The sequence below is a fragment of the Aquarana catesbeiana genome, linkage group LG03 (genome assembly GCF_042186555.1).
Source record: "Aquarana catesbeiana isolate 2022-GZ linkage group LG03, ASM4218655v1, whole genome shotgun sequence".
NCBI lineage: Eukaryota > Metazoa > Chordata > Amphibia > Anura > Ranidae > Aquarana > Aquarana catesbeiana.
Window position 1 is genome coordinate 229,788,007 of NC_133326.1, and position 288,358 is coordinate 230,076,364.

At 43.1% G+C, this 288,358-nt stretch overlaps 2 protein-coding genes across 3 annotated transcripts; both read right to left on the minus strand.

Moving 5' to 3' along the window:
• Positions 1–82,740: 82,740 nt before the first annotated feature.
• Positions 82,741–172,876, minus strand: CAV1 (caveolin 1). Of its 2 annotated transcripts, XM_073619844.1 has the most exons (4): positions 172,745–172,874; positions 169,239–169,490; positions 133,891–134,055; positions 82,741–88,436 (listed from the first exon to the last, which is right to left on the minus strand). In XM_073619844.1, exons 3-4 carry the CDS (start codon positions 133,987–133,989, stop codon positions 88,095–88,097), a joined length of 441 nt encoding a protein of 146 aa, XP_073475945.1. In that variant the 5' UTR covers positions 133,990–134,055; positions 169,239–169,490; positions 172,745–172,874; the 3' UTR covers positions 82,741–88,094. The 2 variants fall into 2 exon arrangements, with proteins under 2 accessions (XP_073475945.1, XP_073475944.1); XM_073619843.1 differs by lacking the exon at positions 169,239–169,490 and having other exon boundaries at positions 172,745–172,876.
• Positions 172,877–184,923: 12,047 nt separating this feature from the next.
• CAV2 (caveolin 2) lies at positions 184,924–201,623 on the minus strand. The gene is made up of 3 exons (XM_073619845.1): positions 201,383–201,623; positions 199,303–199,490; positions 184,924–186,711 (listed from the first exon to the last, which is right to left on the minus strand). The coding sequence occupies exons 1-3, from the start codon at positions 201,527–201,529 to the stop codon at positions 186,561–186,563; spliced, it is 486 nt and encodes a 161-aa protein (XP_073475946.1). The 5' UTR covers positions 201,530–201,623; the 3' UTR covers positions 184,924–186,560.
• Between the last annotated feature and the right edge of the window lie 86,735 nt (positions 201,624–288,358).

Genomic DNA, 288,358 nt, shown 5'->3' on the forward strand with positions numbered 1-288,358 from the left:
CCTCACCGTGCCCAACATTGCAGCCTCACTGTGCCCAACATTGCAGTCTCACCATGCCCAACATTGCAGCCTCACCGTGCCCTCATTGCAGCCTCACTGTGCCCCTTGCATCCTCACTGTTCCAACATTGAAGCCTCACCATGCCAACATTGCAGCCTTACTGTGCCCCCATTGCAGCCTGACTGTGCCGAACATTGCAGCCTCACCGTGCCCCCATTGCAGCCTCACTGTGTTAACATTGCAGCCTCACCGTGCCCCCATTGCAGCCTCACTGTGCCCCCATTAGAGCCTCACTGTGCCCAACATTGTAGCCTCACTGTGCCCAACATTGCAGCCTCACTGTGCCCAATATTGCAGCCTCAATGTCATTGAAGCCTCACCATGCCCAACGTTGCAGCCTCACTGTGCCCAACATTGCAGTCTCACCGCGCCCAACATTGCAGCCTCACCGTGCCCAACATTGCAGCCTAACCGTGCCCAACATTGCAGCCTAACCATGCCCAACATTGCAGCCTCACTGTGCCCAACATTGCAGCCTCACTGTGCCCAACATTGCAGCCTCAATGTCATTGAAGCCTCACCATGCCCAACGTTGCAGCCTCACTGTGCCCAACATTTCAGCCTCACCATGCCCAACATTGCAGCCTCACTGTCACTGCAGCCTCACTGTGCCCAACATTGCAGCCTAACTGTGCCCAACATTGCAGCCTCACTGTCATTGCAGCCTCACCGTGCCCAACATTGTAGCCTCACCATGCCCAACATTGCAGCCTCACTGTCATTGCAGCTTCACTGTGCCCAACATTGCAGCCTCACCATGCCCAACATTGCAGCCTCACTGTGCCCAACATTGCAGTCTCACAGTGCCCAACATTGCTGCCTCACTGTGCTCAACATTGCAGCCTCACCTTGTCCTCATTGCAGCCTCACTGTGCCCCTTGCAGCCTCACTGTGCCAACATTGAAGCCTCACCGTGCCAACTTTGCAGCCTCACTGTGCCCAACATTGCAGCCTCACCGTGCCAAAATTGCAGCCTCACTGTGCCAAAATTGCAGCCTCACTGTGATCCCATTGCAGCCTCACCATGCCCCCATTGCAGCCTCACCGTGCCCAACATTGCAGCCTCAATGTGCTCAACATTGCAGCCTCACCGTGCCCTCATTGCAGCCTCACTGTGCCCCTTGCAGCCTCACTGTGCCCCTTGCAGCCTCACTGTGCCAACATTGAAGCCTCACCGTGCCAACTTTGCAGCCTCGCTGTGCCCCCATTGCAGCCTCACTGTGCCCAACATCGCAGCCTCACCGTGCCCCCATTGCAGCCTCACTGTGCCAACATTGCAGCCTCACTGTGGCCCCATTGCAGCCTCACCATGCCCCCATTGCAGCCTCACCGTGCCCCCATTGCAGCCTCACTGTGCCCAACATTGCAGCCTCACCATGCCCTCATTGCAGCCTCACTGTGCCCCTTGCAGCCTCACTGTGCCCCCATTGCAGACTCACTGTGCCCAACATTGCAGCCTCCTAGGGTGGAGGAAAAGAGAGGGTGGGCCAGATCATGACTGAAGGAAGAGGAGAGCAACAAGATCACAGAGATCGCAAATAGCACGCTGTTGCAGCTTACATGAAATTGCCTCCACTGTGCTCGCCATCACACACAGCCCCACCTCCTCCTGACCCCGCGCTTGTGATACACAGAACATATCTCAGCATTGGACCCACATTCTGTCTATCACAGGCGCGGGGTTAGGAGGAGGTGGGGCTGTGTGTGACATGATATTGTTCTTAGCTTCCTAAATTATGAGCACAACATTTATTTGTAAGCAAATGTTTTATAGCAAAAGCAAAAAAAATATTTACGACAGCTTAGAACAAATACTAATGTTAAATAAATCTTTTTTAAAGCAATAGGAATATTATGAAATTGTTCTTCAGTTTGCATCACTCATAGACTGACGGCAGCATTTAATCTAAAATGTTTGCACTCTTTGCCAATTCATCAGGTTGAATATATGGTGCCATCCTCATGCTATTTTGGTTTAATCTAGAAGACTTTACAGTATATAGAAAGTTTGTGATGTGCATTGTCTAATGCAGCTGCAAAATAAAGTTTTTCCATGTGTCTTTTTTATACTTTTTTGTGTCACATGATTATTATTAATTTGCATTTTTACACTAACATGAACCTAAGCAATGTATAAATTATTAAAAAAATCAGCATACTGTGGGAAGCCCTTAATAAGCGTTAAATATGTGGTCTCATGCCCTGTACACATGACCAGTTTTGCAGTCGGAATAAACTCTGAAGGTTTTTCCGACGGAGTTCCAACGGAATTCCACTCAAGCTGTCTTGCATACACACGGTCACACCAAATTACGAACGCGGTGACGTACAACACAAACGACGGGACTAGAAAATGGAAGTTCAATAGCCAGTAGCCAATAGCTTCCGTCTCATACTTGCTTCAGAGCATGCATCGTTTTTGGTGCGTCGGAACAGCATACAGACAAGCGGTTTTTCCGATAGTAATTTGTTCTGTCGGAAAAATATAGAACATGTTCAACAGAAAAAGTCCGATGGGGCATACACACAGTCGTAATATACGATGAAAAGCTCCCATCGGACTCTTTCTGTCAGAAATTCCACTTGTGTGTATGCGGCATAAGACCAGTGTCTACTTTTCGCATATGTAGTCTCTCTTCCTTCACACTCCTATTATCTAAGGCAGTGTTTCACTCCAGTCCTCAAGGCGCACCAACGGGTCATGTTTTCAGGATTTCCCTCGGATGAAACGGCTGTGGTAATTACTAAGGCAGTGAAACTGATTAAATCACCTGTGCAAAATAATGGGAAGCCTGAAAATATGACCTGTTGGGGCGCCTTGAGGACTGGAGTTGAGAAACACTGGTCTAAGGTTAAGGCTTTTTTTGGATTATTCAGAAAACCAAGACATCTACAGGAAGCTCAAGCAAACATGGAGAGAGGATGCAGGCTACATGCAGATAATGCTCCTGGTAGGAAATGAATAAATAAGTGCACTTTAAGACAGTACACTTATCCTATCCTTTTTGCCCCTTTGCAAAACACAATATAGTGTAAAGAGCAACAAGCCAGTTCTATTTTAAGGTTATAGCACTGAACATTGTATATTGCTGTTTAGTAGCAAATCCATCAATACATAATACACGAAGGTTCAAGTCTGACATCTAGTGTTGTATTTTGGTACTTCTGCTAGCAGCAAAGTGTTGTATTGTGCTAATTTTCAATCAGTGCTGTAGATTTACAGTTCAGGTGATATTCAATAATGGCTAACTTAAACACAGAAGAGGGCAGTATGATTACATTAGGCTGCAAAATGACAAAATGTGACAGACAGGATGTTGCCACCATAAGTGTGTTTTAGCGTGAACATAATCACTTGACAAGTGGTGGAGCCTGTGTATAACGTTTTACCATCTTCATATCTGTAAGGAAGTATGATGCAAATTGAGTTCTGGTTATAGCAATAGTAGAAGCAGATACAAAATATGTAAAGTACTGAGTTAATTAGTACTGGATCAAAGTTAGTGATTAGTAGTTGCTTGTATATTGCTTTTCCTAAGTAGACTGCCCAAGGTAAAGCTCACATGTGATGATGATCCTCCATAATTGAAAAAATGTAAATCCAAAGAAGGAAAAGGGTGAGCCAGACACCTCCACTTTACCTATTTGTTATACAGTAAGTTAAAAAAAATAGCTTGGAGTTCTGCTTTAGGGTACTTTCACACTGAGGTGCTTTACAGGTGCTACGGCGTTAAAAATAGCGCCTGCAAAGCGCCTGGAAAGTGCCTCTCCTGTTACTCCTGTTACTCCAGTGTGAAAGCCCAAGGGCTTTCACACTGGAGCGGTGCGCTTGCAGGACGCTAAAAAAAGAATTGCAAACAGTATGCTTGAAGCTCTTTAGGAGCGGTGTATACACCGCTCCTAAAGTGCCCCTGCCTATTGAAACCAGTCGCTGCAGCGGCACTTTGCGGACGCTTTTAACCCTTTTTCGGCCGCTAGCGGGGATTAAAAGCGTCTAAAACAACGGTAAAGTGCTTTACCACCGACGCCTCAGTGTGAAAGTGCCCTTAAAGTGTAAGATAACACCTACGTTATATTTGTTACATATTCCCATTAACATAGCGTACCTAAAATAAATAAATAAATGTTGCCTTCAGAACATGTGCTCTGAAGGGATGGCATGCTTGTGCCATCCCTGCAGAGCTCTTTGCCATTGCCGTGACTCCTGTGGGCATGCGCAGGCGTGATATCATTGCACCTCGGCCATTCAAGCGGCCGGAGCCCACGAACGTGGAAGGAAGACCAGGTGAAGATGGAAACTCTGTCAGTAGTGACAGCGTGCCTCTGGAGAGCTTCGTTTTAAGGTTGGTCTTTCATAATGTGCTAGTATGCGATAAAACTGCCTATGCAGGTAAAATTCACCATCACAGGAGTGAGCTCATTGTCTGATTTATACCACCTCACATGCGCTTTCTCTCCCCTGATGCAGTATGAGAGTTCACTCCTGTGATAGTGGAGGTACACAGTAACAGCTTGGCCTCTCTTAGCAACATCCTGTGAGTTTTCCATGCAGGCTTCATAAAGTACGTTAATTGCCTATACCTTTATCAAGGGCATTATTCAACTTTCGTTAAAGTTGCACGGTTTGTTTTTATCTATAGGCACCCCTTACTTGTTAAGACAGTTTGTTGGTAAAAGTGAACTAACCCTTTAACTTTAAAAAGTTGGTTGGACCAAGTTGGCCCAAACTAAACACACATTAGCAAAGAGGGCTTAAAAACATATAAGACCGTTGTAGACCAAGGGTATACCAAAAGGCCAGTTCCTAAGATATAGGAGGAACTGTTCAAATGTAACAATCTTTATGAAGCAGTCAGAAGGTTTGAAATGAAGAAAGCATATATGGAGGCACTGACAGGTGGTAGAAAAACTCCTCTAGCAGAGAGAGAGAGAGAAGGAGGATAATGAGAAAGAGACACCCATCTGTGTGCTTCCTTATTGTGAAAATAAGGCAAAAGCTGTTAAGACAATTAAAACCAGGGCTTTTTTTCCTCAAACAATAGGTGCTGGAACTCAACCAAGACCCCCCAAAACCCCTCCCACACACACCCTCCAAATCACATCAAATAGTGGGTGTGGTCATATTTCACAAACAGTAGAAGGGTTTTAAAGGTGCATTAAATATCAGGATTGCATTACATACAGAGTGCAGAGTTCATGGGGGTTACACACAGAGTGCTGAGCTGTCACTTGTAAACTCAGAAACCAGACTTCTGTGTTTATAAGTGATTGTGGTGGGCAGACACCAAAGGGTCTGAGCCAGAGGTGATGGAACTGAGTTCCACCAAGTTCCCCCTGAAAAAAAGCCCTGATTAAAACATATTGTCCTTTGTTAAAATGGTTGTAAAAGCCCAAGGTTTATTTACCTTCATACATTCTATGCATGAAGGTAAAAAACCCTCTGTGTGCAGCAGCGCCCCCAGCCCCTCAAAACGTATCTGAGCCCCATTTCAATCCAGTGATGTGCAGAGAGCCTCGGCTCTCCCGGGTCTCTCCCTCCTCATGGGCTGAGACAGCAGCAGTGGCCATTGGCACCCACTACTGTCAAACACAGCCAGTCAGCCAATGAGGAGAGAGTGGGGTCGAGACACACTCTGTGTGTGAATGGACACGTGGAGCAGCAAATCGGGAATGAGCCTGCTCTGGTGCCCCAATAGTAATTTGCTTGCCATGGGGGCACTAGGCAGGAAGCAGGGGCCTGGAGCACCGGCAGGGATCACGAGAAGAGAAGTATTGGGGCTGCTCTGTGCAAAACACTGCACAGAGCAAAAAAGGATAACCTTTAATGTCACTTTGAGGCTCGGTTCACAACTAAACTGACCGCGGATCGCACAGCAATGCTGTCCGTCCCTGTACTCCACTTCAGGGACGAATCAGGGCAGAATCTTTGCCTGAATTCAGCCCTGAAACGGAGGCAAAGACTCACAGCGTTTTTGTGCAGTGCGCTCATCAGCCGCCCCAGTGACATGTGAACCGGCTCCATAGAGAGCCGGTCATATTCTCCTGCTATGAGAATTGGATGCGGAGAAACCAGCATCCAATTCGCATAGGTGTGAACCCAGCCTAAAGAAGAATCCCATATTGAAGATGGTGGTACTCCTGGTCTTTACCCCGGCCCCTACATTGAGAGACATACTGGTGAAAAGTTTCATGAAAGATAAAAAGCCCCCTTTATGAACTTTTCTAATGGTAAAAGGGCTTTAGACGATGCAGAAGATGTTAATCCTATAAACATACTAAAGACAGCAGGAGGATTAAAAAGACTTTTAGTTATGGCCCACAAGAAAGCGGTAAGAGATAAGAGATTTTCTCACCTGTGACAGCACCCATATTATCTATTTACTTGAATATTGGTATGCAATTTACGTGGGATGCACTAAATGCACATTAGCAAAGATAGCTGAAGAACATATTAGAAACATTCTCAAAGGGAAAACAGACCACAGTGTTCCACAACACTTTAAATTGTGCCAGAATTGCACTCCAAAAAATCTAAAGCTTTTGGCCATTCAAAAAGTGACTCCAAAATGGAGGGGAGGGGATGTGTTATCCCTGTTAGAACGTAAAGAAGGGGAATGTATGTACTGGTTAGGTACTTTGTCTCCCAAGGGTTTGATTGTAGATTTGAACGTTAATTTTTTTTTTTTTTACAATGCTGTGGCGCTGAAGTTTGTGTCCATTTTAATACTTCTTTAAGGGATCTGAGTTGGATCCTAGGAATAATTTTAGTCTTGTCCTATTTTATCCTATTTTATCATGTTTTTATTTTATTATATACATTGTTTTATACAACGTGTAAAAATTAGGACGAATATTAAAAGTTTGTTCCCTATTATTTTTTCTTGAATTCTGCCCCCTGTGCCAGTCTTTAATATGTACCTTGATGTTTTTAGTAAAGGGACAGGTTTGTCAATTTTGAGTTATGCACACAAAAAAGCACACACTCACAATTTGTAAATGCGCACACACACACAGGTTGGACTTGGTAGACTTTTTTCAACCTTACCAACTATGTAACTATGTATAAAAAAGAGTCTGAAGGGGTTAACAATATGTGTGGTAATATAGAGACGGTTTACTAAAAGGAAATGGAGGGTAATAATACTCCAGTGGTTATGGGACTCCTATCCCCTGATGAAGAAGGACCAACTAGCCTTTAAATTGAGTTGGGTTGCTGGTGGGATTGAGGGAGTAAGCGGCATCTCTACTTGACGTTCTGTCACCGGGTGGAGGACTTGGGCAGAAATTAGCAGTGGAGTTGTATCCCTTTAAATGCTTGTGACAAAGAAGGTTTTTGTAAGAAGGATTTACTTAATAATAAAGTGTCTTGTTTTACTGCACAAGGAGGAGCACTCTATTCTTTATATTTTGCAAGGATGGTGGGAACCCCAGACTGAGGGCAGAAGGGCTGAGCAATGACTTCAGATTGAGGGCAGAAGGAAATCTGTGAGTGCTAACTTGAGGGCAGACGCTGTGTGAGGAGGAGGCACTGCTGGAGGAAGAGGTCTGCAACACAATGAAACACAGACATGAGATACATTCATTTCCACTATCTGCTACAGACTATGCTGGGATCGTTTTACATGTGAGACACGCTGTGGCTCTACTTTTTTTTAAAAGGTCACCACCACCAACCAGTTGCCTGTTTTAGCATTAAGATTGCTGTTTCTAGGCTGTGTGTCTAGGTAATCCTGATTTCCTGCATCATAGTCTCATTTCATATTGCTCTTGGTTTCCTGTTCTCAAAATGTTCCTAGTTCCCCAGTCATTGCCATGCTCTTGTTCTTGTATTTTAAGCCCCATTTCCTATGAGTTTACTGTTGGTTCATCTTTGTTCTCTTTGTCTACCTAGTCCATATTACCTGCCTTTGCCTGATATCCCCAATCTTCTTGATTATTGCCTCTGACTACGGATACGTTCAACTCGAACATCGGGTGTTTGCCCATTCGCTGAACAGCAAACATTATGGGGTGTTTGCGGCAAATTTGAGCATCGCGGAATTTCCCATAATGCACTGCAAGATCTCAGTGCATTGACATCTGATGATATATATACAGTGCATTCAGTGTAGACTATATATACAGTGCAGGCGGTGTACACAGTATATAATACAGTGTGTACAGTTTCTAATACACTTCAGGTGGTGTACACAGTATATAATAGAGTGCAGCCGGTGTAAGTACATAATACAGTGCAGGTGGTGTACACAGTATATAATACAGTGTGTACAGTTTATAATACACTTCAGGCGGTGTACACAGCATATAATACAGAGCAGCCGGTGTACAGTACATAATACAGTGCAGGTGGTGTACACAGTATATAATACAGTGTGTACAGTTTCGAATACACTTCAGGCAGGGTGCACAGTATATAATACAGTGCAGCCGGTGTACAGTACATAATGCTGTGCAGGCAGTGTGCACAGTATATAATACAGTGCAGCTGGTGTACAGTACATAATACAGTTTATACAGTTTCTAATACACTTCAGACGGTGTACACAGCATATAATACAGTGCAGCTGGTGTACAGTACATAATACAGTGCAGGCGGTGTACACAGTATATAACACAGTGTGTACAGTTTCTAATACACTACATGTGGTGTACACAGCATATAATACAGTGCAGCCGGTGTACAGTGCATAATACAGTGCAGGCATTGTACACAGTATATAATACAGTGTGTACAGTTTCTAGTAACTGCGAGGGGTTACAGTGTTCTGGCACCACCAACACCCAAGGCCCAATTTTTCTGCACCTGTTTAACAGGGGCATGTAATTACAATTTTGGAAATAATTTTTAACAGCAGGGCATTTCTGCAACCAAGAGTAACTGTGAGGGGTTACAGTGTTCTGGCACCACCAACACCTAAGGCCCAATTTTCCTGCAGAGTATATAGTGCAGTCCGTATAGTATATATACTGCAGTTCAGAGTATATAGTTACTAGGGATGAGCCGAACACCCCCGGTTCGGTTCACAGCAGAACACGCGAACACCGTTAAAGTCTATGGGACACTAACATGAATAATCAAAAGTGCTCATTTTAAAGGCTTATATGCAAGTTATTGTCATAAAAAGTGTTTGGGGACCTGGGTTCTGCCCCAGGGGACATGTATCAATGCAAATAAAAGTTTTAAAAACTGACGTTTTTTCGGGAGTAGTGATTTTAATAATGCTTAAAGTGAAACAATAAAAGTGAAATATTCCTTTAAATTTCATACCAGGGGGGTGTGTATAGTATGCCTACATGCCGTGTTTAGAACAGTCCCTGAGCAAAATGACATTTCTAAAGGAAAAAAAGTAATTTAAAAGTACTCGTGGCTATAATGAATTGTTGGTCCCGGCAATACAGATAAAAGAAGTCATTGAAAAAAATGGCATGGGATCCCCTCAGTCCATTACCAGTCCCTTTGGGTCTGGTATGAATATTAAGGGAAACCCCGAACCAAAATTAAAAAAAAAAAATTGCGTGGGGGTCCCCTCAAATTGCATACAAGGCCCTTCAGGTCTGGTATGAATATTAAGGGGAACCCCGCACCAAAATAAAAAAAATGGCGTGGGGTCCCCCTCAAAATCTATACCAGACCCTTCAGGTCTGGTATAGATTTTAAGGGGAACCCCGTGCCAAAATTTAAAAAAAAATGGCATGGGGTCCCACCAAAAATCCATACCAGACCCTTATCCGAGCATGCAACCTGGCAGGCCGCAGGAAAAGAGGGGGGGGATCGAGAGAGCACCCCCCCTCCTGAACAGTACCAGGCCAAATGCCCTCAACATGGGGAGGGTGCTTTGGGGTAGCCCCCCTAAGCACCTTGTTCCCATGTTGATGGGGACAAGGGCCTCATCCCCACAACCCTTGCACGGTGGTTGTGGGGGTCTGCGGGCAGGTGGCTTATCAGAATCTGGAAGCCCCCTTTAACAAGGGGACCCCAGATCCCGGCCTTCCCCTGTGTAAAATCGTAACGGGGTACAAATGTACCCCTACCATTTCACAAAAAAAGTGTTAAAATGGTAAAAATGACAAGACACGGCTTGGAAAAAGTCCTTTATTAAAAAAAAAATAAATAAAAATGTCCCACAAAGTTATTCTTCTTTTTCTCTTGCTCCACTGACAGACCGAAAAAGAAAAAAAGAGCAGCACTGACCCGCCTCCGTGGGAGGCTCCCACCGTATGACACATCTTCGCTTTGACAGTTCTTTTATAACTGAGGGGCGGGGCCACACGGTGATGTTCCTGGGTGACCCCGCCCCCTCTGATGCACAGGGACTTCCCTATGGCTTTCCCGGGGTGTCAGAGGGGGGCGGGGCCACCCGGTTAAATAAACGGGTGGGGCCACCTGGTTACTAACCCTATGGTACATGCCAATGGACCTTACTTTGTACAGTAAACATTTATGGGGAACTGTGTCAAATGCTTTTGCAAAATCCAAATACACAACGTCTACGGGCCTTCTTCATGAATCCATGCTGATTACTGCTAATGATACCATTTTCATTACTAAAATCTTGTATATAGTTCCTTATCATCCCTTCCAAGAGCTTGTATACTATTGATGTGAGGCTAACTGGTCTGTAATTCCTAGGGATGTATTTTGGCCTTTTTTTAAATATTGGTGCTACATTGGCTTTTCTCCAATCAGCTGGTACCATTCCATTTAGTAGACTGTCAGTAAAAATTAGGAACAATTGTCTGGCAATTAGTTGACTGAGTTCTATAAGTACCCTCAGGTGCAAGCCATCCGATCCCGTTTATTTATTAAAGGTTCGTTCCCCAAGTCTATTTCTAATTCTGTCCTCCATTAGCCATGAGGGTGCTTCCTGTGATGTGTCATGAGGACAAACACTGTAGTTTTGGTTACTGAAGCCCCCCGATTCCTAGTGCAGTCCGTATAGTATATATACTGCAGTTCAGAGTATATAGTGCAGTCCGTATAGTATATATACTGCAGTTCAGAGTATATAGTGCAGTCAGTGTAGTATATATAATGCAGTGCAGAGTATATAATATAGTGTATTGAAGTGGTTAAGGGGAACCCTATGACAGAATTTTAAATGGCGTGGGGTCTCCCCCAAAATCCATACCAGACCCTTATCTGAGCAAGCAGCTGGACAGGCCAGGAAAGCAGTGGGGTGAGTGAGTGCCTCCTCCTGAACCATATCAGGCCGCTTACCCTCAACATGGGTTTCCCCAAAGCACCTTGTCCCCATATTGAGCTTATCGGATCCCGCTCCCCCATGTGAATGGGTATGAGGTACATTGTATCCTTACCCATTCACCAAAAAAAGTGTTAAAAAGTAAAAACCACAAAAGACAATTTTTGACAATTCTTTTATTAAAATAAAAAAAGGGTCCCACGATGTCCATGCCGGACTGGCCTACTGAGATACCAGGAAGTTTCCCGGTAGGCCGCTTGCCCTGGGGCTGCTTTGAGCTGTGGCTGCAGCAGAACCCAGGGTGTATCCAGGTGTGGCCTCCTTCTCGCCCTCTCTCCACGTTTTATAATCACACACAGCAATCTCCCGCTGTGTCATGGAGCTGGGGTCTGAACTGTTCGGCGGCCGTCCACTCACTGTAACAAAACCCTACCTTCTAGATCATGATAGACGGAACACTGATTCAATTGAATCAGTGTTCCTTCTATCACGATCAAGGAGGTGGGGCTTTGTTACAGTAAGTGGACGGCCGCCGTACAGTTCAGACCCCAGCTCCATGACACAGCGGGAGATATCTGCTGTGTGTAATCAAGGCACTGGCGAGGCTGCATTGTTGGCAGAGATGAGGCTGCATTGTTGGCACAGTGAGGCTACAGATGGGCACAGTGATACTGCTTAGATGGGCACAATGAGGCTGCAGATGGGCACAGTGATGCTGCTTAGATGGGCACAGTGAGACTGCAAATGGTCACAGTGATGCTGCTTAGATTGCTAGTATGCCAAGTCCCCTGACCTTGGCTGTGCAATTGATTACATCCCTGTTCCACCCTCTGGTCTTGAAGGCAATGACCTTTGGCTAGTCACCTTGACTGCTTCATGACTACTTCTTGACTACTACCATGACTACTAGCTTATTTCACTAGGAAATGATAACCTGTCAAGACTAGATATTTCAGCACTGGAGGCACCAAAGCACCAGTGCATGCATTTAAAATGTCCTAGAAATGAGGTTGCTGAAGCCCGCTGCATCAGTAGTCATATGGGCTTAACCCAATCTTTATATCTGTATTTTTCTTCTGAAAATGTCCTTATACATTTCTATTTAAAGACTTGCTTAACAAAGAAGGAGAAAAGTGCTTATAGATATGTTCTGGAGTCAGTCAAAAAAACAGACATGCTTAAAACGTGATAAAATGTATTCTATATGATCCACTGTTGATGACGGTGAAGACTTGTGCTTAGCTAATGCCCAAAGTCTGCAAAACAGTCTCATACCTTGCTGAATCAAGTGGATAAACATGCTGTACATAGGGGTCAATTCACTAAGCGTTAATGACATTTTTTCATGCGGTAATTTATCGCACATGCCAGTGTCTAAGGTAATTTCCGCTGTTACGTAGGGCCTGATGGATAGACAGAACGCACAGGAGGAGAATCCAAATATGGTTGATCTTGTGGAACTCATGATAAGTGTTCACAAGCAGGCTCTCCGCATGCAAGCTCTGCATAAAACATCCACCAAGCACGCCACCGCTAGTAAACTCTGCATACACCAAGCACTCCAACGCCAGCTCCGCAGAGCTTCAGCTTCTGTAAAATCATCCAAAAGTGTCTGCTCTGGAAAATGTCTTGGAGCCATGATGATGACCCTTCTCACACGCCTTCTCAGGAGGTTGAACTGCAACAAATTGCATTCGAAGACCTCTATGACTGATTTTCCAAGCAAATGCAATAACCCTCACAAAAGCAGCAAATACTTCATGTGATACCGGCAGAAAATACCTGGTGATAAATATCGCTTTTTTTTACTTACTGTTCTGTTTGTGAATTGAAGCTTACCACACAATTTTTTTATTTAGCACTAATTAATACAAAATCATTATTTTTTGTTCAGTGAATTTAATTTTTTTTTACCGTATGTGATAATGTAACAATTAACCACTTGCCGACCGGGCCATAGCCGAAAGACGGCTACAGCGCGGTCAGCTTATTCTGGGTGCATGTCCGTGGGACGTCATGCCAGAAGGTTGCTCCCGCGCGCCCCCTGGGGCGCGCATCCGGGAACATCCGTGACCGTCACGGATCACGATAAATAGCCACTGATCGCGGCCGTTTACCATGTGATCATTCCGTCAAATGACGGATCGATCACTTGTAAACAAACCGGCGTCACGTCATGACGCCGGTTCCTCCCTCACCTCTGTGTACCAATGGGTACAGTGCGAGGGGAGAGGGGGAGAGATGACAGCAACGCTGTGGGCTGGATGTGTAGCGCCCACAGTGTTGCTCACTGCCAATAATCTGCAATACTCTGCAACACTGTGCAATACTCTGCCAATACCCAGCAACACTGTGCAATACTCTGCAACACTGTGCAATACTCTGCAACACAGCAATACTCTGCCAATACTCTGCAACATTGTGCAATACTCTGCCAATACTCTGCAACACAGCAATACTCTGCCAATACTCTGCAACTCTGCAATACTCTGCCAATACTCTGCCAATACTCGCCAATACTCGCCAATACTCTGCAATAAATTTTAACAGAAACAAAGAATTTTTTTTTTTTTATAGAATTTTCAGTCTTTTTTGATTTATAGCTCAAAAAATAAAAAACCCAGCGGTGATTAAATACCACCAAAAGAAAGCTCTATTTGTGTGAAAAAAAAGGACAAACTTTTCATATGGGTACAGTGTTGCATGACTAAATAATTGTCATTCAAAGTGTGAGAGCAGCGAAAGCTGAAAATTGGTCTGGTTAGGAAGGGGGTTTAAGTGCCCAGTGGTCAAGTGGTTAATGCAGATGAGTCATGTGACCATGTTATCACATGCAGTAACCGTTAGTGAATTGACCCCATAGTATGTTTACATATCTTCAGGAGTGTGTCCCATTAGTGGCATGCATTTTAAGTTCCAGTGCATTCTAAGCAGTTGCCCAAGCTGATCACATGACTTCTTTGCCGTATTAAATACAGGTATGTGGCGCTACCTCACCTACAATATAATAACTGATGATCTGAAGAATGCAAAAATGTAAATTGAATAATCAATAAAAAGTGCAATACCCAGGTAAACACTAATGGCGTAAATACCGTGCAAGAAAGTAATAAAGTGGGCTCATTAATTAAAGTGCAATGTGCATATAAATCCCAGCAGTAATATGCAATAAGTATACAAAATAAGTGGACTCATACAATCCTTACCATAAACAAAATTAAATATGCATATCCAAAAAACGCTTCATCCACTGCCACTTCTAATAGGAGCCCGAAAATACATAAACAGGTAATATAAAAGTGCATGTGCAATAAAATGGGTCTAAATCTAAATGTGAGAAAAATATATGAGCAATAACTCATATACTAGTAATATAACCATAAAAATAAATATTCAAATATAAATATACATAGCAGAAAAACTTCATAACAGTGCGACTCCTGATAGCAGCCCGGAAATTCTTATGCAAGTGATAAAAAAGTGCAATATTAAAAATCTAAATGTGAAAAAAATTAAATGTGTATATTTAAGGGGTGAGCTAGTATCATAAATGCTAGAGAAAAAATGTCCAAGCAGACGCAAAGTGCAGTTCAAAAACGCATGACGTGCGACTTCCAATAATAGCAGGGTAAAGATCTTCTGCGGATGATGAAAAAGTGCAAGTGTAGTGGGCAATCACACTGTGACAGCCAATGTCTAATAATCAGTGTAAAACATCCAATCTTGTTCTGGAGTGCATCAATCATTTCCCCCAGCCTCTCACCTGTAGTTGCGGCCTCCAATGGGCCAAATTGAGCATGCACCAGCAAGTGGTAGGACTGTATAACAGGGGCAAGCTTCCGGATGGTTGTCACAGCCTTCAGGAACCCAGATACACTAGCCACAGTGCAACCTTATCTATTGCACACAATAGATATCCTCGGATGTCCTCAGATAAGTGATAGGGGGAGAAACGATGGCTCCATAGTGTAGTAGATTAAAAAAATGTTTTATCTAAAAATAAATAGTAGCAACTTACATAAAAAGTATTGCGCTCCACAGTGAAAGCAAAGGCTTCCGGGTTCGGCCGTACCCGGTAGCATCGGCACCTGGCTCCTCTCTGACGCGTTGCGTCACACCACATGTGACTTTATCAAAGGGTCAAGAAGTCAGGTGTCGGATAGTCAGTGTAAATAATGACAGACGCTGCCAGCGCAGCGACGTATCATCAAGCTAATTATAATGGCATGTAAGATACCCAAAATGGCATATAAATATTGAAGATGTTGAACAATATCAATAGCAAATTCCAGCCCTAATCTATCACAAAATTTAAAACAAAAAGAAATAAAAAATATAAAAACTGCAAATCCATTCATAGATCTAGTACACATGCTCCATCTGGTGGTAAATATACAAAAATACCAGCTAATGGAAATTAATCACAGACGCCATCTAGTGGTGAATAAAAAGAAGGAAACTCGATCATGTATAAAACAAAGCCCACTGACAACTGCTAATAAGTGACCTACATAAAAACATGAATAATAAAGAACCAATGTCTATTCACACAGCATACAACCTCACTGGTGACACCTAATAAGGAATTACCATAAGGGAAGAGAGAACCAAATAAACTAGTAACGCTCACAGCTCTAGTGATGACATCTGGTGGACATCTAAATACATAGCAAACAGGGGGGGGAATAGAAGAAATATCAAAATAGTTTAAACAAAAACAGTACTGACGGAGAACACCAATCTAACTAATAGCTAATCTGTCCAGTGCAAACCACAAATGCCTGATGACAGACAAGCAAATGCAGCATCCTTCACCGGAAGGACAGAGGTGACCACAGTAGAAATAACATCATATCTTAAAAATTAGAAATAAAACAATTAGGATCAAATTCTATGTTATGTCCCAGTGGCGATAAAGTGCGTAATTCATAAATCCATCTTGACTCGGCTTGGCTGATCTTAATAATTTTATTGTCTCCCCTCCAGTGTGGTTTGTATTTTTCTATTCCACATATTTTTAGTAACGAGGGGTCAATGTTATGGTGTTTTGCAAAATGTCTTGACAAGCTGTGCTTATCAAAACTTTTTTTGAAGTTTTGCACGTGTTCCTTTAGCCTCTTCCATAGTGCTCCTAGTCCTACCAATATATTGCATTTGGCAGGGGCACTCTAATAGATATACAACACCTTTACTACGGCATGATATAAAATCTTCTATTGAATAACTCTGTGATGTCATAGTTGAAGTGAAACTCGATTTCTTCTTTTTTCTTTCGTATGTCGGCATGCGTAGCAATTTTTACATGGATAGTATCCCTTTCCCTCGAAAAAAGAAAACTTTTTCTTGGTGGGGGGATCTAGAACATTTTTGGCCAAACGATCCCTTAGATCTGCCAATACTCTGCAACTCTGCAACACTGCAATACTCTGACAATACTCTGCCAATTTTCGCCAATACTCTACCAATACTCGCCAATACTCGCCAATACTCTACCAATACTCGCCAATACTCTACCAATACTCGCCAATACTCTGCCAATACTCGCCAATACTCGCCAATGCTCTACCAATACTCGCCGATACTCTACCAATACTAGCCGATACTCTGCCAATACTCGCCAATACTCTGCCAATACTCCCCAATACTCTGCCAGTACTCGCCAATACTCTGCCAGTACTCGCCAATACTCTGCCAGTACTTGCCAATACTCTGCCAATACTCGTCAATACTCGCCAATACTCTGCCAGTACTCGCCAATACTCTGCCAGTACTTGCCAATACTCTGCAATCAATTTTAACAGAAACAAAGAATTTTTTTATCAAATTTTTTGATTTATAGCGCAAAAAATAAAAAACCCAGCGGTGATTAAATACCACCAAAAGAAAGCTCTATTTGTGTGAAAAAAAGGACAAACATTTCATATGGGTACAGTGTTGCATGACTGAGTAATTGTCATTCAAAATGTGAGAGCACCGAAAGCTGAAAATTGGTCTGGTTAGGAAGGGGGTTTAAGTGCCCAGTGGTCAAGTGGTTAATGCAGATGAGTCATGTGACCATGTTATCACATGCAGTAACCGTTAGTGAATTGACCCCATAGTATCTTTACATACCTTCAGGAGTGTGTCCCATTAGTGGCATGCATTTTAAGTTACAGTGCATTCTAAGCAGTTGCCCAAGCTGATCACATGACTTCTTCACCGACTGTACATTACCATCTCCATGCTGGCCTCCATTTGCCCATTCTCTCTGATATCCCTCCAGATGGCCTCACGTGTGCAATCTAAGGTGCAGTAACAGACACACACTCCAACATTTTGTAAGCACTTTTGCAAGGGACAACTTTGATTCTGTTCATTTACAGCAAGATTTAAAGTGTAGGTCAAAATTTAAAATAATTTATTAATTTACACTTGAATTTTAATTATTTCTAACCCACTGCTATTATTTTACACAATCCTGAAGTTTTAAAACTTATTGAAGATTTCCACATATTTACTATGGCTTGTGAATATGCACTGATGTGCCAACCATTTTACAGAGCCTGCCTTCTGAACTACAGCGGTGCTGGGAGGAAGAGTTTCAGGAGCCACCGTTAGTACAGGAAACACGCCACATCATATCTGCTTACAGGCAAAAAAGTACCATAGGAATATAGTCTTTGGAAATTGAACACAAGCCAAAGGAGTAGCTGAAAAGCAAGCAGGAAACCAGCAAGTTGTTGAGAGAGATAGCCAGGAGACAGGCATCGCTCACATAATGGAAGGAGATTTTTCAAGTAAGCTTGCGCTGGATTTTCAAAAATAATTATTGTTTGTATTACTGTTACAATGCTGATAGACTTAAATAATACAAAAAGAGGGCATGTACTCTGAAGTAGCAATAGTAGTAGCAGTAGGAACTTTAAGAGCAGCCAGGCGGATCTATGACCCTGTAAGTGCAATCACGGTCTTTCCTTTAAGTTGCACTGGATCTCACTCTTTAATAAATGTGTTTGTTGATCATTTGAAAGCAGTGAAATATACCTTGATCTGTGGGCAATTAATCATTCTTGCAATGTCCAGACAGTAGCTTCTACTAACCAGCTCCTCATTGACACTCTGAAGATTTTTTACAGATGCTCCCACTTGGCTGCCATCTTCATGTCAAGCTTCTTCTGGGTAACACCATCCAGCAGAGCAGCTAATGTCCAGAGCCCTAGTAGGTGCCCCAGGCTGATGCTAGGCCCAAGTAGAGATCCTTTTAAACACATCCTCTTTCTAGGAAAAAACCCAGAGCTGGAGAGAGCCCGGGAAAGGCTCCACAAATTTTTATCTTCTCCCAATTCATACATCTGGATAAGGACCACATAGTTTGTTTGGGTTGGATACATACTGTGCTTCCCAAAACTTCCTCCACAGTAACAGGCAGAAGCAACCATCCAGCAGAGTCTACACTACATTTAGCTAGGGACACAACTGCATAGGGCAGGATACCTACATTTTCTTTTTAGAAGGCCTTTGACAGTCTCAGGTATTTCCATTAAAAACAGTCACATGTACCAGGCCAGCATTTAGCCTAACATTTGGAACCAGGAGCTCCAATGTATTTTCTAGCACATGGTTTTTCAACCAGGGTGTCAGGTCACCTCGGACCAGGTGACAGATGCACTCTGTAGGAGTCGGAAGTGCACCGCTAAGGTAGTGGACCGTAGGACTGACTGCTGTGGATTGAACCCTGGAGGGTTCAGGAAGCAGGTCTACAGGATAACTAACATGGATCCCAGTGGGAGCTAGAGCATAGATTCCCCAGGGTGCGGAGTCTAGGAGCCAGCGGGTGTTCACCAGAGCCTCTAGTGGTGAGGATGAACTGCGCTGCAGTCTGGCTCCAGATCGCGGCCCCCAGGGTCTCACAGCTCACGCTCACCGTAGACTACAGGAGAAGAGGAAGGAGGCAGCAGGCTGGAACGACAGGGAAGTAAGGAGTAAGCCAAAGGTCAGGGCGACTAGCAGACAAGGATAAACATAACACACCAAAGGTCAAGGTAACAAGCAGACAGGGTGAGTCGAGAACAGGCCAAAGTCGGTAACAGGAATCAGACGTAGGAAACACAGCAAGTACACACGGAGGCTAACACACAATGGTTGATCAGCACTGCTGGCTTGCAGTGCACAGGTAAATATAGGGTTCCCTGATAGTGCCTGGGGTGGGGCCATGCTTAGAGGAGAGGTTATAAAACCAGTCAGGTGAGAGGCAGCTGGTCTTTATAGATGAACACATGGAGACAAGTAAGCTGACAGAGAAAACTATTGCATAACCATGACACAGGGTTCCTCCAGGTTGCTAGGGGTTCAATGAGTAATGAGCACTTTCTGCCTCTGAGATAAGTTCCCACTGACACCACTGGTTTTTTTTTTTTAGCTATCTGTAAGGGGCTAATTCTCTCCAATGCCCACGAGTGTAAAGAAAATTCTTCCCACTGACCCTCACACTATTATATTATAAGTTGAAAATACAGTAGTTTTTAGCAGGGATTCCTTGAGACCGGAAAGTTATTTCAAGGGTTCCTCTGTGTTGAAAAGGTTTGGAAAGGCTTAAAGCATAATGTTCCTGATGTGCATGGTATAAAAAGCCTCACTAGTCAGAATGAAATAATAGAGGCTTCAGATGCTCAGCAGCCCCATGAGAAGTGGATCCTGCCTCATAAGCACAACAGAGTGCCTGTCACCTGCCACATTAAGGTAGCCCTACAAGGTTTAAACAAGAACAATTAACTCAATCGTTTATTAAAGTTGAAGTTTAGACTACTGAAAAAAGGGAACTGTTATCCATTCTAACTGCCCATGTTGCATTGGGAATAGGAAACAAGAAACCCTATTAGCTGATCTTCACTTTTGATCAAGTTTTATCAAATAATTTCACTTTTGCTAGGATTTTTTCCGATTAGTTAATGCTATAAATTACATGTTGTCTTTATCATTGAAAGTGCTTATTTCATATCACACAGCTGGTTATTTGTTTCTGGCAACAGCTCTTTCTTTGTCAGACTTCTTTGGCTCACTTTTCATAAATCAGTCAATGTTAGAGCATTAGGCAATTAAAAGAAAATCATTCACTTTTAATATAGATATCCAGTAGATGGCAGCATTTACGTAACAATCAGTTTAGAATGTAACTAGTAAAATATTGACTTTCCTAAAAACATGTGGATACTTGTATCTTTTGTAGTTTTTTTTCTAAGCACTTTAAAGATTAGTATATTTACGTGTGTTTTGTTATTATAAAACAGGTCTAGGCAAATCCTTATATAAAAACAGTGGTTCTGATACAGTACTATCTGTAGTATTATTAATACTCTTAGTATTAATATTACCAATAATTCACTATATATATTTTTTATACATTTTTTAGCACCAACATATTACATATTTACAAACCAAATAAAAACATGTACATTAACAAACACTAAATTATGTATACATAAAATATTGTTAATATAAGAAAATATGCTTATGGATCTCATGCAAAAAAAAACAAAACAAACAACAATAACTAACCTTATGTACCAATAATATGGCACAAGATAAATTGTAACCTGCCTATGATTTTTAAAAATCTAAATACTGAACAAGTAAAAACATTTACATTAGTCCCTGCCCCAAAGAAGCTTACAATCTATCATGCGTTCCAAAATCACACAACAAGGCTGGGCATACATACTTAGAAGACTGACTTCAGGACTGTGGGCCATGTGGGTGATCTCCAGTTTGCATTACTTTCTTTAATTTTTATTTGAAATAATCTAGGGTATGCTTGGTGTTTTTTAATTTTTTTTATTCTTGGGGCCCAAATTAGTTCTCCTCACTAATAGGCTATTACTTCAGTTGGCATGTTGGTCTGCTAACAGTGACTATGCAAACAACATTGGTGACCTTACTGAACACATGCTACAGGAGCAGACAAATGCAGTTTTGTGAGGATTAAACAAAACAAGGATTTCTGATTTCAATGCAGAAAGATGTAGCGTTGGATAATTTAGACAGGAGTAGTTCGGACATCCAAATGACCAGCACCAACATTGAACCCTTTATGGCCCTTTCAGGAGGTAGATTTTGAGGTACAAAGCAGGAGACCTCCAGCTGGTGCTGAAACATGGTTTGTGTAAATCCCTTGTCAAATGCCCCGATACTCTGTTCAATCACCACCTAATGTGCTCAATTGATTTGCATTAATTAGCACTTGTAAGTGGGAAGAATATAATGTCATGTAATTATTGTACAGTAGCTAGATTGCACATGGACCATTTTCCTTTTTTAAACTGAATCCTATAAACATTTTATATATTTCTTCCTAACATAGCAGAAATGCTTAAAATATAGGTCACTCTTTATATATATTTTTAGATTTTTTTTTTATACAATATGTACAAAATAATAATGTACTGCGTTATGCCTCTCTTTCATATCAGGCATTTATTTTATTCTTCAAAGAGTGGAGGGTGTTCTGGGCCAGGTTTCCCATGAATATGACCTATATATATATTTGGCTTTTTAAGAGGCTATTGAATATGTCTGTATGAAATTACAAGGACATGGTTATACAATAAATAGTGCAATCCTCAAGCCTGGATAAACAGTAAGGTTTTATGCTGACTGGAACACATACAGAGAACAGAAAGCCGGGCCTTTGAGAAAGTCTTCATTCTGTACTCATGGTGAGAACACGGGAAGACACAGTTGAGTGCCATTGATTTATGAGCTATTACTTGTGATCTCTTCACTCTTCTTATATTGTTTTCTTACCTGCTGTAGTGTCTCATGCAGTGAACATTTACTGAATCAAAGAATCTTCGCATGTAATGGAATGGTATATTGCTAAATGCACAGCTAGCTTTCAAGAGGGTCAGAGAAGGTGTCTCTCTACCAATATTATACAAACATTTCATAAAAAAAAATAAAATAGCACAAACATAAATATATTCATGTATTGAAGTACTGATAAATAAAAAAATATATAGATTTGATTTCAATTAGTTAACAAAAAAAAAGCATCTTAAAATAAATGTGAAGGAGTTAAATCTCCAGTGTTCTCCAGAGTGTTTGTCATAATTAGGGAGGAGCAAATGTTCACTTTGTGGGGCGTTCATCAAATTAGCATAATGTCCAACATTTCCAAACTTTAATCCAGTGGTGGCCGCTCCATTAGTCGCGTGCAGGGCGTCGCCCCCCTAATCTATGCGCCTGGCCCCTAATCTACATGCAGGGCACCGGACGCATGGATTTCTATCACTTTTTTTTTTTGACGCACGTGATTAGAGCTGGAGGCTTTAATTGGCTTCAAAAAATGTGGGCTTGGGGCACAGAGCACTGCGCCCTAAGGCTCTGAAGAAGAAGGGACACCTTCGAAACACATTAGCCAGCAGCGGTTCATATGTCCTCTTCCTAGGACCTGGAAACTGCTACCAGTGGACCAATCGCCTTGTGATTGTTAATAGTACGATTTTTTCTTCCTACCCTTGTGAGTAGATTTTAATCTTGGTTTTAATAAATATACCTTAGCATAATGCACTAGGCTGGTGCGCTCTCTTTCTTTCTTATCAATCAGGAAGCGGGTCTTAAGACCCGATTGACCGAGAGGAGAAGCAACCGTATTGGTGGGGAAAAAAACAGAAGAGAAGCGCCTCTGGGTCAGAACCAGTTTAAAAGCTTTATTGTACAAAACGAATGTATCCACTTACATGGAAGAAAGGCGAGTTGAGCACAGATCCCTCAGTTAGTGTTGTTACTGCGTGTGTACCTGTAGGTAAGCTCAAAACCAGGGGAGAGTGGAAAGGCAGTCCCGTCCAGCAGGATGTGTGTATACGGCGTCCCTGGGTTGAGACCGAGGCTTGGCTCGTATGTGATGGAACACAGGTCTACAACGTAGCGACATCACTGGTATTGCAACGACGTTTCGGCGCATGCGCACTGTATACCACAGGCGCGCGCCTTCCTCAAGCATTAAGGGAGGAAGGCTCATAGGGGCCTTATATGTGCTCAGTGTGCGGAGCCATCTAGTGGAGATTGTGTATAATTACACACCTCCAGCGGAAACACTCCGCTGGAGGTGTGTGAAGATGCCGGGTGCTGTGTACTTATAGAGGAATTTTTATGGAGTTAAAAATATATATGTAGAAAAAAAAAAAATATATATATATATATATATATATATATATATATATATATATATATATATATAAGGAAAAAATATATGGGAAAGGAATGTAATGATAATAATAATAAGGAGGGGGGGGGAAGAAAAAGTGGGGGAGGGAGTAAAATGGAGGAGAAAAATGATTATTATGAAAGAAAGGGGGAGCGGAAAAAATGGGGCCTCGGGGCGGTTGTGTGGGGGGTTCGACCGACCGAACAAACGGGGGGGGATTGTCTGGTTTGTTTGCCCCCCAAAAAATTTGAGCACCAGCCGCCACTGTTTAAATTCATTGACCAGTGTAGTCTATCGGGGTGAGTTTGAAAATCAATTCTGGCAATTTTCAAGGCTGATAGGCAAGGGATTGTCAGAGGGCATGAAGAGCTGGGCAATGCCATGGGGAACAAATACCAATAAATTTTTTTTAAAGAATATTCGAAAGATGGTGCTCCTTTTAATATGACTTGGAGGGTGACATGAGGAAAATACAAATCCTTTTAATTACATGCTTCAGAGATGCCTTTTAGGGCCAGTCCACAACAGAATGCAATGCAAGAAACCCATGTTCCATGCATGTTTCCTGCACTGCATTCAAAATGCTCTGCATTTGCGATCTACAGCAAGTGTCTGTGTCCGAAATTCAGGTCGCAAGCACAGTGCCTTTGCCTACATCAGATTACATGGTACAGTATTACCGTGCCATCTGGTTGCTGTGCATTTTTTACAGCAGTGCATACACTACTTTTGGTGTACTTCGATGCAATTCAAATGAATGGGCTGAAATCCCACTGCACCCAAGTTGCATGTTAATCACACAGGAACACACAGCCTGTGTGAACCAGCCATTAAGAAACAGTACGATTCTCAAGGACAGTGTCAGGGACACTGTCTTGTGGAATAAAATATTTTACATTGTAATGAGGATGAGGGGCCACAATGGTGCTGTCAGCAGCAGATATTTTAAAAAAGGCCCACACTGCAGAGCCCTTTTTATGCTCCTTAAAAACAACCACACAATCTTTTTCCAGAGCAGTCTGTATTTCTCCTGAGGTTACCTGTGGGTTTTTCTTTGTATCCCAAACAATTTTTGTGGCAGTTGTGGCTGAAATCTTTCTTGATCTACCTGGCTTTGCTTGGTATCAAGAGATCCCCAAATTTTCCACTTCTTATTAAGTGATTGAACAGTACTGACTGGCATATTCAAGGCTTTGTATATATTTTTATATCCTTTTCCATCTTTGTAAAGTTTCATTACCTTGTTACGCAGGTCTTTTGACTGTTCTTTTTTACCTCCTCATGGCTCAATGTCTAGCCTGCTTAGTGCATCCATGTGAGAGCTAACAAACTCATTGACTATTGATACACAGACATTTATTGTGATTTAAAAAGCCACAGATGTGGGAAATCAACCTTTAATTGCCATTTTAACCCGTGTGTGCCACCTTCTGTGTCTGTACCAAGGCCAAACATTCCAGGGGATGTAAACTTTTTTTCAGGGCCATTTGAGTGATTTCTGTTATCATTATGATTTCAAAAGGATCCAAAAAATGATGTGATAATAAATGGCTTCATGTGATTGCTATCCTTAAATAAAAGACAGTTTTTTGGCATGATCAGTCATATTTTCAACACTAATGCCAAAATGTCACAATTTCTGCCAGGGTAAGCAAACTTTCGAGCACAACTGTATTAAAGCTCACAAGCTTCCTTTTTCACAGTACCACACTGCATTGTTTATTAAAATGTCAAAACAGGATGCACAAAAAACCTTCAAGACAATCCTACAACCCCTATCTCCATATCCATCTCCATTCAGAAAAAAATAATTAAAGTATGTGTTGGTAGGCAAGGTCAGCACATGAGTACTTAAATAAGCAGCATATAAGCAGTGTGTGGGCTTTTTTAAAATATCTGCTGCTGACAGCACCATTGTGGCCTCTCTTCCTCTGCCTGCTGTGTATTAGCCATGGTAAAAGTACCAGCTATTTTGGTACCAAATACATGATAAAACACATGACTATGCATCAAAGAGTGCAATAGGAGCAACAAAAGATATGTACTCCTCCTCCTCCTCCAGAGCGCATAGCAGTCAACTTTTTTAATGTGCTGCTAATTTACCATATTACTCCTCCTTCTCTCCTCAGAGGGCAGATAGCATACATTTTTTGGGCCTTCTAATGTGACCTTTTCAACCTTCTCCTCAAGGTAAGTGTTGCTAATGGACCATTTTCCTCTTCTTCCCCCTTATGGGTATTCATTTTAGCCATCTCTGTAGACTCCTACTGCAGCCTTTTCCTCCACCTCCTCTTCTTTTAATTCCACTATACCTCCAATTCCCCATCAGTTTGCTATGAGGATTAGGCAGAACTTTTGGGATACTAGCAACAGGGTTGGTCCATTGAACTCAAAAGTGATACTGTCTCTAGTGGAGGAGTATCTCTCTTAGGAGGTAAAAGGAGGGTTGGGGTAATAGTGATGAGGGTTGGGGTGGTACTTGAGGTGAGCAGAAGGCGGAAATTGATGGGAGGCTTTAAGGGGACCCCCTTCCTGATACAAGGGGAAAATCTAGGTGATCTACTGCCACTATCCCAAATCCATCCCAAAGAGATGTAAACATGACCCACTTTAATGATGTGATGTGTGACAACCACTTTGACAAATTTACTGAAGGTGCAAGAATCCCCAGCACTGGAGGCATAGCTGCAGGGGGTAAACCTATGCCCATAGGTTGACCACCCTTTCACAATGCAGACAGAAGAGCAGGCAATAACAAATGGAAGGGGTAAATTCTCTGGCCACGGAGAAGGGCAGGTAGCACCAGTAATGAAGGCTTCTACCTTTCCTCAAATCAAGTTTCTATTTTGAGGAGCTATATTTAATTTTCTTTTACTTTGAGCTTTAATATTTTCAGGTCTTCAGCTGCTTCCACATGTTGAATGCATGTGGAAGCACAGGCAAAGCTGTTCTTTGTTTTCAGCTCACGGTAAATTAAGTAAGTGCCATATACAGTACCATATACAGTATTTATCACCCCTATCGCCATAGCTGTCATTACATTTCAGGCAGGCCTAAAGCCAGAGGGAAAGGTTCTACATAAGGAGGTAATATTTTTTTTTATTTTTTTCTTAGCAGGAAAAGCAATGCAACCTGGGTACTCCCTAAAAAAAAAGAAAAAAAGAAAAAAAAGTCCTAATGCCCTGTACACACGACCAGTTTTGCCGTCAGAATAAATTTTGAAGGTTTTTCCGACGGAGTTCCGACGGAATTCCGCTCAAGCTGTCTTGCATACACACGGTCACACCAAATTCCAACCGTCCAGAATGAGGTGACGTACAACACGTATGACGGGGCTAGAAAACTGAAGTTCAACAGCCAGTAGCCAATAGCTTATGTCTCGTACTTGCTTCAGAGCATGCGTCATTTTTGGTGCATCGGAACAGCATACAGACAAGCGGTTTTTCCGATAGTAATTTGTTCCATCGGAAAAATATAGAACATGTTCTCTATCTAAGTCCGTCTGAATTTTCGACAGAAAAAGTCCGATGGGGCATACACACGGTCGGAATATACAATGAAAAGCTCCCATCGGACTCTTTTCTGTCGGAAATTCCGCTTGTGTATGCGGCATAAGTTTATTCACCACCTTATCCCTGTGAAGAAATTAAAAAGATTTCCTGGCCTTTAACAGTGCAAGAGGAAAGCAGGCAGCAGGAAATGGAGGGGATAAATTCAACAGCCAGAGGGAAGGGCAGGCATCAGCAAAAAATGTAAGTGTTGAATCTTATAACAATAAGCTGCCTGCTCTTTCGCAAATCTTAATTTTTGGTCGCAAATACTATAAAGTTGGAGAGGAAACCTTTGGGGAACTGGTTTTTCTTCTATCCCACCAATGATAAATGGTGCAGAAGGTAGAGAACTGTCTATTTTTAATTCTACCAGGTGCAGAGCAGCCATTTGCTTGCAAGCACTGCTATTGCACCCTTTTACTCCCCCCCGCCCCCCCGAAGGTGTTTATACTAGCCATTTCTATGGATTTCTAATGTGGCATTTTTCTTCTCCTCTTGGGCACATGGCAGCCATGATTTTGAGCCTGTTAATGCGTGCTTTTCTTTCTTCTCCTCCTTTCCCACAGATTTGCATATTGATCATTTATATGGACTCCTAATGCAAGCTTTTACTCCTCCTCCTGAAGGGTGCATAGCAGCCATTTTGTATTGGAATGCTAATGTGCCCTTTTTTGGTAGAATATGCTATACCATAGTAGCAGGTGCCCAACTGGCAGAAGGTTTTCAGCCAGCACCATTATTTTACACAGAAGATCATGCCTGCCATCTACCAGCACATGGAATGCTATGAGAAGGCAAAGGAGAAATATAAGGAGGAGGAGTGATGGGGTGCTGATGGTTAGGAATAGGAAAAGTGTTGGGGTGCTGGCAGTGAGAAGGAGGACATTTGTTGTGGAGGCTTCATCAAGGGGGGATGTTTCACTCCTCCCTGATATGAGGGGAAAGTTTGTCAGGGGATCTACTACCATCATCCAAAAGTGGGTCTAAAACAACCCACTTTAAGGATGGGGTGCAAAGAAACTATTTACTAATACAAGTGGAACACTAAGGACATAGGCTGACTGCCGTTTTGCAGGGTTAGTTTGGTTTGACACTTGTTGTTGAAGCAGACAAAGCTGCCCTTTGTGTGCAGCACATCATTGTATACAGTACTTGTGCAGTACAGTTGTGCACCAAAGCACCCCCCCCCCCCCCCTTTGTCAAAGCTGCCATTAATGTTAGTCAATTGATTAATTTATTTGTACTTTTTCACTTTTTTCCTTTGCAAGGCCATCCCTGCCTTGTTAAAGCAAACAAGCAAGCAAGGACAACTATGCAACCTGGGTGCTACCTTTTAAAAAATGAAAGTCCCTATGCAAAAATTAAAAAATGGGCTTCTTGCAAGATAAGGCCACCAGCTCAGACACTGGCCTCACAGAGATGATGATAGCTACAAAGGGTTCTTTCGGCATTATCTGGTGTAAAAACAGCTTTTTGATTTGAACTCAACTGCTTCCTTTTTTTTTACAATGCAGAGGAGGATATTGATAAGATGAATGACGTTGTAAGTTTCACTCTAGGAACCAACAGGAAATAATAATTAACACCCAAATCAAAACAAAGAAGATATTTATTTTACAAAAAATGTTTATCCAGTACTGGTTTGAAAAAAATATATCATACGGTTGATCAATAAAAATCAAGATGTGAATGATTTAATGGAAGCTAGTCAAGAAGATACAGTAATTAAAAGAATGAAAGGTCAGCTGAGGTGGAAGCTGCTACAAAGCACCAACATGGGAGAGTCAGATGAATACAATGAAATTGTTCATAGTCCATTGTCTTGCAGAAAATAAATATAACACTGGATTGGCAGAGTTGATGCCTACAAAGAATATCCCTTGTATGTGAGAATAGAGGGAGGGATGACTCTAATGTGTTAAAAAGGCAATTTCTGATGCGTAGAGAGAACCAGATCACAGAAAAAAATGACATTTTTAGCTGCACATTGGGGAGGGTGTGGCCCATAAAAGGAAAGAGGCACAGAGTCTAAGCACACACACCAGATCTTCACCAGAGCACACCTCAAACAGTGATGGACTTCACTGGTGGATGTATTAGGTTATGGCATACCTGTGCAGATGGCAACTGAACAGAAATAGAATTAGAGAATGCTAGTTATTAGACAAGCAATATCAGGAACAGGCAAAAGGACATGTCTGCTGGCGAACAAGCATAGTCACATACAAGCTGAAGTTAGTAAATGGAGAACAGGAGGGCAGGCAATAAAATGAACTGGGGCTAGGATATGGACCTAATGCTCAGGCAACAGCTAAATATTAAACTTTATTGACAAACAGGGTGGGGACTCATCCTGTAGGTGCTATACTGTATAATCCAAAAGGTGAATTCCGGTGACGTCTATACTTCCCTATTCTGAGAAGAAAGAATACTGTAGAATAGAAGAGATCATATACTAAAATAACTACAAGCAGCAGTAAATCTGCTTTACTGTTTGCCTGTGACACAAATTAAAAGGCGTGAGGGGTCAAACAAGGTAGAAAGGATAGGAATCCTAGCTTTGATAGTGCTGAGAGCCAAATGCTGGTGCAGACCCAGCCATTTCTCTACCCTCCACTTCTACTTTTTATGTTTAATATTTTTTACAATATTTGTTTTGCTCCAAAGGCCATCCTTGCCCTGTTTAATCCAAAACTGTGAGCATACATGGCAAGGCTGCAAGCGAACCACTGCCAAGCAATCATATCTTCTGAATTCAAGGCAGGAGAATTTTTTTTTGCTGTCACAGACATTTATACTTATGGCTTTGCATCGATAACAAAGATATTCCAACTAAACCAAATGTATCTCCAGATCTGAAGAAGATTTGAAGAATATGAATGTCAAAGCAAAATGGTCTTCTATACAGCTTAATTTTTTGGGGAGATCACAGGGAGGCCAAGCATATCAAAGCTCATCAATATCTTCTGATTGCCAAAGCAGACATTACTCCCTTGCCAAACAAAGATGATGAGTATAATGAGAAGGTGCCACCTGGCATAGCTTAAACAATCCAGGCGTTACATTTTTTGTGGGTGAAAAAGAAGTACAGAAAGCATTTTATCTGTTTTTGCAGCTCAAAGTGCAAAGCCTAAATGTGTTAAGGTAGCTAATAAATACTCCCTGTTTTGTGAACGCTTTATAAATAGCTATATAATTATTCTGTTTTTGACTATTTTCATTTACCTATTATTAATGGCATACAAAACTTCCACAATTAAAAAAGACACTTTAGATACAACAGTGTTAAATTGTCCAGCAGCAAGATAGATTTATCAAGGATAATAGGCCTAACTAATGTATGCCTAAATTGTATTTTATGTATTGAAATGCGGGGGGGGGGGGGGGTGCAGTGAATGTGAATGATTTCATGTGAGTCATATGGTTTAGATGCACAATGTTCTTGCGCTTCAATTTTTACACCTTCAAACAATGCCAAACATAAACTATTGGATGGACTTTCAGCAATAACTATCCGATGCAATCAACTCACCCCAATCTTAAATTTATAATTATGGAATATCCACCATTTAGTAGAAAAAATTAACTTGGATGTTGAATAGAAGCAAAGGGAAAAATAAGCTTCTCTGTACAGTGCCAGGGAACATAACACTGATTTTACAAAAAAAAACTTTAAGAAAAAAACATTTCAGCCAGCAAAAATTAGAAAATACATGATATGATATATAATATACAATAAATATGATGATATAGTGTGAAATAAAAAAAAAAACACCAAAAAAAAAAGAAAAAAAAAAGGAAAACCTGCAAGAGGGGGCAGCAGCAAAACAGCAACTGAAGATATTGCTGACACACTCATAAAGATAGTCATAAACAGGACTGGTGGATCTATGCACTGTGAACACAGTGGGGAGTATACACTATAATGTAGCCCACCACACTGCAATTACACAGTAATGTAGCACAATACCGCACTGTCTATAGCACTGAAAAGCAGCAACTGTCTCTCCCTATAAAATACAGCACTGCCTACATTGGGGAATATGGCTGTATGGCTGACATACTTGTTATTGTCTTGAGGGAGGGGGTGAATACATAAACTGCAGAGAAATCTTACCAGTGGAGTGTGCTGTGGAAATATCCATACCACGGTCTTCTACTGTGAAAATATAATCCAAATTTATTGAACGTATATACATTGCAAAAGGGAAGTGCTAAATTATTACATTTCAGGATATATTTATACAATTTTGATCATTTATGCATAAGAGCTAATTAACAATTGAGATAATCCAGAATAAAACCAACCAAACCCATTTCTGGAGCCCTCTATACTCTGTGGGTTTTCATAAGCCATTCTGATAATATAGCCATAATAAGCTCACTTAAAGCAAGAAAACCCAGGGTCTCTCAGAGTATCTCTTACCCATAAGAAAATGGCTGGGTATGGGAAAATCTAGGTATTTCTCATGTCTAATACCATAAACATTCAGCACTTCTCACACATTCATAAATTTCTGTTTCAGAACCCTCTATCTAGCTAGAGGAGCTGAAGTGAGCAATATCATAACCACTGTCAGAACTGCATAAAGCCATGTCCAGAATTCCCCAACATTCCTCCCTCTGTTTGCTATTGGCAGCCAATCATATACTGTTCATAAAAAGTATAAAAGCTTAAGAAATGAACTCAACATTTTACCAATTTTCAATGAAACCCATCTAAATAAATGGATCCCACTTGTGCTCATCCAGGTTTCTAACTGCCTGTTACAACTTCCTCACCTTGTAAAAATGAGATTCTCATGATCTGAAATAAATGTGAAGAATTCACTATCTGACATAATTTTGCAGACTCCACCCTGAGCTCCCAAGAGAAAATTATACAGCATACAGATTCATATTACCCATTATATAGATTGTCCATCCTGTCATGTCTAAGAAGGATTTTTTATATGGAACACAGTGGGGTTAATTTACTAAAGCTGGAGAGTACAAAATCTGGTGCAGCTGTACATGGTAGCCACTCAGCTTCTAAGTTCAGCTTGTTCAATTAAGCTTGACAAAAAAAAAAGAAACCTGGAAGCTGATTGGTTTCTTTGCAGAGCTTCACTAGGTTTTGCATTCTCCAGTTTTGGTAAATCAACCCTATACAGTCTAGAAATAAATGTTTGTCTTAAATGGAAGGCCAGGGGAATATTGAGAGATATGAAGGCTTTCCCTTACAAATATGGCAAATATTACAGACAATTACCCCTGGGATTAAAGTGTCAATAAAGCTAAATCATCAAAAACTATCAATGCATGCTATACTACATTGTGTTCAAACTCACTCATCCACTAGAGCAGGGATCTCCAAACTATGGCCCTCCAGTTGTTCAGGAACTACAATTCCCATCATGCCTAGTCATGTCTGTTAATGTCAGAGTTTTGCAATGCCTCATGGGATGTATAGTTCTGACACAGCTGGAGGGCTGTAGTTTGGAGATCCTTGCCTAGACCATTTGTTTTCTGTAGACAGCAATAATTCTGGTTGATCCTGCTGTTTGCTGTCCCTCCCTCCTTGTCTGTGTCCCCTATGCAGCCTGCCTGAGATTGCGTACACCAGCTGTGAACATCTACTGAGCATACTCCAGTTTCAGTTTCTTTCTAAGCTGTTTATTTCCAACTTTTTCTTGTCTGTGCAGTCCATGTGACTGTAGTGTTGCACATGTGGATGTATACACTCCAGATAAATGTCCTCATATTGCTAAACACCAAGGGGCTTGAAATAAAATGATGATTGATGGAGGCTTCATCTACCTGTTAGTCCCAGCATATACACACCATAGACACAGGCTGGAAGGGTGTGACACAGACTGTGATTGGCAGAACCTCCTCCAGATATCTTTACAGCATGAACAAAGTGAAAGCTATTGTCAGACAATTTAAACTCCACCTACAACATGTTATTGAAAAATAAATAAAAAACGTTTGCTTTGAAATACAGATTTGTATGAAGCTTTAAAACACTTTTGGCCAAGTCGGCCTAGGCTAGTCGGCCAATCCCCAGAAGACGTCCGTTCGTGACGAAACGCGTAGGGTGGAGCCTCGGACTGTAACGTCATCACGCCAGCCTTCCGCGAGGGTGGTGAGACAAACAATTTGGGAATAGGGAGAAGCAAATAGAGACACCACAGCTCTACACAAGACTTTACCGCTCTTGATGTTACATCGTTTTTGTAAGTGCAAATCTTTCTTTTAATAAATAAGATTGAATTGATATACTGCACTATGGAAGTTTCTATTTTCTATTTCTGAGCATGAATAGAAAGAACGGCTGACTTGGAGAAATAACAAGTTCTGGGGAGACTTTCATAATTCCCTGTGCTGGGAGAGACTGTTAGCAGCAGTCATGGCTTTTTGGTAAGCAAGCTACCTCACTTTTGGGTGTTGACCTGAACACATGCTAATTCGTATTAGGAAGATTGGAGTCACAGCTTCTGTTCTCCTGCAATTCTCCTTTTCTCCTGTGGAGGCACACTATTTATGGATTTTCTTAAGGATCACTTTGGGACATTGCCTTAGTTTTCTTTTTTCCTATTTTTCCTATTTTTTCTTTTTTGGATTTTTTTCTTTTTCTTTTTTTTTAATTGTTGGTTTTATTTCATTTACTATTAGAATATCACTAATTGAGTATTTCACGATCATGTTTGTTGCTGTAATTTAGATATACTCTTCTCAAATTTATTATTTAATTTGCAATTCATTTTTTTGGGCTCATTTCAATAATTCCTGGCACTATTTTAGTTCAAATAATTTTTTTAATTTTTAGCGCCGCACTGATAGCATTCTTTAAAACACTTTGTTGCTATACTTTTTTAATTCTCTATTCTGAAAGCTTTTTTTATGTCATGTAACCAGCACAGCATCAATCAGCGCTGTACAGACACAGATTCATACATCACTAGAGTACTAGAAACTCCTCCCCCAGAACTTTTCTTGAGGACAGTAATAATAACAGCAATAATTAAATAAGTACTTATGATTTTTATAATAACTTAAATACAGTGCCATGATCTACCGTATATACATAAATAGAAGAGATGATGACAATTAGGCATTGTATGTTTAGTATCACTTTAAAAGGGAACTATTTTAGGGCTTTCTTTTACACAGAAATGTATTGATATTTGCAGGGCCCAAAGGATTTAAGGATTCTAAAAGTTGATTCAAGAAACCATGACATTTTACTAGCTTTTGTGTCAAGGACGCTCTCATTATTAGCATAGTAATTTAAGCCCCCCCTCAGGAACACCCCATCTCTTTGTAGCGGTACCCCCGTAGGGGCTGCTGGTTGTTGTGGTCCGTCTGTCACCCTGCCCAATCAGGAACACAATCCTCAAGCATCCAAAATCCATGAAACAGTCCAAGCGCTTTGTTTTTTTTTGTTTTTTTGTATTTTATTGGGGGAATTAAAATTGCATAGGGATAGGGTAATTATGAGATGCCCAGTTGATCAAAAGGACAATGTAGGGACTGAAACCTATATACATCTCCAGTATATACAACTTCCTCTCTTCCTTCAGCACAAAACTTGCAGAGTATCGCTCCCGAGACCAGCTAGCACTGAATGCAGTCTTGGCACTGGCTCAGCCAGGCCCAAAGCAGATGCCCTTTGCAGGCAGGGACCGCGGGCCACTTTGGTGTAGCCAAATTAAAGGTAGTCCCAAAGCTAGCTTTCCCACGTGGCTACTGATCCCAGTACTACCTCTTCAGGCCCTGCCAGCCCTCCTGGCTGCAGCTGCCTCTCTCCACTGCCTGTGAGTCCACAGTCCACTGGCTCTGCACCCATCCCAGACTGCAATCTCCAAGTCCTCTAAGGCGTTCCTCCCCAGTCCTCCTGACTGTGTGTCATTCACCAGTCCTCCTGGCTGTGACCTGTTGTTCCTCCCTGGAGACTTGCCTGGCAGTGCTCTCCTGCTATCATCTCCTTGCTGCTCTCCTGCTATCATCTCCTTGCTCCTGTGCCTCCTGTCCACGACACTTCCTTGTGTTTTGAGAAGGTCCTGTCTGCACCCATGCCCAGGCCCAAGGTCACCCCCCCAGACTGGGGAGCTCCCTCCAGGGTCACGACAGCCTAGCACTCCATCTCCAGCTTCCACTGGAACAACTCCTCCCCAGCTGGGCTGACCCTGAGTATTTGAGGAGGCCTGCCCCCTGCCAATCCAGGTTGGGGATTGGTCAGGGCTCCTCAGAATACTCCAGGCAGCTCCACCTCTCCTCTCCTACTTCCTTTCTAGAAGAGTCCAGCGTGTTCTGGAAAGAAGTGAGAGGTCTTAGTAATGCTGCCTTTGAGTCACCCAACTCTGCCTGAGTCACTCCCTACCCAGGTCAAAACAAACAGGCTTGGCTGCCAGCCAAGTCTGAAATTTACCTACATGACTTAAAACCTAACTACTGTAGCAGCCCAACAACACTAGAGGGTGCTACATCATTAATGTAATTCAAGAAACCATGTGAATTGTTTCTCCCAAACCCAAAATCCCTTAGAACCCCCTTAGGTAGGTACCTATCCTTACCTAAATTTGTAGTTCCCGCTCCTGTAGCAAACTTTTAATTTTTACTTCTACAATAAGTGTTAGGACAGTAAATACCAAGCACAATTCTAAATTCAAAAGCAAAATAAGCAGAATTTAGAAAGCCTGCTAACTGAAGGCTACCTTTATAATATTTTCAGGTAGGAGATGCGTTCTTCTCAAATTCACACACCTGGAAAGAAACCAGTCCACTCAGATTCCATTAAAGGAACCCCAAATAGGCAGAGTCCCCAAATAAAAACAGTTACAGGAATATGGCCACACATCCAGTGGTGTATTTAGGTTTTGTCCAGCACTAGACCTGACTAAACTCGTGCACCCCCTAATTTAAATATGACCCACCCATTCCTGTTAAGGCCACACCCCTTTCTGTTTACGACCCACCCGGTCATCTGTAAACCACACCCCTTCCTCTTTAGGCTCCACTTTTTCCTCATAGAGCTCCACCTCATCCTCTCTGTACATTAAAAGTGGGTACCAAGTGCCTACTTATAAGCTCCTTGAGGGCAGGGACCGATGTGAATGTACAATGCAGGCCTTAAGAGTTACTCGCCACCAGTTGCCCCACCCAACCCCTCCCCTGCCCCTCCCCTAAACATGCTTTCAGAAATTATCTCATGAGATGACACTGTAAGGCCCCTTTCACATGGGGTCATCTGTTTTAACGGACTCCACTAGCTTAGCGGGGATCGTTCTATTGATCACCACTGAGCAGGCAAATGAAAGGTCCATCTCTGCTCAGATGGACCTGTCAGAGCCCAGCTCTCCTCTATGGGAAGATCGGATGTCACCTGGTGCAGGAAAACATGGTGTCACCCCCTCAGTCCCTAGGATTAGTAATGCATGATGTCCGACAGGCCCTCTTACCAGACCCAGCGCTCTCTCTGGTGGCGCTGGGCACCGTGGCACTCTCTATGGTGGCACTGGGCAGCGTGGCACTCTCTCTGGTGATGCTGGGCAGCGTGGCTCTCTCTCTGGTGGCGCTGGGCAGCATGTTGCTCTCTCTGGTGGTGCTGGGCAGCGTGGCGCTGGGCAGTATGGCACTCTCTCTGGTGGCGCTGGGCTGCATGGCGCTCTCTTTGGTGGTGCTGGGCAGCATGGCGCTCTCTCTTGTGGCACTGGGCAGCATGGCACTCTCTCAGGTGATGCTGGGCAGCGTGGTGCTCTCTCTGGTGGCACTGGGCAGCGTGGCATTCTCTCTGGCTTTCTCCAGGACAGTCCTCTCTTTTTCCTGTCTCCTGTAATTGGCTGCTACAGTGTGGCACTCACTCCCTCAGCTTGTTCCTGGGATCTCTCTCTCTTCCCCCAGCAGAATGCATGCTGGGGGGTGTAGCTGGCTCCCTCTGGAGAACAATGGGGAAGACAATCTTCTGGCACTACATGTCCCATGATGCTCCCCTAGTCTCTTGATTGGCCTCCGCTGTGGCCAATGGGGAGGGGAAAAAAGCTGGGTGATGAAGTTGAAAACAGCCCTCTCTCTTATCCTGCAGACAGGAAAGGGGGGGGCGAGCGGGGGAAACCTTCCGACAGCCCGCAGCTCACCTCTCCCCATCACAGTTGCGCTGCTGAGTTCTCCTGAGAAGCAGCGCACTGTCATGCTTCCTGGATGGTGTCACCTGGGTGCGTTCCACCCCCCTGCAGCGTTTGCCACTGCCTGGGGGTTCCCCAGCTCCTCTTCTGGACACAGACAGACCCCGTCCCAGGGAGGAGTTACAATGTGTAAGGATGCCAGCGGAGGAGGGTAGGCGAAGAATTAGGCTGCGCCTCCGCCAGTTGACCATCTTGGCTTCTCATGGCCAGTCACCGGCCGCTCAATGGGGGCGCCGATCCCTTCCCCCCACCGTGCCAAGTACGCTCCATACAGCCCAGCAAGCCGCCATGGACTGTATATGTGCGGGAGGTGGTCTTACGAGGCGGGACTCGAGAGGACAGGTCAGGGGGCTTTTTTTGTGCAAGAGCCTTTTTTTCCGCCCCCCCCCCCCCGCAAAGTGCCTCCCTAGGCCTGGGCCTTGTCAGCCTAGGCCAAGAGACAGCACTGCACACACCCAGCAGTTGACGTTCAGGTAGCACTCTGTAGTTCCACCAAAGACATTGTCCATGGAGCTTTAACAATAGCTGGAAAAAGAAACAAGATGATGAAGACCTCCACACTTCACCCTATGGAAGGCCTCCTTGAGACAGTTCAGTTCCGTTTCAGACAAAACAAAAATGGCCAGCTGCGTTTGAGTGACATTTGTGAGGGCAGCACATAAACAGCAACAAACAGCAAACAACTACCTGTTGGAAGGCTCTATATGGCTTCAGGGGTACCTTTCTTGCCAAACATTTTCTTTGGCTGGTATCCCAGTCATAGACCCACCTGGAGTGCTGACATCACAGAAGGGAGCACAATGACTGCCATGGACCAGGTGCACTTACCCCTTGACTGATGCAACATTAGTAATAGGAACTGGGAAAATCTCATCCCACCAAGGCTGCAAAGGCTTGGCAAGGTGCCAGTCTCCACTATTGAGACAATGTTGTACAGGATTTGGCAACAAAGAAAACAATTGGGAAAGCAGGTCAGTTCGTGCATTATGCAAATGCATTGGAAGTTCAGTCAAAGCTCCATCAGCACAGGAAACATGACCATTGTGCAGAAAACACAGTTCAGTCTTTGATTACTCATTATGTGTTATTAATTTTGTATTAATACATTTTATATCAATTAATTTTCTATATATCTTTGTATACATCTGAATTTATTTCTCTATACTGTACCGAGATAGTCCAATTGCTCCTGTCCCTCTGGGAGGTTTGGTTGGGGACCAAGCATCCGACCTATTTATCTCTAAGTTTCTGGATGATGGTACAATTTTCTACTTTTCTTCTATCAATATCATTATTATAGAGGCTACCCATATCTCACAGTTCAGTCTTTGGTGCATGTCCAAAAAGTTTATCAAAAATGGTGAAATGTTCAAAAGTTTTCTTAGGTGTGGGCCTTATTGACACAAGCACTAAACTCAATGCATCAGTTAATTTCATTCCTGTAAAATTTTTGAAAATTCATTTTTCAGAGTAGCATTATTCCTTTTAACTTCCTCACTAGAGTTTGGGGCAGGCAATGGGGAGAAAAATTGTTAATACAACCAAACTCTTTTACAGAAGCTTAGCTGCTAGCCCTTCAAATGTCTACCCATATCAGCTCATAATCACCAACACATACATGCTCAAAAATATTACACTTTAGTCATTGAATCTAAAATGTTATTAACTTCTGAAAAGGATGCAGTGTCCTCAGTGCCCATCGTGGCTTCTCATTAGATATTTTAAACAATATCCTATCCTCATATTTTTTCTACATTACATTAAAGTCTAATCCTCCATCAGGTCAAATAAATCAACTACTTTTATCTCAGTTAATGAACTCTCATTTATCATTATTCACATTTTCAGGTGAATTAAATAACTTAAAGTGTTATGAAAACCCAGGACCCAGCATTCACTATATTTGGTCTCCCACAGTACACAGAACATGGAAATGCAATTATTTTAGTAAATATAAACTGCTAACTACTTTTTCTCATCAGCAGTTAGAGCAGTCTTGTGACTTCTATCAGTGTCCAGATGAGCACTGGTTAGAGCTTGTAGGAGGGGTTTTCTGACTATCCTATGAGACTGCAAGACCCCCAACCCTCTGTCTGGACGGTGCTGATCACATGCACCCTCCCAAGAAAAAAAACTCTCTATCAATATACACCAAACTGAGCATGTGCAGCCTGACTCCATAGACTCTGTGTTATCAGGAAATGATTGGGGGGCAGTGGAAGAAGGGGAGGAGCAGAGAAGACAGGATCAAATAGCCTTTTTACACAATTCAGAGGATTAAACCCTTAGGATCCCCAGTGATTATAACAAGCATGATTTACTGCATATACAGGCTGATTTTACTGTTGTGGGTTTAGTAACACTATAAGTTCACTTCCCATAGTTACAATAAGCTCTTTTTACTGGTCTGCATGTCAAGAAGATACTATCACCTAAGCACCTGGTCTGACTCAAACAGACCATGCCTCAATGGACGCTAGCTTACATTTTTTTACTTAAAAGTTGCCTTTGACTTTTTCTGGCAGTTTTTTTTAATCAGAAGAAAGTTTTATTTAAACACATTCAAGCATACATGTTCCACAAACACACAAAAGAATGTAAAGTTGTAATAGACAAAACAATAGAAAACAAACAGGCAATTACAGCTTCCAACTGCATAGAGCTCACTAAAGAGACCACACAGCCCCACCTAGCGGCTGAAAACAGAAATTACAGCACCAATAGAACATTAATATTGCACATTCCAAAGTCAGATAATAATAACCAGCATTGAGTAACCAACAGCATTCTACCTCAATATTCTGTCTATAATCAGGTCTGCTGAGCCAAGCCTGGTGCATCAAGCCAACCTCCCCAAACCCTCTTAAATTTAGCGGGGCATCCACAGTGCAGGTAAAAAACCTTTTCATATCTTAAAGTAGTACCTATATGGTTTATCCATTCCTTAAGGGACTGAGGAAAAGTGTTTTTCCAAATTGCAGAATAATTTTACGTGCCTGAGACAAGGCTCTGAAAACAGCTTCCTTAGTAAAGGCATCTAGTATAATATCATCACAAACACCCAGCAGACAGCGCCTGGGGTCAGAAGGGATGTCTGTTGGAGCAGAATCGAGTGCTTAGACAAAAAGGCACTATCTATGAACAGGCCTGCAGCCCTGGAGTCGATTAGAGCCTGTGTCTCGATGGACGACTCAGACCAAGAAAGGGTAACTCAAACAAAAGGCTTATACTTCAAGATAACTGGGGACGTAACAATGCCACCTATGGTCTGTCCCCTATAGGACCTCAGGTGCAAGCATTTCCCAGATGGGTAGGACAGGACTGCAACAAGTGACCTGCCTGGCCACAATAAAGACACGATCTCTCCCTCCTCCTAAAAGCCCTCTCTTCCGCAGAGAGACATGTGAAGCCGAACTGTATGGGTTCTACTTCACTGGCAGACTCGGTTGCAGGAGGCATGAGAGGTAAGGGAAGCAAGGGTGGGACCGCAAAACTCGGAGCCAAATGTACAAGAGGCTTCCGCAAGTGCTCCTTAAAGGAAGATCTCACTCGGAGTCTGGAGTCAATCAGAATGGCAAACGTGATCAACTTCTCCAGATCTGTAGGCATGTCTCAGGCTGCTATCTCATCTTTGATGTTATCTGAGAGACCATGAGAAAAAGCAACCATGAGGGCCTCATTGTTCCAAGCGACTTCTGCTGCAGGAGTACAGAATTCAATGGCGTAATCAGCAACAGTTCTCGTACTCTGATGGACATGAGGCTCTTGGCAGCAGAAGTGGAGTGAGTGGGAACATCAAATACCCTTTTAAAGGAAGCTACAAACTCTGGGTAACTCAGGACCATGGGTTTTGCGTCTCCCATAGAGGGTTTGCCCAAGCCAAGGCTCGATCAGAAAGCAAAGAAATGATGAAGCTTACTTTGCTTCTGTTCGTGGTGAACGCCTGGGGCAGCATCTCAAAGTATTTCCCAACCTGGTTGAGAAACCCTCTGCATTGAACTGGATCATCCACAAATTGCTGGGGAAGTGGAGCGGAACCAGACATACCTCTTATAAAGCTGTGGGTGCCTGAACAGATACTGGAGCAGCAGCAGGTACGACCTGCCCCACCTGTTGTACTGGCACAGTGGAAGGATCCAGGTGAGCAGAGTGAATCAGGAGCATCTGTAACATTATGGAAAATGGATGCAGTGATCCTGCTCATTCAATCTGGAAAAAATATTACCACTAGGTGGATTGCCTGCATCTTCTGAATTCATGGCCTTCACCTACTGTCAGGAACCATAAATCAGATGGAGACAGAAAATGCATTAAAAATCACACCTTTTAATATAGTGGTAAAATTTGTACAAATAGTAAACATAGTCAAAACATAGCCAGGGTACGGTAATCAAAGCGGGTAGTCAGTGCAAACCCGTAAATCAGGAAGCCAGGGATCAGCTTAGTCAGAGAGAGCAAACAGGATCAGGAACCAGAAGGGACATCAGCCAAGCAAGTCTTTAACAGGAACACAGAAAAGAATCTTCAGATATGTTGACCAAGGCAAAGGCATGGGTGAACTGAACCAGGCAGTTTAAATAGCCATAAGGGCGGGTTGACGAGCCGGAAATGATCACCAGGTGAGGCACTGTGGAACGATGAGTGCTGGCAATTAACAGACAGCTGAGCACTGAGAAGGGAGGGCTGAGCCTAGCCCTGACAGTAGTACCAGCACAGTAAGCACCGCACTTAGGAGCATAAGTAAGTTTTGCCAGTTCCGGGTACGTGGTAATATTCCTAATAGTGCTAAATTTTGTAAAACCCCCAGTTACCCCTTGCAGCTGTTTGACCCTACCCCAGATTTTGTGCATTAACCTATATGTGGGAATAAGATGGTTGGATTTAGCAAACAATTCCGGAAATGAAGCTGATCTAGAGTGGTGCAGCATAATGAACAGGGAGGAATTCTGAGTTTTAACAGCCGGCCCTATTTTAAGCATACCCTCCCGCATGTGCTGCAGTTGAGCAGCCAAATAGTACACCCATGGGTTCGGGAATGCTATGCCCCTTGTTTCCTTTGATTTCTGTAATTATTCTAGGCGGATCCTAGGTGAACCTTGCCGTCAAAGTATTTGTTTAAAAATGGAATTAACAGTCTGAAGAAGCTTGAGAGGCAGTACTATGGGAGCATTATGGGGAAAGTATAGCACTGGAGGCATTAAAATCATCTTCACCAAGTTAGCCCTTCCTACCATAGAGAGCCAGAGTTTTTTTTTCAAAGTTTAACTTTGTCTTGGAACTTAGTAAGCAGCGGCAGTACATTGAGACGGGAGTAGTTAGTTAAATCGTGCGAAATCACCACACCTAAATACTTAAATGACTCAACTACCGGGAAGGGCCAGACTGTGTGCAGAGAGGGATCAACTATGCCCTCTAAGTGTAACAATGCAGACTTGGACCAATTGATGGTTAAGCCAGAATAGGTACCAAAGTGTGTGATCACTGCCATAGCTGTTCTCTGTGTCATCCAGCAGCACCAGCATGTCGTTTGCATATAGCATACGTTTTAATGTAGTGTACCATACCGGAAGCCCACTATGTCCTCTGAGGCACAAATCCGAACCACCAGTGGTTCAATAGCTAGGGCAAACAACAGGGGTGAAAGCAGGCACCCATGTCTCGTGCCCCTACCCAGATGAAAGAAGAGGGATACCGCACTGCCCATCCGAATAGAGGTCTGTGGGGTGTGATAGAGAAGCCGCACCCAGGAGATTAAACCCTCTCCAAATCCAAAGTGCTGCAGTACTACCCACAAATAACACCATTTAACACTATCAAACTCGTTATTTGCGTGGAGTGACAGTAGGGCTGAGCCCCATTATTCTTAGAAGGGGTCTGCGTATTAAAGCGGGGGTCCACCTATCTATCGTTTTTTTTTTTTTTTAGTTCATTCACAAACTTTTCTTCTCAGCATTACATACTCACATATTGTGTGTAATATGTCCGCCTGTGTCAGATTTAGTCGGAAAGAATAACTTATATTATTCACTGCAGGCGGTTTCCATCTTCATTGTGGACATTTGAAGCCCACAAGCATTTATTTCCTGGATGTGGTGAATGCTGTGCTCCCAGCATTCACTGCTCGTTCCCGCACATGCTCAGTGGCATCCTGGGAAGCCTGAGACTAGCTCCCAGGAGTCTGGGAGAGGCTAGAAACACGCCTACTCCCACGGGAGGAGAACCAGGAAGTGCAAAGAAGAATAGAAAAATAAAAGGTAATTACGGCGATTTAAATTTTTTTAAATGGCATGTCAGCATCTAGGCAAGGAAGAGAATACATACAGATATTGTTCAAAATTTGGGTGGAACCCCGCTTTAAGAAAAACCCGGTGAAGGTTAATGGCTGTTGATTTACCAGGCATGAAGCCAGTCTGGTCAGGGTGTATGATGCCGAGTATAGCTTTATTCAGGCGTCAAGCCAAAACTTTGGCAAGAATCTTTATATCTGTTTGGAGTAGGAAAATGGGTCTGTATAAACCAGGATCTGTGGAAGACTTGCCCAGATTAAGTAGGAGAACAATAATTGCCTTAGACTTACTTGAGGTGATTGTAGCCGTATTAGTGCACTTGCGACAGAAACAATTGAGTACTGTCCGTTAGAAATATATTCCGTCCCAGCCTTTGCATGTGCTGAGACAGTTGGCGTTCACTCTGTTTACTAGCAGTTTTTATAACCCTTATCTCTGAGATAAGTACGCCACGCAAAACCCATTTAAAAATTCCCCATCTAAGAAGGACATTCTGACGTAAACTTAGGGACTCTATACAGTCCGCAGAAGGTAACAAGTTAAGCCAGAAGGCGTTCATTTTCCAAGGAGCTTTTTTCTGGCAGTTTATTACAACCACTGCACATTCTAACTAAATATTAGTTAGATCAGCTATTATCATGAAGTTGATTGATTTTAAAGACTTCCCCAAAATTCAACAGGTTAAACATGTCTGCTACACACCATGTATGAGAGTCTTCAGTTTTATTGCAAAAAGCAAATAAGGAATAGCCTCCTCATTCTCAACTTCCCCCTTGACACACAGAGGAACCCATGCAATAAAGCCAGAAGGTAAAAAATGCGGCAGGTGTATGCCCCCAGCCACTGTCTCTTCTACTAAAGGAGGTATTGGTTGAGGGGTGGTAAAACGGTGGCTCAACTACAAGGTTTTACTGCCCCCCCCCCCAACTTTAAATGTAAACAAGCCCTAATGGTGCAGCCAGTCACAGTGTCTTTGGTCCTCATCACACCAGTTAAGGTGTTGCCAGACCAGTGTAGCTAGAAATTGAGTACCTGATTGCCACCACACAGGACCAGTGCAGCCAACAATTTTCCTGATCATCACTACAAGTGTTACCAGACCAGTATATGCCAGCAACATTGTTCCTTATCACTGCGCCACACCAGTTACAGTGTCACCAGACCAGTGTATGCCAGCAATAGTGTTCCTTATCACTGCCACACCAGTTGCAGTGTGACCAGACCAGTGTATGCCAGCAACGGTGTTCATGATCGCTGCCACATAAGTCCCAGTGTCACCAGACCAGTGTATGCCAGCAACAGTGTTCCTGGTCACTGCTACACCAGTGTCAGTATCACCAGATCAGTGTAAGCCATCAACAGTGCCAATGATCACTGCCACACTAGTCACAGTGTCACCAGACCAGTGTAAGCCAGAAACAGTGTTCCTGATTGCTACTACACCAGTTTCCAGTGTCATCAGGCCAGTGCAGCCAACAACAGTGTTCCTGATCGATGCCACAGCAGTGAAGTGTTACCTCTGCCTACCACCTGTACTGACCTGGCCTGTTTATTGACCACGTTTCTGCCTGCTACCTGCACCAATTTTTTGCCTGTTTTCTGAACATGTTTCTTCCTGCTGCCATCACCTGAGTTGCAAGCTCTTATCGAACCCCAGTCTATATTTTCACCCAACAACAAGGTGTCTAAGTTAGCATCATTACAGACCCATCCCACATTGGTTTACATTAATTCATCTGTGTCCACAAAGCCAGGAATTAGTTTCCAAACACAGCAAATAGCAAAGACTGCATGCATTTTCAGATGCACAGGATTTATCACTGCACAAGAGAGATTGAGTCACCTGTTGTGGAATACTAGTCGTACTGAAAGACTCAGCAGGAGGGGGGAGACTTATTAGGTAATTAAAGCTTACCTATGGCGCCAGTGTCTATCCTGTCCTCCAGAGCCCAGTCATCTTGCTCCGGTAGATAGGAAAATACATCTGTTGTAGAAAAATCCATACCATATATATATATATATATATATATATATATATATATATATATATTCCATACATATCTTTTGTGTTGAAAATATAATCTCAGTTTATTGTATACGTGGCACTTTAAAAGCAAAAAGCAAAGTGCCAAATTGCTTACATTTCAGAATATATTTATACCATTTTGATAATTTGTGTAAAGACTCTGATTAACACTTGACACACCTCGAATTGCCCAACAAGTGTCTGTCAGGCCTTAGAGCCCATTCACACAGGGGCAACTTTGGATCCGATTTCAAGTCACCCCAAGTCGCCCCTAGTCGCCTCAAGTCGCGCTACACGAAAAAATCAATGTAAGTGAATGGATCTGTCTTAATGCACACTACTGCAGTCGCTCCGACTTCAGAAAAGGTTCCTGTACTACTTCAATCCGACTTGAAGGCAACTTGTACCCATTGATTTCAATGGAAGTTGCCTCCAAGTCTGATCACTGTTCATACTGAGGCAACTTTACAGGAAGCAGAAAAGAAACAGAAAGTAATTTACTCCACTAAACAGCCAGCCCCCTCCTTCTCACACACAGCTGATAAGCTCTGATTGGCCACTTGTAAAGTTCCCTGTCCTGGAGGCGACTTCAAGTTGTGTTGTAATTTGCCCCAAGTCGTGATGTGATTCATACTCAAGTCGTGTCCAAGTTGCCTCCCAAAGTCGTGCTGGAAGTCGTGTTGCCCCTGTGTGAATGGGCTCTTAGAAGGTTCCAAAAATGTTTTTTCCTTTGCCTTAGAACATCACAAATCCTAAGAATTTTACTTAATGTGCAGAGGAGGGAAGTACACTTTTTCAGGGCCCACAAGGGGTGTGTTGATCACATTCTTCTTTCCTGGAGTCAGTAATGTCCGTTTTGGCCACTGTTTTTGGGTGTAATGAATTTTCCAGTCTCTGCCATTCCCATTCAGCTACAGCCAGTAAACTCTGTCAAAACAGACTTTCGGTAAAGTCTTAACAATGTTCACAAATAGAAATAAAATATTTTGCCTCAATTTAATTTTAATACTCCAATACTCCAATAAAATCCTTATAGATAAGTAGATACTATCAAATAAGCATACAAATGATGTCACTCAAAATCTATGATATCAAAATTCTGAATAAATATAATCATAACAAACAAAATACATAGAAGATTACTTTTAGTTGTTCTGTTGCAAAATCTTTGCTGACCAGTGTGATAGATATAGAGTTAACTCTTTATCTGAAACTAACATAAAGACAGGAGATTATGGCCCAGGAGCCACAAGTGCTGCACAAGTTTCCTATAGAAGACAATGGCTGCTGTATGCTTGCACACAACAGTATTTCTGCATATGCAGGTGTGCGAATGGATGCAAGTACCAGTGTATGTATGCATACAGCCATTGCTCTCTATAGGCTACTGTACGCAGCACCTTAGCACCTTGTACGCAGGTAGCTGTGTGCAGAGTTTTACATTAATTGATGGCTACTTAGAAAGTAGCAGCTCTTGGGACATCAAACATTTTTGTCAGGAGAACTTAATGTACATCAAATCTTACAAAGTGCAACAGTCAGAATTATATCATGTACAGCACAGCTTACAGAGTGCAGGGGACAAGATCATATCTGTGGTATGCACTTTGCAGAATGATTGATGTAGTATTCCCTTACATTAATAGTCAGTGAAGAAGTGTGTTGGCAGGTTGCCTACTGTGTTCATGTTAGTCAGATTAACTGCCCAGGTTAAGGGGAGAAGAGGTTAATTCTGCTTTGCATCCCTTGCTTACGTTCATAGGCTTTTTTTGGGGTCCAGCCTCCTGTCCTGAACCTTGCAGGACATGCTGAGACTTGTTGTCCATGTACGGAGCACTGGCCTTTCTAAATACACCCAAGCCATGAACTTCTCCAATCGAGTCGTGCCAGTGAGGGACTTCATCTACAAGGATTTTACCTGTGCAGGTACACTGGGGCAGCCACTGTTAGAGTTAGTTAGGGAAAGAACATTTTGCCATGTTATGCTTACCATGACAAACTTTTAGTTAAAGTTGTTTAACCACACAAAGCCTGTTCTGGAGTTACTCAAGGGGTGCATATGGGGTCCTGGAGCACACACAAGGGTTTGAGTCTACTACAGCACACAGAAGGTTCTAGTAACATCACAGCAACATAAGGTTAAACTGCAACCAGTCATTGGCGTGGTACCTGGTAAGGTGACAGGTTCTCCGGTAGCAAGGAGATCGGATGTTACAGCTCCCTCCCTAAGGGTCTGTCTTCATCGGTCCCAGGGAGCGGATTAGCCTTATGGAGAGTTATGGCCTAATCACTAGGTATGAAGTAACAAGAGTTAAGTGAGCATGTATGAGGTCCATGCTATGTGCTCGGCGGAATTTGTTACTGGGAGTGAGGTATGCTGACTGGTGGAGTGGACATATGGTCTGCGTTTCCCTCTGAACGCAACACAAGCATCTGCTCAAGTGTGTAGGATACCGGGCGCTATCCTTGGAAGTGCATGCAACACTACACACAAGTAGCTCATCTCTGAGTTGGGGGACTGCTTTAAAGTTTGACTTTCACGTGATCACAGCCCTTGTCTTGTCTTGCCTTGTGTAATCTCTGTGCTATAACAACTGGCCATGCTCGCCGCCTGGCGTAGAGTAGAAGAACCCACCCTACGGTAGGTCTCCTGTGTGACCCACACTTAACACCCAATGAGTTAATGGGGAACATATGGAGGAGATGTCATCTGTCTATCACAACACTCACCCTCCCCTTACAAGTGTCCCTTATTCTGGTGCTTAGAGGAGAAAGGTCTTTACATTGATGGCCACTGTATTTCCCCTTCATTAAGTTTATTGTCACTGGTTATTTACTCAAGATAGGAGAGACTTTGCTGCTCCCACACCACTGGCTTTAGCTCTGTTGCATGATGTCAGTGCTGAGGCTATGCAGCCACTTCAAGATGGAAGATCGCTCTATGCAGTACTCCCTGCCAGCTGGCAAGTAGTCTCTTGGTCTGGGGCTTCTTGTGTTCTTTTAAATTGGTGTTCAGTGGTAAAGGCAACTTATATTGGTCTTCAAAGGCCAAGAGTCTCTCTATGTTGTTGGTCAGTACGTAGTAGTAAATCTGCCAAGGATTGGTTCACAGTTTTTCTAAAACTTGCTCAAAGTTTGGAAACTTTGCAGAGAACCCCATTGAAGTGTATAATGGGTGAATGTTGTCATTCAGTTCTGTTCATTTGTATGGCTAATAAGCAGGCTTTTGTCAAATAAAAGGCATGGGAAGCTAGGCTCTGTTATGGGGACATGTAACAACGCCAAAATTAAAAAAAGAAATAGTAAAGATAAAATAGAAAACAGAATCTCTTCCTACACTGATTTGTCAGCTTTCCCTAATAGCTCCCACACACACCAACAACATGGTTGCTGTCAGCCCATCCTTTTATAGAAAGTGGGTTAGGTTATTCATTCCTTCAAATTATTGCCTCTTGTAACTAAGCTGATCAGGGAAAAAGGCTATGCACAACATTATAGGTGGTTCCTTTTTACTGACACTATGCCAAAAGTCCATGAATATTGAACTTAGGGACTCCCAAAGATTTGTCATGAGCCCATGGCAGCAGTGAACCTGAACCTCATGCATAGTGGTTGAAGGTGAACTGCCCCTTTATGTTAGAGGTCAGTAATGAAGTGTCACCTTACATTGATGGCCAGTGGTGATGTTGTTGGTCAAAGGTAAAATACTCACATTGTTGGTCATTGTAGTGCCCCCTTTATATTGATAGTCAATGGGGATCCCCCCCCCCCCCACTTACATTGGTGGTCAGTGATGAACTGCCCCTTTTATGTGTGTGGTCAGTTGTGAAGTGTTCCCTTAAATTAGTGTTTAGTGGAGAAGGACAACCTATTTTTGATGTTCACTGTAATGACAGTTTGGTAAGTTGGTAAAGGGTCTGACTGATTCCAAACATCTTTCTAGGGCACTTGTTAAGCTAATTTCTATTCCCAAAATCCCTGCACTTTCACTGATCATTGTTTCGTAGGCTGACCATACACAAGTATTTTTTTTTTCGTTCAACCTACTGGTTGAACAAAAGAAGATGACTTGTTCCTCAATCCACATCGGGGAATCTCTCCCGCTAAGCCTTTGTATTTTAACAGCAGGGAGATTTTCTCACTGTCAGAATACACTCATCTGCACTGCTGGCTATAGCTACCAGCACTGATCTAGGGACATTTTCCAACAGGCTAGTTGTACACATTGCTCTCTTTGCACAGGAGATGATATTGACACTGCAGCTGTCAGGTCACCTGAGGCCAGGTGACAGATGCACGCCGTTGTGGTCAGGAGTGCACCGCTAAGGTAGTGGACCCTACGGCTGACTGCTGCGGATGGGGTTCTGGGTGGTTCAGGAAAGCAGGTCCTCTGGAGCACCGACACAGATCACACTGGAAGCTAGAGCATGGGATTCCCCAGGGCGGGGAGTCCAAGAGCCAGCAGGTGTTCACCAGAGTCCCTAGTGGACTTTGCTGCAACTGGCTTCACGCTGTGGCCTCCAGGGTCTCCCAGTTTACACTCATGGTAGGCTACTGAAGGATAGAGAGGAAGCAGCAGACTGGGACAACAAGGGATAGTCAGGAGATAAGCCAAATGTTCGGGGGAACGAGCAGACAGGGGTAGTCAAAGAACACGCCAAACGTCAGGGTATGAAGCAGACAAGGATAGTCAAGAACAAGCCAAGGACGGTAAACAGAATCAGACATAGAGCACATGGCAAGACACAGACAGGAAGCCAAACACACAATATTGATCAGCGAAGCTGGCTTGTAGTGCACAGGTTAATATAGTGTCCCCAGTTAGAGACTGGGGTGGAGCCATGCTTGAGGGAAGATTACTTAAGCAGACAGGTGTGAGAGTGCAGGCCCTAAGGCTGATACACAACCAGAGGTAAGCAGACAGACAGGGAATGAAAATATTACTGCAGATTCATGACAGTACCCCCCTCTTATGAGGCCTCCCACTCCTCCGCTTGGGACCAGGCTTGGAGGGGAACTTCAAATGGAACTTCCTCAGAAGACGAGGCGTGAAAATTTCAGATGCAGTGATCCAAGACCTCTCCTCAGTACCAAACCCTTTCCAATGCACGAGGTACTGAAGAATGCCTTTACAGAGCCGGGAATCCAGAAGTTGACTAACCTTGTACTTTACATTATCCTCAGAGACAGGAAATGAGGCAGGGACGAGAGGACTTACTGAGGACTAAAGGCTTCTTAGGAATGGGCAAGAGGCGCACAAGAGCATGAGAAGATCAGCAGGAGCCTGAGGAGGGGCCCCTAAACCCTTAAAGATGAGCTGGTCATCCAGCACAGGACCATCAGACTGGGCAGAGGTCAGTGGATCCATTAGGTCAGGTATGTTAGCAGGTGACGTGGCATAGGTCCAAGGTTGTTCAAACTGTCAGGTCATCTGAGGCCAGGTGACAGATGCACGCTGTTGGGGTCAGGAATGCAGTGGACCTTATGGCTGACTGCTGCAGATGGGGCTCTGGGTGGTTCAGGAAAGAAGGTCCTCTGGAGCACCAACACGGATCACATTGGGAGCTAGAGCATGGGATTCCCCAGGGCGGGGAGTCTAAGAGCCAGCAGGTGTTCACCAGAGCCCCTAGTGGACTTCGTTGTAACTGGCTCCAGGTCACGGGCCCCAGGGTCTGCTAGTTCACGCTCACAGTAGGCTACTGAAGGATAGAGAGGAAGCAGCAGACCAGGACATCAAGGCATATTCAAGAGATAAGCCAAAAGGTCAGGGCAACAAGCAGACAGGGGTAGTCAAAGAACATGCCAAAGGTCGGGGTATGAAGCAGACAAAGATAATCAAGAACAAGCCAAGGACGGTAAACAGAATCAGATGTAGAGCACACGGCAAGACACACACAGGAAGCCAAACACATAATATTGATCAGCGAGGCTGGCTTGCAGTGCACAGGTTAATATAGTGTTCCCAGTTGGAGACTAGGGTGGAGCCATGCTTGAGGGAAGATTACTTAAACAGGCCCTAAGGCTGATACACAACCAGAGGTAAGCAGACAGACAGGGCATGAAAGTATTACTGCAGATTCATGACAGCAACAGCCTGCACATTCATTGTTCCCATACTATGGAAATGTCAGCTTTCAGGAATGGGATAATGTTAAAAAAAGAGCCAACCTAGCTGGGTGGATATTCTGGAAGATTAGCTGACATTCATGAACAAAACCAACTCATTAGCTTATGCTCACTTCCAGAAACAATTTGTAATTTTCAAAAAGTAACTTCGGGAAACTCAGAAAAATTCAAAGAGAAGTGAAGCATAAAGCCCCGTGTACACGATTGGATTTTCCAACGTTGGATGTCAGGCTGTTGGCGAAAAATCCGACTGTGTGTATGTTCCATCAGACATTTGTTGTCAGACTTTCCGCCAACAAATGTTGGCTAGCATGTCTTCAAATTTTCCGCCAACAAATGTGTGTTGGCGGATAAAAGTCCAAAGTACAAACACGCATGCTCGGAAGTAGAAGTGGTCGGTCTTGTAAACTAGCGGTCGTAATGGAGAATTAACATTCGTGATGTGGCAAATTATGAAATCTCCAAAAGCAGCGCATATTCTCTTCTTCTTTAATGGGATAATAATGAAGCTGCTTTGCTGGTGATACTGATGGAGTTATTGCAAACAAATTTTCAAAGGCTTTTTTTTTCTAGTGATATCAAGAATAATATTATTATGTTTTTTTTTTTTTATTTGTGCAGGTTACCACAACACCATTATCCCCTAGTTTATAAGATCAAAGATACAACTATGTTGGTGTCCCTTGTCAATTTTTCATTGTATTTATAAAAATGTAACTGCCTACTCCCAAACTGTCATTTGAAGTAAAACACATATCCAAGTATTATTCTCCACAATTTTTTTTATTGTGCATTAAAAAAAAATTAGACATGCTATCTGCCAATAGAACTTAACCAAAAAGTGCATTCTATGCATCCAAAATATAGAAAATATACCAAATCAAATCATTATTCAACCAAAAAAAAAATGTCAAAGCAATAACTCCAAGGCCAATAATAACACGTTATCTCCTCCGTTTCCACAACATGTCTGGTTGACGAACGGCCGTTCAGAAACAAACTGAAAAGAAAGAAATGAAAAGCGAAAATGAAAAACACAAAAAGAAAAGCGCGAATCAACACTCACCAAACTTCTACTAACACGAAATTAGCAGAAGGAGCCCAAAGGGTGGCGCTAAAGAGCTGAAAAACCACGTAGTATGTCTAGTAAATCACTACGTTCGTAACTGTTGGCCAACATTTGTTGACCGTGTATGCAAGACAAGTTTGAGCCAACACCCTTCGGACAAAATTCCGCAGTTTTGTTGGCGGAAAGTCTGATCGTGTGTATGAGGCATTAGCCTATTATTATAGCCAACGTTAATTTAGATTTATGTTTATTTTAGCAAATGTTTTGCAGGAAACAAAAACAGTTATTAAAAGTTTCTTAATAGGTACTACTTCTGTCATGGATGAGCAGCTGTATGTTTTGTATAATTTTAATGTAACAAATATATTGACAAGTGGATAGAAATACTAGACACAAGTTGACAGATTATGTTACTGAAATACTTGATGGGAATAGTGTCTCTTATAACTTTATTATTGTAGCTGGAGGTTGCTTTAAAACGATTTATACAATTTGTTTTAGTACCCAACCCCAACGCAATGTGTTTCTTTCCATTTTCTTTTCCAGGTTACATCTACAATTGAGTGCAAGGCTTTTCTGCTTATCACAGGGTGTAACATTCCATGGCCATGGAAAATTATCTCCTACCGGTGGGAAGGTGGCCAGACTTTTATCTTCTGTAATAAATGTCCTTTGGTTAATCAGAAAACTATTCATTTAATATGTCAAGCTAATACATTAAAAAGTAATGCACTAGCAACTTGGAAAGCAGGTCAGATTTTGCAGTTTGATATTGTATCCACACGGGTTCAAAGAAATAGGCTCTGAAATGAATATATATTTCTACTAGTGCTTTCAATAAGAACTCCAAGCAGATACATCCGTTCTGTTTCAAATGGCGCTTTATGCATTTACAGTCTGTTTGGACCGCATGGTCACCTGCTGACTTGGCACCATCCACAGGCAGCTTAAATCTTCAATAAGACACAGAAGTTGAATCCACAGCAATTTCCATTCAGCTAATTATACTACAGAGGATGTTTTTCCACTTTTTTTAAGTGTAAGAAGACAATACATTTCCTGACACCTGTCTGTGAATAACTAACACTGACTGAGAGAACATGGAAGAAGTGGGGAGGGTCTAGCTAAGACTAAACGAACTGGCCCTAAACAGGAGGAAGGAAAGATCAGATTGTTGTAAACAAGTTGCAGTGGCCAAAAAAACACCACTGGATGTCAACATACTACAGAAAAATTATAACTTTACGCAAATTAACACAAGACATGAAATACATGAAAGTGGGGCAGAATAACATGATCACGTCTAGTTTACTATACTAAAGTATACTATACTAATTATATATTAAATAAAATGTCATTTTTGATTACAGTCAAAAAGAAACATTTTTATTGGATAGAGGAGAGTTGGATAAAAAACCCTGTCAGGTTTTTATTGCTTTCCGTGCAATTTTAATTCTCCTTTTGCTCTGTTGATCATTGTCACCAAGTCAGACAGTGATGGAAAATCCAATATTTCACTAGAACAAGAGATGAGAGAAAACTTTCCAATTGGGATATCTGCTCACATGACAAACATTTTGGGGGAAAATACCCCTCATTTTATTGAAATTTTGTTCAGGATAAGAAGTAGAGATAAATATCCCCAATGGGACACAGACACAAAAAACATAAATATACTGACTGATCGTCCAGCTCTTCCTCACTCTCTCTGAAACATTAAAACGGTTTGGCTATATGTACACTTTAATGTGGACTTGAAGACAAAAAAAAATTCACTATGTTATTGGGAACATTTAGTAATGTTAACTGTTTCTAGGCAGTTCCATGAAAAATGTACATTTTCTTTTGAATTCCTCCTAAAAAATAGCAGTGCACTTCCTGGTATGTGAGGGTGCCTAGGCACTCCTGTACCTACAGCCTTTTTATTGTATATTTGCACTGCTGCCTCTGACTGGAAGTCCCAGGAGATTTGGGGTGATATTTTGAGATTTTGGAGGTTTGGTGATGTTACTACCCTTCTGCTCACTGTTCTCCTTGCTGGAGGCTTTGACATGAGGAAGCAAAGGCCTGCCTCTGCCAAGATGGCTGCCTACAAACTGACACAGTGCAGGAAAAAAAACATGGTAATTCAATAATGATGAAAGATCAGCTGCAGGGAGACCAAAGGAAATACTGGTGACTAATCTTTTTTCACTTGTCTGCCTTTTCTAAGCACAACTTGTAGAGTTCGGTTATTCTTTAATCACCTGACCGTTGGTTGCCAGACTATTAATTCAAACAAAAACCTTCTATTAAGAGTATATAAGCATTTAACATTTTTATGCATATTATTTACCTGTAGAAGTCTCCCCTGGGTAAATAGCTAAAATCCCTGACACTGCTGCTGGCCTCCATCATCTTGGATGTGATTTCAGCAGCCCCAGCAGACTTAGACCCCTTTCACACTGGGGCCGCGGCCACGTTCGAGGTAAAGCACTGCTCATTTTAGTGGCTCTTTACTGCTGTTTAACCTCCCTGGCGGTATTCCCAAGTGTGGCTCGGGGTTAAATTTCAGTACCATTTGCGGTAACCCCGAGCCACACTCGGGATTACATTGCAGGATCCTGGTACAGGTTACTTACCTTGTCCCCAGGATCTTGAGATGTACCCCTGCTGTGTCCGCGGGCTGTGTCCTCCACCCAATGCCTCTGTGTGCCGGGTTCTGTTCCCTGCGAGCATCGCGACGCACGGGGGAGGAGCCCGGTGGCAAATTCAAAAAGTACAAAATTCATAACACATACAGTACACTGTAATCTTACAGATTACATTACTGTATCAAATCATTTCACCTCCCTTTTCTCCCTAGTGCTTTTTCCAGTGCCCTGCATGCAGTTTTATATTATATATACTGTTCTTTCTGCCTGGAAACTTGAGATTGTCCATAACAACCAAAAAGTGGCCCTTTACTTCAAAAGTGGTTTTAGACGAGCTAGAAAACACTGATAGTAAATTAGAACACTTGCAGAATTGAGCGATAGTGACATGTGGGGAAATTAATTTTGTTATTATTATATTATTATTTTTTATAATTATTTATAGCTATTTATTATATTATAAATTATGATTTCATGATTCAAACTTTATCATACCAGGGATGTCTACTAGACTCTTGTTTGGACAGATTTAGGTGTGTTATCACTAAGAATTACAGGCCTACAATATAAAACTTCAAATTTCTATGCAAAACAATTGTACTGCTTTGAGACACAAAAATCTGACATAATCATACCGCCAGGGTGGCTACGCAGTGCATTTTGTCTGCTTTTAACCCCAAAGAAGGGGTTAAAAACTCCTGTTTTGCTGCGCTTCCAAATCGCTTTTCAGGCGCTTCCTGAAGCGCTGCCCATTCATTCCAATGGGCAGGGCATTTTGGGAGCGCTACATACAGCGCTCCCAACCCAGCCCAAAGATGTTGCTTGCAGGACTTTTCAGAACGTCCCGCAAGCACACCGCCGAGTGTGAAAAGTCACACTTGAATGAATGGGAAACGGTTTTCAGGTGCTTAGCAGAGGCTATTTCCAGCTCTAAAGCACCTGAAAACCGCCCCAGTGTGAAAGGGGTCTTAGAGCTGTCATCCAAGTGTTAATCTATAGTTATCTCCTTCACTTCTTCTCTGGCTGCTACATAAAAAGTATTGTAGGCAGGTAAAGAGAGGTGAAAGATGCTGGACCAGCACAGACAGTAAGTAGACATTCCCAGAAGTGGAGAGGGTTATGACATACAAAAAGAAGGGGGCTATGCTACTGAACTGACTCTACTGGAATAGTCAAATTTTCTAGCAAGTTCAAAGACACATTGTAAGCGAATAAAACCTAATTTAAGAAAAAGGCACACACTGTAAGTTAGCAATTAAAATATTTGATTTCCTATTCTTTTACCTGAATTCTATAAGTTGGTGACAAGGTCTTTTTATTTTGAATTATTAAATGGGCCTAGAGCATGATCCTGGTTCTATTTGAATATCTGCCCTCTGCACAGTAGCTCTCAGACTGGAGGAGCAACATGAGCTCTGGGTCCGCAGTATAAGCCAGTCAGGTCTTCTGTCATTTTGCATAGTACTCTTAACAACCTTATAGGAGGAGAGCAGAGGGATGACCAAATTAAGAACTTGCTGCTCTTCCTTTTCTAGCCACCGCTTGGAATGGGTCCTGAGTCAGGCTGTACTGCATACCCGCAGGCTAGTCTGCTGTGAGTTCAGAGAACTGGCTATTTTGAGATGCCTATATAAAAACACTAGCTGAACAGCATAACAAATGATTTGACAGGTACATTAGTTCACATATGTGTATTTCAACTGTCTACCAAAAAAATAAAAAAGATAAACAACCTTAAACCATAAACAGTCAACAGTGCCTTTTCAATGGTATTGGGATAAAGAGGTTTTTTTTTTTTCTGGTAAAGGAATTTTGTACTTCTGTTTACATAGTTTGTTGCTCTCTGTGCCAGATATTCTACAAGAGAATCTGAAAAGGAAACTGTTCCTTTCCTGCAAGCTGATCCAGATCTTGATGATTTAGCAGGATCATACATGTATACACTTTTTATTAATAAAATGTTTATTGCCTTGAGGCTTTCCACCCCATCAAGGAACAGAGAAGGGATCCATCGTTTTTACACAAAATACTGTACATTTTTTAATTTTTAGTCTATGGAAACACATTCTGCATCTGTTTGTTATTTTAGAAAGAGTAAAAGTTGTTAGTTAATGTTGACCATGCAGGGGCAATTAACCACATGCAAAATATAACTTAGAGGGTAAGGATCAACATTAGCTTATCTGAGGTCAACCTGAGGGGGATATGAGCTTCTGGTTGTGGAAGGATTAAGGCGTAATCATTTTTGTTAGTTCTCAAAAAGAGGCAATGGGAAAAGGGCCTTTGGGAAAGGGGGTAACAAAAAAGGAGGGGGAAGGTGAAGGCAAAGAAGAAAGTAGGGCGGTGAAAGGAAGAAAGGGAGAGATAGGGGTGTGGACAAGGCTTCCCCGAAGGGAGAGATAGGAGTGTGGACAAGGCTTCCCCAAGGGCTCTGAGTTTAGAATGAAGCAATAACTTTATAGGTTGCTGAGGCTACAGGGGTACAGGGAGGGAAGGGCATAATTGAGACAGGTGACCAACAAAATAAATTTGGGTTGTGAGTCATTAAGGATGCTGGATAGTTTCTCCTTGGCACACAGCACATTTATATGATCTTTTGCTTCCTGAAAATTATTTTTCCATGCTTTTGAGATGCAGCCAGGTTTGTTTGGTAACCGTGAGCCCTGGGGTTGTGTGGTGCAAGAGGGCTATCAAGGGTTCCCTAGGAATGGTAGTATTGAACAAGGGTTGACTGAGGCCAAATATTCTGGACCAGTAAGAAATTTGTTTTAGACAGGATCACCAAATGTGTAAGGCATTACCTCTTTGACTGCAGCCTCTAAAACATTTATTGCTCTAAGTTGGGACAATGTTTGCTAAATACTGTGTACCCAATACCAACTAAAGAGAACTTTATAAGCTGATTATAATATGATTGTGATAAAGGAGCAATAAACCACTCTAGACTAGATCTAACTTTAGTCCTCCAGCACCACTGGGTTATCTCAGATCTTCTTCCAAATTCTTGACACAAGAAGTGAGGCAGGTGAACATTGAAAGTAGATTATAAAAAAAGAGTCTGGGGGATCCTGGCAAACAAAGACAAATGTGCCCAAAGATTTATTTTGTGTAGGGAAGTTTGGAGTGTATATATTCATTGTCTAATCTGGCAAAAACTGTAATAATGTGTTTGTTCGAGAGGCTTTGTTGTGTTCTTGCAGGGCCGACCATCCAGGTAAATGGCGTGAAGTGAGAAGAAACGAGGATGAGAGAGGCCAGGGAAAGGACCTGAGATTTTCCAATTCTGGTGGAAAAAGTGGCTTTTGCAATCAATAATAGGGATAAAAAGGGGACCAGGAATTTGATACAGTAGCAAACTGAGTCCCAAAGCCTCAAGATGTGAAGTATCAGAGGACTAAAGAAAGGTGGTTGTGCCAGAGAATAGAACCAGAGCAAAGAAGATACTGGTCAAATGATTTACCCATAAGATTCATTCTAGAATAATGGGGGAAACCCCACATTGTATTTTTTAACTATCTGGACTCAATTGCTTACATGGGAATCCTGGCCATGTAAGTGAATGGGACAGGTGATGTACCTGCTTGTTAAGGACCCAGCGGTGCCTGCACCCTCTGGCAACATTAACAACCACTCATAGTGGGAAGCTGTCATGTATAATAGTGATAGTTATACATGACATTCAGCTTTTGCTAAGTGGGTAAATCTTCGGGCATTCACCCAATCGTGTGAACAACCATGGTTTCGTCCCAACTTATGTTCAGACCAGACCTTACACTCATCCCTAACCAACACATACAGTGCATATGATTTTTATTTATTGTCACAGAAGCCAAATACAGTTTATTTACAATTTATTTATCGTTTATTGTTTACTGTTTGAGCATATCATATATAGACACAAGTAAAAAAAGCAGACAGTAACTGACAGTCAAGTAGCAAACTCCCCATACTGAGCAGGATTAAAAGACTTGAAATTGAGCATTTATTTTTTTATATATATACTCAGTTGGTAAGTCATTAGGGACAACTGCTTGGTAACCATTATTTACAGCTGTATTGCTACCCTTACAAGGGCTGCAAAATTTAACATTAACCACATGAAGACCAGGCCGTTTCTGGAATTTTTTGTTTAAAAGTTTAAATTAGTATTTTTAGCTAGAAAATGACTAAAGCCCCATACACACTATCAGATTTTTTTGTCTTCAGATTTACCAAAACCATGTAGTGCAAGGTCCTGCCTGATTGCATACAAATTGAAACTCCTAAGGTTTGACCTCATATTATATAGTTTTGGTAAATCTGAAGGAAAAAATCTGCAGAAAATCTGATAGTGTGTATGGGGCTTTAGAACCCAACATTATAAATATTGTTTTAGCAGAAACCCTAGAGATTAAAATGGCTACTGTTCCAATATTTTATGTCACACAGTATTTGCGCAGCGGTCTTTCAAAGGCAATTGTTTTGGGAAATAATACACTTTAATGAATAAAAAAAAAAACAAACAAAACATAATATTTACCTCACTTTTTTTGTATAATGCGAAAGATGCGAAAGATGATGTTATGCCGAGTAAATAGATACCTAACATGTCATGCTTTAAAATTGTGCACGCTTGTGGAATGGTGAAAAACTACCCTACAGTACTTTAAAATCTCAATAGGCAACACTTTAAATATTTTTACAAGTTACCTATTTAGAAGTAGAGAGGAGATTGCACTAGAATTATTGCTCTCACTCTAACATTTGAGGCAATACCTTACATGTGTGGTTTGAACACCATTTACATATGCTTGCGCGACTTACATATGCGTTCACTTCTGTGCATGAGCACAGAGGGATAGGGCACTTTAAAAAAAAATTCTTATTTATTTTATTGTTTATTTTTACACTGTTCCTTTATTACTTTTTTTGATCACTTTTATTCCTATTACAAGGAATGTAAACATCCCTTGTAATAGAAATAAGGATGACAGATCCTCTTTATATAAAGCTCTCATTTACCTTTAAAAGTAAAAGATCAAAAAGAAAAAGAAAAAGGTTTAACTTTTGCTTTAAAAAAAAACAAAAAACATTTGCTATGGCCTGGGAACCAAAAGTGACATCAGTCGTCGCTCTGGTCTCCCTAGGGCATAGAGATGAGTGGCAGCCATTTTGGCCTCACTCTTTTCCATACCCAGCTACTGCCAGCAGTGATTCGCTCCTGGGCATTACTGATCCATCAGGTAAGCCGGGGAACGTCCGGGAAGTATCGGGTGGGGGGGCACCCCTTCCGCTACTTCTATAAGTGATCTCACGGGCACTTTTATCTGAAGGAGAAATTGGCCATATTAAAAAAAAAATACCGGCGTTATGAAAGCTGGCTGTTGCCATAACCCTGGTATTTAATTGCAAACAAATGACATATTTTTACTATGGGCCGCTCATCAAGTACCCAAACCTCCGAACAAAAATGTAATGCATTGTATTCTGCAGCTTACCAGTCCTTAGATGCAGTGGCAGCATTTGTTTTATTTTTTTTTCAGACACTTTGTCTTTATTTTCACCTGGTGATTCCGCCAGTAACACATTTCCAATCCTGGGATGACAATGCTCACTCTCCTTTCTGTACCAGGACAACAATAACAAGATAGCACTACAAAACCATGCCCTGCTCCTATTCTCCATAACATAGATGACTGTAGTCCTCAGAGAACAATGTAATTGATAACAGCATGGACAGAGAGCACAGGAAGTTATCAACTCAAACGTTTTCTGGCAAGAACAGGTAGTTTTTTGGAGTTTATAAACCGAGATGTAGGGAAGTGTTCTTTTGTACACTGTCTGTGAGGTTGTTTACATTCATGCCTGGTAATTACCATACAGTTCTTGTTACAAACAGATTTTTCCTGCTAGGAGGTTGTTTCCTGTAACTGCTTAACCGGTTCCTGACTGACACACGTCGATATACGTCGACAGAATGGCATGGCTGGGCAAATGGGCGACCCCCGTACGTCCCTTTAAATTTGCCGCTGTGCCATTGTGTGCGCACCAGCCTGGAGCTCGGGACGTGGGTCCCAAGGAGTCGATCGCCGCGGGGACACCCGCGATCACCTCACGGAGAGGAAGAACGGGGAGATGCTAATGTAAACAGGCATCTCCCCATTCTGCCTAGTGACAATGTCACTGATCTCTGCTCCCTGTGATTGGGAGCAGAGATCAGTGACGTGCCACACGTAGCCACGCCCCCCACAGTTAGAAACACTCCCCGGGACATACTTAACCCCTACACTGCCCCCTACTGATTAACCTCTTCACTGCCAGTGTCATTTACACAGGAATCAGTGCATTTGTATAGCACTGATTGCTGTATAAATGGCAATGGTCCCAAAAATGTGTCAAAAATGTCCGATGTGTCCGCCATAATGTGGCAGTCACGATAAAAATCGCTGATCGCCGCCATTACTAGTAAAAAAAAAAATATCAATAAAAATGCCACAAAACTATCCCCTATTTTGTAGACGCTATAACTTTTGCACAAACCAATCAATAAACGCTTATTGTGATTTTTTTTACCAAAAATATGTTGAAGAATATGTATCGGCCTAAACTGAGGAAAAAAATGTTTTTTTAAAATATTTTTTGGGGATATTTATTATAGCAAAAAGTAAAAAATAATGTGTTTTTTTCAAAATTGTCGCTATTTTTTTGTTTATAGCACAAAAAATAAAAACTGCAGAGGTGATCAAATACCACCAAAAGAAAGCTCTATCTGTGGGAAAAAAAGGACGTCAATTTTGTTTGGGAGCCACGTCGCATGACTGCGCAATTGTCAGTTAAAGCGATGCAGTGCCGAATTGCAAAAAGTGCTCTGGTCAGGAAGGGGGTAAATTCTTCCAGGGCTGAAGTGGTTAAGGGTCAAGAAACCCCTCAAGGCTATATATATATGGATATCTTACAGGAAGTGAGGGAGAGTGTGGCCAGCCACATACTGTGCAAGCCAGAGGAGCTGCAGGCTGATTTTGTGTTGTATCCATCCAGACTAAAAAGGGACAATAGGCAAGTGTTGCTGCACTGTGTAGCTCACTGTTTGTTATATTTCTGTCACTCCTGTGTGAGCACTCCTGTGTGGGATATCTGTTAGAGGCTTCTCTGATTCACTGAAACTTTCTGTTTGCATAATGCAATATACCTGGGCTATTCCCAAGTGTATGAGAGCAAAGGTCATGTGATTATAATCTACCAAGTGGCTGGTTTGTGTTGAAGTGTATATCTGCCACTTCATTATTTAAAGCAACAGTGTCTCTTTTTGGTCTGGGGGGTTCCTAGCTAGTATTAGCCTAGGGAATGGTAAACAGCTCAGGGTAGCGACAGGATAAGCTTCCGACAGTCATTTAGATAGGTAGAGGCCCGGTAGCATTGGTAGACTATAGTCAGGTTAGAGCAAGAGATAGGCTAGATAGGCATGATTTGCCTTGCAGGTGGCGTGTTCCAGACTCCTTCGGTGTGTTTGTCTGTACAAGCGTCCCCAGGAAGCCACTGCTCCACAGATGCGTCAGCATTCGTCCTCTCAAGCCGGATTGTGTTACGCTTTGCAAGTCAGCTCATCAAGGTGCCCTGCAACTGAACTGTGCCACAGTGCTTACTTGGAGGTATTGGTGTTAAAGACCAGTCATATATTTAGTTATATATCTGGATATATATAGATACATACATATACACTGTTCTTCTAAGACATATGTACATTCTTCTTGTTTTTGCTTTGGTTGTATGTAATGCCATCACTTTATCATATATAAAGTTACACTAATCACCTACTGGTATGTCTGCATATCTTTACTCTTAGAAATCTATGCTGGGTGTATTAGTACTACTGCTGTCAGTTATTTTTGGTGAGTTACTAGTTATTGTCCTAAAAAGGGATCATCTCTACATACGCTGGAGCCCTGTTCTGGGTGGAGACACTGCCAATTATATATTCATAGTCCACTCTTCCTTTAGTGAAGGCTTTGGCTCATTTGGTTACCTGAAGGTTAGCGCCATAGCCTTTGTGGAGAGGGCAACTTCATATCATCCCCCTCATAACAGGGCTACATTTTGAGGCACTGCGGAGATCGAAGTGGTACTAACAATATGGAGGAGAAACCCAATTCAGAAGAGTACCCTGCAGTTGCTCCTAAACAGAGATATTTACTCGCTATCCCCTTGCAGGGTCAGGTAAAGAAAGAACCAATGTTATCCTCTCAGTTTGGTTAGTGATAATGAACCATCTTTTGACCATGCGATGCATAATTTAACTAAACCAGGGCTTTTTTTTTCTCAGAAAATAGGTGCAGGAAGTCACCCCCCCACCCACAACCACGCCCAAACCCCACCCCCAGACACACTTTGCTTAGAGGAGAGAAGTACAGCGGTGCCAAATAACTGTAATAAGTGAGGCCTTAGAACTGCGTATGACACATGGTTCAGGAATGTGTATTGTGCAGTTGTGAGCAGTGCATATCACACAGGGTGCAGAAAAAAAAATCAGCAAACAGGATAGTACTTACATTCAATGTGAAGCATCCCTTGTTCTCAGAAATATGAAGCATATAGCCCTGTGTACAGAGTGCAGGGGTCAGGAATATGTGACATAGAGCCCAGGTTAAAAGCACCCCGCTAGTGGAGCCAAAGCGCCGCTATAAAAGCAGTAAAGCGCAGCTAGTTTTAGTGCTTTACCGCTAACGCTCACACTGCCCCGGTGTGAAAGGGGTATTGTTGTTGCCTAACAAATTATCCAAAGCATTCCCCAAAAGTAACCATCAAATCCCCAGTTCTGCTTATCTCTTTGCTTACCTCTGTGTCCCCCATCCACCCCTAAGCTCTGCAATCTGCCATCCCCCTTTATCCTCTGAACTCCCGTGAACTCAGTCTCTGGAGGGCTCTCCTTCCCCCCCCCCCGTTTTTCATTCAGAACTCCCTCACCTCTTCCATTACCAATCAGTGCTCAAGTCCATGTGGTATTCGCAGGCTTTTAAGACGATCAAGGAGCTGTCAGAACTGTAGTTGGGGCTGAGTTTTAGGTCTCCTCCGCTCCGTGCTACAATGTGAGAAGAGGCGGGGACGGAAGCTGCCTCCTGAGTCAACACAGGCAGCTGTATGTCGCCGCTTTGGACCCGAAGAACTCGAAGGCAGCAGCCCTGGGTGCGCAGCGCTAGTGTGTGATACATGACAGGTCAGAGCAGAGAGGGCTGCCTGTCATAGGTGTTCCGGTAGAAAAAAAGCCCTGAACTAAACTGACAGAAATGCTGGCACAGGGGTTACAGTCCGCACACTATAAAAAGTTAAAATCATTCTCTGGTAATGTTCCTGTACTGCAAGGAGAAGAGGGGTTTGAGGACTGGAAAGAGCACACCCTTCAATGTCTGGGGGGAGTTGTCTTGCTCAGAGGAAGCTAAGAAGCAGCGTCTCACCGAAAGCCTGCGCTCCCCAGCCACTGAAATAATTTGCCTGTACCGAGAAGCACACGAAGGAGCAAGTGCAACAGACTACATACAGGTGCTGTCTGATCACTTTGAGCCATACCATGATCTTGAGTAGATGGTTGCTGACTATGGCATGTCTCGGCAGAAGGAAGGGGAAAGTATCTACTTTTATTAACTGATTACAGTTGCTTTTCTCCCGTTTAGTATATCACTGCACTATAGTCACTTATGAAGTAGATTCTTTGCGGACCAGTCAATTAGTTAGAGGTTTGTTACCTCACCACCCTCTCGCACATCTCCTTAAAATGACGTTATCTGACAAACTACTTCCCATCCATAAGTTAATGGAAATAGTACAGAAACAGGAATCTGACATTCAATTCAGTACTCCTAAGAAAATAAAAGTTGTCTCAAAAGAGGATTACTCCTCTGATCAGACCCAAAGAGAGAAACCTGAGCTTTAGCAGCCCCTGCTTTCAAGCAAACGACCAGCTGTATCACCAAGGGAGATTAACCTCCAAAAGTGTTTCAGGTGTGGTCAGGTGTTTCAGATGGGTCATTCAGCTAGAATATGTCAGGAGGACATTGAGGGAACAGTGCAAGGAAGTAGACATTTCAAACCAAGAAGACATATTATAGGCTCTAGGTCCCTTGTTAAAGTTACTGTCAATGGGCATGCCACTCAAGCTTTATTTGACACTGGGTCCCAAGTTACTCTTATCTATTATTCATTCTACCAGAAGTATCTAAGCAGTATACCTCTTCGATCTACTGATCAGATGGAGTTATGGGGGCTAAACTCCTGTTGATGGAAGTTTACAAGTGATTGTGATTGTACCTAGTTAGAGAGTTAGAGAACAAGGGTATCCCCCCTATGAAGATCACAGCTCTGGTCTGCCCTGACACAGGTGATGCCCGTGCAGCCTCAGTAATACTAGGTACTAATTGCAGAGCAGTACATAGTGCTTTCCAGAAAAGTCTTGAACAAGATTGGGTTATCTGAATCTGATAACTTACCATCTGATATTATATAGTTCTGTGAGGCCCCTTCCGTTGGCCACCACCATGGAGTGGTATATCACATTGGAAAACACCCAGTGGAAGTTCCACCAGGCAGAGAGAGTGCTAAGGGTAGCTTCTAGTATTGCCCCAAAACTGCTTGGAGATGGGAGTTATGTCCTGATGGAAACTCCAGACGAAATGATTTATCAAGGAGGGTGGATGGTAATCCCTGAGAGAAAGGATTGGAGAACTAGAGTGGCACTGTCTATGGATGTAACTGTGAGAAACTGTTCCCACCATTCCATTGTGAGTGATCCTCGTCAAGATGTTGCCCACTGTTACCCAGTGCTCGGCGTGAACCCCTATGCTGAAGTGTATAGAGTTCAGGTCAGGAATGCCGCTCCTAACCTCAAATTTGATTGACCCTACCAGGTGCTTGGTTACAGAAGCTGACAAAGCAATTGTCAGATTTATCAGACCTGTTCTTAATGGATGACATGTATGTGGGCTGTGCTAGAAGTGCCCAGTACACTTTTCGATGAATCAATGCTACTCCTTTCAGAGAGAGACCTTGAAGAATAGCACCCAAAGATGTTGATGAGCTGAGACAGACCCTAAACCAGATGAAGGGCCAAAGGATTATCAAGGACAGTAAAAGCCCTTATGCCTCCCTGATTGCAGTAGTGAAGAATAGGGATGAGCTTCGTGCTCGAGTCGAACCCATGAGTGACTCGAACATCGTCTGTTCGCCCGTTCACCGAATTGTGAACAATATGGGCCGTTCGCGCCAAATTCTTGTGGCACGTCACGGCCCATAATTCACTGCGGCATCGCAGTGCATTGCTGGCTGATGATTGGCCAAGCATGCACTATGACCCGCATGCTTGGCCAATCACAGTGCCGTCTGAACAGAGAGCCATAATTGGCCAAAGCCAAGGAGGCTTTGGCCAATTATGGCTCAGGGGATTTAGTACACGCCCCACACTATATAAGGCCGCCTGCACGGCGGCCCTGTGTAGTGTGTGTTCCGGCGTTGAAAGAGATAGACAGAGAGACAGTGTCATTTGATTTAAGTTAGATTAGGCAGGACAGTCAGTGAGTTAGCTGCACTTACAGTGTATTGTGTATATATATGCATCCCAGGTGTTGTATATATATATATATATATATATATATATATATATATATATACACACACTGTATTCAGTTTAGCTAGATCCGTTCCTGTTATCTTCCTACTGACAGACAGGCTTGTCTTGTTACAGTATTTACAGCTACCTGAAGAAAATTGCTGGTGTTCTTTTGATCCTATTAGTACCACAGTCAGGCAGCTAGACTATTCACAGTTAGTGTAGTGCGTCCTCCTCACAGTGTTCAGTTAAAGCTACAAGTTAGTTTAGTGTGACCTCTGCACAGTGTTCAGCTAAAACTACAAGTTAGTGTAGTGCGTCCTCCTCACAGTGTTCAGCTAAAGCTACAAGTTAGTTTAGTGTGACCTCTGCACAGTGTTCAGCTAAAGCTACAAGTTAGGGTAGTGGGTCCTCCTCACAGTGTTCAGCTAAAGCTACAAGTTAGTGTAGTGCATCCTCCTCACAGTGTTCAGCTAAAACTACAAGTTAGTGTAGTGCGACCTCTGCACAGTGTTCAGCTAAAGCTACAAGTTAATGTAGTGCGTCCTCTTCACAGTGTTCAGCTAAAACTACAAGTTAGTTTAGTGTGACCTCTGCACAGTGTTCAGCTAAAGCTACAAGTTAGGGTAGTGCGTCTTCCTCACAGTGTTCAGCTAAAGCTACAAGTTAGTGTAGGGCGTCCTCCTCACAGTGTTCAGCTAAAACTACAAGTTAGTGTAGTGCGACCTCTGCACAGTGATCAGCTAAAGCTACAAGTTAGTGTAGTGCGACCTCTGCACAGTGTTCAGCTAAAGCTACAAGTTAGTGTAGTGCGTCCTCCTCACAGTGTTCAGCTAAAACTACAAGTTAGTGTAGTGCGACCTCTGCACAGTGTTCAGCTAAAGCTACAAGTTAGTGTAGTGCGTCCTCTGAACAGTGCTCAGCTAAAGCTACAAGTTAGTGTAGTGCGTCCTCTGAACAGTGTTCAGCTAAAACTACACGTTAGTGTAGTGCGAGCTCTGCACAGTGTTCAGCTAAAGCTACCTGTAGAAGGCTGGTGGTGTTTTCCTGATCCTATCACTACCACAGGCAGCTAAATAAGCTACAAGTTATTTTTTTGCGAGCTCTGCACAGTGTTCAGCTAAAGCTACCTGTAGAAGGTTGGTGGTGTTTTCCTGATCCTATCACTACCGCAGGCAGCTAAATAAGCTACAAGTTAGTTTTTTGCAAGCTCTGCACAGTGTTCACCTAAAGCTACCTGTAGAAGGTTGGTGGTGTTTTCCTGATCCTATCACTACCGCAGGCAGTTAAATAAGCTACAAGTTAGTTTTTTGCAAGCTCTGCACAGTGTTCACCTAAAGCTACCTGTAGAAGGTTGGTGGTGTTTTCCTGATCCTATCACTACCGCAGGCAGCTAAATAAGCTACAAGTTAGTGTAGTGCGTCCTCCTCACAGTGTTCAGCTAAAACTACAAGTTAGTGTAGTGCACAGTGTTCAGCTAAAGCTACAAGTTAGTGTAGTGCGTCCTCCTCACAGTGTTCAGCTAAAACTACAAGTTAGTGTAGTGTGACCTCTGCACAGTGTTCAGCTAAAGCTACAAGTTAGTGTAGTGCGTCCTCTGAACAGTGTTCAGCTAAAACTATAAGTTAGTGTAGTGCGACCTCTGCACAGTGTTCAGCTAAAGCCACAAGTTAGTGTAGTGCGTCCTCTGAACAGTGTTCAGCTAAAACTACAAGTTAGTTTAGTGTGACCTCTGCACAGTGTTCAGTTAAAGCTACAAGTTAGTGTAGGGCGTCCTCCTCACAGTGTTCAGCTAAAACTACAAGTTAGTGTAGTGCGACCTCTGCATAGTGTTCAGCTAAAGCTACAAGTTAGTGTAGTGCGTCCTCCTCACAGTGTTCAGCTAAAACTACAAGTTAGTGTAGTGTGACCTCTGCACAGTGTTCAGCTAAAGCTACAAGTTAGTGTAGTGCGAGCTCTGCACAGTGTTCAGCTAAAGCTACCTGTAGAAGGTTGGTGGTGTTTTCCTGATCCTATCACTGCCGCAGGCAGCTAAATAAGCTACAAGTTAGTTTTTTGCAAGCTCTGCACAGTGTTCAGCTAAAACTACAAGTTAGTGTAGTGCGAGCTCTGCACAGTGTTCAGCTAAAGCTACCTGTAGAAGGTTGGTGGTGTTTTCCTGATCCTATCACTACCGCAGGCAGCTAAATAAGTTACAAGTTGTTTTTTTTTGCGAGCTCTGCACAGTGCTCAGCTAAAGTTACCTGTAGAAGGTTGGTGGTGTTTTCCTGATCCTATCACTACCACAGGCATCTAAATAAGCTACAAGTTAGTTTTTTTTCGAGCTCTGCACAGTGTTCAGCTAAAACTACAAGTTAGTGTAGTGCGAGCTCTGTACAGTGTTCAGCTAAAGCTACCTGTAGAAGGTTGGTGGTGTTTTCCTGATCCTATCACTACCGCAGGCAGCTAAATAAGCTACAAGTTATTTTTTTGCCAGCTCTGCACAGTGTTCAGCTAAAGCTACCTGTAGAAGGTTGGTGGTGTTTTCCTGATCCTATCACTACCGCAGGCAGCTAAATAAGTTACAAGTTGTTTTTTTTTGCGAGCTCTGCACAGTGCTCAGCTAAAGTTACCTGTAGAAGGTTGGTGGTGTTTTCCTGATCCTATCACTACCACAGGCATCTAAATAAGCTACAAGTTAGTTTTTTTTCGAGCTCTGCACAGTGTTCAGCTAAAACTACAAGTTAGTGTAGTGCGAGCTCTGTACAGTGTTCAGCTAAAGCTACCTGTAGAAGGTTGGTGGTGTTTTCCTGATCCTATCACTACCGCAGGCAGCTAAATAAGCTACAAGTTTTTTTTTTTTGCAAGCTCTGCACAGTGATCAGCTAAAGTTACCTGTAGAAGGTTGGTGATGTTTTCCTGATCCTATCACTACCGCAGGCAGCTAAATAAGCTACAAGTTAGTTTTTTTTCGAGCTCTGCACAGTGTTCAGCTAAAACTACAAGTTAGTGTAGTGCGAGCTCTGCACAGTGTTCAGCTAAAGCTACCTGTAGAAGGTTGGTGGTGTTTTCCTGATCCTATCACTACCGCAGGCAGCTAAATAAGCTACAATTTTTTTTTTTTGCGAGCTCTGCACAGTGCTCAGCTAAAGTTACCTGTAGAAGGTTGGTGGTGTTTTCCTGATCCTATCACTACCGCAGGCAGCTAAATAAGCTACAAGTTAGTTTTTTTTCGAGCTCTGCACAGTGTTCAGCTAAAACTACAAGTTAGTGTAGTGCGAGCTCTGTACAGTGTTCAGCTAAAGCTACCTGTAGAAGGTTGGTGGTGTTTTCCTGATCCTATCACTACCGCAGGCAGCTAAATAAGCTACAAGTTAGTTTTTTGCAAGCTCTGCACAGTGTTCTGCTAAAGCTACCTGTAGAAGGTTGGTGGTGTTCTCATACTACAGGCAGGCAGTTGATTTTGCTAGCCGCAGTATCAGTATATATATATATATATAAATATTAATCCCAGCTTAGTGCAGCTACAGGCCATTAGTATGTCTGGAAGGCCAACAAGGAGAGGCAGACAGTCACAAGCCAATAAAAGAGTGCAAGCAGGCTCGGTGTCTAGAGGCAACAGTGCTGGTTGTGGAGATGGTGCATCCTCATCAGCACGTGGCTGTGGGACACGCTTGGCCTTTTTTTCGTCAGCTGGCCGTGTTGAGCCACAACATGCAGAAGATTTGGTCGAGTGGATGACCAAGCCGTCCTCATCCTCCTCATCCTCTCTCACCCATGCTCAGGGTACTTTGTCTGGCAAAGCAGCTGCCAATGTGGCCTCTTCCCTCGGCTCAATGGCATCAGTGACTCCTTCCCTAGCCCCACCATGTCCTCCTGAGGAGTCCCTCGAATTGTTTGACCACAGTGTTGGGTACATGCTCCAGGAGGATGCCCAGCGTTTAGAAGGCTCTGATGATGATACTGAGCTAGATGAAGGCAGTAACGTGAGCACGGACAGAGGGGGTGCCCAAGAAGGACAGCAATCTGGCAGTCATGCTCCCCCTGCTGCAGCATACTACCAGGTTTGCTCCAGTGATGAGGAGGGAGGGGATGATGAGGTCACTGACTCAATGTGGGTGCCTGATAGGAGAGAGGAGGAGGAGGAGGAGGCACATCACCAACGAGCAGGATGCCCTCCAGGGGCCAGCCTAAGGGCAGCACACTGACTGCATCACACCCCAAAGCTCCGCATGTGCATGACGCTGCTGTCTCTGCACGTTATTCCAAAAATTCTTTGGTGTGGGCCTTTTTTGAGACGAGTGCATCAGATCACACCGCTGCTGGCCAAAACATCTCCCGCTTGGGCACCACATGCTTGACCAGACATATGTTGACCTGCCATGCAGTTCATTGGCAAGCGTATCTAAAAGACCCACACCAAAGAACAAAGAGGACCTCTCCTTGCTCCTCATCAGCTAAGATCTCCAACCCCACTATACCTTCAGTCCTCTCTGAGACCTGCACTGAGAGGAATGAAGGTGTAGAATTAGGTGTGTCACAGCCAAGTACTTGTGGGCAATCTGCTTTCGGTACACCGACGTCAGATTGTACCAGGCAAATTTCCCTGCCCCAGCTTCTGCATCGCCGAAAGAAGTTCGCTCCCAGCCATCCACATGCCCAGCGGTTGAATGCTAGCTTGGCAAAATTGCTAGCACTTCAACTGCTGCCTTTTCAGTTGGTAGACTCTGCCCTCTTTCGTGAGTTTGTGGAATGTGCGGTTCCTCAGTGGCAGGTACCCAAATGCCACTTTTTCACATGGAAGGCGATTCCGGCTCTCTACCGGCATGTGGAAGGCAATGTCCATGCCTCGCTGGACAGGGCGGTCAGCGGTAAGGTGCATATCACCGCTGACTCATGGTCCAGCAGGCATGGACAGGGATGTTAAGTAAGATTCACCGCGCATTGGGTGACTCTGCTGGCAGCTGGGAAGGATGCAGGACAAGGGGCAGTAGTGTTGGAGGTTGTTCCGCCACCACTCCTCCAAAATGCCACTACTAATGATTGTGACACGCCTCTCTCCTCCACCCCCTCCTCTTCTTCTTCCTCCATGGCCTCTTCCTGTGCTTTGTCCTCGGAACCAGCGGTGCTCCGTAGCCGTTCAAGGGGCTACGCAAGTATGCAAGCCAAAAGATGCCATGTGGTGCTTGAGCTGGTGTGCTTGGGGGACAGGAGCCACACTGGGGCAGAGGTTCTGTCAGCTCTGCAGGGGCAGGTTCAGAAGTGGTTGACACCACACCAACTTAAGGCAGGAATGGTGGTTTGCGACAATGGCACCAACCTCCTCTCTGCCCTCCGACAGGGACAAATGACCCATGTGCCCTGTTTGGCTCACATCCTTAACTTGGTGGTGCAGAGGTTCTTGGGCAGGTACCCGGGCTTACAGGATGTCCTGAGGCAGGCCAGGAAAGTCTGTATGCATTTCCGCCGGTCATATAATGCCAGTGCTCGGCTGGCAGACCTCCAAAAGGAGTTTAACCTGCCTAATCTGTGACATACCCACCAGGTGGAACTCAACGTTGCCCATGCTGCAGTGGCTGCACACGCAGCAGAGGGCCATCAATGAGTACCTGTGCGACTATGGCACCAGGACAGGGTCAGGGGAGCTTGGTTTTTTCCCCACGCCAGTGGGCCATGATCAGGGATGCATGCACTGTCCTGTCACCATTTGAGGAGGCCACGAGGATGGTGAGCAGTGACAGTGCATGCATCAGTGACACTGTCCCGCTTGTCCACCTTTTGGAGCACACGCTGCGTGGAATAATGGACAGGGCACTTGAGGCAGAACAGAGGCAGGAAGAGGAGGAATTCCTTAGCTCTCAAGGCCCCCTTTATCCAGACAGTGTTCCTGCGTGCCCGCCGATCACACAGGAAGAGGAGGAGGAGGAGGATTGTGTCAGTATGGAGGTGGAGCCTGGCACTCAGCATCAGCAGCAGTCTTTAAGGGATCAGTCCCAAGAAACACATGGACATCTTTGGGAGGCCTTGCAGAAAGGTCTGTGCAATGCGTTCCCAGAGACTGGAAGGTTACAAACTCCTGTTTCTGGACAACGTGTTGCTGAGGCTTCGGTCAGTCAAAGAAGGAGCGGTGGAGAAGGTGGCCGTCTGACCGATGCGTTCCGACAATTTTTTAGTCCGCAGCCCCAAGGTATGATCGGTTCCAGCAACCATCGCCAGCGTCTGTTTTACATGGTGCAGGAATACCTAGGGGCAAGATCTGACTTGGACACCACCGAAAATCTTCTGGGTTAATGGGTCTTGAGGATGGATGCGGTCAAAACCTGCGGTCTGGGTACTATCAAGTCCCGATGGCATCCGAGTACCAGGAGAAAACTGTATTCTTATGTCCCTTGGGTTTCTACCAGTTCACACACATGCCACAGGCCATAAGAGGTGCACCTGCAACCTTCCAGAGACTGATGGAAAAAGTCCTAGGTGACTTAGTCCCCAGGGAATGTCTTGTGTATCTCGATGACATTATAGTGTTCGGGGCAACATTAGAAGAACATGAAGAGAGGCTCATGCAGGTGTTACAGCGTCTGAGAGATGAGGGACTGAAGCTGTCAGCAGACAAGTGCAAGTTCTGCAGATCAAAAGTCACATATGTGGGTCAGATAGTTTCTACTGAAGGTGTTGCCACTGACCCTGCAAAAGTCAAAGCTGTGGTGAACTGGCCCCAGCCTCAGAATATTACAAAGCTACGGTTCTTTCTTGGCTTTTGCGTATATTACCGCAGATTTGTAATGGGGCATTCAAAAGTGGCGAAACCCCTTCTTGACTTGTTGAAGAGTGATATGAACAGCTCTGAGAAGCAAAAGAGGTCTCCCAAAAGCCCCTTTGGGGACAACTGGACTTCAGCATGTAAAGGAGCCTTTGATCAATTGAAGAAGAAATTGACAGGAGTGCCGGTCTTGTCTTACGCTGATGCTCAGAAGCCCTATGTACTTCATGTGGATGCAAGTTTTGAGGACCTTGGGGGGGTTTGCATCAAGAGTGTCCCCCAGGATTACAGCCCATAGCCTTCATCAGCTGAAGTCTTTCTCCTAGTGAGCGTAATTGCCCAGTTCACAAGTTGGAATTCTTGGCACTCAAATGGGCCATCATTGACAAGTTACACTATTATCTATATGGAGCTTCATTTTAAGTAAGGACTGATAAAAACCCTTTGACGTATGTTCTAACTACAGCCAAGCTGGATGCCACTGGGCATGGATGGTTAGCCACTCTTTCCAATTACCAGTTTACAATGAAGTACAAACCGGGCCCAAAAAACATTGGAGCAGATGCCCTATCAAGACGCCCAGGGTTGGCCCCTATATCTGAAAAAAAATGTCTGGGAAGAGGTCCCTGGCCCTGGTTCAGGGCCCTGTGTGCTACAGCCGCAGTTGTTGAATATAAAGTGGCCTTTTCTGAGACACAGCTCGTGGACTGCATGGGTAGTGGTCCAGAAGCTGTCACTGTTATGTTCACTTACCCTGCTGCACTGGGGTCAGTTGAAAGATGCTCCATAGCCCCCCAGCGAATGATTAAAAGTCAGAAGTCTGCACCTTTTATCAGACCTTTGTATAGAGCAGTGAGTGCTAAAGATCCAGAGATGTTGAGTCCCTGCCCACTGAGCGTGGTCCTTTCCTGAGGGACTGGGAGAAATTTGAGATAGACAAAGAACTACTCTATCGTATGGTATTGTATCATAACCACCCTGGGGGGGCGTCAATTAATGCTCCCAGAATGCTTCCACAAGATGGTGTTCAGAAGTCTGCATGACTATCATGGCCATCTGGGGCCGGAAAAGACTTATCGCCTCATCCAAGACCTATTTTACTGGCCTGAAATGAGAGACACCATAGTCGATCTTTGCAGACGTCGCCTTCGACATCTGCAGAGGAAAGCTCTGCCAGTCCATGCTGCCCTAATGAAGCACTTACAAAGTTCAGGTCCCATGGATCTGGTCTGTGTCGACTTTCTATGTATTGCCCAAGATTCCAGAGGATCAGAAATGTATTAGAGGTATCACTTTACTCGGTACACCCAATCTTTCCCTACCAAAGATCAAAAGGCAGTAACGGTTGCTTGAGTGCCTTGGGAGAAATATTTTATCCATTATGGCCTCCAACATAGAATACACTCCAATCAGAGTTGGGATTTTGAGAGCAAATTGATCAAGGAATTGCTTCAGCTGCTAAACTTTCACAAGAGTCGGACTACACCTTATCACCCTGAAGGTGATGCTCTTCCTGAAAGATTTAACAGGACCTTTCTTGATATGCAAGGCACCCTACAGGCTGATAACAAATGTACCTGGAGTCGTAGGGTTGAAGCCATGGTTCATGCATATAACAGTACAAGGCATGAGAGCACCGAGTTTTCCCCTTACTTTTTAATGTTTGGAAGAGAGCCCAGATTACCAGTTGACCTTCTACTAGGGGTCTCCACTGATGGGATCAGTCACCAAAGCCACTAACAATATGTGGCTGGATTGAGAGATACCCTTAAGTCTGCTTACCGCTTGGCTGAAGAAAATGCAGCCAAAATTAATGAAGGAAACAAAAAGAAGGTTTGATCTTCGGGTGAGATACAGAGACTTGAATATGGGCAATAGAGTACTACTACGAAACCTCGGTGCAACAGGAAAGCATAAATTAGCTGACAGATGGAGGAAAGAAATCTTCACAGTGGTGGATAAGTTACCTGGGATCCCTGTATACAAGATAAATGGGTCAGAAGGATGAATAAAAGCTTGGCATCGCAATCATTTACTGCCTATTCCTCAAGTCAGTGATGAGAAAATCACAGATGACAGTCCAGTGAATGACCTACTTTCTAATCAGGTGAAGGCCTCATCTGATTTTCCTGATGTCAGTGAGAGTGAGTGGAATGTGACCCCTGATGTTGCCAGCACCAACACTCCTTCTCCTTCCCCAAAGACGGTAGATCCTGGGTCTCCAGAATTTGTGCCCCAGTCAGTGCCTACATTCAGTCAGAGGCCTATTTCTGACTCACAACCAGTACCATCCCTTCCCATGACTCAAAGTCCTAGTTCAGGGACTGGGAACACAGTATTACCTGAGAGAGAAGTACGAGCTAGGCATCCCCCACCCAGCTTGACTTATGATAGTTTGGGGGATCCCAGATTCATTACTCAGCCTCACATGTATCATGCCTGGGTAGGAGCAGTTTCTAATTTGGTCAATATGTTACCAGTTTTTGCTTCACCTGGAATGATTTACTAACTTGCCTTCTCCCTCAGCAACCCATTGTAATGGAGAGAGGATCGATGTTGTTTCTGCCACTATCCCCCATACCCTCTTTTTTATTATTTAGTAGCTTGGGGTTGTTCCATTGACATTGGTCAGTTTTGTGCATGAGTGAATGCTGAGGTCACTTAGTAGTCACTGGTGCACTCATTGCTTGCATTCTATATTGATTTATGACATAGTGTCTTTGGGCTATGAAGATGACTGTATGAATGACTTTTTGCTGGTAGGTGCTTGCGTGCAGCCTTTTGTTATACTGTGTGCTTGCTGTAAACTGCTTGTGTAATGTCTCATTAGCAGTTCTGTTTGACCTTAAGAATTGTTAAAGTGATTGTAAGGGTTTGTTTTTTTTTTTTTTTTTTTTTTTAAATAACAAACATATCATACTTACCTTGAAGAAAGAAAAAGATCCTGGATGGCCGCACACCATAGAAGGCATCTTTATTGATAAGAAGAAATAAAATCCAAATGCAGTCACCTCATGTACAGGGAGGAACAGGAAAAATAGCTAACATGTTTCACGCCCCATCATGGCGCTTATTCTTAATAAGTGCTATGAATAAGCCCCATGATGGGGTGTGAAACATGTTAGCTATTTTTCCTGTTCCTCCCTGTACATGAGGTGACTGCATTTGGATTTTATTTCTTCATATCAATAAAGATGCCTTCTATGGTGTGCGGCCGTCCAGGATCTTTTTCTTTCCTCAAGCTTGTGCAGAGCAGGCACCTGTGAGTTCTATTAGGGCGGGTGTCTTGATACGTATTTGAGAGATTGGAGCAGCAATCTTTTGCATATCATACTTACCTCCAATGTGCAGCTCGTTTTGCACAGAGTAGCCCTAAACCTGGTCTTGTGGGGTCCCCCGGTGGCTCTCGTGGCTCCTCGCCACATCAGATACCCCCTAGGAGAAGCTCTCTCCAGAGGGGTTGATTTACTATTACTGGAGAGTGCAAAATCTGGTGCAGCTGTGCTTGGTAATACATAAAATGGGAGGCGTGTAAGGTCTGTTACTCAATGCTGATTGCCAAAGGCACTATTTATAAAGCTAGCCCTACACCCAGCCTGTAGGATGAACAAATAACAGATTCCTGCATCCACATTATACAGCACAGATGGATGAATTTATCACTGCAGCAAATGTATTGTGACAGCTGGTACCAACGCTTGTCAGAATAACGAAGCAGCGGCTGCATACGATTGGATGCAGCCATTGTTCAGTTAATAATGTTTTATCTGGCTCCTGGATTTTTAAACTGAAGGATATCAGGTGGGAGAGTGTTGGGGACCAACCAAAATTTATATAGAATTTATTTATTTCGTGTATGGCCAGCTTTTTTCTGATTCCTACATACTTGTACAGTTATATTTAAACATGCACAGCAGCTCCAACAGGAAAGTACAGGTACGACTATAAAAATAGAGGTGGTTAACACAGTATCTATCTAACTGCTTATATATTTCTGAGATTTCAGCTTTAACACCGCCATTCTGAATTAATTGTTTAAGAAGAGCCACATATTTTCTAATATTAATCAGAGAAAAAAAATTACCGCACATATTACATTTTGTTTTTTTGCTTACCTTTGAAATTTCTTTTTAGTTTGTTGTTTATTAGCTTGGTTTTGTAATTTTTTTTATTATAGCTTCATCCTGTTCCAAAATAGATGGATTTTCCAATTATGGTCTGTTCTATAAAGATTCCTTTATGCCTCTGGGTAACATTACCCTTGATGATTAGAGACTTCTTAGACTCTCTAGTAACAAAGCCAAGTTTTGCTTCACAAAGATTGTCTCAGAGATTTTGTTTGAATCCGGTCCTTCCACATTACTTGTTCTTCTCCAGAGTCTGGTCTCAATCTTTTGCAGTTTGTTTTATGTAAAAGGAACAAACATTTTATTGGGCTCTTTTTGGCAGATACATGCATTACTTCTTAAGAGCTATAGAATGTTTCTGAGAAGTAGTGCTGGGCTGCCTAAACTGGCACCTGCTTAACATTTGCTATGCATGACTCTCATGCAGTGTTATAAACAGCCTTTTACAATAATGCACACTGTGACTGGCTGGTCAATTTGCCTTTTTCCTGTCTTTTAAATTTTTGTATTGACAATATTAAAAATAATTAAGAAACAAATCAAAGGGCAGAGTGAGATATGCCAAGGAAATGGAATAAATTATAAAGTACTGGTAATTAGAAAAAGTAAAGATAGTTAAATAATATATTCAAGCAATTTGTGTGGAAGATATTTTTTTTAATTCTAGGAAAAGTATAGGGGGGGGACATTAATAAAACACATTACACACCAAGCTTCCCCTGATTTAGTAAAGTATACGACAAATGGTTTTTATATGTGTATTTGCAATCCCTGGTCCTGCAATTCTAGCAGCAAACTGAGGTGGATTTGCAAAGATCTGAGAAACATTTAGAAATGAGATAACTGTTTTATTACAAACAGATACACAATTAAAACGTGGTCAGGGGCAGGCTTTTGTTCTGTCACAATACTACTTTAAAGTGGCAAAGGAGAAATGAATAAATTATGTTGAATTTTTATAGTTAAATCCAGCGCTTTTTATTTCTCGGAGAATAGGTGCAGGAACTCCCCCCGTCTGAGTCAGTCTGCAGTCAGCAACAATAGAATCCCAGCAATAGATCCCCACACAACAATAGACTCCCCCAGCAACAATGGACTCCACCCCAACAACAATAGATTCCCTGCAGCAACAGTGAACTACCCACAACAAAATATCACACCCAGTAACAAAATATCCACCCAAGCAACATTAGACCCCCCCAGCAGCAACAACAGATCTCCCAGCAGCCAGCATCAATAGATCCTCCAGCAGTCAATAAAAATAGACCTCTCCCTAAACAGTAGATCCCTTTCAGCAACATAAGACCCCCCCAGCAACAATAGATTCCCCATCAGCAAAAATAGACCCTCACACAAAATCATATCCCCACCAGTGACAATAGATCCCCCAGAAGTCAACATAAATAGACCCTCCAGCATACCCCACAACCCATGTTATTACATACATTCAGTGCTGGAGGTGCCGGGAACTGCATTCCCCCGTGTTCCCACTGAAAAAAAGCCCTGGTTAAATCTGAAGTCTAGCTTTACAGTGTCAATAACTGAAAGAATACTCAAATAATTGTTGGTTTTCTAACATATACTGTACTTAATATTGTTCTGTGTTGTAATAATAAAACTTGTATGAAATATGACCACAGGCCTCATGTCATTAATAGTGGGCTCTGTGGGGGCATCTTCACCATATCTCAATGTTACCTATTATTACTGGATACATTTTTGGTATCTTACCCCCAGGTCCTTTTGAATTACAAATTATAATAAAATCCTATTTATCTTAATGAGACAATCTTAGTCATAAAAAAATGTTATATAGTAATCATTCACACAAAATGAAAAATGAAATTTATTTTAGTAAGCAACATAGTGGCGTGTGTAGTGCATGCCAACATTGTGTTGGTCAGTGGACATGCCTAAAGTGGCATTATTAAATAGAATCTAAGCCTATTTGCTGTATACATACATTATTCATCGTCCTTACACCCACAAAATATGTCCTAATTACTGTGTCACCAGTGAGAGTAACACAGAATAAACCTTAAGGCAAAGGATAATTTAACTATTGATTATTAATACTAATAAATGGGCAAGAAAAAAACAACAAAAGCAGTGAAGATTTTCTTTACACGAATGATGTATTTATTCATTTTGGATAAAAAAATAACATTCAAGGTTTTAAAAGCAGTGCTCCTATTGCACAGTTGTAGAACAGGGATAATTAACTTAGGTTCACACCCCTGTGTTTGCACAGGCATCGCAGCCCATACATTTGAATGGGCTGCTGTACCTGAGGGAAACACAGGGCCCCAACCCTTTTTCCAAAGCCACACCGAACCATATAGTGTTGTGGCAGCGTGTGATTAATGGTAACCCTAAATAGCAGTGCGTTTTGTTTTGGGGTCTGGTACCAGTGTGATTATGCAATAGTTCCCAATCCTCATATGTGTGAACCTAGCCTAAGACCCCATTCACACAGGGGCAACACGACTTGCAGGTCGCCTCAGCGAGGCGACCTGCAAACGACTGCCCGGGCGACTTGCAAAACGACTTCTGTATAGAAGTCTATGCAAGTCGCCCCAAGTCACCCCCGAAGTCGTACAGGAACCTTTTTCTAAGTCGGAGCGACTTGCGTCGCTCCCCTTAGAACGGTTCCATAGCACAGAACGGGAGGCGACTTGTCAGGCGACTAGGTCGCCTGACAAGTCGTCCCTGTGTGAATGGGCTCTAATGGTATGCCTATTTAATTAATCACCTGCTTCCCTGGCCAGTTCTGACATTTCTTACATAGATATAAAAATTAGCATTTTTTTCGCTGGAAAATGAAATATTACACAATATTTGTGTAGCCATTTTTAAAATGCAGATTTAAAAAAAAATGCAATTTAATGAATTTTTAGTGCACAGAAACATTATATAATATCAACGTTTTGGTAAAATATAAAAGATGTTGTGGCAAGTAAATAGATACCTAACACGTCACGTGTTAAAAATGTGCTTGCCCGGTGAATGGCGATAAACCATGGTACATTACATTTTCCATAGGAGACATTTTAAAAGCCTTTACAGGCTACCAGTTTAGAGTTACACAAGAGATCTGGTGCTAGAATTTTTGATCTCACTCTAACGTTCACGGCGTTCCTCACATGTGTGGTGTGATCACTTTTGATCAACTTTATTGCTATCACAAGGGATGAACAAGATAGATAGCATGTCCTCTTTTGAAGAGATCTGGGTTCTGCTGCTCTGCACTTCAAGTCCAGCAGGAAGAGTACAGACAACACTGTGCAGTTATGGCTGTATCTGGCCATTCTATACAGCTGCATGTGAGGAGTACTGCTCCATGGTGTGGGGGTGTGGCTCATAGACTCATTATACTACTGGGTACTGGAACGATCAGCTTTCCAACACTCACCACCTGCTGCCACTCTGCAGATAGTGGTCAGGAGCTGTTACCCAATATACCCACCCCCTCAACACTGGCATTGGAAAAACTTGTAAAGGTGCTATGAGGGAGTGTAAGAAAATGTTGGTGGTGCTGTAGCACACTTAAGCACTCTGGTGGTGTGCCACCACTGCTTACTCTTGTAAGGGACATAGATTGTGGGAAAAAAATCTGGGTACCTTTAAAACTGAACAATTGGGGAATGTCTTACAAAGTCTTCCTAACATTTCCTTAAAAATAGCTGAATGGCTATACCATATACCAAATCTATATTCTGCATAGACTTCATCACAACCCCAAAATGTTTTTTTTTCTTTTTTTTTAGTAGACACTAATCCTAATTCTGTCTGTATCCTGTTCATAAATTCAAGTAAACCTGTACTCTATTTTGAACTTTTAAATATGAAAGTCCTACCTAAGAGCTGCTTCTCTCTGATTTATTTTAACATTTCTACTGCAAAAACGTTTCCCCCTGACCTTCTAGCTAAGCTCCACCAACTGCTATTCCTCTGTATAATGAGTGTACAGTAAGTGTTTGTAAGCAATCTGAAATCAACTTTCATTATGATTACACTAAAATGCTGAAAGCCAGATCCTGAATAAATACTTTAAAGAGCCGAACGTTATGGATCTTGTGCACCACAACTACCTAAATCCCAAAGTGCAGGTTTGTTAGGTATTTTTATTACTTAAAGTGATACTAAAGTCTATTTTTTTTCTTTAAAAATAAAAAACATGTTATACTTACCTGCTCTGTGTAGTGGTTTTACACAGAACAGCCTGGATCCTCCTCTTTTCAGGACCCTGGCCAGAGCTCCTGGCCCCTCCCTCCTGTTGCTTGCCCCCACAGCAAGCAGCTTGCTATGGGGCACCCAAAGCCGAGCCACAGCTCCTTGTGTCCATTCAAACACGATGCCGCAGTTTCGGCCCCTCCCCTCTCTCTTCTCATTGGCTGACTGACTTTGATTGACAGCAGTGGGAGCCAATGGCACTGCTGCTGTGTCTCAGCCGATCAGGAGGGAGAGTCCCGGATGGCAAAGGTACTCCTGGACATCGCTGGATCGAGATGGGGCTCAGGAAAGTATTAGGGGGTGCAGGGGTGGCTGCTGCACACAGCATCTTAATCTTAATGCATTATCTTAATGCATTATGATAAATAAACCTTCTGCCTTTACAACCACTTTAAGTTAAGGCCTTTAAACTACTGATCTTAAGAGTCCTATCAGTTAATTTTCAGATGTGGTTTTATCAAAGCTGAAATTTTTATTCTGACTTCCCAACTAAGTGAATTACAGTGAGAACTCTGCTACATTTCCATATACGTAGAATCATTTCCTTGTTTTGCCTTGCACTTAACACTTATGGAAGAAGTTGGAAGGTTATTAAATCTAAACCTTTTGTTAACATAACTCACCAACCAATCACAATATGACCATCAGGTACTTGTCTGTGTACACTGTGAATTATTGAAGAGCTTATATCCCTCAGGAACAAATAGTGCTGACATTTCTTTAAACCACTGCAAGTTTCCACACATTTATCAAATAATGTACACTGAAACGCGTTGATCCTTTTATTGTGCACATCTTTCGTTTGTAAGTTACATGCAATATGAGTTATACAATTTTGCTATGTTTACATAATTGAGTCTGCATGTTCATTACACTGAATTTAAAAATAATAACATTACAAAGAAATTTTGCAAAGCACCTCTGTTTTATTTTGATAGTTTATTTAAGGTTTCTAAGACCGGTGTTCACAGACATTCAGTTTAACAATAAAACACAGCAAGCATTTTTTGACTGGCAGTTAGATGTAGACAGGATTTTTCGGCATAGAAAACCTTTAGTAAAACATCCCCATTATGGTTTATCTCTTAAAAGACTTTTTATTTAGAAGAAAAATAGCTTTCTTATATACAAAATACAAAAAGTCAATTTGAAATTTCATCTAATCTATAATTTAGCCTCATTCCAACTTTGCCAGGAATATTTTTTTTTTTAAATAAAAAATGATAATATCACAGTTTAAATTCACACAGTATTGCGTTCGGAGTTGGCAAAGATCGACATAAAAATGAATAATCCGATCAGACAAATAATTCAACTTGTTTACCACATCCCTAAATTTGATGTATCGAAACTATATTAACAGTGTACGTATGGGACTTTTAAGGCACAGCATTTTTGATAAAAATTCAAATTTTAATAAAATTAGACAATATTCAGTCCATATTATAGCAGGCTACAATAAAATACAATTGTATAAAACCAATCGATCTATATTTGTATTACTTGCATATAGTAGTCTTTACAGCTCAAAACATTTCTGTGACAAGGTCCTCTTCATCAGGAACTATCATTATAGACTTTCTCTAAATGCCTCTAAATAGAATTACAAACTTTTAATAACTACATCATAATACAATAAAAATTCATATAACCCATTATACAACGGTATTCCCTCAGGGATAAAGATGCAAGGGCCCAGATACACATACACACATATATTAACCACCCACAGGGGTCCCCAAAGGTTCCCTCTCCCCCTTCTCCTCCAACCTCCAGCCAGAGATATAGAGAGCTAGTACCTTTCAGTGAAACTGCCAGATCATATCTTAACCCTGTGGGATAAAGACGTAGACCTACAACAGCCCAAATTTTCCTTTACTTTAAGAAAAGGTAAATGGTTTTCATTGTTTCCAAAAATAAGTTTATGATTTTGAACTAAAAGATAATCTTTGTAATATATGAAAGCTACTTAGAAGAAGTCTAATAAATAGGACTATATTGGAGGTTAAAGGAGGAGGGGAAGAGGGTGAGAGGGAACCTTTGGGGACCCCTGTGGGTGGTTAATATATGTGTGTGTTTCTGAGCCCTTGCATCTCCATCCCTGAGGGAATACCGTTGTATAATGTGTTATATACATTTTTATTGTATTATAATATAATTATTAAAAGTTTGTCATTCTATTTAGATGGCATTTATAAAAAGTCTACATTGATGTTTCCTGATAAGGAGGACCTTGTCCGAGAAACGCGTTGAGACTACTATATGCAATTACTACAAGTATTGATCGATTGGTTTTATACAATTGTATTTTATTGTAGCCTGTTATAATATGGGCTGAATATTGTCTAATTTTATTAAATCTGAATAAATGTTTTTTTTTTATAAAAAATGCTGTGCCATACCTACACTATTAATATAGTTTCGATATATAAAAACTAATACACTATATACTAATATTTTCAAATGTTTATATTTATTAAACATACAGAAAAAGTATATGTGATTAAAAGGCACATTTTAAATGCTTTATTGCTAATCTTTATTTATATCCTATTGTAAACAGGTGTGTAAGATGTATACAACTTTTTTGCATGGATTTCAACTACTTTTTCTTGACATAGTATTTACTGGTACGTGATCTGTGAAGTTAAACACACAGTTGTTTCACAGAACAACTATTCCATAAACATGCACGATTACCTCTGATAAGTGTGTGACTATTTATGCACAGAACAGACATTTATCTTTCCTTGACAGCAGTAATCACCAAAAAATTTAGTTTGGACAATGATTTTGTTTGAAAAGTTGTCCAGAGGGTGACTACAGAGATTGCAGAGAAATATAGAAAGGAACACCAAAACCAAAAGATGAGAGCGTCCAAGATACTTTTAATTGTTCACAATTCAATCACATAAAACACTTAGATACCCATCGAGGGAATCCATGTTGTTACCAGCCACCTGATCAAAGCCAGTAAGCTCATTTGAAAGTTTTCTTTGGCTTTATTGCATGAATATAATTTGAAGTCTCAGCACCCTTCCATTATGTCTTTACTGAGATTGCAGAGCAATCATTGATATATGATCATTTCCTGATCTGGCAGTTATCAAAATGATTAGACAGCAATCATTTCATGTCCATGGGTGTTTCATCAATACAGCCAAATACGTTTAATTATGATATCAAAGTTTGGCTGAATGCCATTTTAGGTTTCTACTAAATCATACTAGTATAACCAGTGAAAACTTCAAAGAGATCATGTATAGACCAAAATGCTAAAGAAAAACATGCATGAACACAAACTTTCTGTGCACTGGGAGATGACTGCTTCCAAAAGAGTTATTGGAGACAGGTATATTGCTTTATGACAGATTCTTTTTTATGGTAGTTTTACTGAGACAAAAACCCCTTCTCTACTTAGATCTCATCTGTGAAGCAACAAATATGTCTTATGCTAAAGTCCTACACAGAGACCACCTTTTTCATTGCTGTTTGAGGACTGACATATCACTAGTAGCACAGAAGGTCTCTGCGTTGTATGGTCACAGTATAATACCTGATTTTACCAGGAGGCAATGGTTTAAATGAAATTTTAAATGCTTCAGCTGAAGTCCTAAATTACATTTTCCATCCTTGGTGAAATCAGAATGCTAAGTTGAAGATGAGGTATAAGGAGATTTGTCTGTGTTACTGCACAGAGGAGTTCCAAGACAATAATGTTACAAGGAAATTAACTTGGAAAGTTCTTTTAATGTAATTTAGCTATAGATAATCCTCTAAAAAAGCTATTTTATTACAGGAATATAGTATCTAATTTATATTATATGTATCCTAAAGCCCAACTATGATCTAATGTGTTTAACACAAGCAGTGCATCTCTACAGGTCACATTTTTATACTGCTACTTTAGAGTGCCCACTGGCAACATTTCATGAAAATCATTCTGTACAGCAGAGGTGTACAAGGAAGTGCAGCCGAACCATCCCTATGATATTACATCACATGGTCATGCATAGAGGATGCACAGGAGAGTTCCTTGCACTTGGCAGGCTTCCTGCACAACTATGTTGTGAACGATGAATGATTTTTTGGCGCCTTACCTGCTGGGCATTCTACAGTATAAGATTTTGTGAACATGCAAAGGTAGAGAGGGCTTCACATAGTTGGGCGGTTGGATCCAAATTTGGGGGTAATTTGATCCACTGATTCAACTCAGACCCTTACCCATATAGCTATGCCACTGGTTACCAGCTTCAAAACAGCACACTGATTAGTCTTTTGTAAATTGTCAAAAGCATAATATACTTGGATAGTTTTTGAATTCTTGGCATTCTGGTATTATTAAAAGCAGTGCCATATACATATTTTATTATATAGTGTGAGAAACATGCAAAAATAACTATATATATATATATATATATAGATATATATATATATAGATATATATATATATCTATATATATATATATAGATATATATAATTTTTTAATAAACACATTATATCTAAAACATCAAGCTATCTGAGCAAGACAAAAGTCGACAAATTAGAGATTTATATTTAAAATTAAATTGAGCCACATACACAAAAAGTTTTCTAAACCAATGAATCTAATCAACGTAGGATCAATTGAGCAATCATATAGTATTTAAAATAATTTTAGCTGAATGCTGTACAGTGTCTGATCTTTCTAGTAAAACATACATATTTTTAAAACCATATAACACTTTTCAAGGAAAAAAAAAAAAACACAAAAGGAACCATCAACAAACAATATATATCTAGACATTGGGGGGGGGGGGGGGGGGGGTTTCAATAAAGCTGCTGCGCCACTTTTCTGAGGTTAATCTCTCTTAATGCATTCAAATTCATGAAGTATATGTGACACTTTTGGTTCTGACAGTGGCTTATGCACCAAATTCAGGTAATTCTTAACTTTTATACTGTGGTGCAATGAATATGCCAAACTCAAAATTATATACAGAGAGTTCATATTCTATGAAAGTGGAACCAATTGAGATCAATTCTCTATTGGTGTTCAGAGAAAACTGGCACTGAAAGATTTAGCGAAAGTGTCTCGCGTATGTTCTAAAAATGGTGCAGCATGTGCCAAAGTCAAATACAAGTTCTAGACAGGTACATAAATTTGGTGCATACTGCACCACTTTTAGAAGGCATGAGAGACACTTTCACAAAATCTGTCTGCGCCAGTCTTTATGAATTCTAGGGATTGTCTCCTTCAGAAAAAGTAAGTGGCAGTGATTTATTATCAGATCTGACACAGATTAGGCTTATTAGTAAATTAAGTAGCTAATGTTCTTGCTATAATACAGAAGGGCATCTAGAACCATAGAATTGTTTATTTATTAAATGCAACTTGTCTTTGGCAATTCAATATTATGCCCTTTATTGATGAAATAGTGAGTTTGGTACTTTTTCGTATTTTTAAAAAATTAAGCTTTAATAAACACCATTTGGTTAATGTCCATTAAAATAATATAGTAGGAAGAATGCTTTAACAAAAAGAACAGACATTCAATAAAATCCATGAAATGTTTAAAAAAAATGTTTGTGGTAAGTGGTTACATTTACACGTCTGCTATTTACTGAAAACTCTTGCTATTACAGTAGGCATAGAAATAATCAAGCTTCTCCATTAAACTGAGCTATAGAGCTTCCGTTAAATACATTTATATACATTTGACAAAACTGCAAGCATCTTGTTTTTGAAATAAAAAATGTGAACTCTCTCAGCTGTAGTCTATTGATTAAACATTCTTTTACAGAAGTGCATCAGCTTGAGAAATGAACCAAATAATACAATCTTCATTAGTTCATTGTTAATTAGATACCTGCCCACCTATTGCTTGCATCCTTTTAATTATAACAAGTAAGCAATTTGTGGATAGAAAAGCAAAAATACAGTATTTCACAGAGACAACAAAATGGCATTTAGCTGGTAACAGAAAAAAAGTATTTTATCACAAAACATACACTCCTTTATACTTAAATCTTCTAAAAGGGTAAAGATTTTGCCCCAGAATACATACTCTAGTTATTGATCCTGTGTCAGTGCTTATAAAATATTGACACATTTCTGACATATAACTCTGTTTGGATGTCACCTATACTTCTTTGCGTACAGTAATTCGAACAAAGCTGAACACCTTGCCAATGGCTTCAAACAATGGATCACAGAATGTGTGGATGCAGATGGAGTAGACTCGGCTAATGCACTGAATTTCAATCAAGTAGCTTTTTATGCATGGAACTACAGCCCATATGTGCAGGAATGAAAGGATGGCAAAATAAATGCCCCAAATAAGTGACAATGGTATTCCAAAGATTGCAGACAGTAAGCGGTAGAACCAGTATTTAGTCACAGTGAATGTAGTGAAGCTTGCTTTCCAAATTCCATCAAAGCTATGGGTTCCCTCAGGTTCAGCTATCACATCTTCAAAGTCAATCTGAAATAAAACAAAGAAAACAAATAAAATGTAATACCAATTTTACTAAGGCAGAACTATTGCATATACATCCATGGTAATGTTATTTATATTATCATATGGATGAAAAACACATGTTGGTACTACTATTGCATTACATGAATCTACAAGGAATATTAATTCTGCTCTACTTATTTATTTTATCTGTACTCAGTACAGGAAAGTATACCTGATCATCACATCTGTATGAACTTGGACATCCCATTCCATGTGCAATAATATTAAGTTGTCCCCACTATTTGTGGTCTTAACTCTTCTGGGAGGGGTTTTTGGAGTCTGTCGGAATGCTTGCTCATTCAGCAAACAGAGCATTTATGGGATCAAGTACTGATGTTAGGGGACTTTAGCTTTATTTCATAACCTGTTAAAGCTCTCAAACAACCTGTAGTCTTTCAGGCTGGATGTTTTACATCCAATGGGCCACAACTGAATAGCTGAAACCATTTCTGTTCATTGGAAACTTCTTGTTTTAAGCTTGTACTACATAGTATTGAAGTTCAAGCCTGATCTTATCCAACTGTTTAGTATGAGTAACAAACACTTATATTGTTCATATTTTTTCTCTAGGAAGGACATCAACTTACAACCCACATGCAGTGAACTATTTATTGTATAAAACAGTGATCTCCAAATTCTGGCCCTGGGGCCAGATACAGCCCTTTGCTTACCTTTATCCGGCCCTTGAGGCATTATTCCTGCCACTGGCACCAACGGGGCATAATTCCTGCCACTGACACCAACAATGGGGGGCTATTACTTCCCCTGACAAAAAAAGGGGCACAATTCTTCCCAACCACACCAATTACCAACCACCCCCTATTACCAAGGATCTGGCATTGTTTATTTCCACTGGGCACAGTCCGGCTAATCTAACGTCTGAAGGACAGTAAACTGGCCCTTTCTTTAGAAAGTTTGGAGACCCCAAAATATTGAAGGGTGACTTAGAAATGTTGTGTAGGTCCTCATGGGACTGTTGGAATTATTATAGAAAAAAATTGTAAGCTCACCAAGGAAACAAAAACAGGAGGATGAAGGAAAATGATATACCTTTTTACTGAGATATACTTACAAGTTGGTCCGTCTGAGACTCTTAACAAACACACATACACACACACCTATAGAACACCATACATTTTTAGGAAACACAAAATTTACTCTCTAAGTATAACTATCCTTCCTTTGTCATTGGTGATTAACACTTTACCTTTTTCACAACACCTTAGCAAATACAATTTAGTTGATAATGATAACACTTCCAAACTCTTCATATTGTGTTCTTACACTTTCACATTATTTTCTTCGCTGATGATAATTTCAAAGGTTACAGAATTGCATTTCAAAATTATACTGCGGGAAATCATTAAAAATGGCATTGCCATAATCATCTACAAAAGTTAGACTCATCTGATATTAAATAAGTAAATCTGTATAGCAAATAGAATTGCAAATAACCCGGTTGCACATGTGGGAACTACTTTTCGCTTGCAAATGACTTTCTATCCAATTTTAAAGTTACATCTCAGATAGACTGCTTCAGAATTTACATATATATTTTCCTCCCATCAAATCCTTAGTTTGATAATATTTTTCATGATGATTTACCGAAATGAGTATCCTTCAGTTAGTTAACGAAGATGGTCTAAGGGCCTCACCTCAATCAGCATAGGTAGTAACTCATATGTAATCAGAATAAGACGGCACATTTTGCCCATCAGCAATACAAGGCATCTCAGTAAAAATTATTTAAGTTTGATAGAGTGGGTGAGCAATATAAAACAAGCTGTTATATTGGGTAAGGGAGCTGTCATTTCCTGGGAATGACATCAAAGGAATTCTTAGATGAATTATTCCTCGGAATTGCTACTGATGTTTTATTAGTAAGAAACCTTTACATATTTCAATTTATTAAAAAGCCTAATAACATTCAAACATGCCGAACCCTCCGACATGCTATCTGCATTTTAATATCCAGTTAATGGAATCGAGAAAGTTAATTCCAAAATAAATAAAAACTTTTATTTACATGCACATGGTACATGATTTAGCAGAGTGTCCATTCAATTATTCATGCATGTAAAATATTTAGTAACAAAGTTATGAGTGAAATGTAAGAGTAATTCACTAAATAAAATGGTGGATCTGGATGCCATTGTACATCCAGTGCATTAACAAAATAACTTGCCCTATAAAATGGCAGCTTTATAAGTGCACAATATCTTGTGACTACAAGGGAAAGTTAGAGGATTTGTAGAGTCTCCTACTTAGACTACAATAAAAACATCAGTGAAAGTACCTTTGCTCCAAGATGGGAAAATGGATACAACAAAGAACTATAAGGCATGAACAAGCTGTTCATGGGTAGGGTTCATTCCAGCTGTATGCAGATTCAAATCATTCCAGTTGCATTAACTCAGTGGGGTTGGTTTACTAAAGAAGTAGAAATGTCATTTAGTTAACCCATGCCTACATCAAATACCCAACCCATGCAAGTGAATATGAGAAAATGGAAATTCCTATGACATGAACCCAACTTGACCTAGCTAAAGCAATATTCTGCTCCCATAGAAAATGAACCCCAGTGTGTCTGGTATTTCATAACATCATAAAATATAATAACGTACATCTTTAGAATGGTGTGGCGAGAGAACCACTGTCAGGTTTTTACTACTGTCTTTGTTCCCATCAGGGAGATTCACTCCTGTCCTGATCACCAATGCTAACAGGGAATTAAAGTAAGGGTAAATCCAAAATTTTGATTTGCCACCAAAACAGGAATAGTGGGGAAATCTTACATTAGAAATCTATCTGCTGTCGACAGGACATGAAGGGAAATCTCCCCAATGAAGCAATAGGGATGATTTAATAAAGGGAAATAAGCTGGTCAGTTTGCAAGGGATTTTTCTATAGCTTAGTGAATGTGGTGAAAATTCACTTTGCAAAGAATACCCAATCATGTGCAAGGAAAATAAAAAACAAAAACTTTTGCTTGCACAGGATTGAATGATGGAAGTCAACAGAGCCTCACCTCATTCACTAAGCAATGCTCTCGCACAATGAACAGCCTATTGCTGACAGTGGTTCTATCCCTCTCCTACTCTATCCAAAGTGAACAAAAAGTTTTGAATTTGGATATACTTTAACCACTTGCCGCCCGCCATACAGCAAAATGACAGCGGCAAAGTGGTTTCATATGACGTCCAGCAGGATATCAAGCCACAGCGTGCCCCTGGGGGCGCGCATCGCAGCGATCATTGTTGCGGGGTGTCAGTGTGACACCCCGCAACTCCGATCTAGGTAAAGAGTCTCTGACTTTTTATCACGTGATCAGTCGTGTCCAATCATGGCTGATCACAGTGTTAACAGGAAGAGCCGGTGACTGGCTTTTCCTCACTCGCATCTGTCAGATGCGAGTAGAGGAGAGCTGATCGGCTCCTCCTCTGACGGGGGGGTCTGTGCTGATCGATTATCAGCGCAGCCCCCCCAGGATGCCCACACTGGACCACCAGGGATGCCATTAGGACCACCAGGGATGCCACTACTAGTCATCACCAGGTATGCCACCCTAGACCACCAGGGATGCCAATCAATGCCCACAATGGATGCCAATCAGTGTCCACAATGGGCATCACTGATTGGCAGGCATTATTGTTTGGCACTGATTGGCATCTATCAGTAACATTTATTAGTGTACAGTGCCACCTATCAGTGCCCAACCATGCCCATCCGTGCCACCTATCAGTGCCCATCTGTGCCGCCTATCAGTGCCCATCCGTGTCGCCTATCAGTGCCCACCTGTGCCGCCTATCAGTGCCCATCTGTGCCGCCTATCAGTGCCCATCCATGCCGCCTTTCAGTGCCCATCAGTGCTGCATATCACTGCCATCTATCAGTGCCCATCAGTGCCGCCTATCAGTGCCCCATCAGTGCTGCATATTAGTACCCATCATCAGTGCCCATCAGTGCCATCTCATCGTTGCCAATCAGTGCAGCCCCATCAGTGCCCATTAGTGAAGGAGAAAAATTACTTATTTACAAAGTTTTGTAACAGAAACAAACAAAAAAAATTTTTTCAAAATTTTCTGTCGTTTTTAATTTGTTTAGCAGACAATAAAAATCCCAGAGGTGATCAATTACCACCAAAAGAAATCTCTATTTGTGGGAACAAAATTATAAAAATTTTGCTTGGGTACAGTGTAGCATGACGGCGCAATTGTCATTCAGAGTGCGACAGGGCTGAAAGCTGAAAATTGGTCTGGGCAGGAAGGTGTAAAAGTGCCCTGTATTGAAGTGGTTAAACTTGACACAACCATGTTGGGAAAAAAAAGTAAAATTTTTGATGGAGTGATGAAGTTCTTCCATACACATAGAGTGCAATATGCTGACTTGAGTGATGCTTACATGGTGTTTATCAGTGTAACACAAATCTAGAAATACTACACTTTAACTATTATTTATAGTAAAATGGGCATTGTTTCTTTTTGTAAACTTTGATAACTACATCTACTTGTGCTTCATGGCAAACTAATAGTTTATGCTGACCTATTTTAGTAAATTATCTTATCAATAAATTTACCAACCTCTGTCACTGGAGATAAAAAAATTAGGCTCCACAAATTAAATAATGGAACTTTGCCACAAAACTATAAGGTCTGTGGAAGAACAGCATTATAAGCAATCATACCAGGAGGAAGTTCATTGTTTGTCTCTTTCAGAACAATCCCTGGCTATTGATGAAACAAAAATCTCAAGCAGTGGCTTTAGAATTTAGCCTTCCACCCCATTCTGTATATATTTGCAGACCCGAGGACTTTGTAGTTCTATTATCTAATTTTAATCAGAATTTAAATATGGTGCAGGCTATGTCTGTTCTTTCTTCTGGGGATGTAATACAAAGATAAAGAAACAAACACTCAACTGGAACATGATCATGAATTTGAATTTATTATGAAAGCCAAGACATTTTGCTGTGCTGTTGTGCTTTAATATATATAGATCAAAGGTAACAAAGAGATACCATGGTGTCCATGCTTTTTATGCAAATCACAGGAAAAAATCCAACCAGAATCAGTATTTTTCAGTTCTAAAATGTATTCATGATCTGTGATCCCTAATTAGCTTTCATGCCACTTGTTTCTTGCAGTTTTAGCTGATGTTACTAGTAGTTACCTTTCAGCGGGTGATCAGTACCTGTATCTAGGAACCCTTGCTGAATTTTATTATACATCAGAGTAAAAAATATATTGCGTTTTAAAAAGAAGAATATGGCTTGTGCTCATATATGGGATGGCAGCTCAAGATTAAGGCTACCAAGACCTTTGGTCAAGAACCAGACATGAAATGAAAAGTCTAATTTCATATCTGTTTCTTGGCCAAAGGTCTTGGTAGCCATAATCTTGATCTGCCATCCCATATATGTGCACAAGCCATTTTCTTCTTTTTAATACGCAATATAGTTTTTACTCTGATGTATAATAACATTTATAGTATTTTATATTTCTGGTTTTGGAGTTATTTTGTCTGATGTGCCCAGAATGAGAAGGAGGGCACAACAACATGGGCATGCATTTGCCCTTCCCTTTCCTAATATTAAAAAAAAAAATATATATATATATATGTTCACATATTATAGGGTACTACCACTTTAAATATTCAAAATAGAAACAGGTGGAAAACAGGAACAAGGAGACTGGGATATGCATCGCGTAACCTCTGGGAAATTTACAGAAGGTCACGTGATGCAATTGGAAAATTCTAGAAGTGGCGCTTATTATAAATAGGACCCCGCTCTGAGGTAAACCACCAGTGGGTCTGTCACAGCTGAAGGAGCGCCACCTCTCCGCTGTTATGTCCACTAAATCACTAGTGAGGCAGGTGCTGGAGCGGGCAGGTGGCAGTGGGGGAGAATAATGGCTACAGTGGTGCCTTCATTTAGCTGATGAAGAAGAGACACAGTGAGGACAGAAAACAGAAGAAACAGCTGAAAGAAATGAAGGCTCTCCTGTTAACCAACTAAGGAGAGGGAGACCACCATTAAGGAGCCCTGAACAGAGCAGTCAGAGCCGCAGGGGTCCGCCATCCCGGCTGCCCCCACCTCTGGGTATTACAGAACAGCAGCAGATACCGCTGGAAAATGCGGCCGCAGTGGCTGGACATATCAGAACAAGTCAGAGGAATAAGAAAAAATGGAGGGTTCTATACCCATCACCACCCAGAAGAGGCAGAGGTAGACCCATTCAAGTTATTCAGAGTGGGGAACATGAGAGATGAGAGGTTCCAGTCACAGGAGAGGTTGCTGGGCAACAGGCTAGTCACAGCTCCAGGCAAGTAAACCGTGAAAGCAGCCTAATGTCAGAGCATGGGAAGCCAATACCCTCGCTGCTCCCTTTCACAACAATGCACCAACACCACCTAGTGTCCACGGTGAGTTATACAACATACTAAGTAATACTAATGAATCTATTGCAAAAGTATTTGACAAAATGACTGCAAATGTGAATGTGAGTCCTAACTATGCAGCAGTATGGTCTAGTAATACAAGTAATATGAATACAGTTGAAGATGGAATTAGCGCTAATTATGTGGCAAACTCTAATGGTTTAAATTCTGTAGTACTAATTCCTGTTTCCTCCAGCATTTCTCGGGCTATTTCAGCAGTTCCTGTAACACGTATGAAAGAAATGCTACCGTGTGAGAGCTCGCCACTGGGATATCATCTTTCCAATCAAACAAAAGAAAAAATTTGGAAGGGTGAGTTTATAGACGTATTGTCACTATTGACATCTTCCAAAGATTTTATAACAAAATCTGAGAGAAAACTTATAGGTGGAGACCAGTGGCAAGATCATTTCATAACTGGCTTCAGTCATTCACAATTTATACCAGCGTTCTGGGTGAAAAACACCCAAAATTCTGTTGTGGACTTTTTCAGCACCTGGAACATGTATTGAGGGCACACAGGAATTTCGGAGGATTAGGATGGTATAATTACGACAAATCATTCAGACAAAAACGGTCTATTTATCCATCTTTAAAGAGGGGTAAGAAAGACGTGGGGTGATGGCCTAATTTAATATTGCCACAAAAATCTAAATTTTCTAAGCCAGCACCCACGTCTTTTATCTCACCATACAAAAAAGGTTTCTGCTATGCATTTAACGAAACACAATGCAGATGGGGTAATGCCTGTAATATAGGCATGAATGAATGGTTTATTTTCAAGGACAGAAAAAACATACTGCAAAAAAGCACGCACACCAGTGAGATTAGCAAGAATGCTTCACTGGTTGGAAATCTATCCAGACCAGGAGACAGCCACAATTTTAGTTAATGGATTCTGACATGGTTTCCCATTGCCCATATTCAGTGGTAATGGCTGTAATATGGTTGAAAGTCTGTTAATCCAATCCCTCATATTGTAAAAGAAAAGTTAATAAAGAGGTACCGGAAGGCCGTGTGGCTGGTCCTTTTAAAAATCCTTCATTTATCAACTTTAGAATCTCGCCATTAGGTATTATCCCAAAAAAGGAACACAACTCGTATAGGCTTATACACCACCTGCCATACCCAAAGGGGGCATCAATGAGATTGAAGAAAGTTTGTCTTCAGTCTCATACTGCACATTTGAAGAGGCAGTCTTTAAAATCAGAAAATTCAGTAGGGCAGCTTTGTTAGCCATGATGGATATAAAGGCAGCTTTTCATTTATTACCAATAGATCCAGAGGCATTTAATTTGTTAGGTATTCATTTTGAAAATACCTTTTATTATGATATGTGCCTACCTATGGGCTGCTCAATATCTTACGCCTATTTCGAAAAATGTGCCACGTTTTTGGAATGGGTGGTAACATTTGAGTCTGGATATGAAGGAATCTTACAATATCTGGATGACTTCTTATTCATAGGTCCTGCAGACTCCCCTATCTGTTATTTCATGCTTCAGCTTCTTGGTAAGATTGCTGAATACTTTGGTATTCCTTTAGCAGCTGAAAAAACAGTGCTTCCCACATCTTTAATACATTTTTTAGGCATTAATATTGACACAGTAAATTTAGAATTTAGATTACCTTTGGACAAAATAGATAAATTCAAATTTATAATATCTGGGTTTTTTAAAAAAAAGAAGGTTTTATTAAAGGAACTACAGTCGTTATTAGGTTTATTAGCCTTTGCGTCTCGCATAATGTCAGTAGGTAGGGCCTTTTTGCGTCTAATTTATCTGGCCATCGAAGGCATTAAATCCCCGTTTGCACATGTTAGGCTAACTTCTGAGCTAAAAGAAGATCTAGTAGTGTGGTTAAAGTTTTTTGACAGCTACAATGGTCGCAATTTTTTCCAAGATAATTTCATATTTTCTGCAGAGTTTGAGTTTTTTACAGATGCAGCGGGGTCTTGTGGCTTCTCGGCAGTATGGGAGATGCATTGGTGCTGCGGTAAATGGCCTTCTAGATGGGTAAAATTAAACGCTACAAAGAACATAGTTCTTTTAGAGTTATTCCCGTTAGTAGTGGCCCTTGAAATTTGGGGTAAGCAATTTGCCAATAAAAGGATTCTAATACAAACTGATAATAAAGGTGTATTGTACGTGGTGAACTGCTTATCATCAAAATCTCTATCAGTGATCAAATTACTTAGACATTTTGTATTCCGATGTTTACATCACAACATATGGTTAAAAGCTAAACATCTGCCGGGAAAGGAGAATCAAATAGTGGACGCTCTATCTCAATTTCAGATTTCAAGATTCCGTCAGTTACTACCCAGCGCCAACTTGGAGGGGATAACATGCCCAGAGTACCTTTGGGATTTAATCTAGAAACCATTACAGACTATATAAAAAAGTCAGTCGCAAATAGCACATGGGCAGAATATTCTGCTGCATGGAACAAATGGGTCCATTTTGCTAGAGATTGTAATTTCCGTTTTGATTCTCCTTCAGAACAGTTAATATTAGCATTCTTATGTTCCTTAATGCATAAAGAAGTGTCTTACAGCCATATTGCTAAAACTCTGGCAGGAGTATAATTTTTTCTAAAACTGCAAGGTCTGCCTAGTTGTACATCTTTTTTCTCTGTACAACAAGCTCTGAAAGGTTAAAGGAAGATTTATTCAGAAAGATTTGTATGACTATAGGTAAAAAATGATCAGCGCAACTAAAATGCTAAAATCATGAGGTATATAGGTGCAAATTAATATAACAACTGTGCAATAATGTGCAAAATGCAATAATACTAAGTGCAAAAATTGAACAAACAATGTCCTATGCACTACACCTCTATGGAATAGTATAAATATCCCATGAATAAATAAATACTAAAATCCTGAGGTATATATACACAACAGTGACCATGCAAAATAATAAGTGCAAAAAATGAACAATGTCCTATGCAATACACCTGTATGCAATAGTGTACATATCACATGAATAAATAAGTAGATGAAGTAACAAAGTATAAATATAGTCCCAAATGATCAAAAATAAGAGGTGAAAAAAAAGTGTCAAAAGTGCAAATGTTGATTCAGGTGTAAATCCTCCAATGTGCAATCTTCGTGTATGTCACTTAGTGCTCTCTAAACTGTTACCTCAGTATAGATGGTGTAAAGCTTGTATGGATTAATATGGTTCCCGGGATCGAATGGTGGTGGATAATGCCTCTCCTAGTCCTGTGTTCCCAATGATGGCTTCCAATAAGATAGCACGGATGTTCCCATACCGCGGGTTTATGTGAGGGATAAAAAAGAATCACCCATTGTGCAATATTGTATGAACAAACTAATTTAGAAAAATTGTTTGGACTCTAGGACATGCATTTATTTACTGCCCGTTTAAAAGAGCTGCTCTGCGTTGCTACACATCTGATCTGTCCTTGGATTGTGCTAATTTTCAAGTATTCTGAAAAGGCAACCAGGGTCTCCCCGCTGGGCTAACTTTTCATATTTGCAGGTTGTTTGAAGTTTGGCCAACTCCTGATATTGTAATCATCCACCTTGGGGGTAATGATGTGGGTAAAGTCAACACCCTGAATCTCATGTACAAAATGAAGAGGGATTTACACAGTCTTACCATGTCATCCGCAAATACTAGAGTCATTTTTTCAGAAATTGTTCCTAGACTTTTGTGGTTAAGCAATCCTAGCTTAAAAAATTTGGAAAAAATTAGACGTAGAATAAATAAAACAATGGAAAAATGTATGCCTATTATAGGCAGATTTTCATACAGACACCTAGATCTTGAAGGAGGATTTAGTGGCTTATATAGGTCAAAAGGCATGCATTTATCTGAAGTGGGGCTGGATATATTTAATTCAGGGTTACAGTCTAGTATTAAGGTCGGCCGCGGTCTTGGGGTGGGGCTGAACTTGAAGATGCAAGTCCGGCAGTTGGGGACTGGTATTTATGATTCATGCAATTTGTGCTTGACTCGCTTTATGGCTGAGCATATTTTGCAGATTAATAAAGTTCAAGGAAATTTATTAATAAATAATATATTTACATGAAGTTGTTATTCATCGAAAATTTTATTCAAAACCAATAAATGTGCCGTGGCCATAATTTTGCCACTCAATGGTGTCTGTGTTATTTATTTGGTAAATTTAAGTTAGACTATAAACAAAGGAGAAAGTGCAATCTGCATTCCCATAGTCTCTACTCCATTGGAGGGTATTTCTTTGTTTTGTTTAGACTGGAATGATGGCACCCTCACAACTCTCTACCATATACATTTTTTTCTGAATTATATATGCCTTAAAACCTGGAGCAAAACAGAGGTTCCCTAAATTATGTCACTTCATTAACATGTTTAGCTATATTACCAAAGTTTGTAAGTGATTTCTTGGGCCACTGCTATAGCTAAAAGTAGAAGACATCTCTTGAAAAGTAGTTTACCTAAAATCAGACTATAACAGCCTTATATACCATGTTCCATTAGGATAAAACGTCAGAAGTAATGCAGCTAAATGTTTCCTCTATTTGATAATCACATCTCAGAATTACACTCCAGTCAAACTTGAAATCAATGCCTACAGAAAGTATAGCCCACCTGTCCAGTTTTTTCTTTTTTTTTATCCAGGCACCACTTCCTTCTAGTAGCAACCTGGTAATCTGGGAACATGTCTGCTTTGGATGTAAAATTCCAGTTGGCTCCTTAGGGCAGGTGCTTTTTTTATTAATTAAGGAGTATAAGTTAAAGGTATGGATGGACCCTAAAACTTCTGTTCTTTCTTCGCCTGAGGTGGTCTGTGAAATCTGAAGCTGTAGCATAAAATGACTCATATTTAGGTCATGTGCATCTTTTTAAAAATCCCTAACTAAAAACCTTGTTTCAGACATATGCTATGGCACAATGCCAGAATTGTGTAAGGAATCATTTTGGTAAATTTCACAGTTTGCAAAAAAAAGTGAAGGAAGGTCAACCTCAATTTGCTTTCATGGAGAGTTTTCAAGTATTTATCAAAAAAAAGATATCCCAGTAATTCATAACACCATAGAAAGCCCCTTCAAAAAGGAAAGCTGATAACGTTTAATAAGTCATAAAACCTCTAATTTACTGTTAAACTATAAAATAGATGTTCGTTTCTATCTGCGGGATATTAGTAAAAGTCTACTCATAGTCATGGGTTAGCAATCTGCCCTGACTCTCCAGTTCCATAACTTCCCACTCACATATCTGGCCTGAATCCCAAAATAAATACCAGGGCCTGGGAAAACTGTCAGACTACCTTAATATCACTTCATAATATGTATTGAAAGAGACCCCAAATCAAGTTTTACTTCATTCTATGTTAGTTATACATATGAAAGAATATGTGTAAGAACATTTTATATATATATATATATATATATATATATATCTAGAATTCCTCCTTTCTATTATGTGTTTTTTTTTCAAAGCTTCTGCTTATGTGGAACTCTACTGCTCCTTGAATTATGGCAATAAGGTCCTTTATTACCTCCCAAAGATTTGCCAGTTTGCATTGATTTAACTTTTACCATGTAAAATAGATTGGAGAGTAATCTAGGAGCACAAAATAATTATGACATCGATTGCTGTGGGCAAGTAAGCTGTGAGGGTCTGAAAATATGGCAAACATGGTGTGGAACTTCATTATGCGTCTGTAATCAGCTAACATTCTCTACTAAAATTCTGCATTGAGCTTAAAGGAGAAGTCCAACCTGAGCTTTCTAGACTGGGCTTCTCCTCGTTTTGCACTCCTGTGACCCGTTTTCAGCGGAGAGTGGTCTGAAGTCCGCTCTCCGCTGACGTCACTGCCATCAGTCGAGGCACGGCGTAATCCCGACTTTCCAAGTCTGGATCCTCCAGCTGCCTTGATTGATGGCAGTCTCATCATCTCAGTGAGCTGCTGAGATGGCCGCTCCCCGCCCCTCCACAGCTCAGCGCTTGAAGCATGGAGAAGCAGAGGAGAGATGCTGACTGACAGGCAGCAGCTCTCCTCCCGGGGATCTGAGAAAACCGAGCCATCGTCGATGTTCGGTGGCTCGGTTCTCAGTGCAGAGATGGCGGGGCGGGGGACAGATGCAGCATCGGTCTGATGCAGCATCCAGCACTGAAAAGTTCTGCTTAGCTGTCGTTGTTTATGAGGAAGAGTGGTAACTGTGTTTGCCATAATTAACCCTGTCTGCACTGTGCTGGCAAATCTCATTATCAGTTGTAAATTAGATTTGAACATTGTCCAAGCATAGGGTTAAAGATTTAGAAGCTGAGCTTCTCCATTGTGTGTTAATCAAAAAAACTCAGCCTATCCTAAGCCTATTAGTACAGAAGCCCTCTGAACTTGTTCTGAAATGTTTACAGTCTGCCATGACACCTCCTAAGAAACATCTAAAAAAGATATGAAATATTAAATAACTTACTGTAGGTATGCTGTGTGAATGGGAACATTCACTTTCAAGTAATTTTACTTTTTTAAAGCTATTGACTGCCTTTGAGGGCTCCCCTATCAGCTGCATGAGTCCTGGTGTTGCTGCCCCTATTCGCTGGGATGACCTGGACCTGACCAATTGGACTGAGCATTTTGTTCTTCTGATTTGCTGGATCTCCTGAAGAAGCCAATGATTGGCGAAACATGTAGAGATCAGAGATCAAGATTAGCACTTTTTGTGATCTAGCCTTATACATTATGGAAAATTGTTGTTATACCATTTTTTGATATATATTTATGCTTGCTTTACATGAACTAGGTCCTTCCTTATAGGTCCAATACACTCTAATCCCATTGGGGAATCCTGGCTACATGCATAACAAATGCTTGTGGTTTTTATATAAATGTTATGGAATTTGTATTGTGAATAAACTTTTGTATTTTTTATAATCTTCTTGAGTACTCACTTCCTTTACCTGGGGTTATGAGTGGCAACCTTTAAAGTCCCCTTTTCCTTTTTTTTGTTTTGTTCTTCTCTTGGGATGTGGTGCCACAATAGCAATTTGTGCTTCACTATGTTTTATACATAACAAGCATATAGTGGGGTTTTCTCAAGTTTGACTGCAAAAGTGGAAATACGCTTAAGGACAAATTGCAGAACGTTTCCTGCATTATCCCTGAAATGTAACTACAACAAACTCTTTCATCTTTGGTATACCCTCAAAGGCCTCTCTTTAATGTCTAGAGGGTTGCTGGGGGTGCATTGTTTCTTACTAAAACACTGGGCTGATCATGCCATCACAAGGCAGCTCATCACAAACAAAACTTATTTTGACTCATTTTGATAAAAACAAAAAAATGAATCTTTGCATGTTCACCGAAATGTCCTATTTCATAATCCATAGGACAGAAGCAGGTATGCTTCTAAGAGAAATGTTATATGATACTGCGCCACGGAGTATACAAACAGGAGAATGGGGTGAAATATATAAAAAAAGGAAGGTAAAAGTAAAAAAAGGTGGGTGCCCTGGTAATCAAAAAAGAAGGAACTGCTACCTCTACATATTACTACCACCTAAGTGGAGCAAGGGAATTGATGAAAAGATGTAGATATGGTGCTAATCCTCTTTTTGAAATAAAAATAGGATTAAAACTGGAAACCAAGTAGTGGTGAAAAATTGTTGGAGACCTGCACCGACTGCAGAATCCAGAAAGGAAATCCTTAATAGGAGTGAAAGAGTGAGTAATACGGTAGGGATACAGATACATACATATTATATTTGTATATTTATTTTTATTTTTGCACTTTGTTTTTTCACATATTTGTTTATGATTATATGTCTATGTTTATGCACTGGTCTATTGAACTGATCAAACACATATGTCACTTTGTACACACAGGGACCAACTAAGCTCTGTATGGTAACAAAGGACTCATACCCCCATACATCACTAGTATTATACTGTGTAATTATTTCTTCCATGTGACAGAGGGTGTAACACACTAGTATGCCACTAAACCATTTTGCTTTTTTCTAAATAAGGCCTAATCCATGAGGCAAAATATTCAACATTTGTAGCACATCTCATTCTTATTTAACCCCATAGGAGGCAGAGGGTACAACACACTAGCACTCATTCTAGGACACCCTGGATATCACAGAGGGTTAACACACTAATACGTTGTTAATTTTATTTCGTTTTTCAATCTGCACATTTTTCGTTTTTCCTTACTCTGCATCAGGCAGAGGGTGTAGCACACAAGCACTTGACTTCAATTGTTTACTCACTCTTTCACGCCAATTAAGGATTTCCTTTCTGGATTCTGCAGTCGGTGCAGGTCTCCAACAATTTTTCACCACTACTTGGTTTCCATTTTTAATCCTATTTTTATTTCAGAGGATTAGTGCCATATCTACATCTTTTCAATCAATGCTTCTAAGATACTATTTGTTAAAGCAGAGTTCCACCCAAAAATGGAACTTCCGCTTTAAGTGCAGGTGACCCCCTGACATGCCACATTTGGCATGTAATTTTTTTTTGGGGGGGGAGCGGATACCCTCTTTTTAGAGGGTCCCAGCTACCACTTCCTCCCGGCACACCGCGGCACTGGAAGGGAGATCACCTCTGCCCCCTCCCTCTCGGCAATCATTTGGGACACGTCACAGGTCCCAGATGATTGCCCGGCCAGTCACGGCGCGATGCGCGGCTCGTGCTTGAGCAGTGCGTGCTTGGCTGTGAAGCCACAGCCGGGCGCCCACAGTAACAATGCCGGCGCCTCAAAGAGGAGGGGGAGAAGAGCGAGGCTTCGTTCCCCCGCATCGCTGGACCCTGGGACAGGTAAGTGTCTGATTTATTAAAAGTCAGCAGCTGCAGTATTTGTAGCTGCTGTCTTTTATTTTATTTTTTTTTTTAAGCAGAACTCCGCTTTAATATCATTAAAAAGTATTTTTAATATAGGTTGTCAGTGGCCCCATAATCCTGTATATTCGTGTCGCACACTTCTCATTATTTTCATTTCATTTTATCGCCCCAGTCCAAACCCCCCAAAATACATCTAAGATGGTGCTCTGTAATAGATTTATAGACTTGATTGTAAATGTCATGTTAACAAAACACTCAAAGGAAACCTGGATCGAAATTAATATGGAAAAAAATTCTTTCCCTCCAAATTAGGGTATAGTTTATGCTAGACATTCACGTCTTTGTCAGCTAGTGTACGCAAATCACAGGGCTTACTTTTAACAGCCAAACACTGGGATGTAGCTGGCCACCAGTATAAAACAAAAGTGTTTGTTTAACTTGCATTCCCTTTGCTCACATATGCCAACATCTCCTTCCAGAATACTTTTGGACTGTATCTGCTAAGCTATTCAATGCAACTTAAAGGAAAACACACTAAAATCTATATATTTAAATACTACATTGCATTCATTTTTTTAAGTAAAATTGGAAAAAAAAAAAAAAGATTTTTCCATTTGAATTTGCAGCCTGCAGCCAAATGCCAAAAAATCTAATTATACTTCCTTGCAATCCTGAGAACTGTACTCTGTGTACAGAACAACCCAGAAATCTCACTCTCCGGTCATATAATCACTCAGAACTTGAGAAGAAATTTAAAGCAACAGTGGTCATTAAAGTGTATCCAACCCCAAAAACAAGAATGTAATATATTGCAGCTTACCTGTTACCTGTCACCAGACACCTTCAGAACATTTTCAGCAAGTGCAGAAATACCTGTTTGTCTTGCTAGAAATGATATGTACTCGTCACATCTTGTGAGCTGCAAAATCAGCCTAAACAATGTTATCATTCTTTTGTAAACTGCTACTCCATCAATACACTACATAATGGAAATAAACAAAGGCCGTCTTTTTTTGAAGTCCAGCCTAAGTAATAACCAAGGCTGCTTCCATAGCTGCCATGGAGAAACGAGTGTAAAGCCTGGTACACATTATTCGTTTTTTTCCGTTCAACTGTCAGTTCCGGTCGGAGCCACTGTACTAATGATCCAACGTTAGTACAGCGCTCTCCCCCTGAGCTGTTGTGTTCTGACAGGGGGTGCCAGAACACTCAGATCAGTGCTCTCTGCCATTGGCTGGTCTAGGGACCTCAAGTCGCCTCAAAGTCGCATAGATTTGAATGGTACTCATTGAAAATCATGGAGTACGACCTGTCATGTGACTTTGCAGTCCCAAATTGCAGGACAAGTCGCACAAGTGTGAAAGGGGCCTAACTGAGACAGAGCTCACCAATCACCAGAGAGAGCAGCCTATGTCTCCTAGAGGGAGACATAGTTCAACTTTTAAAGGGTCCCAATATTTATGAAACAGAAAATGATGGGAAATCTCACCAGAAGACATACAGACATTTATTTCTTAGGGTCTTTCATACAGGTCTGTATCTGTCAGTTTGTTGAGGATAAAGTAAAAATAAAGAGCTTCTTCATTATGGAAAAAAAAAACAAGTAGCTGTATACAGAATACTGTAGCTGCTGACTTTTAATGACAGCACACTTACCTGTCCAGGGATCCAGCACTGTTCTCACCCAGGCTAGTTCTTCAGTAGTCTTTGGGTTCCTGGCGACGGCATCCCAACTGTGGGCATCCAGCTGTGTTGCTTGCAGCTTCACAGCTGGATGCGGACTGCGCATCCTCGAGCCACGTGGCACTTTGTGAATTCCACGAGTCCAAGTAGACATGGGGAGGGGTGGGGAGAGGAGAACTAGGAGATCTGAGCAGAAGTGGGAGCCGGTACCTGTCAAAACCAGATACTCACTCCCTCCTATAAAAAATGAAATGCCAAATGTGGCAGAGGGGGTGGGGGGCAGGGGCGTTGCTAGGGGGTGGCTATTGGGGCTATAAACCCGAATATGGGGCCCATAGCCCCGAGTCTCTTGCTGCTGGAGGAGAGGAGAGAAGCGAGCGGGCGGACGAGCAGAGATGACATCTCTCTCTGCCTCCTCCACATCAGCGCTCTTCACAGCCGGGCCTCTTCAATTTGGGAACGAGGTGCGGCGAGCAGCAGAGAGATGACATCATCTCTCACTGCCTGTCACACATCAGCGCTCTTCCACCCTCACAGCACGGTGGAGGTCACATGCTTCCTGTCATCTTGGAGCTCCACTTTGCAGCCAGACCCCCTTGCTTCAATGTCGGAGGTGCAGCGGGGAGCAGCGAGATGACATCATCTCACACTGCCCGCCCTGCATCACCGCTCTCCTGCTGTCACTAAATGGACCAGTGCTGTCAGCCTGCCACCAATGCAGCGTCAATGCGCATTTGGTGGCACTGGCTGGCTTGGCAAGTTACAATCCACATCAGGTGGCAAGTGACAATCTGCAAATGGTGGCAGGAGATGTGGCAATCTGCAAATTGAGCCAGGAGACATGGCAAGTGACAATCTGCAAATGGTGGCAGGTGACGTGGCAAATAACAATCTGCAAATGGTGGCAGGAGACGTGGCAAGTGACAATCTGCAAATGGTGTTAGGAGATGTGGCAATCTGCAAACTGAGCCAGGAGACATGGCAAGTGACAATCTGCAAATGGTGGCAGGAGACATGGCAAGTGACAATCTGCAAATTGTGCCAGGAGATGTGGCAATCTGCAAACTGAGCCAGGAGACATGGCAAGTGACAATAGATGTGGCAATCTGCAAACTGAGCCAGGAGACATGGCAAGTGACAATGCAAATGGTGGCAGGTGACGTGGCAAGTGACAATCTGCAAATGGTGGCAGGAGAAGTGGCAAGTGACAATCTGCAAATGGTGGTAGGAGACGTGGCAAGTGACAATCTGCAACTGGTGGCAGGAGATGTGGCAATCTGCAAATGGTGGCAGGAGATGTGGTAAGCGACACGCCCAGGGCTCCCACTGATTCTGCAGTATGGTGAGTTGAACCACTTCATTATATATTAGAATGTAACAATAGAAATAATGCACTTTAATCACCCTGACACCATATCAACCATGGTGCCATGATGATTGAAGCGCCAAGACCAGCCATCGCCCGTGAAAAATTGCTTAGTTCTCCCCCCAACCCCCCCCCCCCCCCCCCCCACGGGCATGCAAAAAGGTTGGTGACCGCTGCTATGGGCTCCAGCCCCAGATCTTTTGCAGATCTAGCAACGCCCCTGGTGGGGGGTAACCTAAAGCGGAACTTCCCCTTTTGGTTGAAGTTCCACTTTAACTAGAGTTTTCATATGAACATTTTATGTTGGAACACAGAATATGTATAACTGATATTTTGTTAACATAGCTTTGTATATGTGAAGATGTGTTCTACATACATGCCAACATGCTGGCGAGAAAAGCATGATTCTAATATTTTCATGACATACTGGGTTATTTATTGCTATACTAGATTAGGCAGTTTCTGACAGTCCTCCCATCCCCCTGAAACATTGTCTGTGATCTCTGAAGTGCCAAATTCATTTCTTATCATTCTGCATGGGGGAAAGGAACACATTCACCTTAAGCTGTTATGGAATGTTCTTCCTTTCTATTCTAGATTAAAAGTTTATCAGCAGACAAAATTCCTCCAATGTTGTCATAAATAACATTTTTCTTAGCAACATTACAAAACAATGATATGAGAGCATTTGATAATATGAATCCTTAAAAATATAAAATTCTGACAATCTATAGAAGCAAAACAATCACAAACACTAAGCTGTATAACTAACAGAAACAGCACATTTTCTGATCACAGGCCCATGTTTGTAAAAATCCTGACTTTTCTATATTATAGTGGGACATATATTTGTGGAATGTGGAACCTTTCAAGAAGATCTGAACAAATTAATGGGGTGGGTAACTACATGGCAAATGAGGTTCAATGTAGAAAAATGTAAAATAATGCATTTGGGTGTCAAAAATATGAATGCAATCTACTCACTGGGGGGAGAACCTCTGGGGGAATCTAGGATGGAAAAGGACCTGGGGGTCCTAGTAGATGATAGGCTCAGCAATGGCATGCAATGCCAAGCTGCTTCAAGCAAAGCAAACAAAATAATTGCCATGCATTAAAAAGGGGATCAACTCCAGAGATAAAACAATAATTCTACCACTCTACAAGACTCTGGTCCAGCCGCACCTAAATTATGCCGTCCAGTTCTGGGCACCAGTCCTCAGGAAGGATGTACTGGAAATGGAGCGAGTACAAAGAAGGGCAACAAAGCTAATAAAGGGTCTGGAGGATATTAGTTATGAGGAAAGGTTACGAGCGCTGAACTTATTCTCTCTGGAGAAGAGACGCTTGAGAGGGGATATGATTTCAATGTACAGTTATCATACTGGTGAGCCCTCAATAGGGATAAAATGTTTTCTTGAAAGAGAATTTGAAAAGACACTTGGCCATTCACTAAAATTAGAAGAGAAGCAGTTTAAACTTAAACTGCATAGAGGGTTCTTTACTGTAAGAGCGGCAAGGATGTGGAATTCTCCTCCACAGGTGGTGGTCTCAGCGGGGGGCATTCATTTAAAAAAACTATTAGATAAGCACCTGAACGACCGCAACATACTGGGATGTACAATGTAATACTGACATATAATCACACACATAGGTTGGACTTGATGGACTTGTGTCTTTTTTCAACCTCACCTACTATATAACTATATGACAGCAGATGGCTGTCTTTAGATTTTACTCAGAAGTAAATGTATTGCCTTACAAATGCTTCTCTAGTTAACTAAGAAATAATTTGTTCCTACTAAGTCTACAGTATCAGTGGTGGTGATCTGCTATCTTTATCTCATTTTTTGTAGGGTGAGCAGAGGGCTGTACCCTGGCCAGCTAACTAACTAGGGCTTCCAACTTGCTTGGCATTTCACAAGTTTGTTAGCCAAATCCAAAATTAAAGTAGAGTTCCACCCAAAAGTGGAACTTCCGCTTTAAGCACTCCTCACCCCCTGACATGCCACAATTGCCATGTCATTTTTTTTGGGGGGGGGTAACTTCTTTTTAGTGGGACTTCCTGTCCTACTTCCTCCTTCCTCTTCTTAGCCGCCTAGGCGACTTTTCCGCTCACCCTAGGCTGCCCCTCCCTGCCAGCGGTAGGGGGTCCCAGAACATTTGCTGGCCAATAGGTCCCAGAAGATTGCCTGGCCAATAGCAGAGCACAGCACGACTCGCGCATGTGCAGTGCGCACCTGGTCATGAAGCCATAAGCTGTCACGGCCGGGTGCCCACAGTTGCCGTGATGGCACCGCGGAGAGGAGAGGGAGAGGAGCAAGGCCTGATATGGGGACCCTAGTTCTGGTGACCTGGGGGTCCCAAAGGAACTCCCTTATTTGCAGGGATTTCCTCTCACTTCCTGTTTGTCTGCGGGACAAGAAGTGACGTGAAATCTCGGCAATGGGGCACAGATAGTGAAAAAGAATCTGACAGGGGTTATAACCCTCCCTTACTCCATCCAAAATGAGAAAAAAAAGTTTTACCTATAGTTTGTTAACCCCCCCCCCCCCGCCACTCTAGAGAGCACTATGATGAATGTTATTAGCAAATGCATGCCCTATATTGACAAATTCTCACCAAAACAACCTGTAGATCAGGGGTGTCAAACTCAATTTCATTGTGGGCTGCATCAGCATTATGATTGTCCTCAAAAGGACTGGTTGTATCTGTAAGATTAGATGTCCAGCGCATCCCCTCCCCTTACATTAGATGTTAAGAGCCACCCCACCATCAGAAGTTGAGTCCCCTACTCTCCCTAACATCACAGTGCACCCCCTTTCCTTATGCTGCTGCTGGGAAGAATCTTGATGCATTGCTTGAAAGCAGAAAGTAGGGGTCTGGAGGAGGACCAGAGGAGGGCTGGAGCTCTCCTGCAGCTGCAGGAGAGATGTGAGGGCCACATGAAATGGCCTGGAGGGCCGGATTCGGCCCGTGAGCCTTGTGTTTGACACCTGTGCTGTAGATGTATGTTTTTCAAATACACACAAGGCCATAAAATTGCTTATTGCTCTGAGAGCCATGAGGAGTATTTTGTTCCTAAATCGGAATATGTGAGCTTTTTTTCTACTAACAACTTTACCTACCTAGATTGCAGGAGCAAGTAAGTTTTACACTTTTACCCACTTTGTACTGGCAAGGTATTAAAATAATAGGAAATCGTTTTAAGGGTATACATCTGCTATAAAGTCATAGGAGAGAAGTTATTATAAGATACGTTTTGGACAGGTATACTCTCAATAATATGTTTAAACACATGAAATACGGTTAACAATTTAAAATTTTCTTGGCTTAGTCAAATTCCACCGTCTCGGATCTGTATTTTGTAAATGCCTTTATGACGTAAAAAAATGAATAAAATACCTTCATGTATTTACCATACCTAGTGAAAAACTCGAGCCCTACTAGAACTAGTCTCAATATATAAGTTTACCCATATGAGGTATGCTATTACATACTAGTGATGAGATTAGATTGGGCCGTTTGTTGCTATAACAACCATAGCTACATTACAGTCTGCTGTTATCATCTGCAGTCATCAAACAACCAAAAATATGTATGAGAACATTACATCCATATATGTGTAACAAAACCCAGACAAAATGCAATTTTAGAAATGTTTAACATATACAATGTGGATGATTTACTAAATGAGCGAAGCATGTTCGCTTTGCAAGGGAATTTTCATTTACTTTAAAGCTTAGTGAATGAGGTTAACAGTAAAATCAGTCTGTATACAGGCATACCCCACTTTTAAGTACACAATGGGGCTTATTTACTAAAGCTGGAAAGTGCAAAATCAGGCTCACTTCTGCATAGAAACCAATGAGCTTCCAGGTTTTATTACCAAAGCTTAATTGAACAAGCTGAGGTTAGAAGCTCATTAGTTTCTATGCAGCAGCGAGACTGATTTTGCACTTTCCAGCTTTAGTAAATAAACCCCATTGTGTACTTAAAAGTGGGGTATGCCTGTATGCAGTAAAGCATGCTTGTCATACTCACTGTTGAACCTAATGTCACGTACACACGAACGGACTATCCAACAGACTTTTCCAACGAACGGACTTGCCTACACACACACAATTGCCATGTCATTTTTTTTTTGGGGGGGGGGGGTAACTTCTTTTTAGTGGGACTTCCTGTCCTACTTCCTCCTTCCTCTTCTTGGCCGCCTAGGCGACTTCTCCACTCACCCTAGGCAGACCCTCCCTGCCAGCGGTAGGGGGTCCCAGAAGATTGGCTGGCCAATAGGTCCTAGAAGATTGCCTGGCCAATAGCAGAGCACAGCACGACTCACGCATGTGCAGTGTGCACCCGGCTGTGAAGCCATAAGCTGTCACGGCCCGGGTGCCCACAGTTGCTGTGATGGCACCGCGGAGAGGAGAGGGAGAGGAGCAAGGCCTGACATCCCAGTTCTGTGAGGAGAGGAGAGAGAGATCGTAAGTTCCCACAAGCTAGGAACCACGATCTGTCATCCCCTATAGTCAGTCCCCTCCCCCCACAGTTAGAACACACACATAGGGAACACAGTTCACCCCTTGATCTCCCCCTAGTGTTAACCCCTTCACTTCCAGTGACATTTATACAGTAATCAGTGCATTTTTATAGTACTGATCGCTGTATAACTATCAATCGACCCAAAAATGTGTCAAAAGTGTCCGATGTGTTTGCCATAATGTCGCAGTCGTGATAAAAATCGCAGATCGCCGCCATTACTAGTAAAAAAAATAATAATAATAAAAATGCCATAAATCTATTCCCTATTTTGTAGACACTATAACTTTTGCGCAAACCAATCAATATACGCTTTTTGCGATTTTTATTACCAAAAATATGTAGAAGAATACATATAGACCTAAACTGAGGAAAAAAATTAGCTTTTTTAAAAAAAAAAAATTGGGGCTATTTATTACAGCAAAAAGTACAAAATATTGTGTTTTTTTTTTCAAAATTGTCGCTTTTTTTTTTTGTTTATAGCATAAAAAATTAAAAATGCAGAGGTGATCAAATACCACCAAAAGAAAGCTCTATTTGTGGGAAAAAAAGGACGTCAATTTCGTTTGGGTACAGCGTCACCCGCGCAATTGTCAGTTAAAGCGGCGCAGTGCCGTATCGCAAAAAATGGCCTGGTCATTCAGCAGCCAAATCTTTCAGGGCTGAAGTGGTTAAATTGTAAGCACACCTTTACAGAGAATCTGTGAGGTGGACTTACACTGGACCCCCTCCCCATTCCCCTCGGTCCCGCTGCACCTGAGGCCGGCGATCACCCACTGGGAGACATCGGATCGCCGTCTCACTGGTCTGGAGATTTGAAATCCCCACGGCTTTCTCTCTTTTTCTCCTCCGCTGACAGGCTGGGCTAGGCGGATCCCTATTGGTTGGCGGCGTTTATGTGACAGCGCTGACCAATTAGAGTGCCTCCTATATGCACCTTTACAAGGTACGTTTAGGAGATTAAGCCGTGGGGATTTCAAATACCCAGACCGGTGATGCAGCGACCCGATGTCTCCTAGCGGTTGATCGCCGGCCTCAGGTACAGCGGGACCGAGGGGGATGGGGTCCAGTGTAAGTTCACCATACAGATTTTCTGTAAAATTCACCATACCTAGTAGAAACGTACTTACCCTGAACTTACCCTTTAAAGCGGAACTTCTACTTTTTGGTGGAACTCTGCTTTAAGTTGTGCTGATTTCTATCATCCAATCATGTGCAAGCATAAATCCTATTTTTTTTTACATTTTCCTTGCACATTATTGGGTTTTCTTTGCAAAGTGAATTCTCATCACGTTCAATATTCCTTGCAAAGTGAACAGCTTCTTGCCTTTGGTAAATCAACCCAACAGACCAGTGTTTCTCAACTCCAGTCCTCAAGGCGCCCCAACAGGTCATGTTTTCAGGATTTCCCACAGCAGAAACGGCTGCGGTACAGGCATACCCCACTTTTAAGTACACAATGGGGTTTATTTACTAAAGCTGGAAAGTGCAAAATCAGTCTCACTGCTGCATAGAAACCAATGAGCTTTTAACCTCAGATTGTTCAATTAAGCTTCGGTAATAAAACCTGGAAGCTCATTGGTTTCTATGCAGAAGTGAGCCTGATTTTGCACTTTTCAGCTTTAGTAAATAAGCCCCATTGTGTACTTAAAAGTGGGGTATGCCTGTAATTACTAAGGCAGTGAAACTGATGAAATCACCCATACCTCCCAACATTTTGAGATGGGAATGAGGGACACCTACTAACATATGTATGTAGGCATAGGACACGCCCCCTGCCACACCCCGTTAAAGGAGAATTAACCAAAAAAAAAAAAGTTAATTAAATCCACAAGGACTTTTTTTTTACCACTGCTATTCCTTTATATTGGCTTTTAAAATGTACAAATGCAGCAATTTAGAATTTGGATGTAAGGTTTAGCACTGGGAAACACTTTTTGAAAGATAAAAAGTGTATTTTAGATACAACTATAAAGATCAGACCAAAATGAGGGACAAATGAGGTGGAATGAAGGACAGAGGGACATTGTTCCAAGTCAAGGACAGTCCCTTTTAATCAGGGACAGTTGGGAGCTATGCAAAAAAATGGAACGCCTAAAAACATGACCTGTTGGGGCGCCTTGAGGACTGGAGTTGAGAAACACTGCAACAGACTGTCGTAATGGCATACCGCCCAATGGGTGAAGACGGTGAATTTTGTCATTTTGCTTGTTACCAGCAGATCCAACTAGAACTGTGTCCAATCCAAAATACTTTTTCATTTCCCACAAATGAATGTAGATCATTTTGAATAAACATTTTATTTCATTTATCAGCTTAATTGGCTATCTATAATTAAAACAAGCAAGCCTTTCTCCTTCGAAGACCAGGCCTTCCCTTGTAAAGTCAACTGTTGCAGAATTCTATTTGGGAATGAATGGAAAACTGACAATCTTGAGATAAAACTGTTTTGCATTAGATGTTTCCCATAAACGGATCGTATTATTTCTATAGTGAGTTTAGTTCTGGCCACTGCTTTACCTTTTGCTTCCAAGTAAAAAAAAAAGATCCAGTACATTTGCCTGCAGCTGCCTAACAGTTGTTTGGGAAAAGTCTGCTCATACAACTGAAGCTCTGCAGAAAATTGGAATAAGTAGGTGTAAGTGATTAAAAATAGCAAATGAGTCATCTTCAAGGAAAACTATAGCTAAGACACATGCTGACATATGTGAAAGAGCTACTTGTTTCACTTAAAAATGTACAAATCTATAGAAATGAGACGGGAATTAATTAGGTTTCATATAGCAAGCAATGATTTGTAGCCATGTAACATTTTCTGATTTTGGAGCTTAAGAAGTTCTATTCTGTATGCTTGCAGCCCGGTTATAGGAATTTCTAGGTCATACTGAAAGAATGTCCCATACTGCAAAGTGTAAGACATCAGCCTCCAGGAAAGGTATTATGTACTTGTCGCCTGTCCATGTTTCTGAGAACGATGAGAGGTTTATCTTATGATTGCGTGGGTCTGGGTGAGTCTTTGTAAAGGACTTGGCTTATCCTACGCAATTAGTGTTCCTTTACTCAAATGGTGCAGAGAAGTGCTAGAAAGTGTTACTAGACCCAGGACCCTGCATTCACTATATCTGGTCTCCCCAAAGGCCTGGGCGCACCCTAATCACCCAATGTGGTGCAGATACCCCCTGATAATTAACCAAAGCCCCTTAAAGGAATTGCTAAAAAAATTGTAAAAAAATAAAAAAAATGATATTGTAAAAAATAATAAAAAAATAAAATAAGAAAACTACTGACACCGTCCACTGCCCTACTGTCACCAATCTCTGCTCTACTGACACCATTAGTATATACTGTATTCTATCAGTGGATGAGTTTTCATTCTCCTCTGACCGTCCCATCAGGCTGCAGGACCCCTGACCTTCTGTCTGGACAGTGCTGATTGGCCCTATGCTGATAATATGCCCCCCACAAAAAAAAGCTCTCTAGCAATACACACCAAACTGAGCATGTGCAGTGTCTCCAAGACTCTGTTCTATCAGGATATGGATTGGGAACTGTAAAAGAATTGCTAAGAAAAAAATATATTGTAAAAAAAATAAAGAAAGAAAGAATAAGAAAATTACTGACACCGTCTACTGCCTTACTGACACCAATCTCTGCCCTACTGACACCATCAGTATATACTGTATACATACACACACACGCATATGTGTTTGAGCTTTTGGGTGCACACCCTAATGCAATACGCTGTGCACACCTATGGGTCTCCCACAGTACACAGAACATGGAAATGCAGTAGTTTTAGTAAGTATGAACTGCTAAATACCTTTTCTCACCAGCAGTCTTATGACTTCTATCAGTGGATGAGTCGCTCTTTCCTCCTCATTTGTCCCTCATTTTGGTCTGATCTATATAGTTGTATATAAAATGCACTTTTTATCTTTCAAAAAGAGTTTTCCAGTGCTAAACCTTTCATTCAAATTCTAAATTGCTGAATTTGTAAAATTTAAAAGCCAATATAAAGGAATAGTAGTAGTAAAAAATAGTCCCTTGTGGAATTAATTAACCTTTTTTGGGTTAATTCTCCTTTAAGGGGGTGTGACAGGGGGTGTGTCCTATGCCTACATACATTTGCTAGTAGGTGTCCCTCATTCCCATCTCAAAATGTAGGGAGGTATGTGTATGGCTTCACCTGTTTATTATATTATTGCAGACAAACCTGAGCTGTGCAGACATGTTCAAAACCTATTATCTTCATTGCTAATATACAACTATATAGATCAGACCAAAATGAGGGACAAATGAGGAGGAAAGAGGGACATTGCTCCAAATCAGGGACAGTCCCTCAAAATCAGGGACAGTTGGGAGCTATGCATATAGGGGCGATACATTTTGGGTTATGCTGTAACTACCAGAAGCATTGGGACCCCACAAGCAGTAACTGTTTCCCCATAGGGAGGATTCTGAAATTACAGTAGGGTTTTGGTAAAGGGACAATTTGGTTATAAATAGCAAAAATGTAACTTTTAAAGTGGTTGTAAACACTCACATATACCCAGTGAAGTGACTGGCCTCAGGTTTCATCAGAAACGGAAAAAAAACCCTACACAAATTGTACCTGTTTATCTGCAGTCTTCACTTCTCTACATCCGTTTAGAGTGCTGAAATGTAAAGCTTGCCTGAGAGTTCAGAAAAAGGGGGCGGAGAGCTCATGTTACACTCTGCAGAGCTTAGCGGGGAGAGCTGATTGGAGGAAAGCCAACCCCCCCCCCCCCCCCCCCCCCACACACACACCACCAGACGAAGCTGAGGCTGTCAATCATCTGGAGCTCCCTACTCTGTCACCATTTTTCTCTTGGTGTGCAGACAAAAGTGACACTTAGGGGTTGATTTACTAAAGGCAAATAGACTTTGCGCTTTGCAGTATCACTCTGAAAGAGCAGTTGCTCCAGAGCTTAGTAAATGAGCAGAAGCTTTGCTGAATTCCATCATCCAAGCATGTGCAAGCAAAAGTGCTGTTTTTTTTGTTTGTTTTTTTCCCTTGCTTGCGATTGCGTATTCTTTAAAAAGTAAAGCTTTACCTCATTTACTAAGTTCTGGAGCAACTGTTCTCGCAGAGTGCAACTGCAGAGTCTATTTGCCTTTAGTAAATCAACCCCTTAGTGCTCTTAATTGAGACAAGTACACACTACAGAGGGATATGCTTTGTTCATATTTCATGTCTGAGGTTTACAACCACTTTAAGGTATATATATATATATATATATATATATATATATATATATATATATATACCATATACCAGGGATATGCAATTAGTGGACCTCCAGCTGTTGCAGAACTACAACTCCCATGAGGCATAGCAAGACTCTGACAGCCACAAGCATGACACCCAGAGGCAGAGGCATGATGGGACTTGTAGTTTTGCAACAGCTGGATGTCCGCTAATTGCATATCCCTGCCATATACCACATATATATATATACACCTTATATATATATATATATATATACACCATATATATATATATATATATATATATATATATATATATATATATATATATATATATATATTTATATATATTTATTTATTTATATATATTATATACATATATACTGAAGTATTGGTCCTCATCAGATTTATAAAGGGCCATTAGTCACTGATCAGTGAGGAGATCAGTGGGACGCTAGTTCAGAAAATATGAGAAGTAGTTTCTGGATATAGGACAAGGATGTTGCATAACAAGATCAAGACATTGGCAGCGGACAGTAGCTCAGCCTAAATACCGTTACCCAGAAAAGAATAGCTATATTCTCTCATTGCAAAATTAAAAAACAAAAACAATATTTATGCCTTCCTAAAAAATAATTCCCTCTTCAGGGCTTAGTTACACTGTCAGTGTTGAGAACAGAGATGTGCTGTCACTGCTAGAACAGCCATAATTATTTCCCATCAAATTGTGTATAAATATAACAATTCTTATTATTTTGCCAACATTTATAGAAAAGCATGCCAACTATACATAAAATATGAACATTAAAATAGAAGAAAATATGTCTCTTTTTGCTTAGTTTGCATGCTTGCTCAGGCTGCTACAGTGACTTTTAGCTGGTAATTTGGGAGATGTGGAATTTCACTACAGAGTGGGAAGCTGACAATACAGAATCTAGGATCCATTGTCCCAGGCACAGGCCTGTTTACTTATTTAGCAAATATTTTTACCCAATGTCACACTTGTGCAGCAGCTCGTTTGGAAAGAATGTGTCTAATGAGGAGGACAAACTTTTCTGCAGTTAATGTTTGCCTGTGAAATTTGTTATACTTCAAGCACGGTCGTCATCGTGGTGTAATAGTTGTTAATAACCTGAGAGGAGTCCAGTCCACGCTACCTCATACCCCCCAACCATCCCTGATTCAGCGGGACATTCCTGCAATTGGCAGCTCTGTCCCGGGTCCTGGGAACCCTTATTCCGGGACAATACAGTGTCCCGGAATTGGCCCCTGGCCCTGGACCGATCTGATACCCCCTAAAATATCCTTCGCATCGCTACTGTCACTCACTGACAGCCTGTGGTGGACCCCTGGCTGGTGAGACCCCTTTTACATAAGCCGCTGGCTCAGTGCCCAAATGGTTGCTAGCTACCGCCCGCCTGGCGTCTAGCAACCAGTGACGTCACGAGGAGGAGAATGACGTCTCACTCAACTTCATTTGATGTGTACAAAAGTACACTTTATTTATGTTACTCTACAGCAGTGCGATGCACAGCGCTACTGTACAGTGGCATGCAATTTGATACAGTGCACTGTGATAAATGCAGCATATCTGCATTTTATCGCAGCCCTGTACTACATTGCAGTGTGAATGTGACACATAGAAAACAATTGTTTAAAATTGAATCTTTTTTTTATTGATTAATAGAATTTTAAACCGTAAAATATAATGTATTACACACATATGTACTGCAAACAATTATAAAACAAATGACCCCATTCATTTTTTTAGTTATCATTCGTACATCAACATAGGACAAGAACAATACTTATCCTTGTTGAGCTGTTTAACATTTGAAATATGTTGAATCATTAAATATAAATTGTTATATAACATATGACTTATTATTAAAGAGGAACTGCAGTCTGCTCACATAATTTGTAATAAAAACATCTTTGCCATTCTGAAGCTTCCCTCCAACCACTTTGCATATTATTTTATATATACTGTGATTCTGTACTTGCCAAATATGCTGCAGAAATCTCCCTCCACTGAGTCTGGCTGCCACCATTTTAACTGTGGGCAGCTGAAGCTGCTGCCTATTCACTTTCTGGATTTACACAGACACACAGAGGCACACCTACAGCTCTGCAGCTTTCATTGACCCTCTTATGACTCATCCCCCCTTCCTTCCTGGCAAACTCTCATGAGAGTGAGAGAGTGAGAGAGAGCTGTGCATGGTGTCAAAAGCCTAGGCTTTTTACCAGACAAAAAACAGGAAGTGGGCTATATAAGGTATTTACTGGCAGAAAAAAATATATATTTTACTATCCGAAGTTAAAACAACAAGGGTAGAAGATTTAATAGATGGGAAGATGAAAAAAATGACTGAAGTTACGCTTTAAGTATACATATTATTTACATAAACTGTTCAAAATGTTCAGTGAAATGTGTGAGAAATATGATTAAAGTGTTGCTTTTCTTTTTCTGTGGTACTGGCAAGGCCGCTCCAAGCGAATACACGCTAAATGAGTAACGAGCAGCCCACAAACTCATTCCTTTCCACCCAACACATTTCCTAGGATGTGTAATGGAAAATAAGTATTAGTAGAGAGCAGACCAATGGAACAGGAGAAGGAGAAAATGGCTGTCATATAGTCATAAACTAGTATATAGATACATCTATCTATCTATATGTACATAGGGCCAACCAATCTATTTTCTCTATTTTTTAAATGTTAAAGTTACAAAAAAAACGTTTTCAGGTGTTGGATAGTGTAGCGAGAGGTTCAGCCCTCTGTCAGTTTAGCTTTTGGCTGTCTGGGTCCTGTTGTGGAGTTTTTCTTTCACTTCCTGTCCCTGAGATGCAACAGGAAGTGAGAGGAATTCTCTACAAAACAAGGGGATTCCCCTTTTAGATGGTTGTCACTGGAACAGGTGTCCCCACAGGAATATATAGCTTCAACTTTTGCTCTAGTGATAACTCTAGAAATTAAGGGCTTCTCATCACTTTCTGCCGCTGTGACAAGGATCAGCCAAACTGGGGACAAAGACAGCAAAAACAGCTTCTAACCCTTCCCTACACTTTCCAACCTCACAAATGTATTGTCTTTGCACACACTTTAATATTCCCAGTTTATAGTAATGACTAGTGACTACTGAACAGTTAACATATTGGCTACAATATTGCAAATAAAAACAAGAACATATTAGGAAAACTCTCACTTAAGAGCATTCCACAAAATGATTGTTAAAGTATAACTAAAGGCAAAACTTGTTTTTCGTTTTGGATGGGGAGAAATCTTCCAATGGGGACCCTAGTTCTGGTGACCAGGGGGTCCCCAAGGAATTCCCTTCACTTGCAGGGATTTCCTCTCACTTCCTGTTTGGCTATGGGACAGGAAGTGAAGCAAAATCTCTGCAATAAGACACAGATGGCGAAAAAAAATCCTACAGAGGTTATAACCCTTCCTTGCTCTATCCAAAATGGAAAAAACAAGTTTTGCCTTTAGTTATACTTTAACCCCTTCACGTCCGGCTATAGCCGAATGACGGCTACAGCGCGGACCCACTTTGCTGGGAGGGTGTCAATAGACATCCTACTGTGTTCGAGCGACCTGCGCGCCCCCTGAAGGGCACCTGCGGCGCGCTCTGTGATCAGCGAGTCGGTAGATCCCGACCCATTACCATGTGATCAGCTGTCAGGGGGTTTTGAACTGTCCTAGCCTGGCGTTTTATGCACAACATTAGAAGCTTATGTCACACATCACCACTCTTCTAACCACTTGAAGGCAAAGCCCTTTCTGACACTTTTTGTTTACATTAAAATTTTTTTTTGCTAGAAAATTACTTTGAACCCCCAAATATTATATATTTTTTTTATATATTTTTTTAAAGCAAAGGCCCTACAGATTAAAATGGTGGGTGTTGCAATTTTTTTGCACACTATTTGCACAGCGATTTTTCAAACGCAATTTTTTTTGGAAAAAAAACACTTTTTTAAATTTTAATGCACTGAAACACACTATATTTCCCAAATGTTTGATGGAATAAAAAAGATGATCTTATGCCGAGTACATGGATACCAAACACAACATGCTTTAAAATTGCGCACATACAAATCCTTTAAAAATGTTACCACTTTAGATTTACAGAGGAGATCTACTGCTAAAATTACTGCCCTGGATCTGACCTTTGCGGTGATACCTCACATGCATGGTGCAATTGCTGTTTACATCTGACACCAGACCGACGCTTGCGTTTGCCTTTGCGCTTGAGCACGGGGGGACAGGGGTGCTTTTTAAAAAAAAATTATTTAATTGTTCTTTTCATTTTTTTTATCATTGTTATGCCCCGTACACACGGTCGGACTTTGTTCGGACATTCCGACAACAAAATCCTAGGATGTTTGCTCAAACTTGGCTCAAACTTGTCTTGCATACACACGGCCACACAAAGTTGTCGGAAAATCCGATCATTCTAAACGCGGTGACGTAAAACACGTACGTCGGGACTATAAACGGGGCAGTGGCCAATAGCTTTCATCCCTTTATTTATTCTGAGCATGCGTGGCACTTTGTCCGTCGGATTTGTGTACACAGGATCGGAATTTCCGACAATGGATTTTGTTGTCGGAAAATTTTATATCCTGCTCTCAAACTTTGTGGGTCGGAAAATCTGATGAAAAATGTGTGATGGAGCCTACACACGGTCGGAATTTCCGACAACAAGGTCCTATCACACATTTTCCGTCGGAAAATCCGACCGTGTGTACGGGGCAGTATTGTTATCTCAGGGAATGTAAATATCCCCTATGATAGCAATAGGTAGTGACAGGTACTCTTTTTTTGAAAAAATTGGGGTCCCTTGATACCAGTACGTTGCTGGTCCTGTGGTTATGAAATCACCTCCTACAGCGCTGGAGTCGCTAATTTACGTACTGTGAGAGCAAACGCTGTTGCTGTCAAGATAAATAAATCAGTGCTGCAGCTGAATGATGTGCCTGCTAAGCAAATGATGGTTAACAATAAAACAAGTAACGTTACAGTATAACAGTAAGACATACCATACCTGCAAAGCAAATACAATAAAACATAGTAAAAAATAGAGCATTACAGTTCTAAAATACAGGAATAATAAATATAGATTTGTATTCTGTAAGATTACAATGTACTGTATGTATTATGATTTTTAATTTTTTTTAATTTGCCGTCGGGCTTCACCCCTGTGTATCGTGACACTCGCAGGGAACGGAGCCCAGCACAGAGAGACTTCGGGTGGAGGACACAGCCTGCAGACACAGCAGGGGGGACATCTCAGGATCCTGGGAACAAGGTAAGTATACCGCACCAGGATCCTGCAATGCAATCCCGAGTGTGGCTCAGGGTTACCACTAATGGTGCTGAAATTTAACCCCGAGCCACACTCGGGAAAACCACCAGGGAGGTTAACTGCATCTGATATGCATAACATCTGAATCCGACCTGCTTTCAATAGAGCTGGTTCACACATGTCCGGGACGACTGCTGTCTATTTCTGAAAAGGGTCCTGTATGATTTTGGGTCTGGTTTAGGTGAAAACTCAAATAAAAATTTACACCTGAATCGCACCTGAACCGGTGAACAAAACTGCACCAGACACTGGACTGCAAACCACAGCCGGACATGTGTGAGCCTAGCCTGACTGTAATTGTGCCATGTAAGAAATGTTTTAGGCTTGTGTTGTCAGTTCTAGGTAAGGGACCTGATAGTACCTTCACTTGGCTGAATACTAATGAGGTTGAACACTGAGCTGGTTGATTGCATGGTAACATGTAATATTTTATGTTTCTAAATGACCTGGAAGTGACACACAACAGAGAGACGACTTGTATAAAAGATGAGGAGAAAATGTCAGACCAGAGAGAAAAGATAAACGTTCAGCAAAAAGAAGGTATAAACACAGGAGACAGGAAAAGATGATGAGGTGTGAATGAGGGAGATCCAGAGGGCAGGACACAGCTATGCATGAAAAGGAAGAGCGCTAATGGATCAAAAAGAGGCAAGGAGACATTGTACTCATATAAAGACTGCATAACAAGAGGCAGGCAGAGTGATACATTGTATATCTTTGCTCCTGAGTCCTAAAAAGTGTATCTAAACCAAGAACAAACATGTCATATATTGCAGCTTTGCAGAACCTAGATGTGGTAGCTGCATCAGTTTTTTTTTTTTTAGGATTTTTGTTCTTTATTTTCATTTGAAAATGAAAAAAATCCCCTCTGTTATCAGCTTCATAAGAGCTCGGGGCACTTACCTGTATGTGTCCAAGGGTGACAACACCCACTGTACCTTATTTATAGATGAGCAGTGTTGTCACCATAGGCTGCTCCTAATATGGATCATGGAACATCTTCCCCTTCCTCCATAACATGGGGAAGGGGGGGGGGGGGTTGTTCTGTAGTTCACAGAGGTGAAGTTACATAGTTACACAGTTACATAGTAGGTGAGGTTGAAAAAAGACACAAGTCCATCACGTCCAACCTATGTGTGTGATTATGTGTCAGTATTACATGTATATCCCTGTATGTTGCGGTCGTTCAGGTGCTTATCTAATAGTTTTTTGAAACTATCAATGCTCCCAGCTGAAACCACCACCTGTGAAAGGGAATTCCACATCATTGCTGCTCTTACAGTAAAGAACCCTCTACGTAGTTTAAGGTTAAACTTCTTTTCTTCTAATTTTAATGAATGGCCCCGTGTCTTATTAAACTCCCTTCTGCAAAAAAGTTTTATCCCTATTGTAGGGTCACCAGTATGGTATTTGTAAATTGAAATCATATCCCCTCTCAAGCGTCTCTTCTCCAGAGAGAATAAGTTCAGTGCTCGAAAACTTTCTTCATAACTAATATCCTCCAGTCCCTTTATTAGCTTTGTTGCTCTTCTCTGTACTCGCTCCATTTCCAGAACATCCTTCCTGAGGACTGGTGCACAGAACTGGACAGCATACTCCAGGTGAGACTGGACCAGAGTCTTGTAGAGTGGGAGAATTCTCACTTTATCTCTGGAATTAATCCCTTTTTTAATGCATGCCAATATTCTGTTTACTTTGTTAGCAGCAGCTTGGCATTGCATGCCATTGCTGAGCCTATCATCTACTAGGACCCCCAGGTCCATTTACAGCCTAAATTCCCCCAGAGGTTCTCCCCCCAGTGTATAGATTGCATTCATATTTTTGCCACCCAAATGCATTATTTTCCATTTTTCCACATTGAACCTCATTTGCCATGTAGTTGCCCATCCCATTAATTTGTTCAGATCTTCTTGCAAGGTTTTCACATCCTGCGGAGAAGTTATTGCCCTGCTGAGCTTAGTATTGTCCACAAATACAGCGATTGAACTGTTTACCCCATCCTCCAGGTCCCTTAAGAACACATTTAATAGGATTGGTCCCAGCACAGAACCCTGTGGGACCCCATTACCCACCAAGTCACTGTCTCATCAGGACTGCCACACTCATGCCATTTAGGAACCTGCTTTTTTCCCCCAGCCTCTGCCGATGTCATTCTCACAGCTGAGAGGAAAACGTGAGGCTCAGCAGGGATGGATGGAGGGCTGGAGCATGAGATGCTGGAGTTAAAAGTTAACCACCAGGTGAACACTAAGGACACTGCTGTGGAGGGTGTTTGTGGACACTGCTGTGAAGGGGGTTTGTGGACACTGCTGTGAAGGGGGTTTGTGGACACTGCTGTGAAGGGTGTTTGTGGACACTGCTGTGAAGGGTGTTTGTGGACACTGCTGTGAAGGGGGTTTGTGGACACTGCTGTGAAGGGTGTTTGTGGACACTGCTGTGAAGGGGGTTTGTGGACACTGCTGTGGAGGGTGTTTGTGGACACTGCTGTGAAGGGGGTTTGTGGACACTGCTGTGAAGGGGGTTTGTGGACACTGCTGTGAAGGGGGTTTGTGGACACTGCTGTGAAGGGTGTTTGTGGACACTGCTGTGAAGGGTGTTTGTGGACACTGCTGTGAAGGGGGTTTGTGGACACTGCTGTGAAGGGTGTTTGTGGACACTGCTGTGAAGGGGGTTTGTGGACACTGCTGTGGAGGGTGTTTGTGGACACTGCTGTGAAGGGGGTTTGTGGACACTGCTGTGAAGGGGGTTTGTGGACACTGCTGTGGAGGGGGTTTGTGGACACTGCTGTGAAGGGGGTTTGTGGACACTGCTGTGAAGGGGGTCTGAGAACACTGCTGTGAAAGGGGGCTGAGGACACTACTGTGAAATGGGATTTGAGGACACTGCTGTGGAGGGTGTTTGTGGACACTGCTGTGAAGGGGGTTTGTGGACACTGCTGTGAAGGGGGTTTGTGGACACTGCTGTGAAGGGTGTTTGTGGACACTGCTGTGAAGGGGGTTTGTGGACACTGCTGTGAAGGGGGTTTGTGGACACTGCTGTGAAGGGTGTTTGTGGACACGGCTGTGAAGGGGGTTTGTGGACACTGCTGTGAAGGGTGTTTGTGGACACTGCTGTGAAGGGGGTTTGTGGACACTGCTGTGGAGGGTGTTTGTGGACACTGCTGTGGAGGGTGTTTGTGGACACTGCTGTGAAGGGGGTTTGTGGACACTGCTGTGGAGGGTGTTTGTGGACACTGCTGTGAAGGGGGTTTGTGGACACTGCTGTGAAGGGGGTTTGTGGACACTGCTGTGAAGGGGGTTTGTGGACACTGCTGTGGAGGGGGTTTGTGGACACTGCTGTGAAGGGGGTTTGTGGACACTGCTGTGAAGGGGGTCTGAGAACACTGCTGTGAAAGGGGGCTGAGGACACTACTGTGAAATGGGATTTGAGGACACTGCTGTGGAGGGTGTTTGTGGACACTGCTGTGAAGGGTGTTTGTGGACACTGCTGTGAAGGGTGTTTGTGGACACTGCTGTGAAGGGTGTTTGTGGACACTGCTGTGAAGGGTGTTTTTGGACACTGCTGTGAAGGGGGTTTGTGGACACTGCTGTGAAGGGTGTTTGTGGACACTACTGTGAAGGGTGTTTGTGGACACTGCTGTGAAGGGGGTTTGTGGACACTGCTGTGAAGGGGGTTTGTGGACACTGCTGTGAAGGGTGTTTGTGGACACTGCTGTGAAGGGGGTTTGTGGACACTGCTGTGAAGGGGGTTTGTGGACACTGCTGTGAAGGGGGTTTGTGGACACTGCTGTGAAGGGGGTTTGTGGACACTGCTGTGGAGGGGGGTTGTGGACACTGCTGTGAAGGGTGTTTCTGGACACTGCTGTGGAGGGTGTTTGTGGACACTGCTGTGGAGGGGGTTTGTGGACACTGCTGTGAAGGGGGTCTGAGAACACTGCTGTGAAAGGGGGCTGAGGACACTACTGTGAAATGGGATTTGAGGACACTGCTGTGGAGGGTGTTTGTGGACACTGCTGTGAAGGGGGTTTGTGGACACTGCTGTGGAGGGTGTTTGTGGACACTGCTGTGAAGGGGGTTTGTGGACACTGCTGTGAAGGGGGTTTGTGGACACTGCTGTGAAGGGGGTTTGTGGACACTGCTGTGAAGGGGGTTTGTGGACACTGCTGTGAAGGGGGTTTGTGGACACTGCTGTGGAGGGTGTTCGTGGACACTGCTGTGAAGGGGGTTTGTGGACACTGCTGTGGAGGGTGTTTGTGGACACTGCTGTGAAGGGGGTTTGTGGACACTGCTGTGAAGGGGGTTTGTGGACACTGCTGTGAAGGGGGTCTGAGAACACTGCTGTGAAAGGGGGCTGAGGACACTACTGTGAAATGGGATTTGAGGACACTGCTGTGGAGGGTGTTTGTGGACACTGCTGTGAAGGGGGTTTGTGGACACTGCTGTGGAGGGTGTTTGTGGACACTGCTGTGAAGGGGGTCTGAGAACACTGCTGTGAAAGGGGGCTGAGGACACTACTGTGAAATGGGATTTGAGGACACTGCTGTGGAGGGTGTTTGTGGACACTGCTGTGAAGGGGGTTTGTGGACACTGCTGTGGAGGGTGTTTGTGGACACTGCTGTGAAGGGGGTTTGTGGACACTGCTGTGAAGGGGGTTTGTGGACACTGCTGTGAAGGGGGTTTGTGGACACTGCTGTGAAGGGGGTTTGTGGACACTGCTGTGAAGGGGGTTTGTGGACACTGCTGTGGAGGGTGTTCGTGGACACTGCTGTGAAGGGGGTTTGTGGACACTGCTGTGGAGGGTGTTTGTGGACACTGCTGTGAAGGGGGTTTGTGGACACTGCTGTGGAGGGTGTTTGTGGACACTGCTGTGAAGGGGGTTTGTGGACACTGCTGTGAAGGGGGTTTGTGGACACTGCTGTGAAGGGGGTCTGAGAACACTGCTGTGAAAGGGGGCTGAGGACACTACTGTGAAATGGGATTTGAGGACACTGCTGTGAAGGGGAAACTGTGATGTGATGTGGAGGACTGTGATGTAAAGGGGGGACTGAGGATACTGATGTAAAAATGGAATTGTGATATAAGAGGAGGGGGGCTGTGTTGTGAAGGATCTGAGTCATCGCACAAACATGTGATTGAGACCCCTGATGTTAGAAAATTGTCCTTTCTGGACCTCTGTAAATTTTAATTTATAACCCCTGCTGTAAAGCAATTCACAGTGGATTGTTTTCCAGGGGTGCCTGAGTGGTAGTTTGCAGGTGTTCAGGAGGAGATGCTGCCACCACCTGAATCAATTTTTTTTCTTACAATCCCATTGGGAGTTTTAGATTGAAATACCAATCTGCAACTGCATGCAGGTGCCATCACATCACAATGGGCGCATTTAGCAAGCAGAATGCCTGATAAACCCTACAGGGAGTTCAAATTGCTACACCATGAAGTGAAGCATCATAGCAGCAGCAATGTAAACAGACTTGAGCGGCCACCATGTCCACTTGTTGGTAGGTGGTTGGGATCTGATGGAACTGCCACTTGTCACCTGTGCGAATGAGGCCTTACTATTAGAAGTTGGCAAATGTATTTATACATCAATGATTTTTTGGCCAAAATGTAAATTTCCTATTGTCTTATTGAGAAAGGTAGCAATTGCCATGATCTAAACTGATTTTGTTGATTGTAGTCAGTATAGCACCTTTGGTATCTGTACCGGCTGTGCAGAAGGGCTATACAATAATGCATCTAGGCAAACACTTATGATCTGCACTATGGGGCTGATTTACAACAATTGGGCTTTAAAAAACATAGAGTAGTTTTCCCCTGCAACCAGCCAGATGACTTGGCTCATTTAGCAGAATCATTCTGATTGGATGGTTATGGGTAACTCTTTTGCTTTAAACTTATTAGCTCATGTTTTTGTAACCCAGCCCCATAACCTTCAAGTGCAGTGGGAGGAACAATGCCTTCCTTTACATTGTGGTCATTTGGGAGTGACACTGATCTTGCGTTTCCTAACAAAGAACATTTGTTAAAGGAAACATAAAAAAATTAAAAAATAAAGCGGAGCTTTCACCTGGAGCATCATTTGGATGACTTTCCAAGTTTTAGCAAAAACAGGAACCCCAGGCCCATCCGTCTAAAAGCTGATTCAGTTTGAAAATCGTACTTGACATTTCTGTGGAAACTTTTCGCAGTGTTACACCTTCACCTAATCATGATGAGCCCCCAACTTTCTAAAGCCTTGTTCACACCAGCATAGCCCCACATAGCCCTACACAATGTATTTTTATAGGGGCTTGTTCACACCAATCCGCATGCTAAAATGTATGCACGCTGATGTAAGTTGTGTGCGGCGGTAGTCTTCTTCACATAATCAAGATGATGATCTACCCCCCAACTTTCTAAGGGCTTATTCACACCAGCCCTGCTCCTCACTGTCCCTACACAATGCACTTTCTAAGCATTCGTTTACACCAGCCCACATGCTAAAATGTGAGCGCTTGTGTCTGCGTTGTGAAGGGCGGTGTCTTCTTTACACAATCATGATGACATACCTCCCAACTTTCTAAGGGCTCACCAAAATGTGTGCCCGCTGGTGTGTGTTATATATGGACAGCAAGGGGAGGGTCTTTTTTACATGATGACATACCCTCCAACTTTCTAAGGGCTCATTTACAGAAGCAATGTCCCTCATAGCCCACCCACAATGCATTTTTTAGGGGTTCATTCACAACAATTTGCTTGCTAAAATGTCTGTGTTGTGTTTTCTTCACATAATCATGATGACGTACCCTCCAATTTTCTAAGGCCTTTTTACACTAGCTCATGCGATAAAATATGCACACTTAAATACATTGTGTAGGGGCGGATTGTTCTTTACATAATCATGATGACATACCCCCAACTTTCTAAGGGCTCACCAAAATTACTTTGTGCTGTTGTGTGTTGTGCATTGCACCGCGCTTATACAAGGTAGTTATTTTAGCATGCTGGGTGGTGTGAATGAGCCCTAAGAAAGTGCGTTGTGTAGGGCTGGTGAGGGGTAATGCTGGTAAGAATAAGCCCTACAGTAAGAAAGTGTGTTGTGTAGGGATAGTGAGGAGTAATGCTGGTGTGAATGAGCCCTAAAAAAGTGTGTTGTGTAGGGATGGTGAGGGATAATGGTGTGAACGAGCCCTAAGAAAGTGTGTTGGGTAGGGATGGTGAGGGTTATCTCTGGTAAAAATAAGCCCTAAGAAAGTGTGTTGTGTAGGGTTGGTAAGAGGTAACACTAGTAAAACTAAGCCCTAAGAAAGTGTGTTGTGTAGGGATGATGAGGGGTAACTCTGGTAAACAAAAGCCTTAAGAAGTGTGTTGTGTAGGGATGGTGAGTGATAACACTGGTGTGAATGAGCCATAAAAAAGTGCATTTTGTAAGGGTGGTGAGGGGTAACACTGGTGTGAATAAGCTCTAAGAAAGTGTATTGTGTAGGGATGGTGGGTAACGATGGTGTGAATAAGCCCTAAGAAAGTGCGTTTTGTAGGGGTGCTGAGGGGTAATGCTGGTGTGAACGAGCCCTAAGAAAGTGTGTTGTGTAAGGATGGTGAGGAGTAACGCTGGTAAAAATAAGCCCTAAGAAAGTGAGTTTTGTAGGGGTGGTGAGGGGTTACGTTGGTGTGAATGAGCCCTAAGAAAGTTTGTTTTAAAGGGGTGGTGAGGGATAAAGCTAGTGTGAATGAGCCCTAAGAAAATGTGTTTTGTAGGGGTGGTGAGGGGTAAAGCTGGTGTGAATAAGCCCTAAGAAAGTGTGTTTTGTAGGGGTGGTGAGGGGTAAAGCTGGTGTGAATGAGCCCTAAAAAATGTGTTGTGTAGGGATGGTGAGGGGGTAATGCTGGTAAGAATAAGCCCTAAGTGTGTTGTGTAGGGATGGTGAGGGATAACGCTGGTGTGAATGAGCCCTAAAAAAGTGCATTTTGTAAGGGTGGTGAGGGGTAACACTGGTGTGAATAAGCCCTAAGAAAGTGTAATGTGTAGGGATGGTGAGGGGTAACACTGGTGTGAATAAGCTTTAAGAAAGTGTGTTGTGTAGGGGGATGAGGGGTAACGCTGGTGTGAATAAGCCCTAAGAAAGTACGTTTTGTAGGGGTGCTGAGGGGTAATGCTGGTGTGAATGAGCCCTAAGAAAGTATGTTGTGTAGGGATGTGAGGAGTAACGCTGGTAAAAATAAGCCCTAAGAAAGTGTGTTGTGTAGGGGCGGTGAGGGGTAACGCTGGTGTGAATAAGCCCTAAGAAAGTGTGTTGTGTAGGGGCGGTGAGGGGGTAACGCTGGTGTGAATAAGCTTCAAGAAAGTGCGTTTTGTAGGGGTGGTGAGGGGTAATGCTGGTGTGAATAAGCCATAAGAAAGTGTGTTGTGTAGGGGTGGTGAGGGGTAACGCTGGTAAGAATAAGGCCCAAGAAAGTGTGTTATGTAGGGATGGTGAGGGGTAATGCTGATGTGAATAAGCCCTAAGAAAGTGTGTTTGGTAGGGATAATGAGGGATAACGCTGGTGTGAATAAGCCCTACAAAAAGTGTGCGTTTTGTAGGGGTGGTGAGGGGTAACGCTGGTGGGAATGAGCCCTAAGAAAGTGCGTTTCGTAGGGGTGGCGAGGGATAATGCTGGTGTGAATGAGCCCTAAGAAAGTGCATTGCATAGGGAACTTGAGGGGTTGCACTAGTGTGAATAAGCCCTTCAAAAATGAGTTGTATAGGGGCAGTGAGGGGTGGTTTGAACAAGTCCTTCTTTATGAGTTCCAGCACCACATCTTTTTTTTTCTTTTTTATTATTATAGTAAGGGGTCAAAAAATTCATTCAACATTATGCACCGCAGCAGGTTGCAGCGTGCTGCGGTGACATACAGTATGTTGCACTGCACTTACATTTTTACCCAACACACTGCAGCACAACATTATAGTTTGAAGAGGGCACATAGGAAACCATTATATTCTATGAGGTTGATTTACTTAAGATTGCAAAATCTGGTGCAATGGTGCATGGTAGCCAATCAGCTTCTAACTTCAACTTGTTCAATTAATCTTTGACAAAAAAACCTGGAAGCTGATTGGTCTCTATGCACAGCTACACCATAATTTGCACTCTCCAGTTTTAGTAAATCAACCCCTATGGGGGAAATTTACTAAAACTGGTGCACACAGAATATGGTACAGCTGTGCATAATAATAACCAATCAGCTTCTACCTTCAGCGTGTTCAATTAATATTTGACAATAAAACCTAGAAGCTGATTGGTTACTATGCACAGCTGCACCAGATTCTGTGTACACCAGTTTTAGTGAATCTCCCCCTATGTGTCCTTGCAGTGATCTCTGCAGATCAATGTACTTCAATAGATATGATGTGAATGAGCCCTAAGATGGGAAAGAGGGTCCCCTTTGTATCACAAAGTATGTAGGCAAGGGACACACCCTGGCCTCGCCTCCAGTTACACGGGCCAGCAGAATATGCAAAAAATTCCTAGTTATATCCGCAAGTGCTTTTATCACTTTTTTATACCAGTTTTCAAAGTAATGCCGCGTACACACGGTCGGACTTTACGGCGGACTTTGCCCGGCGGATTTTTCGACGTACTTTCCGACGGACTTTGTGAATGAACGGACTTGCCTACACACAATCCACCAAAGTCCGTCGAATTCGTACGTGATGACGTACGACCGGACTAAAACAAGGAAGTTCATAGCCAGTAGCCAATAGCTGCCCTAGCGTGCCTTTTTGTCCGTCGAACTAGCATACAGACGAGCGGACTTTTCGACCGGACTCGATTTCAACGGATAAATTTTAAACAAGTTTAAAATCTAAGTCCGTCCAACTTTTGAGAAAACAAAGTCCGCTGGAGCCCACACACATCGAATTGTCCGACGAAATCCAGTCCGCCGGGCAAAGTCCGCCGTAAAGTCCGCTCGTGTGTACGCGGCATAACACACATGATATTATAGAGACAGTATGATTATTGTGCAGCACACTCTGAGATCTATACATCAGATCAAAGACAGGACAGAGGGATTTAGTTCCAAATGAAGAACAGTCCATCCAAATAAGGGACAGATAGGAGCAAAGTTATTAGATTTTACTAGACGTCATATCCAGCATGTCCTCTATGACAGTTGTACACATCTACTGATCTCTCTAAAGTTGGCCTTACAATCTCCATTAGATTTACTAAAACATTGTAATATGAGGACAAGCCTAAAAGATGTATTCAATTACTAACAAATTTGCATGCTCATGAACTATATAATTGATGTTAGATCTGGGAGACTGTACAATCAGATTGTACAGTGTATGGTAACCTTTAAACTGGCCATACATTATACGATTTTCTTATTTAATTTCTTTTAGATTTACCTTCGACTATGGAGTGCAAGGGCCTGCCATATTGCATACAAATTGAAATGTTTGACCTCATATTATATGGTTTTGGTCAATCTAAAGCAGGGGTTTCAAACTGGCAGCCCACCAGCTTTTGCAAAACTACAAGTCCCATCATGCCTCTGCCTGTGGGAGTCATGCTTGCAATGTCTCATGGGACTTGTAGTTTCGCAACAGCTGGAGGGCCGCCAGTTTGAGACCCGTGATCTAATGGAACATTGTACAAGAAAATTGTAGAATGTATGGTCAGCCTTAGGGTTCATGCACACAGACAGCCATACAACCTGCCATACCACTGAATGGCTGTACACAGCCATACCCCTGTAAATGCCAATGCTTCTTTGCATCTGTGTTCACCCATATATACGCATCTGATGTATTTCCTAAACGCAGATGTTTTAAGCCCAGGAAATACATTGGATGTGCATACACAGGTAAACATGGATGCCAAGAAGCATTGACTCTTACAAAAGTACACTTGCTTACAGCTGTTCACTTTCGCAAGAAGATGTACGTGACGTGGTACGTGGTACGTGGCACGTGGCACTCCCGGGCATGGTAAAGCACTGGGAAATGTACACTACGCATAAAAAAATGCCTATAAACTCTCTGTGCACATCAACCTTTAAGTTCACCACACATATTACAATCTTATTGTACCATCTTGTTTTTTAGAACTATGTAGCGCATGCATCTGCCTGATTGGGTATAAATTGGATAGATTAGGTTGGTCCTGATGCTACATAGATTTTATTTATTATTTCTTTATTACAGGTACTTATGTTTTGGTCAGTCTTAGTTGATTGTACAGAGATTGTACAATCAGATTGCAACATGTATGGTGAACTTTAGCTCTGGACATGCGCATCACTTATATTAGCAAGTCATTTTCCAATGCAAGGCATTCTAACAGTTCAATCATCAGCAGGACACATTAGAAATAAATACATACATACATCAAATAGAAATAAATACATAGAAATAATAAATAGGATCGAGATAAATAAATAGAGATGAATACATAGAATAGAAAGAAAAAAAAAACATAGAAATTAATAAACAGGATAGAAATAAATACATACAAGTAATAAACAGGATAGAAATAAATACATATGAAATAATAAACAAGATAAACATAAACAAATAGAAATAAATAAATACATAAAAATAATAAACAGAATAGAGATAAATAAATGGAAATAAATACATAGATGTAACGTAACATAAACGTCACAGGTTGGACTTGAAGGACCTGTGTCTTTTTTTTCAACCTCACCAATTATGTAAATATGTAATAAACAGAATAGTGATAAAGAAATAGAAAAGAATGCATAGACTATAAATAAATACATAGAAATAATAAACATAATAGAGATAAAGAAATAGAAAAGAATACATAGAATATAAATAAATACATAGAAATAATAAACACAATAGAGATAAAGAAATAGAAAAGAATACATAGACTAGAAATAAAGTGAAGTTCTGATGCAGAACAGTGAGTGTCATTCCCCATCACCTGATGACAGCTGTCCTCAGGTGCTGTCACCATGTCCCCTTCTCCCTCCTCCTCCCTCCTCCTCCCTTGGCTCACCTTGACCACATCATCATTGAGGTGTTTGGGGTCCCTGTTGACCAGGTCGATCTCCTTGGTGAGGACATCATGAGATACCTTCTCGCTGTCGTCTGCCATGACTTTGTTGTTGGGTTTGTAGATGTTGCCTTGATGTCGGATGATGGGGGTCGTGTAGAGCACACCCTGGGGTGTAAAGTAGAGAAGAAGAGAAGGGAAAAGGCCGATTTTTAGCAGTGTGTGACCATAGATGGGCAGAGCAGAGCTGTCAGATGGAGCAGAACAAAGTTGTCTTGCAGTGTACAAGTAAGGCTTGGTTTATAAGAGGAGCCATGCACCACACCACACCCCTCTGTACCAGAGCACTCTTCTCTCCAGCAGGGGTCATCACATCGGGAATATTCCTCATTCCTCGGGGATTCCTCATCCCCCTCACCCCTCACCCCCTCCCGGACAGGCAATCCCTGTCACACCCAGCCCGGGGCCATGGACAGCTAAGACTTTCCAGGACCACACCCTGGAGAAGACCTCTGCTGTCCTCCACGTTGTCATCATCACATGCACTCTGTACACACATCGCTCTACACTTCATGGTCACAGCTCCTCTGATATACTGTATATCATATACAGCGATAAGTTCTCTGCTCAAGTCTATAGTCAGAAGTTTTTTTGGTTTGGAATAAAGTATGGAACAGTAAAGTGACATTACACCCTCCATTTGTAAACACTTTCACAGCTTTCATCACTAATTCCCTTGCTTGCTAATTCTGACGTTTCTCTCCTACATGTAAAAATCATCTTTTTTTTTTTTTTCTAGAAAATGACTCAGACCCCCCCCCCCCCCCAACATTATATTTTTTTAAGCAGAGGCACTAGAGAATGCAATGGTGGGGTTTGCAATTTTGGTTACATAGTAATGTATAGTAGCGTTTTTGTAAACCCCCAGAAGTTGTTACTAGATTTTTTTTCTGTTTCTAGCAGCTAAATAGTGTTATCCTATCTGTTCATGCACACTGGAGCTCAAAAAAGCTTTTTCTGGACGCCAGATTGCTGGCAGAAAACGCTGGTTGAAAAACGCGCTTTTAACAGCGTTTTGTACTAGCGTTTATGTGCATTTTTTAGCGTTAGCGCTTATGAGCGTTTTTAATAAAAATACACAGAGCACAGTCCAAAAATCCCACAATGCATTCCCAAACTCTCACAATGCATTGAAAAAATAGAACCCCAAACGCTAATTAACGCGTGCTAATGTGCGTTTATCTGCGTTTATTAGCGTTTTATGTGGTCAGAAAAACGGCACTTTGAACGCGAGTTTACGGCATTCAGAGAACAGCCCATAAACTCCACTGCTGTTAAAAGCTAAAAAAACGTCCATGTGTGCATGGACACATAGGATAAGATAGAGTGGAGTTTATGGTCTGTTATGCCGCGTACACACGGTCGGACTTTTCGTCTACAAAAGTCCGACAGCCTGTCCGACAGACTTCCTGCGGACTTTCGGCGGACTTGCAGCAGACTTTCTAACGAACGGACTTGCCTACACACGACCACACAAAAGTCCGACGGATTCGTACGTGATGACGTACACCGGACTAAAATAAGGAAATTCATAGCCAGTAGCCAATAGCTGCCCTAGCATGGGTTTTTGTCCGTCGGACTAGCACACAGACGAGCGGATTTCGGGGTCCGTCGTAGTTACGACGTAAAGATTTGAAGCATGTTTCAAATCTAAAGTCCGTCGGATTTGAGGCTGAAAAAGTCTGCTGAAAGTCCGGAGAAGCCCACACACGATCGGATTACCAGCCAGCTTTAGTCCGTCGGCGTCCGTTGGACTTTTGTAGACGAAAAGTCCGACCGTGTGTACGCGGCATTAAAAAAAAACGCCCAAACTCCAAAAAACGGCCGTTTATGAGCTCCACTGTGCATAGCATTTTCTTGAGCTTCAGCATCTAGGAGTAGAAAAAAAAAAGTTTTTGTAGAGTTTCTTGGAGTGTTTTCCCAGCAGAAACTCCCCTAAACACTGCTAAACACTCCAAAATGCTGCTAATAGCGTTTTTTAAAAACCCTTTTCCCTCCCCCCAAAAATGCTAATAAAACACTAATGCTCCTAAAAGGATACTACAAAAAAAGCTATTTTTATGCAGCATTTTTTCCAGCGTTTTTTTTTAGCTTAACTACTTGTCGACCACGTCGGCTCTCCTGCGCGAATCGCCATAGCTTTTTCCTTGTGACTTCTGAATCAGTTCCCAGCTGGTTGTTGCTGCAGCACCCAATCCCTTGAGAGATTTTGCAGGAACATGTGCAATGGGAATATGGAGTACTAGTAGCTGTACAGCGGTTTGCGCAGGCGCATTTGCGGGTGGGCATGTGCCCGAAGCACACTGCAGGAGCGTGTCCGTGGGTTGGGCAGGCTCAATGACCGCCGGCTACCCACGATCGCCTAGTACAGAGGCAGAACAGGGATCTACTGCTTATGTAAATAAGCGGCTCCCCGTTCTGCCAGATGACATGACAGAGATTTACTGTTCCCAGTCATCGGGAACAGTGATCTCTGTCATGTCCCTGGCAGCCCATCCCCCCTACAGTTAGAACACACTCAGGGAACACACTTAACCCCTTGATCGCCCCCTAGTGTTAACCTCTTCCCTGCCAGTGTAATTATTACATTGAGCAGTGCATTTTAATAGCAATGATCAATGTAATAATGTCACTGGTCCCCAAAAAGTGTCATTTGGGGTCAGATTTGTCCGCCGCAATGTCGCAGTCCCTCTAAAAATCGCAGATCGCCGCCATTACCAGTAAAAACAATAAAAAAATAAATAAAAGTTCCTAAATCTATCCCATAGTTTGCAGACACAATAACTTTTACGCAAACCAATCAATATAAGCCCATTGCGATTTTTTTTACCAAAAATATGTAGAAGAATATATATCGGCCTAAACTGATGAATAAATGTGTTTGTTTGTTTTTGGATATGCATTATAGCAAAAAGTTAAAAACATTTTTTTTTTTTCATAATTTTTGCTATTTGTTTGTTTATAGCACAAAAATAAAAACTGCAGAGGTGATCAAATACCACCATAAGAAAGCTCTATTTGTGGAGCAAAAAAGGACGTAAATTTTGTTTGGATACAGCATCACATGACCGTGCAATTGTCAGTTAAAGTGACGCAGTGCCATATATCGCAAAAAATGGCCTGGTCATTAAAGGGGCAAATCCTTCTGGGGCTGAAGTTATTAAAGTCTCTGTTTTTTTTTTCATTTAAAACTAAAATGTTATACTTACCTGCTCTGTGCAGTGGTCTTGCACAGAGCAGCCCGGATTCTCCTCTTCTTGGCTCCTGCTTCAGTGCTCCTGGCCCCTCCCTCATTTTGAGTGCCCCCACAGCAAGCAACTTGCTATGGGGGCACCTGGCCAAAGCCATTGCTCCCTGTGTCCATTCAGACATGGAGCCACGGCCCACCCCGCCCCCTTTCTCTCCTCGTTGGCTTACTGACTTTGGTTGACAGCAGCGGGAGCCAATGGCGCAGTGCTGCTGTCTCAGCCAATAAGGAGTGGAGTCCCAGATGGCCGAGGCACTTGTGCAACATTTCTGGATCTAGATGGGGCTCAGGTAAGTATTAGGGGGGACTGAGAGGGGCTACTGCACACAGAAGGCAAAGAATGCATACAGATAAAAAAAAAACTTCTGCCTTTACAACCACTTTTAAAAAAATGCTAGCGTGCATGAAGCCTTAGTCTGGTTGAAAAAAAGACACAAGTCCATCTCCTTCAACCAATAAATGGGGAGAAAACAAAATCATACAATCCTATATACACAATCCTATACCCACAGCTGATCCAGAGGAAGGCAAAAAACCCCAGCAAAGCATGATCCAATTTGTTCCAGCAGGGGAAAAGCAATCCTTCTTGATCCCCCGAGAGGCAATCGGATATTCCCTGGATCAACTTTACCTATAAGTGTCAGTATTCAGTTATATTATGTACATTTAGGAAAGAATCCAGGCTTTTTTTTAAAGCAATCTACTGAGCTGGCCAAAACCAGCTCTTGAGGGAGTCTATTTTAAATTTTCACAGCTCTTACTGCGAAGAAACCTTTCCATATTTTGATATTAAATCTCTTTTCCTCCCCTTTTAAATAGAACAGATGATGTTCTATGATTGCGTATGCCTGTGGAATAGCACCAAACTGTAGTACATGAAAATCTTCATAGGTGACACTTTAAAAACCTTTACAGGTTACCAGGTTACCAGTTTAGAGTTACAGTTTAGAGGTCTGGAATTAGAATTATTGCTCTCACTCTGACGCTTGAGGCGATACCTCACATGTGTGGTGCAAACACCGTTTACATATGCATGTAGAACTTGCGTGTGCATTTGCACGCATAGGTCTAGAGGGCGGTGTGGGGGCGCTTTTAATTTTTTACTTTTATTATTTATTTTAGTTTTAAACATTTTTACACCATCTCATCTTTAAATTTTTCTTATCACTTTTATTGCTATCACAAGGGATGGACAACATCCCTTATGATAGCATGGGCAGTGACAGGTCCCCTTTACTGAGACATCTGGGGTACATTAGACCCCGGATCTCTCCTCTGCCCTTAAAAGCATCTGATCAAACCGAGATCAGTTGATCAAATGCTTTTGCAAGCCAGTAATGACCTGTTTACATCCTGGTGAAACCAGAAGTGACAGAGTACTTGTCGCTTCTGGTTTTTTAAACCATATAGATGATCGGGATGTTCTGGTCCTTGGTCATCTCTATGGTAAGCTGGTGGAACCATTATCTTCAGTCCCAGGCTCCCTGGGGATGGACAGTCCAGAAAGGCAAAAGAAGCCAGCTAGAGGGGGGGACCTCCTCCCATGAGTGTAAAAGCAATCCAGTGGCTATTTAGGTACTAGGATTGCTTTTTACATTAAAGAGCATGTCATGTGATGTCCTACAGGCAGGAAGTGATCAAATAGGAACTCCAGTTGTTTTCAGGGAAAGTCAGCAGCTACAAATAAACAGGCATTCACCAGTCTAGGGATCCATCACTGTCATTACCTGGGCCGTTTTTTTGCAGATCTTTGGGTGCCCATCATCTTGAGTGTGGGAAGCCGGCTGTAAATTCCTACTGACTCACAGCTGGCTCCACACTGTGCACACACCGGACTCTGATGGGGACACCTGATGTAACGAGGGACTCTAATGGAGGAACCAGATGTGAGGATGACTCTGATGGGGACACCAGCTGAAAGAAAGACTTTGATAGGGGCACCTGATGTAAGGAGGGACTCTGGTGGGAACACCGGCTGTAAGGGGGACTCTGATAGGGGCACCTTATGTAAAGAGGGACTCTGATAGAGATATTAGCTGTAAAGGAGACTCTGATGTAGCACTTGATGTAAGAGGGGACTCTGATGTGGCAACTAATGTAAGAGGGGACTCTGATGTGGCTCCTGATGTAAGGGGGACTCTGATGTGGCAGCTAATGTAAGAGGGGACTCTGATGTGGCTCCTGATGTAAGGGGGACTCTGATGGGGTTCCTGATGTAAGGGGCGACTCTGATGGGGCACCTGATGTAAGAGGGACTCTGATAGGGGCATCTGATGCAACGGGGACTCTGATGGGGACACCTGATCTAAGAAGGGACTCTGATGAGGACACCAGCTTTAAGGAGGGCACTGATAGAGGCACCTGATGTATAAGGAGGGACTCTGATGGGGACATCAACTATAAGGGGGACTCTGTTAGGGGCACCAGATGCAAGGGGGACTCTGATAGGGGCACCAGATGTAAGGGGGACTCTGATAGGGGCACAAGATGTAAGGGGATTCTGATGGGGACACCTAGGGTTGCCACCTTTTTTTTTAATTTGTTTTGCATACTACAAAAAAATTGTTGCATGCCACTAAAGTGTCTGGGTTTGGCTTTAATAAAAGGTGGCAATCCTAACTAGCAGGTTGAACAAAAACAGATATTGATGAACAGATTCCTCCTTCCCCTATGTGAGGTGGATGGAGGAATCCCCTCTTCCCCCCCCACCAGGACAGCGGGGTCCTGTACTGTCAGAATACATTGATTAACAGCTACTGATTGACAAAAGATTTCCAATCCTTTTAACAATCAACTACTTTTGAACAGGGGTGGCCACACACTAATCGAAATTCAGTCAGTCCTTGCTAAACTGGACAATATTCAATCCATCTATGGCCAGCTTTACTGAATATGTAGTTTCTTTAACTTCACCTTATAAGAATATAAGTTCACCTTTTAAGAAAAAATAATAAATCCACATATTTTTGCAGAAAAAAAATGTGCATTTATTATTTTTTCCTGCAAGAACCTGCTAAGCATTGCACCCGTGATCAGCAGATTAGGGATGCAATGTCAGGATCCTGCAGACAAGCCCTGCATCTTTCAGCTGGTACCTCCAATACAGGCTGACTGTTTACAAGCTGCAAGGCTTGTGAATGAACTTCCGAGAGCGATCATCAGCAATATTTGAATTGTGACAGTGGGTACAGGGAGAAGATCCACAGCCCGTTGTCACACTGAGGCAGGGGGCTGGGGGAGAGGCTGCAGGAGCTGGAAGAGGTTGAATGCTACACCCTAAATATGGGTGGAACGTGTAACATGTTCGGAAACGTGAACTTAACCTTTAGCCTAGGTTCACACTGCCCTGACTTCAAAGTTGCTTGACTTCTGCGCAACTTAGAAATCGGACCCCAGCACAACTTTGGCATGACTTGCATGGGACTTCTTTAACAGAACTCAATGTAAGTCGTACGAAAGTCGGACCAAAAGTAGTGCTAGAACCTTTTTCCAATCTGGAGCGACTTAAGTCGCACCGATTAGAACAGTTCAATTGCACAGAATGGGGTCCAACTGAGGTCCGACTTCTGATGCGACAAGTGCTCCAAAGTCAGAGCGATTGTCCCATCAGTGTGAACCGGGCCTTAGAGCTGAATTCCAGGTATGGCCGTAAATTTGGTTACATTGTTCCAGCTTGGACTAATGTAAATATATATGTGTCACACCTGTGGGACCTCTGGAAAAAAACTATTGTGATTGCTGTTAGCTTCCACATTACATGCCGGGATGCTGCAATTTTGCATTGTGAATAAAGGAGGTCCCTTATTTGGCAAAGGGCACCACACTTTGCATTCTCTTAATGAATGCAAAGCATTTTCTGATTGAACAAGGTGGATAAGCAGGTCAGTGGTGTCACAATTTCCACCTCATCCGAGAACACTTTGCATTCACTGAGAAAATGGAAAATGTTCTGAGAATGGCGCTCGTGAAAAGTGAGGGACCTCCTGTGTTCATTACGCAGCAGGGCATAGAAGCTAATGCACATACTGTAACTGTAGCAGCTGGAGCAATGTCTACTACAGTGATTTAAAGCTTCCGCAGAGATCTTAGAGGTAGGGCACAAACATACTTGACTTAATCTAAGCTGGAGCAAAGTAAAAGTTGCCATACCTAAACTTCAGTTTTAAAGTCAGGAGGCACCTAGAAGAATGAAGAGTTATAACCCCTGTCAGTTTTTTTCCTTTTATTTCACCATCTGATTCCCATTGGGGAGAGTTCCCTTCACTTCCTGTCCTATAGCCAAAACAGGAAGTGAGAGGAAATTTCTCCAAAGCGATAGGATCTCTGGTTCTCACTAGAACTAGTACCCCCATTGTAAAATTTGCCCTCTATTCCCACTCTGGTAACAATCCATACCTCTTCACTCCATCCAAAACTAAAAAACAGATTTTCTATGCATCAGTACAATGTTTCTATTCACTGAATTCAAAGTGAACCTACATGGGGGCTGCTACTGCTGTCCTCCTGAAAATGCTGGTTGCTTGGATCTTGTGCAGAATAATTGACTATACTTTGTGAGTCATTGATGTTTAATAATCATACAGTCAGGAGGGTCAGAGTGAAGTCAGTCCTTATCTGCATACTTGTTCTGACAGAAAGTGAGGAATCGAGAAAATGAGAAGTATGGCAACCTTCTCTTGGCTAATAAAACAAAACCTAGTGTAGGGATCTACTTTTGTCTAAGGCTCCATTCACACTAGCGCGTTTTTTGATGCATTTTGCATTTTGCAGAAATGCACGGGAATTTTTTAACATGGGTTCCTATGGAACATGTTCACATCAATGCTTTTTTGTTTCTCTGCATTTTTGGAAAGGGTCAGGGACTTTTTTTCATGCAAAATGCAGCGTTTTGCATGTAATAGAATTCAATGGACAAGCATCAAAAACGCAAGTGCACCGTTTTTGCAGCGTTTTTGCAGCGTTTTTGATGCGTTTTTGCCGTTTTTTTTTTGTTTTTTGTTTTTTTTATTTTTTTTAAATTTTTTTTTTAGACTGTAAAAAAAAACTGTAAAAAAAAAAACCGCAAATCGCGGCAAAAACGCCGCAAAAACGCTGCTCAAAAACGTGGCAAGCATGAAAAAAAAACCTCCAAAAACGCTCAAAAGCAACATGCATAGGTGTGAATCGAGCCTTAGGACTCATTCACATGAGTGACCAGGGATAGTAAAGGCAGGTGGTTGAGCCACTGTTTTTTTCAACCTCAACCACCCTGTTCACATGCCGTGGCAAAAATGAGATGGCATGCTACTTTTGGCAGGTGACAACATTGCTGAACACAACCTATTCAAGAGATTGGGGACTTATATGCAAAAAAAAAAAAAAAAAAAGAAAAATACGCCATGCAGATCTTAGAGTTGCAGTATATGTTCCCATGTGCATGAGTCCTTAAGAGGTCCTTTTACCAGAGACCAATGTTTCCCAGCCTGGCACCCTGGTATGCCATCTAGGGTTGTTAGGGGAGCCATGCTGCTTCCAGTATTTTTGCTCAACAACATGCAATTCCATGGTGCAGATGGGCCAGCCACCAGTACCATGGAAATGCATGATGCTAATTCAGGGCAGCCCCAGCATTCAGAAGTGAAGGGAGGCCTGCCTTCATTAGGGTTGCCACCTCATCCCTTTAAACCCGAACACATATTAATTACACAGGTTCTGTGGCTGATTAAGGTGGTAATTAAACTCGCTTGGTGTCTTATCTGCAATAAATTAGCCTCAGAACCTGTGTAATTCATATGTGTCCGGGTTTAAAGGGATGAGGTGGTAAACCGAGCCTTAATTTAAACCTGTTCCACCTCCCAGCTAAGCTATAGCCATTCTGCCACAGTCTTGCTATAGTGAAGATTGGAAGATAAGACTCTGATGTTAAAGGGCGGGGGGGGGGGGGGGCATAGACGTTAATGTGAACTGGTGGGAGGAGGTGAGTGAGGACTCGGATGCTTCATAAGGTCTGGAAACAATGGTGGTGTGACAGCTCTACCCAGGCTCTAAAAGGGATATGTGGATACAAACTTTTGTTTTAGAGGCCGTACCCATTTGTTTTGTAACACTTACAATTGTTTAACACACAAATATTTCCGTGTCTTCAAATGTGTATGGAACAAGTGGCATTAATTATCACAAGTGGTGAATATGTATGAAAAATAGCACTTTGTGGCACAATGATTTGTGGCACAATGATTTGTGGCACAATGATTTGTGGCACAATTCAGCACACAGTTGATTATATTAGCTCATCATGCTTTATACTTTTATCTATTTATACTTTCAAAGGGTCCCATGACTAAAAAAAAGGGTAAGAAACGCTGCCATAGACACAGCACGTCTAGGTTCCTGCTTGTATCCTCACTTTGTCTTCATAGAAACCAGGTATCCATAAAATCTGAGTGCTCTGTAATGCTAATATTGACCACAACTTATATGACTGGTATTTGGCCTGCTTCCTCCCACCCACATATTTTCTAAACTCAATGGTATCAGAAAGAAGCAGGACAAAAACTTTGTGGTTGATATTTGATAAACAGAGTGCCCAAAATTCTGGATATCTAGACACTGCAAAGTTAAAGCAAGCACCTGAGAAAGGAGTTGGAAGTGCACGCTTCATGAATCTGAAAACTGAAGGTGAGCCAATGGGTTTACTTTAAAGTGATATACAATTCTTAGTTTTTCAGCACTTTCCCGGTTGATTTAAAGGAGAATTATGGCCATGATTTTTTGGCCATACTTCTCCTATGGATCACAAGGGTGCAGTTCGTTCTGCACTCCTGTGACCCATTTTCAGCCAACAGCAGGCTTAAAGGCTAAGTTCACCTTTTTTTCTAAATTCCAACTCCCCTATGTACCAATATAGCATTAATGTACTTTGTTTGCAAAAATAAAATAGCTTTCTTCTACCCAGGCTTACCTCACTTTCTTCATGGATGTTTAAAAACCTTGCTCCATTACTTCTGCCTTACTTCCTGAACATACTTTAGGTCATGACACAGGAAGGAGTTGACCAGCTGAGGGTAGATGATGCAGGGTGTGTGCTAATGAAATCAGCTGGTCAACTCCTTCCTGTGTCATGACCTAAAGTATGTTCAGGAAGTAAGGCAGAAGTAAGGGAGTAGGGTTTTAAACATCCATGAAGAGAGTGAGGTAACCATGGTTAGAATAAATGGAAAGCTGTTTTATTTTTGCAAAAGAAGTACCTTAATGCTATATTGGTACATAGGGGAGCTGGAATTTAGGGGAAAAAAAAAAAGGTGAACAAAGCTGAACTTAGTCTTTAAGCCCACTGCCAGCTGACGCAACTCACCCGGTGCAGGCTGGGGAAAGTTCCCGACTTTGCAGTTGGGATCCACCCACATGCCTAGATCGACAACTGGCTCAGCCTCTCAGTCACGGCTCTTTGCTCAGAGGGGAGCGGAGAACTAAGCAATCAGCGATTCTCGATGCTGCATCCACCTAGGTGAATATAATGTTTTGTTTTTTTTTTTAAACCCTGTACTTCTCTTTTAATCACTTTCTAAATATGCAGCGTCTTAATCTTTTAATCCTTGCCTATATTCCAGTTTATTGTTCATGTTCCATGACTGCTGCCCCTTTTTTTCACTTTCAGGGTGGCTCCTTTTTCTTGCAGAATTCTATAGAGCCACCCTCGTATGCAGAAACTAGAGTTGTATCTCCCTATACTATGTGCATCAATAAAAACACACAGCCCCATAGCTCAGAAAGGCAAGGCATCCCCTTGCCTTTACTCCTTTTTCCAAGATAACAGACCCACTGGAGACTGCACTGTCCACTGTTAACTCTTTTTAACAGTGAAGACCAGAGATTCAGGAAGGCAGAACTGAGAGTGCAGGAACCTGCAACACAGAAAGTACTGAAATGCAAGTGCTAGGGTATGAATACTAACCATAGTTTACTGGCAAAAGTTTATTTTATTGTGCTTAATGTGTCCAACTAAAAAATGCAGAGGGCTCAATACTACTTTAGGCCTGGTTCACGCCTATGCATTTTTAGGCTCGATTCACACTAAGAGCCCTTGCACACTGGGGCGGGGGGCGGCGTCGGCGGTAAAACGCCGCTATTATTATGCGGTTTTACCCCCCGCTAGCGGCCGAGAAGGGATTAAATACCACCGCAAAGCGCCTCTGCAGAGGCGCTTTGCCGGCGGTATAGCCGCGCCGTCCCATTGATTTCGAAGATGCTGCTAGCAGGACTTTTTTTACTGTCCTGCCAGCGCATCGCTCCAGTGTGCAAGCCCTCGGGGCTTGCACACTGGAATGAAAGTAGCGGCACTTTCGGGGCGGTTTGCAGGCGCTATTATTAGCGCAATAGCGCCTGCAAACCGCCCCAGTGTGCAAGGGCTCTTATGCATGTTGCTTTTGAGCGTTTTTGGAGGTTTTCTTTTCATGCTTGCCACGTTTTTGAGCAGCGTTTTTGCCGCGTTTTTGCCGCGATTTGCGTTTTGCGTTTTTTTTTTTTTTTTACAGTTTTTTTTTACAGTCTAAAAAAAAATTTAAAAAAATTAAAAAAAAAAAAAAAAAAAAAAAAACGGCAAAAACGCATCAAAAACGCATCAAAAACGCTGCAAAAACGCTGCAAAAACGGTGCACTTGCGTTTTTGATGCTTGTCCATTGAATTCTATTACATGCAAAACGCTGCATTTTGCATGAAAAAAAGTCCCTGACCCTTTCCAAAAATGCAGAGAAACAAAAAGGCATTGATGTGAACATGTTCCATAGGAACCCATGTTAAAAAATTCCCGTGCATTTCTGCAAAATGCAAAATGCATCAAAAAACGCGCTAGTGTGAATGGAGCCTTACATGGTTTCCTATTGAACACGTTCTGTAGTGCAATTCTGCAAAAGGCAAAAAGCACTAAAAATGCATAGGTGTGAACCAGGGCTCAAGTTTGTTTATTGCAAAGGGTTGTACAATGTTGACTGGAAGATACAGGAACAGAGTTAGGAGATTCAGGACTGGATTCACACCTATGCATTTTTAGTGCTTTTTACATTTTGCAGATTTGCACTACAGTCCATTTACCATGGTTTCCTATGGAACATGTTTTGTAGTGCAAATCTGCAAAATGCAAAAAGCACTAAAAATGCATAGGTGTGAATCCAGCCTAATTGGTGACCAGTCTGAGTAAACTTTTTTTTTTTTTATAATATGTAATTTCAAGAATGTTGGGAAGTTATTTCCAGGCTTTCTGCAAAATATCAGCATGTCTGTTTACTCTCATCAAGCTCCTATCCACTTGTTAACGTTATGAGGAATGTAACATTTTCAGTCACACTCTAAAATCTGCACCAAGTACTGAAAACAATGTAGTAAAGCATCCTCAGACTGTGCAATAAATACTTCCAGGTTGGATGAATAGGAGAGAACACTAAGGCTCGATTCACATCTATGCATGTTGCTTTTGAGAGTTTCTGCAGTGTTTTTTGTGATGCTTGCCCCGTTTTTGAGCAGCGTTTTTGCAGTGTTTTTACAGCGTTTTTGCCGCGTTTTGCGTTTTTTTTTTTTACAAGTTTTTTTTAGACTGTATACAGTCTAAAAAAAAAAAAACACGCCAAAAATGCAAAGCACGTAAAAAACGCCGCAAAAACGCTGTAAAAACACGGCAAAAACGCTGCACTTGCGTTTTTGATGCTGGTCCATTGAATTCTATTACATGCAAAACGCTGAAAAAAAGTCCCTGACCCTTTCCAAAAACGCAGAGGTACAAAAAGGCATTGATGTGAACATGTTCCATAGGAACCCATGTTAAAAAATTCCCATGCATTTCTGCAAAATGCAAAATGCATCAAAAACGCGCTGGTGTGAATGGAGCCTTAGGCTGGATTCACACCTATGCATTTTTAGTGCTTTTTGCATTTTGCAGATTTGCACTACAGAATGTGTTCCATAGGAAACCATGTAAAATGGACTGTAGCGCAAATCTGCAAAATGCAAAAAGCACTAAAAATGCATAGGAGTGAATCCAGCCTCAGTGCTTTTTGCATTTTGCAGATTTGCACTACAGTCCATTTAACATTGTTTCCTATGGAACTAGTTCTGTAGTGCAAATCTGCAAAATGCAAAAAGCACTAAAAATGCATAGATGTGAATTGAGCCTGAGGCTCGATTCACACTAATGCGTTTTTTTTATGCATTTTGCAGAAATGCAGGGACATTTTTTAACATGGGTTCCAATGGAACATGTTCACATAAATGCATGTTTGTGCCTCTGCATTTTTGGAAAGGGTCGGAGAATTTTAACCCGCAAAATGCAGCATTTTGCATGTAATAGACTTCAATGGACCCACATCCAAAATGCAAGTACCGTGTTTTTACCGCAATTTTGACATGATTTTGCTGCGATTTGTGTTTTTTTTTCGATGTACATTTACTGTATATAACTGGTTGCTAAAGAGGGGGTCGGGAAGCCGGCTGTCGCATCCTTAACAACCGATGAGTCTTCAGCTGTCATCAGGCTTCCCCGCTGAATGTAAAAAAAAAAATTGCTGGCTAAAATAAAATTGTGAAAAAAAACAACGTGGGGTCCGCCCCCCCCTGGGTCTATACCAGGCCCTTGGGTTTAGTATGGATTCGGAGGGGACCACCCCCCCACGCCAAACTTTTTTAAAAAATGGCATGGGGTCCCCCCCAAAATCCATACCAGACCCTTATCTGAGGATGCAGCTCAGCAGGTCAGGAAAGGGAGGGGATGAGCAGGCGCCCCCCTTCCTGAACCATACCAGGCCACATGCCCTCAACTTGGACGGGTGGGTGCTTTGGGGCAGGGGTGGCTCTGCGCCCCCCTACTCCAAAGCACCTTGCCCCCATGTTGATGGGGACAAGGGCCTCTTCCCGACAACCCTCCCGGTGGTTGTCAGGGTCTGCGGGCAGGGGGCTTATCGGAATCTGGAAGCCCCCTTTAACAAGGGGGCCCCCAGATCTTGCTCCCCATGTGAATGAGTATGGGTACATTGTACCCTACCCATTCACCAAAAAAAAGTAGTATAGTGTGAAAAAATACAGTAGACAGTTTTTGACAAGTCTTTTATTAAAAATATCTTCTTCTTCCCTGCTTCTTCCTCTAGTCTTCCTCCATCTTCTCTCTCATCTTCCTCCACCGGTCTTCTCATCTCCCATTTCGTCTTCCGCTCTTCTTCTTTCTCCTGTCTTCTTTGTCTGGTGTTCTTCTTCCTCTGCCACCGCCGACCCTCCTCCGATGCTGCGTCCCGCTGATTTGTTTGCGCCGATGTCAAGCATGTCTTAGATAACGATGGGGGCATGGTCATCAGATGACGTCATCCGGAGGCCCAGCCCCCTTGTGACATCACCAACCGGGGCATGATGGGTCCATGATGTCACAAGAGGACGGGGACTCCGGATGACTTCATCCGATGGCCGCGCCTCCATCATGGGATTAGAGGCCAAATATTATTCAACTTATACTTTAAAATATAATAAAAACCAATAGACTTATTATGCGGCCCTTTATTACTGGTATGACAATATAAATAACCAATAATAATGGCCAATACAGTTTACTTTGACGATATCACATTTATAACCATTCATAGATTATAAATACCAATGGTTCAGCTTTAAAAGCTCGAACCAACCAAACAATAACAACACCACTATCCTTTATAACAAAGGAATGTACAAACAAAATTAAAAAAGGGGAAAGGGAAGGACCGCGACAAAGGGAGGGAGGGAGGGGTGCCTTTTTCTTCTGCTGCAGCCATTGTTCTGAATTTTTGTTGGTTTGGATGCTTTATAACCTCTTCTTTGTTTTTATAGGTTCGTTGGATCACCTGATCAACTGTAGAAAATTCTAGAAGTTTAAAAGTCAGCTGACTGGTAAGTGACCAATAAATTAACTGAAATTTAAATTATGTATTTAAACTGTTATTTGTCTTGTCCCTAATCCCATAGGTAGTGGGCGCTATTGCGTTCCCCCTACCCTCATTATCTAAGAAATGCTTGACATCGGCACGGACAGGATCAGCGGGATGCAGTATTGGAGGAGGGTCTTTGGCGGCAGAGGAAAAAGAGCACAGGTCAAAGAAGACAGGAGAAAGAAGAAGAGCGGAAGAAGAAGCAGGAGAAGGAGAAGACCGGAGGAGGAAGATGCGGGGAAGATGGAGGAAGACTGGAGTAAGAAGCGGGGAAGAAGAAGATATTTTTAATAAAAGACTTGTCAGAAACTATCTATATTTTTTTACATTACACTACTTTTTTTTTGGTGAATGAGTCATTCACATAGGGGGGAGGCCGGAATCTGGGGGCCCCCTTCCTAAAGGGGGCTTCCAGATCCCAATAAGCCCCTGCCCGCATACCCCAACAACCACTGGGCAAGGGTTGTTGGGAAGAGGCCCTTGTCCCCATCAACATGGGTGGCAAGGTGCTTTGGGGCAGGGGGGGATCTGCGGACATGTGGCCTGGTATGGTTCGGGGGGGGGTGCTCACTCATCCCCTCCTTTTCCTGACCTGCCGGGCTGCATGCTCGGAAAAGGGTCTGGTATGGATTTTGGGGGGGACCCACACCATTTTTTTAAAATGTTTTGGCGTAGGGGGTCCTCTCCGAAACCATACTATACCCAAGGGCCTGGTATGGACCTGGGGGGGGGAGGGGGGGTTCACGCTGTTTTTTTTTTCACTATTTTTTTTTTAGCTGGCAATTCAATTTTTTTACATTCAGTGGGGAAGCCTGCTGACAGTTAATGACTCATCACTTGTTGAGGATGCGGCAGCCGGCTTCCTGGCCCCCTCCTTAGCAACCAGCTATATACAGTGTAAAAAAACGCAAATCGCGGTAAAATCACGTGTCCAAAAAACACGGCAAGCACCGCAAAAAGCACTGCAGAAATGCTCAAAAGCAACATACATAGATGTGAATCGAGCCTAAAGATGTGTATTGAAAAATGCAAAATGCACCTGCAATATGCAAACTGCAACCTGCACAAGTGTGAATTAGGCCTTATGGTGAACATTTCAGTTTGAAAGTGAACCCACAATCACCTCAAAACTACTTAGTTGAAAAACGTTTCTATCCCCTTTCTAAAGTAATACTTCCTTTGCGTTTATATACAGGATTAATAAAATATTAAGGACAGTATTACGTAATATTAAGGCTGCAGCTCGTTAAACGCCCGAAAAAATGCTTGAAAATTGCTCAACAAGCAAAATCCAATTAATTTCAATGGGACTTATTCACATCTGAGCGTTTTGTCACCTGAAGCAAAACACCTGAAAAATGCCCTAAGCTCAAAAAAGAACATGAGCTTCTTTGGGGCAGATTACAGGCGTTTTTCCACCTTTTACATTGGTGACCTGAACAAAATCATGGCAAAAACGCGGCAAAACATGGTAAAAATGTGGCAATATCGAGGTAAAATCGCGGTAAAATGCAGTAAAAATGCTGTAAAAACGCACGACTTTGAAACGCTCAGGTGTGAATGCAGCCTCAAGGTTGCATTTGAACATGTAAAAGCTGTAAAAGCTCACTTTTGTATTGTGTCAAATGGACTTTATGATAATGCACAGCATATATTTTATATATAGCATACAGTATATATTATTATATATAATATGATCCAGGCAAGGCATCACACTGAAACTATAGGCTGATACTTGTTTTTAATTATCAATAGAAAATGCAGGCATTTTCTTTGATACTTGGAATTTCCTCAGGCCTCCACACAAACAGTCTATAATAAATGACTCAAATTAGGATTGTGTTGGGAAGATCATTTGATTTTGATCAAAAGAGTTTCAGTTTCAGATCCGGATTCAGCATGAATTTTTGCATAATTCAGACCTGAAATGGACCAAAAGACGCACAGGGCTCCTCTGCAAATTCACACCATAGCCGCAGCTGAGATATATGAACCAGTTCCATAGAGAGAACCTGCATCCAATTCCCCATGGCAGGAGATTTTGACTGGCTCTCTATGGAGCCGGTTCACATATCTCCACTGCGGCTCCGGTGTGAATTGCACAGGAGTCCTGTTCATCTTTTGGTCCATTTGAGGTCCGAATTCAGCCAAAAATTTGGGCTGAAATCGGACCTGGAATGGTGAATGGGGACGCACTGGACCCCTGCTGTGAGCCGCATGCGAAGATAGTGTGAACCCAGCCTTAGAATGAATCCTCATATATGACATTTCATAAGCCCATCTAAATAGAGTGTTTGTTCGCTTTATAGAATAATGGTTACAGTTCTATCACAAAAATACACATTTCTGAGTTAAGAATCTATAAACTACAAACATGTATAAACTACCGTAGACCCCTCACCAAGGTCACATTATACATTGGCAGTTCCTTTTTTTTGTAAGTGACATCCCTATTATGTTGTGCATGCATTGTCACCATATTTAAATGGCTCATTCTAAAATGGTCAATCAAAAATAATTTGGCACTGTATGGCTGAGATACAATGTTGCTCTGTTAAGTATTCTGATCTGTTGGTCTATGTTCTGGTGCAGTGTGGGTGTTGTGTCTAGGTTCCCCTTGGAGTGGGGTGAGCACGGGAACCAGCCTGCCCCCGATCAGCATCATGAGTTGCGATGGTGCAGATGGGCTGGCCTTCAGCATCATAACAACCAATGGGTCTATGATGGTGGGGCTGTGCGATTGGGTGGCTCTGTGATGAGGAAGGGGGCTGTTTGACTGGGGGGGCTATGTGATTGGGGAGCTCTGTGATGAGGAACGCTGATGTGATGGGGAGACTGTGGTGATTGAGGGACTTGATTGGAAGGCTCTGCTGTAGAGGGGAGGCTCTGATTTGATAGGGGGAGGGACCTCTGATGTGAAAGGGTGACTCTGATGTGATCTAGAGGTTCTGATGTATAGGGGAGGCTCTGATCTGATGTGAACGAGGGACCTTATATGTGATGGGAGAACATCTGGTGTGAAGGGGGCTTCTGATGTGAAACTAATTTCATCAGTTGTGTGCAATGTTCTGGGCTCAGGTTTCCCAGTGATGTAACATTCACCGTATATACTCGAGTATAGGCCCGACCCGAATATAAGCCGAGGCACCCGATTTTACCACAAAAAACTGGGAAAACTTATTGACTTGAGTATAAGCCTAGGGTGGGAAAATGCAGCAGCTACTGGGTAAACAATGCCCATCTGCAGCCTCACTGTGCCCATTTGCAGCCTCACTGTGCCCATTTGCAGCCTCATTGTGCCCAATTGCAGCCTCATTGTGTCCATTTGCAGCCTCATTATGCCCATTTGCAACCTCACTGTGCCCATTAGCAGACTCATTGTGCCCAATTGCAGCCTCACTGTGCCCATTTGCAGTCTCATTGTGCCCATTGACGGAACACTGATACAGTTTCCCAGCATTGTATCAGTGTTCCTCTATCATGAACGAGGAGGAGGCGGGGCTTTGTTATAGTGGACGGCCGCACAGACTGCATGACACAGCGGGAGACACCCACTGTTTTAGTAATCAAAGGTACGGTTGCTGTACGACTCACTTGAGTATAAGCTGAGGGGGGGGTGGGGGGTTCAGCCTAAAAAATGGGCTGAAAAATTTGGCTTATACTCGGGTGTATACGGTACTTTTTTAATATTTTGAACTAGGTGCCTTGAGATTTTGCATACTTTTCATGGGTTCCATGACTGAAAAAGGTAGCAAAACACTTTTGGTGTACTTACCACCCATTACTCCTTTCCATACTCCTAGTCACCCACACCCCATTTAGTGGTCAATAGGCACACTCTCGTTGGTCAAGGGTTTAATCCCAGACATCAGATGAGTCATGTCCCTGGTAAATAAAGCAAAGGCAGGCAACTTGATGTGTCTGCCCTTTAGACAGGCCTTTGCTTCAAAGATTTAAAATGCCTGACATGTTCACTTTGAATCAAAACAATCATATCATGTAAACTTCTAAAGGTAAATGCAGTGCCTTAGAACAAAAAACATAAGCTCCTGAGACAAGGTTTAAAGGCACATTCCACGTAAAAAAAAGTTAAAAGAAAAATGCGCGTTTGATTTTGTTTTTTTGCATTGAAGCCAGCAAAGCATTGCAACAGCAATCAGTGGATCTCAGGTACAATGCACAGGCTCTTGCAGACTATTCCCCTAGCCCCAGGTCTGTACTGATGTATGGACCTTCAGTTATGTATGTTTTTCGATATGTATACATGTGCAATTTTTATCATAAATAAATGCTTTTTGATACTTTTTACAAAATTGGGTACCGTTATAGTCCTTATATTTAGTTTGTTAGGGTCCATTATTTTGTACTTCAGTTATGGAGCTGGAGGAATTAATCAATAGACCAGAAGTGCAATGAAGTCCCTTTTGAGAGCTATCAGTCCCTTTGTGGCGGTGGCCGATGGGACTTGTAGTCTTTCATGCTCAGATTCATGTGAATGGATGACACAGCTGTGCAGGTAAAGCCACGTGCCAAATTAAATGAAAAATAGAATGCTGGAAGGAGAAGAACAACACTATTCAGGTAAGGTGGGGGGAGGCAGTTTGAGGTTTGGGGGTTGAGGAATGTTACCATGTTTCATGTTACACCTTCAATATGTGCGTACCGTGAAATGGTCTGAAAGGTGGAATTAGCCTTTAACCAAGGTCAGGGAAGTCGATGCATTAGAATGTAGCTGAACACCTAAAACGTTATAATGATTGACCGGATTACTTTAAGACAAATGATAAATGACCTGAAAATCCTTCTAAAAATAATATATAGGAAGCAAAGTAATATGCTTTCAACATAGTAAAGCTGTTTTTTATAAATATCAAGCAGTATATTGAAACAAGTTTTAGCTTGGTTAATAAGTCATTTGTGTTTGTTAGTATTAAAACAAATATTTCTGTCCTAGTTTCTCCTACAAAAGTGCTATTATTTTGCAGGCATTAAAATCCCCTCTTCATGTCTTCACAAGTATGCAGTATTTGGCAGACAATGCTGTTGTGCAGTGGCAGCCACCCTCTCTGGCACAGTCCTAGATAAAGACTCAGCCTGACACTGAAAAAAGAATTGCAGGAAGCCAACACCTAGTTCATGGCTAGAGAGGCATAGGAACTCCTTTGGGGTCCCTGGTGCCAGAACGATGGCAGGCCCCCTGTAAGTACAATGAGGTCATTATGCGTGGAGCAATAAATTAATATACACACTGGAATGCATTGTGTTACTGGTAACCAACCACAAGCCCAGATTTTAGAAGTCAGAGTGAAATAGTAGGGATGTCAGTAATGTCAATTGGCAACTAGGAATATTTAAAGTGGAGATAAACCCATTAAATTAAGTTTTCTTTCTCGAACATCACGGGACACAGAGCCACAGTAATTACTGATGGTTATATAGGTATCACTGGTGATTGGACACTGGCACACCCTATCAGGAAGTTCAACCCCCTATATAATCCCTCCCCCTTGCAGGGATACCTCAGTTTTTACGCCAGTGTCTTAGGTGATGGACGTGTAAAGATGTCCTGTGCTGAGCTCCAAAGGGAATATCCTAAGATCCTATACTGGGGCAAGCCAGGCGAACCGGATCCATTCAAAGTGTCTTTTCATGGCCGAATTGAATGGTACCCGGGCCTCGTGTCCGAAGAAACGAGGTTTTACCCGTAATGCTTCTCTTTTTAGAGAGCTGGACCCCGCAGATCAGAAAATGGCTTTAAACTTCCTAATTTCTGGCGAGGTGCTTTACGGTCCCAGAACTGTTGGATCCCCCTACTGATGGGGGCCCCAGTCTCTGACGTTTTTTTCAAACGGAGCCCACCGTGAGAGGTGAAGATTGGGTCTGTGTAAACAGCACCCTGCGGCTGGATAAGGTAAGAGGAGATTCCACAGAATTTTTGAGTTCTAGTGGCTTTTCTCCTTTAAGGTAAATGCATGCTATGCCTATTGTGACCACCGGGGGCTGCCAAGAGCACAAACCTACACATGCTGAATGTCTGTCTCAGGTGTTGTAATCGCTGTGTATGTCCCAGCGTATCAAGCAGGCTGCAAGCAGGTAAGGTGGATGGGGGGATTTCTCATGTTTGAATGTTCCCCCCCAGGCTAGAGAGGGGCCACAGGGGTCTAGAAAGTGGTTATACCACCCGGGCTCTGTGGCCTAATGGCCACCATCTCTGAAGATAGCCGTTCAGGCAAATCTTGTTACCAGTCTCCCTCCTTCCCCTCCCCCATCCCCAGCCTTTTCTCCAGAGCATGACAGGAGAGTCGGCAGTGCGGGAAGCGCTCATTTTTTTCAAAACTCGAGGGGGGGGGGGGCGGTAGAGGAGGGGGCGGGATGTCAGCACAGAGTGTTTAGACTCCCACTCAGGCCAGCTGCAGGCTATTAAAGGCACTCTGTACAGGTGCACTCAGCCTTCTGAGAGACACAGAGCTGACGGTCGCATGTAAGGTGGGACACAGGCATTCTCCTAGGCAGCATTTACTGAAGTAACACCAGACTGAGCATTGGGTAGCAAGGCTTTTAGCCAGACTACATCGCTCAGCGGACAGTGTTCATTTGTATACCTCACACCTTGTTGCTTTGCACTATGGGTAGAAGAGGTTCAAGCACCCCAGGAACCAGAGACACTAGGGGATCTCGTTCAGGTTCTGAGGGCACCCTGTCGGCAGCATCCTTCCCCCCCTAAAGATGGGCCAGGGACGGCTAGCCAGGGAGAGCCATCGGGGTCAGGGGCTACACCTGCTTCTGGCACTTCAGCCCCTGTATATATTACACAAGAGGTTTTTTCCTCAACCATTAATGGTCTAGAGGAAAGATTAATGGCCGTGATTACGTCTTCACTCAGTGGAAGAAAACGCACTAGGCTTTCCTCTGTTCCCCAAGACCCTCAGACAGAGGAGCTCTGGGATAAAGGAGATGAATCCCTTTCAGAGGATCGGGATGGGATGGATGATTCCTTTTCGGAGGATTCAGGTGGAGAGGGACCCTCTGCGACTTCCCAAGAGGAGAAAGTCTTAGTGCAGATCCTCACTGGATTGGTCCGCTCCACATTTAAGTTGCCCATACCTGAAACTGCTAAAGAATCCTCTTCTGCTTTGGGGTCACTGAAACCTTTCCAAGCAGCACATGCTTTTCCTGTTCATACTTTACTTGAAAAACTTATTTATTCTGAGTGGGATCACCCAGACAAACGTTTTTTTCCGCCGAGAAAGTTTTCAACACTTTATCCGATGGAAGAAAAGTTTATTAAAATGTGGGGAATTCCGGCTATTGATGCCGCCATTTCCTCAATAAATAATAGCCTGACTTGTCCTGTAGACAATGCTCAGATGCTCAGGGATCCTGTAGATAAAAGGATGGAATCCCTATTGAAGGGTGTTTTCTCCTTAGCAGGATCAGTGGCCCAACCTGCAATAGCAGCGATTGGAGTCTGTCAATACTTAAGAGACCATGTTAAGCAGGTCATCAAAGTATTACCTGAACAGCAGGCCCAGGGGTTTGCTAACCTTCCAGCGGCCTTATGCTTTGTGGTTGACGCCATTAGAGATTCTATCGTGCAAACCTCCCGTCTTTCACTGGGGTTGGTGCATATACGTAGAATCCTATGGTTGAAAAATTGGTCAGCCGAAGCACCATGTAAGAAGCTACTGGCTGGGTTTCCATTTCGTGGTGCAAGGTTGTTTGGAGAGGACTTGGATAACTATATCAAGAGAATCTCTTGTGGGAAAAGCACTCTCTTACCTGTCAAGAAGAAGAGTAAGCGTCCCTCTTTCAAACGGACTCTTTCCCCAGCGCCGGGGGCTTCAGCCTCCAGGCAGTCTCGACGGCCGCCTCCATCGGGGTCCAGAGACAAGAGTCAACCCCAGGGACAAAAGAAGTCCTGGGGAAAGAAGCCTACTAGGCAAAACACTAAGACCTCTGCATGAGGGGGCGCCCCCGCTCACTCGAGTGGGGGGAAGACTGCGACAATTCTCAGAGCTCTGGCAGGAGGACTTCCAGGACAGATGGGTAGTCTCCACGGTAACCTTAGGGTACAAGCTGGAGTTTCAGGAATTCCCTTCTCCTCGGTTCCTCAGATCAAATGTTCCCAGAGACCCAGAGAAGAAGCAGTCGCTCCTTCTAGCGTTAGAGCGACTTTTGTCGCAGGAGGTCATTATGATAGTTCCCGCAAAGGACCAGGGATTGGGCTTCTATTCCAACCTTTTTACGGTCCAAAAGCCAAATGGGGATGTCAGGCCCATTTTGGACTTAAGGGATCTGAACCGATTCCTAAGGATTCTATCCTTCCGCATGGAATCAATTCGAACAGTAGTTCCCACCCTGCAGGGAGGAGAATTTCTGGCATCAATAGACATCAGAGATGCATATCTGCATGTGCCCATTTTTCCTGCTCATCAGAAGTTTCTGCGCTTCAAGGTAGGAGGGCGCCATTTCCAGTTTATGGCTCTGCCCTTTGGGATAGCCACTGCACCTCGAGTGTTCACAAAGATCTTGGCTCCTCCTCTGGCCAGATTAAGGGCTCAGGGTATAGCTGTCATAGCATACCTAGACGACCTGCTCTTGATAGACCGGTCGGTAGCCTCTTTGAATGGAAACTTGAGGACCACGGTCAGGTATCTAGAACACCTGGGTTGGATCCTCAACTTAGAAAAGTCTTTCCTAAAACCAGTAAGAAGACTGGAATATTTAGGTCTGATTATACATACAAGCCAGGAGAAAATATTTCTACCCAGGCAAAGATCACTGCTTTGAGAGAGCTGATTCTGACAGTAAGGACCAAGAAGGGTCCCTCAGTCCGCCTTTGTATGAGGCTACTAGGGAAGATGGTGTCTTCATTCGAAGCAGTTCCCTATGCTCAGTTTCACTCAAGAATGCTGCAACACAGTATTCTGTCGACCTGGAACAAGAAGGTTCAGGCATTAGACTTTCCGATGCACCTGTCGCATGCGGTGCGTCAGAGCCTCAATTGGTGGCTCATACCCGAAAACCTGCAGAAGGGGAAATCCTTTCTACCGGTTACCTGGACAGTGGTAACAACAGATGCCAGTCTGTCAGGTTGGGGAGCAGTTCTGGAAAAGGCTGCGGTCCAAGGAGTATGGTCCAAGACAGAGAGGACCTTACCCATCAACATTCTGGAGATCCGGGCGATACATCTAGCTCTAAAAGCCTGGACTATCAGGCTACAGGGTTGTCCGGTCAGGATCCAGTCCGACAATGCCACAGCAGTGGCTTATGTCAATCATCAGGGAGGCACCCGGAGCCGAGCTGCTCAAAAAGAGGTGAACCAGATCTTAGTCTGGGCAGAGATGCATGATGCAGTTTTCATCCCGGGAATAGAGAATTGGCAGGCGGACTATCTAAGTCGCCAGCAGTTACTTCCAGGGGAATGGTCTCTGCATCCCGACGTCTTTTGGGCCATATGCCAAAGATGGGGGGTTCCAGATGTAGATCTCTTTGCATCCCGATTCAACAAAAAGATAGACAGATTTGTGGCAAGGACAAAAGATCCTCTTGCATGCGGGACGGATGCGTTGGTGATTCCGTGGCATCGGTTCTCACTGATTTACGCATTCCCGCCTATTCTGCTACTACCACGACTCCTTCGCAGGATCAGGCAGGAAAGGAAGTCGGTACTTCTGGTGGCCCCCGCTTGGCCCAGAAGGACTTGGTATGCAGAAATAGTAAGGATGACGGTAGGTTCCCCGTGGACACTACCGGAACGCCCAGACCTGTTATCTCAAGGTCCAGTGTTCCATCCTGCCTTACAAACGATAAATTTGACGGTTTGGCTATTGAGACCCACGTTCTGAAGAGTCGTGGGCTCTCAGGTTCTGTCATATCTACCTTGATTAATGCAAGGAAGCCAGCTTCCAGGATGATTTATCATAGAGTCTGGAAAGCTTATATAACCTGGTGTGAATCCAGAGGTTGGCATCCCAGGAAATATGTCATAGGTAGAATCCTTGATTTTCTACAGATGGGATTAGAGATGAAGCTGGCCTTGAGTACCATCAAGGGCCAGGTCTCTGCTTTATCAGTATTATTTCAGCGGCCACTTGCTTCGCATTCTTTGGTCCGAAACTTTATGCAGGGGGTGATGCGTCTTAATCCTCCGGTTAAAGCGCCCCTAAACCCCTGGGACTTGAATTTGGTCCTGGCTGTGTTACAGAAACCGCCTTTTGAACCAATAAGTCAGATTCCTTTGGTCTTGTTGACAAGGAAATTAATTTTTCTGGTGGCCATCTCTTCTGCTAGAAGAGTATCAGAATTAGCAGCTCTTTCCTGTAAGGAGCCTTATTTGATTATACACAAGGATAGAGTGGTACTACGCCCTCATCCTAGTTTTTTACCGAAGGTGGTTTCTGATTTTCATTTAAACCAAGACATTGTTCTACCTTCCTTTTTTCCAGATCCCTGTTCTCCGGAAGAGAGATCTCTACATTCGTTGGATGTAGTAAGAGCAGTTAAGGCCTATCTAGGGGCAACTACTCAGATCCGCAAGACGGATGTTTTGTTTGTGCTGCCAGAGGGTCCCAATAGAGGACAGGCAGCGTCAAAAGCTACCATTTCTAAATGGATTCGACAGTTGATCATTCAAGCTTACGGTTTGAAACAGAAGATTCCTCCGTTTCAGATCAGGGCACATTCCACAAGGGCTATTGGTGCTTCTTGGGCAGTGCATCACCGGGCCTCTATGGCTCAAATCTGCAAGGCCGCAACCTGGTCTTCAGTTCATACATTCACCAGATTCTATCAGGTGGATGTGAGAAGGCATGAGGATATCGCCTTTGGGCGTAGTGTGCTGCAGGCAGCAGTACAGGGTCCTCAGGTCTGATTGCACCCTACTTGGTCGTGGTTCCCCCCCCCTCAGGTAGCATTGCTCTGGGACATCCCATCAGTAATTACTGTGGCTCTGTGTCCCGTGATGTTCGAGAAAGAAAATAGGATTTTTTAAAACAGCTTACCTGTAAAATCCTTTTCTTTCGAAGGACATCACGGGACACAGAGGTCCCACCCCTCTTCTAATACACTATATTGCTTGGCTACAAAACTGAGGTATCCCTGCAAGGGGGAGGGATTATATAGGGGGTTGAACTTCCTGATAGGGTGTGCCAGTGTCCAATCACCAGTGATACCTATATAACCATCAGTAATTACTGTGGCTCTGTGTCCCGTGATGTCCTTCGAAAGAAAAGGATTTTACAGGTAAGCTGTTTTAAAAAATCCTATTTTTTCCAAATCAGTAACATTCAAGGCATGCCGTGAATAACTGTCACTGTTGCTGGGGCTCTCAACTGAACTGTCAAACTATCAAATGACTGGTATTATAGCTGATCACATGTGTAGCACCATGGTCCCATATTCTCAACTGGTCATCTGGCCAGTAAAGCCTCGTACACATGATCAGATTTTTGGCAGGGAAATGTGTGATGACAGATTGTTTGCCTAAAATCCGACTATTAGTACGCTCCATCACACAATTGTTGTCCAACTTTCCTCCAACAAATGTTGGATGGCAGGCTAGTAAATTTTCGGCGGACAACGGTCTGTTGTCAGATTTTCGTATTGTGTGTACACAAGTCTGTCAAACAAAAGTCCAAAGTACAAACACGCATGCTCAGAATCAATGCTCACCAAACACTACATTAGCAGAAGGTGTCCAAAGGGTGGCGCTCAAGAGCTATAATTCCACATAGTACAGTACGTCACTAGGTTCGTGTTTGTTGGCCGACAATTGTGTACCATTTGTATGCAAGAGAAGTTCACGGCACACGCCCTTCGGACAAAAGTCTGACGCTTTGTCTGCCGAAAGTCTGATCGTGTGTACAAGACTTAAGTCTTTTATTTTTTAACTTCCTTTAACAGACCACGCTGTCCAGCAAAAGCAATAGTTAGAGGGTTTAGAAAAAACTATTTAGCACTGAGAGGGGTGCTTACACACGTCAGCTTTCATTTATGTATGTAAAACCTTTATCCCAAACTTTTGCAGTAACTACCGTATTTTTCGCTCCATAAGACGCACCTGACCATAAGACGCACCTGACCATAAGACGCACCTAGGTTTTAGAGGAGGAAAACAAGAAAAAAACTATCCTGAACCAAATGGTGTACTAAAATACTGAAAAAGCAGCCTGACCAGTACCAATTAAATGCAGCCTTACCAGTCCCATGAAATGCAGCCAAACCTGTGCGCACTAAATGCAGTCTGACCTGTGCCAATAAAATGCACAATTAAATGCAGCCTGACCTGTGCCCATTAAATGCAGCCTGACCTGTGCCCATTAAATGCACCATTAAATGCAGCCTGACCTGTGCCCATTAAATGCAGCCTGACCTGTGCCCATTGAATGCACCATTAAATGCAGCCTGACCTGTGCCCATTGAATGCACCATTGAATGCAGCCTGACCTGTGCCCATTAAAAATGCAGCCTGACCTGTGCCCATTAAACATGCAGCCTGACCTGTGCCTGGTGACTGGCGAGGATGTCATCACATCCGCCTGTCACTCAGATAGATGACAGAGCACCAGGAGCGGCCATACTCCATTCGGCCACTCTGTCTTCTGTGAGTGACAGGTTTAGCCAAGAGATTGCCAGGCTCCCGCTATAGCGGCCACCCGCTATTGTGACATGGCGGCGACGGGGGGGGGGGGGGGGTTCCTGGTATTCGCTTCATAAGACGCACTGACATTTCCCCCCATTTTAGGGGGGGGGGGTGCATCTTATGGAATGAAAAATACGGTAATTAAAAAGTGTTAACTGGAGTTTGACTGTCATTTGTTAGTCAAGTCCATCTAAATCTGGTAGTGTATCTAACACTATCATCTCCCTAGACTAACAATGCTTCTGTCCAAAGATGTCTCCATTTCTCCTCCATCCAGAGTGAAGACACCCTATGGGCTCTTTTACACAAGCATTGGATTCTAAAGCAGCCTTTAAAGAGCATTAACTCTGCTATAATATTAATGAGCATTTTGGATGCACAAACATCAAGCAACACTCTGCAAATGCCATGTGAGATGATTGTTTTTATTTTTTACAAAGCTAAAAGGGAAAATGATTGCTGTGCAACTGCACACTTAATGTCCTGTTAACACCATAGACGTGTTCACAGTGTGTTTATGGAGCCTTTTTGGCACATTTGAATAGAAGTGAATGGAGGCAGTTGCAAAGTATCAATGTCTGCCGAACTTTGCAGGCAGCATTAGTTTTGATTCACGTCAATACAAGGTAATGCTAATGCTGGCTCGATCCTCCTCTTATGGGATCCCTGTCTGGCTGTCTCCGCTCCTTCTCTTCTCTGTGGGCCACCATAGGAAGTTGCTTCCTATGGTGGCCCACCTGCAGGCTTGATCCTGAGCCGGGCTTTGTGTGTCCATTCCCCCCCATCCCCCACGCCCTTCCCACATGATTTGATTGGCAGCAGCAGGAGCCACTGTACTCATCCAAGTCTGTGAGAGAGGTGAGAGGGAAGCACAGCACTGGATCGATACAGGACTCAGGTAAGTATTTAGAGATGGTGGGGGGGGGGGGGGACAGCTTTTTTTAAAGGTTTTTTTTTACCTTAATGCATACCATGTATTGTAAGGAAAAAAAAAACTTTTGACTTTATAACCACTTTAACAATTTTGTGTGATGTTGATAAGTGTTCAGGAAGAGGTAAAGACATGACCCAACCACATTTTTAACATCTGTGTGAAAAAGTCCTAAGAAATTAAATTTGTTACTGGCAGGATCACCAGATGAAAATAAAGGAAACAAATTTAAACAAGGAAAATAAATGCACTCATCAGACTTAAAGTTTAACCTTTGTTGAGGAACAAAACATTCCCCTCAGGGTGATCAATGTACATTACAAGGATTTTAATATACTTTGCTGCAGATTTCTACCGGTTTCTGCTCTGAAGAAAAAGCTGTCCTGTCAATGTGCAGGGTGTATCTGAATGGGACTGCCTTTTTCATTATTGATCAGCTGATGAACTTGCAGGGATCTAATGAGGAAAATTACAGGGTCTCAATCTCTTTAGAAGTGATTAACCCTTTGGGAGTAACTCACCAAAAATGATTTTTTTATTGCAGAGGATGCCTAAAACCTAACTTAAATATTAGTGCAAACTTCTGGGGTCAGTGAGCCAATCACATAAAAAAATCACATAAAACTACATTTCTGGGGGTGTACTGTACACCAACTGTGTATAGAACTCTTCCAGGTTGTTATATTACATTGAATTTAAATTAAAAAAAACTGTGTTGCATATTAAAGTGATACTAAACCTTCTTGATTTTAATTAAAATAACAAACATGTTATACTTACCTGCTCTGTGCAATAGTATTGCTCGATCCTCCTCTTCTCAGGTCATCTGCCGGTGTTCTGCCGAGAAAGTTCCGCTCGGCGGATAAGGACCCCCCTCTACTGCGCAGGCGCAGGATCCGGCGGAAATAGCCAAAGGTGAATAGCTGAAAATGAGCTGTACACGGCGCCTGTAAGAGGGCCCCTCGTGGGCTCGCTTCGCTCACCGCGCTTTGGGCACGGCCTCGCTTCGCTTGCCTCTTTTTGATTCCCCCTCTAGGTCCACTTGGATGGTGGGGAAGGAACCTGGACCCAGGGCGCAGGCGCCGTGTACAGCTGATTGAAAAGTTTGAGCTTCGGCTATCTCCGGCGGCTGGCAGTAGTTCGTACTGCGCAGGCGCTGCGCCTGCGCAGTACAGGGGGGGAATTTATCTGCCGAGGGAACTTTTCGGCAAGACAAACGGCATTCCTGACTCCTAGCAGCAAGCAGCTTACTGTAGGGGCACACATGAGTGCTCACTCCTGAACCAGGACTGTGTGTCCTTAAGACACACAGAACAAGGCTTGGCCACACCCCCACTTCCTCCTCACCTCCCACCGCTGTCTCTAAGCCAATGAGGAGTGAGAGAGCTGAGAGAGCCTTGGCTCTCGTGCATATCGCTGCATCAAGATCGGCTCAGGTAAGTATAAGGGTGGGCTGGGAGGGGGGTGAGCTGCACTCGAAAGGTTTTTTTACCTTTACACATAGAATGCAAAAACCTTCTGCCTTTACAACCACTTTAAAAAGGAAAGGTAATTTTTTAAGGATAGGTTCACCTTTTAACAAAATATGATAAATACTATTTTTGATTTGGGTGTCTGTAAAGCATTGCATCAGAAATCAGCAGATCACTGGTACTATGCAGGACTCCTACAGACCTGCCCCTGCATCTGCCTGCTCGTACCTCGTACGGGCAAGCAGATACTCACTGACAAGAGAGAATAAACAAACTATCACAGTGCTCAACAGCACGGTGGTAGTTCATTGAGAGCTACAAGCCAACAGCCACAAAGGTTGTCAGGACTTGAAGTTTCTCATTCTGTGAGTGAATGACTGTCATTGGAATGACTCCAGCTGCTAGAGATAAAATACGGTTGGAACATGTAACATGTTCCAAAGGGTAAACTTATCCTTTAACCTCTTGGCACCGATGGCGCACAAATATGCGGCCTCTTGGCAGGTGGGCCTTGGCACCAAGCGGCCACATATATGTTTACCACATTGCAAACACAGCTGTGCTGTATGTGTGTGCCCTGCGCGGTCCCAGCACAGTTACCGGCAGTTAACGGAAAGCTCCAGATCGCTGCTTTCATTCTGAAGCTTTCTGATCATGTGACCACCAATCATGGCGGTCACATGATCATAAACGTTGCCGTGCCTCGTGGAATCTGAAACCCCTCAAAGGGCCGGGAGTCGCTTTAATGAGGAAATGGCTATTTGTTGGCTGTGTCCATGTGCACAGTGAAAGTGAATGGGAGTGACTTTATAATTTTCAGTCAGTGCCTGCAGTTTGCAGGTTTCTAATAAGGAAAGTAGCAGGGTCTGCATCCCTTTACATGTGAGGGTATCTCACAGAAAATGACACTTTTGTTGCAGGAGATGCCCAAAACCTGACTTGTATCTTGGTGCAGACTTCTGGGAAAATCAGTAAGCCAATCACAGAAGCAGGAAATGACATTTCTGTGGGCATTCTGTACACCATCTGTGTACAGGACACTTCCAGGTTGCCATATGCATTGAAGAATATGACAGTGGCTGCAGATTGAAAAGGAAATGTCATTTTTAATAACATTCAATTACAATATGACTTATGAAGCAATTGTATAATGCTATGTTTTTTCTTTTACTTGCTAATTTTTTTTTCCCATGAAAGTGGAGTTACTCTGTAAGGCAACCGGTCATATACTTATAAATATATATCACTCAGTAATACACTGTAGTCAGACCAGTGAAAGCTGAATTTTTCTTGTTTTGGGTTAGCTTTCAGCATTACTCTCTTCACAGCAATGCACAGTGTAAAAATAAGTTCTTTTACCCATAGCTGTTAGGTTATACCTAGAATTCTCTAACATACACTGGGAAAGTGAAGTCCAGAAGTAGTTGTGTGGAAAAGCTCTGATTTCACATTACGTATGTCTAGGATAGCATGTTTCCTTACTTCAGTTTTCATAAACCTACACCCTGCCAATAATCAAACGACATAAATATATAGGTATCAGAGAAGACTGGATGTGCTTTTCACTTGCCTTTATTTATGTGTCTTATGCGCCAAACTTTATGAAATGTATCATATAGATTCCAGTGACAGCTGTTGGTTTTCCATAAGACACAAGGCTAACCTTTGTTTAATACTTCTCTTCATACTATGGAAATATTGGAAGTACAGTCCAAAGGTCACAACAGTTTATTTGAAACAATACAGCCATTTTGTAAGTTAGGTGAGGTAGACTTACACTATTGCTATAACTAACATTCTCACATTCCCACTGTAATTTGTAATAGCTTTTTACACTGGAAAAATAAAATCTATCTAAACATCATTAAAGCGGTATAACCTGGACTGGAGCTGATATCTGCTATGAAACGTCATCGTTTGTTGATGCTGTATTTTCCTTCTGCATTGTGAACTGGGTTAAGCTGAATTAATTAATGCAGAAGGGCAACAGCCATCTTTAAGGAGACCACTTTGCAATGCTCATCTATAGAATGTCTCCAGTGCAGGGGGCAGCCATCTTTGCTGATTCTAAAGAACAGTGATTGACTGGTGCAACAGAGCAAGGAGAAGTAGGAACTGAGGCCTGGTGAGAGGAAAGGAGAGAGGATGGACCTTGAAGCAAGTGGGTGTGTGAGAAAGAGACTGAGCTGCCAATAGATGAATGGATCCCAGCCATAGCTGACCACAATCAGGTGAAAATTCAGAGAAGCAAAGAAACTGAGAACTTACTCTCTAGGAGGGGGAGATTTTAATTCCTAGTGGGGTCAGACAGAGTACTAGAGAGCACTTCCACAACTTGTAAGGAAGGAAAAGAGACACTATCTCAGTAGGATTGAAAGTAAGAGATCATCAGCAGCTTCTAACATAGTCTGATTTGAACTGGAGTTTTACTGAATCAGAGCATGTGCCGGAGATCCTAAAGAGGGTACCCTGGTACTGGGAAGAGACTACTAACATCATACAAGTTAATCTGTTGTCTGCTGGGAACTGGAGCAAACTGACTTAGTTGGGAACCTGGTTGGCTCCTGGTGGAGGCTTTCAGGCTTTGGCGGAATTGAGCAGCTGCATCGGTAGCCTCCCACTCCTCTGCAATTAAACAGATCACTTGACTTAATGACTTCTCAACAGAGACAGCCTTATGCTGGCCATACACGGTTCAAATTTTGAAAGAATTTTCTTTCGAAAATCGTATCTAAGAATTTTTGTACGAATTTCGCACCATTAGTGGGCTGGAGCAACGGACAATTTTCGTGCAGCAATCAAATTTGAGGAATCGGACATGTTGGAAATTTTTGGAAAAACTAATGATTTTCTAATCAATGATGGGAGAATCGTGCAAGAAATGTAATAAGAAAAGAAAATTTGCAGAGAGAAAAGAAGATTCCCAGCCACGAAAATTCTTTTCTGTAGCAAAATGAGGTGAAATTGAAGGCTTGGTCGGCTGAATTTCGAAAATCAACGGTGGCATCATCGGATCACAAAAAAATCGAACTTTCTGATTTTGAAAAGAAAATTTGTTCGAAATTCGGCCATGTATGGCTGGCATTAGGGGTTGACAATTTTTAATTTTTTCCCCTTTATCCAGGCCAGTAACACACATCCTGTGTTAAGGTATCTCCAGTTCACTGAAGGAGCAATGAAGACCCTCTTAGACAGCAGCATTGGCAGTCTGGGGAGAGGATAGCTCCTCTCTTTGCACAGGCTATGTACAGGGCAGTGCTGAGTTCACTGCTACGTTTACTTGATAATATATATTTTGGCTGATCAGAATCCCAAAACTATACCTCTCACACGTGTACAGATAGAGATAGCGGCACTAATATAAATTGTGTAAAATAATGGGTCAGAGCAGCATAATGCCTATGACCCTCTACTTATACATACAAATAATAATAGTGTCATGAAAAATATTATTTTTATCATGAAAAGACATTTCTTTAACACCCAGTGAAAAGTGTCACTATAAATAATAAATTATATACACAATATATTTTTACACAATTTATATTAGCGCCGCTATCTCTATCTGTACACGTGTGAGAGGTATAGTTTTGGGATTCTGATCAGTTTACGTATTTATTTAAGTGGCAGCTTTTTTCACTGTACACTGTGTATGTACAAACATTTTGTATTCATTTACACATCTTTTATATAGCTTTGCACTTTTCTTTGGCACAGTGGAGTAAGAGAGATTCAGGGGCGGTTTATTTGTATATCTCTTGCTACAAACCATAATATATATTTTGGGCACGCAAAGTGGATTTATATCCTTTCTGGCTATTTAGGAATATATTTAATGAAAGCCTTTGTTCCCAGGGTTCAACGTTAAATAGTTATATCAATAGTTTTTTTTCCTTTCGTGAAAAAGATTTTACATCAATGAATAGCTGATCGTTGTAAGCACCCCTGTCAGTGTTAAATGGTTTGCTTCAACCCTCTAACTGCCACTTTTGCTGAACAGTCTAGCCAAAAAATAAGAGATTACCGGCAGGTTCAACAGGTGAAAATAAAGGAAAAAAGCCCAAAACAAATAAAACGAATGTAGCTGCCACACCTAAGAACTGGTGAGCTGTAATAAAAGAAATGTTTGTTTTTTTGGGTTTAATACCACTTTAAACGAGAACCTGAGATTTTTTTTTTTTTTTAGACCACTGTAACTCTTCAGTGAAATGAATAAAAAATTCCGTCAAAATATGGTTGTAATACATTTCCTTATGTGCAGGAAAACTATTCACAGTGGAAAAGTGAGAAAGGAAGAACAACAAGAAACAATAAAAACTGACCTGACTCCCAAAGCAACTGAACAGAATACATTGTTATTTCTCATGAAACTCTTTTCATTGTCGGAAAAAGATGTCGGTGGCGTATATTGTTCAAAAAACTCATTCCAATAGGAAGATAAACTTTATTTAGTACTTTCAAATAGGTTCAGGGCTGGGCTTTGTGTTAAAGGACACGGTCCTGAAAAGTACTTGGTTATTCCTCTATAAATAGTACATTTATGTTGATGCTGGTGCATTAAACAAAAAAATTGTAATTAAACATACACTTCTGTCAGATTCTAAAATGTGTACTGGGTCACCCAGTCCATTGGTAATCAGTAATCAGGTCTTCTGGGAACACTTAATCCATAGCCTGTTGTGTACAAAGTGTTTTTAGAACAGTAGTCCCCCAACACACCAAGGACCAAATTCGTGGTGCGCTGAATCTCGCACTACATCGTCCCTACCGCAGCCGGCTCTGGTAGCTCTCCGTTCCCATGTGAATTCCCGCTGTGCAGCCTGGTTCTTACAGGCCATGGGTGGTACCTGTCCGTTGCCTGGGGGTTGGGGATCTATGTTTTAGAAGATTCCAGTCATCTCTAAGTACTTCCATGTTAGTGTAAAGATATTGTTATACTGACCCTGTACTGGGTAATGTTGGAGTGCAAGAATAATGGAGGTATGCCTGAGACTTACATTTTATGTTACAGTGACCTTGTCACTAACTAAAAAGATCCCCAAAGAAGCTTACCGGAAAAATAAGATGGTGACTACTTACCTTTCCTGCTGTCCACTCTGCCAGAACACTCTTTTTGCAAGAAACCTTAGCTGAAGTCTGTTGGAAAACCGACACTTCTGGGAGTGTCAATCTCCCCGAGCAGCCGCAGCACTCTCACTGATTCCTCCTTCCACCTTTTACGTCACTACTGTATTCAGCTGGAAAGGTATTCACAATTTTTTTTCCAGGTATGTAAGTTTGAGGATATTTTTAGGTAATAACAGGGTCACTTCAAAGATGAGCTTCAGGCAACTATAAAAAGCAAATTATGGCAGGTGAATCTTTTTCAGTGTAACTACTTTAAAGTATTGATATCTTTCTTAATATCAGTCCCCTTTTCTGTATTGCAACACTGAGAGTAGGAAAGGGAAGACCAACATTAGGGTTTGATTTCCTTAAGACAAATAGGCTGTTTTCTTAGTAAAAGAATTTTCTCTTACCCTGTTTCCCCGAAAATAAGACCTAGCGTGATTGTCGGTGACGGCTGCAATATAAGCCCTACCCCCCAAATAAGCCCTACCCTGTTTCCCTGAAAATAAGCCCTACCCTGAAAATAAGACCTACAAGGACTTTAACTAGGGCTTATTTGGGGGGTAGGGCTTATATTGCAGCCATCACCGACAATCACGCTAGGTCTTATTTTCGGGGAAACAGGGTAGCATAGTGAGTGAGAAGAAGCTCTGCTGATATTCATCATCCAAACGTATGCAAGCAAAAATACAGTTTTTTCACATTTTCTTTGCATGTGATTTGATTATTTTTTGCAAAGCAAAGTTTCACCCAATTTACTAAGCAAAGGGAAAATTGCCTTACAAAGTGAACCTATTTTTCTTTAGTAATTCAACTCCTATCTCCTAAAAGTCAGTTGGGCTCTGCTGGGTGTGTTTTGACCTACACCCTTAACCCAGCTATGCTGCTATTGTTGCAGTGCGGGCTGAGGATCTGGCTGTGCTATCTGGCAGTGTTGTTGACGAAACGGGCTGCTCACATTCTTTATTGGGTATAACAGTACCCATACAATTCAATCAACTATCTAGAGTAGGGATATGCAATTAGCTGACCTCCAGCTTTTGCAGAACTACAAGTCCCATAAGGCATAGCAAGACTTTGACAGCCAAAAGCATGACACCCAGAGGCAGAGGTATGATGGGACTTGTAGTTTTGCAACAGCTGGAGGTCCGCTAATATCCCTGATCTAGAGTTTAGTTTTAAATGACTGCTGCTATGCTATGTTTTATATGAGTTATATAGATATATTTGACATGTTGTTGAGATGCCCCCCCACCCCCCCCACCCCCACTTTCTCATGTGTTAAATGGCATGTTTGAATTTTAAAACCAACACAACATCAATAAAATATTATTATGGGTATCTATTAGAATCTATGGAATTGTTTCTCTGCCTTTTTAGCCCATATAAATTTCTACTGATGAGCATCATTCTAACTCTAAATTATTCAAGGGTAAATGCCCTCTGTGAATGGAAATGCGGGCAGTGTTTAACTTGAAGTCTGTGTGATGCGACATAAAAGCTAAATCAACCTTTTTATATTAAAAATGCAATAACTATCTTGAGAATTCTGCCACACTAACATAGCTAGCTCAGGATCACAAAACAGCATAATAATAATTCATTCATTGTACTGTGGTGTTGAGAAATATGATATACTATTTACAATGCTGGAACAAACCCTGCATGAAGACCACAAAGCATACTAGCTTCTGGAATTTTATGAGGCAAAGCATGGGAACTGCCAATTAAGAAGTTAACCAATCAGAATATTGTATACACACCCAAAAAAATGACTGTTTTCCATCCTACTATAAGTTAGGCCAAGCTGTGTGTTACCAGTGAAGCTCTAGGTATATGTTCAGCACCTATTGATGCGTAATACCTATGCCTGACAAAGAAACGTCACACATGATCATTCGTAAGGTTGTCTATGGTTACATGCTAGACTTTAATAAGGCAAAAACCAATGTTAGTTTAGCAACCCAGAGCAACCAATATGGAATCACCTTTTTCTGAACTGACTATTTTAAACTCATAAATGGGCATAATTATGATTGGTATATGGCCTTTACTGTTCAAAATATCTTATTATTAAATGAGTCTTTGGAATGAATCCTTTTGTCATCCCTCTTAAGATGCCTAATATAAATATAATCAAATGCCAATTCAAACTTCGCATTCATGGGGGTTGATTTACTAAAACTGAAGAGTGCAAAATCTGGTGCAACAGTGCATGGTAGCCAATCAGCTTCTAACTTCAGCTTGTTCAATTAAGCTTTGACAGAAGAACCTGGAAGCTGATTGGTTTGTATGCAGAGCTGCACCTGATTTTGCACTCTCCAGTTTTAGTAAATCATCCCCATCGTCTTTAATAACAATGGACCGATCTGGCATCTGTTACAAGGTACAACTAACGATACCTCTTATTTGCTTCACAAATATGTATTAGACCTGCCTGATTTAAAAAACTTCTACTTTGCATGTGAACTTGATAGAGATTTGTCTCTAATGTATGCACAATTAAAGGATCATACTCTTTTCTTTTGGGGAATAAGCAAAAAATGTTCGAAATATCCTGCAAAACCTCAGACTTTGCTTGCACCAAGCATTTTTTTTCTTGTTAGTTATCCCCTCAACTAGCCATTTATGGGCAACCATGCTATGAGCATTTACAAGGAATACTAAGTGTTCAGCCTAATTATAGTAATACTGTAATTTAGCACATCTACATTATTAAAAGCTAGTAAATGAATTAGTAATTGTATAAAAAAGCCTGCTTAGAATTTTATTGCAGCTCAGCAGTATTATTTCAATTTGTGTCTGCATACTGTGAAACAACTCGCATTAGTCAAATTTTCTCTGTGTGGAAAAGGGAGAGGCAACACAGGATTCTTCAAAAATGCACTTTGAAGGTTTGCAGTGTAGAACAGCTTTTCCAGCACAACTCTGTAATTTTGACTTTCTGTGGAAGCTCCGCTTACAATTCTCCTATTCACAGAGCCCTGAGGTTAGGCTAGATGTGCATTTTACTGAACAGAAGTGACCTCACCATGTGGGTATGAACACACCTGTGCAAAACAAATGCCATTTCCTAAACTCCCTTTTCGACTACACATCAGCAAGCACAGGAGAGCCAAACAGAGCTCATGAAGAATAAATCTTTTGGTAGGGATGCCAAGTTACATTCCATTCTCTACTCCCCCCAAGCAAACATTTTATTACATAAACATATTTTTAAGGAGTTAACATCCCCATGTCAAGGCTATCAGCTCAAAATGGTTTGCACAGGGTAGTGCCACTTAGAATTCCTCTATCTCTCGTTTCTACTTTGACAGTCTGTAAATCATCTCACCACGTGACCCACTGTACCAGACTTTTTAACATGTGGCAGGTACACATGTATTAAATACATACCCTTAAAGTTTTACAAAGTATATTACTATATGAGCCTACTGCCTGAGCTAGAAGAAAGAGACCACTCTGAGCACTCCTACCTCTTCATCTATGTATTTGCCACCAGACATGCTGTCCTTCAGTTGCCAGGAGCTCTGAATGAGATTTGAGGGAGGTATGATTTAAGGGATCTGAGGGAGGAAGATACAGCATTGTGTAAAGGAACAGCTAGGAAAGGAGGGGAAGGAGGTGGCTGCGAGCATGATTGTTGCTGGCCCACTTCCAATGTTTGTTCTGCTTGGTTTTGGCATCGATGACAGCCCCGTTGAGCTCAGACACATCCCCAGGGCTCGTAAAACATCAGAACAAAATAAGGTGCTGTGATCCACAAAACTTTATCTCCAACGTAAAACTTTGCTTTACCTGTACATTACTATGCTCTTGTTAGTATTGGATTGCTTAAACAGAATAGATGCCATTGTGCATTTTCCCCACTTTTGCTCTAAGCATATAAGATTTATTATTTACTGGTATTGAGCAGTTAGAGGATTACTGAATGTGGTATAAGATCATAGGTTATAAAGAGGACAGTTTTTACTAAAGGATAAGAAGTAGGGGTGAGGTGAGACACAAGATACGACTTCAAACACTTTCTCTGACTCAAGAGACAACACATAGGATTAAGTAACAAATGGAACTGACAAATTAGAATTATTTTCTTCATTACAAGCTTGTCTGCTAACATAACTGATGGCATCAGTAAGTTTGAATGTATGATGTTTCTCAGATTCACGGAGCTGGAGTGTATGGTATTTGTATTTTTTCACTTCGAGCTGCTGCTGAGCAGTCACATTTCCATCATTTAAAAATGGGCCCTCCGGGTCATCGGAACTAATGTTCTCCCCTCTATTACTTTTCTGAAGACAACCCAAAATTTGGGATTAACATTTTCAATAATAATGGTGAATAGGACAAATAGAGAGGTTGAATCTCCGAATGAGGGCACAGGCAGCAATACAATCCCAATAGGTGTTCTAATCCATCCCCATTCTGTCCAAAACTAAAAAAAGAAAAAGTTTTGTCTTTAATTATACTTTAAAGGGGTTGTAAACCCTCGTGCTTTGTCTGCATTAAGGTGAAAAAACATCTGGCAGTGACCGGCCCCCCAGCCCCCCCCAGTTTTACTTACCTGAGCCCCGAATTTCCGTTGGCGCGTCCTCATCGTCCCTCTCTCCACTGGTTCCTGGCTCTTGATTGGATAGATTGATAGCAGCACAGCCATTGGCTCCTGCTGCTGTCAATCAAATCCAATGACGTGGGAACCGGGGAGCGGGGCCGAGTCTGGCACTTGTGTCTATGGACGCAAATGCTGGACTTGGGAGTGCGCCCGCAAGGTAACCCCCCCAGGAGAGCGCTTCTCCTAGGGGGTTATCTGATGCGGGGAGGAGCCGCGAGAGCCACAGAGGGAGCCCAGAAGAGGATGTTTGGGGCCACTCTGCGCAAAACGAGCTGCACAGTGGAGGTAAGTATGATATGTTTGTCATTTAAAAATATAAAAATAAAAACCAAGCCTTTACAATCACTTTAAGTACCTACGTTTTTTTTTTTTTTTTTTTTCTTGTGAGTTAGCATCAGGCTTCAATTAATAGTTTTACATAACAACGTAACAACAACTTTTGGTATAAAGTTTATGGTAATATTTAAATAGAGGTCCAATTTAAATGATGGGGAAACTCCATGAGCCATCTTTTAAAAGGTGTAGTCTACTTGTAGTTCTATGCAAAACATTCAGCTGTATCAACACACAGCAGGCACTACTAAGGGGCCAACTTCATGTCCTTTCTCATTGTAGACTCCCAAGGTCTTCGGAACACCCGAGTGGCCTCATAAGCTTTCTAAGTTGTGTTGTGATCCTTTTCCTGCCCTTTTCCATCTCTAAAGCATCACCATTGGCCTAGTACTGTATTGGGCAGCCTTACTGGTCAATTGAGAAAAATAGGTGGCAGAGGAAAGGAGCTAGGAACTCAATTTAATAACTAGAAAACTTTTTTTTTTTTTTAATTAATGGGCAGGTCTTGTATTAAAGTGTTTGTTACCCTAAAGAAAATATGGCTCCTGTTACCTTAAAGCATGTTACACTGCACAGTGCTTGTGCTGTGTAACTTGGCCCCTTGTATCACCTAAAATACCTTGTTGACTCTTCCTGGCTATACCCTCCCCCCTGTACTCTGACCACGGTATATCATGGCTGCTGAGCCCTGACACTGCGGTCAGTTTACATGCCTCCGTCATCCACAGCCCTGCTCTCTGCTCTCCTATGTCTCCTGTGTCCTCCTCCCCCCACCCTAACCTGCCTGTCAGCTCCGTCCACTCCACGAACCCCCTCTCCTGGTGCAATAAAATCTATAATATAAGCAAGCCATCCCCTCTGTTCTATAATGCTATGTGTCCCTGTGTTGGTGCTATATAAAAAAGATGCAGATTATACCGTATATCAGAGCATCCCCGGTGCTCACGTGACTCCTGGATCTATCACCTTTCTCCTCCCCTCCTCCCCGGCTGACGTCAGCAGCAGTGCTCGGTCCCGCCTGCTACAGCTGTAAGCCGGACAGAGGAGAGAGCCGAGGAGTCACGTGGGAGCCGATCTGATATATGGTATAATGGGCATTTTTTTTATACAGCACAGGCACAGGGGCACATGGCGTTATATAACAGAGAGGATGGCATGATCATCATATAGTGGGTTAACAACCACTTTATTTTATACTATAGGATATTTATTCTTGGTGTTAGTGTGTATGTGTGAGTTTCATTTTTTTTTCTCATAAAATTTTGCCATCTGCAATTGCAGTTTTGGCTTTTTACAGACTTGAATAACAGTTTTCAGAGGAAATGTTATTATTCTTCTCAGTGTTAATTTTAGTCTTAGGACTAAAATGGCATTTTAGTTTTAGTTCCATTTTAGTCTTCTGCAATTGTTTTAGTTTTAGTCGTATTTAGTCGACTAAATCTCCAGTACAGTACATTTCAGTAATTGCAATTTAGTTTTAGTCATAGTCTTTTGACTAAAATGGCATTTTAGTTTTAGTCTCATTTTAGTCTTTTGACTAAAATGGCTTTTAGTTTTAGTCGTATTTTAGTCATCTCAATGGTTTTAGTTTTAGTCGTATTTTAGTCATCTCAATTGTTTTGGTTTTAGTCGTATTTTAGTTGACTAAAATAGTATTCATTTAGTCGACTAAAATGTTTTAGTAATTTTAGTCGACTAAAATGTTTTAGTAATTTTAGTCGACTAAAATGTTTTAGTCGTTTTAGTCGATTAATTTAACAATGATTCTTCTACATGAGTCAGACTTGATCAGAAAAAGTCACAGACAGGACCAAGGGCCATAATGTGAATGCTCCTTACCTATGCTGAGATTACCATTCCTTGAAACACTCGGCAAATGCTTCACCAACTCTTTGGCTCAATATTTATTTAAATTGAAAAGTCTAAACTTTCTTTTGTAGTTTGGGATAGAGTTGGGAATGGTTACGACCCCTTTCTATTTTTTTTTTTTTGCTGTCTTGAATCCTGTCAAGAAGATTTCTCTTAATTCTCTGCCCCATAGACACTGCAGGAAGTAAGATCAGATCCCTCCGAAGCAAGATGATATGTCCTCTTGGCCAATTGGCACCAGAACAAGTCATCATTGGAAGATTTCCCCTCCCCTACAATTCCTGTGACAACTCAAAAATGTGGGATTTTCCAATACCTTCTTTCCCCTTACTTTTTAAAACTGAAAAAAGAAAGTTATACATACATTAAGAGCTCTGTATTTCGGAATTGCACTATTTCTGATGCTTGACAAACCAGATTAAAGTGTATTTTGTGTTATACAAGAATTGCTTTGAGTGTTTCATAGTACTCGTCTAACACAAGACAATTTTAAGCATGCAATAACGCATTCTTACTGATTATAGTTTAATTGCGTTAAATTAACTCACTTTCTGGTCTGTTTAAGTCTCTAGCTAGAAAGGGGTTAAGGAAAATTCACAGAAATACTTACATTATTTTAAATCTGCACAAATGAGAGGCATGGAAAATGTAAGAAATCATGGCAACTGATGGTAAGCATTCCCGTAAACAGAGAAAAATATTTCCATGGGAACATATTCCAATATTCCATTCTTTTTCTGGGATGGTCACAATGTTTAACCTAGACAGCATATAGCTTTTAGCCTACAAGTAAATGTATACTGTTTAATGGTATATAACATAGAGAGGTCTCACTCTGTGTCATGCCAGCCTAGATTTTAATGCTACTTGAGACATGGATATATAACACAGAAGAGTAGGTTTAAAACCATTTACATCGGTGAATAAATAAACTGGCAACATGGTTATTTTAACAGAGCGTGTGAAATAATAAAACATAGTCTATATTATGAAGGGAGAGATATGATCCAGTTAAATCTTGGCAGATCCTCAGCAATTGGTTATTTCTTTTTAGAACAGCTAGATAGGGAATCCTAAAAATAGCCGCTATTTAACTACAGATGTTCGAATTGATTTTTACCAAATAAGGCTGAGGGATAAAAGGTCATGAAAGACATGAGATTTATTATCCTAATACTCCTTGTAAAGCTTAACATAGCTACAACATAATAATGATCTGCTAAAGATGTCGATATACTGAAGAGCTTTTCCCTGAATTAAGGTACTGCCATTGTGAGACAGAAAGACATTTACAAAATACAAGAACTTTACCTTTTTTACTGTTCTGGATGTCACAATGGCCTCAAGCTATGCAGAAGATAGTTAAAAATGATCTAGGCCACATCTAGGTTTTAAAGGTCTAGTACCAATATTTATCTACCTGTCACGGCCAACATGCATTTTTACTCTTATTGTAAAATTGCTCATTTGTTTTTTTGTTATAGAAATTGCATCTGGAGAAGTGAGACTCCTTGGCTGAAAAGGCAGAGCTTGGAGCAACAACAATACATCATGCCACTGAAGTCTTAGAGAGATAAAAGAAGCTGATGTCACAACTTATCAGCATCTGCCAGAATCTGAAACCACAGCTTTGGACTCCTTGCAACTTTAAGGAACCCACCCAAAGTAAGGAATTTACTGTTGGTGAGAGGTTATTATGTCTGTGAACTTTCCCGGGTGATCTTTTCTTGCTGTTCATATTTTTTGTGCATTTTAGACCTATCTTTATGCATCAGAAAATGTCAGTGTAATAAGCTGAGCATTAGAGTTTTGGGTGCAGAGGATATTTTGCTCTAGGGATAAAATCAATTACACACAGAATCAAGCCCAGACCCCTTCAACCTTGGCAAACAGATGATACTAGAAGTCTGAAAAAACGTAGTCGCGCTCTGGAGCGCCTGTGGCGAAAGACTAAGTCCCAGAGAGATTTCTACCAATATAAATCTGCCCTCCAAAAATACAACTCCAGCCTCCTCTCAGCCAAGCAGACCTATTTTACCACTCCCATTAGCAACTTATCATCCTGTCCCCGTCAACTCTTCTCCACCTTCAACTCTCTACTTCGTCCTCCACCGCCTCCACCCGCCAACTCACTCACTGCACAGGAGATCGCTAATCACTTCAAACTTCTCTACTGTGCCGACACCCTCCACGCTTTACACTTTATGCCCACAGGCACAATCATTATTTCCCTCTTTCAAACCCCACCACTACACAGGGAGGTTGATAAACTACTTGCTAATGTCCACCTTACCACCTGCCCTCTGGATCCTGTTCCCTCACAAATGCTACGTTCACCCTCTGGCCCTATACTACACTCTCTAACCCACATCTTCAATCTCTCCCTCTCTTCTGGCATCTTCCCCAACTCTCTAAAACATGCACTTGTCTGACCCATACTTAAAAAGCCCTCACTGGACCCATCCAATCTTAACAACCTGTGCCCCATCTCCTTGCTCCCCTTCTTATCCAAACTCCTCGAACGTCTGGTCTACAACCGACTGAGCGTCCACCTCGCTGATAATGGCCTTCTCGATCCCCTTCAGTCTGGATTTCGTCCTCAACACTCCACAGAAACTGCTCTCCTAAAACTAACAAACGATCTACTAACGGCTAAAACCAATCGACACTATTCTGTACTCCTACTCCTGGACCTCTCTGCTGCCTTTGATACGGTTGACCACCCCCTCCTCCTCAAAAAACTACACGCCTTTGGTCTCCGTGACTGTACACTTCGCTGGTTCTCTTCCTACTTATCCAACCGCACCTTTAGAGTTTCTTATAACTCTACTTCCTCCTCTCCTCTTCCTTTCTCTGTTGGGGTCCCTCAGGGTTCTGTTCTTGGACCTCTACTATTTTCAATCTACACTGCCTCCCTGGGTCAACTGATAGCCTCCCATGGCTTCCAATACCACCTCTACACTGATGACACCCAAATCTATTTCTCTACCCCTCAGCTCACTCCCTCTGTCTCCTCACGTATTAGTAATTTACTCTCAGATATATCAGTCTGGATGTCTCACCACTTCCTTAAACTCAATCTAGCCAAAACCGAACTTCTAATTTTTCCTCCCCCCTATGCCTCTTCCCCTGATCTCTCTGTCAAAATCGATGGCACAACTATAAGCCCATCCCCACATGCCAAGGTTCTAGGTGTAGTCCTAGACTCTGAACTCTCATTCAAGCAACACATCCAATCACTGTCCAAATCCTGCCGCCTCAACCTCCGCAACATCTCCAAAATACGCCCCTTTCTAACCAATGGCACAACAAAGCTCTTAATTCACTCGCTGGTCATCTCTCGCCTTGACTACTGCAACTCCCTTCTCATTGGCTTACCACTACATAGTCTATCACCTCTTCAATCCATTATGAGTGCCGCTGCCAGACTCATCCACCTTACCAATCACTCTGTGTCTGCCACTCCTCTCTGTCAATCCCTCCACTGGCTTCCGCTCGGCCAAATAATTAAATTCAAAATTCTAACAACTACGTACAAAGCCATCCACAATTTCGCCCCCAGCTACATCACTAGCTTGGTCTCTAAATACCAACCTACTCGCTCTCTTCGTTCCTCTCAAGACCTCCTGCTCTCTAGTTCCCTTGTCACCTCCTCCCATGCTCGCCTCCAGGCCTTTTCCAAAGCCTCTCCAATCCTATGGAACTCCTTACCCCAATCTGTCCGCTTATCTCCTACTTTATTAGCTTTCAGAAGATCCCTGAAAACCCTTCTCTTCAGAGAAGTCTTTCCTACCCACACCTAACAACTGTAATTTCATTTTTTTTCCATCAGCTCATCCCCCACAGTTATTACCTTTTGTCTCCACTTGACCCTCCCTTCCAGATTGTAACGAGCAGGTCCCTCTGATCCCTCCTGTATTGATTTGTATTGTAAGTGTACTGTCTGCCCCATGTTGTAAAGCACTGCGCAAACTGTTGGCGCTATATAAATCCTATATAATAACAATAATAATAACAATATAGTTTTAGTGATATAGGGGTTTGTTTCAGAATTTAACAAAGATAACAAGATGAAAGTGAATAGCCCATTAAATGACAAAAAAAAAACAATACCAGCTTTTACTGCAGTATTCAGCTTTAGGGTAGAAATTGCCCTTGCAGTAGTTTTTTCTGCTGCTAAATGTCCTCAGCCTTATGGGCAACCTCATTCACCCCCTGCGACTGGACAGTGAAAAGAGAAGCAGCACAGTGATGAGCTTATGCCTTTGTCACTCTGCTTTTTTTCCCACTATCATCACCCTACTTGTCGGCACATGAACTGATCCTCTCACACTCCACTCCAGGCCTGCTGTACAGCGACTGCAGGAAGCTGATATCAGTTCAAATTCAGCTACTTACAGTGCCTGCTTTTATACATTTAAAGATGTATTAACAATTGTAGGATTCATTCATGCTTGTTTCTTATATCTGCCTAGAGTTCGAGTTGTTTAAAGGGTTTGTGAACCCATTTGTCTAAGTATATGCCAGACCCTGTATTAGAGCCTGGCATAGCACACTGTGTAAAGCATTTTTAAAAATGAGCAGTGTAAATACCAATTTTCAGCTGTCTTCAGGCTGGTCACGTGACTCGCGGCCGCTTTCCAGGTCCTATCGATTGCTTCTGTGGGAGGGGACGTGATCTCCCTCTGAAGTCAACCGGGGAAATCACGTGGCCGCTCGGCTCCACCCGCAGAAGCCCTGGCTCATAGCTGTAAAGCGGCCGTGAATCACGTGACCTGCCTGACAGCTGAAAATCGGTATTTACACTGCTCGCTTTTTAAAATGCTTTACACAGTGTGGTATGCCAGCCTCTACTAGAAGGGCTGGCAGTGACAATTATAGTTTTTAATTTTTTTAATAATGGCGACGGGGGGCAAGGCTGAGCGGAGACAGACAGAGAGAGGGAGCTGAGAGGCAGGAAGGAGGGGATGATAAGGAGAGAGGAGAGCTGAGAGCAGGCAATGTATGAGGGAGGGACGTACTCTGACCACAGTGGTCAGGGCTCAGCAGCCATGATTTTCGTGGTCAGTATTGAGAAAGCATACAGGAAGTGGCATGTTCGGGGAGGTTTTTTTTACAGTTTTGAGGGGGCAGATTACACAGCACAAGCACTGTGCTGTTTAATCTGCTTTAGGGGCCAGGATATGATTTTTTTTTTGGGGTTAACAAATGCTTTAATGAGTTTTGTGGTGTGACAACCTGGTGTTTTGGGTATACATGTTGTTGGTGCCAATAAGTCTCACAAATACTGTGCCCAACACATCTCAACAGAAAATCACCTTTTTCCTGTTGGGTTTTATTGCTGTCTCTGGTCCATTGGGAAAATTTCACCACACTTTCTGTCCAGTCATAATGTTTTCACTCTGACAGAAAAAAAGGGGACATTTCCAACAAGGCAAACTGTTTGGCCTTCCTGATCTCAAAAACTATATTGAAAGATTTCTCTGTACTTCTAGGTCTAGAATTTCTGTTGGATGCTGGTCAATTTCTGCTTGGTCTTTTGCTGCTCATCTCTCTGTGTATCCTTTGCCTACTGCTAAGGCACCTTTCTAGTTATTGTCTGCTCTCACTCTTATTCACATGTGTTTTGGTGTCCAAGCCCACAAATGTACATCCTCCTCTCTGCTGATTAGTCAAGCCTACTTTAAGAGGGCTCTAGATGCCACAATCTGGATGTCTATTGTTGAGTTTATTTGGACATGTTTGGACACTGCACCTTCACCTTTAATGCCTTGAGGAGGCTGCACAGCTAGCAGTGATACTGTGAGAAACCAAATAACAAAAATGGCAAGAAAACAAAAAAAACACCAGTGGTGTTTTTTATATTTTATTCTGTCCAAGCTATGCTTTCATTTCAACCAAGACCTTAGTAAAGATTTGAGGTCTTTAACTTCTGGTGTGCTGGCCATGTTTACTAATCTAGAAGTTATTCTTACCTCTGAAGATTTGCCTAATATCATTCAGCTTATTGACCCTTTTTTAGGTTTCTGACACTGTTTATTGTAGCTTACTTTCTAGCTCTGCTTTGTATCATACCATACTTACTTAACTAGTGTTGACGACTTGCTTGTACCTGATTATGCTTCGCCTGACCCCTTTGATGCTACAGTTGCTTGTTTGGTACTGATTCGGCCTAATTGTTTTCTCCTTGCCCAGCCCATATTTGGAAGCTGACAAATTGTTCACAATTCATAATCTAACACATAGTACCTAGGGGTATAGATCATCTTACGAAGTTCACTGAAAAGTGGCTGATAAAATCGAAGAACCTTGTAGTAGTTGCTGTTGAGTCTGAACAATGGATTGACCCTCACAAAAATAAGTAGACGAAAAGCTGCATGTTGTGGTTGACCTTTTTTACCCTTCTAGTCTCACAATTTGTGTAATCTTTCTCTAAGATTGTTTTAAACCAGCTACCAAGATGTGACATGTTTTGTGAATGATCTGTTTTCCTGACTCTGACAGAATCAGTCCGTGCTTGCTGTAGGTATTCTTTTCTATGAAACACCAAACATCAAACTATGAAAGGTTTGACAGACTGTAACAATGTGACATTGTCTGTTTCCCCCATATTGGTTACAGGTATTTACACAAATGTATTACATGAATTGTTTGCATCTGATTCCATGGCACTACAAGGAAATGTTGAAAACAACTCCAGGCAACTATGTGACCACCTTCACCATTTTTAATTTAGTTAATTAGAATAAATCTACCTTCATTGAGTTTCCACTTGCCAATTTAATGTGAACCTTTACACATAAATTAGGTACAAAAAAACTGCCAGCAGGAAATAGATGTAGGCAGATAAGAGTCAATATGAATAACTTTTGATGGGTTCTAGAGTACCTTAGGGGTTTTAGAATGCCCCTGGATTCCTTGAAACTCTATTATGCAAATACAAATTTCAATTTCTGTATGCTTGTGACTGCCCCCTCCTAGGTCCTGTGTCTCATTACCAGTCCAAAACTTAGATAGGTGGCCCTGTATTGGCAAGGAGGCCTGAGCTTTACATCATACATTAAAGCTGTTTTGCATATAAAGAAATCTGTGTTTTAGAGATTTTTGGGGAAATCTGGCAGCCATGGAAAGGCTTGTACGAGTACCTGTAGGTGCCTACTGTTATTTGCTGCTGGCAGTTTATGCACCTCAATGTAGGTATTGGTACACCATAAATCTGAGTTCAGAAATGTAACAAATAAAGTACCTGTTCTATTAGTGGATGAGCAAGAAAAAAAGTGTAGGAATCAACAGTATGGTGACATCCCCTAGTAGGTACAGATAGGGAAAAGAATACTCTCACAGTGTGCAGAATTGTAGGCTTACCGTTCCTATTTTATGCAGCCCAAGGGTAGAATCACAAAAACATGTGCATTGCAGATTTTTTTCAAGCTAAAATTGATTCCATATACTGTATACGATTTAAATGTGTATTCAGCTGTTTAGCTGGAATTGCCCTTTAATCTTTCCACTGCTGTGGTTTAACCCCAATTTTGCAACTCAAATCTTCAGCTTTTATGCATTTATATAAAACCTTTATTTCATAAGGAGAAAAACTGCTTGCTGTAACTTCTTATAAAGTGTTAGTGGGAGGTCAGCTTTAATTTGTTAGTCAAATCCATCTAAATCTGCTAGTCTAAGGCTGGCCATAGATTATGCAATTTTCCTTCCTTCATCCCAAGAAAATTGATCGTTTCCTCCATCAACACAGTCATTGTTGATGGGGGAATGCCTTCTGCTGCGCTATTCTATTCTGACAACGGGGAGTTTTCTGCGGCTATAGCCGCTGGCAGTGATCGCAGGAGAAAACTTGACAGGCCGAATCCACCATCTCAGTTGTGTTGATTGCTCTCATTTAGGTACAGTTAGACTCGCTGTGACAGATTATACCTAAAATAGTCTCATCTGCAGAAATGATTGACAATGTATGAGCATCTTTAAGACTTTATATACAGTTAGATGAACTTCCAATCGTGCAGTGTGCAAGGATCCTTATCTGCTGATCGGAGCAGAGTAGGCGTGTCTACTCAGTTTATGCAGAGCAGATAGGGACAGACCCTGCTCTGCTCTATGGGCAGCTGGGTGTAAACTGATCCGATCCCCCCAAACTGAGTCTTCCTCCATTTTTTTACTTTCCTTTATACCAGGGGTAGGCAACCTCAGCACTCTGAAACTACAAATCTCATTATGCCTCTGCCTCTAGGACTCATGCCTGGGATTGTCAGGGTCTTCCATTGTCTCATGGGAGTTGTAGTTTCACCACAGCTGGAGAGCCGAGGTTGCTTACCCCTGCTTTACACCCACCAATCCATAGGAATGCCTGGACCTTCCGATCAGGTCCGCCTGAAAACTGACAGGCGGACCTGATCGAATGGCTCATGTGAAAGGGCCCATAAAGTGACCACATCGGTCATAGTATGGTCAAATATGTTTCTGGTCTACCTGTAATAAAAGGTAAAGCTGGCCACATGTTAGATTACTATATCTTATCTAGATTATATTATATACTATATTTATGTGTATAGTTATTTTTATGCGTGTGTAGAATAGAATCAATCCTAAAAAATAGATGAAGTTGTACAAACAATGATTTGGTGACCTGAAACATTTTTCATTGTATTAAGTAGATTGTAAGCCTAGCCACACATCTTTAAAGCACTTTTTTTTCCCCTCCCAGCCGTTCCACTTTTTAAAAAAAAATGTTTTATTAAAGATCTTTTTAACCAGTTTATCATACATGCAGCCAAAAGAACATTTTACAATTAGATTGTGGCCAGCTTAACACATTACTGACAAATCAAAACATGGGCAGAAAAAATTTAATTAAAATGCTCAATTGATATAAACAAAATACTTCAATAAATTTATTTAAAATGTACAAGCATTCAGTGCATTTAGTTATTATACAAGAAAATATATTTTATTAATGTCTGAAGAAATAGTGTTCTTGCTTGACCAATCAAAGTATACATAACAAGTAAGTGATTCCATCTTGCTAATGTAAAGTTGTAGAAAGCGGTAGAACTATTGTCTCATAAATTTGTAACTACTGCTTCATTTGTGTCCTTAAAGACATGTATACAAGAATGCGAACCTCAATAGATCTGTAAAAAGCTTTATATATAATGCACATCCAGGGACAGCTAATTAAAATGTGATGTGTCACTATCTCAAAACTCCACTTTGTCATATTTTGTTAAAAAAAAAACCTAAAGGCCCTATTGCTGGCCTTCTTCCAAAATGCTAGTCGTCTGGCTTTGGAGTCGCTGACCCAAAGCTAGCACGAAGCAAGTTACGTCAGAACATGTAGTCTGCATACTTATCTGGGTCAGTGCTCCAGAATGCAGTCTATTCCATTCATTACTGGCAGAATATGGGATTGATCTGGGTGACAGACATCCAAATATTTATCTCTAACCAGTCAACTATATTCTGGTTAAGTAATGCCATTGGCCTATACATAAAACAATTAGTGTAGCCTTGGTGTAGCCATATAAATTACATTTCTTGGGGGGCAATTTTCTTATCTAGAGACCTCAGAAATAATACATCTATGAAATAAATAATATAAGATGTTGTCCCTGGGAGGTCCACCTAGGTATGATTTTGGCTTTGGTAATGGCTCTTAACCATCGAGTCACATGTGGGTTTCAAGTGTATATAACATAGCTCAGGGCAGCCTCTCAGCATAGGCACAGTACCTGGATAAACACCTATTGTATTACAAACCTTCCAAAAAGCCAAAAGGCCAAACAGGGATTGCTTTATGTATATATTTTTATTTTTTGGGGCTATTAACAAAGGTTGTTTGAGCAATCTTTTTATAAACTCAGTGTGATAAACTGCAAATTGCTACATCTGATAATGTGCACAATCTGATGAAAGTTAAGGGGGTTAAGGTTCAAAGGCCTTAAATAGTCAGAACATGTATTTTTTTGCATTTGATATACTAAAACTGTAATTTCTTGAAAAGAAAATATGTAAAAAGGGCTAGTAATACTATTCCCCCAGCCATTAAGTGTACTGATGGCTCACAGATCCTTAAGAACCGTGATAGTAAATTCCAGACATTATGGTCACCAAATTAATCTTCTAAAACTCTGTGGTAGAAAACTACTTGGGTGCAGTTCTGCTTTAGCTATCTACAAACAAATATTAATTATCAAGCTTTTCAGAAATGTGCGGAGGTCTGGTTTTCTGCTTTTTATAAAGCTCTTGTATATCACCTCACAGGCAGTAAATGTTCCCAACATCAGGAGGTAGTGAGACAGACTTGCACCTATATTTCTAGTGGGATCTGAAGTAGAACTGGAATGTACACATAGAAGTGTTAGGGCCATATTTCATGAACAGTACATATTCAGCAGGCTAGTGAAGCACAAAGCAGTATTTTAATTGACATTTGGCATATTCATGACATCTGAACTGTACAGAAAAGCCTAGCTGTTGTCTACTCGCAAGCTAACAGATGAAAAACACCGCCCCATACTTGCAAATAAAGGGGCTATGAGGCTGTCTGTAACACCCTTCCATATTGCTTGCACAGATGGTAACACCATTAGACAGGTCTTCACAAATGGCATAACGATCCTGAAAATAAAACAAGAAACAAGTTATACTTTTTCAGGGTCTGGAAAAAATATAAGCAAATATCAAAATAAAATTAAAAAATTGTATTTCTATACCACGGAGGTATCTGATTGTTTATTTTTTGTTCAGCCTGCCTGCTGATCGAAAAAAACAAAAACAAACTAAATTTTGAAAGAAAATTCTTAGGAAAAGTCTCAGGACAATTTGTGTGAAAATTCTCAGAGCATTTGAATGTAGTTGGAAAGATTCCGTTTGCTTTGAGCATTTCATTTTGGAATGAATGGCCTTTACTAAGTGAAAACCGCATACACTGTTATGCCCCGTACACACGATCGGACTTTCCGACAACAAAACCGTGGATTTTTGTTCGAAGGATGTTGGCTCAAACTTGTCTTGCATACACACAGTCACACAAATGTTGGCCAACAATTAAGAACGTAAGAACGCGGTGATGTACAAGACGTATGACGAGCCGAGAAAAAGGAAGTTCAATAGCCAGTGCGGCTCCTTCTGCTTGATTCCGAGCATGCGTGAACTTTTGTGCGTCGGACTTTGTGTACATACGATCGGAAATCTGAGAACCTGCTAGCCAACATTTATTGGCGGAAAGTCAGACGACAAATGTCCGATGGAGCATACACACGGTCGGACTTTCAGCCAACAAGCTCACATCCAACATTTGTTGTCGGAAGGTGTACGGGGCATAAGGAAATTGGCTTGTTTGAGAAAAATTTTCCATCCTGCTCCTTCAAATTTTCTCATCACTGAGGTTGAAAGTGAACGTCGATTCAATCCATTAATAGTTAGAAAAAGGAACAAACTTTCTTTAAACATTTCTGTGGACACACAAGATGTCTTTGGCTAGTGGAATACAAGAAAATAATTTTAAACTATTATCAAGATAGTACCAATATTGGGGAAGGCTGCACAGAATTTTCCCCCCAAAAGTCAAACAAATGTTGGAGGTGTCAAATACATCTGGGCACATTATTTCATCTTTGGTGGTTGTGTGTGTACACCACTCCTACAACGCTGCAAAGATGCGGCTTGCAGCTTTTTTTACCGTCCTGCAAGCGCACCGCTCCAGTGTGAAAGCACACGGACTTTCACACTGGAGTGAGAGGAGAGGCACTTTACAGGCGCTAGGCAGGGGCTATTTTTAGTGTGAAAAGTGTGAAAGTAGTCCAAAGGAAACCATCCTGAAACAGGTATTTGCCTGGCTGTCATACGGATTCAGTGGTTCTGTAACGTAACTTGCCGTATATCTGCTTCTGTCAGTGGCACAAACGGTTACATTTATTAGCTCAATACCAAACAGTAACTGTCATTTTCAGCCAAAGGCCCAAAAGGCCATCAGATCAATTCACCAGTTCAAAATATCCTCAAATTTATAAAACAATTATTGTCCATAGTAATTCTTACTGTGAATACTAAGTTCAACCACTAAAATTACTTTAAGGCCTTGTTCACATGAGCCCTTGGAGGCTCATGTGAACATGTGAATGAACTGGCGTCCATTCACTCATAACTGTACACGCTACAGCAAAAACTAAACGACATGTCGCATTCAGCAGGCGTTAGTGCTGCCGAACCTAGCCAATGCAAGTCTTAGCAGGGCTTAGTGTAGCATTTACAGGGTTAAATGCACTCTGAAAAGCAATCCAAATGCAGATCGCTTTTGAGAGGTCACAGCATCCCTAAGACAGATAGATTTTGTGTATCCTCCTCTTAGAGTCTTAAAATGGCCATGTAACACAGATTATTGGAACATGACTATGCCAAAAAACAAAACTCCCAAATATGGTAGTAATTCTTGCATTTGATAATTTAAAACAAATCTGTTGCATTTAAAAATATTGCAATAAACAATCATTTGTCCTTTGGTGCTCATTAAATAAAACCTGACATTACACGCAGATAATCTATTCACCTTCCTATATTAATCAGCCTGTACAATGACAGAAATGTTTCCCTAAGGCCCCTTTCACACTGGGGCGGTTTGCAGGCGTTATTGAGCTAAAAATACCGCCTGCAAACCGCCCCTAAACAGCCTCCGCTGTTTGTTCAGTGTGAAAGCCCGAGGGCTTTCGCACTGAAGCGGTGCGCTGGCAGGACGGTAAAAAAAGTCCTGCGAGCCGCATCTTTGGAGCGGTGAAGGAGCGGTGTGTTTACCGCTCCTAAACCGCTCCTGCCCATTGAAATCAATGGGACAGCGCGGCTATACCGCGGTAATACCGCGGCTATAGCCGCGCTGTACGAGTGGTTTTAACCCTTTTAACCCTTTTTACGGGCCTAAGGCCCCTTTCACACTGGGGCGGTTTGCAGGCGTTATACCGGTTTGCAAAAATACCGCCTGCAAACCGCCCCTAAACAGCCTCCGCTGTTTGTTCAGTGTGAAAGCCCGAGGGCTTTCACACTGAAGCGGTGCGCTGGCAGGACGGTAAAAAAAGTCCTGCGAGCCGCATCTTTGGAGCGGTGAAGGAGCGGTGTGTTCACCGCTCCTAAACCGCTCCTTCTCATTGAAATCAATGGGACAGCGCGGCTATACCGCGGTAATACCACAGCTATAGCCGCGCTGTACGAGCGGGTTTAACCCTTTTTCGGCCGCCAGCGGGGGCTAAAACCGCACCGCTAGCGGCCGAATACAGCCGCAAAAACGACGGTAAAACAGCGCTAAAAATAGCGCTGTTATACAGCCGCAAAAACGACGGTAAAACAGCGCTAAAAATAGCGCTGTTTTTACGCCGACGCCCCCACCGCCCCAGTGTGAAAGGGGCCTTAATCAAGGGTATAAATTAGAAATCTGTTGTGTTATAACCAGACTTACGCAGGTTCAAACGTAGGTTAGCGATAAAAAATAAAGCAAGCTATACTCACTAATCATTTGTTTGGACTCATACTAGTTTTTGCATTTATTTATGCATGTCAGGAGCAACAAAAGTTCCAGTTTACATCATATCGATGAATATATGTTCTATATTGCAGTTCATATATCTTGTGATCCTGAAAATGTTTGCTCATCATTCAGTTTTTGTTTTCATACATTAAAGAAGAATTATCACTTCAATTTAAACATCCTTTTTTAATCCCACAGGGTCCTGTTTCAATGCATGCCGTTGCCGAGAAGCATGGTTGGACGGCACCCCCGACCCTCACTGCTGTCCGACCACGCTGCTCACAAGGAGACGCATTTTTAATAATGTGGTCTCAGGTGACGGCGCACAAAGAGGAGAGGGCTGGTGACAGCAATCTTCATTCAACACAGCAAAGGGAGGAGAGCCCGTCAGTGCAAAGCTCATGTGTACAGTTGTGCTCATAAGTTTACATACCCTGGCAGAATTTATGATTTCTTAGCCATTTTTCAGAGAATATACAGTATCTCACAAAAGTGAGTACACCCCTCACATTTTTGTAAATATTTTATTATATCTTTTTATGTGACAACACTGAAGAAATGACAATGTAAAGTAGTAAGTGTATAGCTTGTATAACAATGCAAATTTGCTGTCTCTTCAAATTAAGTCAACACACAACCATTAATGTCTAAACTGCTAGCAACAAAAGTGAGTACACCCCTAAGTGAAAATGTCCAAATTGGGCAAAAAGTTTCAATATTTTGTGTGGCCACCATTATTTTCCAGCACTGCCTTAACCCTCTTGGGCATGGAGTTCACCAGAGCTTCACAGGTTGCCACTGTAGTCCTCTTCCTCTCCTCCATGATGACATCACGGAGCTGGTGGATGTTAGAGACCTTGTACTTCTCCACCTTCGTTTGGGGATGCCCCACAGATTCTCAGTATGGTTTAGGTCTGGAGACATGCTTGGCCAGTCCATCACTTTTACCCTCAGCTTCTTTAGCAAGGCAGTGTTCGTCTTGGAGGAGTGTTTGGGGTCATTATCATGTTGGAATATTGCCATGCAGCCCAGTCTTCGAAGGGAGGGGATCATGCTCTGCTCCAGTATGTCACAGTACATGTTGGCATTTATGGTTCCCTCAATGAACTGTAGCTCCCCAATGCCGACAGCACTCATGCAGCCCCAGACCATGACACTCCCACCACCATTCTTGACTATAGGCAAGACACACTTGTCTTTGTACTCCTCACCTGGTTGCCGCCACACACGCTTGACACCATCTGAACCAAATAAGTTTATCTTGGTCTCATCAGACAACAAGACATGGTTCCAGTAATTCATGTCCTTGGTCTGCTTGTCTTCAGCAAACTGTTTGCCGGCTTTCTTGTGCATCATCTTTAGAAGAGGCTTCTTTCTGGGACAACAGTCATGCAGACCAATTTGATGCAGTGTGCGGCATATGATCTGAGCACTGACAGGCTGAACCCCCACCCCTTCAACCTCTGCAACAATGCTGGCAGCACTCATACGTCTATTTTCCAAAGACAACCTCTGGATATGATGCAGAGCACATGCACTCAACCTCTTTGGTCGGCCATGGCAAGGCCTGTTCTAAGTGGAACCTATCCTGTTAAACTGCTGTATGGTCTTGGCCACCATGTTGCAGGTCAGTTTCAGGGTCTTGGCCACCTTCTTATAGCCTAGGCCATCTTTATGTAGAGCAACAATTCTTTTTTTTTAGATCCTTTAGAGAGTTCTTTGCCATGAGGAGCCATGTTGAACTTCCAGTGACCAGTATGAGAGAATGAGAGCGATAACACCAAATTTAATACACCTGCTCACCATTCACACCGGAGACCTTGAAACACTAATGAGTATGACACCGGTGGGGGAAAATGGCTAATTGGGCCCAATTTGGAAATTTCTACTTAGGGGTGTACTCACTTTTGTTGCCAGCGGTTTATACATTAATGGCTGTGTGTTAAGTTATTTTGAGGGGACAGCAAATTTACACTGTTATACAAGCTGTACACTCACTACTTTCCAATGTAGCAAAGTGTAATTTCTTCAGTGTTGTCACAGGAGAAGATATAATAAAATATTTACATAAATGTGAGATACTGTAAATGATAACACATTTATTTCACTCATGGTTAGTGTTTGGCTGAAGCTATTTATTATCAATCAACTGTGTTTACACTTTTTAAATCATAATGACAACAGAAACTACCTAAATGACCCTGATCAAAAGTTTACATACCCTGGTAATTTTGGCCTGATAACATGCAAACAAGTTGACACAAAGGGGTTTGAATGGCTATTAAATGTAACCATCCTCACCTGTGATCTGTTTGCTTGTAATTAGTGTGTGTGTATAAAAGGTTAATGAGTTTCTAGACTCCCGACAGACCCTTGCATCTTTCATCCAGTGCTGTACTGACGTTTCTGCATTCTGAGTCATGGGGAAAATAATTGTCAAAGGATCTACGGTAAAAAGGTATTTGAACTGTATAAAACAGCAAAGGGATATAAAAAGATATCCAAGGAATTGAGAATGCCAATCAGCAGTGTTCAAACTCTAATCAAGAAAATGGAAAATTAGGGGTTCTGTTGAAACCAAACCATGGGCAGGTAGACCAACTAAAATTTCAGCCATAACTGCCAGGAAATTTGTCAGGATCCAAAGAAAAACCCACAAATAACTTCAGGTGAAATACAGGACTCTTTGAAAACATGTGGTGTGGCTCTTTCAAGATGCACAATAAGAAGGCACTTGAAGAAAGATGGGCTGCATGGTCGAGTCGCCAGAAGAAAGCCATTACTATGCAAATGACACAAAGTATCTAGCTTACAATACGCCAAACAGCACAGAGACAAGCCTCAAACCTTCTGGCACAATTTCATTTGGAGTGATGAGACCAAAATTGAGCTTTTTGGTCACAACCATAAACGCTATATTTGGAGAGGAGTCAACAAGGCCTATGATGAAAGGTACGGAGGTGAATCACTGATGTTTTGGGGATGTGTGAGCTGCAAATGCACAGGAAATTTGGTCAAAATTCTTGGCAAGATGAATGCATATGTTATCAAAAAATATTGGAGGAACATTTGCATTCATCAGCAAGGAAGCTGTGCATGGAACGTACTTAAACATTCCAACATGACAATGATCCAAAACACAAGGCCAAGTCGACCTGTCATTGGCTACAGCAGAATAAAGTGAAGGTTCTGGAGTGGCCATCTCAGTCTCCTGACCTCAATATCATTGAGCCACTCTGGGGAGATCTCAAATGTGCAGTTTATGCAAGACAGCCCAAGAATTTACAGGAACTGGAGGCCAACTTTTTGCCAAGAGGAATGGGCAGCTTTACCATCTAAGAAGATAAAGAGCCTCATCCACAAATACCACAAAAGACTTCAAGCTGTCATTGATGTTAAAGGGGGCAACTGGGGTATGTAAACTTTTGATCAGGGTCATTTGGGTAGTTTCTGTTGTGATTATGATATAAAAAGAGTAAACACCGTTGATTGATAATAAATGGCTTCAGCCAAACACTAACCACGAGTGAAAGAAAAGTTTTTGTGTTATCATTCATATTCTCTGAAAAATGGCCAAGAAATCATAAATTCTGAGCACAACTGTATGTTCATAGGGGAATACATACACAGGATCGTCAGCAGTATCCTGCACAGATCTACGGTTACCTTGGGTCTGAAACCACTAACCACTAATTATGTGCTACATGAGGCCTTCTGCTGGACCAAAGTTGGAAATCTACAGTGATGTTGGATCAAGCACAAGCTCCGTAATTGTAAGCAGCGGGGGGAGAGGATTAAAGGGATTGTAAAGGCAGAAGGTTTTTTTTATCTTAAAAAGTGTTACTAAACCCAGTAATATGAAAATAGTTAATCCGCCCCCCAACAGTGCCCACAATTTATAAATCTTCCTTTTACATTAAAATACTGCCGCTATATACCTTTTTGGATGATCTGTATACCATGGTCAGTGATAAACTGTACAGTTTCTCCAGTGCTGAGAGTTAAGGTAGGAGGAGATTTCCAGTTCCACTACAGCCTGTATACACACCCACACGTGTGATGTCAATATCATGTGACCTGGCTAGTTCTGAGAACAAGTAATTGTTCTCTCCAGCATAAAAGACACAACTGAGCATGTGCAGGTCGGCTACCCTGCCTGTGCTAGCTGGCTTTCTCCATATAGACAGTGCAGAAGGGGGAGGATCTATGCATACAGGATATAACTGCCGTTTTACACAATGCAGTGGATTAACCCCTTAAGTTCCACAATGAGTATAACAAGCATGCTATGCTGCATATACAGACTGATTTTACTGTTGTGGGTTTAGTAACACTTTAATGCATTCTATGCGTTAAAATAAAAAACCTTCTCTGTGCAGCAGCCCCCCTAATACTCACCTGAGCCCATCTCGATCCACAAGAGACTTGGCTGTTTGGGACTCTCCCTCCTCATTGGCTGAGGCAGCAGCGAAGCACCATTAGCTCCCGCTGCTGCCAATCAAAGTCAGTGAGCCATAGAGGAGACAAAGGGGGTGGGGCGGGCCGCGGCTCCATGTCTAAATGGACACAAGGAGCTGCGCCTCGGTTGGCCCCATAGCAAGCTGCTTGCTGTGGGGGCACTCAACAGGAGGGAGGGGCCAGGAGCACAGAAGAGGGACCCGAGAAGAGGAGGATCTGGGCTGCCCTGTGTAAAACCAACTGCACAGAGCAGGTAAATATAAAATGAATGTTATTTTTAAAGAAAGAAAAAACAAGACTTAATAAGAGTGGCTTTGAAAATATCCCGTGTGCATGAGGCCTTACAGGTATTTATTACCTCTTACACTATTGCCCCTAACAAGCCGATTTTCTCTCCAAACGAACAGAGCCACCTTTGTTCAGGCTTTATCCAGGAACTCTATGCTTGCTCCGATAGTCCAATGGGGTGGACTTACCATTTGCTTAGACTTTGCCTATGGCCTTTGCTACTTAGGGCGCCATTTATACTAGATGTGGGTTGATGGTTGTTGGGACCATCTGAATGTCACACAAACCTGTACATGGCTCACTTCAATCCAGCTATCAATTGAAATGCAGTGAATGCGATATCCAAAACACAGTTTTGAATAGGGGTCTGTTTTTTGCTCTTTTTGCCACTGGACACCACCATGGAAATCCTGCTGCTATGCAGTTCATTTGTGTTAACAAATATTTGATACAAATCAGTTCCTGCTACAGCTCCTCAGATTGTGATTTGCTACAAAAATGTAATGTTGCAGTCTAATCACAAGTGGAAATGCTTCCTCCTCTCTGCAGCAGACTGATGACATCTCTTTAGGCTTCATGCACACTGGACGTTATAAAAGAGCCAGTAACGTTAGCTGTAGAAAGCTGCAGCTGTAGAATGGGTTATGCAGTGGTTTTTGCAGTAGCATATTGTCAGCATTTTTTAGCTTCTTTTTATCAAGATTATACTCCCACAAAAGCTTATGGCTCAAAAACGCTGATAAACGCTGAATAGCCACATTTTTAAGCTTTTATCAGAGGTAAAATGTTTTTACATCTGAAAAACTCCTCTCAAAACCAACTAGTTCTGGGGTTTTTTTCCAGCCACTAAACGCCCCTGCCAACAACCCATGTATGTATAGACACATAGGAAAACATGCTGGGGAGTTTACTGGCTGCAGAAAAAAATGCCTGAAGCCAAAAACAGCAGCTGTAAAAAGTCCAGTGTGCATGAGGCCTTGCATCCCAGCATACTGCTGCTGTACTAAAATCAGAAAGTACTTTTAGTTTACTTGAATTCCTTGCAACCAGAGCACATACACTTGCAGGGTCAGGAGGGCAGTAGGAGGGTTCACGCTCAAGTCTGAGCTATGTATGTTTTTCTCTTCTAGTCACCAATCACATTGGATCTTCCAAGACAGGTTTAAATCTGATTGGTAGCTTTAAGAAGCCTCTTACAATTGAAGCTCTCTGTATGTGACAGGTAAAAAATAAGATGCCCCAGCATCACTAGCAGGCGTGTTCCAGGATCATATGATTATCAACACAAGGGATTGTTAACTAGCGCACTACATCAATAGATGAATAAAAAGCTGAAGGCTGCACTCCGTGTGTACATTTTAAGGCTTAAAGTATGTCTCAACTTTTATGTCTTTATTTTATTGTAATCGGTGTTCCATTTGGGAGTTTTCCATTCACTTCTTGTACCATAGACCCAACAGGAGATGACAAGGAAATATTTCCAAATTGGGGGTAACCCTCTCTTAGAAATTTTTTTGAAGCCACAGCTGGGCGCCCACAGTGACAATCCCGGCGTCGCAGAGAGGATGGGGAAACGAGCGTGGCTTCGTTCCCCCGCATCGCTGGACCCTGGGACAGGTAAGTGTCCGATTTATTAAAAGTTAGCAGCTGCAGTATTTGTAGCTGCTGACTTTTAATTTTTATTTTTTTTCGGAACTCCGCTTTAATGTAGAACTTAATTCTTCAAACCTAAACATTGCTGGCTGGTAGGCTTTTATTGCAGATGGGACCGTGCACTGTATGTTTCTTCTGTAATAAAAGCTGTTCTCCTACCTGCCAGTAATGTTTCTAATAAATATACACTGGGCTGTGTTTGCACAGCATATTATACATTCTCAACATGCCTTGGTACTGGAATGAATTACTTCCCGCACGCATGTGCAGGGCTGCTTTTAGAAAACCACAGGGCCTCATACAGGCAACCGGACATGGGCCCCATACAGACAACCTGACACGACCTCACAGCCAATGCTTCAGTTATGAATGAACACAGTAAGTGATCGGTACTGATCGCTTATTGTGTTCATTCAGGAATGGAGGGGACTGGTAAATATGACATATTTACCTAGCCCTTCCCCCACTCTCAATCTTAAAGGATCCTATTGTGTGTTTGCAGCTGTCAGTGGGAAGAAGAGAAGGGAATCCAGCAGCTATGTGGGGGCAGGTGGGCACACAGGGGGGGCCTGGGCAGCAGGGGGAAAGTATGGTGCACAGGTAGGGTGATCAATGTGGTGGGGGAGAGGGGGGCAATTATTAGAACCAATGCTTTCTATGGCTCTCTCTGCAGCAGCTGAAAGCCAAAAGGAGGAGGAGGAGGAGAAGCTAGCTTTCAGCTGCTGCAGAGAGAGCAATACAGGGGATTGGTTCCAGTAATTGCTCCCCTGCCGTACCAATCACCCTGTCTGCTCATATCTGATTCACCCTGCTGCCTGGGCTCCCCTGCTGACCCAGGCACCATACAGGAGGACTGGAGGTACCTCCTTATCTACAGCCCTCCGCATGTGCATATAAGTTAAATCATCCTGGTCAAGCCAATCAAGATGGACATAGCTAGATAAAAAGGTCAGCAGCCATGGAATGATATGGGAAGATTGTGGTCATCACAACACCACGTCCCTTATGTACCTCCCATCACTCTCCTTATGGCATTAACATATAAAGCTGCAGAGCTCAAATGAGACCCTTAGTAGTCTGTCCCATGACTACATCTAATCTCAGGGTCCATGTACTCAAAGATAACCCCTCACTGGCCACAGTAGCTTTAATTGGCAAATGTCACAGCAAAGGTTGACTTAAAGGTACTCTGTTGCAAAAATACTGTTAATGCCAGAATAAAGGCTTTCCCTTTCCTGGACCACTAAACACAGCTCCATTTAAGAAAACTCACCCCCCCAAAGTCTATAACTGGGGACACAGGAGACCGTCACTCCAGTTTCAGTTTCTGCATTTCCCTTCATTGGAATGGTTTTTGATTGTACGGGCAGCAGGAAAGGTAATAATTTAGTTTCCTTTTTGATTGACAATCTTTTATTTGGATTTATTTTTGCAACAGAGCCGCTGTAAATTGCTGTCACAAGCCAACTCTCGTTGTACCTTTCTGGTAGAGGTATTTTGTAAGTAGTAATTCATTTCAAAGTGACAAAAAGGTTGACCCTCTAAGACCATTTAAAGGATAACTAAAGACAAAATAGAAAGATGTAATGTATTGCGGATTTGATATAGTGGCTGCATTCGTTTTTTTAGAAAATACAGACAACTGATCTAGAAATGCAGAGTCCCTGTCACTGCCTACAGAAAACAAAAATAACCTTATTTTTCTTCTGTACTACTCCCATGAGACACCATGTTTGTAGCAGAGATAAACAAATGCAGACATGTTTGAGATCCAGGCTGGGTGGTTACCATAGCCTCCTCCAAAGATACAGTGGAGGGGTGAGTGTAGCCACGTAGGAACAGGAATTGTGTTATTTGCAAGATTACATGTGAAAATGCGGGTACCTCATCTAAGGCCTGGAAAACTACAATGTATTTAATTTCTCCTTTTTGGATTTAAATACATTCTAACTTTAGTAAATCATGTATTACTCTGTAGAGAAAGCTCTATGCATTACATTTAGGCCTCTTTCATGTGGCTGGTTACCTGCAGCTACTGAATTCCAATGGCAAGAATCAGCAAATTCTGGCGGCTGGAGTGACCAGAGTATGCGATTAGCAACTACTTGGCCTATTTAAATTAATGACGTGACGGTCTGACAGCTGCTGTTTGCATGTAGCCGCACAGAGACTGGATAGCTGCAGTTAGTAACAGATGTACGAGCATGGACCCAGCTGACTACATCTAGGCTTGGACATCCATCCCTAACCGCAGTTATTTGCTCTGTGTGCGGCTACATGCGAATAGCAATGGCCACTCTCAGCCTGCTATTTGTTTAAATAGGCTGAGCGGCTGCTGCTAATCACATGCCTGGGTCATTCCAGCTGCAAGGATCTACTTTTTCTTGCCGCTGAAATCCGGTGGCCACAGGTAACCGGCCATGTGAATATGGCATTAAAGGTTCATGTAGACAAGTGGTCTCCAAACTGTGACCCAGGGGCCAGATGTGGTCCTTTGCTTGCCTTCGTCCGGCCCTTGAGGCACTGTTCCCACTGATACAAGGCACTATTTCTTCCACTGACACCAACAATGGGGCACCATTTCTCTCACTGACATCAATGATGGGGCACCATTTCTCCCACTGACATCAACAATGGGGCACTACAGTACTCTTTCTACTGACACCAACAATGGGTGACCATTTCTCCCACTGACATCAATGATGGGGCACTACTCTTTCTACTGACACCAACAATGGGTGACCATTTCTCCTACTGAAATCAATGAAGGGACACTACTCCTTCCACTGACACCAACCACGAGGCACCATTTCTCCCACTGACATCAACGATGGGGCACTATTCCTCTTACTGACCACAGACGCGTTTTAATTTTTTTACTCCCACTTACCACCATGCCTGGGACATTTTTTACTCTTACTGGCCACAGTCCAGCCCACTAAAGTCTGACAGACGGTAAACTGACCCTTTGTTTAGAGCGTTCGGTGACCCCTGATGTAGACTGTTACTAGAATATATTCATTCAGGTTGTATAAATACATTAAACATGTTTAAACTTGCAAAACGTGTATTTCTGTACCTTCAATGGGATTAGATCACACAGGATTCCACTACTGCATGACTTTGATAGGCCCGGATGTGTGTGGGCACATCTGGGGCAGTGCTGATAAATTGTGAACTACACTTTCTATAATAAATATGTACATTTTGGATAACAATATTTTCAAGCAGAGCAATGCTACAATTTAAAATAAAAATACAATTATAAAATACAATTATATAATGAAAAGAATTACCAGATGTGCAGGCAGCTGAGGATGGCGAACAGAAGTCCTATGACAAAGGCCAGTGGGATGGCCAGGAGCAGGGTGAGCACCTTGTAGATGAGGTATTTACTGATTTCATAGAGTCCTGTGCTGCAGATCCACACCTTATCGAAGCTGTGAGTGGTTTCTGGCTCTGCGATCACATCCTCAAAGCCTAACTGGAAAACACAAAAACAGACAGCAATTATTATTAGCTGAACTGAGACTTAAAGAAGAACTCCAGACAAAATTTGTATTTTCCCATGCAGAGGGGCTGTGCCCGCACTGTATTAACTGCTTGTTTTGTCCAGCGGTGCAAGGAAAAGCTGTACTTACCCGATCCTTCGATCCTCCGGAAAACCGCGCTCCCCCACATGCAGAGGTGGGCTGTTCCTGATGTCCTCACATCCAGAGCCGGTCTATGGGCATGATGGCATCAGGAACAGTCCATTCGCAAGACTGCTATAGTGTGGGGATGCAGGAGCAGCATGGACCAGTCTTGTGCTCAGAGGATTAGAGGATTAGGTAAGTATATCGCTGCTCTGCAATCGAGCTGTTCTGTAACAATAACTAGCTGTTCTGTAACTATTGTACAAGCACTGCAGTCTTAGGTAACTGAACTACAAGTAGCAGCAGAACCGAGACCTGAATAACACACAAGTCTTGTAGTATTGGGCAACTGAACTACAAGTAGTAGCAGAACTGAGACCTGAATAACACACAAGTCTTGTAGTATTGGGCAACTGAACCACAAGTAGCAGCAGAACCGAGACCTGAATAACACACAAGTCTTGTAGTATTGGGCAACTGAACTACAAGTAGTAGCAGAACTGAGACCCAACTAATATACAATCATTGCCTGCCTTGTCAACTTCACTATAAGTAGCAGCAGAATTGAGACCTGAATAATACACGTTTTTTTAGTCTCGGGTAACAGAACAACAAGTAGCAGCAGAATGAAGACCCAACTATTACGTAGGTATTGCATCCCTGGGAACCTGAACTACAAGTAGAAGCAGAACTGGGACTCACTATTACACAGGCATTGCAGCCCTGGGAACCTGAACTACAAGTAGAAGCAGAACTGGGACTCACTATTACACAGGCATTGCAGCCCTGGGGAACTGAACTACAAGTAGAAGCAGAACTAAAGTTTTGAAGTCTTCGAATGCTGATCCAATAAGAGCAGCAGAACTGAGACCCAACTATTACACATGTATTCCCAGCAGAACTGGGACCCAACTAATACATAGGCACCGCAGGTTTGGCAGGAGAACTACAAGTAGCAGCAGAACTGAGACTCAACTATTACAGCCTTGGATACCTGAACTACAAATGGCAGAACTGAGACGCACCTACTGCAGAAGAATCTTAGTTGTGGGCAAGCGAACTACCAGCAAAAATGAGACACAATTTAAACACAAGCATTACAGTTTAGGGAAAAGGACTACAAGTAGCAGCAGAACTGAGGCTCAACTATTACACACATATTTCAGCCGTGGATAACTGAACTACAAGAAGCAGAACTGGGACTAACTATTGCAGAAGAATCTTAGTTGTGAGCCACTGAACTACAAGCACCAGCAGAACTGAGACCCAACCAACACACAAGCATTGCAGTTTTGGGAAGAGAACTGCAAGTAGCAGCAGAACTGAGACTCAACAAGTGTTTCAGCCTTGGATAACTGAACTATAAACAGCAGAACTGAGACCCAACTAATAAAAAGGGCATTGCAGTTTTGGGCAATTGAACTACAAGTAACAGCAGAACTGAGCACCAGCCAATACAATACTGTAGGTCACTCATACAAGTACTACAAGTAACAACAGAATTGAGCACCAGCTAATACAATATTGTAGGTCACTCATACAAGTACTACAAGTAGCAGCAGACCTGGTAAACTAAAACTCATCATTACACAAGCATTGGGGTTTTGTGAAGAGAACTAGAAGTAGCAGCAGACCAGCTATGACACTATTGTAGTAAATGCCTAGTATCAGTAGGTTTGGTGATCTCAGTGTACATGGATGGAGTGCTGGCAGTGTGCTCAGTCCCTGGGACCCCCCTTACCTTTAGGTGACTGTTGAGGTTGTTGGGGTCCCGGTCGTTCTGGTTGATCTCATAGGTCTTCTCGGTCAGCATCGGCATGTCTGATCGGTTGAAGTCATCGTCATCCATGAAGATCCGAGCATCGGCTTTCTCCTTCTCCAAGCCCATGGTGTATGGAGAGGAGTGAGCGGAGCGGAGAGGAGCGCAGTGTACGAGACACGCCCAGCCGGAGAGGAGACTCTGAGTGGAGGGGGCTCTGCTCACTGGAGTCACCAGTACAGCTTCCTCTGCTTCATAGAGGGGGCGGACATACACCTGCCGGCCGGGGGAATCAGTCTATCAATAAATCACATTCCCTAAACCTATCCTGTGGGGACCCTGATGTAAGGGGGGGGGGGGCTCTCTGGGGACCCTGATGTAAGGGGGGGGGGGGGGGCTCTCTGGGGACCTTGATGTAAAGGGGGGGGGGGCTCTCTGGGGACCCTGATGTAAGGGGGGCTCTCTGGGGACACTGTTGTAAGGAGGGGCTCTCTGGGGACACTGATGTAAGGGGGGGGCTCTCTGGGGACACTGATGTAAGGGGGGCTCTCTGGGGACACTGATGTAAGGGGGGGCTCTCTGGGGACACTGATGTAAGGGGGGGCTCTCTGGGGACACTGATGTAAGGGGGGGCTCTCTGGGGACACTGATGTAAGGGGGCTCTCTGGGGACCCTGATGTAAGGGGGGGGCTCTCTGGGGACCCTGATGTAAGGGGGGCTCTCTGGGGACACTGATGTAAGGGGGGGCTCTCCGGGGACCCTGATGTAAGGGGGGTTCTCTGGGGACCCTGATGTAAGGGGGGCTCTCTGGGGACACTGATGTAAGGGGGGGCTCTCTGGGGACCCTGATGTAAGGGGGGTTCTCTGGGGACACTGATGTAAGAGGGGGCTCTCTGGGGACCCTGATGTAAGGGGGGGCTCTCTGGGGACCCTGATGTAAGGGGGGGCTCTCTGGGGACACTGATGTAAGGGGGGGCTCTCTGGGGACCCTGATGTAAGGGGGGGCTCTCTGGGGACCCTGATGTAAGGGGGGCTCTCTGGGGACACTGATGTAAGGGGGGCTCTCTGGGGACACTGTTGTAAGGAGGGGCTCTCTGGGGACACTGTTGTAAGGAGGGGCTCTCTGGGGACCCTGATGTAAGGGGGGCTCTCTGGGGACACTGATGTAAGGGGGGGGCTCTCTGGGGACCCTGATGTAAGGGGGGGCTCTCTGGGGACACTGTTGTAAGGGGGGCTCTCTGGGCACACTGATGTAAGGGGGGCTCTCTGGGGACCCTGATGTAAGGGGGGCTCTCTGGGGAACCTGATGTAAGGGGGGCTCTCTGGGGACCCTGATGTAAGGGGGGGCTCTCTGGGGACCCTGATGTAAGGGGGGCTCTCTGGGGACCCTGATGTAAGGGGGGGCTCTCTGGGGACACTGTTGTAAGGAGGGGCTCTCTGGGGACAGTGATGTAAGGGGGGCTCTCTGGGGACACTGTTGTAAGGAGGGGCTTTCTGGGGACACTGATGTAAGGCGGGCTCTCTGGGGACTCTGATGTAAGGGGGGCTCTCTGGGGACCCTGATGTAAGGGGGGCTCTCTGGGGACACTGATGTAAGGGGGGCACTCTCTGGGGAACCTGATGTAAGGGGGGCTCTCTGGGGACCCTGATGTAAGGGGGGCTCTCTGGGGACCCTGATGTAAGAGGGGGCTCTCTGGGGACACTGTTGTAAGGGGGGCTCTCTGGGGACCCTGATGTAAGGGGGGCTCTCTGGGGACCCTGATGTAAGGGGGGGCACTCTCTAGGGACCCTGATGTAAGGGGGGCTCTCTGGGGACCCTGATGTAAGGGGCACTCTCTGGGGACCCTGATGTAAGGGGGGCTCTCTGGGGACACTGATGTAAGGGGGGGCACTCTCTAGGGACCCTGATGTAAGGGGGGCTCTCTGGGGACCCTGATTTTAGGGGGGCACTCTCGGGACCCTGATGTAAGGGGGGCTCTCTGGGGACACTGATGTAAGGGGGGCTCTCTGGGGACCCTGATGTAAGGGGGGGCTCTCTGGGGACACTGTTGTAAGGGGGGCTCTCTGGGGACCCTGATGTAAGGGGGGCTCTCTGGGGACCCTGATGTAAGGGGGGGCACTCTCTGGGGACCCTGATGTAAGGGGGGCTCTCTGGGGACCCTGATGTAAGGGGGGCACTCTATGGGGACCCTGATGTAAGGGGGCTCTCTGGGGACACTGATGTAAGGGGGGCTCTCTGGGGACCCTGATGTAAGGGGGGGCTCTCTGGGGACCCTGATGTAAGGGGGGCTCTCTGGGGACCCTGATGTAAGGGGGGCTCTCTGGGGACACTGATGTAAGGGGGGGCTCTCTGGGGACCCTGATGCAAGGGGACTCTCTGGGGACAATGTTGTAAGGGGGGGCTCTCTGGGGACCCTGATGTAAGGGGGGGCTCTCTGTGGACCCTGATGTAAGAGGGAGGGGGGCTCTCTGGGGACCCTGATGTAAGGGGGGGCTCTCTGGGGACACTGATGTAAGGGGGGCTCTCTGGGGACACTATTGTAAGGGGGGACTCTCTGGGGACACTGATGTAAGGGGGGACTCTTTGGGGACACTGATGTAAGGGGGGCTCTCTGGGGACAGTGATGTAAGGGGGGCTCTCTGGGGACACTGTTGTAAGGGGGGCTCTCTGGGGACACTGATGTAAAGCGGGGCTCTCTGGGGACCCTGATGTAAGGGGGGGCTCTCTGGGGACGCTGATGTAAGGGGGGGCTCTCTGGGGACGCTGATGTATGGGGGGTGCTCTCTGGGGACACTGATGTGGGGGGGGCTCTCTGGGGACCCTGATGTAAGGGGGGGCTCTCTGGGGACGCTGATGTATGGGGGGTGCTCTCTGGGGACACTGATGTGGGGGGGCTCTCTGGGGACCCTGATGTAAGGGGGGGATCTCTGGGGACACTGATGTAAGGGGGGGCTCTCTGGGGACTCTGATGTAGGAGGGGGCTCTCTGGGGACACTGATGTAAGGGGGGGCTCTCTGGGGACTCTGATGTAAGAAGGGGCTCTCTGGAGACACTGATGTAAGGGGGGCTCTCTGGGGACTCTGATGTAAGAGGGGGGCTCTCTGGGGACTCTGATGTAGGAGGGGGCTCTCTGGGGACACTGATGTGAGGGGGCTCTCTGGGGACAGTGATGTAAGGGGGGGCTCTCTGGAGACACTGATGTAAGGGGGGCTCTCTGGGGACTCTGATGTAAGAGGGGGGGCTCTCTGGGGACTCTGATGTAGGAGGGGGCTCTCTGGGGACACTGATGTGAGGGGGGCTCTCTGGTGACAGTGATGTAAGGGGGGCTCTCTGGAGACACTGATGTAAGGGGGGCTCTCTGGGGACTCTGATGTAAGAGGGGGCTCTCTGGGGACTCTGATGTAAGAGGTGGCTCTCTGGGGACTCTGATGCAAGAGGGGGCTCTCTGGGGACTCTGATGTAAGAGGGGGCTCTCTGGGGACTCTGATGTAAGAGGGGCTCTCTGGGGACACTGATGTAAGGAGGCGCTTTCTGGGGATCCTGATGTAAGAGGGGGCTCTCTGGGGACTCTGATTTTAAGGAGGGGGCTCTCTGGAGACCCTGAGGTAAGAGGTGGCTCTCTGGGGACTCTGATGTAAGAGGGGGCTCTCTGAGGACTCTGATGTAAGAGGTGGCTCTCTGGGGACTCTGATGTAAGAGGGGGCTCTCTGGGGACTCTGATGTAAAGGGGGCTCTCTGGAGACCCTGATGTAAGGGGGTGCTCTCTGTGGACCCTGATGTAAGAGGGGGCTCTTTGGGGACACTGATGTAAGTAGGGGGCTCTCTGGAGACCCTGATGTAAGGGGGGTGCTCTCTGGGGACCCTGATGTAAGGGGGGCTCTCTGGGGACCCCACTGTAAGGGGGGCTCTTTGGGGACACTGATGTAAGGGGGGGTCTCTGGGGACCCTGATGTAAGAGGGGGGCTCTCTAGAGACCCTGATATATGGGGGGCTCTCTGGAGACCCTGATATATGCGGGGGGGGCTCTCTGGAGACCCTGATGTAAGAAGGGGCTCTCTGGAGACCCTGGTGTAAGAGGGGTGCTCTCTGGGGACCCTGATGTAAGAAGGGGCTCTCTGGAGACCGGGGGCGGATCCAGAGTCTAGTCTTGGGAGGGGCACTGCCAGAAAATACTTTTTTTTTTGTGGGCAGTTTATGGGGGAAATGGCTGGTGTTGGCGCATCGATCATCCTGGTGCCATGGTTGTTATGATGTCAGGATGATTGAAGCGCATTATTTCTTTTATTACATTGTTAGATAACATTAAATAGTTCAACTCACCATAATGCAGAGTCAGTGGGAGCCCCGAGTGTGTCACTTGCCATCGCCATAATTTGCAGATTTTCACTTGCCACGTCGCCTGTCACCAGATGCAGATTGTCACCTGTCACACATTCCGTATTGTCACTTGCCACGTCACCTGTCACACGTCACACGTTGCGGATTGTCACTTGCCTGCTACAATTGTCACTTTCCTGCTAAGGTGGGGATTGTCACTTGCTGTGTCCCAGAGTAAAGTCAGACAGCAGAGAGATGATGTAATTTCTCTGCTGCCCACGGCTGCCTGCACAGTGAGGGTGGAACTGCAGGGATGCAGGGCGGGTGCTGATTGGCCAGCTGCCTGCTCACCTGCTGACTGGCCCGCTCGTTCACCCACTGAGCCGCCCGCCGAGCTAGCCGCCTGCTCACTCACCCGTCCGCCGACCTGCTTGCCACTCACCCGCAACTAATTTCTGGGGGGGCAATTGCCCCGTTGCCCCCACCCTGGATCTGCCCTTGCTGGAGACCCTGATGTAAGGTGGGCTCTCTGGGGACCCTGATGTAAGAGGGGGCTCTCTGGGGACACTGATGTAAGGGGGGTGCTCTCTGGGGACTCTGATGTAAGGAGGGGCTTTCTGGAGACCCTGATGTAAATTTGGGGCTCTCTGGGGACCCTGATGTAAGGGGAGGGGGCTCTCTGGGGATCCTGATGCAAAAGGGGGCTCTCTGGGGACTCTGATGTAAGAGGGGGCTCTCTGGAGACCTTGATCTAAGGGGGTGATTTCTGGGGACCCTGATGTAAGAGGGGGCTCTCCGGGGATTCTGATGTAAGGGGAGCACTCTGGAGACCGTGATGTAAGGGGGGGCTCTCTGGGGACACTGATGTAAGGGGGGGCTCTCTGGGGACCCTGATGTAGGAGGGGGCTCTCTCGGGACTCTGATGTAGGAGGGGGTTCTCTGGGAACACTGATGTAAAGGGGGTGCTCTCTGGGAACTCTGATATAAGGAGGGGCTTTCTGGAGACCCTGATGTAAGGGGGGGCTCTCTGGGGTCTCTGATGTAAGAGGGGGCTCTTTGGAGACCTTGATGTAAGGGGGTGATTTCAGGGGACCCTGATGTAAGAGGGGGCTTTCCGGGGACTCTGATGTAAGGAAAGTTCTCTGGAGACCCTGATGTAAGGGGGGCTCTCTGAAGACCCTGATGTAAGGGGAGGCTCTCTGGGGACACTGATGCAAGGGGGGGGGGGGCTCTCTGGGGATCCAGATGTAGGAGGGGGCTCTCTGGGGACTCTGATGTAAAGGGGGCTCTCTGGGGACCCTGATGTAAGGAAGGGCTCTCTGGGAACCCTGATGTAAGGAGGGGCTCTCTGGGGAGATGTAAGGGAGGGGCTCTCTGGAGACCCTTATGTAAGGGGGGCTCTCTGGGGACCCTGATGTAAAAGGGGGCTCTCTGGGGACTCTGATGTAAGGGGGCCCTCTGCAGACCCTGATGTAAGGGGGGGCTCTCTGGGGACCCTGATGTAAGGAGGGGCTCTCTGAGGACCCTGATGTAAGGAGGGGCTCTCTGAGGACCTTGATGTAAGGAGGGGCTCTCTGGGGACCCTGATGTAATGAGGGGGCTCTCTGGGGATCCTTATGTAAGGGGAGTCTCTCTGAGGACCCTGATGTAAGGAGGGGTTATCTGGGGACCCTGATGTAAGGGGAGGCTCTCTGGGGACCCTGATGTAAGGGGGGCTCTCTGGGGACCCTGATGTAAGGGCATGCTCTCTGGGGACCCTGATGTAAGGGGAGCCTCTCTGGTGACCCTGATGTAAGGGGTGCTCTCTGGGGACAAAGATGTAAGGGGGGGCTCTCTGGGGACCCTGATGTAAGGAAGGGGCTCTCTGGGGACCCTGATATAAGGAAGGGGATCTCTGGGGACCCTGATGTAATGAGGGGGCACTGGGGACCCTGATGTAAGGGGTAGGCTCTCTGTGGACCATGATGTAAGGAGGGGCTCTCTGGGGACTCTGATGTAAGGGGAGGCTCTCTGGGGACCCTGATGTAAGGGGTGAAGAAATTACACTTTGCTACAATGTAAAGTAGTGAGTGTACAGCTTGTATAACAGTGTAAATTTGCTGTCCCCTCAAAATAACTCAACACACAGCCATTAATGTCTAAACCTCTGGCAACAAAAGTGAGTACACCCCTAAGGGAAAATGTCCAAATTGGGCCCAAAGTGTCAATATTTTGTGTGGCCACCATTATTTTCTAGCACTGCCTTAACCCTCTTGGGCATAGAGTTCACCAGAGCTTCCCCGGTTACCACTGGAGTCCTCTTCAACTCCTCCATGATGACATCATGGAGCTGATGGATGTTAGAGACCTTGCGCTCCTCTGCCTTCCGTTTGAGGATGCCCCACAGATGCTCAATAGGGTTTAGGTCTGGAGACATGCTTGGCCAGTTCATCATCTTTATCCTCAGCTTCTTTAGCAAGGCAGTGGTCGTCTTGGAGGTGTGTTTGGGGTAGCTAACATGTTGGAATACTGCCCTGCGCCTAGTCTCCGAAGGGAGGGGATCATGCTCTGCTTCAGTATGTCACAGTACATGTTGGCATTCATGGTTCCCTCAATGATCTGTAGCTCCCCAGTGCCGGCAGCACTCATGCAGCCCCAGACCATGACACTCCCACCACCATGCTTGGCTGTAGGCAAGATACATTGTCTTTGTACTCCTCACCTGGTAGCCGCCCCACACTCTTGACACCATCTGAACCAAATAAGTTTATCTTGGTCTCATCAGACCACAGGACATAGTTCCAGTAATCCATGTCCTTAGTATACTTGTCTTAAGCAAACTGTTTTCAGGCTTTCTTGTGCATCATCTTTAGAAGAGGCTTCCTTCTGGGACGACAGCCATGCAGACCAATTTGATGCAGCGTGTGGAGTATGGTCTGAGCACCGACAGGCTGACCGCTCACCCCTTCAACCTCTGCAGCAATGCTGCCAGCACTCATATGTCTATTTGCCAAAGACAACCTCTGGATATGACGCTGAGCACGTGCACTCAACTTCTTTGGTCGACCATGGCAAGGACTGTTCAGAGTGGAACCTGTCCTGGTAAACTGCTGTATGGTCTTGGCCACCTTGCTGCAGCTCAGTTTCAAGGTCTTGGCAATCTTCTTATAGCCTAGGCCATCTTTATGATCCTCAGAGAGTTCTTTGCCATGAGGTGCCATGTTAAACTTCCAGCGACCAGTATAAGAGAGTGAGAGCGATAACACCAAATTTAACACACCTGCTCCCCATCCTCACCTGAGACCTTGTAACACTAATGAGCCACATGTCACCGGGGAGGGAAAATGGCTAATTGGGCCCAATTTGGACATTTTCACTTAGGGGTGTACTCACTTTTGTTGCCAGCGGTTTAGACATTAATGGCTGTGTGTTGGGTTATTTTGAGGGGACAGCAAATTTACACTGTTATACAAGCTGTACACTCACTACTTTACATTGTAGCAAAGTGTTATTTCTTTAGTGTTGTCACATGAAAAGATATAATAAAATATTTACAAAAATTTGAGGTGTACTCACTTTTGTGAGATACTGTAATTGTGAAGTGGAAGGAAAATGATAAGTGGTTTGCAAATTTTTTACAAATAAATAAGTAAAAAGTGTGGCGTGCATTTCAGTAGTGGCTGGTGTTTTTTTTTTTGGGGGGGGGGCAGCAAACAATCCTCACCCCCCCCCCCCCCCGCAAAGGTTGAAGCTGATGCGGCCATCTTCCAGTGTGGCAGGCTTGGAGAAAGCTGCTCCGGTGTCCTCTCCTGGAGCAGCTTCCGCAGTACCCCTCCTCTCTGCTCCTCCCAGCGCCAGGTGTCCAATAGGATCGCTTGACGCTTTGGCCTATCGGGAAACAGGTTTCATACCTTATTCATGATTGGCCGGGAGTAGGATCAGTTTTGCAACAGCGAATATTCATTCGCTGTTGCAACACACCTGGGTGGGCTCCAGACGCATCCTCTGCGACCCGAGCCCACCCTTTTTTGAAGCCTATTAGAGCCTCTGGCTCTAATCAGATGCTTCAAATAACCTTGCTGCTGTAATTCATGCACCTGGTGTCCTGAAAGGGCTGGGTGTGTGAATAGGGGGTGGCCGTGGCTAGATTCATGCTATGCATGAATCTATTTATTGCATATAGGGGGTGGCAAGGAGAGAGAGGGGGCGGCGTCCGGGCACCCCTAATGGATGGGCCACCACTGGTGCAATTGTATTTAGCCCCCCTGAGTCAATACTTTGTAGAACCACCTTTCGCTGCAATTACAGCTGCAAGTCATTTTGGGAATGTTTCTACCAGCTTTGCACATCTACAGAGTGACATTTCTGCCCATTCTTCTTTGTAAAATAGCTCAAGCTCTGTCAGATTGGATGGAGAGCATCTGCGAACAGCAAATTCTAGTTTTTCCACTGATTCTCAATTGGAATTAGGTCTGGACTTTGGGCCATTCTAACACATGAATATGCTTTGATCTAAACCATTCCATTGTAGCTCTGGCTGTATGTTTAGGGTAGTTGTGCTGCTGGAAGTTGAACCTCCTCCCCGGTCTCAAGGCTTTTGCAGATTCTAACTGGTTTTCTTCTAAGATTGCCCTGTATTTGGCTCCATCCATCTCCCCTTCAACTCTGACCAGCTTCACTGTCCCTGCTGAAGAAGAGCATCTCCACAACATGATGCTGCCACCACCATGTTTCACGGTGGGGATGGTGTGTTCAAGGTGCTGTGCAGTGTTAGTTTTCTGCCTTACATAGCATTTTGCTTTTAGGCCAAAAAGTTAAATTTTGGTTTGCCCTCACGCATGCTCAGAATAGACAGAATAGACAATATGACGAAAGCTATTGGCTACTGTCCTGTTTATAGTCCCAACGCACGTGTTTTACGTCACTGTGTTCAGAACGATCGGATTTTCCGACAACTTTGTGCGACCCTGTATGCAAAACAAGTTTGAGCCAACATCCGTCGGAAAAAAAAACATGGATTTTGTTGTCGGAATGTCCGATCAATGTCCGATCGTGTGTACGGGGCATAAGCCTGTATACACAGGTACATAAATATTAGTAAACTAGTAATACATCAGCAAAAAAAAAATGTAAATAATAATTTATATATAAAAAAAAAAATCAGCAAAAAAAAAAATTTGCATAACTGATCAGTATCTTTTTCAGTATTGATGCGTACGTGTGTAAGTCACACTCCCCTTTAATTCTGGGAGCTAGAAGATTAATTCCATAATTTATGCGCATCTGTGTGTACAGACATCTGTTCATCTCTACATGTGTAAGGGCGGATTCACATTAAAATTTCTGCGTTTTGAATGCGTTTTCTGGATTTGAAATTTTTATGCATTCCGGTGCATATTTGATGCATTTTTAATGCGTTCCAGTGCTTTTTTTTTCTCCTTTTTTTTCTTCATTGCAATTGACAAAAATTGAGGACATGTGTGTTTTGCCACATTCCAGATGCATTCCATACAAAAAAAATGCTGTATGTTCTACTTTTGTTGACAGCACTGGAAGCACTGCTCTGGTGTGAACTAGAGCCATTAGTGAATCCTTGTTAAACATTGTCCACAGGTTGTTGATGCAGAATAAAACCGCACTGGACTGCATCTGATGTGAACTGGCCCTCAACCCTATATGGACCATACATGCGTTTTCTATGCATTGCTCATTTGATTGGAGTAGTGCATGCACTACTTTTTAAAATGCACTGTAACCAGATCGCATGATACTCTGGTACCATGCGATCTGGTGCAGGCAAATGCACCGTGTTTGAGATCTGCTTTTGGGGTGTTGTTAGGATTACATTTACACCCGCAACAAGTCGCACACCCAGGGCCCTTTGAATGTAGGATGGGAAACATGCACAGAATGCAGGTTTCCGGCACCATGTTCTGGTGTGAACTTGCCCTTAATCCATCAGTACTGTGTGCAAGGACCTTATGGTGTGTCTCTTTCTCAGCTCAGAAGGTTGGCAGGTATTTAGTAGGACATGGGTTTGCTGATTACAAATATCATTGTTTGTTGACAAATATCATTAGCTACACAGGGACTCCAGTGTGCTGAAAATTTGGTGTCTGCTAACACACTATATAGGGCAGTGGTTCTAAACATTAGTGAGCTCAGAAATTATCTTCCAAAACCTTCCATTCCCCAACAGTAAGGCCTTGTTCACACAGGGCCTACTAAAGTGCCCGTTCGTGGAGGGCCGTATTCACCCATAGGTGTTCCATGGATCTCCATACTGCCAGTCCCATTGATGTCAATTGGGATGCAGTGTGCATTGAGGGACCCACACCCAGATGCATACCTCCCAATTGTCCCGGATTCGTCGGGACTGTCCTGGGACTTAATGCAAGTCCTGGCGTCCCGGCAAATGAGAGTGGTGCAGCTCCAGTGACTTGCCCGCCCTGCGGCTTGTGCGGGGTGTCTGAAGTCCCGCATGCTGTAAGAATTGCTGTATAACACCCCTTTCACACTGGGGCCGCCCAGCATTAGCAGTAAAATGCCACTCGTTTTAGCGGTGCTTTACTGCTGTTTAAGTGACGCCGCTAGTGGACGCTTTTAATCCCAGTTAGCGGCCGAAGAAGGGGTTAAAAGAGCCTTTGTTGCGGCACTTCCAAATTGCTTTTCAGGTGCTTTGGAAGCACTGGCCATTTATTTCAACGGGCAGGGTGTTTTGGGAGCACTGTATACAGCGCTCCCAAACCGCCCCAAAGATGCTGCTTGCAAGACTTTTCCTAACGTCCTGCTAGCGCACCGCACCAGAGTGAAAAGTCACACTGAAATGAATGGGAGGTGGTTTTCATGTGCTTTACAGGCACTATTTCTAGCGCTAAAAGAGGCCTAAATGTGACAGGCAGCTGGCGGTGAGAGATGCCGAATGCCTCACACACACAGTGCAGAGCAGCTTGCAGCTGAGCCCTCCTCTTCCTCCTTGGCTGTGTTGCTTTCCTTCATACAGGAGAGGGAGGACAGGGAGGAGTCATGGCCGGGGGTCAGGATGGCAATGGCTTCCCAGCTGCTCTGATGTCCTAAAGAGGGCGCAAACATGTCCCCAGGCACCTGTGCAGTTCCGGACAGGACTGGCCAGCTCTCTTGTCTTCCCTTTCACCTCGTTGTCCCGATGGAGAGCTCCACCCACTGATCGCTGGACTCAAGAGAAGAGAGTCAGCCTGAAGGTACCTGGATGGGGGTGTAAGAGTAAAGGGGGGGGGCAGACTGGGGGGGTTTTTGCAAGCAGGAGGAATGGAGGGGGGATTTGTGCTAGGAGGGGGTGGGGGGATTTTGGATAAGAGGAGGAATTGGGGGGATTTGACCCCCTGTACCCTGCCCTATTGACCTACTGTCCTTCTGACCCCTGTACCCTGCCCTACTGACCTTGTGTCCTCTCTCAGTCTGACCCCTGTACCCTGCCCTACTGACCCCCTGTCTTCTGTCCTGCTGACCCCTGTACCCTGCCTTGCTGACTGCCTGTCTTCCATCCTGCTGACCCCTGTACCCTGCCCTACTGACTCCTTGTCTTTTGTCTTGCTGACTCCTGTACCCTGTCCTGCTGACCCCCTGTCTTCCATCCTGCTGACCCCTGTACCCTACCCTACTGCACCCCTATTCTTCTGACCCCTGTACCTTGCCCTACCGATCTCCTGTCCTCTGTCCTTCTGACCCCTGTACCCTGCCCTGTCTTCCATACTGCTAACACCTGTACCCTGCCCTACTGACCCTGACCCCCATCTTCTGTCCTGCTGACCCCTGTACACTGCCCTACTGACCCCTGTCTTCTGTTCTGCTGACCCCTTGTCTTCCATTCTGCTGACTCCTTTACACTGCCCTACTGACCCCCTTTCCTCTGTCCTGCTGATCCCTGTCTTCTGCCCTTGTGACCCCTCTTCTATGCCCCGCTGACCCCCTGTACACTGTCCTGCAGTCCCTTCTCCTCTGCCATGCTGACCCCTGCTCTCCACCCAGCTGACAATTGTCTTCTGCCCTGATGACCCCTGCTCTTCACCCAGCTGACCCCATGTCTTCTTCCCTAATGACCTCTGCTCTTCATCCAGCAGACCCCTGTCTTCTGCCCTGCTAATCCCTGCTCTCCACCCAGCTGACCCCTGTCTTCTGCTCTTCATTCAACAGACCCCTATATTCTGCCCTGATAACACCTGCTCTCCACCCAGCTGACCCCTGTCTTCTGCTCTTCATTCATCAGACCCCTATATTCTGCCCTGATAACCCAGGCTTTTCACCCAGCTGACCCCTGTCTTCTGCGCTGATGACCCCTGCTCTTCATTCAGCAGACCCCTGTCTTCTGCCCTGATAACCCCTGCTCTTCACCCAGCTGACCCCTGTCTTCTGCATTGATAACCCCTGATCTCCACCCAGCTGACCCCGTCTGGGTTTTGCTTAACCACATTCCTTAAGCCCCTCCCACTGTTAAGAGTTAAGAGCTATGCATGCCGCAAATCACTTCCTCCCACGAATGCCCCTCATTCTAAAGTTCAAAAGTTGGGAGGTATGCATACGGATGTCAAATTGGAAGCAGCAGCTGTGTCTGTGCAGCCTCTGCTTCCCAATTGACATCAATGGGACTATCTGTACAGGAATGCACAGAACACCTGTGCATCTCCTTGCAGGGAAACATGGTTCTCCATGGGCATATGTTTTAGTCTGCCCCATGTGAATGGGAGCTACAGGACCAGCTACTTCTTTGCAGTGCATGAGGTGCATTATTTCACACAGTAATGTGCGTAGTGTTAAGCCAATGCACCCTAATGTAACCAAATTCATACAGGACCCTTTATTTATAACATACCACACTACCTTGTGTTAATGGAAAGCTGCAATGCTTTAGTGTCGTTGAAAAAAAAAGGAATCGGGCCTTTAAAAAAGTGTATTGAGTGCAAAGTATGTATAAACTTTGTGTGGCCTGCCGAGTGCCTGCTATGTATGTCTGTTTATCTACCTTGCAGTCATGTAATCATTACAGACAGGTGACATCTGTCCGGCTGCAGAGCACTTAATAGTGGTAGGTGTAGTTCAGTGTAGGTTTCCTCCGCTCTCCAATGCTGCCGTTGTTTTTCCCGGTCTCTGAGTCAATCATGTAATCTCCTGCCACAGGTGGAGAGGGGACACTGGTGCCACCTGAAAGATCACAACCCAGCTTCTGACACACCAAGAGCTTGCACAACCAGCATCAGGGTTCACCCTTACATTCCTTTCCTCATACTACTTACCCCCTGCAACCCCTGTAACCCTCTTCCTGTTTACAAATGCAACCCTCTTCCAACACTGTTCATTTTTGCAACATTTGCCAGGTGGTCAGGGGAGTAGGAGATGACAAACTTGATGGCCCAGTAAAAGAGAACTTGCAGCTCAGAGGCCGGCCACAGCCCAGCAGTTGAGAACTACTGGTGTGAGGTATCCCCAATTTTTTAGGGAATAGTGATGAGCTGATATGCCCTGGGTTCAATTTGTGCAGGGTTCGGCAAACTGGTGCTGAACCCTATTGAAATCAATAGAATTGAATCTGTACTGTGAATAACTCAAGCGCTGAAATGAAATATATGATAAAAAGGTGATAGAAATTTAAACAATTAAGCTGCAATCAATCTTAAGTGTTCAGACACCTTAATGTAAAATAATAAGAAATTATTGATGCGCTCTAATTCAACTATCAATCAGTGCATAGCTCACTTAGAATCATTAAAAAATAATACGATTCTGTGAATACAAATATCCAAACATCAAGAATGTGATAAACCGCATGAATAAAATAAAAAATAAAAAAATATTTAAATACGTGCTACTGGCAGCACTCATAAACTAGTATTCTAATGTAAAATGCATATTGAAGGAATGGAGAAAATAATAAAAATGTGACTGGAAAAGAGAAGAAGGCAAAGAAGGTACAAAATTCCTCTAACACAAATAATATTCACCTGCAAGTCCATTAATCATTTGCATTTGATTTGTGGGGGTTAATTTGTGTAGTTGTTTTCCAGCCTGGTTTTCAGCCTACATTCATCAATGCCTACAACGTTTCTTTTCCAGGGATAGATAATGACTTGCACTTTGTTTCACTTTCTTTCAATCTCAGTGTGTAGATGAATCATGTAAATAAAACAATAATATCATTGCGCAGTGATCAAAAGAAACACAAAGGAAAAATAGACACAGCAATACACTCACATAGACCTAACAGGTATTAGGCATAAAGGAAAGCAATCAGCCGCTGCGAGCCTTAAAAGCTGCTGCTGCTGTACTGGTATCTCATAACAGCAGTGCTCTTTACTAGCTCCTCCCACACGTTATGTCACAGACCACGTGACTTTCTCAAGGGATATCCTTGAGAAAGTTACGTGGTCTTTGACATAACGCGTGGGAGGAGCTAGTGACGAGAATTGAATCTGTTTACTTGCCAACCAGCCGCCACAGTTGTACAGTTGTACAGTTGGCAGGGCTACGTGAATCGCCTTATGGTACGTTGACTCTATCAATGAATATTGCAGGCGTGCGCCTGCAGCATGTCCCTGCAGCCAATGCACGTGCCCGGCGGCACCTGACAGAGCCAGAACAGGGATCACACAAAACACACAAATCCTCATTCTGGCAGGGGAGAGGAGACAGATCGTGTGTTCCCAGTATATAGGAACAACAATCGGTCTTCTCCCCCAGGCAGTCCCATCCCCCCTACAATTAGAACACACTGAGGGAACACATTTAACCCCTTGTGTTAACCCCTTCCCTGCCAGTGACATTTATACAGTAATCAGTGGCTATTTTTAGCTCTGATCTCAGTGTATCATAGAGGAACTTCCACTTTTACCAATTCCCAGATAATCAATTTGGAGGTAACTGAGAGATGGTCTACAGGAGTGTTTTGTGTTGATTACTTAATTATTATGCTTGAATGTGTTTTACATTTACTTAAATGGTTGCTAGGATGAGGGCCACCCACATCCTAGAAACCAACCGCACAGATCACACTGAACTGACAGTGGGCGGAGCTAGAGGGGGAGCTAATTCTCCATCAGATCCACCTTGCCTGTGATTGACAGCAGAAGGCAGTGAGTGGATTCCATAGCCGCTATTCTGTCCAATAGTGGCATTCCAATCTGCCCATTGCCATTCACTGTCAATCACAGGCAAGGCGGACCTGATGATTAGACTCTGCCACTAAATGACTCAAATTCACTGCCACTGTGGTTGTTGAGTGGGTGGAGCCTGATGGGGAACTGTGAGACTAGTTCCTCATCAGGTCCATCTACAGTACCTTGATGGATAGTACAAGGCAGTGGGTGAATTCAAAAGCCAAATAGCAGCTATGGATCTGCCCATTGCTGTGTACTGTCAATCATTAGTTATGTGGACCTAATAGGAAACTAGGGTCTCAGCTCCCCATCAGGCTGTATCCACCCATAGTCGCAGGCGCAGTGGCCAGGGAGGGATGGAATGCACTGAGGAATGAGTGCGAGTATGGACACTCCAGCCTCAGTGCCTGACACCAACAGGCTCATGAACCTGTCTGAGACAGGTACATGCATTGGGCCCAAACACCATCAATTTCCGTGTTGTGCCCCCATGGAGCTTTAAAGGGTGTCCATGACAACTTATTTGAATTCCCCAGAAATTATCATAGGTTTTAGAGCCATTTTGAAATCAACCAAGTGTTCTTGAAAAAGCAGTATGTCTTCAAGATGTATCATGTGGGAGACAATACTGGCCGCTGTATAATGACCATGTATTCTAGCAGATGCAATCAGCAGACAATTACTGTTTCTATAATGGCTGGTATCTGATCAGTGACCATAAGATACTGGAGTGGCTGGTGGTGACAACTTCTACCTCTACACGGGTGATTTTAAAGTGGTACAATCAAGAACAATACTTGACCAATATTATGGTTACCTATATTCTATAATTACAAATGCATTACAATAAGCCCGATTGACTCATCTTATTTTCTGCACTCAATTCATAGTTTACCCATCATTCCTTCATGTTCAGAATATAAAGACATAATCACATTTACAGCTATTAAATCATCATATCAAGAACATGAAACTTAGCCAACAATATAAGTCAAGCTTTTTATATATAAACTAGCAAACCGAGGGCAAGTATGTTCATGTGAAGGTATTAAATAAGGCAATAAACTGTATGCAAAGTGCACTAACCCATATCAAGTAAAAGACGACAGAACTGTAATCATCTGACAGTTCTTCAGTGAGGTTTGATATGGGTTACCAATGCTAGTTGCACTACTTTATAAACTACTATTTATACAGCACTCTCTGCTACACCCTGCAGTGTTTCATTCATATCAGCATTCCTTTTTTAAAATTAAGGTTGTGATGTGGAGCCTGTGTTCCATCAGATTAGGTGACCCGTGAAAACCGTGTAACGGAAGTGACAGTAAGCCTACAGTCTAAAGTCGCCAAGAGGACATCTCTTTACACCCACGGAAATCTTGCATTTCCCGCTTATTTTTACCACTAAACTGAGCTTATATCATGAAATACAGTATTTAGAAGTCCTGTGACACTGTTTTGATGTTTAATTTTAAAAGCAGCAGTCTTCTGTCAGATTATGAAACGTGTGAGATCGGCAGGCTTGCCGCTGCTTTTAAAATTAAACAACAAAACAGTGTCACGGAGTTCTAAATACTGTATTTCATGATTGTAATTGTAATTGTTGGTGCGACTCCACCTGTTACTAGCCACTTCACTCCCTTTAAGAGACCAATCCTCCCTGTCTTCACTGCTGGTATAGCTCAAAAGAAGGGGACAACTTATATATAGTGCAACCCAGTATTTATTATTATTATTATTATACAGTATTTATATAGCGCCAACAGTTTAAGTAGCGCTTTACAACTTGAGGGTAGACAGTACAAAGTACAATACAATTTGATACAGTAGGAATCAGAGGGCCCTGCTCCTTAGAGCTTACAATCTAGGAGATTTACTTACCTTTATTACTAAATAGAGCCCTTATTACTAAATAGATGCACTGACACATAAAATCAAATCAAAATAGCAGTAATCCCAATCCAAAAAATGGTGATTCTCACCCCACTTCTGGTTACTGTTGTGCCTGGAAGTTATGTCACTGTTTCATCCTGACTTGTTGCTTCACTGGTCACCTGACTTCCTCAGGGTCAAAAATATTGTGAACATGAAATATTAAAAGAATTACAAAAGCTAAAGTGCAGTGCTCAATCTATAATAAAACAATCAATAAATTAAATAAAAAGTCTAGTTACAATACATATGTAGCCATGGTGTTAGCACTACTGACAAACAATCCGCCAAATCACCCCACTGCCAGACTTCATGCATCCTTTCCAGAAAAAATGAACAGTCTTTTGCAAGCTTTGTTTTTGTTGTTTTATTGGGGGGTACAACTTGGATAGGGATTGGGGTATGGGATGCCCATGGAATTAATCATTGCCATCATATTTACAGAATTCAATATACTTTGAACAAAGTTAGAGCCTGAAGATTGAATGTGCATATTTGACTAGGTATAAATCTTCTCCTGCAGCTCTCTGCAGACCATTACTCCCTCTGCATCTCCATGCAGACTGTTGCTCCCTGCATCTCCATGCAGACTACTCTTCCTAACAGTTCTCCATCCATCACCGTGTGAGGGACAGAAACATCACTTTTGACCGTGTAAAAGCAATGGTCTTAGATCTCTTCACCTCCTGCCCAAACTTGCTTCCTCTTGGACAATCTTGATGCCTCCTGCACAATCTTGTAGTTGCTAATTAAAGTATGACACATCCTCTTCTAATGGGTATGAAGAACTTACTCTAAATAAGCCACTCTACTGGCTCTGGTGGCTCGCTGCTACTAGGCCTGAGGCCTGCAGAACCTCTCCCCGGAGGCCTAGTAGGTTAAAGTCTATCTTCTAGGAAATGGACTACTGATCCCAGCCATTCCAACTTGCAAACCATGCGCCAGCTGGCCACACCAATTTGACACACATCTCCACAGTCTCCTCTCTTATCCAGAACTCTTCACCATCCACCGTGTGCATGATAAAGACTCTGCCAGTAACCGTATAGAAGCAGAGTTCCTCACAGTTTCCCTGGCACCTCCAGTCACCCACTGTGGTAACACTCACCGAATTTCCAGCCCTGAGTCCTTGATGAGGAATTTGTCTAGACCATGTGTTCCGATAGCTTCTTCTGCCCCTCTGCTCGAGGAGTTCCCTGCCACCAACTGTGTGGTGACAGAGACATTGCCAATGACCGTGTAGAGGCATTGTTCCCTCACAGTTCCCCCCTGGGCCTGCTCCTGCAATCGCTACACCCCCCCAGATGGGGGTGTGCTCCTGCGGCTGTCTAGCACTCCATTCCTCACGTCTCCCAGGCGACTACTCCTCCCCAGCAACATGTCATCTCAGCATATATAAAAGAGGCCCGCCCCCTGCCAACACCAGTTAGGGATTGGTCAGGGCTCCCACATGTGCCGCCTGCCACTCCAGCTCGGCCCAGCCTCCTCTTCCAGAACATTCTCCCTGGAAGCAGGGGAGGCACCTCAGCACTGGAGCACAGGTGGTCACACCCACTGCTACTCTGAAAACTCCCAGCCCCCAGATAAAAAACAGACAAGCCTAGCTTGCAGCATAAGCCTGCCTAAATTTGCCTGTGCTGAACAAACCTAGTAAAATAACCCTTACTAGCACCTACCTACTGGTAGAGGGTGCTACACATAGAACCAAAATGGTGTGTATATATTTATATATATATATATATATATATATATATATATATATATATACAGTGGGGACGGAAAGTATTCAGACCACCTTAAATTTTTCACTCTTTGTTATATTGCAGCCATTTGCTAAAATCATTTACATTCATTTTTTTCCTCATTAATGTACACACAGCACCCCGTATTGACAGAAAAACACAGAATTGTTGACATTTTTGCAGATTTATTAAAAAAGAAAAAGTTAAATATCACATGGTCCTAAGTATTCAGACCCATTGACAAGTATTTAGTAGAAGCACCCTTTTGATCTAATACAGCCATGAGTCTTTTTGGGAAAGATGCAATAAGTTTTTCACACCTGGATTTGGGGATCCTCTGTCATTCCTCCTTGCAGATCTTCTCCAGTTCTGTCAGGTTGGATGGTAAACATTGGTCGACAGCCATTTTTAGGTCTCTCCAGAGATGCTTAATTGGGTTTAAGTCAGGGCTCTGGCTGGGCCATTCAAGAACAGTCATGGAGTTGTTGTGAAGCCACTCCTTCATTATTTTAGCTGTGTGCTTAGGGTCAGTGTCTTGTTGGAAGGTAAACCTTCGGCCCAGTCTGAGGTCTTGAGCACTCTGGAGAAGGTTTTCGTCCAGGATATCCCTGTACTTGGCCGCATTCATCTTTCCCTCTATTGCAACCAGTCGTCCTGTCCCTGCAGCTGAAAAACATCCCCACAGCATGATGCTGCCACCACCATGCTTCACTGTTGGGACTGTATTGGACAGGTGATCAGCAGTGCCTGGTTTTCTCCACATGTACCGCTTAGAATTAAGGCCAAAAAATTCTATCTTGGTCTCATCAGACACTAGAAAATCTTATTTCTCACCATCTTGGAGTCCTTCAGGTGTTTTTAAGTAAACTCCGTGCAGGCTTTCATGTGTCTTGCACTGAGGAGAGTCTTCCGTCGGGCCACTCTGCCATAAAGCCCCGACTGGTGGAGGGCTGCAGTGATGGTTGACTCTCTACAACTTTCTCCCATCTCCCGACTGCATCTCTGGAGCTCAGCCACAGTAATCTTTGAGTTCTTCTTTACCTCTCTCCAAGGCTCTTCTCCCCGGATAGCTCAGTTTGGCCAGACGGCCTGCTCTAGGAAGAGTTCTGGTCATCCCAAACATTTTCCATTTAAGGATATGGAGGCCACTGTGCTCTTAGGAACCTTAAGTGCAGCAGAAATTTTTTTGTAACCTTGGCCAGATCTGTGCCTTGCCACAATTCTGTCTCTGAGCTCTTCAGGCAGTTTCTTTGACCTCATGATTCTCATTTGCTCTGACATGCACTGTGAGCTGTAAGGTCTTATATAGACAGGTGTTTGGCTTTCCTAATCAAGTCCAATCAGTATAATCAAACACAGCTGGACTTAAATGAAGGTGTAGAACCATCTCAAGGATGATCAGAAGAAATGGACAGCACCTGAGTTAAATATATGAGTGTTACAGCAAAGGGTCTGAATACTTAGGACCATGTGATATTTCAGTTTTTCTTTTTTAATAAATCTGCAAAAATGTCAACAATTCTGTGTTTTTCTGTCAATATGGGGTGCTGTGTATACATTAAAGAGCAAGTAAACTCCCCCACTCTGATGCTGCTTTTCATTTAGTCCATTATAATAAGTAATTATCAAACTGTAATCCAGCCCAAATCGCATATTACTTACTGTTTAAAGAAACTTTAAAAAACTTGTTTGCAGGGGTAAGGCAGCGCCATCTTAAGTATTGTTTTCTGAGTCCACAGTAGAGTGTATTTCCGCCCTTACATTGAGCACTTCCTTTACTGTTAACCAAGCCTCCTTCTCAATCCAACGTTTCTGTGGCAACCCCGCTTCACTGCTCATAGCTGACTTGTTTTATTTCATAGTATTTACTTGTGCCGATTATCTAGTGTTTGCCTATGTCATTCTTATCAGCTTCAGCTGGTTATGGTTGTGGCCCTATGACCGAGAAAAATGTGGATCATATAAACACGCGACAAGACTTACAACATAAATAGACCTGAAGTGTGCCTTGGTGGTCTGGTCGGTATGCCAAGAAAAGGGGGCATACCCAAGGTAAGTAATGGGTAGTTTATGAAGAAGGATGTGCTGAGAAGTGCCCTGAAAAAGGAAAGGGCTGGAGGGTATCGCGCACTGGAACTGACAAAGAGCATGGGCGAGTGGGCTGCTTAAATACCCTTGGTGAAGGCTTGTACCATTTCTTCCTGAAGATTTGGAATGTATGTGGCAAAACAAGCGGACTTCCATTGGCCTAGTTTCTTGATTACGTGGTCTGGTACTTCCTGTTGGAAGGCAGCTGAGGCTGCTCCAATCCGGAAGGAATGTCCAAAGAACTGACTGGGTTTGAAGCCCAAGTTGCTTAGGAGGATCCTGAAATGCTTGATAAACTGGCTGCCACTCAGGGGGCTGGTTAGAAAGGGTAGCAACGAGCTACCATCAGATTGGCTGGGTAGATGGGATAGTAGTCGGTCGAGCACTGTCACTGGGCATCAGGCATTGTTAGTCTGAAACAGGTTGATGTCAACCCCGGGGCCTATTTGTTGCGTTTTGCAGACTGTGAGTTGAAGCTTGTAATGATTCGGAAAGTGAGTAGTGTCTGACTGCCGGAGCCACTGATGGTAAATTCACTAGGTTGTAGGAAACAATAGAAGGCCCGGTAGATGACCGCCTGGATGACTAGGCTGGGCAAAGCCCTAAACGGAGAACGAGTAAGGATTTCAGACATGTCCCTGAAGAGGGCACTCGTGATAGGCAGGCGTTTGCCACTGACTACGGGTTGGTGCTTTTGTATGCCCTGTAGGAGAGACTTGACTGCATGGGCTGAGAATACTGATGGTTTACTGGGGTCCTGTAAGGACAGGAAATGCTGGACGCTGGCTAGGTATAGCCTTATAGTATTGTGAGAAAGGGCAAGCTGCGTGTGGCAATATGATATGAAGGCTAGAACGTGTCTAACGTCGCCTATCACTGCTCCGGGCAAGAGGCCAAATCTTGCGGTAAGTGTTCCAAGCAGTGCGATAGGCCTTCAGTGTGTTGCATGCCAAGGAGTGGTTAATGAGGTGGATTGCGTTGGCGAGATGTGACTTCAGTCCATCGTCAGTAACGACCAGGGTGGGATAGCAGTAGTTGTTGGGTCAGCTCCAGGCTCCTGCTGGAAAAACAAAGTAAGGTTGAAACGGAACAGCACATCAGCTGTGATTTTGCATTTGCCTGGAATATGTCTACAGAAGATATTAAACTGGTGATGGAGTGACAGCTGCGCGAGCCTGCGCAGGAAGGACATGAGGGGGAGTGACTTGGATCTACCTTTACTGATGATGTTGGCCGTGGCCTGATTGTCCATGGTGAAGAGCACCGTCTGTCCTGTCCAAGTGTGGCCCCAGACCTTTGCAGCTGCCACAAAGGGATACAGCTCGAAGAGTGATGAAGACTGGGTGAAAGCACAAATTTAAGAGAATTTCTGGGGGCCAAGGTTTGGCGAACCAGTGGCAGCCAAAAAATGGCCGCAAAGCCCATGGAGCCTGCAGCATCGGTGACCATCCGTGGTGGCTCAGCTGACACTGCCGGGATGAGCATGCCATTCCAGCTGGTGAGGAACTTGTCCCACATAGCTAAGTCTGCTACTGCTGCTTGGTCTGGTTTGAGAACTTGGTCTGGATCTTACACTGGTGTGAGAAAGACTAAAAGCTGTGATATAAGGACCGTCCTTGAGGAATAATCCTCATTGTGAAGTTCAGCATCCCTATTAAGGATTGCAACTACCTCATGGTGCACGATTGTGACTGGGTGAATTTATGGATAACTGTCCTGGTACGCGCTAGTTTGTCGAGGGGGCAGGCTATGGCTAGTGTGTCCAGAATGAGAACTAGGAGGGTGATAGAGTGTGCCAGGCCTTCCACTTTATGCTCTGCTATGGGCACCTTGAGATTGCTGAACACTATTCTCAACCTATTTAGATCTGCCGGTGGTGTGCCTGGTTGTTCAGTGAGCAGGAAGTCAACGAGGTGGTGGATAACCGTCTGACGGTGGGCCTGGTGTGACCTTACCTGAAATGAACTGGCTCACCCCTGTCATGCGACTAACCCTGGTGAAGATGCGAACTGTATGTACTTCCCTTTTTTTTTTTTTATCTGGGGAGATAAAGTCCAACCTGGTGCGTGATTGTTTGCCACTGAAGTGTGTTTGCAAGTTAGTTTGTATGCTGGTTTGCACACTGGTGCATGCCGCAAAGTGTTTTATACTACTGGACACAATATTGCGTGGTTGCAAGGGTGTCAGTGAGTATGAAGGTTTGTTTTTGTTTGCAAGGGTCTCAGTCTGGTTTGCTGAGACGATATTGCGTGTTTGCAAGGGTCTCAGTCTGGTTTGCTGAGACAATATTGTTTGGTTGCAAGGGTCTCGATGAGTATGAGGTTTGTTTTGAGACGGTATTGCATGGTTGCAAGGGTCTCAGTCTGGTTTGCTGAGACGGTATTGTGTGGTCGCAAGGGTCTCCGTCAGGTTGCTGAGATGGTATTGCGTGGTTGCAAGGGTCTCGATGAGTATGAGGTTGTTTGAGATAATATTGCTTGGTTGCAAGGGTCTCGATGAGTATGAGGTTGTTTTGAGATGGTATTGCATGGTTGCAAGGGTCTCAGCGAGTCTCAGGCTGCTGAATCAATATTGCGTGATTGCAAAGGTCTCGATGAGTATGAGGTTTTTTTTGTTTTGTGTTTTATAATGATATTGCATGGTTGCAAGGGTCTCAACGAGTAAGGGGTCGCTGAGACGATTTTATATGGCTGCAAGGGTCTGAAGGGGTGTCAGGTTGGTGTGACGAGATTGCGTGGTCGCAAAGGTCTGGATGAGTGTGAGGTTGCTGAGGTTGCATTTTGCAAGCATCTCAAATGAGTGTTAGGCTGCTGAGACAATATTGCATGACTGCCAGGGTCTCAATGGGTGTCGGGTTTGCAGAGATGATATTGCGTTTGCAAGAGTCTCGATGAGTGTGAGGCTGCTGAGACGATATTGCATTTGCAAGGGTCTCAACAAGAGTGTCAGGCTGCTAGATGATTTGTCTGGCTGCAAGGGTCTCATTGAATGTCAGGTTGCTGAGGCAAGACTGCATGGTCACAAAGGTCTTGATGAGCGGGAGGTTGCTCGAGACGGTATTGCATGGTTGCAAAGGTCTCGATGAGTGTGAGGCTGCTGAGACGGTATTGCGTTTGCAAGGGTCTCAACAAGGGTGTCAGGCTGCTGAGATGATTTTGCAAGGTTGCAAGGGTCTCGACAGGTGTCAGGTTGCTGGGCCGAGATTGCGTGGTGGCAAAGGGTTTTTTTTTTTCGTTTGTTTTTTTTGATGAGTGAGAGGTTGCTGAAATGATATTGCATTTTGCAAGGATCTCAACAAGGGTGTCAGGCTGCTGAGACAATTTTGTGTGTTTAAAAGGGTCTCAACAGGTGTCAGGTTGCTGGGCTGAGGTTGCATGGTAGTAAAGGTTTATTATATATATATATTTTTTTGTTTTTTGTTTTTTTTGTTTTGTTTTTTGTTTTTTTATGTGACTGGGTCTGTATCTGTTTGAAGTGGATATGCAACATATCCGAAAAATGTGGTGTGGCGCTGTGCATGACGCACACAAGACAACTTGTTTTGGCAAGCAATGGGGGGGAAGAACCGTTTATGAATGATTCGTAAGTTCCACTGTGGGATCCGAACAAATGGTATGGGTGACACTGCGAGTGGCTATGAATTGACATGAGAAAAGATGGTAACGAATCCTATCTGTGACAATGGCCATACAACTGGGTCTGCATCGATCTGTAGCGGGTATGCAACATATCCGAAGACTGTCATGTGGCGCCGTACATGACGCACACAAAATAACTTGATTTGGCAAGTAATGGGGGGAAGAACCGTATATGAATGATTTGTTAGTTCCATGACGGGAACTAAACACACGACATGGGGGATACAACGAATGGCAACGATTAGGACATGATACAAATGCAAAATAACGACTCCTATGAGCGAGATTTGAACAAAAAGCTACGAATAAGCAACCGCAACACACTGTATTTGGGAACAACAGACTTACGAAGTGAGCTGAAGAGTCGGCCTGCTAACATAACGAATTGCACACTGGAACTGACAAAGAGCATGGGCGAGTGGGCTGCTTAAATTCCCTTCGGGCTCCTCCCATAAATTCAGGCCACCATACTGGCCTTCTTATATATAATCTGATTATATGTGTAAAGCCGCGTACACACGAGCAGAATGTCCAACAGAAAAAGTCTGACGGAAGCTTTTCATCGTTTATTCTGATCGTGTGTGTGCCTCATCAGACTTCTTTTTCGAAAATTCTGACGGACCTAGAAATAGAACATGTTCTAAATATTTCCGACGGAACCAATTCCTATCGGGAAAAACGACTCTTGCTCTGAAGCAAGTACGAGACGGAAGCCATTGGCTACTGGCTATTGAACTTCCTTTTTCTAGTCCCGTTGTACGTGCTGTACGTCACCGCGTTCTGGACGGTTGGACTTTGATCGTGTGTAGGCAAGACCGCTTGAATGGAATTCCGTTGGAGTAACCTTCGGAGTTTATTCCGACGGCAAAACTGGCCGTGTGTACGCGGCATAAGAGACTTGCTGAGAGACAGTGGACTTTCAGTGTGTAAAGTGAAGGTTCACCTTTGTTATGTTTAAATTGTGGCACATTCTAATGCCCCGTACACAAGGTTGGATTTTCCAACGGAAAATGTTCGATGGGAGCCTTTTGTTGAAAATTCCGACCGTGTGTAGGCTCCATCGGACATTTTCCATCTAAATTTCCGTCGCACAAAATTTGAGATCTGGTTCTCAAATTTTCCAACAACAAAATCCGTTTGCGTAAATTCCGATCGTGTGTACACAATTCCGACGCACATAGTGCCACGCATGCTCAGAATAAATTACGAGACGGAAGCGCTCAGTCTGGTAAAACTAGCGTTCGTAATGGAGATAGCACATTTGTCACGCTGCAATTTTTTAAATAGTTTAATGAAGCGCATTCACTTCTTATTTATAATGCTAGAAGAATGAGGGTGTTTTATTGCTGATATTCACACAGAGTTCTCACAAACTGATTTCATGAATAATATTAATTTTGTTTTTCAGCAGATCTCCATAATAATGTTTCTAATTTTTTTTTTTTTTTTTTTATCAAGATCTGCATTTTTTTTTCTAGTGCTCTCCATAATATTATTTCTCGTTTTGTGTGTCAAGTTACCACAACACCATTATTATCTTGTATTTTTTAACCTCAAGAAGGTTGGTTGGTGTCCCTTGTTAATTTGACATTGTATTTTTGAACTAAAACACAGCCAAGTATTTGTGAAAAAGAAATAGCCATTTATTCTGGGTCCTAACAAAATAAAGAGGAAGGCATCACTAGAGAAACTGGTGAAATTTGCAAAGCCTTTGTACCCCAGGGCACACATCAATTATTTTACAGTCAAAATTGGTGGCCTGAGGAGTCCATATAATAGTGAGCACAATCCGGTCCAGGACTACAAGAGATCAGGAACAGCAGCAGATGACATATCTGTCCCCAGGCTGTGGTCAACAGCCTGCATCTTTTGTCAGACCAGACTGAACCCAGACCATCACTCTCTTGTCTTCCTTACATGCTTCCTTCCAGGCTGTGGCTCTGGTGTTGGAGTTGTGGCAGGAAGTGGAGGAGGAGGAGGAGGACCATGGTTGAATTCACAAGCGTGGCTTTGGCTTGTGAGTTGGCCCCTCAACCCCTTATTTAGGGCTTGTAAGATCACTTCCTCACATAAGAGCGTTGGCCTTCCTCCATTTCCAGCATTTTGCAGGCTGTCATGCAGGCATAGTCCTCTTGAAGACTGGGGGGGGGGGTTCTGAGGGCCGCAGTAGCCTTCAGAAATAGGCCAAGTGCTGCCTCCTCCAGGTTACTCCTCTTCCTGGCACTTTTTTGTGGAAGACCGAGGGGAGGGACCTGGGATTTGGGCAGGCTACTGGGCCCGGCCACCTCCTGGCTGCCACTTACCCCCGCCACCTCCTGGCTGCCACTTTCCACGCCCTCCTCCTGGCTGAGACTTTCCTGTGTATGAAAAAGGGACATAGTTTTATTTTTTGGTTCATCAATCACACACAATTTTCACCTCATGACTGTTGCAAATTGAATGTTAATAAATAGAAAAGACTATCATTCTGACCCAAGCATTTTTCATTCTTGTCCCAATCGTTTGTGGCCACTACTGTCTATTGATATGTAAAACACTTTGTGAAATCAGAAATTAGTTATCAAAACTAACATATATTTAACATCATTAATTTGACAACCAGAAATATTTTGAAGAATGCTATACCTGACTCAAGCTGGGCTCCTCCACATGTTGCTGCCTGGAAGGCCCAGTTTGGTCGTCGGAAGCCTCAGCTGGGGGGGAAGGAAGCCTTGAAAGAAGACTAAAGAGTGCTGGCCTGGGTTCCCTCTGGTCTGCCAGAAAATGCAGTCTGTCATAGTACCACAGCATGGGTACATAAATGTCATCTGCTGATTTCTGGGAATCCTGGACCTTCTTGCGCTCCCTATTATAAGTGCTCCTCATGCTACCAATTTTGGATGTTAAATAATTGATGTCTGAGGGGGGCGTGACCGGATGCAGGTGTGAGCGGTGTGTGTGTGCTCTCTCCCGGCCCCGGCTCCGATGCTGCTCCAGCGCGGTGATGTGGGGACCTTGGCAGCTGTGTGTGTGCCCTGTGAAGCTGCCTGAATCCTGCTTAGCTTATGCCCCAAGGATCTCACAGGTTACCATCGGTCTTACCGGCTTCCCGACCGGCATCCTGACTTGTGGGGAGATAAGAGAGGAGAGGAGGAGAGCCTGGGAAGGATCAGCTGTCTGTGGTCAGCTGACCGCTGTGTGATTTTGCTGAGTAGAGCTCCGAGGGGGAGCCGAAGGGAAACCTGGACACAGTGCCTCCGCTGTGTACGAGCACGGCGGTGGAATGTTGCCTGGTGACAGCTCACAGACACTGCGGGAGGCTGAATAAGGAAAGTTGAGTGAGTTAACCCAGAGACAGATACAGGAAAGAGCGGTGGAGATATGGTGGCTAGAGAACTGCTGAGGAAAAGGCGGCTATATTGAATGGAGGACGGTGGAGCTGGATGGATTACCTGCAGAGTCCCAGGCAAAAGACCGGCAGACATCCTTGAAGCCAACTAAAGACAGGTAACAAACCTGATCTATATATAAAAGCAAAGTGTATTGAATCTGTGTTAAAAGAGGGAACCGGGAGCTCATCTCTTGTTGTCTTAGAGGCTTGGACTTTTAAAGCGTGAAGGGACTGTTTGTTGGACTGGTTAGGCTGGAGGGATACAAATTTCCAAAATAGTGTCCTGGGTGGCTATGACCAAGAAGAAAGGGGAAGATCAGCATCATCATCCCCATGATAATATGCCTGTTCAAGCTACCCGCTCAGCCAAAGAAAAGGAGAAGGGGTCCCTAAACGCAACCGCAGCAGCGGCTGCGGCAAAGCTGGAAAAATTTGCCCACAGTACCTCGCAGTCCCCAGCCAAAAATAATCAGCCACCTGCGGGGAAGATGTCAGCGGGGGGCTCTGGGGACAGAAAAAGCCTGGGGAAAGGTCCCGATATCCCGGTGGTTAGTACGAGAACAGCGAATAAAAAAAGCCCGGAGAGGGAGCCCCTGGGAGGAATAGGGGATAGTACCCCCATCGCAGCTGTAGCCAGTGAACAGGATCCCACTTTAAAAGAGATACTATGCGCTATAAATGCCTGTAGGAGTTCGATAAGTGGGATGTGGGAAGAGCTGAAAACTCTAAGTGAGGAAGTTGGCAATATTAAACAAGAAATCCAGCAATCAGTGGAGAGAATTAAATGTGTGGAGGAAAGGGTTAGCCAAGTAGAAGACACCGTATCCCCACTGCGACAGGAGTTTAAGAAAATGCAAGCTCAGTTAGAGGCTAACAAGCTCAAAATGGATGAATGGGAGAATAGGTCGCGAAGACAAAACGTAAGAGTGATGGGTCTCCCCGAGAAAGTTGAGGGCCCCCGCCCTGAAGAATTTATGGAAAATTGGCTGAAAGAAGTCTTTGGGGTTGAGGCTTTTTCACATTTTTTTTCTATTGAGCGAGCCCACAGAGTCCCTTCCAGACCAGTATATTCAGGAGACCGCCCAAGACCAATGATAATTAGATTTTTTAATTACAAAGATAAGCTGAATTTAATGCAAAAATCCAGAGAAAAAGGAGATGTCCTTTTCAACGGGGCAAAGGTTTCGATCTATCCAGATTACTCCCCGGAATTACAAAGGAGAAGAGCAGGTTTTCTGGACATTAAGCGCACTTTACGGAGCCACAATATTTCATATGCGCTATTGTATCCAGCACGATTGCGTATTGAGGCGTTAGGGACTACCCGTTTTTTCGAAACGGTTAAAGGAGCCACGGACTGGTTTGAAGAGAACAAAAGGAACTTATAAATGCGTTTTTTTTTTTTTTTTTTTTTTTTTTTTTTCTCTCTTTCTGGGCTGCTCGGCAGCATTAGGGGTTGGGAGGGAGAGTGTAGGGTGGTTGAAGTGAAGAGTGAAAGAAATGTTTAGTGTGGTGAAGAGGGTTATTTTAACCCTTGGGTTGATGGGTTTATTGGGGGGGAAGGGGGAGGGGGGTGGTGGGTGGGGAGGGTGGAGGGAGGGGTGGTGGATGAAGTGGGGTGAGGGGAGTAGTAAGGTCACAAGGAAGGCCCCTAGGGCATGCCAAGTGAGGCACAGGGGGGGGGAGGAGAAGGGATTATTTAAAGTAGGGGGCTCCACAGTTGCAAAAATTAAGGTAAAATCGCACAGAGCACTGTTAAAAAATGTGTTGAAGATAAATGAAATGAAGTGTAAATATTTAAAGTTTAAAAAATTTAGGTGGGTTAATGACACTGTTGTGGATGGAGGTGGGAGGGAGGGATGTGGGGGTATAGGTCCCCCGGAGTCGCTCGCTTCCCTTCCCATAATAATAGCACTGAGGGTGGTAGGTAGGACTATTGAGGATTTGAAACACAAAAGCAAAAGGGGTATGTGGGCACATGCGGTAAAGCAGAACATGAGGTGGGAAATGCTTTCTTTGGTATCTCTTCAAAAAAGTACTGGTATGGAACAGTGTCAATTTTCAGCCGTGACTGTCCATTGTATAAGGAAAAGGGTAACTATACCCTGGTATTTGCATAGCGGGTATTTATTGTGTACAAGGTTGAATGAAGCCTAGAACATTTGGTTTAAGCTCATGGAATATCAGGGGGATGAGCGATTATGTGAAAAAAGCCACTGTATTCCAGGAGTTAGATGCTTGTGCTGCTGAGGTGATATGCTTGCAGGAAACGCATTTGACCAGCGAGACTAAATTATTAATTAAAAATAATAAATTTCAGATACAATATCATTCAGTGTACTCCTCCTACTCGAGGGGAGTGAGTATACTGATTAGGAAGGGGTTGACGTTTTCCTGCAGGGATGTCAGTATTGATAGATTGGGCTGTTTTATTTTTTTGCATTGTTTAATTGAGGGCAGATCTTTTGTCATAGCAAATTTATATATTCCCCCACCATTCAAAATGGAGATATTGCTCCTGCTGCTTGAGTTTTTGGAAGATAAAAGAGAGGTCCCAGTTATTATAGTAGGGGACTTCAACACTGTCCTTGATAGCAGATTAGATAGGTTCCCCCCAGGGCTTAGTGGAGGTGGAGGGCCGGGGGGAAGGTTGGCACAGTTTTTGGAGGAGGTTGGGTGGTGTGATATGTGGAGAGCGCGCAATCCTAATAGTCAGGAATATTCTTGCTTCTCAGCGACCCACCATACCCTATCCCGTATTGATATGGCCATTGGTAACCAGGAAGCCCAGCCCTTAATAAATAGTATTGAATATCGTCCAAGGGGGGTGTCCGATCACTCGCCACTGACAATGATAATAACCATGCAGGAGGATAGGGGTCGGAGATTGTGGACAGTTAACCCAGCATGGCTGGACTTACTGGGGAATAGAGAGGAAATTAGTTTAAAACTGAGAGAATTTGTTCAATTTAACACCGGTACTGCCTCGGAGGGTGTGATTTGGGACGCCTTAAAAGCATACCTCAGAGGGCTCTTGATTCAACAGATATCCAAAATAAAGAAACAAACAAGGGCGAGGGGAGAGATTATTAGGGAAGAGGTTCGGGAGTCAGAAAGAAAGTATGTTCTAGACCCAACGAATGAAAACCGGGAAGACTGGGTATTGAAACAACAAAAATACAAAAAGGAAGAAATTAGAAGAGCAGAGAATAGGAAGGTTTTTCAGAGGCAGAGGAGCTTTGAAGAGGGCGAAAGAGTGGGCCGGACGTTGGCCTTGCTGGCCAAAACTAATTCGTCCTCTTCAACAATCCCCATGATCAAAACAAAGGAGGGGGATATCTCTTCAGATCCTAGGGTAATTAACAAAACATTTGTAGAATTTTATAGGGATCTATATAAATCGCGTCATAGCCCTGAACAAGCAGAGATGGAGGAGTTTCTGGGAGGTACTGAGTTGCCGGTGCTCTCAGACGCAGATAGGAATAGTCTGGAAGCACCGATAACATTGGAAGAGGTCTGGCAGGCAATAAAGAACATGCCGAATCAAAAATCACCAGGCCCGGATGGATTGCCATCGGAGGTATATAAACAATATGGGGAGGTGCTGGCCCCGGAACTGTGGAAAACATTGAACTGGTCGGCTGCAGCTGGTAGCTTGCCGTTGTCAATGTCTGAAGCCATTATTGTACTGATTCAGAAAGAAGAGAATAGTCAGTTAGATACCTCGTCATACAGACCAATTTCATTGCTGGGCACAGACGCCAAGATCCTGGCAAAAATCCTGGCTGCCAGGTTGAATAGATGTATATCTACCTTGGTTCACCCGGACCAGTCAGGGTTTGTGCAGAACAGGTCTACTAGTAAAAATATAAGAAGGGCGTACTTGAACCTCCAGACCCCGGTAGAGAACCCAGGCTCCAGGGTGATGTTGTCCTTGGACATTGCCAAGGCATTTGACACCCTGGAATGGGAGTACTTATGGTGGACATTGGAAAAATTTGGGTTTGGCCCCCTATTTATTAAGTGGCTTAAGACCCTATATCGACACCCCAGTGCTAGACTGAAAATAAATAATACATATTCGGAAGGGATCTCTCTTGAGAGGGGGACTAGGCAGGGGTGTCCCCTGTCCCCCCTGCTATTTGCCCTGGCAATGGAGCCCTTCGCGGAGGTAATAAGAAAATCAGCAGGTCTACAGGGCTACAAAAGGAAAGAGGGCGAGGATAGAATAGCGTTATATGCTGACGATGTATTGTTATTCCTGGGGGACATGGGGCCATCGTTAGAAAATGCAATGCAGCTGGTGGAAGGGTTTGGGAGAGTATCAGGGTTAATAGTCAATTGGGGGAAATCTTCACTCCTCCCGATTGACTCGACCAACGGTTCTCTCCCGCAGGTGGTTTCGCATCTCAGGGTGGTGGAGAAGGTTAAATACTTGGGTATAATGGTGACCAATAATCCAATGCAGTATACTAAAGACAATTTAGCTCCGCTGTTGGAAAAGTTCAGAAGGAAGAAAGACATTTGGTCTCGGCTTCCTTTATCTATGGCGGGGCGTATAAATCTGATTAAGATGATTTGGATGCCTCAACTGTTGTATATATTACACAATTCACCGATTTGGATAGGGAGGGATTGGTTTTTAAAAATAAATGCTAATTTCCGTGAGTTAATATGGAGAAAGGGCCAGGCCAGGATCAGTCTCCAGACCTTGCAGCGACCCAACAGGGAGGGGGGATTGGCGGTGCCCCACCCATACAGGTACTTTTTGGCGTCACAACTGCAACATCTGGGTGGGTGTGAACATGGGGGGGAAGTGGACTCCAGCGTTAAAATCATGCTGTCAGGGAGCCCGCACAAATCCTTGGCAGGGGCATTGGAAGCCGGAGCATTAGGATGCCCATCCCCAACAAACAAACTGGCCATAAAAGTTTGGCGGTTAGTAAAGACTGAAATGGGATATAAGGGGGCTACGGAGTTCACACCTATATGGCAGAATAGGCAGCTACAAGAAATGCAGGCGATAGGAGTAAATAGGATCTGGGAAAGGGCGGGAATAACTAGGCTAGCACAATTATATGTTGGCAATATATTAAAATCTTTTGTGGATCTAAGGAGGGAGTTTCCTATCCCCAAGGAATCATTTTACTGTTATCTCCAGATTAGACACGCATTAGACAAGCAATTTAAGACCAATGCACTGGAATGGTGTAGCGCAGCACTTCTTAATAAGGTGGTAAGGGCACATAGCCCGAAGGGGCTAATATCAGTAAGTTATGACCAACTAATGAACAGGGCAACTGGCCTGACCCCACTCTTGCGCGCAAGGGAGGGGTGGGAGGCCGATGTGGGGGAGTTGAGTGAAGAACAGTGGGGGAGAATACTGGAGCTTGGTCCGCTGGTGTCCCTCTCTCCGTCGCAGCGGGCTTCGCACCTCTTGCTTGTGCACAGAGCCTACTACACTCCCAAGAGGCTGCATAGAATGGGTCGTAGACCAGACGACAAATGCCCCAGATGTCTAGATACGGGCGATCTTATACACATTATGTGGAGATGCCCGAAGCTAGTGAGGTACTGGACCGAGATCCTAAACATCATAGAGGTTAGGACCGGGATAAGGCTGGAGCCCGAGGCTAAAGTCTGTGTCCTGGGGCTAATCAAAGAGGATATGGGGGATGCCTACATAAGAATAGCAATTATACGATGCTTATACCAGGCCAGGAAACTGATCGCAAAAGCATGGCTGTCAACAATGCCCCCTACCCCTGAAGAATGGATTAGTACCATGAACGTACTAGTGGGAACAGAAAGGACTATATATATTAGAAGGGGAAGCTATGAGAAGTTTATTAGGATTTGGGGTAGGTGGTGTCAAGGAGAGAATAGGGAAATTTGAAACCGTATCGAGGAAAGGAAGTTATGCACGAGGAAATGGATAATAGGGAATAAGTAATGTGCACAATACTCTCAGTGGGGTAGGAAGTATTACCAAGCGTAGGATTCAACTATTTCTAAAAATTAGCAACTGGTGGGGAGGAGGGAGGGTGAACAGGGGTGGGGGGAGGGTTTAAGGGGAAAAAGGTAGGGTAAGATATATTTATAATTGATGGTGATTCTGGGAAATATTTATTGTAATATGTGTTTTTTTGTTTGCCTTTTGTACTCTACACTGGTTATGACGTATATTGTATAAATTGAAAAACCAAATAAAAAAAGATATGATTAAAAAAAAAAAAAAAAAAAAAAAATAATTGATGTCTGCCGTGGGGATCATCGGCTACACAAATTCAAGCAGTTTCTCCAGTGCTGCCTGCCTCTTTGTTTGATTATTATAAAACAAATAGACAGGGCAGCTCCCTGAACATATCAATGAATATTCTTAGAAATTCCGTATCATTGAAGGCATGCATTTTCTCTGCAAGACACAACACAAGACAAACCCTAATGTCAGGCGAAACTCTCCTTGACCCAATATAGGCCTCAGTCTATAAGCAGTATAGGCCACTGATGCACCAAGTTAAAATTGTACCTTCATTATAATGATTGACGCTTCCGTTACTACGTCCTCCGCTCACAGACCATAAGTACGACGCACGCGTGTTCTGCTTTATATACACTGCTCATGCGTGAAACTCCACCCTCCCCTGACGTACTTTCTAGTATATTCCCACGCCCCTTCTCTTTCGGCGCAGTGGGAGAGCACATGGCGGAGAGACAACAGGTGCATGCAGAGGAGCGCAGCAACAACGAAAGCCCAGAGCCACGAACGTCCTGATCCCGGAGGATATTGAAGGCCTCAATTATGTCCTTTATAGAGATGGTGGAGATGGTGGACATCTTGAAGAGGGCCGACTATGATGGGAAGCATGGACCTTACCCAAACCCAAATGGGAGAAAGGCCAAGATCATGCCTAAAGTTGAGAAGAGTCTGCACAGGAATTTTGGGGTACGGAGATCCAAGGATCAACTGAGGAACGATGGTCAGACCTCAAATTGAGGGAGCACGATCAGTACAGAAAGATCAGGAAACTGCTTCTAAAAAGTATTTGTCCTGTGTTTCTATTATTATTATTACTTGCATGCTGCTCCATGTGCTTTTCTTTACTGTTGTACATTTTAAAATGGCAACTTTCATGTTCATGGGCACAGTAATCGGTCGTAGGAGACATCGTTCGTTCACCCACTTATAAGATGTTTTTGGTAGATACAGGTTAACTACATTTGTTCATGCCTATTTGTATTAAAATAAGCTTGTTGTCTAGATGGGTTTGTAACTGGAATGAAATGTAAACTTGATTCAGTGTAAGGAGAAGACACTCAGCAGCTGTTTACACATCTGGACGCAGGAGCACTAGTGTGGGACACCAGAACAAACTTTTTAGGGTGTCCCACACAGGTGCTCCAGTGGATGCTAGGGGTGTCTCCACGTGGGATACTTTAACAAAAAAGGGAAGTATTCCAGCTTTAGAAAGAAAATAAAATGTTCTTCAGCTTGGAACTCTGCCAAAACAGACAATTGTACGACACTTCCAAGCAATGTTTCATATTCCTATTTCTGTCCTCAAATATCTGTGTGCTAAGTATACCTATTTTTTATTCACATAGGGGAGAAAAGACTCGGGACATCTGAGGACACCAGGGACCCCCACCTCCTAAAGAAGGGGAAATCCCAAAACCACAAGCAGAGGATGTGGAGGGAGAGGTTTATGAAGTGGGCGGAATTGTCTCCACAACAGGTGAGTGTGAGACCACAACTTTAGGTAAGAGATCTATGCCTGCATATTTATAATACATGGCGTGTTTTTTTCTTTTAGGTGATGTGGATGTTGTGGTAGTGAAAGTGCCCAGATCCTCATTGGGGAGAGAATGGGGTGCAATCATGATTTAGAAAATTTAAAGGAAAACATCAATGATGTTCAACAAAAAATGAAGACCATCATTGATGTTTTAGGCAGAATACAAAACACACAAAAATTGTACCGTTTTCTCGTGTTTTTTTTCTTTGAAAAAAAAGTTTTAAAGTATTTTAAAAGCCAGATTTTGAAGATGCACACGAGTGTGTCAACATGTGCTATCTGTCATCACGGGATATCAATGTACACGTTTTGTGGGTGCAATCCTTTCCTCGCAACTCAATTAGGTGAGAGGAAGGGGTTGCACCCCCAAAACATGTCCATTGATGCCCCATGATGGGAGCTAGCACATGTTGACATTAGGCATGGGATCAGGAGGGAAATCCCCAGTTTGAATCCCAATTTGTGTGCATCTTCAAAATTTGGCTTTTACAGGGGTGACATCACCCCATCTGATGAAGGCAAGATCACAGTTTGGACATACTCATGTCTGATATTGCCTTCACTTTATCAAAGTTGAACTTTGTAAGTTCCTGAGTTGTGTATGTTATGCTTTGAAACATGCCTGTTTAACCAAAAAAAGGATATGTACAATGTGAAAAAAAAATATACACCAAAGATGTTGGTTTGTTCAAAAACCCTTTTCTAACGCACATGTGAATGTGCTTTGAGTAAAATGTTTTCTACTCAACAATGTGTGGCTTCTTATTTCAGTGCTCAATAACAATCTTTGTGGTAAGTTGGTGTTTACAGTAACAATGGGGGTTATTTACTAAAGGCAAATATACTTTGCACTACAAGTGCAGTTTCAGTGCAATTTCATGTGCACTTTTGCAGTGCACTTGGAGTGCAAAGTGGGTTTTCCTTTAGTAAATAAGTCCCACAGTGCTTACTAATTTGCCACAATCACGCCATTTTCATGACTCCACAAAATTCATTCATGATGCTGAAAATGATGAATATTTTTGTCAGTAATGCATTACATACATTAACAACAAAAACAAGGTGTGTGTAGCAGACCCACAACATACTGTAATAATAGTTCGCTGAAGAAGAAATTTTCACCTCATGTATCAAATAAATTACATTTGCACTATTGAAGAAAATATCCAAAAAGAAAAGCCCATTGGAGAACCTAGGAGACAGCTAAAAGAAACCCAGGCAGTAAATCAAAGGAAATCTTCTTTCAGTTTAAGTTAAAAAATTGTTGATAAAATGTTTCTTAAACAGTTTCTGGCATATCAATGGCCCGCCTACCCGCAAAGTACTCGACATACTTCTGTCTTACTTCGTGGGCGCTTTGGGGGGGGGCAAGCCAGGACGGCCAGCTTCAAGCACCGTCAGGGTTTCTTGTTGAAGTCCAGCCTCAGGCCCAACTGTGGTCACATATAGTTAATTGAATAGTTGTGTAGAATGCAGCATGCAAGGATTATATGGTTAAATTTATATTCCGCCATGTTGATTGGTGTAAGGAATAGGCGGAACCGGCTGGCCATTATCCCGAAAGCATTCTCCACCACTCTTCTGACTCTGGCCAGACGGTAGTTAAAAACCCTCTGGTCCGGGGTGAGGGACCTCATGGCTTCAAAACGGTCGGCTGGTCAGAACAAATTAACAGAAAGCACTGAAAAACAGAAAGGCCAGAGCTGAAAATCAGAAACGAGCAGACAAGAACGAACTGAAGATCAAATACGTTATAAAAATACGAACCCACAAGCACAAACTGAAGAGCAGTACCGATTGGAAAAGCAGGAGGCTGAAAAGCGCGAATCGTCTGTCACCAAACTTCTACTAACACAAGATTAGCGGAAGGAGCCCAAAGGGTGGCACACTTGGTTTTGTACTTCCTCTTTCTAGTGCCGTCGTACGTGTTGTACGTCACCACGTTCTTGACGTTCGGAATTTCCGACCAACTTTGTATGACCGTGTGTATGCAAGACAAGTTTGAGCCAACATCCGTCAGAAAAAAAAACATGGATTTTGTTGCCGAATGTGCGATCGTGTGTATGCACACCTTACATGTGAGTGGGCCCTTTGTAAATGTTCACTGATTTAATTTGGACATAATACACTGTGCATAATATTATTCTTTTGCATATTACGTTTCACTATATGTAATTATACTGCGAGAACATGGAGTCCTTTTGATGTGATATCTTGAGAGGATTGATTTGAAACTACTAATGCCCTGTACACACGATAGGATTTTCCGACAACAAAATCCATGTTTTTTTTCCGATGGATGTTGGCTCAAACTTGTCTTGCATACACACGGTCACACAAATCTTGTCAGAAATTCCGAACGTCAAGAATGCAGTGACGTATAACACGACGAGCCAAGAAAAATTAAGTTCAATAGCCAGTGCAGCTCTTCTGCTTGATTCCCAGCATGCGTGGAACTTTGTACGTCGGATATGTGTCAGACACAATCTGAATTTACGACAATGGATTTTGTTGTCGGAAAATTTGAGATATAGATCTCAAATTTTGTGTAACGGAAATTCCGATGAAAAATGTCCGATGGAGCCTACACATGGTCAGAATTTCCATCAACAAGCTCCCATCGAACATTTTCCATCGGAAAATCCGACCATGTGTACGGGGCATTAGAGTGTTGCCCGACTTCCCATTGATTGAGGGTCACTTTTATTCTGCTAAGCAATAAGACATATGAAACGTGATTGACACACAGAAGGTCCACAGCCTCTCATCATGTCTATTACACATATAATTGTACAATATTTATATCCCACATTGGTTCTATGTATATCAATTAGACTTTTTATTTGATTTATCAAATGTTTTATTATAGACCGAGTTTTGTAATGGGAATTATATGAATTGTGACAGGAACAGGAGGTAAGAGGAGGTCCGCCATCGAGGAAACCTGTTCTGGTGACAACTGTCTAGTTGGGGGTGTTCCACACTTTGAAGACATCTTTTCCCACTTCCTGCTGTGTCTCTGGGACTAGAAAAGAAAGGAAATCTCCCAAAACAGGGCACAGACCCAAAGTCACTTAAATGTAATTCACACCTTCAAGAAGAAGAATGCATATTCTTACATTTCCAGTGACCTGTTACTTGAAAAGCTGTGGCTTTACTGCTCACCTTCCTCTGAAAATGTTAACACATATTTGGGTGTGTGAATAACCAGCTTCCCCACCTCCTGTAGTAGTTTCTTTCCCTGGCTTGTACACCAATACAGGAAGTATGAGTAAGCAGAAGGAACCACAGCAAGCAGAGGGGTATGTGACCCATCTGAGCAGCTGAATGCTTGCAGAGGATGGTTAACAGTGAACCTATGATTTTTCAGGAAACAGGCCACTGGAAAGGTAGGTGTAGTCTTTTTTTGCAGGTATGATTTACACACAATTAACTCCGAGGGTCACTTTAGGGTCCTTACTACATATAACCTGGCATAAAAATTCCTAGAGAAAAGAGGCTTGATTGTTGTGTGTATGATTTATGTACCTATGAATAAGTGGATGTTCTTCAGCCCCTAGAAAAACTGCAACAAAACTATATGTCCCAAACGGGGGGGGACAAAGAAAAGAATGGGGCTTACTGAAGAGCAAAACACGTAGATTTAATTAATCAGTCAATAATTTATTAGAGTGGTACAAAATTCAAAACACATTGATAAAAGAGTTAGCCTTAACGCTAAACTGCCCTAAGTGCAAGTTGCCGACTGGCCTATGTAGTTCAGTCAATGCAACCACAGACTGGGGGACAAAACAACATATAACAAACTTAACGTACAACAGCGTCCAGACGCCAGGGAAATTGATGTCTGCACAGCCAACCATCAGTGGGATTCTCCAGCTAATTGCGGCTTTTAGAGCTGACATCAATCCCCCTCGTGGGGCTCGAGCCACATGTGAAAGAGAAGATGCAGGAAGGGGATAAGCGGTTGGAGCACTAGAGAAACCTATGGATTGTACTGGGGAAGTAGTCCCATGTATGGTCTATAGCAGTGCTGAATGAGTTGGAAAAAATCAGTCCAGTATTATCAATATTGATGTTGGCCAAGTCTATTAATGCATATAATGCTATTGTGTATACTGGTAAGAAGATAATATTCCATCAGCGATCATGAGTGATGTTTCCATCAGTAATCAACATTAACAGCAGGTAGTATAGATTGTAATATAGATGGTAAACAGAAAGTGGGGACATCAAAGTACATTACCACTTCCGGGTCACGGGTCGATACCATCAGATACTCCGGAGGCCATACAGGTCATCCACTCTGTTCTGCTCTAACCTGATCTTCGTGGCGTGGCGTGCTGTTACTAGAAAGTGCACTGTGCTGGCAAACTGATGTGAAACCACAGGTTCGCATCCAATAGTCCTCCGTTGTGGTCACCTTTGCCTGCCGACCGTATTCAGCTCCTTAGCGTGCGGGCCCGCAAGCCTCCATGGGGGATGACGCCGTGACGTCTGAATGGAAGTGACGTTGACGCGTTTCACATTGACTGGGTGTGTAGCTTCATCTGGCATAACCTGCAGACTGTTCTAATGGGTACATTTAAAAGGCTGCCTTTTTTTTTTTCAAAAATAAGCTAATGGGAGGGATGTACTATTAGCTGTATGCTATACCAATCCAAACATGCATACTTATGGAAAGGTCTTTTATAAGATGGAGTTGGATAAGTTGGATCATACAGGTATGCTGGACTCATCTATGGGTAGCCTCAGAGACCTGACTGCTGAGGACAAAATTAGGTTATTTCAGTTAACAGTACCGGTGGCCCACAGTGCTCTGCTGTGCTCAGAATGCTTTGATGGTAGATTCCTCTACCACAGCTATCCACACATTAACAGGTAATGGCAGTTTACTGGAAATGTATTAATTATGGTATGCCCATACCATTTAGCGTGGTATTAAACCCCAAAATAAAAATTGCATCTATTGCAGCTTACCAATCCTTAACCACTTCCCCTATAGAGCAATTATTTTTATTTTTCGCACACGTTAAAATCAGCATTTTGGCTATAAAATTACTTAAACTCCTCAGAAGAGTATATATTTTCTGAACGCAGAGGCTTTATAGAATAAAAAGATGGAATGAAAAAGCTGCTTCTAATATACTTTGTAAGACTTTAATGCGGATAACTTTTTTCGGAACCACAACTGTATTTGTAACATTATTGTAGAACATATTAAGTTGTTTATAGTACTTTTTAGGATTCTCAACACTGTTGATTCAATACTCCTAATTATTGAGCTTCTTCACTTGTACCAGCATGAACAATAAATTATTATCTCTCCTGAAGTACTTGTGGAAACTTCTGACTTCTGTGGGTGTGGAACAATAATCCGGCATGAAGGATGTACAGAACAACTCAGCAAATGTTACTAAGTGAACACTTGGAACAAAACTATTTTTTTTCTGTTCTTGCAGATTTGCTCTAACAAACAGTAACAAAAGAAAGCAATTTAACAATGGCAACACAGAGACACAGTGTAGATACACTGTTTCTGAAAGTAGCACAGAATAAATAACTATAAATGTATACAATCCATGGAATTCATAAAGACTGGTGGTGGCAGATTTTGCAGAAGTGTCTCTCATGCATTCTAAAAGTGATGAAGAATGCACCAAATTCATGTACCTGACTAGACCTTGTACTTGAATTTGGTTCATGCTGCACCAATTTTAGGGCTCATGTACATTTGCTTAGACTTTAACCCTGTCTGTCCCATAGCAGTTTAACTGCTACAATGCCTGTACACAGTGGGAGCTGTTCAGCGGGTACCATGGACTCGATGTCCGCAGGCACCCACCGATCATTTGCAACACAAGCAGGACGGCAGTCTGCCTATGTAAACAAGGGAGATTGCTGTTCTGTCAGTAGGGAAGGCATGGATCCTGTGTTCCTGCAAAGCATCTCCCATAGTACACTAGCTAGGCACACAGTTTACCCTTTAATCACACATGATATTAACCCCTTCCCAGCCAGTAGCCTTAGTACAGTGACAGTGCATTTTTTAACACTAATCACTGTATTAGTTTCACTGGTCCTCAAAAAGTGTCAAAAGTGTAAATTAGTGCCCGAATGTCTGTCGCAGTAACACAGTCCTGCTATGAGTCGCTGTTTGCCATCATTACTAGTAAAAAAATATATATATATATCCCATAGTTTGTAGATGCTATGACTTTTGCGTAAACCAGTCAATATACGCTTATTGGGATTCTTTTTTTTACCAAAAATTTTGCAGAAAACATCAATTTATTTATTGGATATGTTTTATAGCAGAAAGTAAAAAATATTGTTCTTTTTTCAAAATTGGCATTTTTGTTTTTGTTTATAGTGCAAAAAAAAAAACAACAATGCAGAGGTGATAAAATACCACCAAAAGAAAGCTCTATTTATGGGGAAAAAAGGACACAAATTTTGTTTTAGTACAGTGTCACACAACTGTACAATTGTCAGTTAAAGTAATGCAGTGCCATATCGCAAAAAATGGCCTGGTCAGGAAGGGAGGTAAATCTTCTTGGAGGTCAAGTGGTTAATGTGTTTGTTAACCCCCCCCCCCAAAAAAAAATAAAATTGATCCTGTTCCCTTAAAGCATGAATAACAGCACAGTGCTTGTGCTGTGTATTTTGGCCCCCTGTATCACCTGAAATACCTGGCTGATTCTACCAGTTTCTACCCTCCCCTCTGTAAACTGACCACGATACATCAAGGCTTCTGAACCCAGACACCGTGGTCAGTGTACCTGCCTCCATCATACGCTGCTATCTGCAGCTCTCCCTGTGTCTCCTCTGACCTCCTCCCCTACCTGCCTGTCAGCTCTCACTAGTCCTAGTGCCTGTGCTTTATAAAAAAAAGGAGATTTCTACCTGTTTTAACAGTGTCTTCCAGTGATCACATGACTCCAGGCTCTTTGCTCCTTTTCTCCCACCTCCCTGGCTGACGTCAACAGGGGAATCTTGGCTCTGCCCGCTGGAGCTATCACACGGAGAGAGCAGACAGCCTGGAGTCACATGATCGCTGTAAGACACTGTTAAAACAGGTAGAAATCTGCTTTTTTTTTTTTTTTTTTTTTTAAAGCACAGGCACTAGGATACAGGTTTTAACTGACAGAGGGGATGATATATGATATAATGATCAGTTAGTAGCTTAACAAACACTTTAACACACATTAAAGTACCTACCTCTTCAACATGCTTTTTGGTGTGTTTTTGATGCTTCTGTGATTCTTTTTTAAAGCTTTAATGAAGCTTGGCAAATGCCATGTGTGTGTTGATTCTTGACTTGTTTTAAAGGGGCCCAGAAGAACCCCAGCTCAGTAGTATCCCCAGTAGGGATGAGCTTCGAGTTCGAGTCGAACTCATGTTCGACTCGAACATTGGCTGTTCGCAAGTTCACCGAACAGCGAACAATTTGGGGTGTTCGCGGCAAATTCGAATGCCGCGGAACACCCTTTAAAAGTCTATGGGAGAAATCAAAAGTGCTAATTTTAAAGGCTAATATGCAAGTTATTGTCATAAAAAGTGTTTGGGGACCTGAGTCCTGCCCCAGGGGACATGGATCAATGCAAAAAAAAGTTTTAAAAACGGCCGTTTTTTCAGGAGCAGTGATTTTAATAATGCTTAAAGTCAATCAATAAAAGTGTAATATCCCTTTAAATTTCGTACCTGGGGGGTGTCTATAGTGTGCCTGTAAAGGGGCGCATGTTTCCTGTGTTTAGAACAGTCTGACAGCAAAATGACATTTTGAAGGAAAAAACTCATTTAAAACTACCCGCGGCTATTGCATTGCCGACAATACACATAGAAGTTCATTGATAAAAACGGCATGGGAATTCCCCAAAGGGGAACCCCGAACCAAAATTAAAAAAAAAAAAATGACGTGGGGGTCCCCCTAAATTCCATACCAGGCCCTTCAGGTCTGGTATGGATATTAAGGGGAACCCCGGCCAAAATTTAAAAAAAAATGACGTGGGGTTCCCCCTAAATTCCATACCAGACCCTTCAGGTCTGGTATGGATTTTAAGGGGAACCCCGCGCCAAAAAAAAATAAAAAAACGGCGTGGGGTCCCCCCAAAAATCCATACCAGACCCTTATCCGAGCACGCAACCTGGCAGGCCGCAGGAAAAGAGGGGGGGACGAGAGTGCGGCCCCCCCTCCCTCCTGAACCGTACCAGGCCACATGCCCTCAACATTGGGAGGGTGCTTTGGGGTAGCCCCCCAAAACACCTTGTCCCCATGTTGATGAGGACAAGGGCCTCATCCCCACAACCCTGGCCGGTGGTTGTGGGGGTCTGCGGGCGGGGGGCTTATCAGAATCTGGAAGCCCCCTTTAACAAGGTGACCCCCAGATCCCGGCCCCCCCCCTGTGTGAAATGGTAAGGGGGTACATAAGTACCCCTACCATTTCACGAAAAAAGTGTCAAAAATGTTAAAAATGACAAGAGACAGTTTTTGACAAGTCCTTTATTTAAATGCTTCTTCTATCTTCCTTCATCTTCTGGTTCTTCTGGTTCTTCTGGCTCTTCTGGCTCTTCTGGTTCTTCCTCCGGCGTTCTCGTCCAGCATCTCCTCCGCAGCGTCTTCTATCTTCTTCTCCTCGGGCCGCTCCGCACCCATGGCATGGGGGAGAGGCTCCCGCTCTTCTCTTCTTCTCTTCTTCTTTTCTTCTTTTCTTCTTTTCTTCTCTTCTTCATTTTCTTCTCCGGGCCGCTCCGCAATCCATGCTGGCATGGAGGGAGGCTCCCGCTGTGTGACGGCGCTCCTCGTCTGACAGTTCTTAAATAACGGGGGGGCGGGGCCACCCGGTGACCCCGCCCCCCTCTGACGCACGGTGACTTGACGGGACTTCCCTGTGACGTCACGGGGAATGCCACAGGGAAGTCCCGTCAAGTCACCGTGCGTCAGAGGGGGGCGGGGTCACCGGGTGGCCCCCCCCCCCCCGTTATTTAAGAACTGTCAGACGAGGAGCGCCGTCACACAGCGGGAGCCTCCCTCCATGCCAGCATGGATTGCGGAGCGGCCCGGAGAAGAAAATGAAGAAGAGAAGAAGAGAAGAAGAGAAGAAGAAAAGAGCGGGAGCCTCCCCCCATGCCATGGGTGCGGAGCGGCCCGAGGAGAAGAAGACAGAAGACGCCGCGGAGGAGATGCTGGACGAGAACGCCGGAGGAAGAACCAGAAGAACCAGAAGAGCCAGAAGAACCAGAAGATGAAGGAAGATAGAAGAAAGAAGAAGCATTTAAATAAAGGAATTGTCAAAAACTGTCTCTTGTCATTTTTAACATTTTTGACACTTTTTTCGTGAAATGGTAGGGGTACTTATGTACCCCCTTACCATTTCACACAGGGGGGGGCCGGGATCTGGGGGTCACCTTGTTAAAGGGGGCTTCCAGATTCCGATAAGCCCCCCGCCCGCAGACCCCCACAACCACCGGCCAGGGTTGTGGGGATGAGGCCCTTGTCCTCATCAACATGGGGACAAGGTGTTTTGGGGGGCTACCCCAAAGCACCCTCCCAATGTTGAGGGCATGTGGCCTGGTACGGTTCAGGAGGGAGGGGGGGCCGCACTCTCGTCCCCCCCTCTTTTCCTGCGGCCTGCCAGGTTGCGTGCTCGGATAAGGGTCTGGTATGGATTTTTGGGGGGACCCCACGCCGTTTTTTTTTTTTTTTTTGGCGCGGGGTTCCCCTTAAAATCCATACCAGACCTGAAGGGTCTGGTATGGAATTTAGGGGGAACCCCACGTCATTTTTTTTTTTAAATTTTGGCCGGGGTTCCCCTTAATATCCATACCAGACCTGAAGGGCCTGGTATGGAATTTAGGAGGACTCCCACGTCATTTTTTTTTTAATTTTGGTTCGGGGTTCCCCTTTGGGGAATTCCCATGCCGTTTTTATCAATGAACTTCTATGTGTATTGTCGGCAATGCAATAGCCGCGGGTAGTTTTAAATGAGTTTTTTCCTTCAAAATGTCATTTTGCTGTCAGACTGTTCTAAACACAGGAAACATGCGCCCCTTTACAGGCATACTATAGACACCCCCCAGGTACGAAATTTAAAGGGATATTACACTTTTATTGTTTGACTTTAAGCATTATTAAAATCACTGCTCCTGAAAAAACGGCTGTTTTTAAAACTTTTTTTTGCATTGATCCATGTCCCCTGGGGCAGGACCCAGGTCCCCAAACACTTTTTATGACAATAACTTGCATATAAGCCTTTAAAATTAGCACTTTTGATTATTCATGTTCGTGTCCCATAGACTTTAACGGTGTTCGCATGTTCGAACAAACTTTTTTCCTGTTCGCATGTTCTGGTGCGAACCGAACAGGGGGGTGTTCGGCTCATCCCTAATCCCCAGCTTATTAGTTCCCTTGTTCAGCAGATCCCCAGGTCATCGGTACTCTTGTTCAGCAGATCCCCTGTTCAGTAGTACTTCCAGCTCTGCTGATGCCCCACTCAGTATTAACCCCAGCTCTGCTGATCTCACCACTCAACATACAAAGAAACATGAATTGCCCATGGGACTTCAGATGAGGCGCCACACACTCAGTAATAAAATTAATAAAGTAAAAATTTATTGGTAAATACAATTTCCAACAGATCAACAGTGACATAATTGCCATATAGTCAAGCAGATTGGTCAATATATACTCTCCACGGTGGTCGGTCACATTACTCCTCACTCCTTGTCAGCATGTCTTACCATGCCATCATGGTGGAGGACTTGTTAGATTGCTCTCCATGCCCGCCATTCCATCTTGTCCTGTTTGCACTGCTGGGCCCTTCGAATGCCCTACCTACAGTTCCCAGGTCAGACATTTCCAGGTGACTACCATTAGGTCATGAGCATGTGATGTCTTGCAGATTTACAACTGTGTGTGCATCAACCCCTGAGGAAGTGACTCATTAATATATTAATATGTATATATTGACCTGCTTGACTATATGGCTATTATGTCACTGTTGATCTGTTGGAAATTGTATTTACCAATAAATCTTTACTTTAATGATTTTATTACTGAGTGTGTTGCACCTCATCTAAAGTCCCATGGGCAATTCATGTTTCTTTGTATATTGTATAGGGATGGAGGCATCTTATGGGGCACATCCAACCTTACTTCGTTAGTTTGATCCCCCACTCAGTAGTAAACCCCAGATCTGCCCTTAGAATGCACGAGAGACACTCTTGCAAAATCTGTCTGAGCCAGTCCTTCTTTCTGTATGCCAAAAGAGAGTTGGTCTTGATTAGCTCCACTTTTAGATTTGGTGACATAATGAAAAAAGTGGCGCATTCAATGCAAAACAATGTAAAAGGGGTGCATTTTAGAACTACCTGAATTTGATGCACAAGTCACTGTCAGAACCAAAAGTATCACAAATGCTTCATGAATTTGGCACATACATTAACAAGAGGGACTAACGCCAGAAAAGTGGTGCAGCAGCTTTAATGAATTTCCCCCAATATGTGATGAAAGTTCGGATTTATTTTTACATACAAGGGCTGTGTTTGGTAAACTTTGCAGGCAGCTAGACTAGAGGGGTTTGCATGAATGATCTCATACCTTGGTACTTAAACACCAAGTCAGACTATATTGCGAATGTTAGTTTCTGTGATCAGGTGCTCAGAGCCACCCCCTCCTGTTTCCTTTACCATACTATTGGCTCATTGGGATGTCCATCATATATATGGACAAATGAATGGCTCCCTGTCTCCTCTGTTCTCCCTGCAGAGGGGCACCAGACAGGGATGCCCTCTCTCCCTGGCCCTGTTCGCCCTGACCATGGAACCTATAGCTGAGGCCCTTAGAGGTCCGTGGGCTTAGGGTGGGCTGGCTGGAGGAAAGAGTGGCTCTTTACACGGACGACTTACTCCTATTTTTAAACTACACTGGTGACTCTCTGCGGGATGCACTTGGGGTCATGGATGCCTTCTCCGCCTTCACGGGCCTGAGGGTGATTTGGCACAAGTCTCAGCTCTTTCCGGTGGATGAGGGGGCCAGGTCCTCCTCACCCTCCTCTACCCCACTCCAGTGGGTGGATAAATTTACCTATTTAGGAATCATCATCTCAAGAGAGGGTGGGGATTTTGCCTGGCTTAACCTTGATCCTGTCCTGATAGTTATCAGATCCAAACTGAAGGCGTGGGGCAATCTCCCTCTTTCCCTCATTGGGCGTATCAACCTTCTAAAAATGAAAGTCCTCCCCAAATTCACATACATTTTTAGGAACTCCCCACAATGGCTGACCAAAACTTTCTTTACCTCTCTTAAACAACTTTTCCTCTCCTTCATTTGGGGATCAAAACCACCTAGATTCAAATACACCACTCTGACCAGGCCTGTGGACAGTGGGGGCTTGGCTCTACCCGATTGTCACAAATATTACTTGGCCACACAGCTTGTAACTGCCCATTGGTGGTTGCAGCTGGACCTAACCAACTCTGCAACAGTGCTGGAGGCGGCTATAGTGGGGTCTCTGGAGGCCTTGAGGGGGTTATTATTCAGGGGGCCAAAAACACCTCACCGCCTCACACCTTTTATGCGCACCACTATACGGGCGTGGAAGGTAGGGGAGGCGCTGAGGGCACCCCAGCTGAACTCCTGGTCTCCTCACACCTGCCTGTGGCTGAATCCTAACCTATCGCAGTTCAATACCATCCCGGATCCACAGGCCTGGGCTAAATATAAAATATTGACCCTTGAACATGTGATCACCAATGGGGAGCTCATTCCCTTTCATGTCTTGCGTACCAAATTTAATGTGCCTGCAAGTGCCCACTTTTGGTATCTTCAAGTCGCTCATGCCTACAGGTGTCAGTTCTTGGGCCAACCAATTATATTGGAGTATTCAGAACTTGAATCCACCCTTCGAGTGAAGGATCTTGAGAAACCCACGTCTCAAATTTATGGGTCCCTGCTGGTTGCTGGCATCCCTGAGCTGTCCTCCCTCCGCAGGAAATGGGTGGGGGACATGCCAGAGCTGGATGACGATGACTGGAGGGAGATCTAGGATTTTCCGTTCTCCCTTCTGGTCTCAGCCAGGGACAAGCTAGTCCAATACAAAATTGTACACAGAGCCCACTACACCCCCCACAGGTTGCACCAGATGTCACCGGTGAATTCACCGGCGTGTTGGCGCTGCTCTTATCAGCCGGTGGATTTCTTTCACATTTTCTGGGCTTGCCCAGCAATTGCACATTATTGGAAAGAAGTACTCCAGGTGGTCAATGGGGTCACTAGGCTTGTCGTCCCTCGTGATCCTAAACATTGTCTGCTGGGACTAGTGGAACAAATGTCAATACTCAGAACTAGGAAAATACTAATATCTCTGTTATTATATTATGCACGTAAGGCCATCAGGATGACCTGGAAGCAGTCATCTCCCCCCTTGGTTAAATTCTGGAAAAGCCTTGTCAACGCCAGTTTGCCCCTTTATAAAGCCACCTACTTGAGCAGGGGCTGCCCACAGAAATTTGATAAGGTATGGTCCTGTTGGCTAGACGATAATGCCACGGCGTCTGATGTGATAACTAATTCCTAAATTAACATTATGGTTATGATATGCTGGCAAGTTGACCCAACCTTTCTTGTCGCATTATCCTGTCATTTTAATACAGAGCACAATGTTTCCTGAATTAACCCTCTCCCCCATTGGGTTTTAGATAAGCAAGTTTGTATATGTTAAAGGATGTGCCCTGGAGTGGTCTGTTGCCACTTTAGAGGATGTGCCCCTGCGGGAGTAATGTTTGGCCCATTTGTGGGCAACTCTGTATGACAATATAAAACTTAATAAAAATTTTGCAAAATGAAAAATATATATGGACAAATAGTGAGATGGGGAATAGGCTTGAAGTGGAAGAAAAGTCTAATTATTCTAAAAATGTTCCCTCCCCTTCTACATATCCTTCCTATCCTATATAAAAAAAATTGCGTGCACTTACCTTTTTTTAATCCACTTTGGTCCAGTCTCAAATAAGAAGAGAGGCATTCTTTGTGATATCTTAACCATTGTGGCAGGCCAATGCCATTGTTTAAAATAATGGTCTCTGACATTTTTTTCAGAAAACGAGTACAGTAATGGCACAGGTGTGTGCTGAGTATATGTTAGAGACAGAGTTATAGGTTAGTGGCCCCACCCTCTTGAGGGGGTCAGTGTGTAAAAGGAGCTGTGAGGTGCGCATTGTACCGTACTGACCAGGTCAGGACAGACAAAGGCCTGAGCCTGTGAGGATGTAGCAGCTGGGAGCTGCAGGAGAAACAGTCAAGCTGACAAAGTACCGCGTTTTGTGCACGAACATTGGAACTGTGTGTTTGATGGTCTGGAGGACAAAGGCAGGAGGCCTGAGCAGTGAAGCTGCAAAAAGAGCCACGAGGCTGAATCCTATAGTTTGTTGCATTGATGGTGAGAACCCTCTGAGTGGCAAACTATTGAAAGTGTGAACTTTTAGCTTTGTTTTAAATAAAGGTGGGCAGAAAAATCCCTGAAATGTACTTCTGGCTTGGAGTAAGCTCACTGTTTGGCGCTATCGATGAGCTACAAATTCCCCAACTTGTCACACCATGTTCCTAGTTTGCAATATTCAGGTATCATGCAGGGCGCACTTATTCAATCCCTGCCTGGGTGCTACTAATACAGCCCATAGATGATTTAGATTTTCTTATTTAATCCGTGGGTGTGAACAAAAACCGACCAGGATGGGGAAATCCTTCTCAATGAGCTATTGTATTCTAACAGTGGGGAGACTTCCCTATCATCAGAATACACTGATCAGCGCTGCCGGCTATAGACGGCAGAACTGATTGAGTGGCATTTATCCAACAGGCTGGTTGTTCAGAAGTCAATAGGTAGATCAACTTTTGTACAACCACTTTCCCCATACATGGATCTAAATTCAGCCAGTCCCTGCATAATCTTTTCAAATTCAATAGGGGCCCGAGAATTATTCTTGTAGAGAGGCCCCTTTAGTGGCTTTGTTAGCCACTGTCCCAGACAATATGTTAGCTGATTCTCCATTAAAAAGAGAGTGGACAAAAGTGTTGATTGGCTATGTGTAGTGATCTTAAAGGAAAGGTAGGGTCAAAGCTCTTTTGGTCCTACTTTTCCTATGGGTCCCAGCACTGCACTCCTGTGACCCATATTCATTCAGGCTTCATATTCAGACTAAAGTCTGCTGTTGGCTGACAACACTCAGCCAGTCCAGACTCTGGGAGGATCCCGACTTTAATGTTAGGATCCACCCAGATACCTGACTGGCAGCTGGCTCGGCCTCTCAGCACGCTATTGAGAGCCTGAGCTAGCTGCTCCCGCCCCCTCCACAGCCCAGTGCTCCAGTGTGCACTGGAGGGGGCAGAACAGAGAGCAAGTGATTGACAGTCACTAATGCTGTCTGAAAATTGTACATACAGTTTAAAAGCTTCTCCCAAGCATGTAATTTAATGTAATAATTTAGTGTTTTTGCCATGCCATTCTCAAATTCACATTAAAAGAACACCCTGCACATTGTACAGTATTTATATATATATTTTCTTTGTTTAATATCCCCCATAAAAATCCTCATCTCCTATGCCTTTTTTGACTAAAGATTGCCCATTAGTCTTGAGAATGGCCAGAATTTATTATCAAGATTCCCTCTATAGCAGGGATATGCAATTAGCGGACCTCCAGCTGTTGCAAAACTACAAGTCCCATCATGCCTCTGCCTCTGGATGTCATGCTTGTGGCTGTCAGAGTCATGCTATGCCTCATGGGACTTGTAGTTCTGCAACAGCTGGAGGTCCGCTAATTGCATATCCCTGCTCTATAGAGTTAAATATGGTTTGCAGCCACATTCGGGTTTTGCAGATTTCAGGTAGGTTTCAACAAACCTTCAAAGATTTGAACCTGGACTGATCTGCTCACCCCTACTCAGTCAGTGGAGCCAAGGGAACCAGCGGGGGGACCCCAGAAAAGGAGGATTGACACTGCTTTGTGTAAGACCATTGCACAGAGCAGGTAAGTATGACATTTATATTCACTTTAACAGCATATACACACACAGCTATGTGCCCTTAGGCTACAGCCGACTGAACTATAATTGCTTGCCTACTTTGCCATAATTTATCATGGCTGTGAGGCAGCTACTATATCAAAGCAAAGGTAGGGTTTAGGTTATTTAGATACTTGTAAATTCAGAATTATACACTGCTGGTTTTTCACTATTCTGTAAGGAAAGCTACAAAAGTGTTTCTTCCAGTTCTCCAAAGACTGAGATGCAGAAGGTAGTAAAAGGAGATAACCCAACAGGATCTGTTCAGTTTAATTTGAATTAATAGAGTTGCAAGATGGAGAAAAGTCAGTCCTGATTTTAAAATGTTAAGCTGGCTATACGCTGGTAGAAAGTTGACTGGTTCAGCAGGGACTGACTGACTGTCGTTCTGTCTGGTCATCACTACTTGACAGCAGTTGATCTTTTTTTTTTTTTTGCAGGGGCCCTGTTTTTTCCTTGTCAAAAGAAGTTTATTGAGTATACAATGTTATAAAGATACATAAAGTAAGTTTACAAGGATCTATAAAGTAAGCTCATTGTTTTACAGTAGGGTTTATATAGGTAAATATCATGAAATTTCAAATATTAAACATTGGGTTCACGTAAACCTAAATTAAATTAAAGATATATATCATTTCCTTAGTTACTTTTGTAGGTATTTAAATGATTTATACCTACTATACATATTGTTTACAAGTAGAGTGTATATAGGTCAAATACATTCTGATAATGAGCTTTAATCGTAAGGTGGAGAAAAGGAAAGAGAAAGAAGAAAAAGGGTTGAAAGGTAGAGGTATGGTCCACAAGGTTGTCCCGCTCGTCAGTTTATTATTCTTTTTAGTTCTCTTTGAAGCCTTAGAATGGGTGTCTCTGTAAGTCATTTAATCTGTTACCATGGCAACAGGACAGAGTCATTGAAGTTTGACAGGAACTGTTGTTTTATCCAAGGATGCCAAAGTTTTTCAAATTTTGGAATTTGATTTTGATCGATGGCTACCATCTTAGCATGGGACATTGTATTATTCATTCTGTGAATTGTTTCTGCTAGTACCAATGTAGGAGATTTCCATGCCTTGGCCACTGTTTGTTTTGCAGCCGTTATTAGTTGGATCATAAGTTTGAATTGAGAGAGTGTTAACCATTCCGGTTTTAGATCAAGTAAAGTTAAATATGGATCTGGTTGTATTATTTTTTTAAATATTTTAGATGCAATCACGAAGACTTCCTTCCAGAAGGTTTGGATTACTGGGCACGTCCACCATATGTGTAAATATGTGCCTATTTCTGGGCATCCTCGAAAACAAAGAGCTGAGGTATTAGGTGAATATTTTGCCACTCTAGCGGGTACAAGGTACCAGCGAGTTAGGACTTTATAATTTGTCTCCAGTGCTAAGATGTTGGGTGAAGATGACTTAGATGTGAGCCATATGTTAGACCAGTCCGTGTCTTCTAAAGTTCGTCCCAGGTCCTCCTCCCACCTCTGAACGTAAGAGGGTCTATTAAGATTTGCTACTCCATATAATTGATTATAAAGTGATGAAATTGTACCTTTAGCAAATGGATCTTTTGTACAGATTGATTCAAAAATGGATAATTGGGATAATGGTGTATCCCCCTTTAGGAATGGTGTATAGAAATTTTTGATTTGGAGATATCTAAATATCTCAGAGTTTGGTAGATCATATTTTTCTCTAAGCGATGGAAATGAAAGGAATGATTTAGATGCTATGAAGTCATTTAGTGTCTGAATGCCTGATGTTGTCCAAGCTTTAAAAGAATTTGGGTAGATCCATGCCGGATAAAAGGCCGGATTTCTGATAAAAGAAAGGAGAGGATTGTGTGGAGATTGTAACTGATATTTGGTTTTTAGTTTATCCCAGAGAGATAAGAAGTGTTTAGTTATGGGATTATGAATTTTAAAGCGGTCTTTAGGATCAAGCCATAATAAATTTGATATTAATAAAGGGTCATTTTCTGAAGCCTCTAAAAATACCCATAATGGGATTTCCTGTTTTGCATGGTATTTGGACAGACTGGCCAAATGTGCTGCTCTGTAGTAGTTAGTAAAATTAGGGTATCCCAGGCCTCCTTTATTTTTGGGAAGATGTAGTGTGTGTATAGGTATACGTGGTTTAGAAGAGCCCCATATAAACGAAGTTGCTCTTTTTTGTACTATTCTCAAAAAATAGGAAGGAATTGGAATAGGGAGGACTCTGAATAGATAAAGCAATTTGGGTAGAATAGTCATTTTGATTGCATTAATCTTCCCTATCCAGGATAAAGGAAGTTGCGACCATTGTTTTATTAGATTTGTGATCTGTCTTAATACAGAAGGATAATTGGTTGAGAATAAGTCAGAATGAGATGCTGTTAAATGAATTCCAAGATATGGGATTGATTTTTCTGCCCATGTGAATGGGAGTGCAGCCCTAGCCGGGATCAATTCCATGTTTGTGAGTGAAATATTAAGCACTAGGCATTTCTTAGGATTAATCATAAGGCCGGATAGGGCTGCAAATCCATCAAGAGCTGGTATTAAGTTAGGACCAGAGACCTGTGGTGATGATAGAAAAAGTAATATATCGTCTGCAAATATACATAATTTGTGTGTAATACCTCCTACTTCAATGCCAGTTATAGTTTGGTTTGTTCTGATGTATTGGGCCATGGGTTCGAGTATAAGGGCAAATAATAAGGGAGATAATGGGCAACCCTGTCGGGTACCTCTTTCGATATTAAAGGCTTCAGATTTGTATCCAGCATATTTTATATAGGCTTTGGGTTTATTATATAATGCTTTGATCCATGTTAAAAAGTGGGGTCCAAAACCCCATTTTTGTAATGAATATTGCATATATTGCCAGGATACTGTGTCAAATGCCCTCTTAACATCGAGAGATAGAAAACATAAAGGGATTTTCCGTTTTTTAGCAATATGTGCCAATAACACTGCCCTGCGTATATTATCGCCTGCCTGTCTATTTGGCATGAAGCCTACTTGATCTCTATGTATTAATTTTCCTATAATGCTATTGAGGCGTTTTGCTATTATTTTTGCTAATAATTTAATATCGAGGTTTAAGAGAGAGATAGGCCGATAATTCACACAGGAAGTATCATCAGAAAGGGGTTTTGGGATCATACAAACAATTGCCATTAGTGTTTCTTGCCGAAAAGAATGTCCATCTAGAAGTTTGTTAAAAGTTTCAGTGAGAATGGGAGAGAGTATTTCTGAGAATGTTTTATAGTATAAAGCCGAGTAGCCGTCTGGGCCTGGTCTTTTGTTAAGTTTTAGGTCTTTTATGGCGTTAGCAACTTCATCTATAGTTATAGGCTCATCCAAACTGCTTTTTTGATTCTGAGATAACTCAGGTAAGGTTATTTTTGAGAAGAAGGATTCAGCCTCTGTAGGATTAAATTCATTGTTTGTCTTGTATAAAGTTGCGAGATGTGAGTGAAATTTATGGACTATTTTAACTGGATTACAAGTGTAAACATTTTTTGATAATTTCAAACGTATTGGTTTGAAAGATTTGTTAGTTGAATTTAATGCCCGAGCCAAATATGTACCTGGTTTGTTTGTATTCATATAGAAATTGTGTTTGGAGCGTTTGAGGGATTTATCAACTGACTCAGTGAGAAATAGATCGTATTCTAATCTAGATTTTTCCAGATGAGATTTTGTACTCTGAGATGGATTATCTTGAAATGATATGTAGGCTGCATTAAAATTGAGTTCTAGTTTTTTTGCTAGATTTTTGCGTTCCCGTTTAAATAGTGCCATTTGTCTTTGTATTGTACCACGCAAGACAGGCTTATGAGCTTCCCACAGTGTTATTGGGGAGATGTCTGTTGTATTATTAATTGATATGTATTCCTTTAAAGCTTGTTCAATGGCCATCTGATGTAGTGGGTGTTTGAGCATTATGTCCGGTAAGTACCACGTTGGGTCATGCGCTTTTGGTATGGCTGAGGCTATAGTAGTGTATACTGCATTATGGTCAGACCACGGAATCGGAATTATATCTGATGCAATAATTTCTGGTATCATTCCTATTGTTAGAAAAATATGATCTATTCTGGTGAAGGTTTGATGGGGGTGCGAGAAATAAGTGAATTTCTTTTTCATTGGGTTACTTTCTCTCCACGAATCTACCAGATTGTATTTGGAAAGAAGTTGAGAAAAAGGTAATCTAGAGGTTATTTTGGATGGTGTAAAAGGTGATTTATCTAGAAATGGGAGGAGGACCTGGTTCGAATCCCCACACATTATCACTGTTCCTATTTTGTGTGTATTAATCACTTGTAATATATGTGAGAGGAATGGTGTAGGTTGTTTGTTAGGAGCGTAGTAGGAAATCACCGTGATTGCTGTATCCATTATATAACCCATGAGTATCAGGTATCTACCTTCTGGGTCTTTAATTTCTGATGATAAGGTGAATGGTGTGGATCGGTGAAATGCAATTAGAGTTCCCCTTTGCTTGGTACAGGCAGAAGCCGTGTAAATTTGTTGATAAAAAGGAGAAATATATTTTGGAGTAGAATCTTTGGTGAAGTGTGTTTCTTGGAGGCATACTATGTGAGCCTTCTTGTTATGGAAAGTACGGAAGGCTTTGGTCCTTTTTTGAGGGAGATTTATTCCCTGAACATTCAGGGAAAGTATATTCAGTGGTGCCATGGCAACAGATCAAATAGTTTTGACTTACTTTTTGTTATGCAGAGCTGACTGCGCAGATCAACCTGTGTGGACTGAAGAGATGAATAGATAGAAAAGAAACCAGTGAATTCTGGAGTAAAGAGTAAACAAAAAACATATGAGATTAGATGATACATTGTATAAATTATTTTTTGCAAGTAATCACAATTTACCCCTGAAAGAGAATAAATATCTCTCTCAGGGGAATAAGTGCCTTCGTCACACTCCCACATAATATGGTTGGGAGAATGAGGAGGGCTAATGGGGGTACACGGATCTTCCGCTTACAGGAGAGAAGTGCTATGTCAAAAGACATCAAAATGATGTTTCATTATTTGGAGTGCAGAATATAGTTTTTGTTGAAATTATTTATTCCAGGGTGGTTGTATATGGTTAGTCTTGCCCTAGGCTAAATAATTCAGTTAGAAAGGTACTGTTAATAACTTTGGTATTGATGAAGATGGTTTGAATTATTTTGGGATTTTAACCCTTTTAGAGTAAACAATTACATATTTTATTCATATGTAACTGTTTAGATATGTTAACTCATAAAATTGAGGTTGTATTGCTTCAGATTAGAATAAACAAAAACATAATTCTAGGAACTAGTTAGGTAATAATATATTTGTTTTAAGAAAAGAAAGAAAAAGCTTCCATTACTTCTGCATTATTGAACATATTTGTCCTAAAAAGTAATAAATCTATTGTTATTACCTGATAATATATAACTGAACAAGAATTTCCTTATTTCACTTATATATTCTAAGGCTATATGAATCAGAAGTAATAAGAAATATAACTGGAGTGTAACATGATCCCATACAGTGTGTGACTATCAGAATACAGTTACATTCAGTTATAAATATAGGTTTTTTTTATAGAGAACCATCTCTTAGTATAATAAATGAAGAGATATCAGGAATTAGGATGTCAGTCCATTGAATCTTCTTGGTCCATGGATGATGTGGCATAACGGCCTCTTTTGTGAGAATGATGATTCCCATTTTGTTCTGAAATTTTCTGAGTGCTGCCTGAAGGTGAAGATGATGCCATTCTTCTGCGTGTGGGAGTGTTGCTGCTTGTGGGTTCTGTCAGATTTAATTTTAAAAGGGTTTGTTGTAGTTCATCTGCTGATCTGCTTCTGTAAATTGTACCTTGGTAGTTAAATCTGACTGAAAAGGGGAAGCCCCATTGATACATAATGTTGTGGCGTTGCAGTTCCATTAGTTGGGGTTTCATGGATCGTCTTTTAGTAATAGTAAGTTGGGATAGGTCAGCAAAAATTTGATAATTGTGTCCTTGAAAATTAAGTTCCTTTTTTTCTCTTGCAGCAATTAGTATTTGTTCTTTCGTTCTGTAATAATGAAATTTTGTGATTATATCATGTGGGGGTCCATCTTTCTTTTTGGCTGTGAGGGCTCTGTGTACTCTGTCCAGTTCTAAACGTTCAATAGGGATATCTGGCTTTAGTTCTTGTAATAGAGCAGTAATAGTAGATTGCAGGTCTGTCACAGTTTCAGGTATTCCCCTTATGCGCAAGTTTGAACGTCTGGCTCTATTTTCGTAATCTTCGAGCTTAGTTTGAAGTATTAAATTCTCTTCTTTTAATTGTTCCAATTCTGTTATATTTTCTTGGGTTGTAATTTCAATTTCATCCATTTTTATTTCTAAGGCTGCGGTACGGGTTCCCAGCTCTCTTATTTCTTTGGTTAGGCTTTTTGTTATTTGGTCTGAGGTTTGTTTTAAAGCCTTATGAAGCATCTTTTCAAATTGTAATAATATTACTGGGGATACTGAGGAGGCTTGTGGAGAAGTTTGTGAGAGGATTTGTTCTGTATCTGACTCAAATGGAGAGTCTTGCTGTGACATTTTCTGTCTGTGAGAGCGCCCTGATGCTGTATATTGTGAGGTGACTGGAGCTGCTTCAGCTGCAGTGAGTGCCTGTGAGCTCTTTGTGAGGTGATTTTTATTTCTGCTACGGTTTCCTCCCAGTACCATATTTCCTGCCCAAACTTTCACAGTTTGTTCCCTGGGGTAAAAAGGTTCAAATGGATACCTTTTGAGCCTGCAGGCTCTGCTTTGTCCTTCTCTTCTCTCCTCAGCGGTGTGTCGCAGTTGATCTTTTGATTGACTTCTGTCGAAGGGACAATTTTTATTGATAAGCAAATGCTGCTATTTAGACAGAAATAAAAAAAAACATCAGCATATGGCCAGCTTTAGTTTATCTCCAACAATTTGGTAAAGTGATGTTTCATCTCTAATATTGCTCTGAAAGCGACTTGAAATTAGGTTCTGATTCATCCACCAGGATGTTAAACTCTAATGGTTGCTGTAAAATATACATAGATACATAGTTGGTGAGGTTGAACAAAGTCCATCCAGTCCAACTTGTGTGTGTGCTTGTATGTTAATAGTACATTGTATACCCCTGTATGTTGTGGTCGTTAAGGTACCCATCTAATAGTTTTTTTAAATTATCGATGCTCCCCGCTGATACCACTGCTTGTGGAAGAGAATTCCACATCCTTATTGCTCTCACAGTAAAGAACCCTCTATGCAGTTTAAGGCCGCTAGTCTTTTTAAATTTTCTTTCACTGAAAAGTTTTTTCCCTATGCTAGGGTCACCAGTACAGTATTTGTACATTGATATCATATCCCCTCTTAAACGTCTCCTCTCCAGAGAGAATAAGTTCAGTGCTTGTAGTCTTACCCCATACCTGAGATCCTTCAGTCCCTTAATTAGCTTTGTTGCCCTTCTCTGGACTCTCTCCACTTCCAGTACATCCCTCCTGAGGACTCGTGCCCAGAACTAGACGGCATACTCCAGGTGTTGGACCAGAGTCTTATATAGTGGGAGAATTATCATTTTATCTCTGGAGTGAATCCCCTTTTTAATGCATGGCAATATTCTGTTGGCTTTGCTTGCAGCAGCTTGGCATTGCATGCCATTGCTGAGCCTGTCATCTACTAAGACCCCCAAGTCCTTTTGCATCCTTGATTTCCCCAAAGGTTCTTCCCTAGCGAGTAAATTTCATTCATATTTTTGGCACTCAAGTGCATTACTTTACATTTTTCAACATTAAACCTCGTTTTCCATGTAGCTATCCACCCCAATAATTTGTTTAGGTCTTCTTGCAAGGTTTCCACATCCTGCATTGAACTTATTGCCCTGCATAGCTTTGTATCATCCGAAAATACTGAAATTGAGCTTTTTACCCCATCCTCCAGATCGTTTATGAATAAATTAAAAAGGATTGGTCCCAGGACAGAACCCTGGGGGACCCCACTTTCCACGCCAGACCATTCCGAGTACTCCCCATTTATCACCACCCTTTGGACTCGCCCCTGTAGCCAGTTTTCAATCCATGTACTCATCCTATGGCCCATGCTGACAGACCTTAGTTTGTACAGTAAACATTTGTGGGGAACTGTATCGAATGCCTTTGCAAAATCCAGATACAAAACAGAGAGGTGATAAGGGCGCTCTGGTAGAGGTGGGTAGCTGGTCAGAGGGATGATAGTGATGAGATGGCACTTCTGGCAGCACTTTGGTTAGAGGAGAAGCAACTCTGAAGATATAAAAAAGGAAAATAAAGGCGCCTCTAAGTGCAGTATGTAAAATTTAATAGAGTGCGCAAAGGGTTAAAAGCACTTACAAGATTGTTGAGTGTTAAAAGACATGATAAAATCAGGAGTCCTCATCTGTGGCATGTGTCCATCCTCAGCACAGTGGTTGAGAGCAGTGTAGAGCCGTCCAGCAGCTGTAAAGCGTTCTCATGCGTGTTGAAAAGAGGAGGCAGAAGGGAAGCCTGTATTCACTGCGGGACACACAAGGCTGATGGTGTCAGTGTAGAGAAGGGGGTGGTAACGCGTTTCGGAGCATGTGCGGCTCCTTCGTCAGACCTACGCCCACACTCCTCAAGCTGGCTTATAAATGGTGAGGGGGAGGAGCAAGGGGAGGAGTGTGGGCAGATACTAAATACACAATGATAAGGGAAGTGACAGATGTATTATGAGGACGGCCAAGACGACCGTGCACTCGCAAAATGGATTATTAACGTCAGTGCTATATACAATGAAGTCCTGAAGGAATTTGAAACAGGGGTACAGGGCACAGATGTCAGTGGTTAAATTAACAATAATAAATAAATAAATATACAAACATAAGGTTGACATTGAATTAATATACAGGTGTGTTACATGGTTGGCCGGGTGTCTATATGAATGTGTTATAAAGGCGGCCGGGCATTTGTACACATGCAAATAGGGTCGTAAGTCTAATGTTGAGTTGACAATGAATAAATCTACAGCCGTGTTACAAGGGCGGCCAGGCGTATATACACATGTGTTACCGGGGCAGCCAGGCATCTATGTGCACGTGTTACAAAGGCAGCCGGGCGTTTGTACACATGCAAATAAGGTCATAAGTCTAATGTTGAATTAACAATGAATAAATAATAAATAAATATGTAGCCATGTTACAAGGGCAGCTGGGGAGCTATACACCTGTGTTACAGGCATCTGTTGTAAGGGGATAAAAAAAAAAAAACTACAGAAGGATAATAGGAGGTGGTGGATACTTATACAAATAGTGCAGATTATGCCTGTAGCAATACTCTGACAATAATAGATAATAATAGATAATAATAGACTGTAAATAAGTATGCGAGTGTGTTACAGGGGCGGCCGGGCATTTACACACCCGCAAATAAGGTCACAAATCTACTATAAGGAATTAACTTATAGGAATAGGTAATAAGATGTAATGGATGCTCTACAAATAGTATTTGATTGTGACAGATGGCAGATATGTACATGTAACACAGGTGTATAGCTCCCCAGCTGCCCTTGTAACATGGCTACATATTTATTTATTATTTATTCATTGTTAATTCAACATTAGACTTACGACCTTATTTGCATGTGTACAAACGCCCGGCTGCCTTTGTAACACGTGCACATAGATGCCTGGCTGCCCCGGTAACACATGTGTATATACGCCTGGCCGCCCTTGTAACACGGCTGTAGATTTATTCATTGTCAACTCAACATTAGACTTACGACCCTATTTGCATGTGTACGAATGCCCGGCCGCCTTTATAACACATTCATATAGACACCCGGCCGACCATGTAACACACCTGTATATTAATTCAATGTCAACCTTATGTTTGTATATTTATTTATTTATTATTGTTAATTTAACCACTGACATCTGTGCCCTGTACCCCTGTTTCAAATTCCTTCAGGACTTCATTGTATATAGCACTGACGTTAATAATCCATTTTGCGAGTGCACGGTCGTCTTGGCCGTCCTCATAATACATCTGTCACTTCCCTTATCATTGTGTATTTAGTATCTGCCCACACTCCTCCCCTTGCTCCTCCCCCTCACCATTTAAAAGCCAGCTTGAGGAGTGTGGGCGTAGGTCTGACGAAGGAGCCGCACATGCTCCGAAACGCGTTACCACCCCCTTCTCTACACTGACACCATCAGCCTTGTGTGTCCCGCAGTGAATACAGGCTTCCCTGCTGCCTCCTCTTTTCAACACGCATGAGAACGCTTTACAGCTGCTGGACGGCTCTACACTGCTCTCTACCACCGTGCTGAGGATGGACACATGCCACAGATGAGAACTCCTGATTTTATCATGTCTTTTAACTCAACAATCTTGTAAGTGCTTTTAACCCTTTGTGCACTCTATTAAATTTTACATACTGCACTTAGAGGCGCCTTTCTTTTCCTTTTTTAAAATCCAGATACACCACATCTACAAGCCTTCCTTTAGCTAGATGGATAACCAATACGTCTATATTTCTGAAAGGTTTAACTGGTCCACAATCTTTTGTTTTATTTAAAAAAGCCACAGGAAATATCTGTGTTACTTTTGTGACTCCTTAATACACATAGGCCTATTGAGGTTGATCTTGATTTGTAAATATCAGTCTGTAATTTACAGCAGCCAATAGTAATAGCAAGCAGATATATTTGCTCTTCTAATGATCTGTCTTTAGCTTATTGAAATCTGATTATATTACGGTACATTGTACTCCATTGTACAATAATTTCGGCCTATGTTTTCAAATATCTAAGTAGCTCTAACTGTCTTCTGTTCTGGCGTGTGGTTATAGTGGTTGGTCATATTACGTAATGCACCTGGTAATTAATGAAGATAAAACTAAACTATTCTAAGTTACTTAAGCGTATGGGGCTCTAAGGTTATGTTCAGTGAGAGTTTCCAGCCATTCACTCCAAATACTTATGTAAACTTACGTGCATGAGCAAAAACTGTGCAGTTTATCATTTGGTAGCAGTGATGCAACATGAAACAATGCAGAGTGGAACATTTCTCAGTAGAGCTTAATGCAATGCAGATACCCAACTAATAAACATTAAAACGAAATGCTAGCTGTAGTAATAATAGTGAGAAGAACTTCTGTATATGATTCTTAGAATCATGCGGAAAATAGCAGGGGACTTTAGCGATACAAATGATGTAGACCAGTGGTCTCCAAACTGTGGCCCGTGGGCCGAATGTGGCACCTTGCTTGCCCTTTCCGGCCCTCGGGGCACTATTCCTCCTACTGATACCAGCAATGGGAACTACTCCTCCCACTGATACCAGCAATGGGGCATAATTCCTCCCAACTGATAAAAAAAAAACCTAGGGCACTATTACTCCCACTAATTCCAATGATGGGGCACTGTTCCCCCCCCCCAATACCAATGGCGAGGTACTATTACTCCTTCTACTGACTACAGGCACTATGTAATTTTTTTTACTTCCACTGATGCTGGGGCATTTTCTACTTACACTGGCCAAGCCAGCCCCCCTAAAGTCTAAAGGACAGTAAACCAGGCCCTTTGTTTAGAAAGTTTGGAGACCTCCGGTATAGACACTAGGGATGAGCCTGTAAGTTACACTCGAACATCGGGTTTTCGTTTGTTCTAAAACAAACCGAACATATGGGGCATTCGCAGGAAATTCTAGCGCTGCAGAATGCCCCATAATGCACTGTGAGATCGCAGTGCATTGTTGTATGATGATTGGCCAAAGCATGCACCTGACCTGCATGCTTTGGCCAATCACAGCGCGCTCTGCTGATAGAGCCATAATTAGCCAAAGGCAGGGTGCCTTTGGCCAATCATGGCTCAGGGGGACTAAGTCCATGCCCCACACTATATAAGGCTGCTTACATGGCGGCCTTGTGTAGTGTTGTTGCCGTGGACAGAGGGATAGCTTGAGTTAGATTAAGCAGGCAGGTTATTCAGTTAGTGGCAGTGTATTTGATATATATATATATATATATATATATATATATATATATATATATATATATATATATATACACTCTGCATTCTTTTTAGCCTATATCTACAGTGCATTCAGTGGTGTACTGTTTCTATAGCCTATCCCACACCAACCTCACAACCCCATCAAATCATTCCCTGCATCTATTACCTTTTGTACCACCACAACTCCCTTTAGAATGTAAGCTCTGCGAGCAGGGCCCTCCTGTCCCTTCTGTATTGTACTGTAATTGTGCTGTGCCCCCTCTACATTGTAAAGCGCTGCGTAAACTGTTGGCGCTATATAACTCGTAAATAATAATAATAATACACTTCAGGCGGTGTACACAGTATCTAATACAGTGTCACATTTTCTAATACACTTCAGATGGTGTACACAGTATCTAATACATTACGTACAGTTTCTACTACTTTTCTGGTGTTGTACACAGTATCTAATACAATATGTACAGTTTCTACTACACTTCTGGTGGTGTACACAGTACACAATACAGTGCAGCCGTAGTACAGTTTCTAGTACAGTGTAAGCGGTGTACACAGTATATAAAACAGTGTGTACAGTTTCTACTACTTTTCTGGTGGTGTACGCAGTACACAATACAGTGCAGCCGTAGTACAGTGCAGGCAGTGTACACAGTATCTAATACAGTGTATATAGTTTCTACTACTTTTCTGGTGGTGTACACAGTATCTAATACAGTATGTACAGTTTCTACTTGTCACAATCCCTACCGTGCCAAGCAGACGGCCAGGCGTGGTCGCGCCCCAAGTGGCTCAAAGAGGTATTGAACCCATGGCCTTCTGTTTGCTGCTACTGTTGCTTTGCCTCTAAGCCACTCCTCAGTTCTTTATTCAGTCTGCTTTCCAGCTTTGCCTAGTTCTGTATGAAGTACTGAGGGCTATATTCAGATTAGTACCTGTCACTCCTGGTTCAGCTGAGGCAGTTTACCTAATCAGCTGGGTATAAAACACTGCCTCACTCTGCGGGCTTGGTCAGTTCATTGTCTCTATCATTGCCAAAGGTTCCTGTGTTCCTGTGTTCCTGTGTTCCTGTGTTCCTGTGTTCAAGTTACAGTGTTCCAAGACTGACCCCGGCTTCTGACTCTGGCTTTGTTTTTCGTTAATTCTGACTTCTGGATTCCCTCGACTATCCTTTGGCAAATTCCTGTCAAGCCCCCGTGCACAGATTTACAGCCCAGGTAGCTTCTTACCTTGTTACCGTGTGCTGTGTGTATTTGCAAGGGTGAGCATACATCTCTGCACTATGGACTCCAACCAAGGTAAGCCCTTACATAATGAACTGACCAACGTGGAGTCTGCAGAGATGTACAAGATCCTCACCTCCCTTACTCTGCAAGTCTCCAGCCTGGGCCAGACCGTTTCGGAGCTGCAGCAAGAAGTTCTGTTATTTAAAGGTACAGTACGCCCAGCCCTGGAACCAGCATGTCCTGAGCCAATTGTGGTGATGCCAGAGAGGTTTGATGGTATCCGTGCATCATTTGTGTGCTTTAAAATGGATTGTGAGCTGTTGTTTGCTTTTAAGCCTAGGACCTATGCCACCGACTATATAAAGGTTCGCGCTTCCATCAACCTGCTCACTGGGCAAATCAAAACTTGGGCTCATCAGCTTTTACTGGAAAGGAGTATAGTCTTGGACAGCTGGGAATCATTCATGTTTGCTCTGGACTCTCACATTCCTGTTTTAAAGAAAACCAGTGTTCCCAAGTCTGATCTTAGTTCACGTGGTCTACGGGTACCCAGGGACAGGAATACCCTGTACAGATACGACTCCAAGCCATCCCAGTATGTGCCAAGCTATGAAGCTCTAACCCCACTAAGCCTAGATGCTCCTGAGGATACACCCACACCTTCCCTGGAAGATGTGGAACCCATAGAGATTGGGGCCATCCGGTCCAAGCTATCTAATAGTGAAAGAGAGCGGAGGAGAGACTATGGTCTTTGTTTCTATTGTGGAGTAAGAGGGCACTTTATCTCCCTCTGCCCAACTCGCCCACCTTGGCCAAAGGTTTTTCAAGTGGGTTCTATTAGGATCCATCCTGCTACCCCTGTATCTCTGCCTGCTATCCAGCTTGAAGTTCTTGTGCCCTAGTCTGACGTCCCTGTACCTGTGTTCCCGCTTAAAGTTTCGGTGCCGGTGTCCCCAATTGAAGTTCCGGTGCCTGTGTCCCCAATTGAAGTTCCAATGCCTGTGTTCCCGCTTGAAGATTGTGTGTCCCCAACTGAAGTTCCGGTGCTTGTGTCCCCAATTGAAGTTCCGATGCCTGTGTCCCCGCTCGAAGTTCCTGTGCCTATGTCCCCGCTTGAATTTCTGGTGCCGGTGTCCCCACTTGAATTTCCGGTGCCTGTGTCCCCAATTGTAGTTCTGATGCCTGTGCCCACGCTTGAAGTTCCGTTGCCTGTGTCCCCAATTGAAGTTCCGGTGCTGGTGTCCCCACTTGTAGTTCCAGTGCCAGCGGGGACACGCTTGAAGTTCTACCACCTGACCGTACGTATGTCTCAAATGGCACCATGGTCCGTAAGCACCTTTTCATTTGACAACACTGAAGAAATAACACTTTGCTACAATGTAAAGTAGTGGGTGTACAGCTTGTATAACAGTGTAAATTTGCTGTCCGCTCAAAATAACTCAACACACAACCATTAATGTCTAAAACGTTGGCAATAAAAGTGAGTACACCCCTAAGTGAAAATGTCCAAATTGGGCCCAATTAGCCATTTTCCCTCCCCAGTGTCATGTGACTCGTAAGTGTTACAAAGTCTCACGTGTGAATGAGGAGCAGATGTGTTAAATTTGGTGTTATTGCTCTCACTCTCTCATACTGGTCACTGGAAGTTCAACATGGCACCTCATGGCAAAGAACTCTCTGAGGATCTGAAAAAAAGAATTGTTGCTCTACATAAAGATAGAAAGGAAATCCCACATCCACAGAAAAATAAAGTTTATCAGTCACCACATCCCTGATGAATAAGCAAAAAAGAGAAACCCCCTAAGGAATGGGACTCTTAGGAGTGACTGTAAACACGTATGTATAAAAAAAAAATATCTTTATTGATAAAATAGACAAACAACAATTTGAAAAGGTAAAAAAAGTCACGTCAAATATATAAATACATAAATAGTTGGTGGATGTAGATATACATAGAACAACTCTGGCTGAAAGCCCTTCTTCAGGAATTTTATTCAAGCATACGGAGTCATATATCTATGAAAAACATATATTTCAAGTATTAATCTATAATGAATGAACACATATTGAATTGTACAGAAATATATCTCAACAGTGAAAAAACATCCAAGACATCTTACATCATGCAAATCCAACTTGATATCTCACATGACCATTAGTAAAAGTAGCTGAGCAGCTGGCAGCTGGAAAGAAAGATTTCTCCAAAACCCCCACTCACCGGTATCACCAGCGAGGATCCAGAAAAAACACACAGGCAGGTAAAACCTCAAATCTGGGTGTATTCAATTAAGAAGAAATATATGATTAAAAAAGGTACACACATAAAAATATATGCATATCCACGTACCCCTACAGGCGTAATTTGGGAAAGAAAACCTCACATCTAAACACCTACCAAAAAGAAGGGGGGATGGAAGGGCGTAGAGGTAGTCCCAGAGAGTGTAGTGGCAATAACTGCAATGCAAAAGAAAGGGGCCAGGCTGGGTCCTCCAATCCAGGAAAAGTGCCTATGTAAATAGCAGATAAAAATAGGGGCTAATCATAAAGAGAAATAGAGGCTGGATAGCAGGGTAAAAACAAATCAAGAGGGTGAAGGTTTGTACAAAAATGTCTACAGTAGATACCTGTCTGCGGGGATGGCCCAACCGGCCGTGCGTGTCCATTTGAAGGCTCCAAGCCTAGAGAGAGGGGGTGCCACAGAAGGACAAGAGACTGGCAGTCATCTTCCCCCAGCTGCAGCATATTGCCAAGTTTGCTCCAGTGACAAGGAGGGAGGGGATGATGAGTTCACTGACTGTACTTGGGTGCCTGAGAGAAGAGAGGAGGAAAGTGAGGAGGAGAAGAAGGCACAACTCCAACGAGGCAGGATGTCCTCTAGGGGGCAGCTTAATGGCAGCCACCCTATTGCATCACACCGCAGAGCTCCGCAGGTGAAGGGTGCTGCTGACTCCCTGCTGACTTTTAAAAGTTCCTTGGTGTGGGCTTTTTTCGACACGTGTGCAGCAGATCGCACCGTTGTGTGCAATCTATGTCTGAAGCGGATCAAGCGTGGCCAGAAGAGCAGCCACTTGGGCACCACATGCTTGACCAGACATATGATGACCTGTCATGCAGTCCGTCGGCAACATCACTTGAAAAAAAAAAAAGAAAAAGGCGGACTTCTCCTGGCTCCTCATCTGGGATCTCCAACCCTACTATACCTCCAGTCCTCTCAAAAACCTGCACTGAGAGGAATGAAGGTATAGCAATAGGTGTCCCAAGTACTTGCAGCCAATCTGCTAGCAGTACACCACCAATTGATTTTAGCAGGCAAATTTACCTACCCCAGTTGCTGAACCGTAAAAAGAAATTCGGTCCCAGCAGGCATGGGCAAGAACGTTACCTTTCCTTCACGGCGCACTGGGTAACTCTGCTGGCAACTGTGAAGGATGCAGGACAGGGTTAAGTGTTGTTCGAGATTGTTCCACCACCACGCCTCCAAAATGTTAGTGGTGATTCTGCCACAGCTCTCTCCTCCACCCTCTCCTCTTCTTCTTCCTCTATGACCTCGTCTGCAGATTTGTCCTCTGAACCAGCAGTGCTCCATAAGCGTGCAAGGGGCTACGCAAGCAGTCAGGCTAAAAGATGCCATGTGATGCTTGAGTTGGTCTGCCTAGGGGACAGGAGCCACACTGGGGCAGAGATTATGTCAGCTCTTTAGGGGTAGGCTCAGAGGTGGTTGACGTCACGCCAGCTTCAGCCAGGAATGGTTGTATGCGACAATGGCACCAACCTCCTCTCCGCTCTCTGACAGGGACACTTGACCCATGTTCCATGTTTGGCGCACGTCCTGAATTTGGTGGTACAGAGGTTCTTGAGCAGGTACCCAGGCTAACAAGATCTCCTGAGGCAGGCCAGAAAAGTCTGTGGTCATTTCCGCCAGTGCTCGGCTGGCTAACATTCAAAGGGAATGCAACCTGCCCACCAACCGCCTCATTTGTGACATGCCCACCAGGTGGAACTAAACATTGGCAATGCTGCAGCGGCTGCACACACAGCAGAGGGCCATCAATGAGTAACTGCGAGTATGGCACCAGGACAGGGTCAGGGGAGCTTGGCTTCTTTTCGCCATGCCAGTGGCTACTGATCAAGGATGCTTGCACTGTTCAGTCACCACTTGAGGAGGCCACAAGGATGGTGAGCAGCGATAATGCATGCATCAGTGACACTGTCCCGCTAGTCTTCCTGCTGGAGCACACGCTTTGTGGAATCATGGACAGTGCACTTGAGGCAGCACAGCAGGAGGAAGAGGAGGACTTCATTTCCTTTCAAGGCCCCCTTTATCCAGATAGCATATGTGTGGGCCCACCAAACACACAGGAAGAAGAGGAGGAGGAGGAAGAGAAGGAGGAGGAAGAGGAGGAGGATTGTGTCAGCATGGATGTAGAGGATAACACTCAGCAGCAGTCTTCAAGGGATGGTTTTCAATCCCCAGAATACCAAGGAGTTGTACGTAGCTAGGAGGAGGTAGTTACGGATAATGTGATCCTTAGTGACCCAGAGGACTCAGAATCTAATGCCTCTGCAAACTTACGCTGCATGGCCTCCCTGATTCTGCAAAGCCTGCAAAAGGACCCTAGGATTCATGGTATCAAGGAGAGGGATCATTACTGGCTGGCAACCCTTCTTGATCCACGTCACAAGGGTAAAGTTGCAGAACTCATCCTGCCTTCGCAGAGGGAGCAGAGGATGAAACATCTTCAGGAGGCCTTGAAGAAACATATGTGTAATGCATTTCCAGACCCTGGGAGGTTTCCGTTTCCTGGTGCTAAACAAAGTGTTGCTGAGGCTTCGTTCAGTCAAAGGAAGCACGGTGGAGAAGGTGGCCGGCTGACCGATGCCTTAAAACGAATTTTCAGTCCTCAGCGCCAAGGTCTGATAGGTTCAAGCAACCATCGCCAGCGTCTGCATTATATGGTGCAGGAATATCTAGGGGCAAGAGTAGACTTGGAGACCTTTTCAACAGAGAATCCACTGGGTTACTGGGTCTTGAGGATGGACCACTGGCCAGAACTTGCTCAATATGCAATTGAGCTACTGGCCTGTCCTGAATCCAACGTGCTTTCTGAATGCACATTCAGTGCTGCTGGAGGGTTTTGTAATGGATCAAAGAGTGCGCCTGTCCACAGACTCCGTTGATAGGCTCACAGTCATAAAATGAATCAGTCTTGGATCAGCAGCTATCAAGCACCTGATGCTAATGTAACTGTTTGAATTTGCTATGGATCTATGATCCCTTGGAGACTGCCTATGCTGACTATCCTATTTCTCCTCAATCTTGATGATGTTAGCTTACAACAATATTTTTGATTTATTTTTGGTTTATCTTTGGTTTTAGGGCACCACCACCACCCAAGGCGGTTCCTGCCCCCCTGTTTAACAGGGGCATGTAATTACAATTTTTGATGTAATATTTCACAGCAGGGCCCATTCCTGCGCCCTACAAGAGTATCTGTGAGGGCTTACAGTGCTCTGGCGCCATCAAAACCAAAGGCCCAATTTTTCTGCCCCTCTTTAACAAGGCCATGTAATTTTGATTTTTTTGTATAATATTTCACAGCAGGGCCCGTTCCTGCCCCCAACAAGAGTAACTGTGAGGGGTTGCAGTGTTCTGGTACCACCAACACCTAAGGCCTAGTTTTTCTGCAGAGTATATAGGGCAGGCTGTATAGTATATATACTGCTGTTCAGAGTATATAGTGCCTGGGGGTAATTTTTTTTTTTTTATTTTGGTGCGGGGTTTCCCTTAATATCCAGGGCCTGGTATGGATTTTTTTTGGGGGGGGCATGCACGCCATTTTTTTTTTTTTTTGTGGTATTTTTATCAATATTGCCGGGATCCGACAATACATTACAGCCGCAAGTAGTTTTAAATGACATTTTTTTCCTTTAGAAATGTAATTTTGCTGTGGCACTGTTATAAACACGGGAAAGATGCTCTACTTTACAGGCTTACTAAGGACACCCTCCAGGCACGATATATAAAGGAATATTTCATTTTTATTGTTTCACTTTAAGGATTATTAAAGTCACTGCTCCCGAAAGAAAACTTCAGTTTTTAAAACTTTTTTTGCATTGATACATGTCCCCTGGGGCAGGACCCGGGTCCCCAAACACTTTTTATGGCAATAACTTGCATATAAGCCTTTAAAATGAGCACTTTTGATTTTTCACGTTCGCGTCCCATAGACTTTAACGGTGTTTGTGTGTTCGCACAAACCGAACCGGGGAGTGTTTGGCTCACTCCTAGTAGACACTTTAATGTATTTGAAGCTGGATGGGGTCCAGGCTGCCATATCTGCTACACTGTGATATTATCCACAAACTGCCTTTCTGCATTTGGGCAGAGTCGCACTGAGTAAAGAAAGGAACAATGTGAAACCATAGCATGGAACTTATATAGGCTTATGATCAAAGTACAAGAAAATGTTTTTGGTGACCAATTACACTTATTTTCCACATTTTTTCATACAGCTGCATCTACAGTATATTGCTGCATTTTGTCACTTTTTAGTGGGTCCAAGAAAAAAAAGGGGAACACACACTATTCGTTATCTAACATTTCTTGAAAGCTTTTGATTAAAGTAGACCGGATGCTGAGGTGATGGAGAGCGGTGCAACCGGACCCAGTCCCTGCTAAATCCCCGCTCCCATGCTGGACACTACGGGGTAGAGCGGAGAGGGAGATGCCGTATGTTTGGATCTCCCAGACCTTGCTGCTTCCAATGTAACAGACGCGGTGGAAGGAGGGGAGGAGAGACGGTCTCAGCGTCGGAAGAATCCATCTCCCGGGAGGACTGTCAGCTGCGTGCAGCCTGTGTGTGAGACAGGGGAGCGCGCCTGCCCGGGACCAAGAGCGAGCGATGGCGGCAGCTGTGTGAACCATGCAGAGTGGCGTTCCTTCAGCCCTGGACTGGAGGGGTGAGTGACCCACATCGGAGAGATCTGGGGGACACACAGGGAGTGCTGGTGTTATCCCATATAGTATTGTGAACCCCCCCTCACGGACAGGACAGTATTAACCGCCCAGCCAGTGAGGAAAAAGCAAAGTTTTTCAGTGGGTGGGAGGCTGTGGTAACTCTGCCGGGTGACGCACGCTGAAGCAGCTGGGTCATCATGACTAGAAAGAAGGGGCAGGAGGAGGCATCAGCACAGGAAGGCACAGGGGCCCTAGCACAGCTAAACCCCAAAGAAAAAGGAAGCCAGGCTGCTGCCAAATTAGAACGGTTCGCCCATACACCAAACCAGTCTGCAAGCCTGACACCAAAAAAGAGCAGCCATGCAGGGGGGTCGCAGCATCAACCTAGCCAGCCTGGGAGGAGAAGTCTAGCCCCCATTGGGGGAGCAGATGTGAATTTACCATTGGACCCAGGGGCGAGTGGAATGTTGGAGGGGGATTCTGGCCCGAGTATGGAGCTGGGTGATGGTGCAGTAGTGCCAGCAGTCGAGAAGGAGCCATCATTGAAAGACATTTTCTTAGCAGTCAATAGCTGCAAATTATCTATCACCGATTTATCCGTACAATTGAAAAGTATTAAAGTTGAATTGTTGGCGGTAAAAAATGAAATGCAAGTGGTTTGTACCCGGACAGCAGCCCTGGAAGACAGGATTAGCCAGATGGAGGATGATGTTTTTCCTTTGAAACAGGAAGTCTCAGTTATGAAAAAGCAACTTAATGAATGCATGCAAAAAATAGATAGTATGGAAAACAGACTGCGTAGAGAGAATTTAAGGGTGTTGGGGCTACCTGAGGGTTGTGAAGGCAATAACCCTGTAAAATTTATGGAAGATTGGTTAAAGGAGAGATTTGGGAAGGAATCACTCTCAGAATTTTTTTCCATCGAGCGCACGCATAGGGTGCCCACTAGAACTCGGTCCCCGGGGGGCTATCCAAGACCCCTGATTCTTTAGCTGCTATGCTTTAAGGATAAAACTACTATTCTTCGGAAGGCAAGAGAGATGAAGAACATACAATATAGGGGCGCAAGGATTTCAATATATCATGACTTTTCCCCTGAACTTCAGAGACAGAGAGCAAAATTTTTGGAATGCAAGCGCAAGCTTCAACAGCTAAAAATTAACTATGCATTATTGTATCCAGCACGCTTGTGCATAGTGGCTCTGGGGGAAACGCAATATTTTGATACTCCCACCGAAGTTGTAACTTGGTTAGAAAAAAATGAAGGAAGAGTACAGCGAGAAGAAGAAACATAGAAAAGCAAGGAGTTTAGTAGTCAACAGAGGACTCTGTCTCCCTTTTTCCTTTTTCCTTTTTTTTTTTTTCTGTAATATGCACATATATATAAATGAAAGGGGGAGTGGGGATGGGGGGGAGTATGTAATTTTAACTGTTTATATGCACAAAGGTAATAATGGGGATAACTCCCCTCTTTTTTACCTTAAGTAATGTGGCTGGTCACAATAGAAGCCATAGGGGTAGGCCCAAAATTGGGCAATGGGGTAAAAAATAAATGTGGGGTAGGGGTGGGTGGTTGGTGGGAGGGGTGGAATGTAAGTTTTGAGGTAAGGGTGAGAGTGGTAGGTAGAAGTTTAACCCATAAGAATCACAAGGGTCACAATAAGAGGTGGTTTAATTTTGCTAAGGGATATAAGGATATAGGTTTTACTATATGACGCACGATGGAGGTGGCTGTAACAGACCCCGAAATTTAAAAAAACAGATCACTATATGCTCTTGGAACGTTCGGGGAGTAAAAGATAACTTTAAAAGGCAGGCGATTCTCTCTATGGCAGATAAGGGGAGAGTCAAAATCCTCTGCCTGCAGGAGACACACTTAGATAAGGATTAAATCAAGATAATGGACCACAAGAAATTTCAGATACAGTATCATTCTACTCACTCCTCCTTTTCAAGGGGGGTGAATATTTTGATAAAGTCAGGGCTGGCTTTCTCCTGCAGCCAGAGTAAGGTGGATGTATTTGGACGGTACATTTTTCTTTATTGCTTAATTGAGAACAGGAAATGTGTATTAGCTAACATCTATATTCCTCCCCCATTTGGGAGGGAGGTTTTGGATGATTTGACTGGATTTATGGCGGGTTTTTCAGGGGTCCCGGTTATAGCGGTCGGAGACTTCAATATGGCTATGGATAATGGAATAGATAGGTTTCCTTCAAAAAACATCGGTAGAGGAACACCCAAGAGTCCTCTTTCACAATATTGCACTGAGGTGGGTTTGGTGGACATCTGGAGAAGCAGGCACCCTGAGGTGAGACAATATTCTTGTCACTCCAGGACACATGCCACTCTGTCCAGAATAGACCTAGTGTTGGGCAATGAGGAAGCTTTGAATGTAGTGGAGGATATAGTCTACGAGCCGAGGGGGATTTCGGACCACTCATCAGTGACAATCGAATTAAAGGGAGAGAGATGTTTCAATAGTGGTGACTGGAAAGTTAATCCCTTTTGGCTCGAGATTATTGAGGATACGAGTACCATTAAGGAAAGGTTGGCGGAATTCGTAAACTTAAATTTAGGCACTGCTCCATTAGGGATAGTTTGGGATTCCCTGAAGGCCTTCCTTCGGGGTGTTCTAATCCAAAAAATTTCCCATATAAAGAAACAATCACAAACAAAAGAACTAAAAGTAAAGGAGAGGGTTAGAAGAGCGGAAGAACAGTACGTTGAGTCACCAACCTCACCTAAATACGAGGCGTGGGTGGAGAGTCAAAATGAGTATGGTAGATTGGTTTTGGAAAAGATGGAGAGAAAAAAATCATTTCAAAAACAGAGGTTTGACTGTGAGGGGGAGTGTGTTGGGAGGACTTTGGCCCTGATTATTAGGGCTAACGGCCTCCCAAACACCATTCCAGCGATAGAAGGGAAAGGGGGAATAATTAAAAAAAACTAACCCGGAAATTTTAGTAGAATTTAGGGAATACTTCAAAAACCTATATAGCTCGGCGCAGAGGGATGTGGATTGGGCAATGGGGGATTTCTTTGGGCAGCTAAGGTTAACCCCTCTTGCAAAAGAAGATCGGGAAATGCTAGAGGCCCCATTAACACTTGAAGAGTTACAAAGAGTTGTGGCAGATATGGCAAATCAGAAAGCCCCAGGGCTTACCCATAGAAATATTTAAAAAATATGGGGAGATCTTACTTCCCATGCTCTTGGGGGTGTTTAATGGGACTATGAAGGACAGCAGTCTACCGGCGTCTATGACAGAAGCCATTATAATAATGTTGTTGAAGGAGGGGAAAAATCCGTTAGATGTGATGTCATATAGGCCGATATCGTTATTATGTTCGGACGTGAAGATTCTGGCAAAAGCCCTGGCAACAAGGCTAAAGAAAATAATTCCAAAGTTAATCCATATAGATCAAACCGGGTTTATCCCGGACAGATCTACAAGTACGAACAAAGACGAGTTTATTTAAATATGCAGATCCCCATAGTAAATAGTGGTAAGAGAGCTCTTCTCTCACTCTCTCACTCAACCAAGGCATTTGACTGCCTGGAATGGCAATATATCTGGAAGGTACTTGCAGAACTCCAATTTGGCCCCGGTTTTGACCATTGGCTGAGTTTATTATATGACAAGCCAAGAGCTAAGATCAGAGTCAATGGGGAGTGCTCAGAGTGGTTTCAATTAAGTAGGGGCACTAGGCAGGGGTGCCCTTTGTCACCCCTCCTATTTACCCTAGCAATGGAGCCGTTGGCCGCTGCCATAAGGGCATCTCAGGGTATACAGGGGTTTAGAAGAAGGAGGGGAGAGGAGAAAATAGCAATGTACGCGGACGATATTTTGTTATTCCTGGAGGATGCACAAGACTCATTGAGGATGGCTATGGGGATAATTGAGGATTTTGGACACTTTTCTGGGTTAAAAATTAATTGGGAAAAGTTAGCATTATTGCCAATAGACCCGCTGACGGAGCCCCTCCCTCACCAAATCCCCCAAATGAAAGTAGTGAGTCAGTTGAAATATCTGGGGATTAATATTTCAAGGGATCCGGAGCAATATATTACAGAAAACCTAGTTCCACTTATGAAAAAACGTAAACAGAAATGTCGGGTGTGGAGACGGCTTCCTCTTTCGGTCGCAGGGCGCTGTAACCTGATAAAAATGGTTTGGATGCCGCAGATCCTATACATTTTACACAACTCACCAGTTTTGATTCCCAAACGTTGGTTTAATAAAATGGATAGCATTTTTAGAGAGTTAATTTGGAAGGGTGGGGTAGCAAGGATTGGCCTGCAGGTGCTTCGGCGACCGGGTGAGAAGGGTGGGTTGGGAGTGCCGGATCCGGGGTGCTACTTCCTGGCATCTCAAATCCAGCATGTAGGAGGGAGTAATAGGCCCGGGAATTGGGTAGCAGGGAATAATGTATTACTAAATGACACCAATCATGATACCATAGTAGAAGGTCTGGAGGCGGACTCCTTTGTCACTAGATGTCCCACTACTCGGATGATGGTTAGGAGCTGGGTTAAGGTTAAAAAAATAATGGGGTATGTGGACTTTTCGGAGTTCTCCCCAATATGGGAAAATAATAAGCACAATGAATGTAAAACAATAGGGAAAATCGAGGAGTGGGACCGCCAATGCATCCATTGTTTGCCGCAGCTGTATAAGGCAGGGAGACTGAAAACATTCCAGGAGCTAGTGAATGAATATGCGATCCCCAACCGATCATTCTATAGGTATCTGCAAATAATAGACACAGCCAAAAAATTTGTTCATTTTCGTTTTCGTTTCATTAGTTTATTATTTTTTTTGTTTTTCGGGTCATTCGTTATGATCGCGATTCGTAAATTCGTAAATGCGTACATTCGTAAATTCGTACATTCGTAAATTCGAACATTCGTTCATTCGTACATTCGTTCATTCGTACATTTTTACATTTGTAAATTTGTACATTCGTAAATTCGTAAGATCGTACATTTGTAAATTAGAAAATTCGGAAATTTGTAAATTCGAAGTTTGAAAATCCAAAAACCTGAAAATTCAAAAATCTGAAATAGTAACTAACTATTAAATTAAAGGTATTGTAATTTCCTTTCAAATTTGACTGTCAGTGAATGTAACAAATACGAATTTATCCGAAGTTACGAATTATCCAAAACGAATGCTGCATCTAAACAAATGGAACGGAACAAATTAATAATAAATAATAATAATAAAACGTTGTTCTTATTATTATTGTTATTTATTATTATTAATTCATTACGTTCCATTCTGTTTTTTCGGATCATTCATAACTTTGGATAAATTTGTATGTGTTACGTTCACTAACAGCCAAATTTGAAAGGAAATTACTAGTAACTTTTAAATTATAGGTATTGTAATTACTAATAGTTAAGTTATTATTAGTTAACTATTATTTCAGATTGCCGAATTTTCGAATTTACGAATTCACTAATTTACTAATGTACGAATGTACGAATGTACATTCGTAAATTGCGAATGTACGAATGTACGAATGCCTGAATTTACGAATGTCCAATTTTATCGAATTTACAAATATTCAGAAAAAATTTGTTAAACGGGTTTTCGTTAATTCGGATATTCCCGAATTAACGAATTTGTCGAAATTTGTTAAAAAACGAATTCGGAACAAAACAAATTGCACATGCCTAGCAAATAAGGCATGCCCTAGATGCACAATTTAATGGAAAGGAGCCAATATGGAGTGCTATGGCCTCTTTGAGAAAACTGGTTGACGCAGAATCTGCGAAAGGTTTAATTTCTGATATATATAGTAAGTTGAGAGTACTAGTCCAGGGTGACAGGGGGGAAGACAAAAATAGGATAAAATGGGAGGAGGAGGTTGGGCCATTGTCAGATAGTCAATGGGAGTGTGTTTTGTCTTCTGGACCCAGGGTCTCCCTTTCTCCATCACAGGCAGTCTCTCATCTATATTTGATATATAGGGTGTATTTAACACCACTAAAACTGTTCAGGATCGGTAAAAGGTTAGATGCGGGGTGCCAAAGGTGTGGAGGAGAGAGAGGAGATCTGCTGCATATGTTCTGGCGATGTCCCAAGTTGTATAGATATTGGGAAAACATAGTGGATAAAATAAACACCATATTCAAGACATCGCTGGGCATGGGTGTGAAGACCTGTCTATTGGGCTTGATGGAGGAACAACAGATCGCAAGGAACACACAGACCGCAATAGTTAGGTGCCTGTTTCAAGGGAAAAAGATTATAGCTAAGAACTGGCAAAGAAAAGAACCCCCGACGATCGAAGAATGGGTGAAAGAAGTAAAGGAGGAAATCAGTAGAGAGAAGTATATATATATATATATATATATATATATATATATATATATATATATATATATATATATATATATATATATAAGAAAAGGAGTAATTATAAAAAATTTGAAAAAATATGGAAGTTATGGATGATGTGGGAGGAGCATAGTATGAGTGGGTGTGTGGGGTGAATATGGTATGGAAGGGCTGGGGGGGGGTTCAATGGTAGGGGAAAGGGAAAAAAGGGAAAAACAAGAAAACTTAGAAACATCCCTCTGTTGAAGGAGTGTGGACTATTTGTTTTATTTTTCTTTACCATGCTGTGGATTATTGTAATAATGAGGTAAATGCAAGGACTGCATAGTTGTTGGTTATGTCAGTCCTTTGTTTGTCAGTCCAGTTTGTGTGTGTGTTTTTTAATGTAACTTTTCTCAATAAAAAGGATTTAAAAGCAAAAAAAAAAAATAGAATTTGCATTAAATTAATGATGAAAATGCTCAGTGTGGACAATGAAAATTGGCAGATTTTGCTTTGTTGAAAACTTGAGTTTTTTCTCAGTTAGCAAACTGAATTTGTGTCAATAGGGGAATAGGAAATAAGGAGGCTTTTGGTGGTTTTTAAGGGTTCAATGGCCTCTTATTGTCAACAAAGTTCCTTTAAACTTTCATGGACCTGCTTCAATAATAAATTTACCCTGAATGAAGGGAATTTACTAGCAACTGTCACATCTGTGACCACATAGCTTTGTTGATCATCAAAGCCATGTTGTCAACATGCCAACGTTGATATGGACACCATGCGGCTTTGTGTGACATCGCTTTTTTTTTAAGCAAAGCCATGCCACACAGTGACAGAGGGTAACATGACTTTGTTTATACACAAAGCAATGCCACACAACAATGGGAAATGTTATTTAAACATATTTACCTAGCAGTGATGTATGGTAAAAAAACAGCAGTTTTATTTTTGTCAAGTAAAAAGAACAATAGAGTTCATGGCTCATTACTTTTATCAGGAATACTACATCTTCATGTTATTTGTTGCCTAAATACATACAGCAGTGAAATAAATGAGTTTATGTATTTGTTTTATACTACATACTGGTATTTTCAACATTCAAGCCCACAAAAGAGAAGCAGGGGAAGACAAATATTTGAATTACATACAGATCGAAGAGGGAGTGTTTGTTTCCAGTTAAGCATTCATGATCTAATAAAATCTGGATGTTTTGCAAAGTAGCTAAAGTAATATAAAATGATTAACAACTGTTATTTTCAGGATTCACATGAACATGTGGTCCATAGGAAAATATCTTGCAGGGTGTGCATATTCTAATTTAATGGAAAGTAGCATTAATAACAATAGAGGTCATTGCAACTGAAAATAATTATTCTTTAAAAAAACTCCTCTGTAAAGAAATGTAATGTTAGTATAGATTAGAAATAAAACATGTTGACAGTACAACCATTGTAAGTTTTACTTTCTAATATAGGAAATCTGACATCCCAAATTAACCCTGTCTGTTTGGAGGGTAACACATGTCTCCCATCATCACGAGTACCACAACCCGGTCACTGGGCAAATAGCTAGGCTGGCCTAAAGAATTAGCAAAAGAGGCAGAAGTAGGTAGAAGGGGATGCAAAAAGGGCAGACCCCAAAAGCTAAGCTGCTGAAGTAGCTCACAGCTCCTCAGGAGGCACACTTTGGTCTTTTTTGCCTTTGATGCAAATGGACCTCATCCTGTCATGGGCAGACTATGGCCCTGTGTGATTCAGCTGGTAGTCAGTAAGTAATCTTCCTTGTAAAGTGATGGGACAACCTCGTTTTAATAATTCCAGCACCCACGATTTAGATCTCTAAGATGGTATTTACTTGCACTTGCAAGGATTTAATAGTTCCAAATAAATGTAAAAACATTAGTTGGAAATCTCTAGCATGCTAAGAATGTTGTAATAAATATCAGCGTGCACATGTGTCCTCACATTTTTTGGCTGGGAATACAGAATGTAGAATTCAAAATCTAGAATTTGGCAGGCAAGTGCATATATAGACATCTATATTGGAATAACAATAAAAAGATAGAAACTCATGAAAACACGTAATATGTCAGACATTGGAAATATTAATAGTGAAACGTCAAAGGAAATTTAACACTAACTGTAAAAACAGAAGCAGGGAAAAAACGTGGCAGAAACATACAGTGGAAACGTAGATATAGGGACATCTAAAGGAGGAGTGAGTCTTTAAAAGTCAAAATCAGCTATCAGACTATGAAGTGATACTAAAGTCTCATTTTTTTAAATTTAAAAAACCCAAACATGTTATACTTACCTGCTCTGTTGCAGTGGTTTTGAACAGAGCAGCCCGGATCCTCCTCTTCTCTTCGGCGCTCCTGGCCCCTCCCTTCTTTTGAGTGCCTCAACAGCAAGCAGCTTGCTATGGTGGCACCCGAGCCAAGCCGGTGCTCCGTGTGTCCATTTAGGCAAGGAGCCGAGGTTTGGCCCTGAACCTTCTCTCTCCTCATTGGCTCACTGACTTTGATTGACAGCAGCGGGAGCCAATGGCGCCCCCATGGCTGCCTCAGCCAATGAGGCAGAAGAGTCCCGGGCAGCCGAGTCTCTCATGCAACATCGCTGATTCGAGATGGGGCTCAGGTATTAGTGGGGCTGAGGAGGGGTGCTGCACACAGAAGATTTTTTATCTTAATGCATAGAATGCATTAAGATAAAAAAACCTTCTTACTATAGAACCATTTTAACAAACACGCCAGTTAGGGTTATATAGATTATTTCTATTCATGGGCACATTCTCTGGAATTAATAAAGACTGGCTCAGTGTGTTATGAACTGTCAGAATTTTATTTCGAATTTGGAGCCACAATGTAGAAGTTATGTACAAGTGGAGCAAATTAGAACTACCTGAATTTGGCACACGAGTCTGCTGTCAGAATCAAAACGGTCACAGATGTTTTTTAACAAGAGCAGTTGCTGCCAGAAAAGTGGCGCAGCAGCTTTATTGAATCCCCCTATTATCTGGTGCCCAATAAACAGTGGCACATTAGAGGCAATAAATAGTATATCAAATAATACAACCTGCCATGAACTGCAGGTATTTTACCAATTGCCATCCTGAAGAATTACCCCCCTTCATGACCAGGTAATTTTTTTATTTTTGGCACTGCGTTACTTTAACTCACAATCGCGTGGTCATGCAACACTGTACCCAAATGAAATTTATATAATTCTTTTCACACAAATCAAGCTTTTTTTTTTGGTGGTATTTAATCGCCACTGGATTTTTTTTTATTTTACAGGAAAAAAGATTGAAAATTTAGAAACAAAACAAAAAAAACAATATATTTTACTTTCTGCTATAAAACATCCAAAAAAAAATTGACTTATAAGCTTATATTGTTTGCTTTGCGTGAAAGATATAGGGTCTACAATGTATGGTATACACTGTATACTATTAATGGCGGTGATCAGCGACTTATAGTGTGGGACTGTGATAGTATGGCAGGAAATCTGACACTAACTGACACTTTTGACACTTTGTGGGTTACTAGTGACACTAATACAGTGATTAGTGCTAAAAATATACTCTGTCACTATACCAAAGAAACTGGCTGGGAAGGGGTTAACATCTAGGCTATCAAGGTGTTAAATGTGTTCCTAACAGTGCTTGGTGCATTCACTGTTTGGTGCTTTTACTTAGGGATGTGCTGATTTTTATTCCCTGCTTTGCAGGGAAACAAAAACCGGCACATCCCAGCTGAAAGGACAGAACTATGTATTGTTTACATTCACAGAGCTCTGTCCTGTCATCTTGTTCACTGATCAGTGGGTGTTGGCAGTCAGTCATTGGCTGGCACCCGATGATCGGCTTGTGCTGTGACTAGGGATGAGCTTCGAGTCGAACCCATGTTCGACTCGAACATCGCCTGTTCGACCGTTCATCGAATTGTGAATGATATGGGCCGTTAGCGCCAAATTCGAGTGGCAAATTCATGGTCCATAATTATGACCCGCATGCTTGGCCAATCAGAGTGCTGTGTGTACAGAGAGCCGTAATTGGCCAAAGCCAGGGTGGCTTTGTCCAATTATGGCTCAGGGGGTTTAGTACACGCCCCATACTATATAAGGCCGCCTGCGTGGCGGCCTTGTGTAGTGTGTTGCGACGGTGGAGAGAGATAGATAGACAGAGAGACAGTGTCATTTGATTTAAGCTAGATAGAGTAGGCAGGTCGAGTCAGTTAGCTGCACTTACAGTGTATTGTGTATATATATGAATCCCAGGTGTTGTGTGTGTGTGTATGTATATATATATATATATATATATATATATATACACTGTATTCAGTTTAGCTAGATCCGTTCCTGTTATTCTCTTCCTAATATACTGACAGGCAGGCAGGTGTTTTTACAGTATTTACAGTTCGTGTACTGTGTACCCTGCACAGTTGTACCTACAGTATAGCTACCTGAAGACAAGTGCTTGTGTTCTTCTGATCCTATTAATAGCACAGGCAGGCTCTTGAAGTATTTACAGTTAATGTACTGTGTACCCTGCACAGTTGCACCTATAGCTACCTGAAGACAAGTGCTGGTGTGCTTCTTCTGATCCTATTAATACCACAGGCAGGCATTCTGCTAGCTGCTGTATAATCAGTATATATACACATCCCAGTTTTGTGCAGCTACATCTCACTGCAGTACAGGGCATTAGTATGTCTGGAAGGCCAACAAGGAGAGGCAGACAGTCACAAGCCAATAAAAGAGGGCAAGCAGGTGTGTCTAGAGGCAACAGTGCTGGTCGTGGACACGGTGCATCCTCATCAGCACGTGGCCGTGGGACATGCTTGTCCTTTTTTCGGCAGCTGGCCGTGTTGTGCCGCAACATGCGGAAGACTTGGTAGAGTGGATGACCAAGCTGTCCTCATCCTCCTCATCATCTCTCACCCAGGCTACATTGTCTGGCAAAGCAGCTGCCAACGTGGCCTCTTCCCTCGGCTCAATGGCATCAGTCACTCCTTCCCTAGCCCCACCATGTTACCTGAGGAGTCCCCCGAACTGTTTGACCACAGTGTTGGGTACATGCTCCAGGAGGATGCCCAGCGTTTTGAAGGCTCCGATAATGGTACTCAGCTAGAGGGAGGCAGTAACGTGAGCCCAGACAGAGGGGGTGCCCAAGAAGGACAGCAATCTGGCAGTCATGTTCCCCCAGCTGCAGCATACTGCCAGCTTTGCTCCAGTGATGAGGAGGGAGGGGATGATGAGGTCACTGACTCCACGTCGGTGCCTGATAGGAGAGAGGAGGAGGCACATCACCAATGAGGCAGGATGTCCTCCAGGGGCCAGCTTAAGGGCAGCACACCGACTGCATCACACTGCAGAGCTCCACATGTGCAGGGTGCTGCTGTCTCTGCGTGTTATTCCAAAAGTTCTTTGGTGTGGGCCTTTTATTAGACGAGTGCATCAGATCCCACCGCTGCTACTTGCAACATATGTCTCAAGAGTATCTCGCGTGGCCAAAACATCACCCGCTTGGGCACCACATGCTTGACCAGACATATGTTGACCTGCCATGCAGTTCATTGGCAAGCATACCTAAAAGACCCACACCAAAGAACAAAGAGGACCTCTCCTTGCTCCTCATCAGCTGAGATCTCCAACCCCACTATACCTTCAGTCCTCTCTGAAACCTGCACTGAGAGGAATGAAGGTGTAGAATTAGGTGTGTCACAGCCAAGTACTTGCGGGCAATCTGCTATCAGTACACCGACGTCAGATTGTACCAGGCAAATTTCCCTGCTCCAGCTGCTGCACCGCCGAAAGAAGTTCGCTCCCAGCCATCCACATGCCCAGCGGTTGAATGCTAGCTTGGTTAAATTGCTAGCACTTCAACTGCTGCCTTTTCAGTTGGTAGACTCTGCCCCCTTACGTGAGTTTGTGGAATGTGCGGTTCCTCAGTGGCAGGTTCCCAAACGCCACTTTTTCTCATGGAAGGCAATTCCGGCTCTCTACTGGCATGTGGAAGGCAATGTCTTGGCCTCGCTGGACAGGGCGGTCAGCGGTAAGGTGCATAATACCGCTGACTCATGGTCCAGCAGGCATGGACAGGGACGTTACCTATCTTTCATGGCGCATTGGGTGACTCTTCTGGCAGCTGGGAAGGATGCAGGACAAGGTGCAGTAGTGTTGGAGGTTGTTCCGCCACCACACCTCCAAAATACTACTACTGGTGATTCTGACACACCTCTCTCCTCCACCCCCTCCTCTTTTTATTCCTCCATGGCCTCTTCCTGTGCTTTGTCCTCGGAACCAGTGGTGCACCGTAGGCGTTCAAGGCGCTATGCAAGTACGCAGGGCAAAAGATGCCATTCGGGGCTTGAGCTGGTGTGCTTGGGGGACAGGAGCCACACTGGGGCAGAGATTCTGTCAGCTCTGCAGGGGCAGGCTCAGTGGTGGTTGATGCCACGCCAGATTCAGCCAGGAATGGTGGTTTGCGACAATGGCACCAACCTCCTCTCCACCCTCCGACAGGGACAACTGACCCATGTGCCCTGTTTGGCTCACGTCCTTAACTTGGTGGTGCAGCGGTTCTTGGGCAGGTACCCGGGCTTACAGGATGTCCTGAGGCAGGCCAGGAAAGTCTGTGTGCACTTCCGCCGCTCATATAATGCCAGTGCTCGGCTGGCTGACCTCCAAAACGAATTTAACCTGCCCAAGAACCGCCTAATCTGTGACATGCCCACCAGGTGGAACTCAACATTGGCCATGCTGCAGCGGCTGCACATGCAGCAGAGGGCGATCAATGAGTACCCGTGTGACTATAGCACCAGGACAGGGTCAGGGGAGCTTGTTTTTTTCCCCATGCCAGTGGGCCATGATCAGGGATGCATGCACTGTCCTGTCACCATTTGAGGAGGCCACGAGGATGGTGAGCAGTGACAGTGCATGCATCAGTGACACTGTCCCCCTTGTCCACCTGTTGGAGCACACGCTGCGTGGAATAATGAACAGGGAACTTGAGGCAGAACAGATGCAGGAAGAGGAGGAATTCCTTACCTGTCAAGGCCCCCTTTATCCAGACAGTGTTCCTGCGTGCCCGCCAATCACACAGGAAGAGGAGGAGGATTGTGTCAGCCTGGAGGTGGAGCCTGGCACTCAGCATCAGCAGCAGTCTTCAAGGGATCATTTACAGTCCCAAGAAACCCATAGACTTGTACGTGGCTGGGAGGATGTGGCTGCGGATCATGTCATCCTTAGTGACCCAGAGCACTCTGGACTGAATGTCTCAGCAAACCTACGCTGCATGGCCTCCCTGATCCTGCAAAGCCTGCGGAAGGATCCTCGTATTCGTGGTATCAAGGAGAGGGATCGTTACAAACTCCTGTTCCTGGACAACATGTTGCTGAGGCTTCGGTCAGTCAAAGAAGGAGCGGTGGAGAAGGTGGCCGTCTGACCGATGCCTTCAGACAATTTTTTAGTCCGCATCCCCAAGGTATGATCGGTTCCAGCAAACATCGCCAGCGTCTGTTTTACATGGTGCAGGAATACCTAGGGGCAAGATCTGACTTGGACACCTTTCCCACCGAAAATCCTCTGGGTTACTGGGTCTTGAGGATGGATCATTGGCCAGAGCTTGCACAGTATGCATTTGAGCTACTGGCCTGTCCTGCATCCAGCGTTCTTTGAGAACGCACATTCAGTGCTGCTGGAGGCTTTGTAACTGATCACAGGGTGTGCCTGTCCACTGACTCGGTCGATCGACTGACCTTCATAAAAATGAATCAGTCATGGATCGCCACCAGCTACCAAGCACCTGATGCTGATGTAACAAAATAATTTTTTTCAGATCCCTTGAAGACTGCCTATGCTAATGCTGAGTGACTATCCTGTTATGCTGAGTGACTATCCTCTTCCTCCTCAATGATCATGCTGATAGCTTGTAAGAATATTTTTGGTTCTGGGCGCCGCCACCAGTGGCTAAGGCCCAATTTTTCAGCCCCTGTTTAACAGGGGCGTGTAATTACAATTTTTTATGCAATATTTTACAAGGAGGGTTCGTTGCTGCGCTCAACTAGAGTATTTGTGAGGGCTTGCAGTGTTGTGGCACCAGCACCAGTGCCTAAGGCCCAATTTTTTAGCCCCTGTTTAACAGGGGCCTGTAATTACAATTTTTGATGCAATACTTTGCAGCAGGGCTCGTTCCTGCGCTCCAACTAGAGTATCTGTGAGGGGTTGCAGTGTTGTGGCACCAGCACCAGTGCCTAAGGCCCAATTTTTCAGCCCTTGTTTAGTAGGGGCATGTAATTAGAATTTTTGATGCGATACTTTGCAGCAGGGCTCATTCCTGCGCTCCAACTAGAGTATCTGTGAGGGATTGCAGTGTTGTGGCACCAGTGTCTAAGGCCCAA

What these genes read in the sequence shown, in the direction of transcription:
- CAV1 (XM_073619843.1), bottom strand. Translation starts at nt 172,774, where the DNA reads ATGTCTGGTGGCAAATACATAGATGAAGAG. An exon ending in GCAAATACATAGATGAAGAG is followed by an intron (nt 134,056 to 172,744) that starts GTAGGAGTGCTC and finishes TTTACACCCCAG; the next exon opens with GGTGTGCTCTACACGACCCC. An exon ending in TCAATGATGATGTGGTCAAG is followed by an intron (nt 88,437 to 133,890) that starts GTGAGCCAAGGG and finishes GTTTTATTTCAG; the next exon opens with ATTGACTTTGAAGATGTGAT.
- CAV2 (XM_073619845.1), bottom strand. Translation starts at nt 201,529, where the DNA reads ATGGGCTTGGAGAAGGAGAAAGCCGATGCTCGGATCTTCATGGATGAC. An exon ending in ACCTCAACAGTCACCTAAAG is followed by an intron (nt 199,491 to 201,382) that starts GTAAGGGGGGTC and finishes TGTGTTTTCCAG; the next exon opens with TTAGGCTTTGAGGATGTGAT. An exon ending in CTCAGCTGCCTGCACATCTG is followed by an intron (nt 186,712 to 199,302) that starts GTAATTCTTTTC and finishes TTTTATTTTCAG; the next exon opens with GATCGTTATGCCATTTGTGA.